We start from the raw sequence: 288,358 nt of genomic DNA, 5'->3' as shown, positions 1-288,358 counted from the left end.
CGGTGGCGCTTTCAGGAGGTGTTAGGTGATGAGGGTGTTCATCGGAATACCATAATATGATTAGGGTTATAAACATCGTTTGGTGCGACAGGGAGGCAAACTTACCTCGTTCTCTGCGCGGAATGCAAATCAGGTGCTTCTGATGAATGCCTTTGTTAGCGCGGCTGACGTGCGGATTGAATAAATCAGCCTCAGCGTAATTTAAAAGCATTGCTTTCACCTGGGGACACCGAGGGCTCTGTAATATTTGTACCACACTATCTACTGAAGGCGCAGCAAGGACAAATGGCTCTCTTTGGCAAGGCACCCTGAAACCCCCCTCACATCCTCCCATTCCTCTATTCATTAAAACAGAAGTAGGTCACCTACAAAATGGCCGCCACTTGGCCACCCTCTCTGTCCCCCATCCTGTCAGCATATGTTTCTCTCAGGCCTCCGCCAACAAGAGGCTCCTGAATAATACACTCAAACAAAGCGCCCTAAAGACAGACAGGCAGGAGATTTATTGCCCATATTTGTGGTTCTTTTCGATATGCATTCCTCAGCCAATTTTCCTTTGCGCCGCCTTTAATTACCTGTCTTAATAGGATCCTTGTAAGAGTGGCGGGATGTCTTCACTAATGTCTACTTTAGAGCGGAGGGATAATTACACAGCCCTGAAATTCGCAGAGATGCCTTTCAAAAGCGAGAGGAGAGGAGGGGTGCAAGACGGCCAAAGTGTCCTCGCAATTTGCATTGTCCAATTTGCTGAGCGTAGCTTTTAATTAGGTGAGTCGTATTGCCGTTGCTTTGTTCTGTGGCGCGAGTGCTTTTGGATTTGAGCGGCGTTGCTCTGTTTGTGTTCGTCTTTGTTTGTGTCCATACGTGCGCGCCCGTGTGCTATCGAGGATCTCTTGTGACTCTCCCTTAGTTCCCCTCCAGCGCTAACCTAAATTCAGGCTCCAGCTAGCAGAAACATGGCACGCATGCCCCCATGCTCATGTTTGTTTGTTTATTAATTTTCGTTTGATCGACCTTCACCTTTCTGACCCAGTTTCAGCTCAGCTCCCTTAAACTCAGCTATCGTATACACCGCCCACGCACGGGAAACTACAAAGATGTTGCTCCTACTTCATGTGACCATAAGGGCTTTTTTTTCCATAAATATGAGCTCATGCGCTACAGATTCAAACAAGTGAGAGTCAAAACTGTGGTCACTGATATCAGACACCCCCAAAGGGAGGTGTGCGGCACAGCGGCAGGGCTCTGGCACACAGGAGGACAGAGGCAGCCTGTTGCCCTCATCCTGACACATTTTGGTTCTGTCATGGCGGTGACAAGCCCCAAATCCCCTCGCCGGTCTGATCAGACCATGACAGGCCTGACCTGTGCGACTGCTCGTCCCACCGGCAGGCTGACTGACTGACCGACCACCAGCCCAAGCCTCTAAAACTCACTTTACCTTTGTTTATTCACACCAGTACACTCTCACATTCAGCAACAAAGCGTGCAGAAATGCTAAGCATATACCTGCATTAGTGTTTGTTTCTTTCTGTGTTCTACACTAGATTAAATTCAAATAAGGCATAGTGAGTATTTAAATATATGAAAAAAGCCTGCACGATCCTCATTGAAATATTTACACATACGGTACAGTCATTCAAAATCAAACATATGAATGTTGAGTACTTTCATTGCAAGCCATTTCTCCTCAAGTCTCACCTTTGGAAAAAGCATCTCATCTGCGCATGCATAATTACCCTGTCCTCTCTGCATATGCTCTACATTAACGCAGAGATTTAACGTAACCAGCCGGCCTGCAGACAGGTGCCATGTTCCTCCTGCAGCATGAATATGTATAAGACACTGTTGCGGCACTCAGACAATTTGCATAAAAGATGATGGCCGCATAACGTAAGCATGATTTGCAATGCATAGGGAGCGTGTGAAGGTTGCGTGCCTCATCTCTCCTCTGCACGCTCAGCCGCACTCCTTCACTCTCTTGTGTTCTTCTTCCCCCCACCCTTTTATTTTCCCCCATCACTCGCTCTTCCTCACTTCCTCTCTAACCTGTTAATAACGACACAACAGATGGACAGTTGCTGTAGTCTTGAAATGGTTTATTTTGTTGCATTTTTGGTTTGTTGCACCCTGCACGCAGTGTTATGCCTCTCTCCCGGCTTGCTGTGGCAGGAGAGAGTGTTTCTTCTCTCTGAGCCAATCTGGAAGGAAGTAGTTTATAAATGAAAAGAAGTAGAGAGGATCACTTGTGGTGATCGCTGGGGCCGCTGGTGGGGCAGCTGGTAAATTCACAATAAATTGGAGGCTCAAGAAAGTCAGCTGCCCTGAAAGGGACTGTGTAAGTGAATGGGAAAGCACGTGCACACCTGCACATTTATGTATACAAGTGTGCGTCTGTGGAGCTGATCAAAAGTCCCCGCTGGTCCTCTGGGGAGGCGCCTGATCCGAGCTCCGCCGCACCAGGAGTGGATGCACACTGAGGTGGAAGCATGCGAGTGTCTCAGTTTGCTGGTTTGATTTCTACTTTAGATGTATTGATTCTGTCAGCGCTCCAGAGGCACGCAGAGTCTTGCTCGGATCACACCTCAGCTTTACAAAATAATCACCCGTACCTGGAGCTTTTTGCTCAGTGGCACCAGAAGCTGTGAAGCTCCCTGTTGAATGTATGCACGCAGATAGCGAGGCACATGTCAGCGGCCCTACAGTTGTGTCCACAACTATTTAATGAATATAATTACAAGAATTGAGTCACCTTTTCTTTCTAATCTTCCTATCCTGCCAGTCTTTTATGATATTCTTACAATATTTGCGCACCAGTGGCTTCAGAATTGCCATTATACCTAATCTGGAGTCATAAAGAGGTCAGATGTCCCAGAGCTGTCTCCACAATTGCACAGTGTAGCTGCAATTATATAACAATTAGTTGTGAGCACTCGTTGTTGGTTGAGAGATATTTCATTAGTGCTTATGATCACAGTCCTGATACCTGATGACTTGAGCGGCATCACTCCCCTTTGTTTCCATTTAATTAATAAAATTCCTTGCTTGCCACCTATTTTCTCTCAGAGAGGAACAACCAAGATAACTTATTGAACATTACCAGCTGGGCATAACAGGGATTCACGTGATTTATATCTCGTATCCTCCACTTCTGATAATTGTCCTTTCCTTCCTATACTGATAACTGTCAGCTGTGAGGACCGACTGACAAACCGACTGTTGAATGGTGTCTAAATCCAACAGGAGCCCAAAGGCAGAGGAAGAATATGAGCCTTTTAAAAGCTCCTTCTAAAGTTAGCCTGTTAGTCGACATGCAGCAATATCAGAGCTGGACTTGGATGAACCTGAACATATTCAAATAAATGTCAACAGTAAGCCGCGGGGCTGCAGGAACACAAAGGGACGTTGCTAAGCATCAGGGAGCTTCTTTTTTTTCTCAGCAGAGGATCTAAATAAATGTGTCAGAGGAGATCCTCGCTTCCTGTCTTTGATTGAGTTAATGCACAATTTTCAGGATGGATGCTGGAGAGTAAATGAGTAGAAATTACTTTACTAAAAGTGTTTATCCTGAGACCCTCAGCAGGGGGCCCAATCTCCAGGTTTAAAACCACTGCACTAAACCACCAAACATTATATGAGGTAGTTCAAAGCAGCTCCACCTTCACCATCACTTGAATTGTATAACACATTATAATAAAAGGGTCATTTTGCTGCATAATGAGTTACTTATTGAAGTAGGATTTTGCATTCAGGTCTTTTGCATTTAAATGGATTATTTTGACATTAATGTATTGGTACTTTTATTTCAGTAAAGGATCTGAATACATTTGTCTTCCACAACTGAAAATTTTCATTTGAGACACTTAACGTCTACCATAAGATACTGGAACTGCTGTAATGTGGCTGTAAGTCATTACAGTAGTAGATCTCAAGCCTGTCCTCTTTTTCTTATTAACATTCAAAGATGCAGCATCGATGAATACTAATATTGTAAAGCAGGACTCAGACGCAGTGCGTTAGCAATAACCGCAAATATCTCCTCAAATAGCCATTTTTTTCCATTAGCAGCCAGGGGTTCCTTCCATCCTGACATAGCAAATCATTTGTTAATAAGAAAATATGTCAAATCATTGTCTGCAGTTGGATTGTGGCCAGAAGGTTTTCTGCAGCAGATGAGCTCCCCATGGGAAACTAATTTAGTGCTCACACCGTACGTAGACGGCCTCCAACCAAGCTGTCTATATTATTGGGTGTATTTTCTCCCCCTCACTCACTCTCTTTTCTCTCACATGCTTCAGCAGTCTCCAATCTGTCTCTTTCATTCATCCCTCGCTTTTCGTCTTCTTGTGCAACTGCTCTCGTCATGGCACGTTGCGTTCTCTTCATCTTGCTTAGAATAAGTATTTTCAAAGCTATACTTATCAACACTCTTTTCTTCCCTTTGTCAAGCTACAGCGTCTATGTCTTACTTCACTCGCCTCGTCCCCCCTTTATGTCTCTCTTCATCTCCCTGCTTCTTCTTTTTTTCTGTCCCGCCGTTGCTCCACCCATCATCTCTCTCCCTGTTCCTCTCACTTACTCAGTAAGCAGCTTGGGTTTTTAAACTCTAGGCTATGGCAATAGCACACTGCCCATCTGTCACGGCAGAGAGTTGCCATGAAATGGCCAACTCCTCAGCATCGCCATGTGATCTTCTTATATACTGCGAGCATGGCACTCACCCATCTCCCTCTGGGAGGAGGGGAAAAAAAAATATTTCCCCTCCTCGCCCTGTAAGGCAAAGAGAGACTGTCAGATTTAGACTGAGCAGTGAGGAGATGGGCTTTCTCATCCTCTCAGGCTCATACTAGAGGGCACATCTTAAGGGGAGCAGGCAGCCCACGGTTATGGAATTATAAGAAAGACACCCAGCACATCAGGTTAAGTCTTTGGCAGAGGATTATGGGTAAACAGGAAGTGTCCCTTTGCCACAGCAACCAGTGCGCAGTTTCATTTCCTGGCTGGCAGGCGAACCGAACTCTAACCCATAAAGAATTGCGCCCATTCATGAATAATCTCAAAGTAGTCCCAGATACACATTCACACGCACAAACAGCCATTTAAACCCAAGATGCGGCAAATATGAGTGCAGAAAAACAGCCGGGTTGTCCCCGTGTGAGTAAATCTGACTGTTAACACATGCACCGGCAACTGACGATTTATGGTTTATGACTTTAAAGTTTCCTCTCCGCTCGCATCGCTAACAAAACACGATTACCCACTCATGTGTGGCTCGACTAGAATAAATTGAAGTAGTTTTATGTGCACGCGGAGAAAATGATTCAGAGTCAAATTTGTTCCCTGATTTTTCTCCCTCCGATACAGCGCAAACTCGACTCCCAGCTGGAATTCTGCACATTCTAGGTGAGATGATTATTCGGCGCCTGCTTGTCCCGCTTCCTTTCGTTCAATTTTAGTGGGCACCTGGGAGAGACTGGAAACAGGCTGATAGGAGAAAGAAACGGAAGTCAGTCAGTAAATACGACAAAAGATCATTTGAGGCACAGAGAGTTCAGGGTTGGGCCCCCGGCTTTCCATTTTCCTTCTCTGCGAGCATATCCAGTGTTTTTTTCAGGAGTCTAATAGAGTATAGATTATTTGTTCAGAGAAAATAGATATACACATTAGCTCTGAATCATGCTCCAATGGCATCCTATGCAGTGTTTCAGGGAGCTGGGTAACATGGAACGCTGGCATGTGACTTCAGCAAAATTATGCCTTTGCTTCAGCACACAAATATCCACTTTGAATAATTTCGTTCAAGCTGATATTTACACAAGGTCAAAAGTATCCCAGCCCCTTGCTTTGGATGCCATTGACCTTTACATCAGTTTAAACTGTACATTGAATTCTACCATTAGGTACATGCCCAGGAGATGCAGTCTTCTTCTGTTGGCTGCTCCATAATTTATAACACTTGTCTTGCCGTGAACTGTGGCTGCATCTGATGTGTAATCTAGGGAGGATCGATGCCTGACAGCTGACGTTGGGACAGAATACCCGTCCTGTCTCACCTCAAGTGTCCGGTGGGAAATAGGGAGGAGACATTTTGAAACTGCACATAAAATTTGTTGGCACCTTAATCAAAATGTCAGCTCGTCCCACTCTTTTTTTTTAGTCTCTCCGGCCTTCTGTCCCTCCCTCTAATTCTTTGCAGTACAATTGGGCGCAGTGTAAATGATGCCTAGCACATGCACCTGAAAGTGGGACACAGGTATTAGTAGAAGTATCTGTATTGTATGTCACAAGCAGCTTTAAGGGACATAAAAGCTTACAGTATGAGTATCATGCCAGATGATAGTTCTACGTCATATATACAGTACAAACCTTGAACAAACGGTGTGCCCAGAGCACGCGCTTCTGTGTTTATTCACAGTTGAAAAGGAGAGGAACTAGAACTGGGACGTTGGAATTTTTCACCGCATCCCTTCGGTGGCATTTTCCCCTGTGATATCATTTGGCTCTGACGAAATACAAACGGCTTGTGCGCCTCCACCCTTTGTTAGCATTGTTCAAAGTTTATCATGTGGACCAGCAAGTTTGGGGAATTGTACCTTGAAGCTAGAACCCATACGCTCAGCCTCCTTGCTTTGTTCACACATTCATATGTTAATCCATATTTGCCTTTGTTTTTGTTTTTTTTCTACCTCTGCAAACGTGTGCTGATGCTCGGTTTGAGCGATTTCCAAGGGGAAAATTCTGGAAAATGTCCAGGGAAGTTTTTACTGTTTTCCCCACTGAAAGTCTGACCTGTGTGTTCAAATGTCTTGTGATGAGGAACGGGTAGTGTACTGTGATGCTTCCAAGCTTGGCAAGGTAATTTAAGCTGCACTGTAATAATACAGGATGCACAATTGCAGAGATGCTGTAATACTGAAAGACGTGCTAAAATCCAAAACATGCCTGGGATCATGTTTCCCATTTTTTTCTGAGAATTATGTGATCTAATTAAGTGATATTACTGACTACATTATGTACTGGCATAATAATTCGTAAAGGCTAACCAAAGTTCTGTTGCTCTTACTGTTTGCCTGGCAGTTTTTTCTGGCTTCATCAATTTGGGAAAAAAAAAAAAAAATAGAAAAAACGAACACTATCCAACATAATCCATACTTACACTGCTGCTTAGTCAAGAGTAAGCTGCGCCTTTGCCATAAATGCCATCTTTCGACACAATAACAGATGAGAACGTTTTTTTCCGTTTGTAGCAGGATTTTCTGAAGAAGATTTTCTATCTCAAAAGCCCCTTAATGCTTCCCGCCATCTCTCAGTCTCAGCCCTTGTTGGCAAAGGGCTCGCACTCTTAGCTGCCGGCCACACCACAGTGCAGCCATAATCTCCGCAGTTGCCTGATCAGGCCCAGTTTCAAACGCACCACGCTCTAAGATGCCACATACTCATTGCCAATTGTCTGTCCTGGGCACAGAGCGCATGTCCCCTGATGCATCCTGGGCCTGCCCACATTTATTGCATTAACATTATTTGTATTCATTTTATTGCCTTGAACTTTGGTTAAATTTATATACCCCAAACAAACAAAACATTGTGTCGTTGTGGTGTTTAGTCTGGCTATTTTTCTACCCACACAAGCTGAAGAATCATAGAACACAATACACTAAACTGCCAAATGATAGTGGACACCTCGCCATCACACCATATGAGCATATTAGACATCCCTCTCTAAAACCACTGGCATTAATACGATCCCGAATCCAAAAAAGTTGGGACCCTGTCTAAAATATTAATAGATTGATCCTATTTGACATAAACTCACTGAAAAGAGCACAAAGACAACATATTGAATGTTTGCCCTGATTGTAGTAAATATCTGCTTACTCTGAATTTAATGCAGCAGCTCGTTTCAAACAAGTTGGGACAGGAGCAACGAAAGACTGGGGAAGTTGTGGAACGCTCCAAAAACTCCTGTTTGGGTCATTCCACAGGTAAACAGGTTGATTGGTAACCTGTGATAGTATCATGATTGGGTATGAAAAGGGCCTCCTGGAAAGGCTCAGTCACTCACAAGCTGGGATGGAGCGACTTTGTGAACACATGATTGTATAAAGGATGTTACTACACGGGCAGGAACATCAGGGTTGAGTGGAAACACAACAGCTGCCACTCTTCTGGGAAGGATTTCCACAAGGTTTTGCAGTGTGCATGTGGGAATTTGCGGCCATTCAGCCAAAAGAGCATTTGCGAGGTCGGGCACCGATGTTGGACGAGAAGGCCTGGCTCGCAATAGGCGTTCTACTTCCTCCCAAAGCTGTCCAGCGGTGCTGAGGTCAGGGCTCTCTGCAGGCCGGTCGATTCCCTCTTCACCAAACTCGTCTAACCATGTCTTCATGAACCTCGCTTCAGGAGGCAGATAGTAAATGTGGGAAGAGAAATAAAGGGATGACATACAACCAAGGTCCCCAGCTACATCCAAAGCCCATACACTGCAGCCTATGGCATAGCCCCCGGGCCACGGTGACTCCCCCATTTCTTATATAATTTAGTTTCTTTGTGATTCACTAACAGCCGTACTCTTCAAGCCATACTGCCTCTTAACCTTCTTATCTTTTACCTTCCACCTTCCCGTGTTACTGTAGTGCAGAGGGGTAACTGACCATGCCCTGTCTAGCATGTGTGCCCCCTCACTCTCCAGTACCTCCTCTCCCTCTTGTCTCTTCTGGTTCCTCTGCTCTCCAGTCCTTCCTTTCTCTCCAAGCTAAACTTCCACACCTCCTTACTCTCCCCCTTCTCTATCTCTCTGCTGTCTGCCATGCTTGGGTAGTTGCTTACATCCCCACGGGGTGGTCCATCAGCCTGCATTGCTGAGCCCTGACTGGGCATCAGTGCCTTGATTCCTCACCAGTAGAGTTCAGGTATCATCTGTTAGCACATCAGAGCCAGAGCCCCCCCCCCTCACCACCACCACTACCACCACCACCCACGTCCCAGTCCCACAGCTGCTGGCCCAGTGAATCAATAAGGAGACTGTGTCCTGGATCTGCTTTATAGAGACTAGGAGCTCATGCCAATACCAAACCAAGATAGATGAAGTCTGATATAATAGTTGTTTGGAGGTGCATTCATGTAAGACTATTAATAGCAGTTACATTTCGCTGATATGAAAGCATGAATGCACAGAGGAAACAATGAAGAAGTGAAATTATGTGACTTTGCTTTCAGTCAACATGGGGACAGGCATTGATGATGGGATTTGCGTGGCTAAATAGCGTGCTAGTGTAGTTAAGTATTCAAAAGGGAAGCGGCATGGGCTTCGTGCTTTTGAATAGTTTATAGTTGCACTCTCACTCCTGTTGTGAAAGCTTATTAACATGATGCAAGAGGTCCCACTAGGACATCCAAACTTCAACATTGTTTATAATTTCTTGTACGTGATGTGATTGTTATTCTTTCCTTTGATGAATTTGACCCAATTTCCCGACAAGTCGCGCCACCCTTCCCACACAAACACATACACGCACTCAACTTGTCCTCCAGGTGAAATGCACTCCACAAACATGCTAACAAACCCGTCCGGCTAAGCCTTGCTCTTAATGGAAACCACAGATAGAGTGTGTTGCAATTCATCTGCCACAGCACCCTGCTCTTGACCCAGAGCTAAAACCTAACAGGGTTGCCAATACTTATAACCTTGCCGTATTAAAGCAGCAGTGCAGGTGGAAATTTCGAATAAGCAGTGTAGTAGAAAGGTCTTAATCAAAAGCTGCCCTTCCTCAGACCTTGTCTGGTACCTTGCACTTTTCCCACAGTGCTCACACCATCCTGCTGTGCCCAGCTCCCCTTGACCCACTAAATCCACAGAGGCAGCACTAACACACATCTGAAGGACTCTTGGATGTCTTTCACACTGTTTGGCAGGGCTACGTTGACCTGAATTGCATCAAATTTGTAATTTTAGCTTAGGAGAAAACGTGTCTCCTTGCCTTTATGTCCAAAATGTGCGTATTGTATTTTAGAATATAATAATTATTTTAGTTGGACATCTCAAAACGTACAGACACAAAATTCACTCATGTCTGTCGTATTTTTAAATTCTTTATCTGAGATGATGAAGAATATCCCAGACTTGTCTCTGTGTGCTCACTCACGTTGTCATGTGATTGATTCCTACACGACTGCGTTCAGGTAAAACATTCAACACGGTCCATAAACTTCGTTCACATTTGCATGTTTCCAGCCAACATATCCGTCATTTCGGTTAAGCCACCACATGCCATTACTCTCTGCCTATTAAAGGCATGTAGCAACAAAACAAATTACTCAAACAAGATCGGAAATGATCCACAGAAATGCATTCTTTGCTCTTTTCTCTCCTCCCGCCGTCCTGAAAAATTATATTTCATGCATGAGCAAAAATCCAGCAAATGATATTATGTTTGTATATCATCTGTTTCTGGCGTGTGCTCAGATCATAATGACGGATAGCTCCTTAGGAATGCCAAGGCACTCTCTGCTCGCCCATTCTCCGGGCTAAGGGATTTTTCTAACAGATTCATCTGCGGGTGTCAGTTAGTTGGCATTGATTGGGCCTAACGGGCTTTACGTTGGAGATAGAAGTTTGCTTGGTAAAATTGCAAACGCGGGCTGACAGTTTATGTTTACTGCTTGCTGAGGGAGAGTGTGAAGTAGTTTCCTTGGGGTAATGAAAACAAGAAGAAATCAAAGTCTCAAAAAAAATTTTTTTAGAGATTATGCCCAAAAATGATACTCAGCATCCTTCAGGAAGCTTGCAATAATGCATTTAGCTAAGCACATTCCAATCTCCAACCTCCTGAGATGAAAATGCTGCTTCCTTTAAAGTTATCAGTGCACAGCATCTCACCTGACTGTAATGTGCAGAGCTCAGCTCAATTAAGGGTGCATCCCATTTACCACATTAACCACATAGTATACCTCCCTGCTTATGAGAGGTCATTAAAACATTCACCTTCACAGGTCAATAAAGATTTTAAGGCCCTGTAAGAATGCTGGAGGCTGGTCTCCGCAGGCTCACCGCTCACTCAACCCAGCACACACACACTCATACCCAAACAACACACTCACATTAAGACAATTATACTGGTCTTGCTGGGACCAAACCCAACCATTCCAGCTCCCAATGGGAGGCTGCCCATTAAGCGAACAGGTTGATCTCATTAATACTGCTGGGATCAATGAAGTGTACGATTGGTGGCTCTAATGACTTGACTTCTCATCTGCAATGCAGTAAATGATGGCATGTCTGATTTAAAGGCACAGGCTGCAGAAAATTTAGATTGACTCCCTCGCGCTGACACAGTGTGAAAAATGTAACAGAGCTCCCTCGCCTTCAAACATCTCATCCATAATTCACTCAAACATCATGTTGCAATGTATTTTTTATTTTTATTGCATTTTTTAATAATCACTAACACTGATGAATGGCCTCCCATAAACATATTTAAGATTATGAGAAAATCATTGGATGTATTACAGATTCCTTTTTTTTAAAATCACTTACAGTGCCAGGGTATCTTCTCAACAGTAATGCAGCCGTGCATTTTTCATCTCCCGCTGCAATGCCAAATAATAACCATCACAGGATAATAAGCAGCTTTACAAGTCTTCTGTCTAGTGCGATATTAAAATTCTCAATATTGGCAGCATGCAAGACTGCAGGTGCATGTGGGCACAGGAATCGGTGTGTGTTTATTCACATTCATACCTCCTGTGATCAAGTGTGTGCACTGATATAAAATTAGAACAATTATTTTTTTATTTTCTTTCTGTCTGTCTGCATGCTGTATATGCCAAGCTGGCTTGCATAATCCTGTGCGAAAACATTCATGTTTTCAGTCCCGCCAGGTTGTGACACCGGGGAATCCATCATGCTTCTTTGTTTGTTTTGCGTGGCTGGGCACCGACTGATCAATCACCCGCGCCTTTGTTGCCTAACCTTGGCACGATTGCCACACTTCCCACGGGAGCATTTAATTGATCCGAGGATATCAAAGAGAGATTGTGACAGCACTCCCGAAAGGTCAAAGGCCTTGAGCTTTGAGCCGCAGACCGAAACGCAGAGGGTGTTGAGTCGGATCCACGACTCTCCAGCTGATACCTCACACTTGCTAATTACCATTAGTTTATTACAATGCAGTTAACATCAACTAATATGCTAACTGCATTGCTGAATAATAAACAAATCATACTTTTCTTTATGATATTTTCAAAATTCCCTCTTTCTGGAATATCTGCACATGGTTATTATAGTATGATTAAGATCTAAGTCCATCCACCACCCCGCACTCCTCCACAGCCTTACTTTTCATCTCGCTGCTTAAAGGGCAGACTACTTCCAGCCCTGAATGCTGACATTGGACATTGGATTTAATACCTATAGATACTTGGCAAGAAGAATCATATGTAGGATCTGTCACCATATGTTAGGGACAAAATTGAGTGTTTTTTGTTCATTTTAATTAGCCAGCATGTAACACATTTTGATGAAGACGAAGGATAAAACAATCTTTGCAATGAGACGTTTTTCATCGTGGCTCCTCCTACTCCTCTTAGAGCTCTCTTTCACGGTTTCGACTCCTGTCCAATGGGCCTGACAAGCCCTGAAAAGAGACCCCACTAATCTCTCCTCGAGTGTCAGCTCCCTCCTCTGTTCTCCTTCTGAAAAGATGCTGTTTATCTGACCAAAGCCCTTCGCAGTGCCATTTGCGCTGTGGGGTGCTTATCGACCATGAGATAATTCAAAAAGCCCCTCAGCCAGCTTCTTGTTCATTAAAAGTTTCCTCAGACTCCTCTTCAAAAGTGCATCCATCTGTCTGGTAGGAGAGACGATAGAGGGGAATGTGAAGAGGGATGTGTGGGGGGAGGGGGTGTGGACATTATCTCTCTATCTGAGTCCTTGTGTTGTTCCCTTTGATTTAATTTCCTTTTACGCTCCTCCTCTCGTCCTGTTCGAATCCCTGATGGATCGGGTCTAGGCCCTCGGTTTAAGATTTGTTTCCCTCCTGCTCGAGTTGGCTCGTTATTTGATCAGCTTTGTTAACTCTGATCAAATAACGATGGTGAATGTTAAAAGGGTGTCTGTGACCTACATAGGCAGTTCTGCCACTAATTTGCTGCGGTAGACCTGACCAGTTTCCGCAGTCAAAACTCTGACTTTAAGGACGTTCTTTTGCATTAATTTCACTTAGATCCACTGGGTTACATTTGATTCCAGTGAACCAAGACATCAAAGTGAACTAAACATTGGCCCTGAATTTAACAAGAAGTTCCAGTCCAGCGACTCAGTGAACTTTGAAAGGCTTGTTTTTTTACGACCTTGAATTCTAATCCCAGAGTGATATTTGTAGACACCAGTAAAACAAACACAGAGTTAGTAACTTCCAAGCTGACAGTGCTTCAAACCAGCACTTCAGATTAGCTCTGAGGAATGCTCAAGGATGAAAAAAGCCAGGAGAGGAGCTGATTTATGCTTTTCATGTGGCCATCTGTTTAATTTATCAATAAAGCTGTCAGGCCTCTACTAACCTGGGCGGGTGTGCCCTGGCATTAATCAACACACCGGCATCAATCTGTGGGTCCAGAGCTGCCGGCTGGCACTCCATTACATTGACCGTAGCAAGGTTGTCCCGAAGCCAAAGTTTGATGACTGATGCCTATCTTGCTGAACAAGACACAATGTGGGAAACATTCAAGGGCTGCCCACAACTGTATCCACAGCAAGACGAGGTCATAACAGAGAGTGAAAAGCATGTTCGAGTGAAGGGACTTCCTCCCTTGGTCCACGGTGTTCCGTCTCCTGTTAACAAGCGGGTAATTATGGATAGTGGTTTGGGCCATCCGTCAGGGCCAGGCAGCAGGCAGATTGATACCAGCAGAGCCCCATCCTGTTTTCATCCCCCTTGCTTTTAAGATCCTCAGGACGTGATTTGGGAAATGGCAAGCTCCAGCCCACTCATCCATCAATTTCCTGCTTGTTTCCCTGGTGGAGAGAACCAACAGAACCATCCCTGGGTGGAGGACTGTGTGCCAAGAGGCTCAGGGAGAAGTGGAGGAAATAGTTAAAATGTGAAAAGTGGGAAAGAGGGAGGTTGATGTATTGTGAAAGAATGTGCAGCACAGCCTCTCTGAAGGATTTAGGGCACGAAATGGGACAGCTACAGTGTAGAGACAGAAGAAAAGGATGCCGCCGATGGCGATGATGATGCTAATGATGATGCAAGAGGAGAGGGGGAGGTGAATACTGACTTAGACTTAATTAGAAGATAATAACCAACTGCAATTTGCTTCTTTACTTAATTACTAGCAGTACAGTAGCATGATAATGACTTCCTCTATCTTTCATAAGTGGATTTGGCCCAAGCTGACAGCCTTCCAGTCAGTTGTAATTGAAATAATGTCCAAGGCGCTGCTTTTAAACAATACATGGGCTGTCACACGGCTGTAGACAGTGAGATGTAAAGCAGTGGCCGGTGTCAAGTTAATGTTTGCATGACAGGATAAGCTTCTTACCTGCCAAAGTGTTCATGTGAAAAACAATTAGGTCTCAGCGAGTCAGGAAACAAACACGGCTTTGGCACAGTTTTCAATTAACAGAAAGCACATGAAACAACGTCCGTCTGCTTATTACTGCCTTAACACTACAGTTTTGGAGCTAGGCAGTCTCCAAGGCAACAGGTTGCAGTGGAGGCTCACCATGGAGGCTGTAGGGACACAAGGGAATGAGGGTTGATGAATAAACTGCACTCGAAAGCCATCATGGTTGTGGATTATCGGCCACAATAAATTGCAGGTTTTTATTTATTTCCAAATCCAAATGTTTTTCATTCCTGATATGCTACTTGTTTACCTAATTTATTCATTCCGGAGTATTCATTTCCTCATCAAATAATGCAGATACTGGGACGCCATTGTTTACTGGCACGGCTTGTTAGCTCAGTGTGAGTCCTGGCATTCTCTCACATTTCACGCCTTTGTTGTATGTCCTTTTTGTCCTTGTCAGTGTTGCTCGATTGATGACCAAGACAATTATAAGCCAGTCAATCACCAGCTCGCACATGAAACCCATCTGAGAAGCTCCTGAGATCTATCTCATGAATATTGTATGTGCATTTCTGTCACCATGTTAAAGCTGCTTTGCACAAATATTACCGCGGGTGAATTGTTTTGACACCGGCCTGTCATTTTTCCCACTGTTTTTTCCCTTTTCTTTTTGACATCTCTTTCATTCTGGAGTCTTTCCTCAAGCAAGAAAGCTGGGGGTGGAGGATGAGCCAATGAGAGACACTAAGGAAGATGGACTCTGCTTTTCCACCCCATGAATCACCAGTGGGGGAAAGGAGGCGAAAGACTGACGGCATGACGAAAATTTAATTAATCGCAATATCTGGAGCTCCATAAACGAGTATTGGATTTTCAATTTAGGGCAGAAGTCCATGGTTGATAGACAGGAATGCATTGCGGCTCAGGCCGAGGCCCAGTCTCTCTGCAAGTGCTGGCAGGTATCGATCAGTTATCATTTACATATGCCCTTAACTTTGCCAGCCGTCAAAACAAGTCAACAACACAGCGCTGACACTGGAGAGTGAAAAGAAGCCAAGAATCTGTGGATGTCACGACGGCCCCCGCATGTCTCGTTAACATCACACTCATTTTCACAGTTTTCTCTGTCTGTGTGGGGCCCTCCTCTGCCAAGTGGATTTGAAGCACGAGCTCCATAAACTTAACTAAGCCCAGACAGAAGTGTTGGCCCGCACTCAGGGGAGTCATGTCCAATTTTGCACTTCATAGCCAATAAGCTTCACAGATAAGGCTGTATTCAGAATATCTAATCGTCTGTCAAGAAACAACTTTGTACTTTATGAAAACAACAAGCTGTAATAAGAAAAGCATGAAAAATCAAGATGAATACAACATGGTGTAATCCAAAGAAATATGGCAATAGTTTGAGAAACAATTGACAGTTTTTCATGGAGCCGCAGTCTGTTTGGTTTAATGGAACTGTTGCACTGTAGTCCTTTTTTAATCATTTTATATCTGCCATTTACGAAATGGACCATAAAAACCTTGAGAAAGTCATGAGAAATTCCTTTAATCGAGCACAGTAAACACAGATTTTCTCTGTCTTCCCTCCCAAAAGTTGACCATGTATTTCCATGTAGTCTTCACATCAGTGGCCAGCTCACCTGTCAAAGAGCTAAGTGGAACTGAAGGCCTCTTGTGTTTTTATTTGATTATAGTTGAGGTTATTTCCCAATGGCCAGTCTCCTTGCACTTGTCAAACGCTTCGTGAAATCTGCATTTAGAGTGGATCTCAGAAGTATCTCCGCTGATGACAACAACCCTCATTCCAGGAACACAGCATTCCTCCTAATGGCCACCAAATAATTCACACACCTTGGGGTATAGGACGTGCTCGGTGTGCGAGTGCGATTGCAGCGATGATGAGGCATGACAGGAAAGTTCAAAGCAGGAATCGTGTCAGAGGGCTCCAGTGTACAGAGGCTGTGGTGTGTGGTGACGTTGCTCATGTGCACTGATTTTATTTTTGCTCCTCATGGTGGGTGACTGAAACAGAGATATTTCTGGAAATGTGACCACGGCATTGGTGCGTGGAGTCATTCTCCTGCGGGCATGTGATGATGAGTCGTGCATTGGTACAAATGACTGGACAGTAAATGCAACATCCCCCCCACCAAAATCAGAACAAATTGCTGTTGAATCGCTGTCAATTCTCTCCTGGGCTTCTTTTGTGGGGATGCCACTCAGAGCGGGTGACTCACTTTTCAGATGTCAGTAGCTGGATGAAATGCCATCATGAATTTGGGTCCTTTTACTCTTTAGGAGTGTCGCCCCTCAAGCTGTGGAGTCCTTCCCTGCAAACTTTTGCCCCAGTTCGTTCCTTTTATAGCATGCGACTGTGGTTATGCAAGAGTGCTGCAGAATTGGTCGAGGACACGGAGGAGCTGATTGGCATGTTCTGTGCCTTTCATAACCTCACAAAGCTGAGTGGAAAATGATGATGCACTGCGTTATATATATATAGGTATCAGCTCCACATGCCTGATTAATGAAAACCACATGCACACATGGAGGATGTATGTATAGCATTGACATTTTGTAGCACAGCACTTAGTGCATGATTATGCAAATACATCATGATCCCTGCAATGAAATTACAACTTCATGTTCTTTAAGGTCTCCTAATCAATAAAGGAAACATCATTTTCATTCACGATGCAGCCGAACTTACCCATGCGAAACTGACTCTCAGCCACGCATTTTCAGCGCTCCCATTAACTTCCCACTGTAAAATGGCTGTCATTCATTTTCATTAACTGCTATAAATGAGGCTGACATCTGCTGTATTAAAAATGTAATTATCAGAATACATAAATATGTAATTGCTGCCACCTGCATAATTGATGTGCACTAATGCACAATGTTGAAGGTATAAACCTCCACTTAGCAGTCGCATGCCACCTGAACAATAGGTGGGCTCCTGAGTGATAATTGAACCCACAGACGATTCCCGGGCCTGGGAAAATGTTAATCACAGAAGATGGATCCTTCATTAGCCGGCTCATCCATAAAAGCACCATTCATATCTGCGAAGTACAGAGGAATGGAGGTAGAGAGAGAGAGACTTTCCCAATATAAGAAGAGGTGAGGGATTGCCCCTAACACTTCCCTGAGCACACATTCCGGCTGTGGGGATCGGTGGAGAGAGATGACCTCAAATTCACACTGAGGAAGTGAAACACCAAATCAGGCATGCACTGCGGGGAAAATCTAATTATATTTGAGTCATCTTTATGGTGATTAATATGTTAGCTAATGCATGATACATGACATTGCAACCAAAGGACAGCCAGTTCATACTGAAGAGATGTGTCTCTGTAGCCAAATGCAGCTAAGACGGGGCCACAGCCTTTCTGGTTCTCAATTAATCATGCCTTGCATTAAGCTAATATCACTCCGTGTGCTTGATGGTTGTGCTGGTAAGCATTTTTTGAGGCTTCTGTGGAAATCTGCAAGGAGCCCGAGGCCATGAATGCATGCATGCTTGCAAGATATTATCATTGAGTGAGGGGAAGGTCATGTACGGGAAAGGAGACCAATGTAAATGTCCATTGCAGTATGTGTTGTTTTGGTAATAATAAGTACATTTTTCTGGCGATGGATGTTTTAGAGAGAGTGTCCTGGACCTTGGTCACAGTTTGTCCTCAGCTGGCCATTCCTGAAAACATGGACACACATAAATGCACTCTCACACACACACACAAACACAAAGAAAACGAACACACACTGCCACAGTCACTCAGAGGCTTTTTATAGAAGAGATGAGAGGATGTGTGAATGTGTGTTAAGACCGTAGTTTGTGCCTTCGCGTAATGATGCGACTCAATGAAAGTGTTTGGTTAAATTTCCATGGAGATTATTGTTTAGATTTATTCCCATAAGGACTTTGAATGCTTTTGTTCCACCTGAACCTGTTGCCTGAAAGCTCATGCAAAAACATCCTCACATAACGTGCGAAAGTCAAACAGCTGGATTTCGTCTGCTCATAAGTTTGCACGAAAACTAAAGAGACAAGCTCGTGTTCGATCTTAGCGCTGCGATGAAGCCATGCCGTCGCCCGCTGCTGAGAAATGCTGCGTAGCTTGGTTTCAGCTGCTTATCGACCTCAGTGTGAGGACAAACCTACATAGGCTGCGATCTCATGGGCTGCCTCCAGAAGCATCGCAGCCAATGAGGAGCCTCCATCGTGACCCATCCCCCCAGTGAGCTCGACGGCCCAATCAGAGCAGCCAGTCAGGGGGCCACTGAGCTGCAGCATGTCGGACCGCATTACCCAAAATTCCCTGTGTATCCCCAGGGCGCTGCTGCGTTGGGAATGTGTGGTGTCGTCTGAGGCCTGTCTGCTAGGAAGCCTCATTTTTCATCTGGTGTTCAACGCCCCCCCCCACCTCTCTCTCTCACTGCGACCTCTCAGCCTGCATCTCTCTTGCTAACTTTGGCATATATCCCTTTTGTGTGCATGCCTTTGTGTCCCTGTTTATGTGTTTTGTCTGATGCCTGTTGTCCTTTCGCTTTCCCCTACAGTACCTTTCTCCTATTCTGTCTGACCCCCCCACGGGAAACCTTTGTTGGGATTTGTGCGCATGTTCTGTTGCTTATTGAGCATCTCTTTGAAATAACATAACCGCTCACAAATACACTGACCCCCCCGTTTTCCCAATTATCTCTGTGTCTTAATTAGACCCTCATACTGTGTAGAGACGCTCCCTGGTGACTACGTGTAAGTCTGCAACTGTGTATGTTTGCGGGAGTAGCTTCACTGGTCTAATTCAGCTGTAGTTGTCCTCACTTGCCAGGAAATGTTTTGTCAGGCTGACTAATTACCAACTGCTACGTGTGTGTATGCATGTTCTTGTGTATGTCTCTGCATATGCCGCGCAATAACACAACTCAAGGCACCTGCTCTGTAATGGTGAGCCCTGCTCTCACTGTAGCTCGGGACATCAATATCGATCGCCGTCCTGTCAACGCAGTCACTCAACTTGACCGCAGTCAATGATTTCTTACTTTTGAGGAATCAATGCATGGAAGAAAGTGCGCGCGAGAGTGTGTGTATGCCTGTGTGCCATGCACTCGTGTGCAGATGTGTGTGCGTTTGTACGTCCCTTTATGGTTTTGCTTTTCGGATACAGCGCTCCTCCGGGCAGCTGATTGACAGCAAGTCGCCTCCGTGGCAGAAAATCCATGGCCTTCTACCCTCACCTTTACTCTGACTGCTGTCTCTCTACTGCTGATTTATTGTGATGCTAATTTGATTTCTGCTCCCTGGCCTCTCACTCCCTCGGCTATCACCTTCTGGAGGCTTGGATAAGGCTGCTCAGTCACGTGTTATTGTTGTGTTGCTTTTTGTACTCCGGTGCATTAGGCTTGAACTTAAGCAATGACTTTGAGGTTGAAGTGAAGCTGTATGAGTTTCTAAGCACATATGTAAACTGGCTGCTATGATACAATTTTTGATTTCTGCTTTTATAAATAAATGAAGAATTAATTACATAAAGTCTTCTTCTTGTGTAAATCACACAAAAGAGAACAAAGAAACTTTACATATTTACGCTGTATGATCATTATGAGTTTAATCTAAATGATAGTGTATGTATTTATGATGATTTACTGAAATATTGTCCCAGAAATTACCATTACGGCAAATAAAGTCTGATAACAGGTTTGGATGGTGCCCTGTATGCAGCATTATGTCCTTTGCCAGTCACACCAGTGATTAAGTGATGAACTGCACTTCTGATGTTGACTTTTTTACACGCTGTAGCCCCAGTGCTGTGTACAAACCCGAATAGGTATCTTGCTTGGCGACCCTCTGCCAAGTGTTGCCATTCTCTTTCATTGTGTTAAGGCTAGACTTTAGCAAGTAAAGCACCTGCACAGGAGAATTGTTTGGCCAGTCTACATCCTACTTGCCATTCTACTAATTGACCCTAAATACTTGCTTTGGCACTTATTTACCATCATTGTTCTTCTGTGTTGTCCATACAGTCTCCACAGTTGTCTCTATGATCTATAAGAAAGCCTGATCTCAGGTTTTGAGGAATTCGGGTAACATATAAGTGAGATACAAAGCTCTGGAAACTTGTTGCTTCTTTGCCCTCTATCTGTACCAGTTTATTACATCATGTAACTCAAATAGGAAATCCCGCTGGGCGATAGACCTGCATGATATTTTTCATGTCTGTCCGCATTTGTATTCTGTGCCATCTGAGCTATGCTAGCATTGCCGTTTTCAGATAAGGGCGTCTATGCTGGAGCCCCAGTGTATGAGGCAACTGCAGGAATCCTCTTTTTCCCGACATGATCTCATGCCAGGTCGTCAAATACCGTCCTCACACGTGTTAGCATTGTGAAGCACTCACAGTTTAGTTAGGGTCAGACACTGAAACTACTTGGTTAGGTTCAAGAAAAGACTGTCGACTTTCGATGCCACTTTCAAAGTCGTCTGGTTTCATTTTTGGTTTCACACGGGGACTCTGATCTCCTGGGTTAGTCCTGTGTATGACCCACCACTCTACCCTGACCTCCACCCCTCTCAAGACTTAGCTGACTTAGTTGAAAGCCTGCTGCCAAAGGGCGTAAGAAAACGTGGGTATTTGACAGCCTGGGAATGACACCAGACCCTTTCTTCTTCTCCATCACCCACCATCGCTCTCAATCTTTCTCCAGCCCTCTTTGTCAGTCTTCCACTGGTTTGATGGGTGTAGCTGACAGATGACAATCTCATTTTCATTCAGGCGTGCCTCCCCGCTATCGGGGGGCTAAGCCATGCAATAGCTATAAGTGTCACATTAAATCCCAGCCAGGGAGATGGGAATGGCACAGTGACAGAGAAGCCATTCACAACCGCCATTATCTATGTCTCTGTGGGTGACACCCACAGATAGAAATGTGCAGCTGTAGTGTGCCTGTGCGAAAGCTAAGACATGTTTAGGTAGCCATGATCTTTACAATGTCCCAGAGCAATCTCCTGCCTGACACTGACTGTGATTCGCTTCACAAGTTTAAAGTGATGTGAGTCCTACGCTTGACAGCGGCGGTGGCGGTGACAGCAGTGATGATGACAATGATACTGATCAATGACGATGATGATCACAGTCAAAATTGTTTGCATGGTGAGCGCGATGATGACGGCGATGGCAGTTAATCGGCGATAATCAATGTTGGTGGCCATGCTAGAATTGATGATAATGATGACGTATGCGCATGTTAATCTTAATGGAATCATCAGGAAAATTGCCCCAACTATCAGGGGAGTGAAAATGAATTTGAACATGTGCAATCTTAGTCTATTACATGAACAGCGGGGTGTGATTACCTTTGCTCAAATGCACAGATATGGGAGGCACCAAGAATTTGAATGAGCACGTTCACACAATGGGCAGCTCCTTGCTTGACGGTGATTAAATCCGCCATCCAAGTGAGGAAACTGAATAATTCCTATAATTATTCCATCCAGTACACATGGAAATCCAAGTTCTAAAGCTCATGCACTTACAGGCTGCAAGTATCAGACCTCTAACAGGCTCTATTGTACAGCCGAGGGAAAAATAGCATGACTCCCATCGTTGTCTGGCGCCCATACGCTCAACCACGCAAAAGCTCCTTCTTCTCCCCAAATTAACCAGCCCAAAAGAACAGTAGCAGTACCTGGGAAAGGGCAGCAAAAACTTCACATGGCAGTCGAAGACAATTACCCCAAGAAGAATGCTCACCTCTGCATTTAGCTGATGAGATTTTGGTGAGGTGCAGAAAGAAGAAGCGGAGGGGAAAGAAAAAAAATCCCAGTCCAATTACCGTGAACCTGAAGAGATTTGGAGGCTCTCTCGATAGCGTGCGAGGGGTTGTTTGAATGGAACGGTGGCAGAAAAGGGGAAAATGAATTATCGATTCTAATTACACAGGCCTGCGATTCTCTGTTCTCCACGTGGCAGGCCTCCCTTCGGCTCTGTCATTGTAGACCCTGTTTATGGGAAAGGCTGAGACATTAACACTGTGCTCTGATTGAGGTTTTTAAGTGACTGCAGTTGTTAACATTGATTATTTAGTTAGTGTTTGAGTTGCATGATGGTTCACGATTTTTAGGGTTAACTTGCAAGAGCTGTCGTTAAATTTTTCAGTGCCACGTGTTCAAATACTGTCCCAGTAGATCTTCTAACCAGAGATAAACTCTGTTGGTGCAGTACAACAGAGCACTTCCTCCTTGTTAAGACTACAGCATTTCTGCAAATAACTGGTTAAAGTTGTAACGCCGGTTTGAGTATCAGTGTTCCAAGTTTTACAGCTGAGCTCAGCTGTGTCTGCCTTGCATATGTTATTAGCATATGTATGGAACATATTTGCATGCAGTGCCTTTCAAAAAGTTCACCAACAAGCTGCCGGGAACTCTACCTGGGATTGTGTTATATAATGCTCAAGCTGAATCTGAAAGCGAGAGATTTAGATGCATTCATCTACAGGTTTCACATCCACGGCATTTTTTTAAGGTTCACTTCAGATTTCTTTTGTTTTTTAATTGCAGACAACAAATGCAAAACATCGACTCTGCTAAACGTCTTGGTTTGAGGTGCACCTCTGGTACAAATCACAGCAATAGTTTGCGCTCATAGGATTCGTTATTGCCTTCATCACATTGCAGTTTTGCCACTTATCTCAAAGCTGACTTTTAAGCACACCATGCTCGTGCATTGCCTCTGCTCATGGACACACACACACGTGCCTTCCACCCTGGAGATGGGAGCTTGGGGTGGGCATGAGGCGTCTGATAGAAACAGGACACATTCATTCAGAATACTGATGAGATGCGGTGCAGATTCTTCAGATGCGCAAGTCAGCCACACATACACGGTCATCTGCACGCATACACAACCTCCACCTTCGTGATCCCCACGACCTGCTCTCGCTTGCATTTATCGCTAATATACTTTGACACGAAGTCTATTGTGTCATGTGAATGCCGACTGAACTCAGAATGCCTGGAGAAGTAGTCTCCCGTGGTGAGATAGCAGAGAAGAAGACAGTTTTAGTCCCTCTATTCACCATGGTGTGATAGAGCTTTCACCACTGAAGTCTTGGCAGGACGTGTTTTGAATACTGGTGGTAATATTTTACAAGCCAATAGAAGTTATCCTCGCCTGATATATTATTATATATTATATATTATAAATCCTGATAGTATTTCCTTCCGCAGAGAGCAGTGTTTTAGGGCAGATGAATAATATAAATCCGTTAATAATATCTTAGTGGTGATGTATCTGCATGTACAGTTCTGCAGTAAATCTCAAAAAATCTCTTTTTCTTACTTATGAATGCTAAAGATTTACTCCGTGTTTGCTGCATGACCACACATGTTTTAGTGAAACTGTTTAGAAAATGCAGCACCTGTAAAGGATAGCTTGACTGAGATATATGAAGACATTACTCAGTTTGTTGCTCAGTCTGTGTCAGTAACTATGAACCCTTTTCTTCACAGGGGCCTTTTCAGGAATCCAGGAACCTTGTTAGGAATTCAGGAACTTTCTCTCTGTTTGTTTTGGAGAATATGGGTGTAAAAACCGTCCCGGCTCTGGAGGTTGTACTACTTTATGGTCAAAGATCTACTGGGGTGTGATGTACAGTGCTGAATGACACTACACTGGTGCTAAAATTCGCACTCATTCGCAAACTACATAATAGACCTATATAATATAATAACATAATAGATCTCTAACAGGCTTCTCTCCTGTCTGACCTGTTGGACTTTTGTTCTGTAAATCATTCTTGTTTATTGTATAATTTGGCTAATATTTGTGATTTATTATGCTTTATTAGTGGATGATAGTAACCTGCTGTAGAGGGAAGTGGAGAGCCAGAGTTACCTTAAATAAGCAAGTCAAAAAATGTGGGTGGAACTGGGCATTGGTCCAGTCTTTGGCCTCAGGTTAGGCTCTGCAAAATGTGTTTTTTGTTAAAAAGTGAAAATAAATTTGGAAAATGGATCCAACAGTATCTGAGACTCAAGGAGCGAAACCCCAGTGTGGTGGCGAAGTTGGAAAGTTTCAAAGGCAGGTCATCGTGCTGGCATTTTCAATCTCCCTCTCTGCCTTTGCAGGACACCTTTTCAACATCATTTATAGCCAAGATGCAATAAATAACACAAAACAAATCAATGGGGTGTGTAAAGCCCCCTCTCAGTCCACGGTGCCATACAATAATACTTCACATAAAGTTTTAGCAATACGTTGTGAAACATTTCAAAGCCAATTCAGTATATTTGATTCAACCCAATTTGGATTTTTTTTCTTTTTTTTTTTTTTTTACTTTAAAACATTTTCAATTTTTTTATTAGTCTGACACTTTCGACATTTCAATTTAAAATACAAAAACCCCAGAAGCTGTCTTCCCCATCACAATCATTAACAATGTTAGCAGCATCTCTGACTCATGCATCTGTTTTCCGATACGCAGCAAATGCAGCACGGGCTACGTGTGCGCAGTCGTGTGCCACTAAGACAAGGGGCCATAATGGAAGGCACCGTGCAATGATGGGGGACAAAATTGCGTGTGTGTGTGTGTGAGTGAGTGTGTCTTCAGGGGTGTATGATAGGATGCGGTGGATAAGATCTCATTTCTATTTCTTGGTAGAGCATTGGTGGAGATGGAGCGGCCCCAGCAGTGTGGGGATGATGCTGGGGGTTTGCCAGGTCGCCAAGCACAATTCCAATCCCATATTTACTGTAGCCACTGATTCACTACTGTATAATCCCAGAATGAGGAAGGGGACAGGAGCAGGAAGAGGTAAAGGGAGATATGAGTGAGGTAGAGGCAACCCCTCTGTGTCTCTGTGACGGCTCTTTGAAATGGGAAAAGAAGATAATACTTTAAAAGCATTAAAGAAATATTGAATATCAGCAGTACAGGCTCTTGTCAGATTGAATGTTTCCTTATTATTTCTCTTTCTGTCTCTTTTTTCTCAGTCCGTCTGTCCTCACGTATTAATTCCGTGCAGAAATGTGCAGGGGGAGCGGGGGGGAATATGAAAAGAAATCAAACGTCCCCTGTGCCAGTACGCTTACATGAACAGATTTACTAGTTTCATGACCCCCCACCCCTCACCACCTACCGCCTGCTCTCCATCTCTCTGTCTCTCTCAATCTTTCTATCTATCTCTCTCCCCCTTCCCCTTCTCTCCCCCAAAATTCAATCTTGTATTTGCTAGTGATGGAGAGGAGCTCGGCAGTTTTATGCCAGGCACAGTAGAATATATTAGACTGCAGGAAAAAAAATATATAAATAAATAAAAAGGGGGGGAATCTATCTGTCCTAGTTTCTCTTCTGAATGAGCATGATTTGGTCGAGCATGCGGTTTCATTTACTTATTTTTTTTTTCTTTCCGCTGAATGCATTGCGGTGTTCAGTGCGGTTTGTAGCCGAATATTGATATTGACTGCCTGAGGCTTGTGTGGACGGTGATGATGGGCGGAAAAAAAGGAGGGTTCACCGCCCCGCTGAGTAAACCTTTAAGTTATGTAACGTGATCTGTGCTTTGGAATCAGAGGTAGGCGTGCCGATTTGGGAATCGCTTTGGATGTGACAGACTAAGTAAGGCATGACATGGTCAACTGCTGATACCAGGTCAGTTTTAGAGATATGTTCCCATGTCTTTTGAGGAAAAATGCTGGTGATACAACCCTGATTCCAAAAAAGTTGGGATGCTGTGTAAATTATAATTCAGACAGAATGTGATACATGTGCCCAATTGAAAACAGCACAAACACAATAATTTAATGTTTGACCTCATCAGCTTCATTGATTTTTGTAAATATCTGATTATTCTGAATTTGAGGCAGCAACACGTTTCAAGCAAGTTGGGACAGGAGCAACAAAAGACTGGGAAAGTTGAGGAACGCTCCAAAAACACCTGTTTGGAATACTCCACAGGTAAACATGCTGATGATTGGGTATGAAAGGAGCATCCTGGAAAGGCTCAAGCGAGGATGGAGCGGTTCACCACTTTGTGAACACATGATTGGATAAAGGAAATAACTGAATGGACTCAGGAACACTTTGAAAAACTGTTGTCAGTAAACACAGTTTGTATGTAAATGATTGCATTCTGTTTTTATCTTCACAGCGACCAAACTTGTTTGAAATCTTCGTTGTGCATCTCACTCAGGATTATGTTTCCTGCTTTTTCCACTTAACTTCACTTAGTGTAACTGTATGAAAAAGGTGTATAGGCTGCCTGACATAATGAACAGTTCCCACCGCATTTTCCAGCCTGCATAGCTTGTTTTTGCTTGTTGAAGCAGCAGTTCAAAACCCCATCATATTGATTTTACAATTAGTCCTCACATTTAAGATGCTGCAAACAGTCAGTGTTTGACATTTTTCCTGTCTGCTCATATTGCAGTTCAGTGTCGCCTGTGTAGCCAAAGCCCAATATAGTGTATTCCTCCGTGCCACAGCCCTCCATTGACGTTGAAAAACTATTAAAAACACATTACTGAGCCTCACCGTTTCCCTGGCTGACAAGTTTCTTTTTTATGATGAACATGGGCGCTGTAGTTTATCTTGAGTCAGTTCCACACACACCGTCCTGCTGCCCTAAATACTCACTAGGGCACCAAATCCTCATCTGAAACTAATCTCCAACAAAAGCACGTCTTACTCCTGTTTAGGTAATATTGCTTTAAAAAACACTGTCCTGCTATTTCAGGAAATTATTTAACCTTTGTTAAAGAGGTTGCCAATTTTTCTTATGATGATGATCAATTTTTCTAATATTTCTAAGCCTAACTCTCCTTTAAGCAATTGATTATCTGAATTAATCCGATGATCGTTTCAGCTCTCGATTGTTGTATGCTATTCTGAAGCAAACAGCATTTCCCAGAGGTTACCCTGTGACATCCAGCCTGTAAACCCAAACCAGTATGTTTGGCGTTACCCAGCCCACCAGCACCTCTCTAAACAAGACCCATGACATGGCCACACCTCTGATCAGTGGGCTTTTAACCCTGACTCCCGCAGTGACGTAGGAAAAACATCGCCATGACTGGAGAGTGCAGCAGGAAGCTTGTTGCCTGTGTGTGTTTGAGGCTTTCAGAGAATTGAATTTGCACAATACAGTGTTCGTCTCACTCTTCAAATAGCAGGAAATAAGGCATGAATGAACAGGTCACTTTTGCGTGGGCCGCTGTCTCTCTGGCAACAAATACTGAGCTTCACAGAATCTCTCGCTGCGGATTGGACCGGCGGCTGCAGAGATGAAAAGCGGAGAGGGGAGAGCAGGAGAGGGAGAGATCGAATGAGGGTGTGAAAGCCAGGCAGCGAGGGGAGACAAAAACAAAAAAAAGAAGCTTCTGAAACAAGAGAAGCCGCTGAAAATCAGGTGCGGGTGTCTGAAATGTGCTACAGAAGATGGAGAGAGCGCGTGAAAGAAAGGAAAAAACAAGGGCGAGGCGGAAAGGCCGAAAGAAACAAACATGGGAAACCGCACACTTGGCTGACAGATCTGATTGATGGAGACGAGCTAGAGGGAGATGGGTAGCGGTTATTGAAGGAGAGCGCAGCCAATAACCTCCCGTGGGTCTGTTGTGTCAAGTCCACATCCACAGCCAGCAAGGCAGCAACTGTAATAGGAATTCCCTATTGAACGGTAGATGGGGAGGCAGGTGGGAGGCCGGGGATGTATTCTCCTAGCCCTGGCAAGAGGAGAGCACCAGCTGACAGCGGCTGCATTTATCAGATTTTCCCATCTTCCCTTCCTTTTTCCCCCCACTTGCTCTTCCTCCCTGCCGCCCCTCCTCCTTGTTTCCCTTCCCTTCTTCCACCTGACATCCCCGCTCCTTCCGCTCTCGCGCCTCGCCTCTCTCTCTCTCCGTTCCACCGCAGAGATCCGGCCACGTTGAGGGGCTGCGATCGATACCTCATGTGTCTTTTGCCGCCGCCCTTGACGCTGCTGCAAAATGGAGGAAGCAGCAAGAAGTCAGACAGCGAGAAGACAGAGAATAGCTGGCGGCTGTTTTGATTCGGGTGAAGAGTTGAGAGTGTCATGGGTATCTATAAAAGGTGTCACAGCTCTGAATAATACTTCAGAGTTTGTCTTCCTCCATTCCTGGAATCCAGACCCCTTTTTTCGTGCACCGCATCCACCTGAATGTTTCATGATTGTCAGTCACATGCCCACTTACTTCCCCCCTCTTGGATTCACTCCTTGTTCTTCTCCTTGCGTGTGTAGACCGGCAACGTCTTCTCTTTCGTCTCCCGTATTTGACGGATTTGCTCAAAAGTCCACCAAACTTCCGGCGCTGTCGACAGGGAGACGCATTACTTCCAGTGTCATCTCTCCCTGTTGCCGTGGCACCCAGACGCCGCCCGGAGTTCGCTGATTGTCGCACCAGCGGTATCATGGCTGACATGACAAGACAAGTGACGGGTGACACTCTGACACCCAAGTCTCACGCCAGCGATGACAGCGCCTCATGGATGACAAGACACTCTCGCACTTCCTTTACACGCTATGACACATGCTCAAATGTACTTTTTCTTTTTTAAAGAGTATAGATCATATACTACCCACACATGCACGGAGCCCAGTTCTCTCTGTGAAATAGCCTCTGATGCTCATATGCACAAGTCATCTCTTTCTCTCTCACACACACACACACACACACACACAGACGCACACAAAACACCATCCCATCTTCCAAATCCGTCTTTTCCACGCCTCATTTCCTCCCTCCTCTCCTCTAAAAATGACAGTGGCAGATATTTCCACTCACTCGGAAGGAAAAAGAGCAGATATATCTAGTTGAGTCACAAAATTGGGTTCAAATTATATTGCTCTGTCAAGGCAGCCTTGACTTCTTCTTACCAGACCTGACATTTGGAGTGTATCCGCAGGATACCAATTTTGCTCTCTTCCTCCCATTCAACACTGGGCTGACTCACTTTGTTGTATGTATTTTGGATGCACTCATGGCCTATTAGATATTGTTTTACTGGCAGGATGCTTCCTTTGAGCAGATAGTAGCCTGGTTCACACCTTTTCTCAAGTCATAGGTAGTAGATTTGATAGACTGCGGATTGCTGCAGCGCTACACAATCTACTTCTTAGTTTTGTCAGTCTGTTAAAGTGCTGGTCATATAGTGACCTTAACATACACCATTTGATAAGACTGGATTTAATGAAACCTCATTGATCATTGTGGGTTATTGCAGCAGCAAAGAGAAGGATGTAACAATACCTATATCACCCAGCCCTAGCTGGACAAAAAATGATTTTTCTTTTCAAGCTTGGAGAAGATTTTGAGTTTTTTGTGTTGTTGTTTGAGTGTTTTTTGTTTCCCCTGCAAAATGCACCAAGAGCAAAACATAACTGAAGCATAAAATTATGCTGAACTTAATGTGCAAGACATCAAGAAAAGTAAAAGAGCTGTACCACATATGTTATTGTTATGCATATTTTAAGATAATCCCACAGAGCGATGGACCGTCAGTACCAAAAGCTCCCGCTGTTTCTTTCTTGACATCAGCCTGATCAGCTGCTAGCTAGCGTTAGCTGCTACCCAGCAGGTAGGGACGAACTTAACGAAGTAGAAACCGCACACTGCTTCACTAGATGAAGCCTCGTCAGCAAACACACACCAACACAGATCAGTGCACAGTATTTTCTTTTCAGTCTGTCCCGCTGTGTGACGTTTAGACCTTTTGACCTTTTCACTATTGAATAGCTGGAGCTAGCTAGCCTGCTTGGAGTCACGAGAGTCCTGTAAACTGTTGCATATAGTGAAACTACTCACCTCACAGTTTCATGGTATTCTCCTCGTTCAAGACAGCTGATAGCCAGCTATTATGACATTATTTTGACTAAAAATAACCTTTTTGTACGTGTTGTAATGAGAAGCTTATTGCCCAGCGTTAGCTATCTTCTTAGCTATATTTCCACCCTTTTGGTAATAGAAGAAGAAGAAGAAACAAATAACAAAATAATGAAAATGCATAAATTTATAATTTATATAATTTATATAAGTTTTTTGTACATTTGACTGTAGTGAGAATGAGTATGCTAACAGGGACATGGCTAAATAGAAGCTAGCAGTATGACTCTATATGAATTTAACAGATTATCTCTGTGGGTTAGCATTTATTGTTTATTGCTTCACAGACTTTCAACACTTCAGTCATTATGAAATCTCCTCCCTGCCAACCTACAGGACCGCACCGCGTCGCCAACTTTTCACCAACTCCCTTCAAGTTCGAACCACTGCTAAATGCTCTTTTCTTAAGCTAAGATTAGCGTCAGTGACACTCCTGAGCCTGGCTGACAACACCTAGAGGAAGGAGCCTAAGAGAGACAGGCTAATTGAGAAATAGCAGATCCCCTCCTCAGGATAGGCTAATGCTAATTCTTGTGGTTTGAGTCCAGGAAGGAATTGATGACATTACAGAACTGATTCCCCCTATCTCTTACCCCGACCACCACTCCTCCAGCTCCTATTGACTTTATGTGTTACCATTATATGATGACCCTGAACTCCACCTTATCTAAATTATAATAACAGTCATGCTGAAATGCCAACTGAGTGAGTTTGAAAGGGATGATGGAAGGGGAATGGAGAGGAGAGGAATATGAACTGCATCAAATTTGATTCCTGAACTTGTAATTAATAAGCCTTGAAAGACAGAATGGACACAGACACACACACACACACACACACTAATACACACACACACAGCTACACATGCACTCAGAGAGAAGCTTTTTTTTTTATCCAAGGACAAAAGCAAAACAAGCTGCTGAAGTAGTGAAAACCACCTTCTACAAAATCCCCAGGCTTTGACCTGGTATTGAGAGGATGCAGGGACTTGCTGTACAGCACCAAGGCTGTGGGCTAAACCATACAAGCTTCACTTTTGATTTTGGATCCGCTCCACACAAAAACAAACTCAGAGTTAAGTTAAAGGGTTTAAACCATTGTTCTCACTATTACCTTCAGATAAAACACCGACCGAGAAAGTCAGACAAGTCTGTGCACTTTATTTCCCAACCTCCAGTCCTCTTCCTCCTGTGGAAACAACCAGTCAGAATACTAGATCAATTCAAATGTTCCTCATAGAAGGCAATCTCAGAGGCACAGAACAAAATACTACTTCTGACTTGTGTAACACTTGCAAAAAAATCTCAGCCCTCTAAAGTGTTTTTTTTTTGGCTTTGCAAACGTCTCTGCAGCGCTGCCTTTCACGACCCTTTCAGATTCCTGAGGTCAAAGCATTGAACACATGATGGAAAATCTAAACAGCTCCGTTTGCCTTTGAACATTACTCTATTTTTGCATCCTGCCGTGATGACAGTGTTTCGCCTGTCCAGCACAGTTGTGCCTTTGAACTCTCTCTGGTACTGACTCCAGCGGAGGAGAAACTGCTGAGTCATCAAGACCTGTAAACACTGTGCGTGTGTGTGTGATCTGTAAGTGATGTGTGTGTGTGTGTGTGTGACAGCAGAGGAGGCTGTTGGACAGCAAGGACGTGGCATAATGACAGCTCCATTAGTGGCCCTCCTGGGGCTCTATAGGGGCCCTCTGATCAATCTGGCCCCTGCTTGGCCCTTGGCCTCGCTCAATCTGTGGCCCTCAGCTCGCCGCTGTGAGCACACACGCTGTATTGGCAAGCGTTATTGATACAAGGGCAAACACACACACACACAAGGATACAAATGCATTATGCATGCACAGACACACACTTAAAGGCACCAGTATGCATGCAGACATGGGACTATGCGCATATACATTTCCATTGTAATTAATGTACAAACACATATTTAGGCGCACACACACACACACACACACACACACACACACACACACACAAACATCTGCACACACAAAAACATAAACAAAGAAATAAATTACTAGTATGCTAGAAGGTTATTCACACTCTGATACATTCTTTTGAATACACACACACTTTTTATATCTGTCAGTATGAGGCATTCACAAATGAACTGTACATGAATCATTTGCATTGTATGATTGTATGATTCATTTGCAGGGCTGTTGTTGAAGTGAACTCGCGTGGGATTCACACAGAAAGACATCTTTGTTGTATGAATTGAAGTAACCCACCACCAGGTGCAGTTGCCCCTGTGAGTATTTTTATTTCTCTCTATCCATCTATCCACCCATTCATGCATCCATCCTACGTATATATCTCTTGTCTCTTTTTAAATTACCGGGTACATTATATTACAAGTTATGTATCACAAATTAGGCTACAGTAATTAATAGTGATGGAGATTTATCCAGAAGCAATCAGATTTTTCACTTGAGTAAAAGCAGCTGTCAAAAAAGCAAGGGTGGGAACGTGTTTTCAGGACAGGGTCCTGTCCTGAATTAGTGCATGCACATGGCATCTTATGTGCACATGCATTGATTTTTAGAATAAGCAACTGATACACGTAGTACATTTTATGTAGTTAAAGCTGACACTTGTGTGGAAATCACATTGCACCAGGATAAAACTGTACAATCCATACTAGCGAGGATATTCAAACCTGCAGCAGGCTCAGCTGCTGACCACATAAAACGTAGAGGAGATCTCTGTGAAGGTGCCTGACTCTGCCAAACTCCAGACTAATCCAAAAAAAAAAAAGGCCAAGAGGTGGAGTGTAGGTGGAGCTGAGCTGGGCCAAATGAAGCCTGTTTCCTGAAACCTAGCAGCTGCCTGTAGCTCAAGGCGGCCATCCCCATAGTTATGTATAACTTTAGGCCTGAACGCAATTTAAACAAGCGAGTTCTAAAAACATTCACCCACGTACAGTTGTCATCAAATTAGCTAGAGAGACCAAAACCATCTTTTGTACCATGTTCTAAACATGTTTATTTCTTCTGTAAAGTTGGGCATTTTCATATAGGGGTCTATGGGGATTGCTGTAGATGCTGTAGATACTGTCCGTCCTCAGAATCGACTCCTGTCAGTACTTCCTCTTTGCAGAGTGTTTGTGTTATAAGTTGATGGTGGTGTAGCTGCTGCTCTGTGCAAGATGACACCAAGGGATCTGTTTTCATGAACCGAGGGGCCCAGGTCATTGGTCATGTCGCAGCCAGCCTCCTTCGGCACACCTGCGGAGCACGACTGGGATCAGAATGAATCCATTATCATACATTATAGCTGGATGCGTCAGAGGCTGTGACAGTCATGGTCAATCACATTCACTACTTTCACCCTGTTTGAACTCAGGGCTGTCCACGTCATGACCCGCTAACAGTCCGGGAATCCTCTAGAGAGGTTCCCTCAGGGGAATCGTATTGTTGTCTGGGACCTGCAGAGTTTCACATATGATATACAACAGCTCAAACATAGTGCCAGGAGCAGATGATGTTTCTGTTTCGTTTAATTCACTTTTATGGTCATGCTGAAGATTGATAGTGACCATGTTTTCTGTTTATTTGTCATCACAATGATCCATACAATAGCCATCTGCAGGTAAATGCTGCCCCAGTGCCTGAAATACAATAAAGTAAAATTTAAATGTGGTCTAGTTTTTCATGTTGCTTTTTTATTGAGCCCCAAATATATCAAACCAGGTCAGGTGAGGAAATAACACATCAATAAATGAATGTCTATTTCAATTTATATTAACATAAATACATAGGTTCTCTATAACAAACTGTAACACCTGTCTTTATGCAGATGATACAGTTTTGTATTGCTTTGCTAACACAATTGTACCTTTAGGTCAGTTCAAAACCATTGGCTACTTCTACTCCATAAATGTTTTAACTGTGTTTAACCTCTTTGTTTTCTCTTTAAAGGTCCAGTGTGTAGGATTTAGTGGCATATAGAGGTGAGGTTGCAGAACCACCTGAACACAGTTGAGCTCACGCTGCCTGACTTTGTGGCTACAAAGAACGCGTTTGGTTTGTCCGTTCTGTGCAACTGTAGAAACATGGCGGCTCAACATGGCGGACTACACAGAAGAGGACCTGCTCCCTCTCTTGGTGTAAAGAGCTCATTCTAAGGTAAAGAAAACACAACTGTTCTTATTTTCAGGTGAAAACATAACAATGAATATTATGTTACGTTCATTATATAACATATTACTCACAGTTTTGTGTGTATCTTTTCTGCTTTAACTGTAGTCTCACATCATATCATTGGAAATGAAGGCATGCCCTCGGTGATTCTGTGAGATTTAAATAAAGGTTAAATGAATGAAGGAATAACATTAGTCCTCCCAATATCAAGTAGAGCCCCGACAATCAGTTTCAACAAAATAAGAAAAATGAAAAACACTGGATTTACAGGATAAAATCCACCAGGAATAAAAATCTATGTAAATTCAGCATAAATGAATATTTTAAGAGTAGAAATATGCTATTTTGTGTTGTTTTCTGCACCATTATTTTGTTTTGGACAGTTATGTTGAGCAGCTCCTCTAAACTTATAACTAAGCTGAAGGTTGGCAGTCATGGCAGGATATTTTAGTAGAAAACCATCTGTTTATCCTGCAAATTTACCGTATTTTTTATACTTGAGCCACAACAGAATTATGCATCCACAAACACTTGAACAGGAACTGTAAAAATATTTTTAGCAGAGATTGTTTGAAAAAGTAAAGTGATGTTTCCACTCAGTTTCACTCTGGTCTCACAAATTAAAATAAGTGTAATGGAGGAATCCATCCCTGCATTTTCTGCTGCTTATTTGCTGCTGGGAAGTCCAGACATCCCTCGCTCCAACAGCACTTTCCCCCTCCTCCCGAGGGATCCCGAGGTGTTCCCAACCCAGATGAGATTTATAATCTCTCCAGCATGTTCTGGGTTTACTCCCACCAGTGGGTCTGCCACCAGCTGGACATGCCCTGCTTCCCCTGTCTCTAACGGAGAAGCCCAGCCACCCTGCATAGGAAACTCATTTCAGCCACTTGTGTCCGCGATCTCATTCTTTCGGTCACTACCCAAGGCTCACGACTAGGTGAGAGTTGGACCGTAGGTCGACTATAAAATCGAAAGCTTTACCTTCCACTTCAGCTCCTTCTTCGCCACTACGGTCCAGTCCAAGGCCTGGAGTGAAATATAACATGACATGAAAAGAAAGTGGTCACTTAAAGGATATACAGTATACCCAATGTTTCCACATCTGTACAGCATTTTCAAAATTCTTCATGCATGTATTCTAAATTAAAGAGAAATTTGCAACACATGCAAATTCAGATAGACCAAAGGTGTAAGTGTAGAAAGCAAGGAGAGATGATGTACCAGCCTGTTTTGACCCCAGATTTGTCAAGCTGCACTGTGTGATGATAACAAGGTTAAAATGCGCAGTCCAGAGGTCAGCTGGATCGATAACCATGTTGTTTCCTGTCCCTGTCTGTTTGGCCCATGTATGGCTGCTCTGTGTGTGGCAGATTGATCTCCAGAAAATGTGAACTTGTCAGCCACCGTGTCCATCAAATTGCCTGTTAGAGCCATTCGTCTTGTTTATACGTGTCAACAGGGGACACTTGTAGACAAGGCTAACCCACAGTCCTTGAATCGCCTGAGTTCCGGGATCTCCTGCGGTGGACAGTTGTTTGCCGATGTCTCTGTATTGATCATTGCAGCACTTGGAATGCCCGGTGTATATGAGTGATATCACTGAGTCAGTGAATAAACAAGAGTCCTGCAGCTCACTCGCAGGAAAGGTATAATGCTCTCAGCAGGTATATGCATGATGTATTTGCAACTTAATCACATCCATCACACACCCCAAACATGGCTGCTTGTGCAATAAATCCCTCGTGGGCTCACTCTCTCATTACATTTGCCTCCCCCATTTCCACGTCTTTCCCAGGTTATGGGGCTAATTCCTCACGTCTCCTCCTATATCTCCAATCTGCTTCCCCGGGTGTTAAATTATGGATGAAACTTACCTGACAAGGCACCGAGTTACATAAGCCTCCCTCCGTCCTCTCACCTGGATCCCAGCGGCTTCATTATTCTGTGTGAGGATCATTTGGCTGTGAGTAAGCCCTGCCTCGCCACATGGGAGCTGACATTAATATTTATTAGAAAGGCTTTTTTGGAGAGAGGAGATACTGGGGGAAAGAGAGGATAGATGGGCAGGAAAGGAGAGAAAGACAGAAAAAGAACATGTGTGAATTAGAGAGAAAGAGATTTTCTGTGTGTGTGTGTGTGTGTGTGTGTGTGTGTTTGCGTGCTTGCTTGCGTGTTGCATGTGCAGGCAGTTGTGAAAGGTTCAGGCCACAGCCAAAGGTTGTGAGAGCTGGACAGACTTGACATATAGAGGACGATGCAGCCATCTGTTTCAGGCAATGATGAGTAACATTTTTTCTTTTTTTGTGGGGGGGGGGGGCAGAGAAAGCTAATAGTGTGTGTTTTATCCCCGGGCTAACAGCATGTTGGGTTATTTATTCATAATTTGATACGGTGGGCCAAGAGTTTACCCTATTTTTTTTCTGCAGAGGCTGGCACTCCCTTGGCTTTTCTCCTTGAACTGAACATATGGAATAATGAAATTTGGTGCCGCAAGATTAGAAAATAAAGTTACATTAAATGAAGATAAAATAAAATGAAATATGAAAGAAAATGGAAATGAGTTGTCCTCTTATACGACTGCCCTGCAGAATGTACTTTATAATACTATAAATCTTCTTTTGACTCTAAGTTATTTCACCTAACTCATAATGAATGCTCCCATCTCTTTAAGTATTATCATAAAGATGTGTTAATATGAATCCCATTACTTTGAAATGCATCTTATATTTAAGTGATTTTCTTAATTAATATGAGTTGTGCTCCGGGGTCAGGTCTTGTTTCTTCTTGTCTGAGCAGCTTTCATGGAGGTCTTGGATGACAAGCGATCATGGACAATCACTTTAGCATCTCTCGCCCCTGCTTCTCAGCGACTCATAATCACCTCATGTTGGGAGGCATAATCGTATGTTTAACTGCGACGGCATTGAGTCTCGCTCCCATGTGTTTGCAGCGGCTCCAGACCGTGTAATCCCATTTGCTGCTCAGGCCTATCGGCTCTCCGGCCAGCACATATTCAAAGCAGACCTCCTTTTAGGCCTGTTGCGCTCCCTTTGCACTAACAAGATTCAATTACTGTACACAGAGAGCATTATTACATTCGAGTATGTTGGTTGGGAGCTTCTTCTGTGGCTGCATCCCAACCAGGTGCATGTGTTTATGTAGTTCATGCACGGTAATGCATATGCAATCAAGGTGTCGAGCAAAGCTGCTGTAACCTCCAAAAAAATCATCATATATGAATGTAAACTGGAAGTAGTTGGGACATAAGATGGAAAACAGAAATCAGCAGGTTCCCCCGCAAACTAAACTGGAAAAGGAATCATGCAAATCAGCCTTCACAACAGTCTCAGACCAATTTAATTCTGACTTAATCCAAATTTTTAAAGTCTAATTTATTTAAAATAAAATATTTCAGGATATAATTAAATTTTTCATTAGTTGTTTGAATTCTTTACTCAAGTTTCCACAATTTATCAAATTTTGTCAGCTCTGAGGTTTTTCTATGAAAAATACAATAAAAAGTGAAGGTTAAGTTAGTTTAAAGTAATATTTTGCTCAATTCTAATAGTACTTCAGACAATTTTGTTTTCATTTTGAATTCTCAAGTGTCAGCAACTAATATTTACAAGAATGGAACAAAAGACGATATGCAATGTGAATTATTATCACTCGGCTCTGCAGTGTCCCTCAGTTCTGCTGATCATTTTAGCGTCTTTCCGGTCATTGTTTCGGTTTTCTGACCTGCAGCTTTTCTGTTTTGGTTGATTTTTCTTATCATCATTGCAACTTTTAGGGCCTGCAGCATAAAAACAAAGCTGTGCACCACCTGTCCATCCTCAAACAGCACACAAAGTCGATGGTGAACATAGTGGTTTAAGTTTGAATTTTTTAAGAAGTTCTACTTTAATCTTGCCAACTAAATTGATTCTTTTTTTAGTTTTACTTCAGCTCTCATCAATTATAACCGTGCTGGACAAATTTAAAAACACCCCAATTCCCCACTTGGATCACAAAGCCTCTGAACATACTATAAATGCAAGTGATGACTCACTGGAAAGCCAAAGGGGAGCACGGCGGGACAGCTTTTAAATTAAATCTCTGGACCAAACTCTGGCAGCAGTATTGAACAGAATGTAGGCTATACCTAAAATTTATACGACACATCCGACCCTGCTGGTGTAATATTTATATCAAAACAACATTAAATATTCAAGACGCAAACTAATGGATGTAAGTTTTACCAGCATCGTGGAATAATTCTGTTGAAAATCCATATGTAATGTACATAAAAACATAAAAACTAATTTATGAAAGAGCGAGCAATCTGTGCTGAAAAATACATTTTTTCGAGGTGTTTACAAAACAGAGAGAATTGGTCACTGGGATTTATTTTGTCATACACAGAAGCATTCATCCTCACTCACAGATGCTGAGGCATATGGCCGACCCAAGCGACAGCCATCTTTTCTCAAGAGTGATGTGTTTCCTCGCTCCCAGCTGCTTGGCGTTGCACTCTCCCTAAAACTGCGCCGGGAGATGACAACAAATCAACAGTGAATCAGCTCTTATGGAGCGACCCTTGTCACGCAGCCTTCAAACAGAGTGCTGAAAAGTCATTTTACCACTTTGCCTGCAATTCCAGGCCCATTCAAGCTCACCTTCTACATCCTGACACTCAAAAACAGACGCTTGCTCTTCAAAAGTTGTCGTTTTTTTTTTTTTTCCTGCCCGTGTGAGTCACAGAGGATGGCGAACAACAGGCGCTCAGGTTTGCCGATACTGATGCCTGACTCATAGTTTTGCAGGGTGATTTGCTCGGTAATTAGCTTGACGTCCACCAAGTCAGCCAGCACATAGACCTGGCAGAGAAAACAAGCTTGTTCTACAGAATTTTCATTAGCATCCACCTCGCAGCCTTTTTTTTTTTCTTTTTGAGTGACACTTGTTGATGTAATTAGGTCTGTTAACCAGTAATTGTCTACAACATGTCCTACACTAACGGCTGAAGGTAGAAATGACAAAGACTCATTTGTACAGTACTAAATGTACCATCTGTCTTTGAATTCCTCAGCATTAGCTCTTGCTCCTCTCACTGCAGTCTTTCTTGATCTGGTCTGACCTGTAGGCTATGGTGGCTAATGTTAGCCAGCTCCATCTGTGTAACTGACATTGATGTGCCGCTTTGCTGACTTTTTTATACTTGTGTTACCACCATGCTATGTTATCACACCGCAGATTAACAATTCAGTGTTTTCATCACAAAACAACAACACACCGTTTTTACCGAAGTGTTAATCTGTGACCTTCACAAAATGTGGTGCGACAATAGCTCAAGCAAAGAACAGGGAAAGTCAGCAGAAGATGCATCATCTGCACAGAAAGATCCACCTTATGTCTGCCAGCATTAGCTAGTATTAGCACCATAAGTCACTGGTCAAACCAGACCAAGAAGACTGTAGCAGCAACACCCTTGAGTGAACTGACTTCAGCAATTGTGCATTTTATTGGTTATGAATTCAACTTTTAATTTGTAAGAGGAAATAATCAGATTGTTTTGCTTTAAAATAATTTTCTATCCTAATCTCATACTGTACAATGTTCTCAACCTTTAGAATACCATAAGATAGTTGTTAAATAATTCATATGCTCGCTTCTCAATAGTTCTGTAATATACTGTACCACCTTGGGGTTTAGCCCGTATTTATGCAATGTGATGAAGAAAAATTAATATGGATTTGACGCCGACCTGACAGTTTGAGGTTAGACCTGAAGCTATGGCGGAGCTAAAGCCTTGTGCAAAACTTGCAGTTCAATTACTCGTAGAGGATGACAGTCGCAGATGAAAATCGGATTGCTAAGAAGTGTTTACATTATGGAATCGACTCTGCTGTGCTGCATGTTGATATAATGTGCGTTGCCTATTGCATGAAATCCCTGGAGCAGGTGGAGAATAGATGCAATATGCACTCAAACACCTTTGCCAGGTGGAAATGAATACAAATGCAGTGTGGTGTGTTGGTTCAATGGCCCGCTGTTGGTACTTAATAGTTTGTGTCAGTGCACCTCCCAAAGTCAAAGCTGGTCTCTGGTAGCGGTGTAACACATGCGATCCACGTATAGACTGCAGAATTTACCCATCCTAGTGTGAAATACAGATTTGCTGTTACTTTTTAAAGTAATAATACCGTAAATCTTGATGTAGAGTTGCAGAGAAAGGACAGACAGGTGTGTGCTGTGTTTTCCTCTGAAGTGCAATTATTGGGTTAGAGCGGAGCGACTGATTTAAAAGCCGTCATGCTTTTCTCCATTGAGTGAAATCCTGTAGGCCATCATTTTGGGCATTTTCAGTGGTGTAACTAGGAAACTGGGCATGCTTGTCATCGTTGAAATACAGTAGATCATAAGATTGTGATGTTTATTGCAGCTTCTGAAATATCTGCTGAATTCCCTTCAACACACTCTCTCTCGCTTGAGCACCTCCAGTCTCTTTGCCCATCTGCGGCACAGTCGTTGACAGGCTATTACTCGTGACATGTAACCAACCAAGTTATGCTGGGGGCGGGACAATAGGCAAGTCTACAGAGTGGTGACTACAGACAGAGAAAGGCAGTGATCAGAGCCAAAATAGCTCATTTTAAAATTAATTTAACCCTAATCCAAATTTTGTTTTTTTTTTTTTTGTTTTTTTGTTTTTTGGCTGACCTGAAAAATGATCCCATCCATGACTTGCAACCGTGAGCATTGTGATCCATTGCAGCCCTGGTCTCTGTAAAACTCCATCCCCTCCAGCCACCAGCCTGGAGGCCTGTAACACTCAGAGTCTCATTAAAAAGATATAGTAGGTTCATGCCACAGGGGTTAGGGGAGCTCTCTCACCACTTTAGGACTATAAACCTCCAGTTCTTCCCTGTGACCACTCTGCTGGCGCTTGAAGGTAGCCTGGGGACAGTTGTGCCAGGCTTTGACTATGGTTACCTTCTAAAACACTGGCGATGAGTTGTGTGGAAAAGGGCTACGGTACGTTGAAAGGAGGCAAAATGAAACGAAAAGGAATAAACGCGTTTGTGATCAGCTGGGCCTCTGGTGGGCGCGAGCAGAGCTTAAAAGGAAAATTTATTTCTCCAAAGGGACTCAAACAATCCTCTGAAATAAAATGAAACCACACACGGCGAAACGGAGTGAACGTATGCGCCGCGCTGACATGCAAACAGGCAGCCATACTTCACTCACGCTGATGAGCTTACAAAGTGGTAATTTGGGGTTTTCTGTTCAAGCTGCTCATCATGACACCTGTGGGTTTATTATGCAAGTACTCTCCTCTGCAACTTCAGGCTCCAGTCAGTTCTCTTCCTGTCAGACATCCTGTGCAAAAGCAAGTGTTTGTTTCAGCTGAGGATAAATTAACTGCTAATTATTCACATTTTCCTGCAGCAGCCTGTGGTGCAAATGTACAGAAACTGACTGCCACTTTGGAGGCTATGAAATATTCAACATTTTTACCTGGAGGAAAGATCGGTAATAAAAGATGTAAACACAAGTCTTTAAATGGACAAGATGTAATCTGTCTGACTTCTATCCTTTTGTCCTGTTCAGGTTGTTTTCATTTCAAACAACTGACCATGAAAGCTTCACGGAAGCGTTATATGCTCTGCTGTGCCGAAGCCAAAAAAAGCACCCTATTGTTGTTCATCAGCATGCAGATGAGAGGTAAATGTATTCATGTCCTACCGAGAAGAAGCCTGATCTGTATTCATATCCTCATTTGCATATTTCCCAATGATCTCTCTTCATCTACTCCCTCTACCTCTCTCTGTCGCTGTTTGTTTTATCACAGAGGACTGACAGCAAATTTACTTTTTCCTCATTTTATCCTATTTAAAAAGTAATAAAGTTTGATATCCGGGGGGCATGGAGCTACTTTGATAGAATACATGTTAATTAACGTGGTTTGTAGCTCAACAGTGAATACGGGGAGACGAGGGGTTCAAAACTGTACCTTATAATTTCAGTGTGCGCACGATATCTGCAAGTTTGATCAGGCGTCGGTCAAAGACAAAATGTAACATTAAAGCCAACTCAAATCATATTGATTTACACGCCAAGCTCTGATTTATGCATAATTGATTATATAATTATGTTCTCATTTTACATGTTGGATTGGAGTAAAGACATTTCTACTTAATGGACCTATTTACTCGCCACCTTTTTTCCAGTTCCACACCCACCCTCCTCTTTACTCCACTTTAGGTACACTAAAGCCTTGTTATACATTCATCTTAGCTCCTTATTGCTATTGTTTTACATTTAATAAACGTATGCTAGCATTTTAATTGTAAGAAACGAATGCATTCAGGCGACGCTACAAAACTCCCACAGCTCCCACATTGTGATTTTTTTTTTTCATCAACATATCCGAGGCTCTTGAATCACATCAAAGATTGCACCTTGCCCGGCAATGGGAGCTCCGCCGCCACGGTGAATGTATCTGATTCCGATCCTTTATTCAAGAGTCGCTCCTGTACATATTCACCAATCTGGAGTCAATTGAGCCGCAAGCCTGCACAATTGCAGAGATGCTCCCAGTCAACCAAATGAAAGAGATACAAGCAGGCAGAGACAAGCTGCGGAGAACACTGACACAGTGAAATGCTTGGCTGTTGCGTGAAATTTTATTCAGAAGAAGATAGAATGTGGGTGTGTGGGTGTGTGTTGTATCTGTGTGTGATGTGTGTGTGTGTGTGTGGCTTTTCTTAAACTACTGGCCATGAAATATTTTCACTTTTTAAAGCTGTTAAAGTTTCACTGATGAAGTCATGAGCGGCTTTCATAATTCGTCCTCAGAGGCGTTTATCTACTGTACTTTTCTTTTTCTTTGGAGGCACATTCACGTCTGTGTACAATGCACCGCACAGTGTGGTTCGGATGAATGGGCATGACATATTCCAGAGGTAAATAAACTGTCACTTATGATCCTCCTTTTCGGGGCTGATGAGACTGTCGGCGCGCTTTAAATGAAAAGTCCCAACCTTAAAAAGATCCACCGACTGCAGTTTGTTCCCATTTTGCACCCTCTACCTCACACTTGAAGTCGTTGTGTATATGCGCTCCACTTCCCAGCATAAATCAATATACTTTGAGCCAAATGTCAACATTGGTTAGAGAGAACGCAGCAGGCAGAGGAGACAAAAATACAGAGGAGGTGCATTGATTCTTTATATAAGGTGTTTTGTGACATTATACAGTGTATCTCTGGTCAGAAGTGCAAGTTTCTGAAAGGGCATTTCAATTCATTTACCAGCACAACTGGAAAAGTTTTGGGTATGTTGGTGTGTGCGGTTCATAGATCATATATCACATCCATCATTTCAATGCTTTTCTTGTTCGCTTACATGTAGCAGACTTAACAGATATTGCTCTCTGGCTTATTGATTGCTCCGTATTCAGCAGACTTCATTAGAGCAGTTACTCACTAGTGGCAGCGCGTTTTGTTTGATCAGTCATTAGCAACTAATCATTAATGCGTCTGAACATCTCTCTTTTATCTTTTGGACAGACTTATCTTGGGAGGCATTCGACAAGTTGGAGAATACGCTCGTGCTTTTTTGCGATCAAAACGTATTATCTCCCATCCTTGTGCATCCACCGAGAGCGTTCTAGCAGTATAGATCTTGAGCAGGTTGAGATAGAGCGAGTCAATGAAAAGGTGTTGAGAATCAAAGATTATTTAGTTAGGAGTGGAAAAGACTGAGGCGCTTTGTGTCTCTTATCAGCAGAGGATGAAATCTTTTTCATATGCCATCAGATTTTCCAAATGGTGCTTCTAAGCCAGGCAATTGATTTGTATCATAACCCTTTTCTTCCTGGTACACAGCGAATCGCAGATCGGCTGTGCATGATTTCTGCTCCATATATGCCAAATGTTCTTGTGAATTAATCAGTGTGCACACGTATGAGGTGCGTCAGACAGAGAGAAAGAAGTGTGGATAATTAATTGGATCTCAACTGTATTTGACATTGACACACAGTAATGCTGAGCATTAGTAATGTGATGTTTTACATCTGTAGTAGGATCATGCATGCATTATTGCATGTTGACTACATCTACCCAACCTTAATTGGCTTACGTCTCAAAGTGACGGCATCTGGAGCACTGTGTTACATTAAATGCATTCACAAATTGCTTCTTTTTATGATGTTTCTCTCCAGCTAATTCTGTCTTCTGTCTTCCTTCCTCCTGTCTTTCAGCTCTTCCCCCACACCTGCTTCCACAGCACAGCCGGCAGAATAAAATGCAAACCATATATACGTCAAATTTGTACGTGTCCTACGTATCATATCAGTGTTTCTGCAATAGGTATCAAAGTGACGCAGTTCGGAGGACTGGTAAATGTACTGCCAAGTAACAGGCCAAACTCTCACATTTGTAGCGACAAACCAGGTATTTCTTACGAGATGTTGTGATATTTTCCGATATTTTAAGTCAAAACATGATGTGTTGTGCCTAAACCTAACCAGACCTCACCTGCAGCATTGTCAAACCATAAAATTGGAAACTGAAACATAAAGAAACTTGGTTTGCAGAAACGTTGCGGAATTGCCAGCATTTGTTCTGCAGATTGGGCCGACGTTGATCAGCCTCCTTCCTCCTACCTCCAAATATTTTCTGTTTTGCAGATATTTACATCCCTCTTTGATCCCCATTTACTCTGCTGTTTTCTTCATTACGTCTTTTTCTCCATTTGTAGGAAAGCACAGGCAGTCTGAGTGAGCCAAAGGTGCAACCAGAGACTCTGTGATTGATAAATCCCTGCTTGCCAGTGACAGGGGGCTCCTCAGCTCCAATCACTGTACAAATTGGCCAAAATGCCGGCTGGTGTTTATGCACAGCCACAGTTAATAGGCTGCTCTCTGGTTTGATAAAAACCAGAAAGATTCAGAGGATATGGACGAATGGAACCACTTAAAACATGAGCCACTAATGTTTTTAAAAAGTAAACTAAGTAAACTAAAGTTTTGATTTGTCTAGTTAGAAATGTTGCATTCAGAGTTTCCATCCAGAAACTGCTAACTATGACTGCACGGTTGACTCAGGGTCGAATGTTGATAAGCGTGCAATCAGAGTGCAGTATAGCTGATGGGGCATCATTAATAAGGCCATGCTTTCCATAGTGAGTGAGCTTGTATCAGAACAATTGCTACGCATCCATAAACTGGCATGTTAACAGAAAGCCCTCTGCTCTGCCACACAATGATAGGCTTTATGGGAAATTTAATAAGCCTCTATCCATGTACTGCCCACATGCCTTATCACTGCCAATAGAAAAATATCCATTTGGCCTCTGACATCTTCAGAATTATGAGCCCTCGCTGTTTATGAGCCATCCCTATTCTTTACCCCACATCCTGCACTGACACCCATCCAACTCACATCCTGACTCACTGCATCTGTCTCTCTGAACCGTGTTTTTTCCCCTTCCCTCCTCTCCTCCGTCACGCTGTGAGGGCCCAACATCAGCATTAGCCATTCAGCCAGTTAAGCCGAGGGCCTCGGAGTGGGGTGCCTCTGATCTGGATCTGCTTTGGAGAAGAGTTTAATAATAATATCTTTGAGAATAGTCGCTAGCAATAGGACCTGGCACGGCCTTCTCTACTGATCAGTGTTGCGGGGGGTTGGGGGCGCGGTTGGGGCTGGGGTGAAGCGGCCATGAGCGCGGGCAGGGAAGCAACATTCGCATACTTGTGTGCCAAGAGCTGATATTTAATTACCAGCCTGCCAAGATGGTGGGATCGGTTTGCGTGTTGTTCCAGTTCTGATCATTGCCATCTCATGAGACTGCTGCCTTGCAGGACGGGCCAAGAACACTGGCAACCAAATACCACAGCAGGCACGAGTTACTGGTGTGCACATGTGTGTGCACCCAACACAGTTATTTAGTAGCAGTTACATAATTATGAATCATAGCAGACTTAAGCCTTCAGTACCATTGTTGGAGCATAGTCTTAATTTCCTTCCTGTGTGTCACGACACAGTTTGTCCCTCAGCCCTGAGAAAGTAAAGGAAATAGTTTCTAATTAACTTTATTTTTTACAATTTCACGAGCTCTTTGTCATTGGCACCTCATCAAATCTGTTCTCATTGTTTTCATGTGACAGCAGCAGGTTTGAGCTGTTGCCTTCAGGGCGGTGTCTCTTTGCATGTAAATATACACACATATACACACACACACACACACACACGCTGACTCTTCCCTCTGTCTCGCTCAGCTTCTTTACTTGTGCAGTGACGCACAGAGCAAAATGCCGAGAATAGAACGGATCACTTGCATTCTCCCACAGTCCTTCCAGGATTAATGGACTCAATTGGGCAAAAATAATCACGTTTTGAATCTAAAGTTAGTTAGCGCCTTTGTTTTTGTACGGGTGGTGCTGGTGTTGAGCGCCGGCTCACACAGAACCATGAACTCGCTGACTTCAGTCGTTATAAGAACAATTTGATAAAGGTGTGAAAAACATGATAATGACAGACAGCATGAGGTACAAAGTCATTTAGAGCTAATTACACCTTCTGCCTGAATCAATCTACACTGAACTACAAGCTGAACTGTTTCCTCAAAGAATGTTACTCCTCATCAAAACAGTCAAGTAGTCAGAAGAGACCGAACACAATATTTATCAGAAAATATCAGCTCTCTATCAATGGAAACTCAATTCTGAAACCACACCTGTGCAGAATCATGATGCATTCACAGTCTACTACAGACTCGTTAGTCCTGAAAAATCACTGTTAAACATACTTTGGATTCCATATCCATGATTATTTTTGCTCTTGCCTGTCCCCAATTTGTCATTTAGCTGTTAAGGACACCACAACAAGCCACAGCCACAGGCCTCAGTGATGTACAATTCATTTTTAGGCAGGAGCTAATGCATTTTAGCAACACAGAAGGTCTGAAATCGTGCCATAAATCCCTCAAATGTGACAAGATGAAAGAGCGCCGAGAAGAGTTGTTGGGTTACAAGGGTCAGGAGGGTGAGAGGAAAGCAAGCTGGCATCGACATTTTGAATCTCATTATACCGAGGGGAGGAGTTTTTTTTTTGTTTTTTTTATCCAATGACATTAGTGACTCCCCAAAGTCAAAGTGAGAAATTCAATTAAAGTCATTTTAATTTAGCAATTAAATGGAGATGTAAGCAGAACTGGATGTAATTTGACAGTCGAGTGAAAGTTCAGTCCAGGACCCAAAGCATGACATTCAGGACTCGCACGCTCATTCTCCATGGGATGCAGATGGGGTTTGGGATGAAAATGCGAGGTGCCGGGGGAGTTGTCCACATTAAGCAACATTTATCATGATCAAAGTGGAATATCTGTCATTAGTGTACTGGGTTGAATCTGTCGAGCATTCATTCGTTTTCCGCTGCATCTTTTATTTATTTATTGTAACTGATATATTGATTTGCTTTTAATTGTGTAGTGTAATTTAAAAAAGAGCTTTCCCTGCTTGACCAGCTAGGCGTACTTGCCACTTTTTTCTTTTGTATGTAGGCAGAGCTAAGTGTGTCGTGACGCACCTGCACTTTTCACTGAATGGTGAAATGTTTTTCTTGCCTGACAAAAGCATCTAAAAATCACAGGTTTTGGAATGGAGTCTGGCATTGTTCCCCCTCTGTGAAAGACCTCAGAGGGTAGTTTTCTCGAGTGCATGAAAGCACATGCCATAAAGAAATGAGTGAAATGTTTTTGTTTGGACCATCTCTGTTGTATCCTGGAAGCTCACAAAACTAGCCTTTGAACCTTTAAAAAGCACCAGATACGTCCTTTAAAAGGGTAATTTAACACAAAGTCACACACTGTTGTGCTGCTTTCAGTTGCATTGGTTAAGTGTGGACAGAAGCGTAACATGCTTAAAAGTTTCATGACCCTGAAAGCAGCGCATCAGCATTTTTCTTGATCTGCCTCACTTTCACTTCACACACGGTTAGCGTCATACTTCCACTGAGCATATTTCCCTTGGTGTGAAATAATAATGCATAAAATACGTGTTTCCTCCCTCCAATACAATGGCGGAAACAGTTGGAAAATGGTATTCGTATTGATTTCTGCCCCAAAACGCACACAGATTGAACATTGATTTTACAAGACCGCTGTCTTTTTTAAAACCATATTAGAATTGAAAGTGTGTGTTTTCTCTGTACGCGTGCATCCAGATGTTTGTCCATCTCCTGCATACGTGCCATCTGCTGTCTTGGGCTGTTTCAGTTATTTCTCCTGCACAAACGTGAGTAGGCAGATCTGACGGGGCCGGACGGAGCTGGCAGCTAGCCCGTGTATCCTAGTTAAAGGGCAGCGTGTGCATAATGCTGGCGCGGCGGAGTATCAGGGCCTATAATCTCTTCTGGAGCAGTGTCATCATGGCGGGGTCAGAGTCCCCTCTACCCGGCACGGAGGGAGAAGGAGAGCGGAGTGGAGCTGACAGTCTGGACACCGTGGGCCATGCTCAGTGGAGCTGCAGGCCAGCTAGGCACAAGGACAAATGACATATTGCAGCACACATTAGCATTTTTAGTCTGGCGTAGCATGTAGTGTTAGAGTTAGGAAATGATGCAAATGTGCCATATGCATGTGATTGGTGCAGTAGAATTAGCTTATTAGCTTTGTGTGCATCAGGGGAGATTTTCTCAAAGGCCACGCTGGCTATAGCACAGTGACAGGCACTTTTCAAAGTATCACAACGAATCGGTGACTTCCTGCTTTCTGCAAAGTGTTAGGTGGGCCTATTGTGAATGTGAGACCATTGCACTGCTTAGGGTTGCATTGAATAGGCCAGTGTTACACAGCTTACTCTGGCAGCTTACTCTACCACTTAGCTCAGCGCAAGAGAGTGTTCTGGAAATAGAACTGCAACACATGCAGATGTTCTAACAATGTCGAGAAACCGGCCCCCGGTTGCCATATTTGTGTTTTCTCCTCTTCAGATGATTGCCCCAATAAGCTGATGGTGCACTCCACCAGGCGGGGGGGAAATGTACACATAGGCAGGCTTCAACAGATGCCGCCTGCTCATGTACTCGGAAAAACTCCCCTTTTTGCAAGTCAACAATTTGAACCGTTGCTACTAGAGCTGCTTGTTTTTTTTATTCTTACTCTTACTCGTCTCTCTCCTCCTTGAGAGCGCTTGCTTCTTAAAATATTCATCCCCTTTTTTTTCTTACTTCTCAACTAACTTTTTGTCAGGAGAACAATTTTTAGAGCCTTTTTCTCCGTCTTTACAGCGCCGTCTCCCTCTCTTGCTCTCTCTCTTCTGTGTGGACTGTTTCGTTTGCCCCTCCAGACTTCAGCTTTCTGTTGTTCTTATCTGGGTCAGTTTGCAACTGGAGTTTCTTCTCAGCTTTTTTTTCTTTATTTATTTCTACCCCATCCCCACCCCACCCAAAAGAAGGGGGTTACATCTATTATTGGCACTACACCAGTAACAGGGGTTGTCCTCCTTTCATTGTGCTATGTGACATGAATATTGCAAACAAGAGGACTTACTGTGTGGGAAATGAATTAGTGCTATTTTTCCACATGAAAAGGGCCTGTCACTCTCTGTTACACATGTGCACCTGATTCTCTCGAGCTCCTTTTCTCTCGCGCGCTCGCTCTTTTCGCTTTTCTTCAACCTCAGCAGTACAGAATGAATGATGAATGTTTTATTATATTATTTCCCTGTTCCCATAGTTGCCAGGGGGTATACGCAGGAGGCATTTCGACAGTGCCTTTGTGACATTCCCCCCGGGTTCTACAGAGGATTGAAGCATAGCGGAGAAGATTAACGCTTGCATGTTTTGCATTATTCCACTAAACCCTGGAAGGTGAATGTGGAAGGTCACCATTGTATACTGTATAATATAAAGTACGCCTGCCATTGTCAAGGATTAAGGCCTGTCCAATACCATGTGATGTCTTAAACACAGAGACCATAGCTATAAGGTTATGTTGCATCGTAATATGCACCTCAGTGTTGCTAGCCGTGATATTCCTCATATATCGAAGGCCATAAATGCTTAATTGAAGTGCAGAAAATGGCATTTCAATCAAGGGAAATGGAAGTTGATCTCAAAACTGTAAAAATAACTTGCAGATTTCTTCGATTAACCTAAATCAAAGGTCAAACTTCAAGGTCATACCATTTTAGATTCGTTTCACTGTATTTGACCTGCGCTGTCATTGACCAAACTCCCACCCGACGCCTCAGCACAGCTCCTAAACCTGGGGTGACGTTGTCCGATTGATTGCGCTTATCTCCCTTTTTTTTCTTTTTTTTTACTCCAACACCTCCTCCGTTATTGCCTGATTGCTTCGCCTCACTTGATAGGTTCCCTGTACGTCAATATTTTAGTCAGAGATTAATTTCACCGCCAAATCTAGGCATTGGAAAGCTCTCAGCAATCAGATAACATTTATAAAGCCATGCTTGACCCTGAACGTGGAGGATGAAGGCAGAGAGACGGAGAGGGCAGGAGAGTTAGGCAGGGGATGAGGGGGGACATTATTGAGTCTCGCAGCTCATCACATTCACCTCAGACTTTTTCAAGCTAATGGGATCCTCATCCTCTGGTTTGACAGAATGACCCGCTCGTCCATGTTAACTCATTACAACCACATTTCCAACCCGTCTGGCCCTAAAGTTCTTGTCGAGCGGATCCCCGAGCGCCCAGCCCCCCCCTCCTATTTCACCTCTGTTTCTTACCTATAAGCATAATGTTGACTTCTCTCATTTTCAGGGAGCATACGGACAACATTGCATTAATCCTTTGCTAAGACTGCACGGTCAATCATATTAAGTCCTAATACTTTCAAGGTGACCCTGGGCATGGATTCGCTGGGCATATGGTCCCTTTTTAAGCCTTGAAACAGCAACCTGCCTCAGAAGAGAAAGAAAGGGGGGCTTTTATCTTTCCATTATATTTAAATCAATGCAATCTGTGAACTTAGAGCTGAAGATCATCGTGAAACCATTTTTCTTTCTCTTTCTCCCTCAGAGTGAATGTGAAAAACCGCAACACCACTGCCTGTGATTTAGCCCTTTATGCTTCCTGTGTTAATTATTTTTTTCCCAAATGAAGTAGCGGTTGGATTAACCCAAAGATCACACGGTGTGTTGGTTGACAAAAAAAATAAAGGAGCGCACCCTTCCAGTGGCCATCAGCTTCAATTAGTCTGCTTTGAAATTGAGATTTTCCTCAATTAGGCCTTTATTTGTCAACCTGGAGCCGAATAAATGGGATTTCAAAAGAGACCTATTATGACGAGAGAGTGCATATCCAAACAGGCCGGTAAAATAACCCCCCATTACTGCTCTTTGACTCATTTATTATGGCTACAAAGGGTTGTTAGTGCATTTTACCCAACAAAAATGCTTTATGGCACTGCTAAGAAATATTGATTGCGCAGGCACCTATACATCATCTAGTTTCATTATTGACAATTTTGTTCAAGCAGAATTGTCCATATTTGTGGGGCGTAAGGCCCAGTGTGGGGTCTTTATCCCATCGCGGTGCAGATGATTGAGGTGTTTTTCTGTACATGCTGCAGCTGAAGCCGAAGGTGCTTCTGTTGGCGGTGACTAAGATGATGTGGTATTGCAGAGCGCACTGTACCGTTGCTGTATTTATTGATTTCCGAACATGATTTATGCTCATTCTGCTTTATATGATCGTTATTATACAGTTGAACATTCACGGCCTTTCAGGTCAGTAAATTAGTTCTCCTAGCAGGAGACGGCGAGCCGCAACACAGGCTGGGTGTTATTCTGCTTTCACAATAGGCCAGTGTTACTGTTGCCGGGCAAATTGTGCTCCAAGGGCACACTGTAGACAGTATGTTGCAGTTCTTGCATTGCATTCATCGTCTGCTTCGACAAAGATGAACATATCTGTAGTTGCTATAGGAAACAGGGCTTGTAGCCAACCACTCAGCTGTTCACTAAAATTTGCATTTAATGGACATGCTCAACCAATCAGGAGGAGCTCATTTTATATTTTTGTTGCTGCACCTGTATAAAAGCAATCCACAGATCAGATAAGGATAAAAGAAAGTACTTTAAATAACTATCCATTTCTGCTGAGAGAAAAATTACATCCGTCTTTATTCTGCAGGCAGCTCTGCAGTCGCACTGCGACATCTCCAACAACATGAACAGATATGGACAGCGAATCAATACTCAGTTGAAAACATCAGAATGCTGTCCCACTTATAAATCAATCGATGGCCCACAAAAGGCCATCGCAGAGAGCTTCCACTGTATGGCAATTCCCGGTCAACTTTCAGAACACTGGCTAATCAATCAGATCCCTGCAGATGGAGGCAGTGGCCATTGAGATGATAGCATTTGTTGTCCCAACAAACCACATTAGAGGAATTGAGCTGAGAGGCTCAAAAATACATTATTCCAACCTGTCGATGCACAGCCAGGCCAGAGGTTATGATTTCAAACCATCTACCTTCGCTCAGGTCTGTCGCTGGTGTATTGATCTGCTTTCATGTGCTGTTAAATGTGAATACCTACTTACGTAATTTCCATCATGTCACCGCTGATGATAATAGAGTGAACTTGACATGGCTGGAGAAATAGTGGCGTTCACTCACACCCAGATCGCACTGCAGAAACACTCCTTCTTATTATATTTAGTCTGAAGCATAATCCTGTTTGACTGATTTTCCCAACACCCTTTTTTCCTGAATGTCATTCAAACTTTACCCAACTTATTTACCTGATGAAATCAGGACTCACTGAGCAGAAAGCTCTTGACATTCTATTTCTTCAAAATCAATGAATATTAGGCAGAGGAGATAAGTAAAATTACAATCTGGCTCCAGTGTGGTCGGGTGGGGGGGGGGGGGGGGGGGGGGGGGGGATTTCTCCACAGTTATATACTTCATATTTGTCAGTGAACTTTTGCCCCTTCTAGTTCAAAAACTCCTCCAGTTATTGATATTGTAGGCCTTTTTGATGCTTGTCCCAAGAAGGAGTTCTTTTGGGAATGAATGGCTGACTGACACCCATCAGAAGCTTAATGATTAGATTAACTAGGAAATTAAGAGGCACTTATTTAGTGTTGAATTTCATTAATTGCTTTCTGCTGTGAGCTGTGACAACTGTCTCCAGAGCTAATGCAGGGTAGATACAGCATACATGCTCAATAGGGGACAATTAAGCTGACTACATCTGCACGTAGCCCTGTAATTCTTTGAAAATGGATCAGGAGTGATTGCATAGGTGCACTGAAGTTGGATCCAAGGGATTCTCAGGAGACCTTTCAATCATGGGCACACTCGCACACACACAGAGACTAATAGAATAATCTACACCAGCAAGTAGATGACTGATTGTCTGTCCTATCTCCCCATCAGGCTTTAACAGCAGCGCATAACTCAAAAATCTCATAGACACGGCCTAAATAGTGGATATGCACGGCCATGATGCATTACACAACCATTAATGATCAGTGACCCACAGTGATTTAGATCGCTGAAAGAGTGATGAGTCATCGCACTGTGGCATGATTGATTAACTACTTGCATTTAGATCAGCACATTGTTTGGCACTTAGCATGCACACACCTTATGTTGATATATTTAAATGCTATGTAATCTACTTAAGAAATGTGATGGGAGCAGATTGCTGGCGGTGGCGTAAGGAATTATTTTTCAAACGCCTCAAGGATTTATCCACGTGTGTGATCAGATCAGATCAGAGTTGTCTGTGGGATGAAACTGATACCATTAGCTGTTTCTTTCAGATATTTCCTCTGTTTTGCACTCCACCGTGTTATTTATGCTGCCAGAGTTTAGACAGAGTTGCCATCACTCAAGTGACTTGAATGAATCACACTGTGAGGCCAATAATGCCCCGTGGTCGCGGCAAACTATAGCGATAGAAAACAGAAAGCTTTCGAATCGCACAGTTGGCAGGGAACCCACTACCACGATGACTGGGCCGCCGCCGCTCCCCTCTCACTCTAAGATTGATGTGTTCATTTAACGTTAGCCTCCAGCACCACAAAGAGGATAAGCACCTGGGCTCTAAAAATACCTCCTTTTCAGATTATGTGAGGAAGAGAAAATCAGATGAGTGAAATTACACTCCAAATGGAACCCCATTCATATTACACCGTGCTCCTTGCCAGCGATCCACTGTGTTCACAGTAACGCCTCGCTTGCTACTGAAATATTGATATTCATATGGAAATGCTACCCTTTATTAACATAATAACATAAACAAATTGGGGATTTGATTTGGGTCCAAGGAAAGAGGCGGTGGGGCACTTTTGGCAAGCTTACTAATCAACAGCTGTGCGTCTCTACCCGGCGTGATGTTCGCTTACACAGCTTCAGCCGGGAAGCTATCGAGCTGTAGTTTTGTCTATAAGAGAATGTGTGTGTGTGTGTGTGTTGGTGGTTTCTTGTGGGGGTGAGTGGATTGCGATTATATATCTATAAGCTTGTCGTCATAGTAACAGTGCCAGTCAGGGCTTACTCTGTTTTTTTTTTCTTTTAATGGTCTAAGAAAAACAGCCCCTGGGAATCAAAAGCGAACAATTAAAGGAGCTGCGTCAGCTATTTAAGGCTTTTTAAAAATTGCATGTTAATGAAAATAGTATCACAGGGGGTAAAAAAAAAATGGCTACTGTTCAAGACTTTCCTTTTTTCTGCAAAGGATTTGCGTGCATGCAGATAATCCTTCTCCAACGTTACCTCATTTACATTAAAAACGTACACGCGTGTACACAAATGCATGGGTGGGTGATCGTGGTCTGTGCAGCAGTTTCATCGCAATTCAACAAGCGTACAAGTAGCTACTATTTTGCTCAATAACCCTCGATTCCACTCACTGCACTGGAGATGAGGTAGCCGGTAAAGGTCACACACTTAAAATAGATCCTACCTAGTATGGGCAAATAGCAGTACAAGAAAAAAAAATGGTATAACGAGTCTAGTGTCACTCCTTCAAACAGCATGCTTTTATCTTTTTATGGAGATACTATTCGGCAGCTATGTCCCCTCTCACCACTCTGTGCTTCTCTCCATGTAAGTGAGATGGAAAGAATGGGGATGTGGTCAGTCAGTCATGTCTAAGAAGACCTTGGAGGACCAGAGAGCTTTGCCGGCGGGACTTGACAGCATGAAGCTGATAGATTGGTACGCCCAGCAGACAAGCTCAGGCGAAAAAAAAAAAAAAGCAAGACACCATGACCACACCTGGGACATTAAATCACACTGGAATATCGTTAGGTTGATTCCTCCTGGGGACGGGCACTAATAGGTCCATTTCACACTAAAACAACTTGGGGGAAGAGTATATCACATCAAGGTAAAATCAGAGGGAATTGCAAGAGGATGCCATGAGGATTCCTGAAAAAGGAAAAAATGTAATCCCTCTGAAAATCCACCATATGCAGAGAAAGCTGCTGCATGTCTGTATATGGCAACAGCATGATAAATGTGTCCTATGCCCCGTTGAAACTGGCAATAAATTAAGATGTAATAATGATAATTTATCCCACAGTGGGGAAATCTGCAGTGTTACAAAGGGGATAGTGCAAAAGTAAGAAAAGCAGGATATGACACATAAGTAAATAACATATTGTACAAATTGAAAGAGTGGTGAGGTTGCGGACTATTTCTCAGTACCAGGCCTACAGCTAATGGTATTGTTGGTCATTAACAATTAATCTACTCGTTATTAATAGGTTAATCATTTTTTCTGTGTGTGTGTGACATTTTTGAAATTCGGCTGTAATAATTTCTCAGAGCCCACAGATGAATTCATGTTGTTTTTCCTGTCCAGAAACCCACTAATATTCATTTTGTTGTCGTATATATGACAAAGAATCACAGCAAAATTTGGAGAAGCTGGAACCAAACAATGTTTGACTGAAAAATGACCTATTAATTGATTTTCTGTTATTTGTAGCGATCAGTGCGTCATGTTTCATGTCACGAAAAGCAAGTCCCACAAAAATAAGATGCTAGTTTTGAGTTTTCAAAGAGAGATAATTTCTTTGCTGAAAGAAATGACACCAGCAGCTCTGCAGCCAGGCCACCCGGCAGCTTTCTCTGTGCTCCCATCATTCTTGCATACGATCATTCGGCGGCCATCAAACAGGCAGCCACAGACGCAGTTCCATCTGCGCAACGTGAAGGACAAATCACAGGGGTGCTTTTGATTCATGTGCCCTCTGGTGAGAGAAGCCCCCTGCCGTTCCGCCGTTTATCCTGAAATCTCTTCTGTGTCGTGAGCTCTAGGCTACCGCTACTCCTTCTATACTCGTCAGCGCCCGTGGCGTCTAATGAAAGGAAGAAAAGCGAGAGATCAGATTTGCTAATTAGGCTGATTTTAGCATGTTCGTTCTAATCCAAGCAAACGGCGGTGCTGCACGCTCCAACCAACAGCTAAATGACCTGTGCAGAGGTATTAATTGCAATCTCTTAGTTATACATCTTAATTAACCCCCACCTCACCATGCAGCACCACCAAAATAAAGTCCTTTTCCTGATGAGATTGAATTTATAGCTGAGAGCGCCTCTGTTGTACTGTGAGTGATCAGGTTTTCCAATTAACTGGGTAATGTTTGAGAGAGACATCATCAAAAGTAATAAATATAACAGCAGGGAAGGGTCTACGCTGTCCTCCAGGATTATAATGAATATGACTACACATGGGTAGAGAAAAAAGCCTAATTTGGCTAATGCTATGCTTTTGCTCTTAATCTGTCTGATTGCTTTCTAATAAAGCACAAAATAGACTTCCTCTGTCACAAAATGCACAGCATAATTTACATTCATTAAAGGTGTGTTTGCTAAGGGAAGTTCTTCAGCGCTGGTGTACGCTGTCACCAGTAAATCACTTCATATGGTGCTGTTGACGGCACATGATCCCATAATAGTGTCTGAATGTTCAAAAGTGCCGGAGCTGAAGAAGTTTTAGAACCAAAACTGAACTAATTATTCGAGTTAGGGGCCGGCTACGCAAGAGTCAGATCCTATCAGATTTGGAGGGATAATCAAAGGGCCGAAGAGATTAAGCATTCACTAACCTAAACTAATTATTCCTGACACGGACAAGCACGATGAGGCCTTAAGATTTGGGACGAGAACAACAGAATTATGCTGCGCGACTGCAAAAGAGATGTTTCCTCATGCAGCTGCGTGGACAGTTCAGGGCCCCTGTCAGAACAGAAGGCGAGGACTCGTATTCAGGCTGACAATATGAGGTCCTCTTGACATTTCTGATGGATCTGTGTTGTTCCCTGAATGTTTAATCACTCACCCTCAGTGTGGCACAAAGTAGATGGATTATGGTCTTGCATTTCATTGAAGCCTCTAAATATCAAAAGACTGATTCAGGTGCTGTGCTCGAAAATAACTACGTTTTAAAGAAAAGGCCATTGCGGGGCTGAATGACAAGCACCAAATGGGTGTTGATGTGTTTTTCTAGCGGACCCTTGTTAGATCCCAGGTGAGAAAAAGCAAAGGATTCATGCCAAAAAGGTGAATTTGTTTGGCAGAATGGGTTGTAACAAAAAATAAAATCAATAAAAACCCAACAAAATTTCCCAATATTAAAACTACAAACAACATCAGTAAATAGTAGGTGGTGTAGGCAGTTCACTGTATTGTTGTTACTTCACTTTGCTTTACTTTACTCGTGTACTCAGTGGAGGAGACATTGAAAATGTTACTGAAGTGAAAGTTTGCAAGTTTTAAAGCATAATGTAGTTAAAGTATCAAAAGTAAATGCAGGTAAATGTGATACTATTATACTATATACTGTATTATTAGATTATTATTACTGATGCATTAACTTGAAGGTACGATTTTACTGTTTTAGTCAGATTGAATATAATTTTAACCATCATGTTTCGTTGGTAAAATCTTGTTTTTTAAAGTACAACATTTTTCTCTACGTTGCATCTGAGTAGAAGGATGAAGTGGTTTGAAATTTAAATACTCAGATGGAGTACACATACCTCAAATCAGTACACAAGGACAGTGCATTACATTCCACCACTAACTTTACTCTACTTAGCTTTGCTTTATCTACATTAATTGACATCTTAATGATGTAAATGTGCTAGATTTAGCACATATAACAAGATACAGCAACATTTTCAAACATTAGTTATATAGTGTATGTGACAAGTGTAACTAGCTGCCAGCTACAAATGTAGGTGATGGTATGAAAACTCCCATTGGAGCAGCAGGGTTTTGTGGTTCAACCCATGTTGGCATGCATCATTCCTGTCCTTGAGCATGACACTGAACCTCTAGCAGGGCTGCTTCTGTATAGCTGAAGGTAGCCTCTAAAATCCCTGTTCAGGGAGGAAGTGGAGAGAGACCTTCTCTGTGGGATCAATAAAGTATCACTTTATTTTTATAAAAGTTGCCCCAGGCTTTTACAGTGGCAACTTGTTTCCACCGTCAGTTGTAATGGACTGTTTGCTTGGTCGCTCACATTTCTCTGCTATGTAACGGCTGCATGCACGTTAAACTCCCCCAACCTGAATGCTTTAATCAATTTCCTCTCCTCTCTATTGCTCTAGACCTTTTTGCTTAAAGAGTGCATAAACACACTGTTGTCAGCCTGCATTCACCAAGTATGTAACTGTGAAGGACGCAGAAGTACCTGGTGCTTATTTGGTATCACTTCTAATGATCTGAGCAGGCACTGAACTGTGGAGTGAAAACACTGCAGGCTCCTGATGGGTCAGAGGACATAGGATCCTGGGGACAGAAGACTTTGGGAACATATGATCTTAGGAGCATAGGACCTTGAGAACATACAGCAGGCACGTCCAAATGATTCCATAAAGAGCCGTGTGGATGCAGATTTTCATTCCAACCAAGGAGGAGCACACCAGGCAGCTGATAATTAAGTGATCCCTTGATTGGTTGGAACAAAAACCTGCAGCCACAGGGCCCTTTATGGAATAGGTTTAACATGCCTGACTTACAGGGATAATTTGTCTTTTATGGAATTTGTTTTTCTCAAGCTGTAGTTGAAGTATGTGGGGTTGTATGAAAATATATGGCTTTCTTTTCAATGAGCTTGCAATAAGCAGTCAAGTCTATAATAAATCTGTGAAATAATTATAGTCCTTAATGGTTTTAGGTACAGTTTGTATTAATACCCTTTATGTGTGGTATGTATGTTGACATAAAAATATGCCATAATTCACACATGGACCAGCTAAATTGTCTAATTGACCTCATTAGTATAAGTGGTTTTGTTTAATGGTGATTATGGCAGCACATCAGCAGCTTAAGTATCCCTGTTTCATTTTTGTGAGTCATACTTTGAAAGACTCTGCCTTGTGGAAAGCTTTTATTATTCAGCTCAGATTCATCTCAATGCCGGCCTGAAACTGGAATGGATGGCAGTCGTGACGACTGTATTTTGGAGAAAAAGAAAAAGAATGATTATGTTCTCTGAAGATAAGGGCTGGAGAATAATGACCGTCCCTGTCTTATAAATAGGATGTGTCTTTGGGCTGCTTTTACATGTGTGTTTGGGCACCGCTGTCCATGTGGGTGGATGCACGACTGTATGGCTTTATTTGTGTCTTCATATCAGCCTGTAACTCAAGTTAAATTAATTGACCTTCTCTTTCGGACTTCTTTCCTTTGTAGGCTCCGGCTGCGTTCGTAGTAGTCATTCTGCTCTGTAAGGAGGGGTACACATATGCACATGGTTGAGCGTGTTGAAGCGAGGACTCCTCGTCCCCTCAGCGGAGTGTCGCTCCTGCTTAGACCCCATTTGAGCTCAATCCAAAGCGAGCAGTGCTGGCCCACTCTGCAGCCTCTTTTCCTCTAGTAAATGGCTGGCTGAGTGGCGGTAATTGCCCACCACCGTGCCAGTACACGCTTGGAGCAGCCGCACAGAATGGAGCGCTGAGATTCAAACCATAGCTCCCCTTAGATTACACTAAGCAAGGTGGGGTGTCCCTAATGCCACCCCATACCTCGCTCTCGCAATCTCAGGCTCAGAGTCTTGATACACGGAGACACAGGGCCGCAGACATCAGGCAAGGTCATTTTCCAGTGAGACGCAGAGTTACGAGAGATGTTTACTTATTTAAACAGAAAGGTCATTAGCAGGAGACACAAAGAAGCTCCGACAAATGAAGTCAAGCCCAGTTAATGTTCTGTTCTTGGAAAGAGGAGGAGGTAGCTGAAAGAAGATGAAAAAATAAATGGAAAATTGCCCTAACTGTGTGTCTCAGTTCCCTCATTAAGAGAGGAGCTTCTGAACCAGAGCAGACATCTTGAGAATGAAGGAAATAAACAGTACACAGTGTATACACACAGTACTTTTCTTTCATATGCCTCAAAATGCCAGCACATCCCAAACAGCCCTCAGGCAACATCTCATTTGATTCCCAACCAATATTGTATTCTCAATATATGATGGTGTGATGCATCTTTCTTGCAATTCTGGCTCAGACATCTGTTTGTACAGATGACCAGATGGGGGGGAGAATACTCAAGAGGGTCTTGGCTATTGAGAAAAATGCTTGCGTGACTTCCCATCCCCCTAACACTTTTGCTTTCTCAGTACATCTTGCCCTGGAGGACACAAGTGCATAACTGGCACATACGACTATCCCACCTACAGTGTTACACTGTAACACACACTCGCACACACTCATACTGTATATGCACGGACACGCATACACAGGCCGCAGGCTAAGCTCACATGTTAGCTGGTGGCACACGGTCACATGTGTGGCTCAAAGATGTGTGAGAGCACACGTGCATATGTCAGTTATGTCTTAATTCATGCAAAAAATCTGCGTGTGTGCGTGTGAGTCTGTGAGAGAGTGACAGAGGGAAAAGACGAGAGTGTGTGTACAGGAGGAGGAATAACCTCTGCACCAAAACAAGGCATGCGTGATCCTGTTAAAGTGCAGATCTGCAGTATCGAGGTGGCTGCTAACCACATGCCGTAGTATATAAGAGAGCTGAGTGGAGATGGTTGTGTCTTTGTGTGTGTGTGTGTGTGTGTGTGTGTGTGTGTGTCTGTAGTCTCAGGGGAGTACCCCCCACCACCAGCTCATCAAAGTAGCATATTAAAATGAGATGACTCAGACTGATGATGACGCTGTGAGACCCGCTGCGCCAGCAGTGTAGCGAAGGATAACATGTTTGTCTCATTCTTGTCTCCCTCCACCCTGCTCTCTTTCTTGGTCAAACGAGGAGAAGGCGTGGGCTCTAGCTGGTCTTACATCCTCGTACGCACACAGAAATACCAGGATATTCTGACCATATGCGTCACAGACACTGTCCTTTTGCTATTTTGAGAATCAAATCTGTATGGTTGTCAAAACTGGTGTAAGGGCAGGTTTGTGAGAGGAGGGTGAAATGTGCCTTTATTATAGCTTTCAGCGACAGTGATTGTCTTTTCTTGCTGGGAAGTTTACAGAAGAATTACTTTTATTCACAGATGTGATGCTCTCATGGAATAGGCCACAACCAGTTTGTAAAAACCTGCTTGTTTGTAGTCTTACTGGGAGATTCATCCCTGGAGCCTTAGCCTAGCTTAGCACAAAAAGTAGAAACAGAGGTAAATTGATAGCCATCGTTAGGTGTACAAATATGCTTACAACAATTGTAAGAATATTTTATTTAGCTAGCAAGCTGGCCAACAGCACATTTAAGAGTCATCACACTTTTGATTAGACTTTGAAAAGTGTAAAAATTTCACTCTGAGAGCTGAACTCAGTGGTACCGTTTGGTCACAAAGGCTCTGATGCATGAGCTAACTGCTAGCTGTAGCACGCCGTTTCATTTTCTAAAAATTCTAGACACACCACATACAATGCATAAAGACTTGGTGTCATCTGAAGGACTCTTGATGTTGCTCTTCTAGTTGTTTCTCGCTGCTCCCAGTTTTGTGCTAAGCTAGGTTAAGCATGTTTAGAACCAATCTGTACTGAAAACACAGAATAACACTGGCATCATCTCATCTGACCTCTGTGAAGAAAGCGGACAAGCCTGCTTCCCGAAATGTCAGGTTTTCCTTTAATTGTGTCTCCCATCACATGTGAGGATCTGCGCGAAACACAGAGAGTAATCCACGATTACGTAACAGCAGCTGCACGGCAGATGTTGTGACCCACTTGTCAATTCATTTGAGTGTCACGGTGATGATTGGTATGGATTTAGAGTGATTATTCAATATTTAATCAGATTTGCATATGCGATCACAGACAGGTGTGAAAGAGAAATGGTCTGCCAGCACTGAACTGAAGGTGGTTCATTTGTTGGCAAATGCTGAATTGTGGCAGAATGAGTTGTTGGGTCATGGCTTTCTCCCAGAATGAGTCACCTTTAGAACAGAATTGTTATTGAATAACACAGTGCAAAAAGACGGCAAATTGTCTGACAGATGCTTTTGATAACTCCGGGAAACCTCTAACCATCACCAACCTGTCACACTGGTGTTTTCTCCTGTTAAATCTGCATGCCTGGTAGCATCGCGGCTTGGCAGAATGCTCATCTTGCACAAAAGAAAGCTTTTCTGATACTTGCCCTTCCAAAGTGGAATTTTTTTTTCTTTGTGGTTTAAAAAGATGAGTGTGAAAGATTCTACACAAGTAATTCTTTACTGTATTTTGTTGAAGTAACCACTGGTTTGAGTTTATTTATATTTACTCCTTTTTTTTTAGCAATTCCAACTCATCCTGCCTCCTATAAGAGCTTCAAATATCAACTTTGACAACTTTATTTTTGCCTGTTTTTCTGCATGACTTCTGACGTTTGCCACCAGCATCGGGAGTCTCTCGCAAAGCCGTCACTGAAATAAATCGTTAATGACCTTTAGTGCCTAAAAGGGTTTCCTAACCACGGCCGGGGACCCAGGGTGATGGGCGCGGAGCACCGGAGTGAGTGCAGCCGTTCCACACTGATAGTGCTGAATATATATGCCCTTGACATGACAAAGAGAGGTGGAGGGCTGCGAGTGGTCACATTGCATTAGCGTCGCGCAGGCTTGACTGGCTGACAGGGCAGTCTGACTGGAGCCCAGTGGTGGTAAAGGCAGTGCTGAGGAGGTGAGGGGCAGAGGGTCTACCATCCTTGGGGCATTACACAGGACAGTCAGATGGGGTCAGTCAGCAAAAACAAGCAGCCACCCATCAATAATTAAATCAGTCACAGTCAATATATTTTGGCATGAGCGCCTGAGCACTTTGATCACAACAGAGGACCCCACAACTGGCATCAAAGAGGAGGAATCAAGCGGCTTGTCTGACAGAGATGGAGCCCGCTGCTACATGCATGCAGTGATCTGTGCACCTGCTTTACGAAACCTGTGTGTACACAAGCAAGAAGCCCCTCTCCAGCTATCTGCGTTTTCTCATCAAAGTGATAGTGTGCACAGCGAGCAGTCCATTGCTCTTTATGGAGAGGATGGCTTTTCAGCAGAGCTGTGGCCCCTCTGTCAAATTAGATTAAGGGCTGCTTGCTCATTATTGACAGGAGCCGCTTGCAGTAATGACCCATAGTGAGAGAGTCATTTACTTTGATGGTAAGAACACAGGCTACACTGGACATTTCCCACAGCACATCTCTTTAGGGGGAAAAGAGCCCTTTGATGGCCATTAGATTTTTGTGAATTATTCCACATTGCAATACTCGCTCTGCATCTGGCCAACTTTGATCTAAAAACCATCTGTCTGATGTGTTTTTTTCCCCACTCCCCTTCTTTAGCCCACCCTAAAGTCAGTTGACAAGGAGGTTAGACTTCATAAAGGCCCTTCGGAGTGTGTGCAGGCATTTCATTTGTTTGAGCTGGAAAGATGACAGAAGTCACATTTAATTACAGGGTTCTTGTGTCAACCGCGGAGATAAGGGGCTATGTTGTGAATGCATGATGCATACAGAATGAGCGCAGTCTGCTCTCTTTCCATTTTCAAAAAGAAATCTGACCATTAGGCTGCACTGTACATCACAGTGTGAGTTTCTGTTCCCCACGCTGGCTGTCTGCAGCTGTGTTCGTGCATGTATGTGCATCCGTGGATCGTGTGCCATCGTGTGTATGTTTACATTTTCTGTTTGCATACCCGCTGCAATCTGTGTCATGCCCACGCCCACCCTGTACGAACAGCTGGGTGCACGATCACATGCTCTGTTGAACGCTTGCCAGACTGCCATAGGAGGCAGCTATCTGCCGTTGATTAGCTAACACAAATTGAGAGTGCACCGTTAAAACATATCAATCCAGTTTTCCATTAGGAGCCAAATTAAACACGTGGTAAGTCATTTTAAGTCACTGTTTAACTCCCATTCATATCAGATGTGCAGAGAAAACAGTGCAATATCCTCTCCTGGCAGCTAGGCAGAAGAATAACTTGCTAATCAAGGTCCAGCATCCCGAGCTGACAGTATGCTTTACTACCAGCGACAGAGACTGATCTGCTCTGTAGCCTTGGTAGCCGACGTCTCTGCAGCTGTAGGTTTAAATGTGAGATTTTGAGATGTCCTCCCTGTGAGCTCTTGGCCTGCCCAACCTGTCACGATGACTTCAAATCTAAGACTTGAGTCATGTGCCATCTCTCCTCATCTCGGTGCATATGTTACCACTGACCTTTATAGGGCATGCATGATGGTAACATTTCTCATGACAGCATGGTAACATTTTGTATGATTTATGTGTGGTGTATTGATAAATCTACCATGTGCGCTACCAGAATCTTTCGTAGCATTTTAAAATTGGGGACGGCAGTATTTATGTCCTCTTGCAGCAAAGCAAAGGGACAAAACGGCAGCTAGATGACGCTTTCAGGATTATACAATCATCAGCTTTACTGACTGCTGGTGGGTGTGGCCTGTGTGGTTACTGTAATCGCTGACCCACTTACATGTGTTATCATGATAGTTTCAGGTGTTCATCCCATATTCAGCGACTTGTTCCTTCACATTTAGAAGCAAATGAGAAACTATAAACTGTTGTTATGTGGCTAAGTGCAAACATGACTGCTGGCAGTGTTACGCTGCACGGCGGAAACGGATCCTGCATGAGCAGAAAAAACTGCAGCCGTAGAACAAATGACCTCGCCCTGATTTTCGCCCCGAGCCTCTATGGCTGCTTCCGGCTCTACGTGCCCAGTTCAAAGCAATCTGGCAGGTGGAGTTAGAAAAGAGCACAATGTTGTCAAACAGAAATCAGATTTGCTCCACTCTCCATTAGCCTTAGCTCCTTCACTCTCCCCCCTGGAGATCACATTAAATGACATCTGCTATCATCAGGATAACCTGTGTCAGCTCCGTGACAAGACTGTAGATGCCCGGCCGCAGATCGTGAGGGGATGAAGGAAAAAAATAGAGATAAAGGAGATACAGCTAGCTTAGGACTCCTCACACTTACATTAGAGCTTGTTAAATCTGTCCCAGGATATAATTAACATATAAATCGATGCAGGTTCATAAAGCAGGCACGGTACAGTTGAGAGCAGCTCTATGCCAGTGGGAGGATAGAAAAGAAGGATGCATTCAGAGTGTACAGCTGCAGCTCATATCGCCACACTAATAACATACTGTAGGACATGGAAAATGTGATCAGAAATCATGCATGTTTCACAGGAGCGTCTCTGGGAAATGTGGTGGGCTTCCACAGTCAGGCTTATCCTGATAAGGGAGTCCAGTGAGTGACAGCAGACTGAGCGCTTGTCAAAAGTAGCGATGCATGACCCGGCTCCGGTGCATCAGCCACAACCAAATAGCTCTCCTTATCTTCTGACAGTACCATTTGGAGAGCTCACACTCTTCTATCTGTCTCTCTTTCTCCCTCTTTCATTGCCTTTGCCCCTCCCCTTTCCTCTTGGCAGTGCAAACGGGCCACTTCTGTTGACTGGGTAATGAGAAGATGGGTCTCTTTGTCACGCCGCTTCTTTACTTCCACTGCGTTTGAAACAGCTCCTTTTTGCTGCCTTTTTGAACATCTGTTTCTACCTCTTTCTGCCCCTGAAAGGACTCTTTGTTATCTCGTGTCACCTCTTTAACGTAAACAGCTATCTTAGCCAAGCAGGTTTTTTAGCGTTGAAACATGCATGCATTGTGTTTCTGTTGAATCATCCAAGCTGCCAACCTCTTGAAGCGCTCTTTGAGCAGTTCCTGCAGACGCTCCCTAATTGTATTTATTGTGCAGCAAAGTATGCACGCTTTGTGGCTCTCCACTGGATATAACACCACCTCCAGGCTTCTGTCCAAGATGCTCCCATTGAGTACTAATCATCTGGCAGAATGTGAATTCTGCTTTTCTGGAGGAAATCATTATAGAGCCTCACAAAAAAGCATCCTCCAAATAGCCAGGGCCCAGATATTGTTGGACTGAGGCGTCTGCACAGGCCCTGATTAAAAAAGAAACATAGGCATTAATTGGCCAGCTGATGTTAGGTTGTCAGCAGTAGCTGATGGCTCATTATGCTGCTTGAGCAGAATAAGAGGGTAGAAGATGAGCACGCCCCCTCACACTTTCCATTTTGGCCATCCTTAAACTGAACACACCCTGTAATTTCAGCATCAGCACATCACTCAAAGGGTCTGGGGTATTAGATAAATAAATCTGTCATTCCCATGGATACTAGCGCGGCGGGAGCTGCGATGGAGAGATGGGCTTGATTTTGCATGTGTGTCTGTTTGTTTGTGAAGCAGGGATTCATGGGGACAGTTTGCTTGGCTAATGGGGTTGGCGGGCAGCACAGTGCTCTCTCAGGCGAACAGCTAATTAGCAGGAGCAGATGAGAACATGGTGAGTGTGTGTCCAGGATCCAAAGGCACACTGCTCAACCAACCAGGAACATGCTGTTTCCCCTCTGCCCAATCAGAGGCTCTGTGCTGATAACTCCCTTCCTTGTTTAGTGTCCATCCAGCCAATCGCTGACATCTTAACCTTTGACAGAGTGTCCCACCTTTCCAGCGAGGCTTCCATTTACCATGGCAACGGCATGTGTCAAATGGCTACTTAGCCCTGAGGGAATCTCACAAAAACAGAATCCATCAAGTTCAGGGTCATTTAACGTTCATGTTCCCATTGCCGCTGCTGCAGATGAACAATTGGAGTGCGAGGAGGACTGTCCTTGAGATGGAATTGAGATTTTTGTGCAATAAGAGCGGATGTGGGAGCACAAAGGCTGAACCTCTACGGCAGCACATGGCCATGATGGACTTTTACATCTCAGATAAACAAGACCTTGTAGCTCCAGGCAGAAATATCCCTCCACTTTTACAATTGGCTCATGCCTTTTAAACTAAATGAATTGCACTAAAAAATGGCAATAGACACGTTTTATGCTTTAACCTTTCGTTATGAAGTAAATGTTGATTGCACAGTGTAATGGCTGCAGAATAATGACACCATCGGCGAAACTGGCTATCGAGCAGATTCTTTCATTGTTAGAAAAACATAAAATAAGTTGATAGTTTGCTTTTTCTGCTTTTCTCCGCACATACTGAAGAATTTCTATCTGCGTCCATGTCTCCTTTCTACATGAAATGAATGAATAACACACTCTTTCTCCTGTTTTCTTCTACTCCCCCCTCCACCCCGTAGTTACTTGTTTGTGCAAATCAACACTCAAACTATGCTGTTACTCCATATAGAAGTATATCAATTTCACTTTACCTCATTAGTGAATGTGCTTCTTTCTTCTCTCTTATTCCCAAAGTGGTGTTAATCATTTCTTCAAGGAAATTTGGAAACAAATGTGGCATGTCCTGTGTTTTTGGTAGTTGCTGGAGGGAAAACACAAAGCGATGATACCGCATGGAAGCTGTCTGTTTCCGCTTTAATAAAACAAAGAATGAAGAATCTAAAATCTTCCAATATCACTGAACCATAGGATTTTCACTCAGCTGTGACCGCCACTCACCAAACTCACAGCTTGAGGAAATACAGCTTTAAATCTTCATTTTTAAATGAGCCTTCTAATACTGGCCCAGCACTGAGGTGGTGTGTCATGTCTCAGCATCTTCCAGACAGTGATTATACTGATACAAGACTAAAAAGGTGGAATACATCTCATATTTCTTGAGTAACCATGGCAATGACTGCTGTTTCTATGACAGGCTGAACCGTTTGTACAGACCAGCGTCTGCTGCAGACACAAATCATCCTTTCTTGGTCGAGGGGACGCGGATGATGCCGGTGCTGAATGGTGCATTTACAATGATTGTCATTGCTGTGATTATACAGATCTTTTGTAAATGAGGAAATTAAGAGTTGTTAATGGCAAAATGAGTAGCATTTCTCCTCAAACACGATGTATAGATTCAGTCTGCCTTGCACTCATAAACAACAGCCTATGACGCCTGTGCAGCTAACTTGCTAACTGATGTATTTTGGCATGTATTGGTGAATGCTGTGTTTGTTTGTTTGTCCTTCACATTAGCATCTAAATGAATCTGGATGCATCCCTCGAATTGATACCATCACACCATTAGACTGAACACTGTCTGCAAATCTGCGTTCTTAACCATTCAACCTGTGTGTTTTTCATCAGATAATGATCAAATACAATCTTATGTGACTAAAATGACAAAGAAATGATAGTTTTGGCTGAAATGTTTGATATAATCTGATGACTAAAACCACACTAAAATATTTACTGAGACAGAAATGTGCAGATTTTTAGTCAACAAGGGCTTTTAACGCAGGACTGGTGGTGAAAATTACTGCAGGAAGCTTTATTGTCCTTTTCTCTTTTGAATCACAGCAATCCTGTGACAGTGGCCACACTGACAGTTATGATATGGGTGAGGATTGCACACAAGACCTCGGCTTTAACAGCTCATTTATCATTCATCCGAGGTTGGCCCAAGCCAGCCAGAAAATATAGGGGAATGAGATTTCCTTGGCCTCCTGGCATGCTATCTCCCCGCATGCACAAGTCACAGTCAGCCTTGCAGCGTTAGCAACACCATTTTTATCCCCTTGCAGATATGAACACAGCTCATCACTGCACCTTTTATTGTGGAGCTCACCCGGGCATTGAGCCGGCGTCCTCCAGTTTTCGTGTATTTTTAGTCCTGCGCACACGGACCTCGCAGTGTAATCTGAAACGGGAATCTGACCATTTTCTATCCATTATAAAGATAATGGATGATGGAAAGCACAGTGCATGCTATCGTTCACAGTGTTACAGGGGGGGTCTACTGTTAAAAATAAGTTTAATGTGCTATCTTGCCTTGAAATAATGAAATAAGTCCAGTAGCCAATTGAACTTCACCTCTGTACAACACGGCACACTGGCCTAGGATTAAAAATCCCATCATTACATTCGCTCCTGTGTCTGGCTGCTATATTCTGTATCCCTCTCATCTTTCCTCCCGTCTCAGTAAAGAGAGCATGGCTGAGAAGGTTAGGCTACCCACAGTCCTCCATCCTGAAAATAGCTTTGATTTTGAACCAAAAAAAACCCTTTGTCCATCGTGGCTCCCTTGCATTGCCAAAACTTGTACGCTGATTAAATAGTCTTGCATGCGAAGAAGTCCCGGTTTAGATGGCAAATAGATAAAAGATGGATTGGCTAGCGCCGGCCCACTCATGCATCTCGAAGGTGACAGATACTTGAAAAGTAAAGAGGATGAGACAGCCTCATTTCAAGCCCAGTAAACAAAGCAGAGTACATGTCAGACATTCCCCAACAGGCCACGGTGACACTTAGGGGACACACAGAGCAGCAGTCAGCCTCTCACACACACACACACACACACAAACAAACTGAATCATGCTGTCGTCACACAGCATATATTCTGTACACTACATCTATATTTAACCGGCCGGGATCCTGATGTATATTTCAGCAGTGAGAGGTTCTTGATTGTAACTTTCGCAGCACAGCGGTCAAAGCAGTTCAACGATGTATCACGCAGCATGTCATCCAATCACGGGGCCGGGTTTTCACTCCCCTCCTGCTCACACACTATGGGCTGAAAATCAGAGCTGCTTCATCCGCCCTGAAGACGGAGAGAGAGGAAGAGAGACACACATCTATTAAACATGGTATATATGTGGCTATGTGGAATGAACCGGCCGCAGCAAATTGGGCACATTTTGCTCCGACGCTAGCCAGTCTCCGAGGGGAGCCAATTACTACGTTTCTCCTTCAGAGCGGGGCCAAAATAACCGAAATTCCCCCATCTTCCCCTGAGCGCGGACGGGGAGCGGCGAGGAAAATGTCCACTCTCTCGCCCCCCATTCGCTTAGCCCTACAGACACCCGCTGAAATCACACATCCCCTGCATTCATTACCTGCTAATGACTCTCCATTCCTCAGAGACGGTGCAGAGGGAGAAAAGTGAGGGGAAGAAATGGTTTAGAGCTAAAAGAAGTGGAGATGGAAGGAAGATGGGGAGGCCCATCATCGCCGAAGATGGATGTGTCCCAGGAGCGGGAGATTTCCAGACTGGAACGCTGAACATTGGAGACATGGAAATATCTGATACGGCTGGTTACTCCATGTCGGCCGGTGGCTGAGGAGCGACCAGAGAGCTTGGCACTGGAAACCGAACTGCCCACACACCTGCGCTGACCTTCAGCTTGAGTGAGAAACACAGCGAGCAGGTGCTCAGCTTAATGTTTCGAATCAGAGGAGAGTTTTATGTATAATTACAGAGAACATGCACTGAATTTACCAACCAATTTTGGCCAATTTATTAACAACAGGCTGCTGCGATCTGGAGAAAAATCCAAGCTAACCATTTAAGCCTCTCTTCAAAATAACGACTGCATGAAGTGCTTCACACTTTGGCTGCAGCAAACAGGCCCCTCAACACACCGAAAGACCTAAAGATCAGCCACGGTGTGGTTAATCCTAACGGCGTGCATTGTGATCACACTATTACAAACACTGTGCTGAAACAGAATATTTTCACAGGAAGTTTGGCAGATGTATAATTAGGCCTCATGTTTACCCCTTTTATCAGTGCAATTCTACTTTTCTGCTTATTAGATACTAATTCTAAGTGTGTCCAGTCCTGTGACTTATTTCTCTAACCACAGTGGCCAACGCTGCTCATACTAATTACCCAATCTCTCATCTTTATATTCCAAACAAAAGAGCATTGCCGTGAGAATATGTGCACCTGCGGGCATGCCTTACAGCATGCATACATGGACTTTAATGAGTTATCGTAGCTGATGTGTGATTTTGAATTATGGTAATGAGAGATAATGAGGTAAGGATAATGTCAAATAAAGTGGGAATTTATGTGTTTTGTATGAAGTTCTTGAGTGCCGGCGGACCCCCAGAGAGCGCTATAGATGTTTAATGGCTGTCTTTATGCATCAACAAAGACAAATTGTCATCCAAATCATGCAGTAATGTGGAAGTGACAACAGCACACATTAAGTTATACATTTTAAGTACATATGTGCCATCAACAGGCCGTTACAGCTCCCAGCATGACGGCTTTGCGTTGAGTTGACGCTGTGTGTTCTTATTGATCCTGCATGCTGTCTTAGCTCGCACTGCACATTTTAAATCAGCCTCTAAACAACCAGAAGACTACTGTTTTAGCCACAACATGTAAAATATTACTCTGCTGCTATTAAAAGGAACTCACTGCGGTTTCGAACGAGTCTTTTGACAGCAGCCGTGGGGGGGATATCGAACCGTAGAACTGCTCAAACTGCAAGACAGCCAAAACATGCCAGAAATCCATCGGATTATTCGAGAGGCAGATCCTCGATCCTTCAGGCCGGCAATCAAACGTCCTGACCCTTTTCAAAATACACATCAAACGACCAACCTGGCAGAAATCCAGCCTGATTCTACAATTAGTCAGGGGTGATCAATTCAGGACTAAAATCAGGCCCAATGTGTACAGTGTCTGCTTGGTAGCAAATAGCAAATCAAAGATGAAACCTTCCTGCTATCTGTCCAGCTAAACAAACAAAAGCTTATAGATCATAAATGGGTTATAGCTTTCAGTAAGTTCAATCAAACTACGCAGGAGCCAGATATCATCCAGAATGAGGAGTGTGCCCTTTTTAAAGAAATAGCTCAAAGCATGTGCTTAATGGCTGAAATTTATAGCATAATATATAATGTGTCTGCAAGGGTTTGGAGATTTTGGGCAAGCGTCGTGGAGTCATGTGCAGACTTTCAGGTCCATTTACTTTTATGGCAGTTTAACTAGAGGCCAGGCTGAGGTAAATCTGAGAGAGAAAATACTCTAAATGAGTCATTTAGTATTTCTGTCGTATTTTGACTGGCAGGAAGCAGAGGGATGGAGTCTACCAATGAAGTTGAAAAGAAGAACAAAGCAGGTCGTCGACATACAAATCTCTCAGTTGTTACTGACAAAGATGGAGGCGAACTGGCCTGAACTGCAACAAGCACAAATCTGGCGCCTCTGGGTTACAGCTAAATCAGAAGCATCACTCCAGATCAGTGTTTGAAAAGACAGGAAACAAAATAAATCAACCACAATATTTGGCATTTTGTCTTGAAAAATGATGATAAGTAATAGTAAATTAATGGATTAATCGGCTGATTGGTTCCAAACTAGTGGCTCATGGGCTGATTTTGTTTATCTGTTGGAGCATCTGCTCACTCACATATGCTAAGACGCAATTAGTGCTGATTGTGCCTACACATATACGTGCACATTTCTCTGTCCTGATAAAGCAACGTAATTGTGATACAGTGTCTGTCAGCGTGAGGTGAAACTGTTGTTTTTCTACATTGCTTCTTTAGCAGTGGAATGAAAGGAATCCAGCGAGCGTTCACTCTCGAGAAAATTAAAACACAGACTGCGTCGTGAACTAAAATCTAGCCGGCTGCGTTTTTGTACCGGAGCAAAAATGAAACGTGCAGATTCTAATTACTCTGCACTCCACGAAAAGTATGAGCCACTTCCTCACAATTATTGCTAAAGTCCAGCCCCCACCGAGGGCTGAGTTATTGCCGTGTTTTTTCCTCTGTCATCAAATGAGCCCGTTTAGAGAGCAAAGTGGTCTTTTTTGGCGGCGTTGACTCACACCCTGTTCCCTACAGCAGGCGATAAGGTGGGTGTTGACTGCGACATGATGAAATGATTGTATCTTTTCTGTAAGAGGTCCGCAGGGTGACTCAGAGACGCATATGAGTATTTATTGTCTCTCTGTCTGGCCACCTTTTTCCTTCGTGCTTCCTGCGCACGCGAACGCACACCCTGAGAAAGCGTGCGAGCATGCGCACAAGCAGAGGCGGAGAAAGTGTATCTGTAAATCACCCTGTGGATGAACTGTGTGTGTGTGTGTGTGTCCACATGGGAAAGTTGGCCCCTGGGCGTCTCCCTGTCCACTGTCATTCACAGAGCTCTAACCTCTGAGGACAGGGAGACCCTTCTGCCACGCCGTGCCCTTCACTACCAAACCCCAAACTGATGAACTATGACTGCTTTCTTCGTGAGCAGCTTCTCTGAAATTACTGAGTCTGAGGACAACAGCGTTTTCTCACATTTTCACATTTCTCCACCGCATCCGTGAGACCGGAGCGCCTTCTGTTTCTGTTCATTGCATCACAGCACGTCAACTTTCTGAAGCCTTTCTCAGACTGGTTTCATATATCTGTTAAAGTGATGGCTTTTTGTCATTCAGACCAAGGTCCTCGTTGCCTAAATGTTGGTTACGGCTTTATCCAGACAGAGCAGGAGATGACAGAAAGTGCTGCAACGCTATATGACGTACGGTGCATGAGAGAGAGCGGTGACTTTGAATGACTTTCAAACAAATCTTTCCACAGTGTGAATTCTGCGTGAACGTCAGACAGTGCAAAAGCTTTGTCACTGGAGATGGAATTATTACTATTAGCTGCTGAATCAATTCGTTGATCAGCAGAAGTGTAATTTTAAGCACAGTTTTTGAAATGTCGGCCAAAAGAAGAAACAAAGAAAATGTGAATTAAGTGCGTTTCTGCAAACTGATTTGGAGCCAATAAACCAGCAAAGCTGCCTCAGGAGTTGGTGGTATAAGCTGCGTTATGCATGTCGATAATAAGTAGAAGAAGAGTGTCGAAACAAGACGAGTCGCCTGAGAGTAATGGCCGTGTTTCATGCTGTCCGGTAATTATGAAGACGAAGAGCGTTACGGGAACATCCGGGAAGACGACTTCATCTTTGTGTTTTGTAGCGGAAACACCTGATCAGTCATGTGAGTTACATGTGCAGCGTTTTATTGGACACTCCGAATTTCATCCCTGCAGTTTATATGGCTGAAATTGCATCACAAGGGGACAAATCATCTGAAAATGCTTAGAATAATCACAGTATTTTCAGGTTTATGAAACCCTTTTTTTATATGACGGATGACAATAAGGGGTTCAGTTTCTCTATATCCGTGTTTTACCTCCTTGCTTTTGCTTGCTTTTTAATCTGACGGCATTCAGATCAGACTCGTGTCGTGTTGGATGTGAGGTTTGACAGTCATTAATGGAAGGTGCTGCTTTTTCGTAGAAGTACTTGTGATATGTGGCGTTACGGCCCGTGTGCCAGGGCGCATCTCTCACATGGAATAAGGCGTCAACAACTTGGCCTCGCTACTGTAATTCCAGACATTTTCTGTTTTATTCCCCCTTACTGTCATGACACGAAGCTTTCATAAGGCTTGCAGTGTGCGTCACTATGTGGTGCAGTTACATAAAAGTAATCTAACTTCCATGACACCACTTTAACAGATAAAGCCAATATCTAATACTAAAGGCAGAACACATCTTCTATTCTCTTTTCAGTCTCTTCATCAAAGGAGCTGCGGAGCCGAGTGCAGCTGCCAAGGTGAAACAGAGAGTGGACACAAAAGAGGAATATCTGATATTCCTGCCCCTACCTTGATTTTCAGCGAATCAAGCCCATCTGTTTAAACAATGTACGTAATTACCAGCATTTAAACAGCTAAACTCGTTAAAGTGATTAGCCAGTGTTTACCATAAGCAACATTTTGTACACAAGATAACGGCTCTCATTAGCATATGCTAATGCTTGATAATTAGCTATGCTCCGCTGGGTAATTCCTATTCAGCCCAAACCTACAGGCACTTTTTTTTTTTTTTTTAGGAGAAGATTAAAAAGAGCAAAATAATGAATTAATTCAATCAATCATGTAAAGGCTAATATATGCGTAACAAATGGCAAGGGGACAGTTTTAATGTCAGAAATCAAGAGGCAGAGATCCAGGGATACTCCAAGGCACGAAAGACGGAGCAGTCGCGAAGGTGGATTTCATTGTTTTTCTTCGACAAGTTACAATAACACAAACACCTTGTTTTCCGGATTGTGGGATGGTGGTTGTAACGCTTAGTGTTCAGCAGGGAACAGCGAGACGAGCACTTCCCTCTCTGTAATCGCTTGCCCACACAAACCTGTTGACGGCGTTTTTACAATGGAAGGAAAACAAAAACGGCTTTTGTGTGCTCTGGGAATTAAGGTAAACCTCGTTCTGCCTCCGGGGAGACATGTCTCAGAAGTGGTGACGAGAGAGGGAGGGAGACGCTGATCTAATTTAAGTTTAATGTGTGTTTGCGCTCCCAATTTTCTCTCTTCTCAGACATCGGAAGGCATGATAAACTCCGAGACCATTAGATGTGAGGCAAGCAGACGGCACCTCTGCTCATCTCTCTTGTCCCATTACCTCAGACTGTGCAAATGTATTAGGAGACCCAGCAATATATCCATTCCCATCAAAGCCGAGGCCAGATAGAGGGCAGGAAATATTTTACCCTCACAAACAAATGCCGACACTGTGTGATGGTGTGTGTGTGTGTGGCTGAATTTCAGCTCTGGGTTTTAGGGTGTCCTACTGAGACAGAGGGCATGGTGGCAGTTCTGTGTCATGAAGCAGTCAATGTAATGATTTATAAAGGAGATTATCTGCAGCTAGATTGGAAATTCAAATCATTTTTCTTGTCAATTGTCCACCTGGAGACAGTGTCTCCTCTGAAAGTACCTGCATTGGGTGGAGTGATCTCATTTCTGCTGTTTTGTTGTTGGGATAATATTACTGTAAGAGGGTTGCATTTTTAAAAGGCAGCTGCCCCTCTATTAAACATTATTCCAGCCACGGTGCTGAATCTGAAACGCTTCCTGGAGGGTTTGGTTGCATGATTCATCTGTTTAGCAAAGCTTGTTAGTTTCCTCTTGTGTTAAAACTTAAAAGCAGATCATTTTTTTTACAGTTTTACGTCTCCTTTTCGTTTGACTGAGAACTGCCGGTCAGAGAACTTCCAATCAGAGGGGGTAGTGCAACCCCCTCTTTATACCTGGTGTTAAGATATAACCTAATCTGCAAGCGATAGATAAGAGTGACAGTACAATTTATAAACCCTGCCTGCTGCCATACAAGACATGGCCTGTAGCACTTATGAGTTTTTTAAGATCATTACTCATCAGATATTCATATATGTGTGTGTGTATGTGTTTTTTCACATATATAATTAATTAAGAGAATCAAAGCAAACCCAAGTTATCTTCTTCCAATCAAATAAGATTTACAGTGATGAAGAGCAAACATGCCACTTTTTTACAGTTCCTTTCTCGCATTGATTAAACCCCTAAAAACTCATCTCTTTTCATCAGGATCACATGTTTAGACGTTTTTCTCCATAAAAAAAGAACCTCCATGTCTTAAAATGGCTTATATGTGGCGCCACACCTTTGCTTTCATGTGTTATTGAGCTTTTGACAGAGAGGTTGCTGGTTGCCCTCATAACCACCACTGAGGTGCCCTTGAGCAAGGCCTTTAACCCCAGCCTGCTCAGCGGCCAGCAGACGGCGCTGTGGTGCGAATGTGTGTAACCGTGCGAAAGTGATCATGGCATTTCTTTAAAAAATACGCGCAGGACGATAAAAATGCAAACAGCCCCCCACCTCCATCTCCACCTTTGGCTTGGCTACATTATCACAATATGGAGAACTCCACCCGGCAAGTTGACGGGGTCGGTTCTTTAGTTTTGTGACGTATGAAACCCAGCAGGTCTGGAAATGTTTGTTCATGTTTCCGACAGACGGCCAAGAAAAAAGGACGAATATGGTTGTCATGGCAACGGATATGCCTGAAAAAGCCACACACACTTTAGATTTTTCAAAAACGAGACGCTACGGAATCTAGAGCCGTAGGGCAAAAATTAGACCGTGTACTGTTTTCTTGGACATGCGTTTTACTCATTAACTTAACATCAAACCCGTCATGTTTAATATTCACTTTCACTTATCTCAGGTCTCTTGTGTCCCTAGATGAAACCCTGTGTGTGTGTGTGTGTGTGTGTGTGTGTGTGTGTGATGGATATAATTGAGCAGAAGAGCAGGAATGCAGCAGACCTGCTCTGTGGGCGGAGGTTGCCTGGGAGAATCACCTGGTGTTCCCAGGGAAACAGACAAGCTGGTAGACTGGCTATTTATGTAAATTGGTAACAGCCATGGGTGGGGTGTGCATGTCAACGCACACACCTGACAACAGAGCCTGTTGCTATGGTGACCAAGATTTAAAAGTGGATCATGAGGCTGGGGCTGTGACCAGCTGTGCTCGGTTGAGAAATGAGAAAAGAGAGAAATTCTTCAACTGTTTTTTTTTTTTTTTTTATTCTGAACTGATGTGATTTGGTGGAAAAGTATCAAGGAAATGAGCAAATGAACAATTTAATGCACACCCACAGCCGGTGCCTGGTACCTGGGTCTCAATCTGTCGGTGATAAGAGCCTCCGGTGCTCCATCATGCAGTCTGACAGCGTAGCTGGTCGCATTAGCAGACGGAGAAATTACAAGGAAGCCACCATGACAGGATAAATACAATAAATCTAATATGCTCTTTGTCAAATTCATGGCTGGCTAATGAGTTCTGGAGGCTTCAGCAGTAAACAGCAACTTCTTATTTCAAACAAATGGAATGGTGCGTCCTCGCATTACTGCCAAGGCTCGGTGAGTGATGCCACAGATGGGAAACCGTAAAGAAAGTCGCAGGTTTGTTCCAAGTCGCGTTAAGTCTGGAGATTAGAACATGGCCATATGGGTGTTTGCTGGTGAGATAGTGATGGTGGATTTCTGCAAGTTTTAAAAGATCAGAAAACAAACTGCAAAAAAAAACCAAAAAAACTTGAAGCTAGAAGTCTGCTGTGTTCGGGTCACACTTCTTCGTGGAGTATCACAGAAGAACAGCGTGAATCAGAGCGTTTCTGCTGACAAGTGTTGTGTAGAACCTGTTATGTAATCGTACCATGTCGGCGCGCTACATTTCAACATGCAGACTTCCAACTAACAGGCGCTCTTGAAGGCCTGTGATGTCCCCAGCTGCCACCTGCCGCGCCAAGCGCCATCACCAGGGTTGCAGGGCAGTAGCGTGGCATGAAGCTGGCACAGCACAACAAGAGCTCGCACACAACCCTCAAGGGGGGCAGAGATGGGTGCTTTTTGTTCGGAGGGGGCTGGGTGTGTTCCTGGGCAGCGGGCGCCCCCAGAGCAGTAGGATGTACAACAGAAAACTTGCAAGCCACAGCAGGCGCCGAGGAGGACCGGCGTGCCACTTGATAATGCCGTGTCCCTCGGGTGGCCTACGGGATCCGGCAAGTACATGCAAGCTCAAAGCAATAGCGCTCTGTGAAGGGATGTGGAGAAACAAGTGTTGGCAGCGTGCTTTAATACAGATGTGTGGGGAGGTACCAGAGAGCGAGCATGTGGTGGACTGGAGAGAGGGGAGGTGTGCATGTATGTGCATATGGTACAGTGCATGTCAGCGGATGTCTGGAGGGCAAGCAGAGAGGGCGTCCGCGTGTGATGTCACCGGGCGATACGCTTTTCTAATGCCGATGCATGCGTGTCATGTCCGTGTGTGTGCACCCCCCCGCACTTGGCTTGTGCACGCTTGGCTTGCCAGTGTACCGGAAGTACAGCAAGGCTCGGGGACAGAGGCGGGCGGCGTGCTCCGGCGACGAGGCTCGCACCCTCTGGTGTGTGCTGTCACTTCAGTGGAGGGGTTCCTCCAACAAGGTGCAAAAGGAGAAGACAGCAGAGGAGAACGGGCGCTGTTTTCACTCTACGTGTGTGTGTGTGTGTGTGTGTGTGTGTGTGTGTGTGTGCGCGCGTCTCCTTCCTCCCCTCCCTGCTTCATCATGTGTGTTTTAGTATTCAACGCAGAGCGCTCACAGCTCTCTAATCAAAGGTTAATTTGTGTTCTCAAGCCTGAATGTCTGTACAGGTGCTGCAGGTATATTGTTTTAAATTATACATGAGGCAGATAATTACATCTGCCTCATGAGATGTCATGGAAACCTCTCTAATCAGATGTGCTGCATATAGACCACTAATCTGCTGTTCGACACCCTTCAATACGGCAGGACTGAGCAAAGAACGTACTTCATTTTTAATTGCTTTAAGTGAAAGTTTAGTGAACATATTGGCATACTTAAAGTCCCCTGTATCAAGTTTTTTGAAGTTGCAAATGAATGCACCAATATTCTACCACAGCTGCAACAGTTTGGGTTATTTGATATGAGAGAGTTTTATATGTGCTGGTTGCATGACAGCTAATGCAACGGCGCATTTAAAGTGGGCTGATTGAAAGGGAATGTCATTTGCTTCCATGCACCTACCAAGACTTCTGATCACAGATCTGATGCGGTTTGTTAGTTAGTTTTTGACTGTTAAACTAAAAATGAATAATAATTAAGTAAACTTTGTCTTTAAAAACAGTTTTTTGTTTTTTTTTTAGCCGTGAATATTTGAGGTTATACAGAAAAAACGTTTTCAGGGCCTTTAAAGAGCAGTCTGAATTTCTGACTGACTTTTTACTTTAGCTTTCATTAAAATGATGATTTGAAAAGTAAATGTATGATTTTCTATGTTTCAGAGGCCACAATAGCAGAAATTCAGAGAAAAAAAGTCCTTTTGAGCAAAAACTTAGAAAAACTTAGATAGGTTTCCTTGACCCTGCTGCAGAACACTGTGATGGCGGGTGATTGATTGATGCTCCGTCTGTCTGTCATCGTGTTTCACTGTTTGTCATCATGGCCAATGAATGTATTTGTGAAGGCTGCACAGTTTCTGTTATTTCAGATCTGAGTCAACACGTTTCATTGTGCCTGCGACAGCCAGGGCCGTTTCTCCGGAACACCTTGAGGGATTGTTTGGCACAAACGTTCCACCAACTTTACGAACGAGCACATCTTTTGAGTACGTTTCTTTGAGTTTAATGACATCTTTTTAAAAGTTCCCTCCAGTAGTCCTTTATTATTATATTATCAAGTGTGTATTAAAAGCATTTGCTGCAGCCGGACATGAGTTCAATCTACTGAACCAGACTGGACAGAAATAGAAAGACACGTCCTTGTTTGGGTAATGCACAGTATGAAAACTGCTGCAGCTGGAACAACACAGGGAAACTCACATGTCCAGACACACAGGTCCATACTGCACACACACACACACACATACACACACCTGGAAAGTTGAGTTCAGCAGAGGTGTCTGGGACATGTCTGGGGCGTCTGCAAAGCAGCGCAATCTGACAATTATTATCAGGATTATTATTGCTTATCAGGGCCTCAGAGGAATCTTTGCCCCACCGGATAGCTGATTAATCTGTGAGCAAATTATCTCCCAGCATCCTCGGCAGCTTCTTTTTAAATTGCGGTGCGGTGTCCCTGATAGAATACCAAGCCTGCAGTCGGACTATCATTGATATGAAAAAGGCTTCCTCCTCCGCTGCTTTTTTATTTTAATTTTTTCAGAATGGCATTTTTCACTCACCCACTGAAGACCTTCAGTGTATTCGCATTAAAAGGACCCACACCTGTTTCACTCATGCTGCACTGACAGCTGATGGCACATAAGTGGATTACATAATGTCCAACCAGCCAATGCGTTAGTGCCACATTCATGCAGTGACGGACTACTGTACATCCAAGTGGATCACTGTATCTGCGTGGCTCGACATTTAATTGCCTGGCGAAGACTCTGGAGTTCCCTTCTCTTTAAATTCACATCTGAATGATGCAGACTGGGTGGGAATGACAACAACAGCGCGGCTTTTTAAATCTGTTTTTTTCTTCCTCCTCTGTCAGTCTTGGTCATTTAGCACCATGTTGGCCAGTTAAATATGCACAAAGTGGAGGATCTTGTTTCCCTGTAATGCTGTATATTCTTTACCTTGCACACTATTAAGATAAAAAAATAATTTGCTGGTCTGATTTGAAAGCTTGTTTACTTATTTTTTTAAAAGATTGCTCCTAATTTCAAATGATGATTTTAGACAAGGAAGCGACATGTCTTGACTTGATAATGAGAGTGGAGAGACGACGGGTAACGAGGGAAAGGGGGCTGCGAAAAAGCGGTTCCCTGTAGGGCCTGAAATGGGGATGTCAGGGCCCAGAGCCAGTGCCTGAACCCCTGGACCATCCAACATTTGGCTTCTTTAAAAGAAAAGTTTTCAAAGTAAGGTAACGTCCAAGCATACAGTATTTTCCAGTACAAGCTGACACTTCTCAGTCAAATGCAGACAAAATTCCTATCATAGTTTGCTAAAGTTGACACGTTTGCTGTCACGCTTGTCTAATTTTGCGTGTTGCGTCCATACTCTTACGCTGACAGGCTAACTGTTTCCCTGCTGCAGCTCCCTCCGCCGCACCAGCCTCCTCCTCCTCCTCCTGCTCCTGCTCCTCCTCCTCCTCCTCCTCCCTGTGTGTGCTGAATTTTCGGTAGTTTATTTAACTTTGATTGTTCATGTATGCTTTTACTAACGGGGGGATTAGTTCTCCCAACAGAATCGTGTCTGCTGCTCGGAGCCTCCTCAAAGAGCTCAGCCTCCTCCGGCAGATAGCAGTTTAACCGTCAGTTCCTCGGCATGAGCGTCCCTGCCAGAGCCGTGCATTCGCATCTGAAAAGCCCTCGAACTGGACTTCAAGTTTCATCAGAAATACACCCACACCGACGCGCACACCAACGCACCAATTGTTTGATTTTGGGCTGCTGTTGGTCTGAATATGGCCTTTGGTGGTGAGGGGGCATCCAGACGGGCCAGTTAACTAACTCCATGGGTGCAAATGTCAGCATCACACTGGGCGGCTGTGACCCACCCCTCGTTTTAGTTACTGCTGCTAATAGAAAAACAGAAATATTGGTTTGATTTTTCCGGCTGCCTTCAGTTTTGTTAATTCTAAGGTAAAAATCATAATCTTTGCTCTGTGATCACATTCGAATGTAATGCACAAAAGCTCAGCGGCCTTAATTAAATTAGACTGCAGAATCAAATCCCCATTTCTGCATCCACTAACAATAACTCCATCACTATCTGGGACCTACAATGGAGTGGACCCGCGGTTGTAATAGGAGCTTACAGAAAAAACACTCTGGGGTGTGGAAGTGTTAAGAAGCAGGATTACACTGAAAACTGAAAAGGAATTATATGTAAATCTATATATTCTGGACAATGTCTACCTAATTAAACCTGAAGTCAGGCTCTCGGGGTGTCTTCCGCAAACTGGTAATTCATCAAGTGAGTTGTTACTACGCAGTATTTTTAAGGATTATTTTAAGGCTTAACCTGCTTCTTAACTCCCTCCTTTGTGTGTTCAAAACTGTAAATTCAATTTATAATAGAATAATGAGCGAGTGGAGAAGAGTAGCCCGCAAGAAAAAGGGTGTCGTATTAATAAATCCATTTCTATGAGCAGCAGTTAAGACTACTGTGGGTGTGAATTTATTTAAATATGATGAATGATAAGACGTAAGATAAACTGCAGGGTTCTGCGGCCACGTGGACGGCGCCGGCCCAGCGGGAACATTAATAGTGGACTCAGATCCCAGGGGCGAAGTCCAATACCTCGTGCTTTATTAACATCACGGGTGTGAGGGTGTTCAAATATCATAGCTGCGATAGGAAAGTTCACAGATGGCTCACTGGAATAATACTGATGAGATGGAAAAGGCAAACACCTCTCGCGAGTGTTATGGATTTGAATCCCATATGTGCATTATTTAAGCCAGTTTAATTAAAAGATTTAAGTGACAAAGATTAGCAGCAGCCATCAGAACCTGCATGTTCTGCAGCATTAAGAACCGGCTTTAGTGCTTTCAGGAAAATCATTTTTCCTTATTAATATGCAGATTCATGCGACAAATTGCTCAAACATAACACATCATCACATTAATAATTTCTTAATTTGGATATTTGCTTGTGCCGTCAGTCTGTGAAATCACAACGGCAGCTAGCGTTAGCTCAGCATCCGAAGGGGAGGCCGAGAGATGTGGGCAGGGTCAGGCTTCAGCTGTCAGACATGATGATGGCTCTTCTACAAGTTTGGAAAGGCGGGGTGAGGCGAAGAGTATCCACCTACCACCTCACAGCTAGCCATCGCTATTTAGCAGCTATCATAGCGGCGAGTGAGGTGTTTTAGTTGCATTTTTTAATCCAGTAGTTTGATTGTACTGTACCATGGTTGCTGAATGGATCCTTGCAGTGACAAATGAAATCATGCACTGTTACGTTCAGAATCCATGGTCATAGCAGGATCTTTAACGTGTCCAGAAATGTGAATTCAACTTGAAAAGGCTCATGTTACATTAAAAACTGTCATCAGGGTGACAATTATGGCCAATCATCCCCTTTAAACACAGCCCTGTGCTTAAAGGGGATGAAAGTAGCAAACGCGACTGGCCGTGATTGTCAGGGAGTCTAACACGCCCACCTGCAATCTATGATAATGTATTCTTTCTGATCTCAGCCCACAGTGCGGCGAGCCATGAGATTACCAAAAGTGCCGCACAAGGCAGAGCGAGCTGGACTGCAATCTGCGGCACGCCGCGGGGTTCAGGAACATAAAGCCCCAACTGTAAACTGCAGTGAATTGATCTGCATTTTTTTCTATAGTATTCCGGAGCACCGAATGGGTGGACATCTTTCACGGTGTAGTTTATTGTTCCCCTTGGATGGAGCAGGGAACCCCTGGAAAAGTACAACTCCGCCCATTTGACCTCCTCCCAGACAATCGCTCAAACATTTCTGCACGATTTTAGCCACACATTTCCGTGTGTGAGCATCAGGGGGTTCTGTGATTCACCTGTCTGGTGCCAAATAGCTTTGTCGACCTAGATGACAAATGCACGGCAAGCCTGACAAGATTCGGCGCGAATGTGGCACAGCGAGATGCTGGTTTGAATCCCACTGCTTTCTAAATTGTCAGAATAGTGGAATATATGAAAAGAGCTTGCACAGAAGTTTGCACTTAACAGTCGGGAGTCTGTGATTGTTCTCTGCTGGTAAACTAACTTTAACTCAAACAGCGATTTAATCCAAAGACACTGTGCTGTTTATGCATGCAGGAGCAGAGAAACACATGAGGAAAATACGACGACGCACTCGAAGGTAGCTCAGTGCCATGCTGAACTGCCTGCAATACACAAGGGAAGTGGTTAGAGTCTCCTCCAATTTGTACAGTTGTGCGTTATCGTTGTCTGTGGTGTAATATGATGATGTGCAGAGCAAGTCTAATGCTCTTGAAATCGCTCAGGGATGAAGCGGTTGGCATCCCCCATAAAAAAGCTTTTTCAGGGTAGATTTCATCCCTGATGGTGGAAAAGTTATGTTGATAAAAACACCGTGTAGTGCAAGTCAACAACATGGCACATTATGTTTTACTGCACTGCTTTAAAAACCGCACACACAAATACACACAGTACGCCTGAATATAGTAGCTGTACAAAAGCATACATTACACACACTCTGGCTCCTATATAGCACCTCTACAGAAGCTCATTTAAATAATAAAGTTTTTAGTCTAATGGTTTCTATTCTTAACTTTCTTGTGTGTGGAGTGTGGAAAATTATACAAGCATTTTCAAAGAAACATTAATTAATTGTCAGCCATCTGTACCTTTTCTATTGCATAGAAATTGAAAAGTGTTTACTTTCCAGTGCTTTCACATATCGCTCCTGTGAATGCTGACTGGCTTTCAGACTCTTTAACCTGGCCATTGTTGCAGATTCCATTCATTCAATCGCACATTCAGATTCAGACCATCTTTTCTGCAGCTGTCACTCTTAGTAAAACACAATCTTATGTAAAACTCCACAACCTTGTGTGTCAGCTTAGCATGACAAGTAAGCTGATGCTGAGTTTGAGCTTCTCTTTTCTTCTACAAAACCCATAGTTAGCATTTTACATGGTTTGCACCTCTCACCAGTCCTGTGCAGTTAGCCTAGAACGCCTATCCAAGGCGTAGCCAAAGCAAATTGAAAGCTGTTCTTGAATCATTTGGTGAACATGCATGGTTTTGGTCTCTTTTGAAATGAAACACTCTGAACTTTTATCCCCAGCAAAGTGCTGCTGGCATTGAGGAATGGAAGTTTGAGCACAAGTAGCAGTAGAAGGTTTTTTTTATTTCTGCCAGAATATGTTTTGAAAATAGATGCTTGCAGATGACTGTCTGTGCCTGATTAGCTGGGGAACACAATAGGGCCACACCATGAAACCTTATCCTCGTCCAAGTCCAATATAATTTCATAACAATAACACAAAAAATTAGTTTTTTAACAGTATGTCTAAACTTTCTCCAAAAAAGACCTTAACTATATTTATAATTAGGCCATCTCGATTTATACTTAGGGTATTGATACTTACGGTATATTTAGGCTGGATATGTTTATATTGAGGCCTTTTACTGTGTTTATCACTTATTTGCTTGTTTTGGAATTCTATTGGCTACATGAAGCGCCAGTCATCTGCACATTTGGTTGCCACTAGCTCAGTCCTTACACGAAAGAAGAGAGGGAGGCACTTCTGCTCAACGTGGACTGGCTATTGTCGGCTGTGGAGATGAAACAGTTTTAGTCTGAGTGTTATCAATGGGTGGATTACTATGAGACTTTATTTGTGAGTTGCCTCAATTTTTTAATTGCTTGTTGTTGGCTTTGACTGTACCTGCTGTTATGTCTTGAAATGTTTTTTATCAATCGAATCACAAGAATCTTAGCTTTGATGGATGCTCAGATGTAGCTTACTTATGATATATGAGTATAAACTTAAATCTAGCAGTTGTGTACATGGACGAGAGTACTGAATACTGTGACAGCCCGCGGGTGGGCCATTGGAGTGTTAACTTATTAAATTAATTAAATTATTTATCCATACGTTATTTTAAACCATATCAAATGCCTCATTTAAGTGTGTTAGCTTTATGTAGATTAACTATCAAAACAAAGTGGTTGCACCAAAAACAGGATATGTTTAAATTTCATAACAGCTTGTGATGCCAGTCAGTTATAAAACTGACTGAATGTCACAGACTGACTGCAGTTAGAAGTGGCCATTTTTTGTCTTCTGAGCTCCACCCAAAGTAATTTAAAGTGCTTTTAATGTCATGCACAAACGATGTTTTATTCTTTTCATCAACATTTTTAAACTGCACAGTAAAATGTCCACATGCTGACTCATTTTACAACACCATCTGTTCACGCACATTAACAGTGCGATTTCTATGTAGCTACAACTGACAGAGTGAAAGGCCAGTGTGACACAGAGAAGGCAGGTTCACAGCTCTCACATCTGATTCATGCCACATATAAAACCAAGTGAGATTTTTGATCAGCATGTCGGGCAGCTTACGTGTCCTGCGGCGCTAAGTTTGGTACCAGTTTAGATTTAGTTTTAGTAGTCATTTGACTTAACTTGAGTGTATCAGTTTTAATCACATTTTAGTCATTTGGTTGTTGTTGATTTAAGTTATTCATGCTAGGTTTGAAGAAAAGGTGTCGTTTACCTGTTTCTAGCAGACTCTGATAGTTCACACACACTCTGTCCATTTGACTTTGTGGTAATACAGAAACACTCTCCTCAGTAAATACATCTGACATTTGCAAACTCTGGCTGTTTAAACATAGTTGGTCACTCTCGCTCTCACTTGGCATTATTGGCTGAGCTTTACACAGCAGAAAGCTGGAGAAGCTGTTTTCTCTGTCTGTCTGAGCTGAGCTTGAGACGGACAGCTAAAATGGACATTAATACAATAACAAACCTTTAACGAATAGCAATGGCAGACAAGCTACATTAGCCCTGCACGCCAATGTTACGTTAGCTTTGTTAGCTTCATTTTTGTGTACATTAGCCTGCTGGCCTTCCTGTTTTCATGTTTCGACCCAGCTGCATTGTTGCCACCTCTCCTTTACTTTTCAGTGAGATTGGAGATACATTTTGCGACACGCTACATCTATTACTGTATCCCAAGACCTTGCATCGTTAGCAGCCACATGATGTTACAAAAGAAAATGAGAAAAGAAAAACTAGCTGTCCCAAATTCAGACTCAATGCTACTAATACTGAGCAGCTTTTGAGTCAGTCAGTCAGTGTGCATACAAAAAAAACTTTGATGAATGTGCTGTTGATGGCCACTATTCTCCCACAATGCAATGCACCGAGGAAACTAAGGAGCTGCTCGCAGCTGGAAAGATATTTACCTTGTTGTGGTTGGTGGTGAAATAACTCCAGGAGCAAATCAAAGCATGGCAGTGGCATGTTTGGGAAAAACATTCAGCTTTCTCTCTGTGAAGTTTAACTGGCAGTAGAAAAGTTGACATCCCATAATCATTTCCTGTTAATATAAACAAGTGACATATGTTGATTTCGTGTCTGCTTTGACTGCAGACTGCATAGAACGTATATAGTATACAGTGTATATAATCAGTATGTTGTATGGAACTGGGACACAGCTCATGTTTTACATATCAGGAACATGTGTGATTGTGCAGCTGCATGCAGATCGATGTTTTCAAAGGTTGTTTTTTATTTAGATTTAGTCTTGTTTTCTTCATGAGTGAGGCTGTCAGGGACATTTTCCGTCGTAGTTCTCATTGACTAAATCAACAGTGGTTGTCTTACAAATGCAGCTTTAGATCTCTTTCGTCATGCAGATTGATGATGGAGCGCATAAACAGAACAACACTGCTTCTGCCTTCTACAGCTGCAAGATGCCGTCCTGCAAGATGTCCGTGCTTGTGACGCTTCACGAAGTGCCAGACAGACCGGAGAAGCCTTTATGGACCGGATTCTATCCCTGAAACCGTTCTGATCGGACCGAGGGAGAGCTGAGTGCATGCGAGCTGGCCAGGGCGACCGCGGCTGGGATGCTGCCGGGGCTGAAGCAGGTACATTTTGGCCACTGACTGCACCACTGGAAGACAGAGGGCAGGACGTGAGCGGGTGTTGCTGAGAGATAAGCAAAGACAAGGGAGCGATGGAGTGTTTTTTGAGGGGGGGGGGCATGAAATGAAGTGGCATGAACAATAAATTAACAATTCAGAAGAGCTGGTTGACATTATAAAAGGAATAAAATTAACTCTGTCGGCCAAAGGCACATATTATACCGCCTGACCACCGCCGTTAAAATAAGAGTTAATCAAATATCAGCTTCTTTAAACGCTTGTAAAGGATGCCAACGTTTAAAAGATAATTCTGTGGGATAAGTTTGGTCACATCCTATCTAAAAGAAATACAACAAAACCCAAAAGTGACTAAAAGCAGAGAGGTTCAAGAGAGAAGTAAACAACGATTTCCCTCCCTGATAGCACACACGAACCACATTGCTGAAATCTATCCGTACCCTCCCTCTAATGTGTTTAAAAGCATTTTCTTTCTTCTCAGGTTTGTGAATTATTGAAATGGGTTTCATTTCCTCCTCAAACCCCCTCAGAGGGCACACATGCCTCAGGTTCATGAAAAAAATATATTTCCCCTCGTGGTTTTTTTTTTTTTTTTTTCCCTATTTGCAGCAAATCATTGATTTTTTTTTTCTCTCTTTCTGGCCGACTTGTAGCTGCACCGCTAACACATGTAAACACAAGGACAGATCACAGAAAAACGGCATTTGCCTAATTGATAAAAGGACCTCGGTGATGGGTGCTTTTCTCTTACAAATCCTTCACAACAAGGCAACATTTCATGGTTTAATTGTTGTTGACACAGTTTTGATTTGGCTGCCACCGACGCTGTGGAAGGCACCGAGTAATCGACATTTCTAAGCAAACAATTTGCTGACAGCAGCTCTCTGTAATCTGCGCGTTGCGTCTGCTGGGCGTTGTTTCAACTATGACAGCTTTACAAACAGAGAGGAGATGAAACCAGAAGGCTGAGCTCACAACTCGAACAGACAACCACTTTTCCTTATCTCCCGCCATCTCCTTCTTGTCCCTCCGTTCCTTTCTTCAGTAAGCAGGCCCGGTAGCGATCTCGTCAGCTCGGAGAGGAAAAGCTGGGAGGCAAATAGGATGGAGAGATATGGGAGGAGGGCGGAGGGACGACGGATAGTTTGTGACAAAAAAAAAGAGACAAAGAAAGGACGTGGCAACACAACGACAGAGTCGTCTCACCCGGTCCACGAGTGAACTGACAAGACAGACAGGATGCTTAATTGCCTTTAGAGCATATTTCTCATCCCAACCTGCGCTAATTGGACATGAACACCGGTGATAAATTGCTCGGGCCATCTTTGATTTGGTGGCTCCTGACTGCTGCGTGGCACCTGGAATTAAGACTGGCATCCGGCAGGGAGGGGATGCTGTCTGTTTTGTTTTTTTTTTTACCTGTCTGACTTTGAATTCCAAGCAATCACTCTGAATCGTTTAAAGCTGGCGTCGGTCACGTCGGAGAAACCGGGATGAGTGAGTTTTTTTTTGAAAGTATACACCAAAATTGGCTGCACTTTCTCTGCAAATCACCGTAGCTTTAGCAATACGTCCGCCTAGCCCCGGTCATGGGGCCCATAGAGAATACATACTGTATGTGCAGGGGTCAGAGGTTTGTGCTCAGATCATAGAAAAAATGCAAGTATTCCTGCCGTGTCTAATTGAAAAACGTGTCCTCGAGGTTGAAGCTGCCTATTAAAATCACAAGTTGAATTTTAGCAGGTACGTTTTTACCTTACTCCCCCACTTCCAGGGCAATTTGCAATAACAACCTCTGGTCACTCCTTCAGAGTATTTCATTTGAAGAGGAAGACAGCAAGGCTCTCCTTTGTGTCCGTTTTTTTTCTGCTTCTGCGTAAATATGTGCTCTGTAAATCACATTCCTCCTGTTCTCCTTTGACTAAAAACCGGCACCCAAGAGGGAGAAATTTCCTGAAAATGAATTATTATTATTGCATTAACCAGCCAGAAAGTTATTAGATACACATTTGTAGATGGAAAACTTGTTTTCAGAGTGTCTTTTCATTAAGTTTAATCTTTATATTCTATTATTGTCCCACAGGTCACAGAAATCTTATTGGTGCTTTTAGTCCTCGCATTAGCTGCGTTGTACGAAGTCGGCGACCAGCCTTAGCTTTGACGGTAATTTAATCATATATGCATGTCGAACTGCCATGTTTATATGTTAGCTTAGTTTACTGATACATCAATACGACATGCTTTAGGTTAAGCTGTTTTCAAGAGCGCCCTCTGTTGGCCTACAAGGCAAACTGCTTCAAATGGCCTGTTGAGCTTTTAACACACTGACTGCTGTTGGCTCTACAGTTTCCAGTTTCTGTCAATCACACACCACCAGCACACCTGTTCTCCAGGTTCTGATATTTCCCCAAAGACCCCTTTTCTTCCTTTTTAATAATAAAAACAGAAATATCTTCTAAAACTCCTAACCCTCTTCTGACTGAAGAAGGAGGTGGTTTTAGTTAGCCTTGAAGTGAGGGATCATCGTAGGCGCTCTCGTGCAGTTAAACCCCAAACCCTGTCTGGAATTGTTCGTGTGACAAATGTAATTAAAATGTTTAACTGTGAGGCGGTGAATCTGCTTTTGACTGATCTATTTTCAGACGCCTCACACGCTGAGCTGTCAGTCAACGTACCTTTGAACCGATAGATGTCCACCGTGGTTTAAAACATCTGCCGTACGTCTCCAATTTAAATGAAGCATCTGCCTCATTCATGTCAGAAATAACTGGAGTCACAGAATCTGTAGGGTTTTTTTAAACATAGTTTCTGTGCTGTTAAACACAGTGTTACTGAGGGAGTCCATGTCCTCAAAGCGACCTTGATGATGATAGTTATGAATGCAGAGTCCTCTTTGGTTTCAACCACGCACAGGTTCATGAAGTGAGCTTTAAACTACACAAGTGATGACATGAGGAGGCAGCGATGTGCTTTATCAGATTTGGCAAAGCACGGCCGTTCTATGTTTAACAGTCATTTAATGTGGAATGGAGCATTCATTTATATGGTAGGCAATATTAAATGTTTATGGGCACTTCATTACAGCCCTGTTTTCTCAGCCATACCACAGGATATGGCTGCAAAGACTGTTGAAGACTATGAGCCAGAAAACACATCAAAACTAGTGATACGGTAGATTTCAACGCGTGCAGAACAAGTATGAAAATGTAAAGCTGTACAAACCCTCGGAAATCATGTTATAGTACAGCCTCATCAATTTTAAGCCCATTTTGAGCAAAGAAGTACAGCCCCGAAAACATGTGTGGAGTATCCACCCCCATAATGCACATTTGAACTTGTATACCCTAAAAGCAATGATCTAAACCATGCAGAGCTCACAATCTGTCAATGATCGTTTCTTTGCATATTCAACTTGGGAATATAGAGTTTTGGCAAGTATTTGCATGTCGATATTGAGAAATCCCAAGACAAACTCGCAGATGAATGAGTTCATACCATGTAAACAAGTTTGCGTTTCTTTTAAACATCACCTCTGCTTGATCCCATCTCAGAGTCATGTTTTATTTTGTTTGCTGGCATGGAGATCACACAAACACATTTCAGACATTCTCCAAAACAACCCCCTGAAATCGCCACCTCATGTAAATTCAGCAGCTGCCCCTCTGCACAGCTTTAACCTCCTAAACTGGAAGTGAGAACAGCCTATTTCACACTGTTGTTTGGTAGCAGCAGATAAGTAGAACTGCTGCAAAGTCGTGATAACATTTTTAAATGTTTTGGGGGTTTAAAGGTTAAATTAGTACAAACTGACGCAGCCTTCCAAACATTATCTGATCATTTCAAAATCATCCAAGCTTTTAGTCCGAGGCCTTCGGCTTTTGTTTTACCTGTAAAACAAAAGCTTTTATCTGCGTAGAAGCGCTCTTCTACTTTAGCACAAATGTTTTGTTAAAACCAAACATCCAAACTCTGAGTTGGACTCATGTAGTGATCCCTCTGCCAAGGACTGTCTAGTAATGAGAAAAAAAAACCCTCCAGTACCCTTCAAGAAAAAGAGAAAACAGAATACTTTTAGTTTGCTTATTTTTATTCAGCATATTTTTAATAGAATGCAAAGGTCCATTACGTGGAAACAAATTCAGAACACTTTCTGCTATGGCATACAGAGACAGAGAGAAGAGACTGCCCGAGACAGGATCATAACCATTATTAGAATGTAAACTTTACAGAAGGAGATAGAGAGATGATAAAATGACGCCTGATGGCATCGATGCTTACTGGTCATAAAAGTGTGACATAAACGACAAAACACTCCCCACAAAACATCTGCAAATGTCATCATCACACAGATATACACTGAAGACAAAAATAAACTCATCCTTTTTTTTCTCGATTTTTTTTTTTTTGTCTGTGTGGCTCCACCTACAGTATTTCTCTAAAATAAATCCATTTACACTTTTCAACATATCCTCACATTTACATGAAATTTATCAGGGAAGCATTCGTTTGCGAGAGAAACCCAAAAAAAAAAAAACCTAAGCACCTCCCCCAAACGCCCAGCCCCTTCCTGTACAGAGGAAAGCAGGGATTGGAGCATATCAGAGAGCAAAGAACATGACTGGCTGGAACACATACGCAGGTAAGTATTATAATTATCATCAGTCACACAGGAAGTCTGCTGAAAAGGTAACATGGCAAATAACACAGATTGGCAATAGTGCAGGCTGCTTGAGCTGAAAGTGGCCCATGAGGAAATAAAGGATGAATGGAAAGTGATTCACGCATTTTTATTTTTTTATTTTAGCGTTGCTAGCATGCTCTATTTGGAGCTACAGGGGCTAGCTGGAGGAAAAAAAAAAAAAAAGGTATTTGAGAAGAGAAGTCAGGACCGGAGGGATGAAATGTCAAATAAAAAGGAAGAGTGAGTCAATGCTTGTCGTTTAGTTTTTCGTATTTTTCTTCTGTCCAAAGCGTCACGCGCCGTCCATGTTGGTCTTTGGAATGGTGTTGATTGGATGGTCGGTTTTCGTGTTTTCCCATTTTTCTTTCATTCTTTCTTAACGCCTGTAGCCAAACTCGTCGGCGTCGTCCGCACGGAAGTCTCCGTAGCGCCAGATGTTGAGCTGGTGGGAAGACAGAGACAGATTTCGCTGACTTTGATGGAACAAATAACCAGAAAATGTTCCTGATTGCTCTGAATGGGACTTCGATAACCTCTGCAGCACATTACATGTTCAATGGTCAAGAGAGAGTGGCGGGGAGACAGAGAGCCACCATGCAATGTGGAGAGAGAGAGAGAGAGATCATTGCTTTTATAGCCCAGTGCGAAGGTGCCTGCATCATCATCATCATCATCATCATCATCACCATTTAATCCTACTCTTTGTGCTTGCCCGTCCAAGCTGGAGGCCAACAAAGCCTCGAATAACCACCCAGTCTATTACTTCTCCTGTTCCATTACATTCACATTCCCACATCGCCTCATAAACCATCACACGCGTTTCCCTGCTCAGCGTCGCCTTTATTACAATGCTGTTGGCAGAGCGCGTGTGAGGTTTGGAGCAGGATCCAGTATAGCATTGGTTATTTAAATGTAATAGAAATGGTGCAGTCACAGGGGTGTGTGTGTGTGTGTGTGTGTGTGTGTGTGTGTGAGGGTCTGTGTGGGATGTCTCTTTTTTGGCTCTCAGAAGCATGCACGCTCAGCTGTTAATGCTGTGATTCATAGCTAATTAGCGACTGTGCTAATTAGCACTAGTTATTAGGATGAATGAATGAATGAATCTATTTGTACGTGTTGCCATTTACCGTCTCTCACACTGCTGCCTTTTTTTCTGCTCCTCCTCGACACCCTGACAACATGGTAGTGACTCCAATTTTGATTGTGATTCAATTCCACCTCTGACTGGCTCATTGTCTGAGCCTGCTGTTTAACTACCGGGTGAACTAAAAGCGAACAGGAGGGGCGGCTTCATGGGGGATTTCGGGCCACCGTGTTTGACGTTTACATGAGTGAAAACAAAATAATGTCAGCGTCCATGCAGGCTGGGCAGGCTAACCCTGTCCTGTGGTGGTCTAAAGGTAAGTTCCAAACAGGTGTTTTTGGAGCGTTCCACATCTTTCCCAGTCTTTTGTTGCTCCTGTCCCAACTTGTTTGAAATGTGTTGCTGCTTCAAATTCAGACGAAGCATGTATAAAACATTAAATATATGTCTATTTTATTTATATTTTACACGGTGTCCCAACATATCTGGAATCAGGGTTTGCTGTGGTCGTATTTATGGCAGTGGGTGGTGAGCGACACACCTGGTGACGCGTTAATTTAACTAATGAAGGAACGTGTCACCCAGTGCTGAGCTGTGGCTCACTCATGTGTTTGTAATAGCTTCTGGACAACAATGGAGCTCCATGGAACAATAAGCGACTGTACATCAGGCTTTGACATTGAGTCAATACTTGTCAGTGAGATCAATCCATTGCTTAGTTTAGTTTCTTCATGGAATTTGTTGACAGCTAGAAAAATATTGAGCAGCATCAGACTTATCTTTTAAACATAGACGACCAAATGAATAAATTCCAAATGACCTCCAGTGTTTTAAATTCTTGATGCTCCTCTTCATTATTTCTGCCAGTTTCACTCTGAGTGGCCAGACTGGGCTCAAACAAAGTCGTTTCCACTGGACGGTGTTGCGTCAAAGCTCTGCGACTTGACTCATCGTGAAAACGGGAGCCCTGTGTGTTATGTGCTGCCTTCTAGTCATTCCCCATGGTTTCCCTTTTCTCTTCCTGTCCCCGCTGTACACTTTTGAACACATCCCCACCCCCATTTTCACAGTATGGACCTGCACAGACTGTGGGCAGCAATCCATATGGGACAATGGTGACTGCCAATGTAATGTGTCGCATCTTGACAGAGTGAGAGAGAGAGGAGCAGCAAAGGGAAAAGACACTTTCTCCCTGGTAGTTGGTGTAGAAAAGTAATTAGTGTTGTAATGTATTCTTGTTTTGGCAATATTAGATTTCTCACTGAGAAGCAGACAAACCACAATCATGAGGAGGAGGAGGCGAGAGGGAAGCTGATGAAGGGAGAGGGAAGGACGACGAGGCGAGGCTGCTGGGTGTGGATGAGGTGACTTACCCTGGCACTCTTGGCAGATTCTTGACTGTTCAGGTACTCTGTCACCTGGGGCAGAAAGAGAAGAGCCATTAGCATATCGCATCGCTGCGTCACACGTAGGATTTTAAAGGATTAAGGTGAATCAATGCATCCTTTCAACCTCCTCTGCCCCTGGAGACATTTCTTTTACCTGCTTACATGGAAAATTCACAAGTCTTCTTGCGCTAAGTTCACATTTTTTCAGAAGGGCACTCTTACTCTTACATTTCACTGGATCGTAAGGAACACAGCGTTCTCTGAAGATCAACAGGATCAAGATAACACACATAGACACAGCAGTTATGGCACTGCAGGGGCTGTGGAACGCACAAACATGTGAAGGGAGCATACGGAGCGCAGAGCGGCGCATTACGGCTCAGTGTTTGGGGGTCATTGCTCCATCCGCCGTGTGCTGGGCATCACTTCGCGCTTCATGCTACAGCTCACACTAGCAAAGCCACTCGAGATGAGAGGCTCTTATACCCCCTCGTGCCGGCTCGCCTCGGGCCAACACCTCGCTGGTTTGTAGCGGCAATTTATAATCAAGTGCATTCACGGGACGCCTTAAGGGAGCTACTAGCTAAAAGGGGGTGAGCCCCAAGTTCTACCTGTGTTTCATGGAGAAAAATCAGAGCTCTATTGTACTGCAGTAAACAGGCATGTCAGACAGTTTGTCAGAGAGATTTCAGAGGAAAAGTGCAGTTATTTCTGTTTGCCGGTGCTTTCCTTTATTAAAGATGGACTATGTAGCATCTGGAGGAACAAATAGTTCACTCTCCCGCTTACAAATGAAGAGTTGAGGGGAGAACGAGACTCACGATTTGCCACAGCTTCCACTCGCTTGCTTCTTTCCGACCGACAGTGCAATTATATGAAACAAAGAAAAGCAGCAGCTCTTGACATTTTGGGAAGCTGGTGACGATTAGCTGATCAGCACAATAGCTGCTGATGATTTCGGTTCACTGATCACTGTACAATGAGCATCGTGGAATCAGTTCACTAACTTTTAATGACTCATTCTGCTTGAGCTACAGCTACACAATGTTTTAGCATTTACCTGTGATTTCGCATTATTCGGCAATCACCACATTAGCCTCTATTCAGCAAAAGATACAGACTTAAAAAAAAAATAGACACATGCATTAGAGTATTAATGATGAGGTTTGACATTTAAGACATTTTACTCCTCATTATGTCTCTTTATCAGTCTGTCTATGAGCAGAATATTAAAAATAGCAATGGAACTACAAAGCTATTAAGCATTTAGCGAGTGACAACATATGTGGAATGTTTTATAATTATGAACGTGTTCATTAGGTTGATGTCATGTTGGCCGTGACAGCCCACACACACACACAGTCTCGTCTAATGTGGTTACATTTCAGTCTGAACTTTCTCTTCATCAAGTTTCTGATAAAGAAACTTTGACTAAAGTGAACAAGGAGTAAGTTTTTATTCTTCTTTATGTTCTTATTAAACCTATGCTGCCCCCACAGACACCTGGCACATGTGTACAGATGTGATGCACATGTTCAAGTCTTTTCACACTGTAGGAGGAATGAAATCCTCATTATTACCTGTTAGGTGCAGTTGTTTGGGTTATGTACGTACACTATGTGGACACAGTGAGAGCATAGCGAGGATATGAAAGGGTTGGAGGATGAGAGAGAGGAGGAAGCCAATGTGCAGTGTTGAGCATATTGACTGCTTCTGCTAGAGCAGCCATTTAGCCTCATCGAATGAACCAGTGATGAGTCATAGGGCAGGATGTCCGGGTGGGGGGGGGGCAGGGAGTGAGAGAGGCAGTGCTCGGGTAGATGGGTGATGTGGAAGAGGATGTATGGACTTTGGAAAGCTCAAGCAGCAGACCCTCTAAGTGGAAACACAGTGACCAAGCTCTACATAATGCCTTCACACACAGTTCGCCTCACCTCCACCATGTTTAACCCTGGCCACCCACACCACTCACACTCCGTCTGCGAATGGTGGAATAAGGAAGAGCTGTGCAGCAAATACTTCCAACGTGAGTGTAGTTTGCAGGAATCGGACGAGAGGGGCAGACTCAAAGGGAAATATTAGCATGACGGCAAAAAGAAAACTATTTTGACGCACAAAGAAAGGAAATTCGCTTGAAAAGAGATAGTAAAGAAGAGTCATTGTACTCTTGTAACGGATTCAATTGTGCAGCATGTTTTGTGGCTTATTATAGCCGCGGATGAGCTGGCTTTCACACTCAGACGCACACACACACACACACACACCAGAACAAGGATGCCAGATGTTAAAACTGTCGAGTGTGGATGGGGCTCTGGAGTTTAATTGCTTAGCTAGCTCGTGCACATAGGTTGATTTGATAGCTGCGCTGCACATGGCACCGGCAAGATAACAGACCTGCAGCTGGATGGTACAGCCACTCTGTCTAAGGCCGTGCACGTGTGAGTGTGTGGCTGGGGAAAGTGCAGTGGCTGCACAAGTCATCCATCAAAGCCAACTAAAGGAGAGATTTTTTTGGAAGACGTTGGGATATGGCATCTTGGTCCCATCAGGCAGATGTCACCATATGGAGGACCCGGCCAACGATATTTCACGGACACAAAAGGCCAGTGATGCCATTTGGGCTTTGGAGGGGAGGTGTCAGTGCCCGTGGCAGTTCTAGCTGCCTTCGCTAGTGCAGCACTTGGTGGAGCTAGGTGGAAAATGACGTGGGAGAGGGGCTTTCAGAGCGGATCCGAAGAGAACGGAGAAAGGAAATGTGAGAAAAATAGCAAACAAGGAACATAAACCCAAGTTCAACTTTAAAAAAGAAATATAAAAACATATCCGGGCTTCACTTTTGCCAGACTCGACACAGCTGAGAGCCTGCATCCAAATGCAAAGCACTCTGTGAAAGACGCCAAGTCAAGAGCACTACAGCACAATACGCGCAGATGACACGCTGCCATATTGGAACTATCACGGTGAGCCTCTTTGTACTCTGGTCGGGAGGGTGCCTTTCCTGGCTCGCCCTCATCTTTCTCTGTTCTGCTCACTTCAGCTCGGTGTAACACAACAGCCAATCAGTGTGCAGCTGAACACCGATGATGACTGCCTTCGGATTCTGAACAGCTCCACGTATCCTGTCCCGGATCCGTCTTTCACAGTCTCTCTATTGGCTCCAGTGGAGAAGCATAATGGCTCATTTGCGACACAAACAGAAGCAAAACTCGCCTGGAGATGACTTTAAGTGGCAAAGGAAAGGAGTGTTTCTCGTCATGGCGCAAACAAGTGCGACGTTAGATATGGGGTGGGGGGGCAGAATGGGAAAGGAGGGATGATGGAGGGGAGGTGTGAAGCATAATTGCCAGAAAAAAAATAAATGATGTTCCAGCAAAGCAAAGGAGAGAGGCCAACAAGGAAGACGCTTAAAGCGGATTGTGTGGAGGAGAATATGAAACACAACAGAAACCGGATAATGAATGAGGGGACGTGGGGAAGAAAAACGCTGTGTTTGGAGGGGGTTCGGGTGGCAGAAGGCAGCGGGTGACGGCGTGCTTGTCTGGATGACCCTACAGAGCTCCCATATGCCAGACAGATGCCATGTTTGGTGAACAGTGGCCATGGACGCTGGCAGAAGCAGAGAATATGCTGCTCGGCTGAGGAGGATGCTGCGCGTGTGGGAGTGTCCCCGAAATGTGCGTGATTAATTCTTAGCATCCATTTCAACTCTGCTCAGAGTCTGCGAACGTGCAACAAAACTATCAGAAAGTTTAACTGATCACAGAAGTCAATTTATTCTAATTTCACGCCGACAGCTCACGTTCGAGTGAATTTATCACAGCATTCTGACAAAATAACTCCATGCACATTCAGGGGAAAATGATTATTTACGACGACTGTCTGAGTCGATTTTAATGCAGGCAGGTAACTTTGTAGCTGCGGACTCGGTGGGAGACTTTGTGTACGTGTGATGCTTTTCATAAGATGAACGACAGGTGGTGCGGGTCTGGTGTTTTGGCACTCGTCAGTGTGTCTGCCTGGCTGTGAATCTGTCCGCCTGAGAGCGCGAGAGTGAGACCGCGTATTTCCCCGCGCTGGCCGGGCACATGCCATGCCCAGGTGGCGTTCTGGTGAACGTGGTGTGAAAGCGATGGATCTGAGCGAGCGCTAACGTGGCAGCTTTCTGACAGGTTGCACGCGTCTGGTGCGTAGGTGAGCCGCCGCGGAAAAATGCTAAGTGAAACCAGATTTTGGATGCAGCGCATATGAAAAGCAAGTGACTAACTAAGTTTCAGCGCCGGGTGTGCTCTCTTGGTCCTCCGGCGCCTCGATGGGATGTCAGGCGACGTAGGAACCACTTGAGTGGAAAGGGAACAATGAGGCTTGTCCTCCACGCATGTTGAGCTTTTCTCATTAACAGCAATGACGATCAGACGCACAGCCTCCCAGACACGAGCAATCACACTCCAACCACAAAAAAAGCCACTCACTCCCTTTTGTTTCTTTCTTTCCGCATTGTTCTTGTTTTTTTTTGCACTGCTCTCTCAATCCTCATTACATCTCGTTTCATTCTCCCTCCGCCTGCCATCTCCGTCTCCTTTTGAAAACTCTGCACAAGACAGGTCGTCGTCAGAGCGTTTGCCGGAACATAATGGCTTTTATGTCTGTAACTCACACTGTTTCAAGTTGAGTGTACTTGGCTGAGCTGTGGATTGTAGTCCTAAGAGATGTCTCTCACTCAACATGCCAGTGCATGAATACTGCATGGCAGGCGGAGAGGAGGACAGGCTTTCGGGAAAGTCTCTTCAGATTTTTCATCGTAAAAGTGGTTTGATAGGGAGAGGCTCGCCACAGAAGCACCGGAGCTAACCAGGGAGAGAATCCTCGAAGGCTTGTTTTGTGTGTGTGTGAGAGACAAGTCAGTGTGCTTCAGTGAAAAATGTCATTTTTCATTATTGAATTTCACATGGTAAAAAAAGAAAAAAGAAAATCTAGGAATTAACCCCCCAAAAAAGAATGAAAATCGAATTAAGTCATAAAATATGTGTGAAAAGTAACCCCTTTTTTGTTTTTTATTACTTGTATAATCAGAAGCCCATTTTTCTCTTTCCTCGCTATCACTTGAAGCATTTTCTGAGCCATCAACGATCCAAAAGAACAGGATTTAATTTAAATGTCTTTCTTTTTGCAGACATCGATGTCAGTTAAAATCAGCTGACACCGGTCTGCTCCCTCATTTTTTGTGGAAATGTGTAAAAAAGCATACGAAAAAGACGAGCCTCCGCTGTGCACCGTGTGTACGAGTGTCATTGTCCCTATCTGAGGTAAACTGGGATTACGCCATGTTGCACGCTGGTCCCCCCAGCATGGCTGTCGGAGGAGATCAGGCGCTCTGGCAGGAACGTGGCGTGACAAGCCCACCAGCATGGGTTCATAGAGTTAAGGAGGACACACACATGTAAAACGTGTGCGTGCGCGCACACAACAAATGCGAGGGCTAACAACAGATATCGCCGAGAACATTCTCCAGTGCTCTCCCAGGGGCGCTGGAAAGAAAACAAGTCTTACATAAAACACTTATGTATCATAGAAATACACATGCGTGCCTACACAAAACACACAGACACTTTCATACAGGCTGCGTAAAGAATTGGCTCTTCTTTTTCTCCAATATCAATTTTCTCTCTCCGGCGAGGTCGCACAGCTCAAAATAATCTAAGTTTGAACAACGTGGTGCCTCCACTCCCTTCCTGACTGCCCCTCTTCTCACCCCCAGGGTGTGTGTGTGTGTGTAAGGCAGGATATAGTGTGTAACTGTGTGTGTGTGTGTGTGTGTGTGAGGGAGGATATAGTGTGTAACTGTGTGTGTGTGTGTGTGTGAACATCTGCAGAAGATGGAATGGCATTTGGGAAGTGGCGCGTGTCAGCTAGGCCATGTCAAAAGGGCCCTCAGAGCAGAGGCAGCAGGGGAGGCAAGTGCCTGTGTGTGTGTGTGTTTGTGTGAGTGTGTGGTGTGTGTGTGTGTGTGTGTGTGCAGTCGATAACAGGGGAGCAGAAAATGTCCATTAAAAGGCCCCGTCTCTAACTCTACTTGTAAATTAGGTATTGAGCCATTGGTGGGGAGCGGTCATGCTGTCACATACCCATGGAGCTGAGTGTGTGTGTTTACATGTGCCCTGTGGTGATTTTTTTTGGGATGAGGTGGGGGTTCTTGAAGGGGCGTGACAGGCGTCGGGGTGGAACAGGGAGGGCAGTGACCTTATAGTCACTCAAATGGTGGTCAGGATACGGCTCAAAGCAGTTTATAGATGACATGGTGAAAAAGTTTTAGGTTGGGGTGGAGACGATGGGAAACTGATCCCCGGGGCGCTTAGTGGCTCAACTCAGGCACATAAAACTCCAACAAACACACACACATATGTATGTATATATATATATATTTATCTCAGTGTGGCCACTATTATTGGCCCCATCCCCCAACACTCACACACACACATTTTAAATAAACAGGAAATGAGCGTGTGTTGGACATCATGAGGGACCCACACATGTCTGTCCTCTCTGCTTGGGGACAGCTCGTAAGCGGCAACAGCGGTGCGACAGCGTGAAACGCTGTTTGCCCACGAGGCCTCATTTCGTTACAGAGAACCAACTGTAGAGAAACACTGACATTCCCACGAGGCTTATTGTCAGAGTCCGAACCAGCGCCTCACCAGCGTGACAGCAGCGGACCGCGTTGAGCCACCTTACTGGAGAGCATGTGTACCAAAGCGCACAACTGCACTTTGATAAATGGAACAAGCCATCCCTGGAGGCGGCCTGTGTATGTGTGAGCCTCCATCCTGATTTCCTGTATGGATTCCCCGCATGCGGCTGTAGGTGTGACTACACTTCTAAGCGCACCGTTTCATCTTCATCTACGGCTTCAACCCTCATTAACACTACTGCAGCCGCTGCACTACCAACTAAGCTGGGGACTCTAACTGCTAGCTGGAAGAAAACTACACTACCCATGAGGCGGTTTATGTGAAAAGCGGATAAATTAAAAAAGAAAAAAAAAAAACCAACCCTGCATCTCGTGTGAGCCACCACTTAAAGGGCGCCCTTCTGGCCCCTGAAAGCTACTTAAAAGTCCTCTGCTCAACATTCATACATGAAAAGCAAGGCCTCTGTGTGAATACAGCAACAATACCGGCAAAGGAGATAAAAGGAAGAAATAAAACTACATTTCCCAGAAGGTTGCTGGGTAATTAAAGACTCCAGCGCTCTCATCTGCAGCATTCTCGGGGAGCCACCTCACAGCTGTTTTCCCTATAGTCCGTCTTCTGCTGACACACACACACACACACACACACACACACACACACACACACAGACAGTACCATTTTAATAAAGATATTAAGCAGTTCTTTACAAACATTTGTGTAAGGTGTGTGAATGCTACTCCTGTATCGGCATCTCTTCAGCAGGGAACAAAAAGAAAACTCGGCTTAGGTCGATACTGCAGCCTCTGCAGCAGTTGGTGATTGATAATAATTGCACTGGCGAGGGAGTGACAGACACTTCCGTGTTTGTAATTGACTTGTAATTAGCAAACAGGAGATTATTAGCTTGTAACGCTAATGCACTTTGGGAGGGCTAGCACCGGTGTCAGTTAGCTGAGGTGACTGGGCGAGACGCTCTGCAGCCGGTGGCCTGCCGGAGATGGAATCAGTCACGTTGTCGGCGGCTGCTGACAGAAAACACTGGTGAAAGGCAGCAGAGCACAAAAGATAGCGCTTCTAACTACACAGCCATCTTCCAATTGAGCTGTTACGACAGACTCATTTCGGTTACATCTGCCCCGAAAAAAACATTTTCGTCTGGGCGTGAGTTTCTGTGTGCTGGTCAAAGATAGCTGCTGCAGGCACTTATTACTTGTGTACTCTATCAGGTAGAAAGAGAAATGTCTAGTGCATCTAGTTATCTTGAACCCTCTACCCTTTTCACTTTCTCTTTTAAATATTAGCCTACAGAAACACACACACACACACGGTTCACGTCTCATCTGTATGCCTTCACAGAAAATTAGAAAGGACAGGCATTACTAGCAACGCAGTGTGGGTTCACAGGGCAGGATCGGCTGATGCAAGTTGCAAATAATTGCAGATAACAGCATTTTGAATCAGAGCTCATAATGAGGCCGACACCAGGTCTGATCTAAGTGCCTCTCCACTTTAATTCCTGGGGATTATTGTTCATCGTGACATAGCACTGAAAGACAAAATGCAAATCAAGCACGCACAGAAGCCAAATGAGCCGCCTCTCCATCACCGTCTTAATGAAGTGCTCAAACTACGTTTGGATAACATGAACAGCAAAGGTGAAGAAAAAAAAAAAACAGGGTGAGGAGAAAAGGGCGCACGAGCGAGTGAATCTGAGTGGAGAGAAAAGTAATAATGACAAGTGCGGAGAAAGTGAGGGAGTGATGAAATGGAGTACAGGGGCGAGTAAACAAGACGTGACGAAAAGGGGAGCACTGGAAAGATAAGAGGCGATAGGAAGGAGAGGAGAGGAGGAGGAGAAAAATGGAAGAAATGAGACTCTGACCAGTGAGTGGAGAGAGACGTTCAGAGTGATGAAGGAAGAGAGAGAAGGTGTTTTAGTGCGCGAGTGTGTGCCAGCGTGGCAACGTGCCATGCCAGCAGCGGATAGCTGATGGTGCCAGGACAATTTAAGGATGGCTTAGTATATCTGCTGCGCCTGGAGGTGGAGAAGGTATGAAGTCAGTGTGTGAGTCTCAGAGGTCAGAGCGAGAGAGAGCAACTCTAAGTGTCTGTTTGGGTCTGCCACACAAAGGCCAGGCGAACATTCATCACATTTTAACTGTTTATTATAACGACAGTGATAACACGTCAGTGTGACATTACGAGGTGTACTTCAGGCTCTGATGAAGTTTCTGCTTCTCCTCTGCGTTGGTGAGTTAATATCAGTACGTTCCTGCGCTTGCTGATGCCCTATTGATTAAACTCCACACTTATATTTTCATTCTCGCTTTTTGGGACGAAGACAATCAATGCGCTCTTTTTCACGCGTCTGCTGGGTTTTTAACTGAAGGAAAGAAATACAGATTTTCTTCCCCAGCTCAAGAACAGCAGTTGCAAACAGGGGCTATTAGACCAAATGGCATAGCCGCTTTAAATGTTGCTGCCTGGGGCCACCGTTAGCTCATTTATGGTACTAACATGATGGTAGCATGTTCCCGTCCATCTACAGACCACAGCGACACTGTGCCTTAGGCAATGATAAAACCCATCCTCATACACTCTTCTTCGCTAAACTTGATTTCCACAGAGATCTCAAGCGTCTTCTCGAGCTCTCGGACTTCAAAATGCCTGAGCGGTGACACATACAGAGGGAGAGCTGACAGGGGAAGAAGACACGGGTAACGTCATGCTGTGCTCTGAAACATGGCAGCTACTGTATATAATGTAAAGTGCATAATGTCCCTTCTGCTTCCAATGCTGGGCTGCTGAGAAATCAATGATATCGCTCACGGACCATAATCTGAATATCAAAGCCTCATAAACAACATGTGTGCAGAAGGACTGCACACGATATGCCAGATGCATGACAGATTATATCGACTATGACATTGAATCTGCCTGATTTTCAGTGCAGATACAGTATGTGTGTGCGTGAGGCATGTGGAATGGATATACAGACATAGTGTATATATGTGTGCTCTGATTCAGGCTCTGACAGGGTTTTTGTGTCATCTGTAGGACAAAAAGGTCAGCGGTTCTTTAATCTGGGTCACTGTGAGTTTCCCCTCACCAAGTACAGGACGTCAATCATAATTTGGCTTACTGTTTGTCCACCCACTTCCTCTGTTCCTGCCTTCCTCTTAATATCCCGCTCTCCTCCAATCAGAGAGCAGCTGGCATGCATATGATCATCTGTTCGCCTACATAATTCATAATGACTGTTTATCCTTTGCCATGATACTGCTGCATAGCCACAACAATAACCAACCATATGGTGCGTATAGTAGGCATCGCTGAGTGTAGGGCTTAAGGCAGAAATGCACTTGAAAAAAGAAATAAAACCCACAAATGGATGAATATCCCTCTTTGCTCTCCATCTCTTGGGACAATGCCACCCTCAAAGACTGGTGTTAACCTTCAGTGCACTTACGACAGACTATGGATAGTCGCTGAAGTGCCAGTGAACATTACAGCCCATCTGTTACACAATGCTTAGCACTAGAGTACAGATTACAATGACCATGTTCCAATCCCCTGGAATGGATAATGAATAAAGAATGGAGCTAAAATGGAGCAGATAGGAAGGACAAAAGTCACTTTTAACAAGGAGGCTGATAGGCTGGATGAGTGAGACGAGAGAAAGGAGGAGGGGAAGAGCTTGGGGTGCGCCGGCTTGGATACTACACTATCAAAAGCTCGAGGGGACCTTTCTATAAAAGGGGGGAAGAATAGGGGCACGGATCCAGAGGTCAACAAAAGGTTGTATCTTAGAACATTTTTTTTGGCTCTTCTGCCTCCACGAGATAACGTTTTCTGTTGTCAGACTAGCAGCAGCTGCAGCGCCGCTCATGAATCTTTGAGCCAGAAAAGCGCCTTGCAAACAAATGACTCCGGGTCAACTCTGCTAGATCACAAAGACAGAAGAAGAAGACAGTGTGCCGCACATTTTAGAGCTGCAATTCAATTCATCTCCCCATTATTTCCTCAATTAACTGATTGTTTTGTCTATGATGACTCAAAACAGTCAAAAATGATCTCTAATAAAGCCTTGAAGACCAGAAGAGGAGCCAACATGACTGTTAGATCCTGAGTCTGATGGCTTGGCTTCATCCCTCAGCTCTAATGATGAACTTCCAGCTATCCTGCAGAACTGCGGCCCCTCCAATAAGCAAACACATTGTGCGAATCTGAAGCACTTTTACTCCATTTAGAGGTTTTGAAAAGAAATCTAATCACACTTCAGCTTGTTGGGCTTTGAGCTGAAGCAGACTTGATGGGTGGAATTATCAACAAGAAATGCTGCGGAGCTTACTTCAAGACTCGCTTGTAAGCACATTGGCAAAACCGCCGCTTGTTAAGCTTTCTCCAGATCAAAATATTCGCCTGTAGACGGCGAGGAGGAGGAAAATGCTGGAGAAACAGCTGGTGAATACTAAAGAGAAACCATTTGAGCCAACAAAACCTAAATCTGTGCAGTCTATAAGCCTATTAGTGGTATGGCTGGAAGGTTTTAATCACTGTCCTCTGCCTATAGGGCCCCTCACCCGCAGACTGCATTAAGGTCCTCGGCTACTCTTTAGAGGTCAGAGGTCAGGATGCTCTTACAATGATGCACTGTGCTTTATTGACTGACTGTGAGGCGAGAAGTGCTTTTACCGCTGTGGTTCAGTGTGTACAAAAATGAGTTTCCATATGTGAGAGAATAAATTGTATTGGAGAGAATGTCTTTACAAATGCGTTCCTCCCTCCGGCCTCCATACGTTTCGATTATGTTTATGAATTACACTCTTGTGGACACATGTCTCCACTCCTTTGTGCGTTTCACATTTTAAATAAACAGCAGAGTGACTAATATTGGGGTTGCGTGGAAGCAGTGATTGCAGCAGGAATAAATATCGCCCATTTTTCTTTATCTTTCATGTACAGAGTGGCTTAGAGTCTGCTGGGCAAAATTAGCATAATGAGGGGAAAGTAAATGAGCAACGCTTCATGCTTTGACAAAATGGCCGCCATCCGAGGTAAATTGTAGAGGTGTGTGAGTGTATATTGTGGGGCTGTGGATTGACGAGCGAGGAGAGGTGTTATGTCTCCCGTGACGCAGTGTTCACATAACAAAACCTACAGGCATTTACTGTGATGCAAGCTTTCATTTATCAAAAAGAATCTATACATGACAGACTCTGAGGAAATGAGTGGGTAGCTGCATGCTAGCATGGAAATCTGGTAATTATTGGACTGTCAGAGAGCCATATGGACCTTTTAACATTAAATAATACACAAGGGGCCCATTTCAACTGACGCCATTGTCTATTTAAAACAGCGTTGGCACAAATATTGATCCAGAGCATTTCGACAGCACCGTGAGCCGCTTTATAAAAAGAAGTAGGTAGGGGGAAAGTAAATGTTCTCAAAGGATACTCTGATTCGCTGTTTGACACAGGCAGAACCTACGGCCAGAGTCCGGCTGGCAAATCGATCCAAAATGACACGATGACTCTCTAACTGACATGTTTCAATAAATGCATTCTTTCACGCAGGCAGTCCCCCCGCCTTTAATGCACCGCAAAGTACAACGATTCACATCCCACCCACAGCAGAGGCAAATGTCAGCGTGTTTTCTGAGCGATTGTGCCACAGTTTTTGGTGATGCAGTCAACCGTAACTTCCCAGTTTACAGCCCCGGTGAGACCAGAGAGACTCATTAACGTGGACGGAAGCAGTGACTGGCGGCCTAAATGTTAAAACAACCTGTTCAGAGAGAGAAACAGAGCAAGAGGCTTAAATTGAGTTTGAGGCCTCCCATCACCATATGCATATCCCATCTCTTCACTCACCATCTTCTGCAGGTACTTCTCCTTGCGGACGTCCACCATCACCAAGCCCTCCTTGACCAGGCCGAGGCCCACGTCGTCCTTGGTGTCCCCGAACTGTATTGTGACGTGTGGGCAGGTGGCGCCCGAGTACTCCACATTTAACAGGCACTGGCTGTTCTGGATGTCCCTCACAATGCAGTCCACCACGTCCGCACGGGCATCCTCCTGAAGAAGGAGGGTTGATAAGGGAAGGAGAAAGAGGCGGCGAGGGGGAGACAGGAAATGGGGGCGGTAATGGATGATGGGATTGAAGCAGAAAAAAAAAAGGAGGTGGAGGAGATAATGGAGGAGAACAGGAAGGAGGGAAGAAAGGGAGGAAAAAAGGTGAAATGGATAATCAGTAAGTTATCACTGATGGCTCCTAAACAGATATGCATGCACACACGACCACATGCTCTGCAGAGGCTGGGAAACACCCTCTATATGCATTTCTGTTGGGGGGGATAAACATCATTCACCAATCAATCACAGTTACATGATCACTCACACAATAACGCAACAATTATCTACTCAACCAGTTCAAGAGATTTTAGTTTGCCTGAACTATCTAATGGTCTGACTCGCACCCACCCACCCTCCTCCTCCTCCTCCTCCTCCTCCTCACCCTGTCCCTTTCTTCTCTTTTCTTCTCATTCTTCAGTTAGTTACCTCGTTCTCTCCCTTCCTAACCTTCGCGAATGTGAAAGGGCAGCGTTTGATTGAACACATGGTGGAGAAGGAGGTGGAACAGCTGCAATGCAATCCTGACCTCACGTCCTCCAGCAGGCAGGGCGAGAAAAGGCGAAAAACAAGGGAGCTGCATCTTCAGAAGGAGGAAGACACTTTAAAAAAAAAAAGAAAATCAGTCCCTGGCCATCATCCATCCCTCCCCTTCACCATCCATCTCTTTGCTTCCCTTCTTTCTCGCCCTGGTCTTGTCTCCATGGCAACCCCCTTCGAGCTAGCCGCCCTTGGGTATGTGCGTGTCTGGCGTGTGCGTGTGCGAGCGTGTGTGGGCAGGGAAGCTTGTTCAAGGCACAAAACTAAGGGCCTTTTTTGTCCCCGCTCTCCCCCTGGTCAACGTGTCACAGAAGCTGCAGGGGAGCTCAGGGCGAGAGAGAGAGAGAGAGAGAGGCAGGGGGAGTCAGTGTGTGACAGCGAGGGGGGGGGGGGGCACAGCCGACACAGGAGGAGAGATGAGACGGAAACGCAGGGAGAGAGTATTACAGAACAAGAATGCTTTGACACTCGTGAGGGGGCAATATAAAATTAATGAGAGCCTTCTAGTGACCCACTCATCTGCCATATGTGCAGAACAGGCCGGGTTCAGCGTGTTAACAACAGGCCAAAATATTAGCATTTCATGTACTGTAAATCAATAAAATCTGATGTGCAGCTCGGTATGTAATAGCTAAAGTTCAGTGTTGATATAATACTTTTACGGTTTTCTACAAAAAAAACTTATTTTCATTTAACCTCTCAAATGCATCTTGACACAAAGCAACCATCTGTGAACTATGCTGATATATAATGCTGTTTAATAGCAGAAAAAAATATGATTTAAATCAAGAATCAAATGATGGGTTTAATTAATCTGAGTGACTTCAGACTCTGAGGGTTTCCAATACCAATAATGTATCAATAAGTTTGAATTTCAAATAATTGTAATACAAAGAATATGACTTTGAAGATGGAAGGGTTTGACTGTCAACAAGTCAACTAGTAACTTCTTGGCTCCTTTAATTAGCTGACCAGGCATAATAAAGAGGGGGCAGTGTGTCCTGAGTGCAGGCAGCTGCGAGTTCACAACATCTGTAATAAAACTGGATTAAACATGTTGGTAGCAGTTGTTGCTCTGATGGAGCTGACAGCTGCAGATATCACAGAGATGACATGCGTTATTTCTCCTACTTTGCCAAGTCACAAGTGCATATTTCAGGTAAGAGTGTTTTTTCCAGAAAAACAGCTGGAGTACAGTGAGAGTGCACCTGGATCCTGCTGCTTCTTGAAGATATTGTCACTTGATGGAACATTTAAGGAAACGGCACAGGAAAGCAGCAGAATGATCTCGTCTCACTGGCAGGGTTTTGGTGTTGGGAAAAGAAAGATTTTAAGACTGGCTATGAAGCCATATAACTAGTGAAGACAGACATTTTGTTCGGGGCATCAGGTGGCAGGTTCACGAGACAAAGGTAACAACCTTTCCTATGTGAAGCAGCAAAGGCGCAGTCAAGTGGGGCACCGCGCTGTCAGCGTGAGTGACACAGGAAAAAGGCTTCAGATAAAGCAGGCTGAAAACACATGAGAGGAAAACCAAGAGAAAAGTCGAAGAGACGGGAAAAGGGGTAGACAGATGCAGAGTGACAGAGAGTGAGGAGGAGAGGTGTAAGGTGCGTGGCAGCTTCCAACATGTGGCAAAGCATTGTGTGTGTGTGTGTGTGTGTGTGTGTGTGTGTGTGTGTCTGGGGGCTGTAAGGTGTAGGTGACGCCTTTGTTCCCTGGGCTGGACCAACAGATGGGCCACTTCATCCTTCAGGAAACACTGACTCATGAGACAGGTGACAGCATGCATGCAGGCACTACCAGCAAACACACACGCGCGCGCACACACACAGACACAGGGACATGCACACGCACACACACGCAGCTTCCACTGTGTGACTACGTGAAGCTTTAATACACATGTCCAGTAAGAGGACAATGGGTCCATAATGTGTTGAAAAAAGTCTTTCAAAAATAAGAGCAGTGGTTTTGAACTTCAAAATGTTCTAATTGATAAATTAAATTTGGATTAAAATAATAGTGAGATGCAAGTCCTCAGAAGTCCAACTCACCACATTTAGACTGTCATTGGTGGCCTATTTCAGGAAGCCTCCTCCCCTTCCACTATCTGTATGTTACCATTTTCAAAATCCCTGTTGCTATGGGAAACAACAACAACAACAACCTCCTAGCCAGCAACCTACATGCTGAAATTGGTAATTTACCCTAACCTGGTAGCTAAAGGTACAAACATAAACAAGCTATCAGTAAGTTAGCTAGAGAGCCCTTTCTCCAGTCCTGACAGCGCTGTGGAGGTATTTCTCACTGTGTGAGACACTATCATCTTCATGAAGGCGGGATTCATTGCACGACTGTTGTATTTAACTGAATTAAGCTACGTATCTAATAAACTGGAAACTGAGTCCAAAAGAATAATCCAAAATAGCAACAACTGTGAAAACTAGTTATATTACAGTTATAATACAAACCTGCAAATGCTCTAGACCTTATTTATACTAACTAGAAGAAATACCTTTTAAACTAACCAACCACAACCAATTAAATACGGGGCTTAAGTGCAGCGGCAATCGGGCACACAGAAAACACATTTTTATCTGCACAAACAATTCAGGATGCTGCCGGATCAGGAGGCAACCAATGAGTTGACCCTCTGACACACACAAAACAGACAGTCTCACACACACACACACACGCACAGACAGACAGACAGGCAGGCAGGCAGGCAGGCAGGCAGGCAAACACACACGCAAGTGGTCACCGGAGGTTGGGTAAACACACTCGGATGTAAACAAGAAGATTAGGGCTGCAGGAAAACAGTAGCTGCTGCTCAGCTATCAGATGAACATTTATATGCACAGACACATGCACCTGGATGGTTTGTATCTGTCCATAGGATGCGTGGGAGACTGACTTACAGAAATGTCATTTGTGTTATCAAATTGTTCATAAAACATTAATTTCTCTCAGCCACTATGTCAATTTTTCTCTAATTTATTGCCCCCCAAGTAAATCAATGGCTTAATGTTTGTCATTGCTCTGTCTGCATGCATTATGTATGAGTATAATTTTCACTAGCACTTGCTTGGAATGAAAACTCGACCCCGTCTGTCAGTTACAGACTTATCACCGCGTGCGATAAGTGAAACTCAAACAGTTTTTATGTCTTGCCAGAAAAGTCAACTTTCGAAAGCTGGCAGAAAATGAGACTGAGGAAGTTGATATCGCAAAAGCAAATTTTGAGCTGCGGCACGTATCTCTCGCTCTGCACTCGTTCTGTGCACTTACGTCCTGTGGGATCTGGATGAAGGCGAAGGCGTACTCGGTGGCCTGTGCTGGCAGGGTCCTGATGCTGAAGGCAGGGGGGATGGCAGCCAGACGAGTGGACGACACAACTTCTCTCTGAGGGGGGATGAACGGAGGACAGAAATCAGACCCAATATAAAACATTTTCCAAGATACTCTTCATCTCTCTGTGCAATCACACGCAGACACACAGTGGCATTTGTTTTGCTGTATCGATAATCAGTCCAAAATACTGAAGCATGTTTGTGATGATGACTACGACAGAGACATCCATCTCCTGCTACAGCCACACTGAAGGAAGCCAGCAGCGATAAGGCGCAAATGTCTGGCTTGTTCAGTCATGATCCAGATACATAAAACAAACGTGTAACAGGGTTGTTGAAAGCTCGTGATGAACGAGTTTACCTCCTAAATATCTGACATCACAGAGTCCATCTCTCAAATCAAACTGCCTCTCCAAGCGAAGGACATCCTCAAACAAAACACAGCCCGTACTCGCACTGTAAATCCATCCTGTGCCCCGTAATGTGTTTCTATTTTCCCTCGATTCTGAGTCAATTCTGAAATCCTGATGTCACTTTAACGACGATACTTTACAACTGTGAAAGAAGGACAGATGCCATTTTGTAGCTCAAGGGCTGCATGCTTGTATGTGTCACCTTACCAATCATTTCACAGCTGTTTCTACAGAAGTACTGAGGCCCCTTTCACTAAGCTCCATCTGCTCTGCAGCTCAGCTACAAGCTAAGAGTGAAGACGACAATAGACGTCGAGATGATAGTCACCAGACACCAAAACTGGTAAAATGGGAAAAAAAAGGCAACACTGCTTGACAGTGTGCTTTTGAATACAGCGATGATTGGAGGGTGCCAGTGCTTCACAGCCACTTTGGGAAAACTAACAAAAACATTTTCTAAAAAGTGCTTAAGAGACAATAACTCAGGTTTAATTATGTAATGATTATAGGCCTCAGAGTTTATGAATTCATGATCTTTGTGATATGATCATGTGTTCACCTGCATTTACAACCTGATGAAAACACCTCTGATGTTTGGGGATCTACAGTACACTAACGTTTCTATATTCATGACCACACGAGCGTTCTCACCTTTGGTGCCGACTGCAAGTTCTGCACTCTGGTTTGGCTCAGGTCCCAAATTTAAACAAAATGCAAATTGCTTTAAATGAAAAGAATGTACCACATTTCCCTGATACAAAGTGATAAAGCTGATACATCCTGACAGGTAAAAAGCCAATGTGAGCAATGACCAATCACTGATCACCCACAGGCTGCCTAAAGGGAGAACACGCAGATGGAAAGTCAGACAAATACGGCCGTTAGAAGTGGGGCGTTAATTTAACGACCCCCATATCTTAGGTTAATGTGTTCATTGGACTGTAGAGTCTAGACAGAGAGTACCTTGAACATTTATTATGGATTAGAATGTTAAGATTTATCAACGCCACATTAGATTTTGACAGCACTGTAAACGTGGGCTCTAAAAATGAAAGACAAAAGTGCTCTGCTGTGTTCGCTAATGGTCACAAAGTGATTCAGGTGCTGCCCTGTACCTAAGACAGGTGGCAACATTACCAGCTTCTAGCCAAGTGATACAGAGGCATGAAATCAAGGCCAGAATGACCCGACCTGAAATGATGCAAAAACTACAGAGTGAGGTAGGTATCAGCTCCATTTTTTTCGCATGTGCCAGGTCGGCCTCGGAGAATCACACTTTCAGCAACATGCCAGGACGCATCGCGTCTGCCAGCAAAACCTCGACCCCCCCCCCCCCCGCTCTGAGGTCAGTCACACACTGTGCCGCTCCGCTGCATCATGGGAAATCTCCCGCGGGCCAGGGGTTGGTAGCATGAGCCACTTGGTGATGCAAGCATGTGTACGCACGTGGGAAGAAGCGAACACAATAAGGCACTCGCGACGCTGTAGTGCCTTCGTCATCGTTGCACAAAAAAAAAAAAAAAACTCCAGACCAGAGAGAGGGGGGGAGTTCTGCTTTTGTCATCATCATGAAAGGGAATAAAAGTGATACACTCAGTTGCACTCTTTGCTTCAGTCAAACAATAAAGGGAAAATAAACAAGCCTGCATCATATTTGTCCTAAAAACTCCAGCTGAAAACATACATCAAGGCTGTTGGGCTGCTCTGAATGTGGGAATAAGCAAACAGCTGGTGTCTGGATAGGTTCAAGAAATAGCTAAGAAATCCCTCTGCAGATACTAGATTCCCTCTGGCTGTGGGCTTGGCCATATCAAAACTTAGCTTTTGTGAAGCACTACAGTTTAATAATGATGATGATGCAACACTCCACATTTGTATTTCACAGTCAGATTTATAGTGACAAAGTTACTCACGTTGCCGTAGTCAATGTAGAAGACGTGAACCTTTGCCGGTGACTCAATTTTCTCCACTCTGGCTCTGTACCTGCAGCAACAAACGAATAATTGAGAGAGAGAGACAAAGACAGAGAGCGAGAGGAGAGAGAAGAGGGGAGCAGAGATGAAGACAGAGGGCACAAGAGGAAAAGGAGATGAGTAAATGATTCCGTGCTTATTTCCCTGGGGAGAAGGTGTTGGAGGATCTGTCTGTTGTGATCGGGGGAGAGGAGCAGGAGTGGATGAGCAGGCCGGGGGAGTGATGGGGACAGAGGGGATCTATCAGGACACGGCAGCGCTGTGAAAATTGCACAGAGGCCTCTTTGCAATAAAGGACAGAAATTTAAACCTATTTTTGCCTTGTAGCAAATAACTTTAGTGCATTAGCGCTAATCAGAAAAACGCCGCAGTTTTCCTGCGTGAGGTTTGATTTTCCAGCACATTTGGCAGGCTGGATTTGAACGAAAACAAACTTGATATTACAAGGACGCACAGATCAGTGACAAAGGAAAACACAACATTAAGTGTCTGGGTAAGAGCCAAATCCTACTCAGGGATTCGTATAGAAGCTACAGAAGAGCATGTTTCTCCTCAGACTCGATCCAGGAAGTGTCTCATCATCTGACCGCCGCTCGTTTGATTCTCAACTCCGCCGCGCGAACGAGAGCGGAGAGAACAAATTGGCCGAGAACCAAGGAGAGCAGGAGAAAGCCAAATAATTAGAGGCACACGCGCAAAGAAAGAGACGAGAGAACAAAGTTAAAACTAAAATAAGTGATTAACAGGCAGACATAAAGAGTGAGAGACAAAGTGTGAGTGACTGATGAACAGAGGTTTTTCTCGTCTATTCACTCTCACTCTGTGGTGTTCTAGAAGGCCTTGAAAGACGGCGGATTTCTAATTAGCCCCCTAATGAAACGAGCACACATTCCACATGCGTCGCAGAATACAAAGATATGGACACAGAACAATGCGGACATGAACATAATTAGCTCGCTGAATAATATGTGACATAAAAAAATAATGAAATAAATAAAGAAATCTCAGACAATGCCATTTGGAGCAGGATTACTGGAAAGTAACAAGAAGACAGACTTTGATACAAAAAACAAACAAAAAAAAGCTGAAGAAAGTGAAGGTTAACAACAGATGGCCTGTTTAAAATGCTCACTGACTTGCGTTGGTGGCTGGGCCAAGAGCATATCTTTAGTTTTGCCCCTTAAGAACCTGGAGGAGGATGGAGTGAAGGGTGGAGGAAAGAAAGAAGAGCACCTGTGTCTTGGGAACATTTGGTTTTTTAATCGCTTTCCTGATCTTTTTTCGCCGTCACCTTCTTGACATAGACGCTCTCTCTCCCTCCCTCGATCACTGTGACTTTTATCTGTCCCCATGACCATCTGTAAACTTCCAACATCCGGTGGAGACGAGATGAAGAGAGGTGTGTGTGTGTGTGCATGTGAGTGTGTGTGTGTTTTACTGTCAAGCGACTGCTGATTCTGAAAGGGCCAAAAGCAGTGGCAGTGAGCTAATTACACCCTGTGGGTGTCTGCAGTTAATGCTTCACAGGCTTAAATAGAGACAAGGTAAAAATGAAATGTCAGGTGCTCTTGAGAGGGGAAAAATCATGCAAACACGTATGTCTCACAGAAATGTCGCTCATCAAACTGGCGTGAAATGTCTCAGTCGTACTTTTGTTTCAGGTGATGAAGATTCAGTTTGGAGCCTTGCTAATGCGTTAAGGCTTTTAAATATCGTCACAAGCGTCAACAACATGTTTGCTTACCATTCGCCATCAGCAAACTTGGCTATGCAGTAGTCCCCTCGGCGTGGGGAGTAGGATCCTTCCACGGGCGGCTGGGCGGCGATATCTGCTCTCATGGACTCCATCAGACTCTCCAACTGACCTCCTGACAAACACAAACACATGAGTGAGATGGAAACTCAACTAACAATTCCACTGCGATTACAGGACTCATTCCTTCCTTTAAATTGCATCTCATTACATCACTACGGGCTGTTTTCATCTCACTCTGACACTGATGTGTTTGCTGTTTTGCCTCCATTATCGTTAAAAGTTAAAAAGCCGTGATTGTGTGAAATGGCTCTATGATTCCAGTTCATCCTCTCATCTACAGAGGTGGAAGATGTTGGCTTGACTGTGAGATGTGATTGACAGAGGGCAGGCCCTAAGGCAGCAACAGAAAACACTGAACACGTTTGACTCTTAGGCCTGCAGAGCTCCTAAATCAAAGCGTCAGTATAAACTAAATAAAGTCTGATGCAACTTTGCAAAGTGCAACTGTGTGGTTCTTACGCGCAGGCACTTTCAGAGGGTTGTTTATGCTTTTTGTAACTGCACTGGTGTGCTTCTCGTAATCATTTTCCTGCCGTTTGTTATGGGAAAATATGATTAATCACTTTACAGCAAGCTGCAACATGGTTCATTATAAAAAGGTTCCAGTTAAATTGCATCACTGCCTTAGAGAAGGTACTTCAAACCTTGATTCATGGCAGAGCACAGCGTCTTTATCTCAGGATAAGATGTTGTTTTCTTAAATACTTCAGCACTGATGTTATGCCACAACCAGCTCAAACCCCCAACTGCCCTTGAGAGACGAAGACCAAAAAAATCAAACTAATCTGTGGTTCTGTCAGCTGTTAGCCCGTTAGCATCACACTGCTGATGCTAGTTTGAACCTGTTAGAAGAGCCGGATAGCTGTATTTCTCCAGCAGGTCATCAAGCAGACCTATTATGGTGGGTTCAAGGTGAGAACGTGGCTGTCGATATGGTGGGAGTTGGAGAAATCAGATAGTGAGTCAGTGCTCCATGGAGTCAATGACTGCACTAAGTGGCAGCCTGATTTGTACCCATCAGTTGTAATTGTGGCTGATTGTGAGCACCACTAAATATGTGCATCTCCAAGAGAGCCACTTCCTGATGTTTGTGCAATATGTACAGTATATTTGTTTGTGTATGGCAGAATATGTTTATACACGCATGTCTATTAGAGTTGAAAAGTGGCTGTGTGTGTGAGTAGTGTATGAAGTGTGCGGAAGCAATTACGGCAGTTAGTTTGGTAAAGTGGCCCACATGAAATTCCATGGTGGTATTTTTAGAGGCCATTTTCACTGATCTACCACCTGGAGGAAGTTTTGCAGCTAGTGATGGACATATTGATACATTGGGAGGTTATACGGAGGCAAGAATAAAATGTCATCACACACGCTTCCCGCAGTCTCACAGCAACACTAGCAGTAAAACCAAAATACACCGACAATCACTGTGTCTACTGTCAGCTTTCTGCTGTGACCAGACTTTTCTCAAACCTGAGGTTCTCAAGAATCCAGGTTTTCTAAACCAGCTAGAGCTCTCACCAGTGTATACAGCCATGGTTACTTAGAGCGTTTTCAAATGATGCAAATCTATTTTGCATGTTTTGGAAGACAGAGACTTAAGACTGGGAAAACATCACTGTTGCTGCAGAGAAGAGAGATGAAAGGATGTAACAGTGCATCCTTGTATTCAAAACAACTGAATTCAAAGCCGCCTTGAAAAAGGAAAAAAGCTAAAGCACGGCATGAGACAGAACCCACCAGACCTAAAACGATGGCTAGATTTTGAAAAGGAAATATTTGCAATAGAAAAACAGATGTCCTTCTGAGAAATGTGAAGGGTGCCTACCTCAAAATGTAAGAAATGGATCACTTTCACGACAAACTATTTATATCTGGATCTGGATACATCTCAGAAAAATATGGCCCCTGCTTGGTTCTCATGCCCTTTTTATGTGTGAAATATCTTGAAATTGTTCCAACTAAACTAAACTGACACTAGTATGAAGTCTAAATAAGTTGGTTCCACAGTTGAGCAGCAGGCTATTTGTAAAATGTGAGTATGTGCAAATAGTAGGGAAACACTGTGTGCTCTCACATTGTAGAGTCTGTCCTCTCACTGTGTCATCAGTCCAAATGCTGGGACCAGGAAAAAAAAAAAAAAAAAAATCTTCAAGCCGCAGCTTCATGTATCACTATTGCCAGCACTGAGCAAGAACAAGACCATCTGCATGTAAACGTGGGTTTTACAGTAACCACGCTTTTGCAGCTCAGGTAAAGACATTCTCAGATTTCCTGGTTCCTTACGTGCACATGAATGCAGTCAGCGTGTAAAATTAATAAATTCTGCTTGCCGTGCATGTTACTGTACTATCAAACAAACAGCTTGGAGGCAGGCAGTGCAGCAATACAGCCTCACCTCTAAATACACACCTTTTTTAGCTCCTTTACTGCTGCGGTGAGTTGTCAGTAACACCTAATATAATTTATGCTGGTGGAGAACAAGAAAATATAAATAATGATGCTGTTTTTCAAGGGTTATCTGTGCTGAGACAGCCAAGCAGCTGCCAACCAACAGTAGACAGGAAACATTCATTAGCACGATGTCAAAAACACCAGCGAAGGGTACGAAGGGATTTAGAGTGTGAAGGAAAAGCTAGTTGGATTGTGGAGGGGGTCAGGGCAGGGGGGCGGGGGGTGGGGTGTCAAAACACCTCATTGGCCACCCACTACTACACCAACTGCTGATGAATGCAGGGAGGGGAATAGGAGTATAAATACACACACACATAAACACCAAACAGGCTCATCCTCAGCGTTTTGTAGAGAAAGCAGTTTTTGGAAAACCTGTCAGATGAATTGCTTTGCGAATCCCTCGCCTCATACCCACTAACACACACACACACACAGAGGTGGTGTGGTTACATCATTATGCTCCAGCTTTGCCACAGACTTACTGGAATGGCATTGGGCTACAGCCGTCACAGCCAGCTACCTCCTTGATTTATTAATCTAATTAAAAAAAGTTAGTGTGCTCCTTCCTTCCCTCTCAGGGTGTACAAGCCTGCATTTATGTGTGTATATTTACACACTGACTTATATATTTATTTCCGCTCCTGGGCCATGTTCCACTTTGGGTCCGGAGGGAACCGAATAAATGACGCGGGCTTTAAGAGGGTTCCACCTGAGATATATATATAAAATCACACATGCAGCCTTAATGGATGGAGCCTCAGCCCAACCTAATTAAAATGCTTTATTCATGTAAATGGTAAAGCAGGATTGAGCGACAGCACGAAGGTGCAGCTGTAGTATCATAAATGAAATAGGGGTAAAATTCTAACACGCCACATCATGAGCAGTGCCCTGATTAGCTGATGATGAGCTGATGTGACCGCTGAATCTCTGCTGCTCATGCTCAGATGTCTCGCTTTGAACCAGCTGAAGGATCTCTGAGGGCTTTCATTTCTACCTTTAGCCTATGAATATGACTTACTGATTCCTGAACAGATTATTTCTGAAGAAGAGCTGACAGGGATCGTACAGAATGTTCCCAAGCACCCACAGTTTTGTTGCCTTTCCTACGGCAAGAGGACACTGCAGTTTACAGGATACACGGTTTTAAGATGTGTCCTTAAATAGACCGGCTGAAAAGATTCTCATGCTGCATATTTGACATGCACAGACACACATTCACATGGGTACAGAAACATGTTTAGCCAGAGCATATAGCCACAGCAGTGATGAACGCAGTCTGATGCCTTCATTTCCACTGGTGCGCTGATATTTGGTGCAGCGTGTTACAAATGTTGAGCTTTGTTTCTGGTGTTATTTCCCATGTCTCACTGCAGGCTGAAAAAAAACACGTTGTAGCTCAGTGTGAGTTCTGGTGCAACTTTTTTATAGGTTTACACACTGGACTCTATATAGGCTCCGGTTGGGGTTATGCAGTCAGAGGGCACTGATAGTGCAGTGTTATGGTTCACCAATTTTAACAAGCTGATTTATGATTTGCAGTGACCTATAGATTCACTCCAATTACTTCCAAGTCAAGTAAAGTCACACACTAACAATAAAGCCATGTCCATCCAGTTACTGACGCGAGCTTGTTTATTGTTTTCTTTACAATGATCTCCTTCTGTGCCGCTTTTAACACTATGTTTTCATGACTCCAACAATTTAAGATAAAATGATCAACTCGGGATGGCTTTACTACAGATGAATCAATGTGTGTAACTCCAAAGGGTCACTAACATGAGGAGCAAAAGAGTTAGTCCTTTCCTGTCTCAGGCAGCATCCTCATAGAGTAGTAAGCTGGCACCTTGAAATTCATACACCTCTCTTAAATATGTGTTCCTGAGCATTTCATAATGTGCTCATCCACATCTGCCATGTGCATTTGATTTAGCATGCAGAGTGTGCCTCATGCATTATGATTATTCTCTGTTGGGATTTGCGGGTCCAGTTTGCTGTGCAGTCTTTTTGGGGAAAGGTGAACTGCCTTTGGGGGTTTAATCAGGAACTCATCGTCCATGTGTGCAGGTTTAAGTCCAGGCGAGTGCTAGTCTACAGAGGCGCGGTCGGGAAATTATTTATGCAAATACGCATATCAAAACTGAAATGTGCTTCACATGCAGGCATGCACAGAAAGGAAATTTAGACTCTCTGGGGTCAATTGAGCAAAGCCTAATGGAAGCGCAGCATCCTAGTGAAATTCTGAATGAGTGTGAACATTAGGGAGGAAGAGGAGCTAGGACACTGCATCACAGAGGCAGAATCCTATTTAATGTTGGCATAAAGACAGCTAAATATCTCCGTGCAGAAGGGGTAAACCATGTCGAGCGTGAGTGCTCATTTTGTGTTGAAGGGAGAGCCAAAGCGATGATCCAAAAAGCAGCCAAACCACTGACTGCATCTGATGCTGGCCAATTTCTCTCTGTCTTCATCTCTTTATTCCTCTGCTGGTTTTTTTCCTCCCTCGTTCTGTAATTTGTTTATACACCATTATGGCTGCAGCTGTTTGTAAATCATATATAATTACATTGTGAATGCCCAGTGCAGAGTGAGGCAGCGATTAGGCTTAAAAACAAGAATACAATGGAGAAGGAGAGAGAGACAGCGGATAGAGAGACTGACAACAGTTTTACAGGTTGGTTATGATCATATTTGATTTTATTGTGGCACACGGTGTGTAAGCAGAGACAAGGGGGGAACAAAAAGCCAATGAAAACAGTGAATCATGTGCCCTTTCGCTACGCATCCTAAGGCCGAACTGAATTCTATTAAGCCATTTACGAAAGCCATTAAACCACAGAAGGGTAAATAATCACAATATGACAGAGGCAGAGGCCAAGAGAATGAAAGCGTTATAATTTCCTGGTTTATAAGAGCGGAGGAATTAAGAGTCAGAGTGGAGTGCATCTATGAAAAGGACACCTGCTGAGCCAACAAGCGACTGGAGAGGATCCGGAAGCAAACCTGGCTATGATTGATCATAATTTATGAAAGATAAAAGGAAGGCAGCATTAGAGGAGCGAGACACAGTCAAACTGAAGCGGACACAAAAATATTATTTATGTCAACATTCCTGCTCATTTTAGAAAACGCTGCAGAGCCTTTGCTGCGTGTCCTGTCTGACTGGTCAAAGACTGTGCGGACACATGGATGGTGCATCATCCACCATCTGAGAGATGCACAGCCGCTGAACAGAGCTTTGTGCTTTTGCTCACCTGTTAGTTTGGAGTGTTAAATATGCATGACGTCTGGACGGGGGGCTATATCCTCTGGGGCAGAGGAATGGCTGTGTTTCAGGACAAGCAAGCAACACTTCAAAGGTAAAAGGCTGCACTAAAAACAACAAAAACACGGGCGCGGTACAGTATGTACTGGCTTGGGAGGCTGGAATGTGTGTGCGCGGGCAAACACACACAGCTGTTCTGAGTCTAATGCCCCCTGTGGTTGGTCAACAAAGAACTGGCCCTCACCTGGGGATATTTGTACACTTTCTGAAGACACAGTGTGACAAGAAGGGAGCTAAGACAAGAGAAAGGCCATTTACTCCCCTTCCTGAGTGATGTTTAAAGTGGTGTCAGCATCTGCCGAGTGTTGAGGGAGGCCACTATAAAAAAACAAATGACCCCCCTGCTTGACTAATGCTGCTCCACTCCCACTGGAGAGTGATATGGATTATATCTCATGCGATGCCCCCCCACCACCACCAATTACCCTGTTCCATTCTACCCTTCCCGGCAGTCTGGAGCCTTTTACAGCAAATTACTGTTTCTGTAATTGGAAAAGCCATCACTGAAAAATCTAAACAGAGACGGCATCTGTGGCTCTCTTTTTGCAGCAGTCTCTCCTGCTTCTCTCTCTGCCACCTGTCGAGCCTCATCGACTGCAGCTAATGCCCTGTTTTGATTGTGAGGAGTCCAAATATATTCATAAGATGGCCCCGTGCAACATTTGGGAAAGAGGACCAGGGAGGTGAGCCTAGCCAAATTTGACGAGAACCCGATTTGGGCCTGTGAGTGGCCCACCACTGCGAAAAGTGTCGTTCAGCCATTCAGCTTTAGGTAATAGACCGAGAAGTTTGACATTAGTGCAAATCATGCTGCTAGGATTGTGAAGAATGGGGATGAAGACGCCTATTTTCCACCTGAAAATCAAAAGCACCCCGTCTCAAACCGACAGGTGAGCTGACCTTTTAGAAGCTAAGTTGCGTATCTGATTAAATAATGAATGCCTTGGGAGGTGGGAAGATCATCCGGGAAGGCTCTGACCTCTAAATATTGCATCTGCTGCAGTGGCAGGGAAAGTGAGAAACAGCAGCATCACCTGCCGCGTCTCCTGCAGCTTTCATTCACCTGTTCGGTTACTTTGTTCACTGCAGGTATGTGGGCAATGCCACCGCAACAAGGTCTCGTACACACTGAGGCTGAATAAAACATGAGATATAAGAGACAGATGGACTAAGATACATCTGGGGAAAGAAGTACTTACTTTTTTCAGGCTGTTAAGGAATTGAGACACGGATTGCTCAAATTAGTGAGATGTTAACTAATTTAATTACGGCTGTATTCAACATTCAAACTAATATGGTGCTACAGTCAAGCAGCTTTAGCTTTAAGATGAGTGCATCCACACTGGGAGAACAGTAAAGCAATTAAAGTCAGTCTCCCCTAATTTGTTGGGGCCATTAAAATATTCAACATAACCACTGATACCACTGATTGTAACATTTAGCACTTTGTTGCATTTCTTTTGTCATTTCCTGAAATCTGAGTTCAATTTTTGTCATTTCCACAATCAGTTCCTTTACTTTTTTTGTTTTAATTGGAAGGTTCAATAAAGAACTGACACGATTAACAAAAAAGTTACTTTCTAAAACGCTTTTGAAAAAAAGTAGTTTCATTACGCATTGGCGAGTTAATTATCTCCACCCCTGACTGACTTTGGCTTGATGCCTACAGTGCAACAGCAAGATATTTCATCCAAAATGGAAAAAAAAGCGTTGCCACCATCATTTCTGAACGCACAACCAATTTTCTTTATGAAGCTCTATTGTATAAAGTAATCATCACTTGGCTGCTGTGACATGACATCCAATTAACGGGTAACTCACCCTGATCAATATGAAGTGCTACAGTAATTCTCATGTCCTCTCATAGAAATCAGTTTCAGTGTTGCTGTGGCAAGTTGCCCCCACTTAATATAGAGCCGGACTTGGAAATAAAGCTACTAACGCTGTGATACTGTCAGATCACTGCAGGGAGGCCATACTGGCTGAAGATGTCATTGTGTGGGAAAGCCTGTTAAAGGAGGACACCAACACAAAGGGCCTGTGAAGCCTGTGAAAATATATTAAAAATCCTTAACTGGCAGAAAAGAAAACAAGCCCATGAAAAAATAAGATTGAAACATAAAAATTTCAAAGTAATGGCATTCAATTTCAAAAGACAGAAAATGGGCTGGTTTGAAGTGTAGCCAGAGCGAGTGAACAGCTCCCTGCCTGCCTCGCTCCATCAGTAGCCGGGTCCAGCATCATTAGGTGATGAACAGCTGCTGTGTGTAAAAGGTAGAAGTGTGAATAATGTGGACGGAGTGGCACCTGGTTGGGGGGAACGACTCCGCTCATTATGAGTCTGTATGGGTGCCAGGAAACAAGCAGTGGACAGGATGTACCGCCAACTGCGCTGCAGCTGAGGCTTGGGGTGGGCAGAAAATGTGTGTTTGTTGGTCGGGGCCGGGCCTAACAATCCAGTCACACGGAGGTGACAACCGAGTGAGGTCCAACTCAGGGGGAGGCGGCTAGCTAGGCACAGAAAACCCTGTAACAATATTGCCCAGTGATACAGTCTGCTGGCCAGGACAGCACATGCAGGCTGGATCCAACATGTCTGAGTCTTAACTAAGGAATCAGGTGCGTATGCAACAGGCAAAACAGGTAGTTTGTAACTCAGAGTGCACTTCCTTTCATCACCACCTCATGGTCCTCCCAAGCAGATAAAGTACAGTATTCAGCTGTATATTTAAAATAAGAGCTGATTGATAATGTGGCTTTGGCCAATATCAATGTTTGAAAAACTAATAGTACTTTATGCCCTTTATGCCTTTGATTATTTATTTATTTATTTTTTAAAGTGGCAGATCATCCAATACTAAGGATGCATCCATTACGGTATCCCACCCAAGAGTTCAGGGCTATTTTTAGCAAGATTTTAATTATGTCGACTCTCCAGCATGGTGGCAAAGCAACAACAGCGTACAGCGCAGAGTTACTTCCTCCCCCTGTGCCTGGAGTGGCCTCTGTCTTTTAGTGTCCAAGGTCACACAGATCTATGCAGGTCCCCCTCTGACAGTAATTACATATAGCCTCCGGAGAGAGCGCAACACACACGAGGAATATAGGGAGAGGAAGGAGAGAAAGCAGTACGAGGAAGAGACAATGTGTGCGGGGAGAAAAGTGAGACAATGAGAGATAAACGCATACAGCAACAGATAAAGACCCTTAAAATAAACCGAGGATTAAAGAGTGCAATCCCTCAAGCTTCTCTTTGACTCTGAAAAAACATTCCTAACGTGAAATTAATGGCTTATCGAGCTTGCGTAAAGATATCCATATATGAAAAAACCCACACTTAAGAGTAATTAAATGCGAATAATTAAAATGGGAAATGGGGTAAAATACAGAGAAAGCTTAGAAACCCCGGAGAATAAAAGATATTACAAACTGCATTTTCTCCACAAAGTATGAGAATCCCTTAAAAGATAACGGCAGAAACACGATTTCGTGGGCGTACGTATGTTCACGTAAGTGCAACGAGAGCTGCACAGACTTCTCAATCACCACTGCCCTCAGCAGACCACAATAAATAAATACATCCCAGCCTGGTAGATAGCCAAAACCTCCACAGGCTTGGAAGTTTGGAAATGCATTTCAATATTAATGGCTGCAACCCTACGGTCTTCTTCCTCTTCTTTGTTCTACTGGAACAGATGTACTGGCCATTTAAAACATCTGGTATCTTGCTCTCCTGGACTGCTACTACTACACTGCACTCTGCTGCCATTTGGCTCAAACGGGATATGCTTCTATGGTTTTGTTGTCTTCTGTATGTGGTGCTATTTACAGACACCTGACCCAATCTACTATATTCCGTTCTCACTGGGGTGCAATTCTTATTCATTTTTCTTTTAATCTCAAAAAACACTAGCATCATCCTGCTACCTGGAATATTTCACTGCTTTTTGTCTCTTCTTGCTGCTGTGACACTTTAATTTTCCTACGTCGAATCAATTAAGTTCATCTTATCTTACAGAAGCAACCGTTGAAACAAATGTGTGCTTAACCGCAGACAGAAAAATGACTTTCTCTGCCAGTCCCAGCTGTATTTTAATCATTTTTTGTTTCTATAAATATCCGTCCACGAGTCTTTCACGCCCACAATAAAAAGCTGTGGATTATTGAAGTTAAGTAAATGGGCTCGCATCAACATTATGATGTGAAAAGCAAAGGCAGGCAGGACGGTTTTATTCCCTCGTTCAAGTTACTGACAATGAGACTTGTTCCTGGCTTCCGGACTGAACCTCAGGTGAGAGGCGGACCAGGGGAAAGCCAGTTAGGCTCGCACTCTGTGTTGTAATGTGCGATACCTCAAGAATGGTCAAGGAGTACACGATGAAAATCTGGCAAATGAAGTGCAGGCAATGGCTGCCAAATATACTCCCTGAACTCTCATATTCGCTGGTAAAACTGTTACAGAAGAGGAGAAAACAGCTAGCTGTTTAACTTGCAGCATAATGTGGGAAAAGCATCAGGAAGATTCAACACTGTGGTATCTTAAAATTAGCTGTCTGAGGTGTGGCTGTATTAGAATGCAAATATATACAAGGAGGGCAAGTGTTCGTGCAAACCCTCGAGCTGCATAAATACTGCAACAAAAACATCACAATTTTAAGTGGCAGAGGTCAAGCAGTACACTGTGCTGCATCAGTCTCTCGCTGAGCGTAGTTTTAGGTGTTGGAGCATTTGTTTTTGTTCTGAATCAATGACTTGACAGACAGGATGTGTTAGAGGTTAATTGGCCAAAGTGCTGCACGCACGGGATGGGCGTAATCAAAACATACATAAAAATCTATTTCACATGGTTTGGAACATAAACTGCGGCGCACACATTAGAACCACTCTGTCGTTTATGTGAAGTGTTATGTTGTCATCAGTTGCAATCACGAGTGTATTTATGAAATTCAGCTTCTGCTTCCAAGCTTATCTGGGTATATAAATTCCTTCACTTCAGAAATTGTGGGAAAGGGAAGAGAGAGGGTGGGGGAGTGGAACATGTAATGATATTGCAAAGCACTCAGCTTGTATGATTTTACAGGCCCTAACACTTTGATGTGCTCTTCAAGGGGCTGGTATGACTTTATGTAGCTTTGAGGAAGCGTCAGCGAAAATGAAAGAGACCAAGGGAGAAAAAAAGAGATGGAGGAAGGCGGGGAGGGGCAAACAACGTGATAGGGAGATGAGGAGAGGGAGGCAGGAGGTGAGGACCGGTCAGGTTTTAACCTGCCTGCTGAGAATACTTTTTTTTTTTAACTAGCACGTAAGCCTCTTGGTGGAAGAACATGGCCCAATTAAAGGAAGGAAATAAATAAATAAAAAGGCCCCAGCACTGCTGGATCATCTAAAATCAAGCTTTTATATGAGAAAAGATTAAATAACTCACAGCTCTCCTGTCAAAATACACTGAGAGCAGCAATATAAAAAATGCAGTTTGTGTACAATTTCTTTAAATGCAACACTTAAGTTGCTCCTGAGAAAAAGTTGTAAATGCTTTGCATATTGCGGTTTCCTTAGGCCCCTTATAGATATTAAAGTCTATATGAGAAATAAGCTAAAAATCAATAAAAACTCTTTTATTTGCTATTTCGTGTTTTCAGAAAACTCTGAAAAAAATGTCACTCCATATTTGGCTTGTACATTTTACCTGCTGACAGTAGGTGATCCTGAAGGCTTTAACCCAGGCCTCGGGTTAACATGCGCCATGTGTCGTACATTTAGCCTCTTTTCATCGACACGTGATTTCTATCAGTGATAAAACCTTGCACATATCCTCAGCTTCGCTCTCGACTTGCAGGGGAGTGAAGCTGAAGAACCCAGAGGAGATGTAGGGGCTTTAGATTTGAATCTAAAGCTCATGGCAAGGAGATGAATAGCAGATTGTTTGTGCACGCTTGCAGGTCTCGACGAGCGGCGGAGGAAAGAAAGGCAGGGGTCTTCGAAAGAACAATCGAGGGCAAAGCGCTCTCCACACTCATATGTGATTGGATTATTATGGTGTGAGTGATGCTCGGGCTCAGATTGGCAGTAAATGAAGGCAAATTAATTAATTACGGCAGGGTGGCAAATTAAGAGGTGGCCAAAGTCAATTTCATGGCCTCTGACGGTCGACTGCCAGTGAAGCTAGATGTGGGGGGCAGCCTTGAGAGGAAGACCTCCGCATCCTGTGCTGCTCCCGCACACAAGCTGGCAGACGATGAAGAGACGGTGATTGGCATGAAGGCTTCGGATGGGTTCCAGCCAGTTTGTGAATGCAGGTTTCGGAGTAGTTGTGCATTTCTGAATGTGTGGTTTCGTAAGACAACAAGTGAAGGGAGACTTCTGTATTTTTCAACCTGGGCCCTATTTTCCCATGTTTTTGTGGTTAAGTGACCAGTGGGGACAACAACTGGGCGAGGGCACTGCAGATGGCAGCCACGAAACTGCCTGCAATCTTATCGTACTTTTTTTTTTTTTTTTACACTGACAGGCTCAGATTAGCAATCTGTGTGTCTGGCAACATTATAGATTGGATCTCAACAGAGATGGACCTTTTTGTTAAAGAGCAAGATCCTTTTTGTTGAACCAGAAACAGCTGTTACGTCATTCTCGTCAAAGCCACCAGACTCCATTGACAGAAACAGCAAATTTATCATCGTAAAAACACACTTCAGTCAAACTCCACAAAAACAAAATACAACTCACCAAAACTACCTTGGCTCATTTTCCACTCTATCACCAAGTCTGGTTTGGTCGATGTAAACCCTTAATTCACGAGTTAGATGTGAAAATGTCAGGAGAGGAGCGAGAGGGAGGTCAGGAAGCAGAGACACGGTGGGGAAACCAGCTTGTAGAGCCAGAATATTTTGTTATGTATACATGTACACACACCTTGATTTTGATATTCCATAGGACGGCCCATTAAGTATACTGCCTAAGAGATGGACTGCTACCCAGCACAAAACAAAATAGGGGGAGGTATTATGTGTGCATTCATTCACATACACACACACAGACACACACGCAAACAGAGCTTGTCAGAGGGAGCAGCCATGCGGGAATACCAGGGATTGTTAGTTTTCCCATCTCCGAACTTTTCGCTCCTTTCCTCCCACTGTCAATGGTGACAAGAGGGGATGGTGTGATTTATTCCCGTCATTCAGTTGTAATAACAAGCAGAATGTCCTTTGTTTTGTCTCTGCTGGTGGGAGGGATGCTGCAGCAAGGGATGAGGTGAATGTCGGCGTGGTAGAGATAATTGACATTCATAAAGTCAGTGTGGTGTTAAAAGGAAATAAAAAGTGAGAGAGAGCCCCTCGCTCGCACCTGTGTGGAGAGACTGTTGATGGTGGTATTTGGTGTAGGATTGCATCGGATAATGAAATAATCACTGTAGCATGAAGTAATACAGCAATTTCAACTTTTGCTAATTCAAATTTGATCAACCCCATGTAGTCTGTGTCTCATTGCATAATTAAATGCTTCCTTCATCAAGCAATTGTCATTCACGCATTCCTGCACACACACACACACACACACACACACACACAAAAGCAAGCTTGAGGTACCTGTCTCTACGTCCTGGGTGTAGAAGTGCAGGGTGTCGCTGATCTCCGTGACGTACACTGCTCTGTAGTTGGCCACTCGCTCCTTCTCCTCGGACACATGCACAACCTCCTCGACTGGTTTCTCCTCGTAATTGGCCCAGATCTACAACACGCACACACACACACGGGTGACAGAGACAGGTCAATGACTGCAACAGACACCAGACCTCTGTAATAAAACATGGTGCTGAAATACTTTACATTATTCTTTGCATAATTTGAGAAAAAACATATAAATAACAATAGATTTTGAGTCACAGAACATGACTCAAGCTAATAATGGGAAGATGACCCTGGGAATGTTCTTCATACCGTATGTCTAGTCATTAAATGTTTTCAATATCTTTTTTCCATCCACTCGAGACAATATAGTGATTAATGTTCTGCGCTGAAGACTCATTAGGTCACATATTTATGAACAGCAGAACAGTGTGATATAGTCTGTTGGTTCTACAACAACAGTCTGAATCACCATGACGCTACAAACATTTAAATTCAGAGCAGATAGGATTTTAAATGACAGTCTGAAGATATGAGTGATAACAGAAAAAGTAATATACCAATCCACTGGTCTCACATTCGCCGTTTTGAAGCACAAAACCTGGATAAATTTCACGAAGCCAAACGAGATCAGTTTACAATGAAGACTTGAAACTGCCACAGAAGCGCAGCAGAAACCGAAAACAGAGCCAAAACAACTGATGAGTACAGCTGACGGGAATGTAATTGGCAACTATTTTGACAACAGGGTATCAAAATAAAAGTAAAAATACCAGTTCCAGCTTTGATGCTTGTCTTTGTCACATATGATAGCTAACTGAATATCTTTGGGTTTTTGACTGTTGGTTGGACAAGCAAAAAACAAGCGACATGAAGACGTCACCTTGAGCTCTGGTTAAGTTGTGACAGGCATTCCTCACTAGATGTAATCAATAATGAGACACTGGACAAGTCTTTGACATGCGTGCCCCCTATGCTTCTGCCTTCTGTTCGAGATTTAGACCTTCAGAGTGGTGGCAGGTTTCTTTTCAGCTGGTCCTCACGTCTTCAAGGGCCTTTTTTTAGAGCTCAGTCTCGGGTTAAGGGTCAAGAGGAGACTAAGGTTAGAATCAGGTCAAGGTGAGCGCTGTAGTGTTGGTGATAATGTCAAAGGTTTGTGAAATAATGTAGTCAATGAGGTTCCTCACGAGCATAGCAATTTGTCTGTGTGTGTGTTTTTGTGTTGTGTGTAAGCAGGTTACATCCTTTCTGTGCTGCATCAAGGTTAGTTCTCTTCCAGCTCCCCAGGAGAAACAGAGGGCAGGAGGCTCATTAGGGAGAAGTGCTTTGCCTTGGGCCACATATCAAACTGCATGGATGTCAGTGGGTGTGTGTGTGAGTGTGTGTGTGTTTACAGAGAGCAAGGGATGCAGAAGAAAGAGTGGGCGGTTGTCAAGACTGAATACAGCATGTTTGTATACAGCTTCAAGTACAGTAATAGTATTATGCACGTGCACCTACACAGGATGGTCAGGATGAAAGCGAGCTAATCAGGTCCCTGCAGATGAAACGCTGGAGAAGGGGAGTGAAGGAGAAATACAGGGCGAGACGGGGATTCACGATGGGCGGAACTCAAAAGTCAAGAAGTGCAACCAAGCTTCACAGTGCTCCAACTTCTTGTGCTGCAGCAGCAGCGGCACAGCTTGTTACCACTCATTTCTGCAGGCTATTTGGGAAGTGTTTACTTTTAAAGGTTACAGAAAGAGAGGGAAAAGAGGCAGACAGATTTTACAACAGCACAGTAATATTAGCCAATTAGGTTCTGGCTAATTATTTAACTGCATGGTATCATCGAGCTAATTAGATTAGCTAGTTTTAGTGTTGTCTTTTTTTTTACTCTGCCTTAGCTCATCTGCAGAGCTACGCTAGTGTTAAGGCTTAGTTAATCATACCCGTGGCTTTTCTTTTAATATGCTGGCTCTTCAGCATGCTAAGATTATCCTTTTACCTCATTGATGTGGTGATGTATAGTGGGAACAGTCTTATGAGTGAGCTGCATGTGTGTGTGTGAGTGTGCGTGTGTGTGTGTGTGTAGGAGTGAATGAGCTTTGTAGGGGAAAAAAAACAACAATAGTCATCACCACGGAAGAAATGTTTCCAACTGTTACCCATGAAATAAGTGACCGAAGAACTGAGTGCTGCCGCCCTCCCTACCCGCTAACAAAGGACGGGGTCATACCACCCAATTACATTCAATTATTCATCCCGCAAACGCTGCAAAAAAAAAGGAAAAAGCTGAAGAAAAGAAGGGGAAAGGGGAGAAGGAGGGAGGAAAGAAAGCAGGTAGAAACTGTGGGGATTGAGGGCGAGCAAGGTTAATGAAGACCGAAAATGCAGCCACGCTTCATAAACCCCGAGATCAACCGGGATTTTTTTTTTGTTCGGCCTTAGACGGGCACGTGCATTGTTAGCGCACTGATATGCAGCCATTTGCACACATTATATGCACAATCACAAATGCTGGAATGCGCAGCGTCTGCTAATAAACATGCTTCCCACATTGCAATTGCGCTGACATGGCGTGGCTTTTAATCAAACCTGCAGCACCAATTAGGGATTCCGAAGATTAGAATGTCACCATTCATTAGCCTGGTGGCTATCACTGCGGCACTTCTAGGGTGGTAGCAAGTGGGTAGGCTTATGGTGGGATCGGGCACCAAGCACAGCCAGAGAGAATCCTCTTGACCTCTGACTTTGTGCTGAGTGTGGATGTCAGAGTGACAAGAGAAGGGTATAAAGACAGACAGAGAAACACATTTGCCTCCACACTCAGAGTTCTTTATGAGGCGCTACATGTGTTGAAGAAACTAGAATACAGCCTCTGGCCTCTTGTTCAATCTGGATTTTTTGGCGGTTGGTGTGAACTGCTGTGTATTTGTTCTCTGTTGCAGCTGAAACCATTGTGCACCTTCACACCTCTGACACTGCCTCCTTGTACAGCAGCTTTCCACTGAAAATGACAGATGTCGTGCTGCTTCTTCTACTTTGAGTAACGCTGTGTCTATACAGGAAACATAGCGTGAGCAGAACATCAGCAGAGCAGCAGCAACAGCAGCTTCAGTCCTCTCTTTATAAAGGATGCATTCAGGCACAGTACTGAGTGTGGGTTACACCAGTTTTGGCTTGCCCAGAGCACGGAAAACAGAAGAAAATGGTCTTGAAGCATAAAAATTTGCTGTGGGTCGCAGCCTTGATTGATTAAAATAAGAGCATATCTGTTGAAACAGAGTGTGAGCCTCCTATACAGACACACCGTGAGACGCACACATTGAGCTCAAGTTGTGTTGACTTGAAAATGTTTCAATGAAATGATTAAGCAAATAAGCTGCGGCTACTCCAAGAACATTTGTTTCTGCATCATCTCTGAGTGCACTATTAAAATGCCTCTTTTTAAAGCACATATAAATGCAAAGATACACGCACATGTGTGCACACGCACACGCTGTGCCCAGGGCTGATGACCTTCCGTGAGCAGCCAACCATCCTGTTTGTTCCACTTGAATGCAGGTATGTGACTGCTGCTTCTGCTGCTGCTCTGCAACTGCAGCCAGACGCGAGAGCCACCAAGCTGCCAGAAACAATGAGCGAGAGAGCGAGAGAGAGAGAGAGGGGGGGGGGGGGGGGGGGGGGGGGATAGAAAGATGGGAAAAAGGAAAAAAGCGGCAGGCCATTAAGCTCAGGCTGAAAGGACAACAAGCCCTAATAATGGAGGCCAAGCTGAGAGAGATGGCCGGTTCGACTGACCTTCACAACTCCTGAATGACAAAACACACTCACACCCAAGTGAGTCCAGTCGGGTGAACACACCCAAGTGTGTCCAGTTGGGTGATATGATGATGGGGCAATGTTGCTTTATTGCTGCGGTGTCCATCAAAACTAGAAGTGTGCCATATCATATAGCTCATGATAATATATCAGTATCATTTTTAATATGACAAAAAAAATAAAATCAGATTGTATCATCGACGTAATGATGCCACACTGTTGTTACCGACAGCAAGCAGGCAGAGGAGTTGATTCCAAAAAGGTCAGCGACTACAGTTGTGTGAATGCAGTTTGGTGTCAAAAGCTCAGATGTACATCAAACAACAGTAATACTATACGTAAGAAGAGCAAGAAGACTGTCAAAACAAAAGGGAGCAATACAGCAAACTTATTTCACCGCCACAAATCTGCGGACCAAATTGGCTCAGCATCACCGAATCTTTGGCAAGTTGTCCTCCGTATTTTGTGATATTATCAAGAAGATCATTATCGCAGACACACACTAAAATACTGCAATATTATTTTAGGGCCATATCGCCCACCCCTTAATCAGAACCACATGAAGAAGCCTGAAAGATGTGTTCAAGCATGTGTGGCAAGGATTTGACAAATTTACAAATCTCTTTTCCACTGCTCTACATTTGATTCTCTCATTACATTCCCCTGCTCCCTTTCTCTTGCCAAACCTCAATGATCTCTTCTTTTTTCAACAGCACTACAATAAAAAAAAATTAGCAGCTAACAACTTTGTAAGACACCAGCCGCTGTAACTTTTAACAGCCAAATTGGTTTCTTAAACAAGTGGGACTTGGATGGAAAATGCCTCGTCCTGAGGAAGAAATATGTGGTCATAGCCAAATTTTTGCAGCAATTCGCTGGTGGCGAGTCTTAATTTCCCAGTCTGGCACACCAGACACCTCCCTGATGGAAGAGTAGCTCTCTCACAGTTGGGAAGTTAAGTGGGCTGCTGATTAGCTCGGTGTTGATTTGTCTGAATATTTCTAATCTGATGATGAGCATGGCAGCCTAGAAAGACCAAGCAATTGTGCTACATTCATAGATTCACACATACAAGCACAGGTGGATGAATACACAGACAGATGGATGACTAAACACAAACGTAGTGCCAGAACGAGGGGGTGAGGCCTGGTTTGAACACTGATTAAAGGTGGCACTGTGTCAATTCTAGTAGTGTGTGTGTGTAGTCTTTTGATGCAAAAACTGCCCAACATACACACTCTGCACTTTGTTATCAATAAAAATTTGGTTTGGTTTGAGAAACGTTTGAACAATACTGAAGGAAACTGACTCATATCTCCAATACTCAAATTTTAAGTCTTCTATGACTTGAGAAAATGTGTTTTATTTTGAAACTAAGAACATATCACACGCCTTTTATGATTAATGTGACACACTCGGAGGAGAGCGCTCCTTGAAAAGAACATTATGAGCAGTACTCTAAATACAGTCCGCCTTCGTAATCCCTCATTAACCTGTCTTCACATGAAGCACACACGCATTGACAACTGCAGTGCGTGCCACATTTCGCTGCCGTCTGATTCAAACACACATCAGTGGACGAAGTTGCTCGGCCCCTTAAGCCTTCACAAATTTGTGTCGTTCTGAAACACTGCACCGGTGTAAACTAGTTGAAGTATGGAGTAATATGAGCAGGATAATAGAATGACATCTCTTCTTACATGGGATCGTTCCATTGTTAATTCATTACCCAATCAAACTTGGAGAACAATTGAAATCAATAGGAGTCTGTTATTCATAAGAGTGCACTTTGTAAATCAATTTAGCCCCTATTATATCCCTGATGAATCCCCTTCAGAGACAATGGTTAATTAATTCAATCGAGGGCACGTTTTTCCTCTTCTAGTCCCTCCGTGTTCACTTGTAGCCTTTTATTAGAAGCTCACATCAAAAGGCTTAAAGCTACACATAAGAATAGAAAGGGACCGCATTTACATAGGATTCATTTTATCCTGTTTAGATGCTTGGTGGGTGAGCTTCACTCATCCAGCAATACAATGATGATACAGATGGTATCAAAGGGAAGAGTTGGAAAGTCAGTAAAGGATGCATATTTAAATGAAAAGTTAAACACTGCCTGAACTCTTTTTGCTGTAAATCCAGTCCCCTCTGGTCCTCGATGTAGTACAACACTCCCTCCGAGTGCTAAGATCTAACCGAAAAGTGCTGCCTTATAACTCTGCTTTTATAATCTTTTTAGTTTTTTCTCTAGATAATATGTACAAAAGTGATCCCTGTCAATAACAACAAGCTCTAGAAAAGAATTTGTTTGGAATACAAAATGAGAACGAGCTCTTTGGAAATCTGCATTGGAGTCACGTTAATGCCTACGACAGGTTGGCGTGGCAGAGAGGTGGACGACCCCGGATTTCCTGGTGCTCAATGATGTTGTCTGTATTGACTAAACCATTAGAGGCGGAGAATGATCAACAAGACGGACAATTGCTTCACTGAGGAGCAATCTGCCATATCACAGCTTCTATGATTGCACTGCCTCCTCAAAGTCATAGGGTCTTTATTTAAAATCATGCTTTTTCAAGTGTATTGACTGCCCATATTGACTTTTTAACATGACGTTTATAATAATATCTAATGCATGGGTAGCGCAAAGTTCCCATCCACACAGCATCTCAGGGTTCGATTTTTGGAGGCTGTACCTTTGATTTGGTTGTGCGTTCCAACAAAAAAATCGGCGCATTGGTGGATCAGAAGCATAGACTGAATAATACATGGACGTGGTGGCAGAGGTTTCTGAACAGGCTAGTGAAGATCAGTGACAGTGGCTCCAGACGTCACTCAAAGCGGCCATACCCATAATTTCGCATAACTTTAAGTCTAAATATTATTTTAAATGAGTTTTATAAAAAGTCACTCTTGATGCAGTTGTGGTGCAGCTTTTTTGTACCAGCATGTTTATTTATACTGTTACGTTTTAATATGGGGGTCTATGGGGATTGCTTGCTTTTGGAGCCAGCCTCAAGTGGCCACTCAAGGAACTGCTGTTTTTGGCACTTCTGCGTTGGCCTTTTCTTATATATTCTTATAGCTAAGCTAAAGTGAAAAAACAAAACAATAAGTATTCTCTTATTAAGGGTCAAATATTGTACGGTTAAGACTTCTCAACCTGGAACCACAAAAACGAAACCCAAGACATAGCCCTTACACACAGGAAATGACAACAAGACCACTTCAGCTGAGCAGCTTGCTATTTGCTGTCATCATCAATGATTAATATTTATATGCCGATCTTGACGGCTGATGAATGGTTGTATTTATAAGTGCTGGAACATCAAAGTGGTGAAAAAGAACCTGTCTTTGCTGCTAAGTGCATATGGTCTGGCTTTTCAAAACAAATTGACTCCCTGCCAATGACTGATGTGACGAGAGGTTGGTGTCAGGTAAATCGTCGGAACTGATAAAAGGTACCACACAGCTTGACTGACTGACAGGAAGACTACCGGGGTCCCCCCTGCTTTGGTTTATCGACTGTATGTGACACAGCAGACCAGAGGCCACTTTAGTTTTCTTGACAAACCCCAAATCAAATTGAGTAAGTTGTCGTCATTGATCTTGATTGGACAGAGAGTTGAGTGACAGGTGTCAGGGTGGCCCAGTCGCTCTTGTACAGTTAAAAGACATTAACCCAATGCAACCGCCTGGCCCTAAAAGGCCTGCCTCCAAGGTTAAGAGGGGTTGTTGATGGTACATTAACCCTGATCGCTCACCTTGTCGTCGCAGCGTAAGTAAGAGCAGTGGCTGTGGTAGTGGAAGCAGAACTGATTTACAGGGTCTGTGCACAAGCTTCCTTGTCATTTCCTCCCTGCTGTCCTCATATTCAGATTTAATGCATGGCAGCCTTGCATCATAAAACATACAGACGGGGCTAAGCGCACACAAACATGTATGTGCGCAGAGGCACCTTCGTGGCCTTGGGAAGAATTGGTCCAGGCTGAGCTACGACGCGGTCGCACCATCGTTCCCGCCACAGTGCGCTAATACAGTATGTCTGCTCAGGGGCCTGCAAGGCCACACACGGACACGGTAACAAAACATGTCAGCTGCACACAGGCCTATTTGACAAACTGTAAAAACTGAAATCACACAACATTATATACTGATGTCATGTTTGGGGAGGTACAGGCAGTTGTTTTTTTCAACAACAAGTTTTATCTGTGTAATAGAATAGCAACTAGTCATCAGCTGTGTGAAGGAGCTGATTGTAAATAGCGAAAAAACAAACAAAAAAACCACTGGACTTTTTCCAATGATAGATTAAAAAAAAGGATCTCGGTTCAAGCTGAGGCTACGCTGACTGTGGATTTCAACTCTTGGACACACTGCCCACCACTGGAACCCAATCAGTCCTAATCCTCTTAAATAAGAATATTTGAAAATAGGTGTCCACTTTCACGTCCAAAGCCAAACACTGAGGGGAGACAGGGAAAGCAGGAGAGGGATGGAGGCATGAGTCTCTCGGATGTGGTTACTTTGCAGATAAATTATGCATTAAAACTGCACAGGTGGCGCGGGACAGGGTTTTTAGGTGAAGGAAGGGAGCCGAGCAGCTGGGGAATTCATAACAGAAACGGGAGAGCAAGCGAAGGAGAGAGGGAGAAGAAGAGAGAAAAAGATACTCCCTAGCTTCATATCACAGCCAACAGATGTTCTCCCATCACAGAGGCGGCAGGCAGGCAGCGGGGCTACTCAACCCCGGCTTACACGGCTAATATGACCCCCCCTTATGCTGCCACACACACACACACCTCGACCTAAGGCTATCGCGGTGGCAACTTGTTACACTTTTTAAATTGGCACAAATTGATCCGCTTAGACGTGCGTGAGTGTGTGTGTGTGTGTGTGTGTGTGTGTGTGTGTGTTGGGATGGGAGGTGGCAGCAGGTCTGTCTGGCTATTAGCAACTAGTATAAGTAAGTAAATTTATCAATACTGCACCTTTCAAGGGCAGACGTCACTGAGTGCTTTGCAATCAAAGACAAGAAAAGGAAAATGCAAGGCAGATGCAAACCTAAAGAAACATGTTAAAAACAGCAAAAGTATTAAATTAAATAACAAGTCGTAACTTGCACCTGACAGGGATTGGTGGTATGTGTGCGTGAACTGAAGGGGGGCATGGTGTTACCATGGAAACAGCAAATGTGGGTGCATATGTAACCGGGGAGATATGTGCACACACAAGCCTACACCTGTGCCACCGTCCTAACGGGCACCACCCCCTTTTAGCTGGTATGGAAAACCAGAGGGCTGAGAGTACGAACCAGGCATCGCTCACAGATCGCACACAAAACCACACACACCGTCCCTGGAGGCAGTCACTCCAGCATATGGAGCCTTATGTCAAGTGGGCTGAGTTTTTATTTATTTATTTATTTATTTTTATTTTTTCCCAAACCAAAGCAGTGAGTGTTTCTATCTGCGGTCATTAAAAGATGATCAAGCCGAGCAAGATGTCGTCAGAGCAAAACAAAAGCAGCGCTGGGGAATAAGTGTGCAATTAAAGCCGACCAGCTGCAAGTGCGAGGGCACATGATGCAGACACTCAATCTTCAAATGGCGTAGAGAGAGAGAGGAGCGAGAGGCAGGAAAAAAGAGACAGAGAAGACAAAATAATTAAACTGTAGCCAGGAAAACCATGTTTGATTGTGCATCACGATAACCTTGATAAAAAAGGAGGTGCCGCTTGAAGGAGGCTTGAACAGAGGGAGAGGAGCACTTATTAGAGATTTGCTTGATTTGCTTTTGATTATTATGTTTGTTTGTCCGACACTGATTTTGCATTGGTATGCGCGATCTGCCCGACGACTTCCCACGCTGCCACTGTTGCCTTTGTCCTTCACATTTATTCTGTGCCGCTTCCCCCTTCAGCAGCCGTTGTTATGACCTTCATGCCAAATGGGTGAAGTTCCGACTTTTTGTAAATATGCCCAGCATGCCGGATAAAAGGTGCACAGCATTTTAGCCCAGCCACTGTCCCTTCTGCCCTCTGTTGTTCCTTTCATTCTCCATCCAAGATATGTTTATCAACTCAACCAGATTACTGTCAGTGAGAGCCCGTTTTCTGTCTGATCACTGGAAATTAAAGCAGAGCTTAAAGTGACAAGGAGAGGAAGAGAGAGGAAAGAAAAGAGTCAGTATAGAGTGATTAAGAAACAGGACTACCTCAATGTTACAATGTATAAGTACGCAATTAAAAGGCAATTAATCAACTTTTTAATTAACAGGCTAGTCTGTCCCGGGCTGCCAGTTGCCATGACGACTGGTTTTCCAGGGTGGCGTTATCTCTTCTCTCCCTTTCTCTGTGGTGGACTCCTGATCATTTTTCTCTCCGATCACACCTTCCACTCCATTGCTCTTCCACTCCCTGCTCTCTGCATTTAAGTAGAAGCAAAAATAATAGAGATATGAAAAGGAGGGAGCGATGGAGGGAGGGTGAGGATTAAGGGAATGCAAGAGATGCGGGATAGTGACAGAGAGGTTAATATGGATCTGGCAATGGCGAGGAGCAGCGAAAGCAGGAGGGATAACTTGAAGGAAGAGGAGGAAACAGAAAAGGGGGGGTGGGTGGGGGGTGGAAGCATTATCACATCAGAGGTAAAGCCCCTTGAAGTCTCTGAATCGCTTCCCACATCTCACAATTTGTAGAGTGATTCAAAGGTCTGGTGTTGCTCTTGTGAAAAGCTGCTTTCCCAGCCTCAGAAGCAACTGAGCTAATCAGCATTGTTGTCGGTGGGACTAAGGTTGACACCGTTATCTGCATGTGCCAGAGCACAAACCCGAGCTGATATGGTGACAAAGGCATGAAACTGAGCTGTAACAGCCCCAAAATTTAGCGCTGAGGGAATTTCTTCAGAACACGTTTTTTTTGTCAGCTTTGTATATTTCTTAATTGACCCAATCAAGTACTTGGAGAGTGGTCAGAAGGATTCGATGCTCAGTTCTTTGATTGCATTGATGGATGCCGAGAAAAAGAGGCCGAGAGGCCGAGAGGCCTGACCTGATGACCACATGGCTTGCAGTGCACCGCAGCAGTAGTAATCAATGGTAATACGTATGCATCGCTCAGCATGTTACATCTGGTTTGAAAACTTGCCTGCAAAGTAAAGCATCCCCCATTTCCTTTAGGGACTAAGGCATCATTCTATATTGTGAGACAACAGTGATTCAACTGTATGAAATGTCAATTAAGTCTACCGCTCGAATCGCTGAATGCTGCACCCTAGGTAACACACTGGGACCCTGCAAAATGTTTTGGTGAGGCTTATACTGACACATGGAGCAAGTAGCAGAAATAAGCAGGAAGGGGAAGTAATGTGGCAAATGAGGGAAAAAGACAGAAACTAACAGAAAAAGAAAGAAGGGTGCTGAGAGAGACTGGTACAACAGCGGGAATCGGAAGTGCAGTGATGACGAGAGCCTGTTTATGTAACTGTCTGTCTCTCCCCAAGGCATGAGAGAGAGAGGGGAAGAGAGCGACTCTGAAAAATGCACAAAAACACACTCGCAAAAACTAGCAGAGTGGTCCCATTCTCCAGATTTAGAGTGTTTTCTGCAGGCTAGCCAACCAGGAGACTGAACACAGTAAAAGCGGACTGACCTAAATTACTAGAGGAGACGCTCAAAAATTCTCTCAAACCTGGATATTTACAAAAAGCGTGTCATGTTGGTGAAAAAGAAGCAACAGAGGAGGACAGGCGCAGGCTTATTTCAACCACCTAGCCCGCCCAGTTAATAAACCCTTCTACTTCCTTTTAGTTTGACTGATGAGATGGAATAGACCAGCCACACCCCTAATGGTCAGTCAAAGACAAACGCAATGTGGAGAATACAGAAGTGAACATATAAACAGCAACATATCTTTAAAGCACGACAGCATAATCAAACACGACCCAGTCCTTTAATCCTCATATACAGCAGTCCTTCCAACCCTACATCTCTCCCTGCTTCCTTGTATTCATTCATCTTTTCCTCTTTCTGCAAGTCACCGTACTTGAAGGTTGACAGCCCATGAAAAAGCACCCATCCATTTTCCATTAAGGGTTAGCATTTTTTTTGAAGGTTTAACAAACGTGTTGAATGCCTTTCCGCAAACCAGCAATCTGCAGTGTACCGGCATTTTATAACTTAACTAGGGTCGCAGGGCAATATTTTATTTTGTTGGACAATGTGACGATGCCTGAAAGGCCAATAAAGACACTAAAATACAGTATGAGCCTCACAGATAAAGCTTGAGCTGACAGGTATGGCCCTCTCCAGTTGCCAGAAACGTGGCTGAAATGACGCACAAACGTGACAGGAAACCGCAAACACAGGAGTGTAAGGTCACATGCAGTAGCTAGCCATTGTTAATGAGTGAGCAGTTCCAGGGTCTGCTTTATCAAACATCCACTTTAAGACAAATAAGCAGGAATATTGTCCTCAAGAGTCTCATTTAAAGACACGGCAGGCATCCCAACTTCTTCTCCGGTGTCCTTGTTGGAAATCGCACTTCGAAGAGGTGCCTTTAGAGAGACCAGGGGACAGTAGAAGAAAAAAATTGCATCAATGAATCAATGCACTTTGCATTTTCCTCACAGAGAAAGCGTTAGAGAGCATGTGAGGTATAGGGAGAATAATAAATAAGATGGCTAATTCAGGGGCTTAGACTGGGGGAAAAGAAGGAGGGGAATAAGGGAGCAGAAAGAGAGAGAAGTTCACTGAAAGACAAGATGATTGGAAAAAAAAAGATGGAGACGATGGCGTGTAGGTGCTGAGGGCCAAATAAATGAGAGGAAGAAATAGTGGAGGAGTTTAAGAGGTGAAAAAGTAAGAAAAGCGGAAGAATGAGAGGCTGTGGGGGAGTTAGGAGAAAAGAATAAGCAAATGCATTTAGGAGTGGAACTGGCTGCTCAACCAAGACCAGTCTGCCAATGTGTGGAGGACTCTGTGTCTGTGAACAGGCATTAGGTAATAAAGAGAACTGATGAGGCGTTAGCATCCACTAAGCTTCTTCTCTCCATTCTGGTAAGGAGCAGACTGGCCTGATCTGCCTCAACCCAGATGAGGCTAGAAGACCCTGTGACAGCAACATAATAATCATAAATGATAATGCATATTTGAAAAGGTCAGAGGGGACGGAGGCAACTAGCACGTCATACCTTTTAGGTGACAACAGGCCAGCAGGGCAAAGTCAACAAGGTCTGATCTTAATGCCTTGGAACAAATAAAACCGGAACTCATTAAATGGGGCAAGGTTTGAACCAACAGCAGAGAGAGCATTTAAATGGTGCCCTCAAGAAACAAATATTTAGCATTTCATTAGACAGCGGAAAAAAGCACAGGAAAACAGGGAGGGGTTTTTCACTGCCGACCCATATTAAATGGGAGTTAAGTGTGGCTCCGAGCAAGGGCCCTAAAAAATGTCAAAGTGTGTGTAAATGACTATAACTTGCGTGTGTCTTATTTTTAGTGCGAACGCGGATAGCATAGACTGTTTTCTCTTTTCCCCTGATTAAACAAGGGCGATTAGAGAGGACACCTGAAGCAAGGCGAAAGTGTGCAGACTTGATGCTTTCACGGCATCTGGCTGATGACTTCAAAAATAAATAAATGTCAGTTATCTGCGGGGGGAAATGTCATCGCTGCTTCTATCCATAACGGATGCCCACATGAACGGCGCCGCCAATACATCATAGCAGGGTTGTCCGTACAAACTGCTGCAAGGTCACAGGAATGTCACCACTGTAGGCTCATTCATGTCTAACTGATCATATCCTTTAAAAAAATTTTAGACACAATGTTTACTAGATGGCTCTTCATAAATGAAGATCAGGGAAAAAAACAGCACATCTATAGACTAAATGTAATATTTTCAAGGATAAGTAGTTTCAGATAAATATGTAAACACCCACAAGACTGCATCAATTAACGGCCTATGCGCAAGGTAATAACCTTTGCAGCTACTGACTAATCAAAGCGCTGCAGTCTGAGGTCAAATGCACACGTGTTAAAATTCAAGGCTCGCTGCCTGTATTCCATGCACTCATTCTAGCGAAGGGTAGGAAGCAGTCAGCCACAACCCGTCTTCAGCAAACCAAGTGGAAAAGTGTCTCCTTACAGTGTCCCGGGAGGGACAAACCAGGAAAAAAAAAGGGGAACAAATAATCCGCGAGCCCAACTCCAGTCAGTGCATGTCCTTCACACTCACTTTCATCGGCAGAGATGGGGGAGAAATTGGGGCGAAGGAGAGGGGGAAAAAAAGAGAAAAGGAAGAGGGAAGCCCCAAGATAGAAGAGGCAGGGGGATGGAGAAATGCAGGCGGGGAGACCTGGGGGTTTGTGTTTTCTATTGCGGGTGGCAGAGCTGAGCATGTGTTAATCAGCTATAATGCAACGCACTATGTCATATCACATTATGCTCTCTGCCAGCGTTTCACCTCCTTTTCACTCTTTTCAGCCCTCTCTCTCCTCTCGTGGCCTCAGCCCATCCATCCCCAGAGCAGAGCGAAGGGGTGGAGGGTGCACGGTGGGGTGGGGGTGGTGTGGGTGCGTATGTGTGTGTTGGGGTGGGTGGGGGGGACCGCCTGAGTTTTTCTCCACTGATGAACCAGAGGCAGCCATAAACCTGCCCCTGAGGACCTCTGCTAAGAGCCTGCAAGAATCCTGTGCATGACTGGAGAAGGGAAAGCACACGGCCAAGGACATACCGACAGATTCATGTAAACACATGTGCAGAATCATATACAAAACAATGCGCATGCATGCAAATGCAAGTTTAACGATATACACAAACATAACTACGGAACGGGGACAGTAAGGTCTATATGCACACGGCTGAAACGGCAGGGCAGCACAAGCACATTAAGTACACTGACAAAATGTTGCCCTAAACAAAAAGGCCTACTTCCTGCTTTTATGCTTCATCAAGTAGAATATTTCATCTGAGAGTGTGTGTTCCTCAGGACTGTCCTGATGTCCTTGTGGCTGGATGCATTTTTCAGATGACATTTTCAAAGTCAGCGTGTAATCCTGCAACTCGTGTAAATGTATAATTCAGCACGCAGAAGGTGAGACTGCTGAGATGGACTCACATCATTGAGCATGTCCAGTTTCTAAGTTTCTTGCTCGCAGAAACGGGCCTGCATGCCTCACTCTGCAGGTGGCCGGCGTCTGCAGGAACGCGCGGCCCTCGTGTTGAACGAAGCAGATGAAGATGGAAAGAATGTTCTCATGTGTATTCGCGAGACTGCAAGAGGAGCTGACAGACTGCTGAATTTGCAGCTTGGAACTGGGGAAAAGGAGGATGGAGACAGAGAGAGAGAGAGAACTGAGGGTTGGGGTGTAAATAACACACACATCACTGGGTCCACTGATCTCCGTCTCTGTCTTTCTGTCTCTCTGCCTCAGGGCACTGAGGGTCCAGCTTGCCGTCTACAGCGGGTGTGAGGGGATGTCACCGGAGAGCGTGTGCATGTGTACGTCTGTATTTGCACTGTCGGTCTGCACATGCTCAAAGTGTGTTTGAGTAAGCAGGAGAGAGAGACAGTGAGAGTATGGTGTGTGCACGTGTGGCGCCTCCCTCCATCTGCAACCAAGTTTGTGTGTGCGCGGATGTGTACACAGCGCACTGAGAATCACATTATGTAATCTTTTAGCCATATGAAAAAGCCTCCGTCAGCTCTTTGCTTTTGTGTGGTAGGTGGTTCATTTTGCGCACGCAGCGCTGAGAAGAGAGATGAAGGCAGGAGGAAACTCACGCGCACACAAAGAGGCATACAAACATTATGGCGTAGTAAACAAAGAGAAAGTAAATGGTATGCAGTCACGCACATACACACATTTGCACACATCGTGCGGATAGACACAATGCAGACACACAAACCGACGCCTGAGAATTTGCGGTATATGACAGAGCGTACAGTCCTCTCCATCTTTTCCAGAGATGTGAGGCCTCACACGGGTCACCTCTCCCATTGTGGCCACCCTGCAGGCAATAATGTCCCCTTGCTGTGATCCTGCTGTCCTTTCACACTCGCCAACAAACCATGCAACCCTCATCTTGCCTGTGTATTGACACGCCGGCACTCGGGCCAAACGTTCTCGCACTGGATGTGTTGATGATTTCCAGCATGGGATAAGGTCCCCTGAGCCACTCGTCTTAAAGGTGGCAGGCTATTAGAAAAGCTTTGTTACTGTTCTGCTGCCTTACACGGCATTGCTACTTTTACTTATTTATATTAATTTTTATTTGAAATTTACTGGGTTGTGATTGAACTTGATGTGATTAAAACCTGCTAATATTATTTTGCAATGCATTTGTGAGAACTGAGCAAGTCATATGACATCAATACACTATAGACTAACAAAACCTTAGATGTTACACTGGACTTTATTCAACCGATGCAAAGCAATAAGCCTGCTGTGGGATCACAGTGTCGGAAAAAAAAAAAAAAAAGTGCTGGAGGCATATTCATTAAATTGCAACAGCAATAAACTGACACATTGTTAGCTAGCTTGTGCTGCAGAGGCATTGTGCCTCATTGTTCTCTGGTTTATAATGCAGTTTCTGAATATTAACATAATCATCATCACAATGCATGCATCAATAGTAGTGGTAGTAGTACTACTCCAAACACCGACCTAAAAAACAAAACAAAACAAAAAAAAAACATAGGTAACCTTGATTTGTAAAGAGCACATAGATAGGGCGTGCTTCAAAAGCTGAACACAAAAGATGATTTGACCACAGCAGGCTGAGCACTGCTGCACAATGACTCATCAAACCGTACTAACCTGTTCATTGCTACTTACAGCAATGACACTGTGTCCTAGTCAGCCAAAGCGATAATGCTGGCCAAAAGAGAAGCCAAGGCATTTGACTTCGGTGGTTATTTGACTAGCGATTGCTGTTGTGCCGCAGTATGTAATACTGTGGACGATATATTCGAAACGCAAGCAAGACTAGCAAAAATAGATTGCCCACGGGTGAGGTGATGTACTGTGACTTCTGGCACAGTTTTAGCCACTCATCTCCTAAAGGGCGAAAAAATGCAAATCACCAGTGACATAATGATCCTCCTGGCCCTCCATCTTTGAGGTGGCTGAGCAAAATGCCGCCACTGACACCATTTCATTCTCTGTTTAGTTTTCTGGTATTTGAAACAGCCTCTGCACATAGCTGACACTGTATATCCTCTAACAAACATCATGTAAAGTAACCATATCAGAAGAGAAGCAATACCCCATAAGGAATAATAATAGTAATTATAAAAGACAGAAATGTCCAATTTGACCTACAGGCGTTTTAATATCCTGTATGAAGATAATGTATTATTCATCCCTGTCATTTACAGGTACATGACATGTCTGAATAACTACTGGGTGGTGTGACACTAGTTACCTTGAATCAGCAGTTTTTAAATACAACATGTGCATTATGCATGGTCTGCAGGATGCACTCAATATGTGTTTGCTGAAAGTCTTCAGCAGAAGTCCAGGTTTATTAAATTAAGATGAGGGGGTTTGCTGGAGTTGGCACCATATGACCAGACAAAGTGCCTTTCTTTTTTATTCAAAGTTCACCCATTTAAAGCCTCACAATGGACTGTTCTGAAACTGTTCCAAAAAGCATCTGAGGAAATGCAAACAAGCTGTGCACGCTTGTGACCCTGAGAATATAACCTGCAAATCTGCAAGATATATTACAGTATATTAAGTAAAGCTTTTCTTTTATCTCACTATTCCATTCAAAAGCCTACAGGGGAGAGCGTGCTGCAAACAGAGAAACCAAGAATTAAGAACCAAATAATTTAATGGAAATCCATGTGTTTAAGTTTTTACGTATAATGTGTAATCAAAGGAACCTCTCTGGCATTACCTGACTCGTTTTAAAAGGCTTTATCTACCAATAGACCATGCAATATCAATGTTTAAACGTGACCGCAACTGCAGCAACAAAGGATTTTAACATAACAGAGTGACATGGGAGTTGCACTAGCATTTTCTGTGATGACTGGAATGGGGAAGAAGGGGGGCATAAGGAAAAACACAGAAGAAATCTCTGAAGTGGCTAGTAAATCTTGAAACTTGGGCACTTTGCTTAACAATAACTTCCTCTTTCATTTTCATCCAGGCATGAGAAGCAGTTTCCTCAGCAAGCATTCCTGCTACCTCTCAAAAGGACTGGACATGAATCTAGCTCGGTCATTAATTTAATATCACTTTCTCTGATTGTCACGGACGTTGTTCCTGTCTCGACACCATACTGCTTCCATTTGTTAAATCACAAGGCGACGCTGACAGCAGTAAGCAATAGATGGGAGGTGCAATCATCCTTCCTGCCCCAGAACGCAATTAAGGCTCAATTCTTCACAAGGCCTAATGCAATCTGAAAAGCAATAACAGTAACGATTTCATGTGCGCCAAACATCTCTCTGCAGAGTGAGGACAGCCAGGGACTAACACCAAAAGGGTTGACACTAAGAAGCTAAGAGGAGATAGTTCGCAGGAGCAGTGATGGGATTTGGCTAAAAGAGACCTAAATTAGTGAAACAGTGGGTAGAGACAGCAACAGAGTGAGTCAAATTTACTTTGTTACTTCACTCAAAGCCCCCATAAATGAGCTGCTTTATTATTAATCCCCAGCTTTTTTCCATGATATTGCCAGGTGACTGCCACAGGTTATTTCACAATGAGAGGCCAAGAAAAATGGGAAGGGGAAGAGAAAAAGATTGCAACCCTGAAAGTGTTTCAATGGCTTCGGGCCTTAGGAAAGCATTGAGAATGATATTAATAGAAAATGGACTGTCATCCATGAAAACCAAACAAGGCCGCATGTATGTAATTGTACAAAGGCCGAGAATCAGCAGGCCACATGCAAAACACCAAATGGTCCTTCATTGTGCAAATCATGTGTTTCCACCAAATTTACTCAATGGAAATCGCTCCAGGTAAAACGTGCAATACTGTGTGGATTTTCATAGAAATGCTATTATTGGAACAGGACAGAACACAAACCATAACTAATCCTTGAGAGTGAATCCTGTCCACCAGAGGTAAACTTCCTCCAGCCTGAACTCAGAGACACAAGCCTATTAGCTTTGCTAAAAGCCCAATTATCTTGATTCATCCACAGCGTGTTCCTGTGTAGCCAGGTGTGTGATGTGCTGACTGCTGAGAAGACACAGCTTAGATAGGAGGACAGGGAGATGTTGCTTTTTGCACAATCGTTGAAAACAGTGAGAAATCATATATAAAGGACGGGTGGGTTGGGGGTGGGGATTTCTGGTTAGCTGTCGAAATATTTGGCTTGCGAGGCAAGCTGCGTGACCCTCGAGAGAGCGAGCCAGAGGCAACGGAAGTGAAATGAAGGGAGGAAAAAATTGCAACGTACCGATATAATCAGACATGCTTACAATGCTAGTCAGCCAATCACAGCAAATCCAGCCGCGGCGATTTGCTTTCCAGTACAAAACTGGTCGGCCTGAGCCATGTGCTAAAGTGTACTTGCAAACAGGCCTTTGGGCAAAGGGACAGTCAAGACGACTGTACTTGCAACTCTGGATTCCACCCAAAAAGAAGAGAAAGCTGAAATAAGATTATGTACTTCAATCAGTCTCCGCCAAGGACACGTCACCAAGCTCAATGTCAAAACGATGCTGCTTCAAGCGCTTTGATGAGTGTCGTTGATGGACGGGTGAAGTATAGGGAACAGCAGCACCGGATCCTGGGTTTATGCTTCTAAGGGATGTTTTTCCCCTCAAAAAGGGTACAAATGATGTCGCTTCCTGACTCACTTTGACACTCTCAGAGTCCAGGCCGAGGAAGGAAACGTCCCGCATGATCCAAACATTGAAAAGCAGCAAAGAGGAACAAGGGCATGACACAGGGCAGCTGAGAAGGCATTAATCCGGTTAATAAGAAGGGATTCAATGATGATTAGCTAAGGGAGGAAAGGATAAAAAAAAAAAAAAGAGGGGGCAGCGAGTGAAGAGGGTGAGCATAAGGATGCGAGGAGACTGAAGAGGTTAAAAGGAAGACACTGGTCTGTGACGAGGGCTGAGCAGGATTGAAGGAAAGGGGCGGACAGTGATGAAAAGAGGAGAGTCGCGTGACATGAAATATCTTTAACAGGGGTTGTCATATCCTCTTTCTTTCTCCACTCTCTCTTTTTCTTCTTCCTCTCTCCCACTCCGAGACCCATCGGAGTGTGTTAATCTCCTTCAAGGTTGGGTAATTACAGGAAAAAAAAAAAACCCTTGCTCAACAGAAAGCACACTCTGGTTATTATTATTGAGGGCTGATTGTTGATTCACCTCTTCATAATTGGGCCACTCCAATTACTGCCATGTTTCCTTCCTCTGCCTGTTTACAGCTATTGGGTTGCATTTCTTTCAAGTTGAATGAGTTAATATTAACAGAAAATACACTAGAAAAAAAAAAATCATTCACATTGGTGAATGGTTAAAAGCTCTGGCTTGCAGAGAATGAGAAGAAACAAGTGCTTCTGGGAGTATAAATTGATTTCCCTCTCATTACCCAGAGTCTTCAAAAATAAATAAATAAATAAATACATTTAAGAGTCTCTTGAGGCACAACCAGCTATTGACGAACCACACCTGTTCGTCCTCCGGGGAAAGCTACAGCCAATGTCTCCGCAGTCGAAAAATCTCTGCTCCCAATCCACTTTGAGCCAAACTGCTGCTATCTTGTCAAATTTATTTCTCTCAGCTGCAGCATGGGAATACTGGAACATCACATGAATAGCTGCAATGAGCTGTCTCATATTACAATGACAAAATGCAGTGTTTTTGCAACAAGTCTTGTTTACAGAGATGCCTGGTAAGCAAGAATTTGTTTTCCTACCCCTCGGAGAATCCAAATATACACAAGAATGCTTTGCAAAAGCCAGGCAAGAGATTGAAGGAGAGGGCATCTGCACTGCTTGGCAACAACCGACTCATTGTTAAAACATGAAATAAGTTAATACGGTGTCTGCCTTATAGCTGAATCATGTAAATGTCAGCACTGAAAGCATGACAATAGGTTCTGACAGGGCGACACGCTTTAAAGAGATTTATGTAAACAATAGCTTAGCCATAAATAACCGTAATTGGGAACAGAATTAGGAATGTGCCCGGGCCACGTTTTGAGCCTCATGCATGTGTGGGGAGAATGGGTTTGCTGCGAGGATCCAAATATTGTTCCAAGAGATGCTGATACGCGAGATGAAAACATGCTGAGCTCTATATAAGGCTCCTCTTCGCACCCTTTGGAATGCTTCATTTAGAAGACAATCACTTTGTCCCACTGGTCTCATTGTAGCAAAAACTCATATTCACTTAAGTCACTCGAACTAAGCAGTTTTGGTTCAGGATGCTCCTGCAGAAAGCCTCAGTCCCCCCCTTGTTGTCCCTGCTGGACCACCAACGCAAAGTTTTCTTTAATGAGTGTGCGTGTGTCCGCGTACACACAACCTCCCGACAGCACTTCATTACGACAACCTTGTTTTTCTTGTAGGGGCGCCTGACACAGCAGTACCCACTGATGTCTTCCATATCCACAGCCGTAGGGACAATAAAGAGGGGGCACTGAGAAAAGAGGAAGAGAGGGACGGGGATCTACCCTACCTTGCCTCAGCCTACACGCAGACAAAGACCAGCCACGACTTCAAAAGAGAAAGACAGAAAAAAAAAAATTGCCAAGCTCTCAGCTTTTCTCAAGATGGTCTCTCCGGGTTAATTAGAACACCAAGCCCCACCTCATATCTGCCTTCAAGTTGCATACCATGCATTCACACACACGTGCAACTGACTGCCCTGCGCTCCACTAACACAACACCCTCCACTACACACACCCACACACAAACAAATCAGGCTGTGGTTGATCTGTGCACCGGTGCCTGTGGCAAACTAAGATCAAACATAATCACTGTCTGTCTGTTCCACTCGGGCCCCATTCTGTCGTCTTTCCTCTCGGCCCTGTCCGCACTCAGGTTGGCTCAAGTCAAAACCTTGCGGAGAAAGTCAATCTGTCTTGACGCAGCAAAGGGGGTCGGAAACCGGTAGTGAAATTGTCATCAGAGGTGTCAGGAATGTGCCTTCCTGCTGCGGCTAGATTCAATGTGGCAGGGTCGGTGTGCTCACATCACTGGCGAGATTGTTTTTTTGTTTTTGACCATAGGTTCACCTGCGCAGCACTCTCCGGCTCTTTAGCTCTCTCTTTCACCGTTTTGAGAAAAGGAAGACACAGATGGAGAGTAGCTGTGAGAAAAAGAGGGAAGCTCAGAGCAAGAAAGACGAGGAGGAGCACACTGACTGCGAGCATGATGGATTCGGAGAAGGGAAAAAGAACACAGTCCCTTCTTGGCTCCAGCAATACATCACGTTTATATGGGGAGAGGAGGCATTTGTGTCTCCTAAAAGACCCAAATAGGCAAAAGTGAGTGGAAGAGAGAGAATGGGAGAGGAGGAGGAGGGAGGGAGAAAGAGGGTAAAAGAAATACGTTACAGAGATAGAGAGGAAGAGGACAAGGGTGACAGCTGGCCGGGCACTTCATGCATCTGGCAGGGGTGACTCGTGGAGCCATAATGAAAATGCAGGGCGAGATCAGGATCAGTGTGAGAGAGGCCTCCATCCATCAAAGGACTCCCATTGAGGAAAGGAAGCCTCAATGATAATGGCAAATATGTGGCTATTCTCAAGCCCAGATGGAGCATTTCCACATTATTGTAGCCTTTACTGTCGGTGCTGCCTGCATGCTTTTAATACAGTACATTAATACACAACTTGCTGTTGCTTCTTGTGATTGAATGGGGTGTCACGCTAGATATATTGATGTGTCCTCCTCTGCCTTCCTCTCAGACTGGCGCTTTCCGGTGTGATAAAAAAAGCTTAGTTTTGTATTAATGGAAGCCGAAGGTCACGGCACCACCTGTCCTAATTGGCTGTCAGGCTGGTGAGGGGGATGGGCTTTGCCTTTGACAAGGGCATTGTGAGGAAGTTTACAAGAGAGAATAGTTGCTGTCGAGAGAAGAGGTGCCTGAAAGGATGCGACTGCCGGTCCTCTTATTGGAGCAAACTGCTTCTTATATTTTCTCCCCTGAGTTCTGAAGGGTCATCATTCCTGTTGATTGCATCTTTACCTCATCGCCACACCTAACCAAAACACGGCCCCTCTCAGTTTTATGCAGCTCAGACTAAAATATGTCCACAGGCAGCCAGACCTAGGACACTGTAGATCAGGGATGTGAAAGGCAGCAAACTAAATCCTGATCTGCCAGTTGAGGTGACGCAATCTAGCTTATCTATAAAGTGCCTGAGAAACATGACATCTTAGCATAACCATCCAGCATAGGCCAAGTATCTTGAGTCCTAACTTTCTCTGCAACCCTGATTCCAAAATAGTTGGGATGCTGTGTAAAACCAATGGAACAGAATGAGATAATTTCCTATTTCATTTTGACATACATATCATCAACTTCATTGAGTTTTGTAAATATGTGCTTATTCTGAATTTGATGCAGCAACACATTTCAAACAAGTTGGGACAGGAGCAACAAAAGACTGGGAAAGTTGTGGAATGCTCCAAAAACACCTGTTTGGATCATTCCTCAGGTAAACAGGTTGATTGTATCATGATTGGGTATGAAAGGAGCATCCTGGGAAGGCTCAGACGCTCACAAGCGAGGATGGCGCGAGGTTCACCACTTTGTGAACACGTGACTGTATGAAGGATATTAAAGCTGTTGTCGGTAAACACAGTTCCTTTGCAAATGACTGCACTCTGTTTTTATTCAAGTTTAACAGCATCCCAACCTTTATGGAATCAGGGTTGTAAATAACAAACCACTTAATGTCATGCTGGATATCAAGCCTTCCTTTAGTGAATGTGAGTAAATATATTCCGGTGCTTCTTTCACCATTTGGAAGCATTATGTAGACAGTTTTATGCCGGTTGGGAGTGTGGTCATTGCTCTGATAGTTTAATAGGACGTTCAGTACAGTAGCGTCGAAATAAGGCCTACCTTCTCTTTCCTCTGTCGGCATGCCTCCTCAGCCGAGACCAAGGTTTTGTAGTAGGCGCTGCGCTCCGCTGTGAAGTGGACCTTAGACAGAGCGTTTTCTACCAGTGCCACTGACAGATTCACACCCTCGATGTGCAGCCAGCCAATGAAGTTCCCTGCTTTGTCCATGCTCTCCACTTCAACTTCCACCTGGAACAGAAGGATAGAGGGGGAGGGCAGGAAGGAGAGGAAGAAAAGAGTTAATGTTCTGTATCCTGGATTAGGTTTGAGATTCCATTTCAACAAAGAAGTGAAGGTGCGTTGGGGGGCGGTCCTGTGAGGAGACACCACTATTCTTAAATAGACACATCAATGGAGGTCTGTGAGCTCTGTATTGATTGGTAGGACACACACACACAGATCCTGTTTCACTACTGTTGTGGATTTCAAAATGAGGAACATCTGGTCTTGTGCTCTGTTATTTCTGTGTACACTGAAACAAACTTTTCCGAGACATCCTCAATCAAGCACTACCGCCGGCATTCAGCAGAGGCAACTTCTGTGTCGGTTTGAAAACAATAAAACTCAAGTGCACAAATCCCAGGGCCTGTACAAAAGTATGAGCGGCTTTAAATTAGTGTTGTGTAGGCACTTCAACCTTAATTAAGACTCTAAACACTGTCATCCTACTTTTTTGCAATGTAAATCATTTGCAATTAGTGACACCCAAGTTGCAATTCCCTTAAGTTAACAAATGAGGGCACTGCAATAGCTAACCCTGCTGACAAAGTAGGAAAGATCTCACAACATTTCCCATGATGGACTATAACCAAATTCTGCCTATTCAGGCTAATTATCTATTCATTACATTTTGTTTCATAAGTGATGGACGACCGGGGAAAGGGGGGGGGGGATCAATCGATTTTTTTTTTTCTTTCGGACTCTACAGCCTCAGTCAGCGAGAAAGTGAGAGGGCAGGTGTGCTGAAGAGATAGGGAAAAGTCAAGCGATTAAGACTCGGGGCTGCTTAGCCCTGCAGCCACAAGGGAAATCTGAGGGGAATTAAGTTTGTAAACTGCTCTGCCTTGTTCTCAACTAAAGTAAAAAGCCTTTATTATTGGATGCATAATCTGCTCTATTATTAGGCATAAAATGAACAACCCAGGCATACACATGTATTTCAGGATTTCTGGATCCAGTTACCATTTGGATCAAGCCATCAGCAGTGTGGAAAATGACTAAAACACTCAGTTGTAATGCAGCGAATCAATGCCACAATGGCTCAAAGACAGTGTGTCCTATAATTTATGTCAGGTATTAAACTAGTTGTTTTCTATTATAAAAAAAAAATAAATGTAACAATAATTCCTGTGCTTATCTCTAACATGTAAAAAGGTACTGTAAAGGCTCCACAAAAGACTTTTGTCCACCCTCTCTGGTTCTGACTGTGATATAATCTAAGTTCACTCGTACCTCATCTGCTTTCTCTTACCCTCCTTCTCTCTTCCTCTGTGCTATCTCAGATACTCACCCCATGTTATCTCTCTTTGTCTCTAAGTGCAGAAGCAGTTACGTAACCAGGCTATTAGAGCACCACTGGTCCTCCAAGCACCCAAATGTCAAATGGGGAAGTGGGCGAGTGCTTGGGAAAAGGCTAGAATGGCTAGAACCAACTTAACTGTCACAACCACCACTAAAGGCAGCAAACGCAAAACAAAAATAAAACAACACTGACAACTAAAAACAACACTCTTAGCTGGGAACAATTCCAATTTGGAAGAAAAATTGAAAGCTCCACTTCCGGACTAAATCTGCTCCACAAGCTGTTATAAAATCTTCTGCAAAAATGAGCACAATAAAGTCTGCACCACTGAAAGCTCCTGAACCAAAAACTACTATCACCACAAAAAACAAAGGGGGCGATAGAAGGATAACTCTTTTGTAGGATGAGTGGAAGGCTTCTGATTACCCATTTTTGGTCTGATCAGCCTTTTGCTTTGCAGGGAAGGTCTGGGAATCATTCATTAGCTGAACAATACGTCAGAAACATGAAAAAAAAGTCATCTTCACAGAGATTATGTGCAGAAAGCTATCTAGAGGTCAAGGAGATATTCTTTGTCTGTCCCTATTCCTGTCTACAAATAAGTTTTACTGAGGTAAAGATATGCTAAGGGGAGGGTGTAATTACAGTTAAATTATTGGCATCACAGCCACGTGGGTCTTACACTGTTTCCATCATCACAGAACAAATTAGCCTGTGCTTTTCCCAGACTGCTTATAGAAGAAACTTCATTTACCACATACTGCCAACCTTATGGAAGGAAAATTAGCCTGCTACTGAACACGGCACAAAGTGACAAGAGGGGTGTCGTGACTGCACGCGGCATTGATAATAACAAATGGGCCAACTGAGGAATGTCAGTAGTAAACGAGCACACGGGCAAAATTACATGAGCTGACTGACAAACAGCAGCAAAGTCAACAGGTTACAATCACACTGAGAGGACTTTTTGTGTTCCCCCAGTGGAAGTGATGATTGTCAGTTGATAAGCACACACATCAAGGTCATCTGCCCACTCTTTGAATGCAAATAAATGACTTTTAAGACTGACTCAACAAGTTAAAAAAAATACTAGTGTACACTGCACCCATAAGCAGTGATTAATATTACACCGACAAGAACTGCCAAACTACAAGAGGACAATTCAACTTAACCAATTAGTCATTCAACAGAAAACCACCCACATCTGTTGTCATATTTATCTTTATGAGAGAGTGTGAAGACTGAAGCCAGTAATAAATCCCGATTCGAAACCTTAGGTGACCAAGTTTGGAAAGGAGCATTGAATAAAGAGACAACTGGCATTTCACCAGGCGGCGGGGAAGAGATGAAAGAGGCTAATAAAGAGGTCAAATGTGAAATTAAGAGGGACAAATTGATTCAGAAAAAAGAGAGCACAGGCCCGTTTTTCCACTGGCAGAATAAGATCATCTTGGAGAGGCTGTAAATCCAGGGCAGGATTGCAGAGTAATACTAACGTTGGCACAACATGTCGCCCTTAATATGGAAATGATAACACCTCGTTTATCCACTGAGCTATCATCGTCAGTAATGAAAACTTCTCTGTCTGCTTTTCCGTTGTTCTTAACTATTTGCTTGATATGTTTTTATTAATATATTTCTAAGACATTACTTCTCTTACTTCATCAAGTTATAGCCTCTGACTTCTGGATATAAGATAAATTTGATAAAAAAGGAGATCAGTCAAGCTAATTTCCCATATATTTATTCTTTGTAGAGAAGAAGTGATTACTCAAGGTGATAATATAGAAATCTATCATAATGAAAATAATCCTTAAGGATTACTGCAACCTCTGAGGAACTGCTCTGACATCTTCTCCGTCTCCCCACTTTGAGTGAAGAACCAGTGCCACCTCAGAGCCGAGGAGCTCAATCCAAAGACTGAATTTCAGAGTTTTACAAATGCACACACACACACAAATGAAATTTGACTTCCTCCTCCCTTTAAAGTAAATAGCTTTGGTCAGAATGTGGAGAGGACAGGGGAGGCGGAGTGGAAACTGCTTTGAGTAGAGCCCAGATGGTTCCCAGCGGAGGCCTCCTCCGAGCCAAGATGGCTCCCGCTGGAACACAAATGGGCTCTGGTAATCTCATAAACGCTGGGATTGTGTCGACACAGTGGACGGAAAAGAGAAAAAGGGCAAAATACACATACACTCAAAGCCATGCGTGTGTGCGCGCAAGCACGCACACATGCGCGGCCATTCACAAGTACAAAAGACAAAGCCATTTGGTAGCATTGAAGTGAAACCTGGCTCCGGGGCATGTTTTAAAACTGCAGCAGATTTAATTCACTTAGCTGTTTGAAAGTGAGCGAAAAAAATAAAAAATCAAAAAAGACTGCGGTAGGTGACACGTCATGTCAGAGCCAAACGCTGCACTAAAAGAAAATGAAAGGACACAGTGGGCCGGCAATTTAAAAATTGGCAAGCAATGGGATTTCCTTTTATCACCGCATCCAAACAAAACAAATCTTGAATACCTGGAGGGAAAAAAGCAAATGGATAACTGACCAAAGGCTACGGAAAACAAGGTGTGTCCACTTATGCCTTTGAGCCATTTCCGAACCCATGAGGTCCAGCCTGGCACACGGGTCAGAAGCTCAATTCAAGTATTGCTTTCCGCATACATTATGTGCTATGCATTCTCTCATCGCGGAGAGAGAGAGCAGGCCACATGCATAATGTAAGGCACAGAGGAGATGAATCTGTCAGTCAGCGCTTTCAATCTTCACCGACTGCGACTGTTAATGCCGCTTTTTAAATCTGAGTTTTACTGCATATTCCAATTACCAGCTCTGGTCATAAAAGTTTAAAGACTTCGATGGTGGCAAACATAGCGTTTGTTCAGAGTGCGCTCCCTGAGAAAGGCAAAGAGAGAGAGAGAGAGAGAGAGAGAGAGAGAGAGAGACAGGCAGGTGGAGATGTTTTGGCATGTCTTCATTCATTCTCATTAAGTAACGAGGAGGTGGCTGCTTTTATGGCAACTATACTCTGCCACTTAGCCGGGCTCTCTCAAGTCTTTGGAGTGTCTGTATATAAAATCAAATCAAAGAGAAAATATCAATAGTTTTTAAAGTAGCCAGTCAAATGAAGAGCAGGGATAATATTTATGCAGGTGTGTTTGTGCCCGCTTGAGTGCCCACCACTGTGCATTTCAGTGTTAAGGGATTAAGTGTTCATCACATTAATGAATCTGGGTGTATGTGTGTAAATGTATCGTGTGTCGGCACACGTGGCTGATATGACGAGGTAAGCCGAGGCCAGAAGCAGCAGTGCTGGAACCAGCATCAGCTTTTCCTCCCCATCTCGTACTGTCACTGATCTGCTCATCTTCCTCATCACCCCGAGTTAGAGAAAACAAAGAAGACGGGCGGGTAGAGAGGTACAGAAAGAAAGTCAGACGTAGAAAAAAAAGAGAAAGAAGGACTTGAGTCACTCCCACCTATAGCCCTTTGCTCATCCAGCAGAATAAGCCATTTATCAAACTGAGCCTTGGAGAAGATTGAAGGAGTGATGTGAGGGTGTGTAGTGTGTGCGTGTGTGCTCTGGCAAAGAGATCAAACCTCTTCTAAGCAATGAATGATCCTAAGCCCTAAGGTTGAGGTGCAAAGTGGGGAAAAAGATGAAAATGCGGAGAGCAATAAGATAATCTGTACACCTTAATTCATATTCCTAACCTTCCCGATGCACTTAACAAAACTCAATGGACACTTAATTCAGAGTCATGAATGGCACATGAAAAGTACCGTTTGACCCACATGAAAAGCACCATTTGTCCACATGTGGGTTTAAGTAGAAAAAGCTGAGCCTCGCTGCTCTGAGCCCGGTCTTGCGTGAAAACTCCATTTGGTGGCATGAACGGCCTCATCCAGCAGAAGTCCATCGTCTCTCAATATTGCCCCTCGTGCTGGTTTATGGGGATCATTTTTCTAAGTAGACACACAGAATTCCTTCAAATGATACATTTCTGTAGCAACAAGCAAGACGTACGTCCACAGCTTTGATCAGATTTCAACCAAAAATCAATATCTGGTGAAGGTGTTCCCAGTGGGCGGACATAATTAATCAAAGCTAAATGGGAAACGGATTCGAACTGTCCGGGATGACAGATGAGCAGGGAGCAAAGTAAATAAACGGACAACTACTGCTACGTAATAAATACACTATTAGTGTGACAGAGTCGCTTTAAGCCCTGACAGCTATGTGAAAGGGAACGTGCCTGTCTCCACGGTGATCCTGTAACACGTGTGCGTACAAGATAAGATCTCCAAATGAGTGTTTTAATGTCTTTAGGTGTAGCATTGTGTGTGAGATTCTCTATGTGCGCGTTGATAGGTATGTCATTGGACGGCGGAGAGCAGGAATAACATAACAGTAGTGCTGTCACCGTTTTGTGAGGGCACTGACAGTGTGGACAGCAATAACCAGGAAATATTTAAAAAAAAAAAAAAAAAAAAAAAAAAAACAAGGCTACATCCTAATGTGTATGTTGGGTAAACGACCTGAAGCGCTTTACGTGGCCATCAAGGCTGCTGTCATGTGGTTGAAAAACACACACAGGCCACACGCACTACGATTGCATTTCACCCTCTAAAAATCTTCCCACAGACCATCATCAATAGTGCACCCATTAACAAGGTCCATAAACTGCTGTTAGTAGAGCACAGCATGGGCAGCAAACAGGGGCATGGGCCTAATCCATCAAAATATAAATAAATAAAAAAAAGGTAGCTATTTGATTATAGTAACAAGCTCTCTTTCAGGTGATGTGCTATGATAAGGAGACCAAACTGTAACAAAAGACCCCTCTTTCCTAAGTGCTACACTTGTTTAATTACTATCTTACTCCCTCACAACAGGGATGCCTGGTATAAAATGGCTAAATGTGTTAGCATGTCACTGTGGTCGAATCGAGAGGGGAAAAGGCCAGTCGGTTCCGGGAGAAATCTATAAATATAGATCACCTTTAAAAAAAAATAAAAAAAGGGGGAGGGGGGGGGGGGGCACAGAGAGAGAAGAATAAATGAATGAATTAAACAAACTGCTATCGATCCCCTAATGGCATAGATCAGGCAGGGATGTAAATAGCGTGTTAATGGGGTCTGTAATTTAAAAAAAAAAAATTATCACATGGGGAAAAGAGAGACGAGCCAGCAAGCTGATGACCTCTGTCTTCCCCACGACAGAAAAGGGCCACGGAGGGTAAAGCAGGTCACCAACCATCCAACAGAGGGGGGAGAATGTGGGAAGTGAGACTGATCCTGTTTTTATTGACAGCAGCTAAAATGACTGACCTATTTTTTTGTCCAAACACATATGAGGAAATAAAATTTGAATCAGCAAGACATTTTCAGTATAACACATGGTGCTGGAAGACACTGGGGGATCTCGGAAGCCAAACAAAAAACGGACAATAGTAGGTTACAATCCTTGTCAGAGGCAAAAAGCATTCAATCAGATAAAAACTGCAGAGAATAGTCTGCTGGCATTTTAATTTTTGGTTAGCAATGGGATTTGAGTTTATCGCCATGTCCACACAAAACACATTTTTAAACCCTGGAGGAGATAAACTGCAATATCAGCGACAGCACAACAGTGGGACTTTTAGAGTGAAAAAGGTTGGATGAGGTGAAGCCTCCCTGTCTGTTATGCTAAGCTGGTCGCATACCTGAGTGTGTGGGTTATTGACTGTCCCTGTTTGGTGAGCTAGCAGCACAGCTAAGCTCCAGGCCAAGGGCCAAACCTCTGGCGCCAACCAATTCCAAACTAGGCTGGTTCATTAACTATCGGACCACGGGGTCAGGACAGACAGCTATTTGTCAGATGGTGATCGAGTGAGGCCTGGCAGGGGGAGGATGTCAAATATGGAAAGAAACAAAACCTGCTGCATTATACCCAAGTGTTGCTTAAAATCCTGGAAATGACAGATAAGCAGTGAACATTATGAAAAATAAAGGGAGTAAAACTGAAAGGGCTGATCTGAAGCACAGCTTTAAACAGCCTTCACTCATCTATACTCCTTTCACACTGGACAAAAAACCCGCTAACACCCACTAACGGAAAGGCAAACTCATCTATTGGCAATGGGAGAGGAGTCAGGGACCTACGTTTAGTGGGTTTTAAAAAACCTGCACTAATTTTTTAGTGTAAAAGTGTTGTTATAGGTGTTGACACATACATAAATGAAATCTTAAAACTATTATAGAGTTTTACAAGCCCTTTATGGCATATTTCGACACAGCGTACAGTCTGCCGGTGTTGCCAAACAACAAAGGTGAAGTGGAGTTCAAGTTGAAGAGCAAGACAGAAGCTCTGCATTTACAGCGTGGTGTAAGGTGAGGATTAGCCTCACCCCAGCACAATATTACTGTCCACAGTGCTCACTGCAGAGCTGAAGCGTGTCTCAATCTGGCTGTATAAACAGTTTGGTGGCAGAAGGACAGTTTTGGGAGGCACACCGCTACTTCCTCACATGCCCACAGTCTGCAGTTAGAGCAGCAGGTGCACTGAGGAAAACAAATCTTTTCCTGGCTCTACAGCAAACTAAGGACAGTACCAACTCTTGCAGATTTCACTGCTGTACCTCAGCCTGTCCACCTGTTTCTACAGCAAACAGGCCATCTCTTTTAAATTGGAGGAGAAGCAGTTAAACTTGGAGCGCCAGGCTCTGCAGTCTACAAAGACTCCTTTTGAACAGTTGCTACACTTATTCAATTAGGCTGTGACACAAGAGTCGAGCTTCCTTTAGGAGAAAAACATCTTGTAGGAATAAAACGCTCAACATTTGTTTTTCAAGAGTGTAACAGTTGAGCCAAATTCAGAGATTCAAAGATTAGTGCCGCAAACAATGGAACAAGACCAAGCACAGTGGACAGGAATGTGTTTGTATGGGTGCCTATGAGCGTACGGACTCTCCGAGGGTGATCAATGCGACTCGGGGGGTCCCATGCATCACTGTCAGCGGCAGGCTGCTGTCTGTCGGCGGCAGGGTGGGGAAAAGTCAAACGGCTTCTCTAATGGCCAGGGCCATCAACGGTCAGGCAAACAAGCATGATCCCCATCATTAAACCTGCCTGATGCCCATTAATGAGTTTTTCTTCTATCAATAGATAATTGATGTTCGCCCTGCATCGCTGTTCTGACGAAACAGGTGAACAAAGGGGAGCTGGTGGAGGGGGTTAAGGGGGAGCGATGGAGAAGCGGACGGGAGCAGGCTGGAAAAGTCAGATATGCTTCCAGCAAATGCAGGTGGGAGACAAAATCATTTGGCATTGTCACCTGCTCGTCTTTTTGAATCTGTTATTACATCATGGCATCACTTGCCTTTCAAGCACAGATCAAACAACGTTCACTCCACACGTTACGGGGGAGCTGTTGGGAAAATGGAGGAAAACGATGTTGATGTTGAAGATGATGTTGAGATTGATGTTTTATTAATATATTTGGTATCAGTTATATAAATATCAACTTTGTCAAACCTTGCATACATTACATAGACAACGTACATTGTCCTGTTGCCCTTGCCACATCTACTAGATTGTAATTGTAATGCATACTATGTCGATGAGTCTACATGGTCTGTATTCCAACTCAACAGGATTTGTTCCGAAATGAGCAATCTCAAGAGTCAGGATTAGTTGTCTAATTTACACCTAAATAACACTTTCAATTAATGCTCAGTGATCTCCGCAATTGTTGGGGTCCATCACCTGTCTGTCACAAAGAAAAGAAAGCAGGGAGAAGTTATTCTCACTTTTATTATTCAAGCCTATAGTCTAAGACACTGCCGGCACTGTGGAAAAGTATAAGCAAAGGGGTTAAACATGGGGAGAACAGACTTTCGAAGGAGGCCTTTCAGAGACTCACGAAGCCTTCGCAGAAAATGAATTAGAGCAGAGATGGAGAGAGAGAGAAAGCAGAGGTCAATAACGAGTCGATCAGAGCAGCAGCTGGTGTTGTCCTCTACAAATGACCTACAGTACACTACCAAACTAATAAATTATGGCGAGTTCTTCTGCTGGAGACTGAGCTTGGCATTTTAAGTGGAGTACTGTCAAAACAAATCCATTCCTTTGCTAGTGACATACAATCTGAAACAACTGACTGATGTTGCCTCCTTCTGTTATCTGGTTGCCATTTGCTGAACGGTACGGACGGTAGGAGAGCTGTCCATTAAAGCCAATGAGCTAGTGAATTTAGCAATTATACTCAAAGATTAAGCTTGCCATATTTTCGGCATTGATCGGGGGGTTGTAGCCCATTAAAAAGAACACGCGGGGAAGGTCATGCTGAATCGTGTAAAAAGAAATGGACTCTGGTTGGAACCTGCAGGCCTTTGTGATGCTCACTGACCTTTGTGATCTTACTTTTCTGTCATACCCCCCCCAAAGCCACAACACAGACAACAATTGGACACCATAGGGGTTTGACACTTCCCAACACAGTGAAAGGGTCAGCGGCATCAAGTAATGCAAGACCTGCAGCGATGTAATGACCGACTAGATTTAACAATAGTCAGTCTCTCTCCATCTGTCCTAATGGATCAATAGTGTTGTGAGGAAGCTTGATCCTTCGGCTATCACACTGTGCCTCCACTCTGAATGCATCACCCCAACTAAATCAACATTGTTTATATGTGTGGGAAGGTTTGAAGACGAAAAACAAAAACGGCAAGAGTCAGCAAGCCTAATCATGCTAAACCTGTGGTTAAATTAGTTTATAGATCCTTTGTTATCCAGATGAAAGAAAAGCTTAGACTTCACGCAGCATGAGAGCAAGACCAAGGCTCTGCATTGGGACTTAACAGCCTGGTTATTAAAATCAATAACAGCAATAACTACAATCCATCTCATTTTTAAGAGAGGGGCGACATGGCATGCCAGTCGATGAATATTGAGCTACATTTGTAATATTACTAATATCATATAATTTCCCTTAACTGGGTGGTGCGAGGGTGCAGGTGGGAAAACACAAATTGAACTGGGCAGTAAGTTATTGAATGGCTGTTAAAAGCAAATGTCACACAGCTCTGTGAAAGTTATTACTTTGAAACAGTTTTCATTTTTTTGTCAACACGATCTTGCTGCTACAGATCTCAATGGAGAGAGGGTGGAAAACTCAAAATTAATTGCAGCTTTCGACACGTTGGAATGGACACTGTAATTTGACTTTTAAGCATTTCTCACTTGGTTCCCGGAGGTGCGCTGTGTTCTGCGCTGAGACGCCCAGCTTCTCGAGGCCCTAGGGTATTGGAAAGCAATGAGAGGTGAGAGTCCAAATCTTCAAATCGCTGCCTGAAGCAGTGAGTGCTTGGTGGGAGCAGTCAAGCCACATTGAGCACATTTTAGGGGTGGTCAAAATGATTGGAGAGGGCATTAAGCCACATTACCTCTCAAAATGACAGCGTCGCTTTCCCGCAGATCCATTTACACATACACCTTGGAGTACATAACCAATAAAGCCTGGCTATTATTTTGCAATCACTGAGCAGTACAGCAGCAACACAAACATGGGCGAAGTGGAAATAACAGTGACATGTTTTTACTACCAATTTTGAGCACTGCTTCAGTTGTAGAGCAGATATTCTCCTGTAACAAGGAGAATGCGATTTTAATGGAAAAGCAGTTGCTATTGTGCTCAAATGGCATGTACACAGTAAAGATTGGTGGACTAATCTGCAGGTCACCATCTTAACATCATATGTAGGGATGTTAGTTTTGGTTAACATTGCTTTCGATAGCCCAACATCCATTAACCAGGTACTAGCTTTGATGCAGCTTTTCATTCGTGACAGTTGTCCAGCTGTCGGTGGTCAGAGGTAGCTTGACTGCCCTGGCTAGCTTGACTTTTAGCTCATCCTTTGTGTTTTTCCAATGCATTTATTCAAAGTTGTGTTCAATAATAAACTGGTGGGACTGTTCAAATTAATCTATGGACCACCATGCCTAACTGGTCAAAATATTCTCTTGGTTAATACCAGTTAACTGTTGACAGACAATATAATTCATGGCATTTCATTGTTTTAACCATTACGTATTTTATTTGTTATAAAGTGCAGAACAATGGTTGATGTGTATTCTTGGGTAAAGTATCTAAACAATTCTATTTTTCTCCCACTTCTCACTTTACTACTGTACAGGAAGTGTGTGTTTCCTTTAAAATGTTTCTTCCAGTGGGTGCTGGCAGTCATATTAGCGGGGAAAGAAAACTACCTTGAAATTGCCTAGAATTATTAGCAGGAATTATTAGCATGATGTAGTTTATGCGGAGGACAACTGATTAACAACACACCGCGAGTTCCCATCTAAATGGGGCTTCCGAGTGTTTATAGGTGGCAACACATTTAAAAATGGAAGGCAGGAGTCTTCCTGCTTTGTCAAACCTCCCTACAGTGATATCGAGCACATGAGCAGATGTTTCTCTACTCATGTTCCACCTGCCAACGCGTTATCAATCAATTTAAGATTTCATAATGTTTTGAAATATTTATGAGTCTGTGGCTGCAAAGAACAAACTATGTTGGTGCGCCATAGGTAGTCCTATGTAAGGAAAAGAGTGGTGCTACATGAATCCTTACTCCTCCCTTAAAACTCAGCTGAGTCTTGTGAAAGACAGGGAGAAAAATAAGTAGGGACTGACTGACAATATCAGAAACTGGATTACGCTAAAGCAATTTAGATTTGTCTTTTTCTTCCATTTGAAACGATTCCCAAGGGAGAAATTGGGCATGGACATTATTATATAATTCATTATTCACTACTGGCTTACACTATCTACTTGAATTTCCATTTAACTCCAAAGGGATATTTCACAAGTGATATCTAAACACAAGGATTCTGTCTGTGAAGAAATAATTCTGTGTGTGTGTGTAAAAAAAAAAAAAACCCAAAAAACAAAAAAAAGCCCCATCTATAACACTGTGAAAAACATTTCTACACCTACTGGCACTGTGGCAATGTTATTTGGACTTCAATGACCTCGGGGGGGAGAGATGGCGGGTGAAATCGAGAAGGGGCACAGGACAATCATGGCCCGGCCATCATCATTTGTCTCCACCTCCTTTTCTATGCTCTTTCACCAGTTGACACGGCAAATGGCATAGCCAGTCTGTGTCACTCAAAAAGCCATTTCTGTCCTCCCAGACCCTGCCTGTGCTGACAGAGTGAGAGAGTGAGAGAGTGAGAGGAGAGGAAAAAAAGGGGGGGAGGAAAAGAGCCGACAGAGGCATTTTTCAACACGGCTTTTCGTCAATTTCTGTGCGCTTGTCAAAACGAGAGGCAGCGCCTGGTTGCTGGGCTGGGTTGGAAAGTTGTTAGGCAGGGGTTGAACTTTGAGTGCGGGCAAAGTGGTGAAGACGAGCTACTAAACAGTTTCTCCATGTCGATGTAAACTAGCAAGTACAGTTAAGACTCAACATTGCAGGCTGGAGGCTGCCAGAAGTCCCGTAGATGGAAAGACATTCAGACTTACTGCATCTAACTGCATTTATCTGAGTTATACACGCACGTAATTTCCAAAGGGATGATACAAAAGAACAGATCCAGGAATCTAGAATAATATGCCTCCTGGTTTTAAGTGGAAAATCATGTACAGTACGAGACACTTGATACCACTCAGAGAGCATATTATAGCCATCTTAAACGATGGCATGAATCTTTCACGCCAACAGGTAGTCAGAGATCATATAATAGGGAGTGATGATCTGACTCCAGTCGGCAGCATGCAAGATAAAGGACCTTGAGACTGATCATCCTATAATCATTCTTCAATTTTGCCAATCCAATTCAACCTCTGCGCACGTTCAATCACATAAATGGCAACTGATGATCAACAAATGAGATGGGCGATTGAGATGGGTGGGGTGTGGTTGTGTGTGAGAGAGAGATAGGAGAGGGGAAACTGATTGAATCAAGTCAAGCCTACTTGGGAGCCACGCAGTCAGCCCGTTGCTGGACTGCAAATGACAAGTCATTGGCAAATATGATTTGCCCTCTATTTCATTTCTTCAACTGCAACGCATGCTGACCAGTCTGACTAGACTAGTAGCTGTCCATGGTAGTTCATCTAATAGGTGCACTGTCAAATAAATGGGATTACACCCAATTTGCACCTGTGCTTGGTTCGCAGGCCCACCTTTCAAAACCTGCTACCATTTAACAGAGGTCTATTACAGCTATGAGGAAAGGAAGATTAGGTGGGCGGGTGTGATCAGCTCTTGCTAGTAATTTTCCTCAGCCAAGTGCATTTTGCCACAGTGAATATTTGTGTCATAGTCAGAGAGGTAGTGATACTTGGACATCAGTGCACTGGTTAATGGAGTACTGACCTTTAAAGTTAAGAGGGTTTTTTTGTCTTTTTTTTTTTTTTTGCTTTAACCGTATTTTGCATTATGATATATTAATGCCATGACCAAACTCTGCATCAGAAGTATCAGAAGATTGGATTAATTTGACTTAAAACAACAATGTTCTTGGAACACTTGCTTCTAACCTTTATTGTTAATATATGAAGTATGCCTCCAAACCAGAAAAAAAAGTTTTAAAATGTGACACCCTCAGTTTGTTATTACTTTTCTCTGCAACTCTGCTCCAACCATCCCTTTCCTCTGTTTTTCTCCTGCCGTTTGGGAAAGGGGGGAGAATCAGTGTCAACAACAAGACTGGGCCTCCAAACACCTCCATAATGAGGAGACAAGGGAGAGAAATGGGGCTAACATTTGTGGAATGAGATTGAGAGCAAGTGAGAGAGAGAAGTGCAAGTAGAAAAGCGAGGGATGGGAGGAGGAAGAAAGAGAACACTTACAAGAGGCCAATGACGAAAGAGTGTTGGAGGCGCAAGTTGTTGGGTTTTTTTTTTCCCCCCTTCCCCGTTCCTCCTCCTCTTTCTGCCCCACAAGACTACGGAAACGCAGATGCTGCTAATCAGCGCTACCTCAGAGAGGACATGCTCTGACTAGAGAATCAGCGCGGAGAGAGATGGGAGATGCAGGACGAGCAATTAAAGAAGCAAAAAAGCGAAAGTGAAATCCTCATTCATCGCACAGTGAGGCTCGGCTGCATGACCTAAAATTTATATCAACATGCGATTCAAATGTCAGACAGTTATGGTACTCAAATTTTCCAGCAGGCGACATGAGTTGAATGTGGTGACGAACTCGAGAACACGGACCGCAATGAAAAGAATGTCTGAACATGATTCAAAATACTTAAGTGTAAAAGCTTTTAAATTACATACATTACAGCAAACAAGTCCCTTCCACAGCTGCGTTGTGTTCGCATGCAGAGAGCGATAAGTGAGTCATGAATCTGTAAAGAATGTCAGTGTTGGGTTTTCTTTACAGCATCTCCGGGGCTAGGGCTTGTGTCAGAGCGGCAGCACATTCAGAAATGTTCGTTTTAGTCACGGACAGCGCATGCAGGATTGTGAAGCATGTTTGCAATAGGCCGTGGCTCTTTCACAGTTCAATTCATCATAATACCGCGCAGTACAATGTGCAGGAAGGCTGAGTCATTCATGAGGTCACATGAACAAAAGGGCGTCAAACACGTCCTTAAATCAAGTGATGTCACTAGACAGCATCAGTGGAGGCTTATCACAGTTTGACAGATACATGTATCATCTTTTGTAGTTTAAAATTCAGGTAACAACTTTCTAAAGCTACTGTGGTCTCCATCTTTGGAAAGTACTGTCACTATGGTTACAAGTGTTCTCTTCTATTGCAACATCAGCTTGGAATTGGCCTTTTTTATCTGATCGTACAAAGCCACTGTGGTGTCAAGCACTTGTACACAAGTGTGCATGCATATGACTGAACACAAATATGTGTAAAAAACTTACACACACACACACAATACTGGAGCAGATAAAATCTCACAGCCACAGCAGAATACACACAGCTTGTGATCATGTGCTCGATGCACTTGGCGCAGAATGCACTATTTCCTGCAGGAGGGCTTTTAACGCCACCAGGTGTGCAATGTGACAACTGTGCTTCCAAATAGGATGGATAACACTTCAAAACAAGCAGCGGCACACACACTCTCTCCAAATTCAATTTCAACAATGTGGCCACAGGCAAAAGCAGACACCCCACTACTGTATCATAGCGTTACGAGCCACAGCAATCTTGTGGCCAGCTCAACACTCCTGCTGCCCAGACTTACATACTGCCTGACTACCCAATGGGGAACCTTTTAAGAAGTAAAACCCCATGCCCACAGGCTGTTGTCTCATCGTATTTCCACTGAATGAATAAGTGGAGAGCTCAATTGTTTCCTAAAAAGAAAATTCAAATCAATGTGTCTCAGTGGTTTCATCAATTTTAAGTCATTTATTGCTGTGCACAGCTGAGCCACTAACAAATGGATGGCAGAGCAGTGATAGGCGACAAGAACAAACAAATGGCAGCCCTTGAAGAAGAGGGTCTAGACGGTGAAGTCAGCAAAGCCGTCTCCAGACAAAACGTGCATATTAAAATGCATATGCATGCACTCCAAGTTTTGCTAGCACTGACTTTAGCTACAAAACAATCTGAATGAACTTACAGCACATTCGAGTCAACAGTCAAGAGTGGAGAAACATATTAAATACCTGTATCTGTCAGAGCAATAGTGTGAACTTACTGTGTGTGTATGGACAGCGAACAGATGGGCAGTATTGAGGCAAACCAAAAATCATAAAAGAATCCTGTTTCTATTACATGTGAAACATCCTAATTAAGATTAATTTATTTATTCTGACTTATTATTTATGTTTTGCTCTCTTTAAGATTACAGGAGGCTCCATTATGAAGAGGTATTACAGAGGCACAAACGTACAAACTCTTCCTGCATATCCAAATACTAAGAGAACCATTTTTAAGGAACCACTATTGCAGCTGTTACAATCAATGGCATTTGTTTGGCAAAATCACCTTCATTTTGCTCCCTAACTGTCAATCACTTGCAAAATGAGCCATTGAAATATAGCAATAGGTTTCGAGTCAAAGTTATAATTTTCATCGGGATGTCAAACAATGACTGGCAGGAAAATGAAATCAATGTCTGCCTTGGGAAATTACCACTGTTCATCCATGTGTCAAGCCAGTCCCTACGTGTGGGGTGAGGGGTTATTATGGAAAAAAATAACCGGGCCACACACCAATAAACACAACTAGAGTGCAAGTGACCTAGACTGAAGCCATCAGTGAGAGAACCGACAGAGAGGATAGAGGGAGAAGCACCAGCAGGAGGACGAGTAAGCAATGAGAGCACACACCTGTAAAATATCTACCAGCAAACAATGACACAACAACAAGGAACATAGACTGTACATGTATTTATGTATGTACATAAAGCATATGGGATGCACTTTGCTACTAAATGTCCTTTCATGTGTTTTGGAAATGCAATGGAATTTCTTTACAGCCGAGTGTGCAGTTCTTTTCTGCAGATACTGGGAGGAGAGCAGGAACAATCTGACATTGGGGATAGTGCATGACAGTTATGAATTCATCTCGTGGACAAACTGGCGCTAACAGACTTATTCTCTTGCTCTAGCATTTATATGCAGGCGCTTACATCTTACCATCTCGAGAACTGAAAGGCAAATGTGTTTTCATCATAAAATTGCATTTGTCTGTGAAAAGCACGGCACACGCAAGCACGTCAGCGCACTGGTGGGAACAGGGAGTATCAAAATTGCAGCCGACTGACTTTTTTTTTTTTTTTTTATGTTCGGCTCAGCAAAAGTGCTGGCTCCCCAAACAAATCATGGCTGTTCCATGCTGTGCAGACGTGCCAGTAACCATTACATTGTCGTCAACACTTGAAACACGGATTCAAATACAATCTATATATGGTTACTGCGGATGCATGAAAACACAGGCAAACCCACGTCAGCCGGATGTCTACCCTCTACCAGTCACTAATTTCCTTTGCTCCCACTGCTCAGGGCAGGCCAACCATACCAGTTTTAATCCCCAAAGCTATGTAGAAGTGCTAACATGCGAAAAGGGATTAAAGGCAAAATAAGGCTGTGTGTGCATGTGTGTCTCAGATATGCCTGCATTAGCAAGATTTCATACAACAGCTAGATGCAGAAGAAAAGCACTTCAGTGTTGCTGGCTTGGGGCATTTGGTCAGGTTTGTTTAATTCATTCCAATCCCAATGTTTCCAACCATGTATGCATTTTTAATTTCCTTCCACCACTTATATATAATAAGTATATAAAATATTCTATTTTTGTTGTCGAATTGTCAACCACACATACACGTGCCGAGGAGAATAAAAGTGACTGTCATGTCTCTTGAAACAAGTGCAAGTTTATGAGGTGTTCAGTGTTGGTGCCACGCCTCTCTTCCCCGACACCACTATTTCCCCTCGTGTGCGTTCACCCACGCAAACACATGTTGACATGCGTAGCGGTACTTTGAAGAACTCAATCGACATCCTACCCTCAGCTCTCCTTAGTGACTGTAAGCGGACTGTGTGGGAGGACTGGCTCTGATAGAATGGACTGCTGTGTTATTGACTTCAATTTAGAAAGTGCTGCCTGCTGCTTTTCCCCCCCCTTCCTTTCATAGCTGGGACCCTGCTGGCCCCCAGCCGCAGCCTACCTCCGGGGGATATCCCTGATTGCACTGCTACGGAAAACACATTTAAGCAAGGTCACGCTGGGTTTAGAGTTAAGGAGGAGGGGGGAGGCGGCGGATACCTTTTCCTTCGACCCATATTCCATTTCCATCTTTCTTTTCTCTTGCCCTTATCCAAAACGTATGCTTTTTCTCACATTACTTCCGTCTCGAGTCTTTTCCATAGTCGTTACGCAATGATGTCAACGTCCACTCGGGTGTCTGTTTCTCAACCTCCAGCCCTCCCTATCCTGCATTGTCTCCTACCTGCTTGGGTGGACAGCTGCTGAAGTGTCGTATTGTTGGAAGCTGCAGGTACATCGGCACCCAACGTTTGACGCTGTGCTGGCTGCGCTCATAGATTAGACACACTTAGCTTGGCTTCACAAATCCCCAGTATGGGGGAAAAAAAAAAAAAAAAATGGAGGCAGAGAGACAGCGGATATTACACAGGAAAAATAACTGGCAGGGAGGCGAGTAGTCGGAATAGAGAACAGGCACACAAAATGCATCTTCTGTACACGCACACATATAAACTCCTACCTTTCTATGCAGCATATACAAGTAAAATGTTACTTCATGACCCTTTATACCTCCTTAAAACATACTTGAATATTGTGTGTTTTATGCTCGCATTGGGGATTAGATATTTATTTTGAACACAGATAAGGAAGAAAGGGAGCTATCAGTAATAAATCCAAATTGGAAGCATATTAGAACACTCAAGTCATTGGAAAGCAGTTTGCAATATTGCGTGCCGTCTGTACTAAGATGTCTGGCACAAGGCAAAATACGCAGCAAGATAGATGAATAGGCTTACAAACACACACACACACGGAAGTGGAAAACAAAGATTATTGGCACGCACAGACAAAATTCTCTATCTGCTAGACAGAGCTGCCATAATCTGGGTGTGGCCAGGTGGATTTAAAAGGAGGAAAAGCTCTTTCATTCTTTTCTCTTATCCCTGGGTCTGTGTGGTAACAGGCCTCAGTTGGGCTAATCCTCCCCTACATGAAGCATGATGGAGATTCTAGAATTAACGGTCTCACAGAAATAACACTGCAAAGAAGGTAATTGTGACTGCGATTTTAGGGAGGGGGGGTATCTGAAGGTCAAGGCATCATAGTGGGCGAGGAAAGAAAAGGCAGCCACTTTGGGTATAATAAAAGATCTGGGAGAAAGTAGAGTCAATTCACCAATTTGGAGCTGGCATGGTGGTTTAAGATGGAATACAAGTAGGGATTCCATATCGATAGATTTTTTAGAAGCAAACTAAAAGCTTTTACAAGTGCGACATGTTTGATTCAGTTTCTTCTAGCAGCATTGTACAAAAGGATACACAAAAATCTAGCCGATAGTACCAGTATCAAGGCAAGACAAGACAAAGCATATGTTATTATGCACAATAAATCACTCTCTGGACTCCCATTCTGTTCTATAAAAACAATTTTGTGAACTGAGACTACAAAAGTAATGCAAAAGCCCAACATGGGACTAATGTTGCAGAGTAAACAACTCAGTCGTTAGGAATTTTGTTTTGACCAAGCCAAGGACATAAAAGCAAAAGGAGAGGGAGGGTGGATCTGAATGAAGACGGCATCTATGCTCCCAAGCAGCTAAAAGTCTCGGAGATTTAGCTGCTCTCTCTGTGGTGAATTACTATGTTTTTACCTTCACATTGCTCAGAGAATGAGACATCCATTTCCTACAGCCTGGCAGTTGGCAAGGCAACATTGTGATGAACGCACATACAGGGATGCTCCATGAATACTAATGAGGCGAGCTGACCAATGGCATGGCCAGGGCAAGACATCCTAGCACTAGTATACGGTGAGAAAAATATAAAGATAAAACACATAAAAGACTTTAAATCACATGCTTGGCACAATGAAATAAAGTGTTTTTAAGGAATATTAGAAATGCCATTCTTAGTAGCAAATGTTGCAGCAATCGGTGAAAACGAGTTTCAAAATGTTAAAGTTTAAGAGACAAAAGTAAAAACACCCCTATTTCTAAATATGCATGAAGCATCTCCTCCTATCTAGCGATCTTGGCTCATGCTGATTGGGTTAACAGTGCTAACCTACTTGTATCTTTCTTCTGCTTCCAGCTAACACGGCGCTAGGGCTAATCCCTGCTCTGGCAGCCAGTTTGAACACAGCTCAACATAATGAAGCCCATTAGTCTGGAGACAATGGCTGCTAGCGAAGCTCAAACACTGAATAACACAGGATGAGAGAAAAAAAAAAAAAGAGGAGTGAAAATGCTCATCTTTTACTCTGCGCCTTCAGTTGCCGTGGCCTGATATTGCCCTCATTTGAGAGCGCACACTCTGTCACACACACACGAAAACATACGCTGAATGAGCAAACACAATTAACTTGAGACTGGCCTGCAAATAGCAGACCAGAGGAGCACTGTAGGAAGTGGCAATATAGAGGAGAAGAGTAAGGACAAGAAGACAGAGGGAAGGACAGAGGAAGAGAAAGCAAAAGAAAGGAAAGAGGGGAAAAAGCACGACAAGAGTAAAAAAAAAAGGTGAGGGGAGAAAAAAGAAAAAGGGCGAGAACAACAACAAAAATGAGAAAAGGCCTAGAAGGAGAAGGAAGGAAGAAGGAAGAAGGAAGAACAGGGTCAAGAAGGAAATGGGCTGGACCCAAATATTTGCCTATTTCTGTGTTGGATAGGTATTCACTTTTCAATTTTGAGATTCTGATTTTTCTTTTTTTTCTTTTTTTAATAAATGTCAATAAAGGCGAACTCCTGAATACAATTTGTCAGCAGATTTTTGTACTCCACAAATTTTATAAATATAAATGTCAGATCTTAAATTTGTTGGAGCTAGTGCACTGTTTTGGCACTAGTGCTTTGTCAGGCATTGTCTTGGATTCAGAGCCTATTATTATGAACATCTATGTGGGTCGATAATTTATCCCTGATAAGGAGGATTGTCAGAAGCTGTTATTATGTCACAAAAACTGAGAAATAGGACCTCACTAACCAAACCTTCAGGATTACAAACATGCATAACAAAGCTTCTGTTATCCAGTGAATTACCGTTTCTCTAACGAGAAAATCTGTGTAAATCCGACATATTTAAATCTGTTTGGTCATAATGTCCAGTGAAAATAATTCTGGGGTAGGATGTGAAAATATTCTGGCTCTATCTGCTGTTTTCCCACGCTGCTTCCCTGATGCCGCACCCCCCCCCCCCCCCCCCCCCCTTGCTCCTCTCCTGACATTTTCACATCTAACTCAGTGAATTAAGGGTTTGTTTTGGCCAAACCAGAGTTGGTGACTCAGTGGAAAGATGAACCAAGAAGGTTTTGGTAGGTGTTATTTAGTTTCTGACGAGTTTAAAAGAAGTTCGCTACACAATGATAAAATGACTGGCTTTGGAGAGAGCAATAAAACGGCTGTTTCTGGTTAAATAAAAAGGATCTTACTCTTCAACAAAAGGCAACCCCTGTAGGGATCCTTTCCATTATTTTATCAGATATTCAGAAAAACAAAAACAATGAGTCCGTCAGTGGCAAAACCACTGCAGCACTTTCGGTCAATACTGGGCCATTTCCAAAAGTTGTTGTCCCAATTATAAACATTAACACACAAAAACATGTTAAAATAGGGTCCATAAACGGAGATAATATTCAACTGGAAATTCTCCCGTTTGTCCAAGACATTGAAATCTCCCAGGACATGTGGACTGGCACCAATTTTTTCTCACAGAAACCCTGATGCATAAAACACACCAAACCTTCTGGAAAATGTTTAGCAATAACAAATTATAGAAACCACAACACTGCAGAATTACAGAATGCTTCTAAATTAATGCCTGGCTGAAAATGAAATGTTTGTCTGCAGCTCAGATTTATACTACGATTTATACTATACTCAGGAGCCAAAAACATAGCAGGAAAAACAGCCACAGTAGGAAAAAGATTAAGAGGAGACGAAAAACAAAAACAGACAACTACATTTAAAGCAAAAATACTCAACATCAAACGATCTTTATTGCTTGACTGTTTGTCGGACCAAACTCCACAAGTTGCTCTGAATAAAAGTGGCACCGAAATGCATTAAATTAAGCTGCCATTGGATGTTCATATAGGATAAAAATCTTTTCCACATTAGTGTGCTGTGAGTCGAGGCCACACAAGGTCAGCGAAAGCAGACTAGCAAGACTGAGCAGGTGTCGGGATAAAAACAACAACTGGGCATAGCGAAGCCACTAATATATCCTATTGCCATTATAATCTCTTGATACACTGGCATATGATTGGTGTGTGTGTGTGTGTGTGTGTGTGTGTGTGTGTGTGTGTGTGTGAGATGAGAAAAATGATGAACAGAAAAAATCCCTACCAAGCAGTTTAAGCCTTTACTGGGACACTGATAGCAGCAAGCCTGTGCCTGTCAGTGTGTGTGTGTGTGTGTGTGTGTGTGTGTGTGTGTGTGTGTGTGTGTGTGTTACACATAATCTCTTGCAGAATTAATTCCTGGAAATTGAAATGAAAATGGGAAAGGAAGTGTCTAGTAGCAGGTCCTTTACCTCAAGGTCAGCATCAGAGAGTTTGGGGTGTCTGTGTGTGCTGCTGTGTGTACACACGTTTAAGTACGGTGGTCTGGAGAAAGTGGTTTATGATAGCAATGGGCACTGGTATGCAGTCGGCCACTGGGACACTGCTGGATACGTAGAGGACATGCTTGCTCCCTCACATGCACACACACACAAATGCATACAATTTATAATAGCTCTCAAAACAAGACAAGCCTAAAAATAGTGTGCCTGTTGTCTCCTTGAGAAAATCTCTCTTATATACACACACACGCAAGTTTACTTAGGTCACTTTTGGGACTACATAGACTCACTTTCATTTCCTGGTGACTTACCCAAACTCTAACCATGACCATAGCCACTACTTGCCTAACCCTAACCTTCACCACTGATCCAAACATGAATTTTTACCCAGTTATCTGGTCTAGAAACACACACACATACACACACACACACACACACACACACACACACACACACACACACACACACACACACACACACACACACACACACACACACACACAAACAGAAAACCGTATGTGGATTGCCAAAGGGCTCATACTGTAAATCCTTGATCCTGACAATGATGGAGGCACTGACACTACCATTAGATCTATCATTCAGCTGTAGATTCCTGAACTCTGATCGTCATTGCTGCTATACCATACTGCAGGCCATTTACCCAAATGGAACTACTGACACGCACACACATGCGAACACTCACAGGCTGCTGACCTACATGTGACTGGCCGCAGCCCAGATTTGCTAGCATTCACCTCAGGGGATGGGTTCTGTAGTGTTTGCATATACCCGCTGAACATGCTGGCTGACTGGCGGACAAGCTGCACCAAAGTAGGTCGTGCGGTACCCCCAAACTACACCCAGTGTCCTCCTGGCCTGGTGCAGAGGGGGTGGCTCCATAAAGCCTTGGGTGCAACAGGGAGGGCAGAGGTCGCACAGCAGGGGCATGGGGCTGGCATGACCGCATGAAGGTCCCACAAATCTGACAGCTCATCAAGCTGTCATCCGTCAGCGAGTCCTGGAGGTAAGGCCTGACAACCCTCTTCTTGTCAAGACAGTGGTTGGATATACTGGCATAACCCAAACATCGAAACACACTCCAAATGATGCAGTTTAGCCAGGTTTGCAAGTTCAGCATTGGCCTGAACCACCAAATCAAAATCAATGTGGAATTCAGGTACAACACCAAAAAAAGCCATTAAGCTTGGAAAAGGCTTTTCTGGTTTACCTCTGTGCCAATGTCAGGAATGCTAGTGTGAGCTACACACACACACGCGCGCACACACACACACACACAGACACCCACGCTGGACCTTGAGAAAACCTTGTCGTGATCACAGACTTTGGCTGACATTCAAGCCATGTTGGCCATTCCAGGCCAGGATCAAACTATAAACGCAAGGGGTTGACCACATTTGGTCAGTGGAGCATCACAGAGTTTGGCAGGCCATGACCCAGACTCCATCAGTGGTGAGAAAGCAGACCGTCCACTGACAGACAAAAATAGAATGGGAATAGAAAAGAAAGAAAAGGGAGAAATAAACAGGGTGAGGGCCGAAATGAGAGAGCTACCCTGGCAGCATTGGTATATTATGGGTCAATGGATGATTTTGGGTACATAATAGTCTGGGATGAACTGTGCTAGGTGAGTATAACACAACCTGAACTCATTCTGGGTCACTTGCTCATCAAATGGTGGCACACCACACCTGCAGAACAGTTCACAGGCACCATCTGACAGACAACCAAAGCTATCTGTGCCAGTATGTGCACTGTACTACATCTGATTTTTGTCATCAATAATCACACTGAGGAGCACAAGCCTTCATTTGCAGCTGGCTTAACTGACAACAGATCAATGAAATGTTGATGCTGTTTTGAGCAGAGCATCTGCCGCACATCCTGCATTTGTATTACAACCTGCTTTTTGATGCCTGTTTGAATATACGCCTGCAGTATCTCGTGTTTTCACTTGCTCACACAATGCAGTGACGAGGATGCCGTAGTGCAGTGCACCTTTGATATCACCCTCCACACGGTTGCGGTGCTAGGGAATCCCTGTGGAAAGGAAAGGAAATGGCCTTTTTCTTAACAAAGGAAAATCCCCCCTATACTCCTGTGGCTGCCACCTCACTGTTACATGTGCTTCATTGAAGCCCATTCGTATTCAACTGCAGTGAAGTCAAGGAGAAAGTCTGCGTGTGTGTGTGTGTATGTGTGTGTATAATATAGGAGTTGGCTCTATACTCCTGTGCCGGTGGGAATAACGTACTGCGCTACAGGCAGTGTGACCTTTTCTAGCTGGCGTGCTTTCTCTCCACCCTCTCTCTTTCACACGCTTACTCTCTAGCACAGACACAACACACACACACCTAGCAGCACTGTCACAGCTAGCTTTACCAACCATCAATTATCCACACTGCTTCCTAGTTTAATGGACATAAGGCTCGTACAAATCATTGGAGATAGAGGGGTGATGGGACAGTAGGGTGTGTTGGTTTTGCCTTTTCTCCTGCGGCAGGAAGGTAAAGCATGTCTTGTTTTCTCCTGTTCGCCTTCCTCAACATGACCTTTATGGTTGTGTGCTTCTTGAGGCGACAGTTTGTGCTCAAATTGAGGGTTAAGGCCTGCCTGTTTAGACTGCTCTAACTACCTGCAAAGGCATACATGATGGAGGGGGGCTGGAGAGTGGAAAAAAAGACAAAAGGTGCAGACACAGAGCAGAAAATATTGCTGTCTTTTTATATATTGTACTTTTCAGTATTAAAAGGAATAAACTATGTCACTTTAACAACCCACTTCTTAAATCTCAATCTAATGGATGCTACTAAAGTAACCTCGTCAAATTCTTGCAATCCTAAACTTTTAGTTCCATTGCACTGAGGAGACAGATCAAGATGGATATGGCTAAAATCGCACTTAATGTCCTGATAACCCACAAACAAAACTAAAGAGGGGATTTGGTGACAAACACAATAAACCAGTGACAAAAATGGATGAAAATGCGAACTTGTTGGAGAAAGTAAAGAAAGAGTAAGCCAGCCAAAGATGAAGAAAAGTGACACAGTGACGGACGAAGAATGAGGAAAGACAGTGAGGAGGGTGGGATTGGAGTCGGGGGGGTGAGTTAATGCACAAAAACACACTGCATCAAACCAAAGCACTGCTCCGAGCAGGATGCGTCAGCAGTCCATTCATGTTCCTCTATTTTCCACTGAAGGACAAAACGAAAAGAGTGAGAGCAAAGGGAGATAAAGTGAAAAAAAATCAAAGATAAAGCGAGAGAGCAGAGAAGAGAAAGAGAGAGGGGCATCACGAGAGCGAGAGGAAGCGAGAGAGTGAGAGAAACAGTGTCCCATCTGCCTGCCTTTCCCACCACAGCAATGCTGGGAAGCTTTGCCAGACTCGTTGGAATGGCTGGATTATTGCCAGGGAGGAGGGGGTTAAAATCTGGTTGCTGTGGGGATGCCACTGTCCATCTCTGCCTTTTGCTTGGACAGCCTGTCTATTCCCCTAAGCCATACAAAGCCCCAGAAAGCCACAGAACAAGAGACTGTGAGCATTAGAAAAAAAGAGAGTGGAGGACAGCAGGAGCAAACTGGTTTTTGAAGAGGTAGATCTCTAAAAAGGTCTGAGTGCTTTGAGCTCACCCAACTACCTTAGGACACTGCAGAGAGAGCAGGAGGGAGGCAGGGAGAGCGAGAGAGAGAGAGTGAAAGTGAGAGAGAGAGAGAGAGAGAGAGAGAGGGATCCAAGCCGGCGCACGCTCTCTCTTTTGCTGCTACAACGGATCCTTTCCACATCGACGCTACTGTTAACGTCACGCCTGTAAGCCGCGCGCTCAGCCAGCGCTTGCCTTCCCTGTCCTGCTCCTCTCCCCAGTCGGACGCTGCATTAGCGAGGGGGTGCTGATCACCACGAGGAGAGGAGGGAGAAAAAAAAGAACTGGAAAACAAGAAGAAAAAAGAAAAGAGAAACAAGCCGGAGAGAGCAAAGAGAAACTGCGCACCACCCCTCCTCCCTCTAACCCACCTCGATCAACCCAGCTACAACAACCCCACTCCTCCCAGCACCCCCTTCCATCCCCCACCCCACTCCCTTGCTGAAGAAATTGACGGATTATTGGGAAGTGCAAGGGAGGCAGGCTGCAGCTGCTGCTGTGTGTGCTCGCTACTGCTGCTGTGTGCTTCGCAGGGATGGTGTGTGTGCGTTTGCAATCGCTGCTGTCGCCGCCGCGGCTGCCGAGGATGGAGCGTGTGGCTAGTTAAGAGGAGGAAAAAGCTAATGAAGGCAGTGTGCGTCGCCTAGCCTTTTCAAGCCCCACCGAGCATTCCCGGAGCAAAAAAGAAAAAGAAAAAAAAAAAGAAGAAGATCCAAGTGTACACGACGCCACATTGAGTGGGGGAGCAAGGGGAAGAGAGTGAGAGAGGGTGAAGGGCTGTCAGACTGACCAACCGACCAACTGATTGACCACTAAAAAGTGAACAGAGGAATACGGAGAGGAGGGGGGTCTGTTTTTATCCTGGTTTGTCAATCTACCCTCCTCGCCGGCACAAACAAAAGGCAAAGAACATTGGAAAGGACTGTGGAATTTTCATTCAACCTTCTTCAATCCCACCCCCACCTACCTCCCTCTTTTCGTCCTTTCGGTCTTGGCTTTTGGTGCACAAAAAATTGTGCATGTGTGTTTGTGTGGTCGCCTGTGCTATGGAGACCTGGGTAAGGTGTCTAGCAGGGGGATCAACTGTCGGATTCCAAGGACAAGCAAGAGAAGAGGAGCCGACAGCAAGAAGCGAGCAAGGGAGCACTGCTGCTTTGGGAGCCTGACTGGATTCCTATCTGCAATCTTTTTTTTTCTTTTTCTTTTTTTCCAATCAACAAGGAAAGGGAGAGAAAAAACACTCAAAAGGGCCTTCGAACCTTTCTCTTTGGATGTGTGGATTTACAAAATAGCTCTGGTTAAGCTCTTTGGCATTGATACCTGTTTTGACAGAGCAAATATAAAAAGGCTTTCTTTGCTGCTCTTGGGATATACATACATCTGATGTGAATACCACAGCTCTTTCTGGTTGCAAACAGGAGGGAAGCTATATATCTCAGTTCAAGGACCTGTAATAATAACTTGAGGTAGGTGTCTAGCGTTTCAACCCCTCTTTGCATCAATTTGTAACACCCTACCCTCCCTTCTGTCTTGTAATACGGTTTTTGGTTGCTTAATTTACCATCATGTCCTTCTCATACACACGTTTCAGAAAAGCCAGCCCTCTATACCCTCCCCTCTCTTTCTGTCCCTGAGCACAGTTCATGGAAATAAAAGTATTGCTTAATTGAGGATAGGTCAAGCCCTCTTTCCCCTCAGCAAGCACCCAGAAACCAGATTCTTCTCTTGTCCTCTTCAGTTCCCTTAACCTTGTTACTCTGGTCCCCTTAACAGTACTACCAGCAAACCAGCTACTTCCCCTGTCCCCGAAGTCCCCAAACACCATCCCCCAACACCCCCCAACCTCCCCCCCAGATGATGCTGAATTATGAACGTGCCACATCATGAGTCTCCTGGGGCGGGTAGCTGTGCATCGTGCCAGGAAAGCCGCCCTGCTCTGTGTAGTCTTCCTGATGGCGCGAGTGTGGAGCAGCGCCTCCCTGGCCTTGGCGGGGGCGGCGGTGTCTCAGGGACCCCAGGGCTGTCCACCGCAGTGTTCCTGCAGTAATCAGCAGGGGAAGGTGGTGTGCACCCGACGTGGCCTCACCCGTGTGCCCCCTGGCATTCCTGCCAACACGCGACACCTCAATCTAATGGAAAACGCCATCGAGGCGGTGCAGGCTGACTCCTTCCGCCACCTGCACCACCTTGAGGTGCTCCAGCTTGGGCGAAATGCCATACGGCAGATTGAGGTGGGCGCGTTCAATGGACTTACCAGCCTCAACACACTGGAGCTGTTTGACAACCGGTTGACGGTGGTGCCCAGTGGGGCCTTTGAGTACTTGTCTAAACTAAGAGAACTGTGGCTGAGGAACAACCCCATTGAAAGTATCCCCTCCTACGCCTTCAACCGGGTGCCCTCCCTCATGCGACTGGACCTGGGAGAGTTACGTAAACTGGAGTACATCTCAGAAGGAGCTTTTGAGGGCCTACAAAACCTCAAATACCTCAACCTGGGCATGTGCAACATAAAGGGTGATATGCCAAACCTGAGTCCCCTCAAGGGCCTAGAGGAGCTGGAGATCTCTGAAAATCACTTCCCTGAGATAAAGCCAGGCTCCTTCAAAGGCATGCGTTCCCTGAAAAAGCTATGGGTGATGAACTCACAAATCACAGTGATAGAGCGCAATGCTTTTGACGACTTATCTTCATTGGTGGAGCTTAATCTCGCCCATAATAATCTGAGCGCTGTGCCACATGATCTGTTCTCCCCGCTCAGGTACCTAGTGGAGCTGCATCTCCACCATAACCCTTGGAACTGTGGCTGTGAGGCTGTATGGTTAGCACGCTGGCTAAGGGAGTACATCCCTACTAACTCAACTTGCTGTGGACGCTGTCACTCACCTGCCAGCATGAGAGGTCGACAGTTGGTTGAGGTGGACAGAGGTGAGGGCGCTGCGATCCAGTGCTCTGCACCATTCATTGCTGATGCACCGAGGGATTTGAACATCTCAGCAGGGCGAGTGGCTGAGCTTCGCTGTCGCACAGCCCCAATGTCTTCAGTACGCTGGCTCCTACCCAATGGGACTATCCTGACACATGCCTCTGGTCACCCGAGAATATCAGTGCTCAATGATGGTACCCTTAATTTCTCAAATGTCCTGGCAGCAGACACGGGCACTTACACCTGCATGGTGTCCAATGCAGCTGGGAACTCCAACGCCTCGGCCTACCTCAATGTGAGTGCAGCTGAGCTTAATACATCCAACTTGAGTTACTTTACCACAGTGACTGTGGAGGTCTTGGGGCCAACCACCGAGATGCCCAAAACTAAAACCACCACAAGCACAGCTGCTGCTGCAGGGGCTGGAGTAGCTGGAGGAGGAGGGGTAGGCCTAGGGACAACAACTACAACTGCCTCTCCTTCCGTCTTTCAGCCAGTTTTCATCTCCACACCAACTGTGCTGTTGCAAAGCACCGATAGCCCACCAGGCGCAGCTAAGACATCTGTGGTTCCAGGACCACAAGGTCCCACTGCTAAGCCAGGCAAGGGCCCTAGCCTTGATGAAGTGATGAAGACCACTAAAATCATAATAGGTTGCTTTGTGGCAGTGACGCTGCTGGCTGCTGTCATGCTCATCGCCTTCTACAAATTGAGAAAGCGCCACCAGCAGAGGAGCACAGTGGCAGCTGCCCGCACGGTGGAGATTATCCAGGTGGATGAAGAGGACCTTCCACCACCAGCGTCTGCAGCTCAAGAGACGGCACTCACATTGCCTGAAATCCGGGACCATAACAGCATACACAAACTGGACTTTATCAGCCACAAGACTGACTACAGCTTTCACAAACCCAAGGCCGAATACAAACCCCAGCCTGATTTCACCCTTCATAAGCCGAAGGCTGAGTATACCACATATAAGCCAAATATGGACTTCAGTAGCCACAAATTCATCCCAGATTACAGCACTCACAAATCTACACCAGATTTTAGCCTTCATAGACCAAAGCCTGACTATAGCCCATTTAGACAGGACTACAGCACTCACAAACCGAAAGCAGAATACAGCCCATTCAAACCAGATTTTGGCACTCACCCAAAAACTAAAACAGACTACAGCCCCTTCAAACCTGATTACAGCACTCACCCTAGGCAGAAAACTGACTTCAGTCCATTCAAACGAGATTACAGCACCCAACCAAAACCTAAACATGACTACAGCCCATTAAAATCGGACTACAACACACAGCATAAACCTAAGGCTGAATACAGTCCATTCAAGCCCGACTTTGGCACTCATCCAAGACCTAAACCTGACTACAGCCCATTTAAACCTGACTATAGCACTCAGCCTAAACCCAAAACAGACTACAGCGTCCAGAGATCTAAAACTGACAGTACCTACAAACCGAAGGACCATTACACCCCCCATAAGACTGCAACTGATTACAGCGCCTTCAAGACTGACTTCAGCCCCCACAAAACGGATTACAGCGCCTTCAAGTCTGACTTTAGTCCACATAGTCAGAGACCTAAACTTGATTACAGTCCGCACAAAATGGACTACAGCCCTCATAAGGTGGACTACAGCACTCTAAAGCCCAAATACAACACCTATAAACCAACTGGCCATGGGGCTAAATGGACAGAAAACAATGTGGGGAACTCTTTGCCTCGAACCTTGCCCAGCACCATCACAGCAATGGCTGAGCCCTTTGTCATAAAAACTCACACCAAGGAGAAGGTACAGGAGACTCAGATTTAAAAAGGCCCCCCAAAAGGATCCAACTCCTTTCCCTAGGTCCCTAGCTCCCACCCAACCCTGTCCCAGGCCCCCCTTCGTCATTTCCTCATAAAATCATGCAATAGAATGCACAACGAAAAAAGGACAGGAACTACTTTTTTGTACAGAGTGCAAACTTAAAAAGACTGATGATTTCTTGTTGTACATGCTTATAAATAAATATATATATGGACAAATTGAAACTACCATGGGCTGGTGATAGAGAAACATATATTAAAAAGAAATTGAAACTATTTTCTAACTTGTAACTTCTATTTAAAACAATGAGTTGTTTAAGATGCTGTCTTGACTTTGACAAATGAGGGTAGTCTTGTTTTAAAAAGGGGCATTCTGTGTGATTTTTACACCATGCTACAAAGAATGCAGTGATAAGAAAAAATATTTATACTGAGAAGACTTTCTTTAACAAAAAACCAGAAAAAAGGTCAATGTTGATCTTTACAGGTTTATCTTGTAAAAGCACCAAGAATTTGTACTGTGCCAAATGTTATAAAATGCAATAAAAAGGATTTTTGGAAGAAAAAAGGAAGTATTAGAGAGAGATGTTTTTTCCCCTTTGCTTCTTCTCCTGGCGTATACTGTAACGATCAGCCAAATGCTTTAGACACTGCAGTAAGACGCTGCAGCTATACTTTAACCCTACGTGTGCTGAATGACTCAGGCAGAATGAATCACAGTGCAGAAGTGGATGGTGCTTTTTTTAAATCTCTCAACACCTCCTGTTATTATATTCTTTATATGTAATTGAAGAGTTTGTTCAGTTTTTATTGTACGCCACCAGTGTGTGTCATGGCGCTTCATCGAGGTGTGGCTGATCAAAAGCATGTATTTAATCTAAGTTCTTGAGTTCTGCGAATGCATTAAGATGTTAAAAGATGAAGCAATGGTATTTCCAGCGACAAGTATAGCAGTGCGATCATTACATCTAATGTTAATTGAAATGTTCATTACATGATGCCTTTCAACAATGCAAGCTGATTGTGTTACCTAGCTCATTTCCCACATTACAAACTGCTATTATTAATCATGTATCTAATGAGTGAAAAAGGTGATAAATTAAGGTGAAATACTGTTTGGGTGTTAAGACTGTCTTGCACTTTGCCAAAAAATATATATCCTCATTTCACTTTTCATTGCATTGCCAGCTGTTGTGCCTTCATCAATCAGTATGGGGGCTTTTTATAGTGACAAATGCATTCGGGTCTCGCTGTTAACTGTGCATTTTTCATCTTTGACAGTATCACCCCTCTCAATCACAATATAGCCTCACAGTTCTCTGCCTAACGAAGAAAGACAACATACAACATACACAGTGGTTAGGAGGTATGTAACCACAGTATGTGGGACTGCAGACCAAGCAACACCGTCCTTTCTACTACAACTCTCTCTCCTCTCACTTGATGGGGGACAGTAACTCAAGCACACTGGTTAATTTAAATTGTAAAAGAGAAAGAAAGGTGATGTGAACTACCTTAGGAGCACATAGCAGAAAACATAATAACGTGGGCAACTTGTGGGTGAGATATGACAAAGAACATGACAAAAGATTTAAAGGTGTGTGGACCATAATCATCATGGCCACTGTGGATACTCCCTTCTCATTAACTTGTATTTATAAAAGAAAAAAAAACAGCCTCTGGACATGCATGACGTTATCAAGTCCACAGCCACAGACCTGTGCATGCAGCCAAACCTGCGGCCTAGTAGTATAGGTGACAACACAGTTTACACAATACCATTAACCACATCTGTATTAAGAGCAGCAAATGGAGACTACCTGTGAGGGCCACGAGGACGATATCAGGGTTCACCTTTCCAACACAGTAGTGTTTCAACATTTGAGACCGAGGTAGAACAGTGAGATTGTTAGAAGGGAAAGGCGAGAGCGAGGCTCACATAGCGCACCATGAAAAGAGTGTAGCGGTGAGCTGAGAGCCTGTGATCTGTGTGTTTGTGAGGGTGACAGTCCAGCTCTGAGAAATTAGGAAGTGACAAAAAGAGGGAGAGAGTGAGCTAGATAGAGTAAAAGATGGAAGGTTAAAGAGGACAGCAGAAGAGGGAGAGAGAGCCTTTTTTTTTTTTTTTTTTTTTTTTTACACATAGCTGTTTCAGATGATATTTGTGCTTGGAAACACATATGTTGTCGAGTAAGAGCACATGTGTTGTAAATGTATAATATAAACGTCCTCTAACACTGTGCTATATTACGAGGCTGTGGTGGATATGATGATCTCAATGGGGGGAGTACGTCTGAAGTAAAATCAAGCAGAGCAGCAGAAAAACTATAGCACAGAGAAAACTAATTTAATCAAATAAAAAAGAAAGCATAAAATTTTCTTCCTCTGTGTGTGATCTCAGGGACCAAGGACATCTGGCATAAAGACAGTAGCGGCCAGACAGACGTCCTGAGAGAGTGTTAAACTTTTTCATCCATCTCTATTCTGCAAAACAATAAGAGCATTTTAGGGACAGATATAGGTGTGGTTATACAACAAGTGGTCACGACTGCATCAGTGTCTATTAACCCAAAAAGAGAATTTTACCATCCTCTAATATCTGCCATCGAATAGGGGTAAAAATAACCTACTGCAGTGTACCAGGGCTGTCACAACTGGTCACTTGGGCAACAATCAGACTTGATCAAAACAACTACAGCTCTCGCTATCCTCCGCCTTGCCATGTCTGTTGATGACTCAGCCTGCACTTTAAATATTGAGCCTTTTCTGCAGGTGTAAGAATGAGCTACATAGATCAGACACGCGAGTCTGTCTGCGTTTGTCCATGTATGTGTGTGTTTCTTGTGCCAGCTGCGTTTGCGTGGGGTTGCATCAAAACAAGGAGGGTGTAGGAGCCGCACGGTGCAGGAGAGGTAAAACGTGACAAGGAGAACAGAGGGAGCGTGAGGAAAAAGTGTGTGAGAGAGCGAGAACAGGCGTCACATTTAGCATGGCCATTTTGGGATGCCAGGGTAGCCAAATGGTTGAGGTGTATACATAACTGTATGTCAGCGGTTCGATTGTGTCTGCCTCTCTATTAGCAACTTTCCAATAAAGACGCTCCTAAAAAAAAAAAAGAAAATGCCAATTTCATACTGTACTGACCACTTGTCACTACACTGACTAATATCCCAGGCAGCATGCCTTTGTCTCCCACTCCCGTTAAATGTAATTGTTTAGATAGCATAGCTCTGCAAAACCAAGCAGCGGTTTCCCAATTGTCTCTAATGTGAAGCAAGTGAGAGGAACACTCAAACAAGTGAACACAAACAGGTATGAGTTATGTCATATCTAAATTGATAGTGTAAATACGTTAGATGGATTGAGAGCAGTTGTATGAACAGATGAAAGCACTGTATTAAGCATTAAGCTGGGGTATGGAGTTCTACTGTAAGCTTGGCCATTCTTCCTTTGCCTCACTATGGTGGGCATCTATGTTGTGTTATGTGGTCACTTATTAATCTGTACTGTGGTATAACAGGCTCCTTCATAGTAATCAGTCAACATGGCTACAGGGTCATCAATCAGCCAATCAGCTAGCCAGCTACTGAAGGGCCTGTCTCCATGGGAAACACTCCTTTCCTCCTCCGCATGATGCTTTTTTTCCTTCTGTCTGTGCTTCATTAGCAATCATGAAGCTATTTGAAAGAGGAAGCAAGGCTAGACGTACCTATTTACCCACAGCTCACAGAGCCTGGGGAGGGAGGGAGGGAAGGGAAGGATAGAAGATAACGTGGTACAGAAAAAGAGATGTAGGAAAGACACTTGGGAAAGAATGGAGGGCAGGTTGCTAGAAAGAAGGTATTATGGAACAAGCAAAAGTGAAAAATTTAAAACAGAGAAACAGTTAGGGAGCAGATTTATGTATGAAGCAAAGAGTAGACAGCAATGAAAAAAACAAAAAAAAAAAGACATACGTAGAAATGTTGCAGGCCTGGAAAAGTGTGCATAGTACAAGTGTTTCTGGGACACTAGAAGAAAAAGATATAAGAAGTGAGAGGTGAAGGAGAAGCAAAAGGGAATTATGGTAGAATCAGGCTCACAGATGAAAAGATAAGTAGGGAGGGAGAAAGAAGAAACAAAAAACAGAAAACAAGACAAAGAAACAGATGGAGGTGAAAATAAATTGATTAAAATAAAATGAAAATGAGAGAAATAGATGTGCTGGAGCTGCTAACAGAGGGGAGCGCACAGCAGCGAGAGAGAGGAGAGCGGGGGAGACAGAGCAAAGGCGCTTAGGAAAGGAGTAAGCAGAGCAAATGTGATGCAAGAGTGCCAGCTACAGATGGAATGGGGGATATATAGTCTGGCCATCATGGCTCCAGCATGATTGGTGAATGGCCTGGACTGCAACACAAGGGGTGTGGTGGTGGTGGGGGAGATAGAGTGTGATGTTGCCATAGCACAGTGCAGCAGATAAGAAGTGCTGATACCAGTAATGGACTGGACCACTGGGGGTACTTGAGGAAGAGAGACGGGTGAATATGAAGGCAGAGAGGATGGGAGGATCAAGAGGTCAGCTCGAATGGAACTGCAGGGACGATAACTGCCACAGTGCAGCCACGTGCATGTGTATGTGTTTTCAGCGTGATCAGGAGGACGCTGGAACCAGCGGCACTTTGTTTCCCCATTCAGTTTAAGAAAGGAGCTCATTCTCAACTTAAAAGGGTTTGTAGGACTTTTTGAAACCCAATTATTTTGATGCAATCTCTTAATTAGATTTTTTTTCTCTCATTGTAAATTACTATGCACCGAGGCGCAGAAGATGGCTGTAATAAAATGTTGTTCCATTAAAAAGACCTAGACCAATAGGCACTGCAATCTCAATTGCATCAGCCATTTATTAACCAAAGCCCCTCACTCAGTCTTCTCAGTGCAGCAAAGACAATGTTCACTTGTGAAACATTTTCTGTTTCTGTCAAAGAGGCTACATTTTACACCGTTCTAATCAGTGTCTCCTGAAATGTATATAAAAGCATTAATGCTGGGATTTCAAACGATTAATTGGCCAACAATCAATCTCCGTTAAAAATTTGATCACAACTTCATCAAAAGATAAAAGAAATATGTTGTTTATTTGGCTGAACACTTCAGATAATTGCGCCATCTTTGATGAGAGCCTGTGATCAGCATTTGGCACAAATGGGTCCTCTATATACAGCAACAGCAAGGAAAAAAAAGGTGCTCATCAGCCCATTAGCTTTTTCTGCTGAACACATGCATTTCCTTTAGGAGGCCCATTCCACTGATATGAATTTCACATGTTGACTTCGATGTGATTAATACTTTTGAGAAAAGCCTGTAAGTTATGCATAATCATGTTTAATGTTGGGACTTTGTTTCATTATTTGCTGAATATCACTATGATTTTTAACGGTTGCATTATTATGATTCAAACACGTAATTTATCATGTCGCGATAATAGCCGATGTCAATTGCTTTAATTGTGTTTTGAATGCACTTGTATTTTCTAAGCTTTTAATTGATTATTGATTAATTGTAATTAGCATACTGTAGCCAGGGCTCGATTGCAAAATCCGCATCCCTAGTTTCAGCGAGGCATGTGTGCTACACAGTGCACGTGGTAGGATTTTTGTGTGAGCACTAGCCAGTGTGCTAGTGGAGCAGACAGGAGGCTATTCTAAGCAGGCCTGGGAGCGTGCTGCCTTGTGAGTCAACATTAGTCAGGGCCAGAGAGTTGTTTGGTCCTAATGTCAAATAGAGGGACTGGACGGGATGCGGAGTCAAAAGGTGGAGACAGCACATCGTCCGTGCAGGGAGTGATGCCGTGCTCATTATGACAAAAGACAGTTAATATTTGGCATCTTTGCTACTTAAATAAATATTTCCTGAGAATACATTTTATACACAGTGTATTTTACAGGTTTATTTCCGGAGCAGTAAGAAACGTAAATGGAGATGGTAAAGGTGCAGAAGGTGTTGGTGGACTGGAGGAAATGGTGAAGGCTGGTTGATGTTTGCTGGTGCATCTGACGTTGACCGTGTGAAAACCGATGCAAATAGCCATATTCAGTGACCAGCTGGTGGTATGATTTGTTGCTACTGGGGTCAACAGAGGCAGAAGAAGAATTTTCAGCACAGTATACTGCTGGCATTGAGCCCAGTGTGGTCGAGGCTGTTGAAAAGGTGCGTGCCAACAGATTTTATTGAATGTATACCGTGGTCAACTATCAACACAGATTCTGTTGCTAAAACTGAGACTGAATGGCGGGTGGGTTGTGTGAGCTATTCTTGCCATACAGGGGACCACTCGAGTGTGTTACTCCTGTGAGACAGTTTATTGCCTTTTTGGTGGGTGAAAAACATCTCTGTTTTCTTAGCGGCCAGCGACGTTGAAGCCTTACTTTTATGATCCTGTCCAGTAGTTGAGGCCGAGGTGTGCGTACTAAATCAAATCCAGTGACAGCAGCGAACGAGGGGGGTGAGGCACATGTGAGGAGCGGGGTGGGTGTGCTGAGGTTTTTGTGAAGGTGCAAACAAATAAAGGCACGGGCGCGCGCACACTCGCACAAAAGCATGCACGTACACACAGAGAAAAATGAAGCCATTGACCATTAATTTCACTGCTTTTGTTGAGATTTACAGCCTGAAGAGAAATCATGATCACAGGCGCAGCATCACCAAGGATACTGTGCTCAGGAAGAGCCCTTGTTCACTCACGAACACAGAAATACAAAAACACACTAATAGAATAAATACCCAAAGCCACACAGTTAAAATGCCTTAAATGCGGCCTTTTCAATCCAGACAGTGTGACAGACAATTCAATGCTGTATGTTTCTTTCTCACTGAAATAGGCACAAGCTTCCAGATTCTGCTTTTGTTAAATAAAATCTTCGCAACATATTAATGGCCTTAAACAGAGTGCAATCAGGCAACTGTGCTGACAAAGGAAAACCATGACATCAAAGACGTACGTATGTTCTTCTGAAAATATCAATTTCTGCTGCTTTCACTGAATGCTGGTTTGAGCTCTGTTTAAGTGCAGTGAGAGGCTGCTGCAGCTGAAGCCAGGTTTTGTTATGCACAATTATAAATAAAAAAAATAATATCTTAATAAGGTCAGGGATGGAAAAACAGTGAATTAATCCTCTGACAACATCACAGCTTCAAAATTCTTATCACCTAGCCACAGAAACAGCAGTATGTGTATGTTGTAGAACATGCAGTTTACTGCAGTGTGTGAAAGCTGCCTCCCTGCCTTTCATTTCCTCAGCCATTCAGCCGTTTCCATCTACGTTCTCATGTACAGCCTCCCCTACTAAAGAGGGTGCACAGATGTGATTTCCCGCACTGGTTTTGTAGATTCCATGGCACTTCTGCATGTTCCCATGCAAATGCGGAGTCCAAGAAAGACACAGAAAGTGGCAAACGCAGTGTGTGCAGATAAGAAAATCTCTGCTTCTATGCTGCATGTGCAGTCTAAGGAAAGCAGCGAGGAAAAAGAAAGCTTTTTTTAACCAACCCGGAGACTAAAATTACATGAGAAAAGCAGGGTGAGTCTGGGGGGTTACAGGGAGAGTTCTGGGATTTCATCTTTTCTAAGATGATAATGAGTGCATGTGGGTGTAGACATTTCGGTGATTGTGGAGGGGTGGAATTGGGGTGACAAAATGGCCTCCTGCACTGCTCAAGACATTAAAGAAAGGAGGCAGTGAGGAAAAAACAGACGAGGGTAGGAGAATTAACTGAGGTGGATAGTGAGGCCCGCACATTATCTGTGACACCTTGATTTAGTGTGTCAGAGGATAGCAGTGCAAGATGGAGAGGGACACGTGGAGAGAGAGGTGGGCAAGAAAAGGAGAGTGAAGAAAGGGAGACGAAGGGTAAGGATGAGGACCAAAGAGCAGTACAGGTAGGAAAGAAAGAGAAGCGAGAAACCTATCTGGCACATTAAGGGGAGCTCGGTATTTGTTCTGCAATAAGTGTAGGATCGTCAATTTACACCGATGCGGACCTCGAGATGACAAGCAGTGTGCTAATGTCAAAGACTTGCTGAGAGAACGCGCACCGCTGAGCACAGAATGGCACATGAAAGCGACGTCGAGATGAAAGCCCTGACAAGCTGCGAAGAGCATCCACGGGGTTGAAGCGCGGTTTTCATGTGGCGGCAGAATTATTCAGCTGCTGCAGCAAACTGCTGTGTGTGTGTTTGAATGCGTGCGTGCAGTTGGGTCAGCAAGGATTTTTAAAGATCAAACAAATCAATAGACAACCTCTGTCTGCAGTGGACAAGCAGAGCCGCACTGCACTGTAGGTAATGGAGTCTGTTTGCCCCCACTTGAATTTTGAGTATTTAAGGGGACGTTTGGAAATTTGTCAGGCTTTATTTACTTAATCTAAGTGGAATAAAATGTAGACGCAAGTCCAGGATAAAGAGGAAGGGAGGGGTAATAAGCTCAAAAGCTGTTTTTTTACGAGGTATCGGGTCCAGGCGCTGATCCCAGCCACAAGTTTTTAATGGATCCCAAATAAATGGTGTCTCCAGAAGTGCTCCTTTAAAATACAGTCCTTACTTAAACGAAAAGGATGTGGGTTTGTTGGCAGATCTAAGGCAGCACTGAAACAATAAGACTGTAAACATTGAGCTCATTCATTTTCCGTTCAATTCTGACTTCAAATGAATCCCGCTGGACTTCAGCATGAAGAGGAAAAGACGAGCACAAGTGCTGTGAAGTGGTCTGTTTGTGGATTTGTGTGTGGTGTAGGGGATATACTTGTTTACATTTGTACTGTACAAGTAGAAAAAAAAATCCTGTTCATTTCCAGTACATACAGCAGTTATTGTTGTCCGGCGCCCTGTGGTGTTTGGTCTCGTCTTTGGTCGGGATTCGGTCTTGTGAAAATGCTTGAAGAACAGATGTGTGACTGCACGCCATCTACGTGAAATGGCTTGTGTAGGACTCACTGCAGGTGAACCAGTACCAGTCTAACATAAAAACTGATCAAAGCCATCCCAGAAAACAGACAGCAAAGAGTCTTTAAATTGAGCAGCTGCTTATTTATATCAGACAACACTAACTAACTCTGTGAGACCCTCTAGAGCTGCACTGGGACAAGCTAAAAAGTAAGTCACTGGAGGCAGAAGAAGAAATGATGAATATGAGGCTGTAGTTAATTAAATGGAAGCTGGAACTTTTAAAGTAAACAAGGCCTTAATGCTCTGCTGCATGAAAGAAATTGGGTTGATTGAATTCCCTGACAACATAATTATAATCAACTGATTGTTCAGGGTCAGGACAGATCCATCATCACCACATGTTAATGTCGTGATGCGGGCATCAGGGAGGATTGTTCTTTGAACAATAATTGTTTTCATGGCCGAGTTAGGCATTGCTGACCCGGGAACTTTTCAATAAGAGGTGAATCAGAGGCGCCGCGTGGCCCCAAGCTGAGCGCGACCTCAGCGGCCTGATATAAGAGCACCTGCCCAACGGGGGAGCCGATAATTAGGCAGCCAGTTACACTGCTCTTCTTCCCTCACCGCTCTCTTGTCCCTCACTGCAGCTAATTAAACACAACCAGACACATCAAAGACGTATATGTGCGAGCCGCCGCGTGTTTGTCCATCAATTAGCTTTTTTTTGCGGCTGCTGAAGTAAAATAACTTCAACCCGTGTAGCGAGCCACAATTGGCGATGTGCCGTTTTTGTGTAAACATGAGGGATTACTGCCACAAAACAAAAAAGTGAATCCAGTAGGTGGTATCACACGGCAGTGATAAGAAACGTGGAAGGCCTACAGAGGTACTCGTCTAATGGGAGTTTATTGCGATGAGAGAGAGAACAGGAGGATGTAGCTCAGCTCATGGGATGAGTATTCAGAGGAAGTAGAGAAAGAAAATACAGAAAGGGGAGGCAAAGAAAGGTGGCCAGAGGAGAGGAGAGGAGAGGAGAGGAGGCTCATGGTAGAGGAGACTTGGCAAGCATTCACCCTCCCACTCTGTTGGCAGCAGAGGCACAAACTGTTTGCTCACAGCAGTACATGCATCTATTAGTATTGTTCCAGGAGATAATAACTCGGTGTGTGTGATTGTGTGTGTGTGGACGTATATGTGTGAGTGTCAGTTCTCAGCTGAAAAGTGGCAAACGAGTTGCTATGAGGTGGCAGACAAACAATATGGAGCGGCAATATAAAATGCATGAGAAAGCAAGCGCTCTGTCTGTCTGTGGGTGTGTGTGTCAGACTTCAGCGCTAAATGTCAGCGCCGCAGAAACACCAGCGGCCACGGTGCTAACGACGACGCGGCTCCTGACAACTACAGCAGCCGTGCCGTGGCTCCAGAGGCAAGGGCTAACAAAATTTTACCTGCACACACACCCTGCAGCGTCAAAGACACTGAAATTTACTGTAGGCCTCGGATGTATTGATCGCCTAGCTGAACACACTTATACAGCGGCAAACACTCTCACTTTAAGAGGGATTCAGCTGGCAACGAAAGCGTTTTAAGACACTGCAGTGCCCCGGCCAGCCTCTCTTGGAACTTCCCCTGCACACACCCCTGCACATTCAGAGAGAGAGTCAGCCAGCAAAGGGGTTTAAAGAAGCTACATTTCTATAGCTGGCCTCAATTGAAGCTATGCTCGCGCACATATACACACAGCTCTCTGCCTGTCGCCCACTTCTGCCATTAGCTTTATCTGTCTGGATTCAAAGCTGAGAGCCCAATCCCCGCTGGTTTTTTGAAAAGATTTTGCCAGGCTTGTTCTTCCCTTTATGCCCCAGACTCTCCTCTGGGAAAACATAGAGAAAGAGGGAGAGGGAGGTGGGACGAGATGGCGATCGCTGACACAGCCGCTGAGATAGCCTCTCTCTTGTTGGCGAGGGACGTAAAGAAATGGAATGAGAGAAGAGGTGGATGGAAGGAGATGCTGAGATGGGGATAAGGGTGCAGGCGCGAGGACGTTGTGCTGGGGTAAGCTGGGGAAGGATTACCGCTCCAAATCTCTCCTCTTTTTGGCCTTTACGCTGCTCTTATTTATTCAAATCTCTGAGGCTAGATTCCCCGCTCACACCAGGTGTACACGCACTCACACACACATGCACGCATGCGCACACGCACAGAGGTGAAGGAGTGTCTTGTGAAAGCAGAGGTAAAAAGGTGAGAGGAGAAAAGAAAAGGATAAGACGAGCGGAGATGGGAGGTCTGGGTAGGTGTGCCCTCTACGCAGCAGGGGCCAGACGTTGACAGCTCAATGAGCGGCTGAGTGATGGAGGACTGACATGACACACGGAGACACACGCGTAGAAGGCGGTGGGAAGGGGACAGGCGAAGATGCTGTGTGTGAACAGCAGGGTTTGTGCGTGTGTGTGTGTTGGTCTGAGTGAACCACATGTAAATTCTGCCTTCGCAGAAACAGAGCAGGGACGGGGGAGTGGGGCAGAAAAGGCGCAGAGACCAGCCGGCTCCTTTTATCATGACAGCCGATTTCAGTGTGTGCATGTGCGAGCCCGTTTGTGTGCCTTTCTGGTACGTGCTTTAACCCTACAGCCAAGACGATGTGTGGCCACTGCTGTGTTGTCAAGGGAACCATTAGCACGACTGAAAGGCTGGTATCTTCTCTGCGCTTGCCTGTAAACACACACAAAAACTCACACACCCGTTGACCCTCTTGCACATATAGGGATGATTGATAATACGTCTGCATAGGATCCCAAGCTGGAAGAAGCTACAAGCTGCAGCTGAGGCTGCAGCATCAATACACTGCTTTATCACATTTGATCTATATATTTGATGTATGCATGGCAGAAACAAAGAGAGATGAATGGGCATTCTGCCTGTCAAGACTGCCAATATGTTGCACTGTTGTGTCATGTGTCATCAACAGAATAGGATCAATCGAAGCATCAATAAAGCATAGAGGCCTACAAACATATGGTGAAGGACAGAGACCATATACTGTATCTAGCACTGCACAGTGAGCGCTATCTAGGTCAAACTACAACAGAGAGATTTCTGTGAGAAGACCTGGTCGCATTCTAGCACTACATGTCATTAAACCACATCTATTACAAACATGAGTTCACACAGAAATAGCTTTAAAATTTCATCAGTTAAGGACAGCGCTGATTCGAACAGACTGTTGGTTTTGCCTCTGATGCCAATCGCACGCCATTTTTGTTACAGTGTCAAACAGTGTTCGTGTTCAGATAACAAACACCTAGCGGCCAGCAGCTCAGAAGGCGACGCAGCGGGGGGATCTGGGTGTGTGTGTGTGTGTGTTTGTGTGTGTGAAGAATTTGTGGCTGTGTGTGAGAGTCTTATCCTGAAGACTGAAAAGAGGTTACACTGATGGTTACACAAAAAAAAAAAAAAGAATCACACAGGGAGGGCAGGCAGGGGGAAGGCAACCACGAAAAGGAGGATGGAAGTGTGTGTGTGTGTGTGTGTGTGTGTGTGCAAATACTAACATTAATTTAGCCAGGAACATAAAGTGGCAGTCAAGTGAGAAGAAGGCTTTGCTTTAAAAAGCAATAACAAAAAAAAAGCTGCTTTATGAAGCAGAACAAGAAATGACGGAGAATCATCTGACCGAAGGAGGTTTAACAGGGTGGCACTTGTCAAAGCTGTGGCATTTTGCCTATAGACCCCAAGATCTTATTATTAGCCCTTATTATTCTCATAGTTAAAACATGATTATTGTCATAATCAGTCTCACTTTGTCCTACATTTTCCCATTTCATTTAATTATCAAAGAACAATTAATTAGCACAGCTTTAAAGTATCCCTTTGTGTAACTAACAGGCACAATCAGCTTGTTTGTGATAAAAAAGCCACATTAAGACTAAAATTGGTCAGACTGTCAGGCAAAAATTGAGCTACAGAGTGTGCCCTACTAGACTGCCCTCGTTCAATAAAGTAGTCGATACTCCACAGTAACCGCCCTGCTCAATTTATTATTTGTCCCAACTTTATTCTTCATAATCCTCTTCCTCCATTTGTGATCTCTGGCAATCACAGGCTGTGGCTGTGCTGACTGATGGAATACAGCAAACAAAACTGTTCTTTATTAGAACAATGGACGGGTAGAGGAGGCGAAAAACAAGAGCCAGAAGAAGCAAAGAAGAGCGGCCAAATAATAATACAGGTAATGACGTGTCTATTGACACAGCCACTGGCTATCTGGCTGGCTGCCTCCAGTATTTTCAGACAGACCAAAATTCAACACACAGTTTTGGCTGTTTTCTTTTTAAGTGAGAGGGACCAGAGCATAATAGGGTAAAAGTCAAATAAAAGACACAGCAGAGACGATAGAAGTCTTTCTTATTTTCCTGCTGCTTCAATCATTTATTAAACATATTCAGTCTTCTGGCCTCAGGTTCAACAATAATTTAAGAAAAGTGTTGGTTTAAGAATGTGAGCATGTCCTGTACCTTCATTCTGTTCTCTAACAGCAAGCTTCAGCCTGAAAATCTAGCAGAAAAGCGGCTAAAATGAAAAAAGAGTGAAGTGCAAAAGACAGGGAAAGAAGCAGAAAGAAAGGGAATTAAAAATGAGATGAATACGGTGAGTGATATACTGCGAGACAGTGCAGTGTAAGTGCATGAGAGCATTATACTATTGCCCTCATTGATGTGGAGTACTGCAGTGCCCTTCATGTAGAGGAAAAGGCTAAGAGGATTCAGCTGGTCCCCAAGCACAGTGTGTGCCTGTGTCTTTGCACTGTTTCCAGGGTATGCTTATCACGGTGGACGGTGAAGTCGCAATTCCATCTCTCACACACACACACACACACACACACACACACACACACACACACACACACACACACACACACACACACACACACACACACACACACACACACACACACACACACACACACACACACACACACACACACACACGTTAAGCAAGGTCGCCCTCGTAAACGAGTTGGGGCGATAAAGCAGTGAGCAGGTTTCTCCCCTCCTCTCATCACTCCATCTCTGTTCAGGCCCATCTATCTCTCCGTCGCTGCGATGGAGCGAATGCGTTTATGTGGGTTGCTTTGTTCACCTTCGGGCTATAATTCACGATTTTCAAGGAACAGGGCGGCCCGACTATGACACTGACACACACAAACAAGACTGACCTGCGCTTTATTTTCAAACTGCTGTAAAAAACGAAACCTAAAACTCTACCTTTGACACCAATTAACTGAAAGTAATGTCCACAGGCTAATTGTATCAGAATTTACGATCAGTACTCAACAGAAACTATTAATGTCATTAAGCGCACAAGGTGGGTTTCAAGGTCAAACTTTGAAATCCAAATTGAATTTATTTGAATCACAAACTAGCATGGCTCACCAGTCATTTAGCCACGACCTTTCTATTTGAACGAGCAAGACACATCCACCGTCACAGAAACATGGCGATTAAGATTTTTTTTTTTTCTTTTTCATGAGCTCTGGTTTGCATCAACATCAGAATAAATGCACAGATTAGGGCACATCTGTGATTGTTTGGGTCAACTGGGCAACAAGATTTACAATCTCAAATATCTTTATCTGCCAGTGGGGATTCATTTTAGATTTGCTGTCCAACTGAAACCAGAAGTCCCATCTGGGTCATATAACTCAAATACACAAAATACACTTCTAACTGCTCGCTATCAGACGAATTAGCTACCATATGAGGGTAAAAAGTATTACATATTTCTGGTATGGGTGTAGTCCAAAGTGGTCATGGCGTTCAGCCGGTGCAGGCGTTATGAATGGATGGGGACAGATCCTGTCTGTGGCTATAAAGCAGCAGTAATGTGGATATGGGGCTGCCTTCTGCACTTGTGGTTTGTTTAACTACAGTGTGTGGTGGGAAAAAAAAGGACCCGAGGGGCAGTTCACCATCCCCACCGTCTGTCTGTCTCGCTGACCAGGAAACCACACCATGTATTATTCATTATGTGTACTCATTCCCTCTCTCTCTCACACGTACACTCGCGCGCACACATATACTGCATACCAAAGTATGAGAAAGAAAAGCAAGTCAAAAAATAGGCACAAAAAACAAATGCATGTCGACAAAACAGACCAACATGAACCACAGACTGCGAGGCTAGTGCGTGAGAGAGGGGAGGAGAGAGGAAGAGACATGGTCAAAGACCGCGAGATGCAGTACTTGTGTAATCGGCCTCATGCCAAAGTAATTCAAGCGTGATCGGAAATCAATGCGAGAGCATGGAAGCTGTGGAGAAATCCGATGCCGTCCCGCGGCCCTGAAAGGCAAAATAAGACGTATAAAGGAGGCTCAAATGCATGAAGGATGCATTCTGCGTGCCTCTACGTGTGTGTGAAGAATGCTAAATGAATTGATCCGCGGCGCAGTGACCACAGATGTGCACAGAGACAGATGGAAGAAAAGACAGACAACCAGATAACACTTCAATTATCAAATTGCCAGAGTGTGTCTATTTATAGGCTTGTGGTAATAGTACAATAAGAATTACCACACGGAACAGAAAGCCAAATCCTCTCGATATTTCAAAGGTGTCGGACGTATTAGCATTTAATTAAAATGCTCACCAAGAACAGTTATTAAAGCAGAGAGCGGGGCATCTGTGATGCCACGCCGGCACAGTGACTCATCCACGCTCCACAAAACAACCTCCTGTAGGTATGAAGGCAGCCTGTGCCAATCCTCCACCCCGCCCCACCAATCGCAGCCTGGCGCACTCAGTGTTCATGTCACAAGGTGGAGTAGGTGGGTGTGGTGGACCCGTTTTAGGTATGTCTAGGCAGGGGAGTAACATGCGAGCCACATGACACAGACACACTGTCACTCAGAGGCTGAGGTAAGTGCCTGAGTATGCGCGTGTGTGTTACGACTGCGGCAATTATGCTAAAACGTTAACCCAGTTCTGTTTTGTTTTTCGCCTGATTGCTGCAATTATCATCTCTCATTGTTGCCATCTTATCTCTCTTCAACTACAGCTGGAATTTAAGATGACGTGAAGTGTTTCTAAGTCGTTCCAAAGGACGAACACACTACAAACCGTCGATCAAACTCTAAAATAGTAACTCCAGCAAGGCTGCTCTTGCATTGTTCCCCTCTAAACACTGTGCTGACACGCTTCCAGAGAATGGAAGACTTGGAACGGTGACGTCTGGCTACTACACTCCGTTTGTCACTTTTTTAGTCAAATTGAAGATAATCCGTCACAAGTGCATAAGATGCAATTTAGTCTCTTAAAGCAAGCTGAATATCATCTTCAGCAGCTTACCGAATGTCAAATGTACAAACGAAGGAGATGAAAATGTGGATATAATCAACCAGACCTGACATACAGTGACAAAGGCCTTCTTCACGCATGTTTGTCTTTACATGCCAACAAGCGAGCGAGAGAATGCAAGCGAGGAGCATCTCTGTGTGTGATTTATTGAGAGAAATTGGTGGTGAGTAGTCAGTCGGGGCAGTACAGTAGATGAGAGACCACCCAGACTGAATGAGGTCAATAGGACTGACAGCATACGTAGGTGGATCAGTACACCGCATATTACTGTCCACTTAGCCTGCTCTCGTCCGTGCTGCTCAATCAAACACTCCATCTCGGCTTCACCCTTTCTTATTCTTGCTTCCGGTTACACAACCGGCTATATATACGGCAGTGGCTCCAACCAGTCGTCTGTTCTGTGCGGATTACTAGAAAAAAAAGTCAGAGTCAATTGGTCCAAACCATTTACTCGAAGACAAAATATCACAAGAGCTGCAAGTAGATGCAACCGGTAACTGTGTTTGCAAAATGTGAAAAACTGAACATGGAAGTCAGTATTAAAAAAACAGGTTACTCCACCCTCAGAACAGATATTTTTTAGGGGAATGTCTTAAATAGCTTGTAACTTTGTAGTATGATGGGCCTTGCTTTGACGCCAGCATCACACTGCTATCGTAGGCGTCACATTTTTCACAACGCAGCCATTTCTGTTTGGGATGATGCTCATTAAACATACGTGTACACTTTAATGAGGCTTGGGAATATGATAAAATATTGTTTCACCGACTTGTGTCTTTTATTAACTAACACCATACCACTAATTACGTCCCATCTCTAGCTGACTCATCCTAGACAAACACGTCAATGCAGTAGGATTCTTCCATCCTCCTCGCTCCTGGTTAGGCAGAGCTTTTGAAGTTGCCACCCAAAAAGCATGAAGAAGAAATCAACAGAGAGACTCAGTGACTGAGACTCTGAATGGAGGTTTTTTGTCAATGGAAGGTGGGAGGTGAGAGAAATTAAATGGAAGACATCAAAAAAGAAAAGGGAAATGTCTGGGGAGTGGTGTTTACCAATGTGTTTCCTTTTTTCCTCTGAATTTTTGCTGCTGTTTTGGTTCCACGCTGGGAATGGGAGCAGTGTCTGTCAGAGATTAACACTACACAGGGAGAACAGGGAGGGGAGGGGGGTATGAGACAGTAAGAGAGAGAGAGAAAGAAGGGAGGGATAAAGGAAGACAGAGCAGATAAACACAAAAGTGATTTTTGAAAAGAGGGAGTCTGAAGGAAATCTTTAAAAAGTGGCAGAGAATCACCAGAGAGACAGAGGGAATGAGGGGTGATGGGAGGGGGGGTTATAAATAGAGGAGACAGAAACCAGGGCCTCTCCCCTCACTGGATGCCACATTAATTATGCCTGTCTGCATCTGGAGAAATTAAGACGTGGCTGTGTGTCAGTTTAGAGGGAGAAATTGCGGAGGGAGGGGATAGGGAGAAATGGCAGGCGAGGAGGGAGAGAGCGAAAAGCAAATGTCAGTCAGAGGTTTAAAAGTGGACACCAAAGACTATGAGGGAGACGAGAGCGAGACACAAAGGGAGAGGAAAGACCAAAACAGAGGCGCAAGGAGAGAGGAAAGTAAGCTTGTGCCTGCACCCAAACTCAATTTCAAAAGGAGACAAGAAAGACAGAAGAGCTAATTACAGAGTAGTGAAATATGGAAGTGTGGGGGGAAAAAAAGCAGAGGGACCACTGAGTCAACATGTCATCAGATCAACAAAGCCTTACAAAACCCAAAACGACTGTCGAGCAGAGCGAGTGAGAAAAATATTTTATGAATGCAAATAAATACGCCACCGAAACCCAAATCAAATGTCATTCACGTGAGGCCATCTTCTGAACAGCCTCAAGAGCTCCCGCAATCAGATGCTATTCACAGACGAATCAACAGCAGAGTCTCATGCTAATGAAACCAAACGATCCATATTCATGTCGGAGTGCGACACACCTTAATAAACTGTTTTGGTCCCGCTCGCTATGCTGCGCAGGGATAAGGGAGCCACGGAGAGGAGGATGGATTCAAGGGCACCGAGCAGTTTCTTCCTCTCCGTCCGCCTCGTTAGAGCTTCCGCACTTCCTGTCGCTCTTCCGCTCGGGCTTTCTCTCATGCAACTCTATCCCGTTTCGGCGTCAGGCATTGTGTAACATTACACTATCGTTGGACTCCTTTCCGTCCAAATGTGAGCTTTCTCCTGCCGTGATCCAATTTGTGTAGTGAGCGTCTCAACAAAGCCAGTAACCAGAGGAATGATACCTAATTTGGTTTTCTACACAGGGATTTTCAACCACTAACTTTCTCTTTTTTTTTTTATTGGAAAAGTGACAGCTCTCATGTGTGAATGCCTAATTGTGTTGTCATCAACTTGAATGTGTCCGTTTCAGAGTGTGTGTTTGTGTTCATATTAGCCCATAACAGCAGGTCAGTGCAGCCAGCCAACCAGCCCCCGCACTGGGCTCAGGACTCATTATATGGCTCGGTCCTGCCTGCTAACTCCCACCTACCTGTGAAAAACTTGCTGACATCACTGATGACTGGCAAGGGAGAAAATGTGTGAGAAAGTGTGTGCGTCACAGTGCGTATGGATGGAGGAGGTTATGTGCATGATGGTGAATGCTTGATTTGATATGTACTTGTACAGGAAAGACTAAGGAGAGTGTGGCGAGGCATGTGCACAGGCCTTAGAAATCTGATAAATTATGCATGTGTGCATATATATGTATGTGTCAAAAAAATAAAATATCATACCAACATGTACCCGCTAGAGAGCCTCTGCACTGACTCATGGGAGGAGGTTTATATCCCTGTCAATCAACATCCCTGTTGCTTGCATCAATTATTTCACAGTCATGGCTTTCTTGATCCAACCTATAGTCCTGGCCCACCACACACACACACACACACACACACACTCACACAGAACACACTCAGCACTAGTCCACCTCCAACGCTGGCCAGAGCTACATTTCCATGACAATTAAACACTGGAGGACAGTGGAGTAAGCCACCCTACGCAAAAAAAAGCCCTTTAAAAACGTAGATAGGAATGGAGAGGGGGAGCAAAATAGAGCAAGAGAGAGAGAGTGTGTGGCCTGGATAAGTGGTGGCAGGATTATAGCTGGTTCCATCATGGCTTTGGTCCATTCACTGCTTCCTATAAAAACCTATTAGCATGTGAATGAACAGGCACACAGTGGACGGGAGTTTCTAAAGCCCAGGAGCTCTGATCCACTATCAGGTGAGCTTCCCATAAACTGGGGGTAAAGCGGGGGAGGATGGTTGGTGTGTGTGTGTGTTTTGGGGTTAGCCTACGTGACTACGGCCACTTTTGTCTGGATTTCTGTGGAGTTTTCACAGCACTCAAGGTGTGAATACAGTGCTTTAAATGCTGTAATAGAGCTCAGTCAGGAGAAAACAATTTAATCAGTTTATCTGAATCAGCGGCCGAATCTCTGACAGACATCCAGTTTGATGCATCGCATCAGAAACAGGATTTTGTGTTTGGAGTAGATCTCTCCGGTGAAAAAATGCATCTGTCAGGACATTTTGTCCAAAAACCATCTAGAACAAACAAGATCCATTCCGTATTTACTACATGACTAAAATACTGCCTTCTAAATATTGTGTTTACTCATATTTAATGAGAACTGCTTGGAAATGCATTCAATGCAAAGATCAAATATGGGTATAACTAGTGGTATGTGTCATTAAACAGTTTTTCAAATAAATAAATGATTAAAGGTTTTATATGTGTTGGATCTTTACAAAAACACAACAGCAAAGCCCAATTGCTTGTTGGAAATAAGTTCTCTAGGCAAAGTAGTTTTGAGGTTATCCGTAACTCTTATTGAAAGTAGAATAGATATTATTCTTCTCACATCTCTGAACCGAGATGATCTTGCGCTCAAAGCAGGCTAAACTTGGACTGCGAGTGTGAAAATGAAATGCAGCAATGTGGGACCCAAAACAGCAGAACACCAAGAGTTACCAACGCAGGGACAGGCGCTGAAACACTCGGAAATGATGAAACCGGGACCAGAATGTCCCGCTGGACTGCTTACCTCCCTTTGCAGCACCAGCTCTTTGGTGAACAGCATGGCCTCGTCACTGAAGGGTTCAGCCACCTGCATCCCTCCAGGCATATTCCTGGAACTGCGTGGACATTCAATACCTAGCCAAAGACAACACAATTGCAGGAGTTAAACGTCAGCGCAGCAGCTAATCAAAAGAAGAACAATATGTCCTAGTTTTAACATGATCTGGCTTTGATAAGTCCAAAAAGACCAGGAGACAGAATCGGTTCTGTCAAAAGAAATGCAGGAATACCATGAGAATTAATATTAATAACCGCAAGACTTGCAATAACAATGTCCTGGACCTCCAGTGCCCCAAACAACTGACGCAACAACGAGCATCCTTTTCATCCCTCTTAATAGGTCAAGGTCAAAATCACTTAGCCACACTATTTTATAAAGGTGTGCCAGTGGCTTGACAAAGATTAACACATAACACTAGCATCTCCACTCAATGGATAATTAGTCATCGAGGGATCAATCCTGAGTCCTTACAGTGCTTCTGTATAACCCGTTTCTGCTGAAAGTCTTGCTGGAATTTCCGCCTTTGAGACCCTTCGACGTCAACTTTGGCTGATTTTCAGAGGCTTTCTTGTAGAGTTCAGGTAGGAATGGATACGCTTCAGGGCAGAACAGTGGGGAAAGAGGAATGAGTGGGTATAAAGGCGCTGCGAGACTGTATAATTTCTACATGTTCACCCTCTTTAAAAAAAAATATACTGTGATAAAAGGAAGTGTATGCAAGAGAGGTATATGCATCACAGAGAATTTCTGTATTTGAAGGTGCGACTGGTCTGTAGTGTAGTGCGAGTGCGTGTGTTGATCTTACAGAAAGTTTTGTGCAAAGTCTTGGCGCTCCATGAATTTTGCATGTGCAGCCTCTATTGGAGGAGCATACCTAGCATCAATGGAGATTCACTCCTTTGGTCTTTTATAGCCCTAAGGAATCGATGTATGGTATGTTCATGCAACGTGTGCTTAGCTGTAAGCACACCTTACCAGGAGCTCTACCTGTTGAGTTCTTGTTCCCTTCAAATTCTTGAATTAATTAGCACACTGTCTGGCAGGGTGGTGCTGTATTGATTTATGCAGGGTAACTTCATGACAGTTGGGCGTTAAACCCCCCAGCATTGTACTAATAAAGCAACAGCTCTCTCTCCTCCCAGAGTCTTCCCTTCCTCTCTGACTGCATGTTGAATTTATTGAGCTTCACCGGTGTGACAGATACGTGCATATGCCGCCTCAGGATGGACTCGTGACACAGAAATGAAATCAGATGTGTTAGGACATCCGGTTGACTCAACGGTTAGGAACGGTCACCTCACAGTAAGGCATGTACTTCATCTCCATGCGAGTTTGGCATGTTCCCCTGGGTTTCCTTCGGTGATGTATTCGTGTTTCCCAGACTTTTCGCTCAAGGAAATGCTGCTGAGCTCTTTGCTCCGATGTGACAGTGATAGAAAAATAAAGTGCATGGAATAGATGTGTGTACCTAAGAAAGCATTAGCTGATGTGTTTCTCAGATTAGGGGGTGACATTTCATGCTGCACCCAGAGCCTTAATGTTTTAAGATTTTTTTTCCCCTCATAAGAACACACATTACTTAAATCTTAAGACTTGTCAATACAACTGTGCTTTACAGTGACATTAATCTGGGACACTGTGTACCAGGTGTGTCTAAACCTTGGCTGCTGTTCTCTCTGCAGCTCCAGCAGAGGAAATCTCAAGCGACATTTGCATTATTATTCTTCTTTCACTGAATTGCAAATGCAAAACCCTTGCAGAGGTTTTGTCTCAGGCCCCCTTTAAACTGGATTTGTAACAGGCTCGGATAAATGGCTAAAACGCTGAATTTCCTTGAAAACTTTTCACAGCAAGATTAGCTGTTCTTTTTTGCGCTCTACATGTTTTTTGCCTTTCTTAGTTTGTTGCCAGTAAGTAAAAGAATCCAGATCAAGCAACCATCAGTCCTACATAATCATCACAGCTTATATAGATGAGCAGAAAAACACCACTGGATCGCCACAGCCGGATAACTTTAGTATAACATTTCAGCTCAATTAACTGACAAACATTAGTTTCCTTTCTTAGCCGTTTTTGTTTAGTGCTTTCTGTTCCCGACAGAACCCTCAGTCCATGTCTGTCCCACTTACGAGAACAAGAAGTGGAGACATCAGCGCATTCACACCGGAAGACAAGGAGAAAATGACCCAGGAAACGCAAAATGAGTTCACAGGACAGTCAGCACCAAAGAGTTCTGAAGAACTGCTGAGTCAACCGTCTGTGAGAGTGAAAGGTCGTCAGTATACAACAGGGAGCAACAAAACCAATTAGACATGCAAATTCCCATTTCATGCTAAACTGTTTGCACCTTTTCACTCTGGCAGTAATATTTGGCAAAATGGTGAATGTGAAATGCCAAGGAGCTATAAAAAAGATTTGTAACAGAGTAAATAAGAGAAAAATTAAGTGAACGCACAAGCCTCACAGTAACAAATTGATTTAATAAAGAAGTCCTTTAGAAATGTCCTTAAATAACATGTACAGAAAATGTAATAATAAATGTCTGTACTCTATATAAACTATGCCTACAACCAAAGACTAGTCAGCCATTCTGTTTTGTTTCCAACTATATTCAAACATTCAATAAAATACAATAAAAGGCTTCCTTAAGAGCAGCAAGTGGGAGGAGGAGGAGGAGACACTGATGGCCAAGATCATCTGAAAGTATTTTTAGAAGTGGACCAGGACAGGGCTTCCACGTGGGACACTGTGACTACAACGGTAGCAGAATAAAGAGAAGAGGAGGATGCAGATAAAGGAAGGGGAAAAAGACACGAGAGGTAAGGCAACGAGAGAGGTGAATACCACACGCTGCTAAAAGTGGTGTATGAAGTAGGTGCAGAGAGGAAGACGGGTTGGCTGGAAGTGTGAAGTGTGTTTTTCAAACATAATCCACAGAAAAGGCTGCACAGGAATGCAAAACACAGATAAGTCATGTTTAATTGTATGGCACATACAGTAAGGTGTCTCAACCGACTTTTCAGGCCCACAACAGCAGCAATTCACAACCCAGGTCAAGGTCTCTCAAAACACAAAAACATCCTGAAAATTCAAAAATGGGTTTATAATGGGTCCAAATGCAAAGAGGCATGCTCTCCTCAAATGACTTACGGCTTTCCTAACTGCACTGAGTATCCTCAATTTCTCTCTCTCTCTCACACAAACAGTTGCTGTACTGTAGCCTCCTCCCTGCAGCATCTGAACCAAGCCAAGGAGTCAATTAGCACGGCCAATTTTAACCTGCATCGTGACACATAACTCACGCCTCACGCCGAGATAAACATCTGGGTCAAACTACAGGATATCCATCTTATCTGATCTCAGAGACGATCAAGACACGCCGTGATCACTACTGACATCGCACTACGCGCAAGACACTGCTGTACAGCATTTTTGCACGTGCTGGTCCTCGCACTGGCCTCAAGCCCGCATGTCAAACCACCATACATCACGCCGATCGTCGTTTTCGCTATGGACACGTGCACGCATTTTAATATGTGTCAGGCTTTGAAAACTGCTCTTGAAAACAGTAATAACCCCTTTTTGTTTTTGTCAAACAAAAGAATGCACCACTGAATGAGCAGATTAAAGAATCAATGTATGTCCAAGTTCTGCAACAGACGACGAGCTATCAGCACTCCTCCTCTTTGTCCCACCAGGCTTCTTTCCCCTGCCTCTGAGTAGAGCTCGGGCTCAGAGGGGGGTGGGGGAGGCCCTGTAGAGGAGATGTAACATTTAAATCTGTGATTCAGGGTGAGCCACGCGCCTTATGAAATACTGCCTACCCTCACACACTCTGTATTTCCTCCTCCTCCTCACCCCAAAAAAAACTGTCTCTTCGTCCATCTGCATGGGCTCCTAAAGAACTGTCCTCTTCATCGATCTCATCACCTTGTGAGACACACCAGCTACTTTTCTCTTCATACCGTCTCTTCTTACATTACAAGTCATTCCCAAGCAGCCACTCCCTGTTTTGTAGTAAGACTGTACCTCCATCAGCACCTTTTGTCCCCACCCTTCATTTCTCAGTCTATATTGGACATAAAGTAGATATTGTATTGGTAATATTTGAAGACTAAAGAGGGGGGAAGTTCAGTGAAAGGCAGAAAATTACTATTAAATTATGGCTATGGCGCTGCATTAAAAGCATTAAAACCCATCAGTGTTACACTTAGGTGCTTGTACGGATTAAACAACGTGAGCTTTACAGGTTCTGGTGGGTGAACTCGCAGGACAGTGCCAGGCTAGGCACCCCCTCCCCCTGCATCCAGTGATTGTGCTGAGCTAAGCTAACCTTCTGGCTCCAGCTTCTTACTCAACATGTAAGTATGAGAGTGGTATCGATCTTCCCATCAGACTTGTGGGCACGAAAGCGAATATACGCATTTCCAAAAACTGTCAAACTATTCCTTTGACTGCTGTTTCATAATCAAACTGCCATACTGCTCAACTGGAGTAAGAGGAATCTAATACTCCCAGTAATTAAGATACACTTACAGAAACAATGGCAGCAGTGGCATGCAGATATACAAGCAACACATCCAGAATGCAGCTTTTCAGTGAAGAACGATCTTCATTCTGGCTGCAATTCTTCTCGGAAACCAGAACTAATTGGATGAATTTCTACGCATTCATTTCCTGGCGGCGCAGTTTCTTTTGTAATATATGTATTTTTTTTATACTGTGCAACTGAATGTGTTTTCAGTTGGTCCAACATACAGCAGGAACAGGATTGAGTCGACCTCTCTTCCCCTACCAACCATGCCGAGATAATGAGCTTCATCGTGTAGAAATGGATCTGGAGGGAGAAATGTGGCGATACGTGGCTGCTGTGTATTAATGTCTTCGCTGCGGTTTATACAAACATACATCATGTCGCAAAGTCCTATACCACTAACGTCCACCTTGATTAGCCCGACTCTCTGCTCATAAGCTGCCAGACGTTTTCTGCTTTCACTCTGGCATGTCTGCTGGTACAAATGGATACTTTCAAGATACAGTGAGCTCAGTGTGAATGCCATTAGTGTCTATATTTGTAATGTTATTAAGTTACTAATTCTTGATTTTTGACAGGCTGCTGACAGGGCATAATTAGAGCTGCGACAGGCAAACAAACAAAGACCTAACAGCTGGGGGAGGGGGCGTAAGTGCACATATTTGTGTTTTATTTCAGCTCTCCTTCATTCCTCCATTACCCAGATCGTCCATTTAAATTGGTTTTCTACTAATTAACAATTTTCCTTGTGTGAAACTGTCAGGTGTCTAGCCACTCTTTGAATATCTCTGCCTCCCTGGGTACAAGTTTAGAGCAGGAAGTTCAGCAGTGGGTGAAAGGTGAAGGTGGACGCAGAGGTTAGAGAGAAGTGATGGACGCAGAGCAGCGAACTGGAGGAACACGAGGGGAGCAGGCTGTCGGGGAAAATCCTAGGATTGTTTGATGATCCCTCTCTTTTATCCTCTCGATCCCTCCGTCTCACCATCATCTCAGCTCTCTAACACGAGGCCTCATTACCTCAGACGAGGCTTCAGCAACGCTACGTCCATTCCTCCAATGCACGAGAGGAAATCTTTTAAATGAGTGGATTTGTAGGATTTGATTTGTAAAAATAAAGGATGAAAGAGGAATGCCGTCCATTTTCAAGGACATGAGCCTTTAAAATAAGAACTATCCAGCTGCACAATCTATTATGTATATACACCAATCAGCCAAAACATTAAAACCACCTGCCTAATTTTGTGTAGATCCTCACCAAAACAGTTCTGACCTATCAGGGCATGGACAGGGGACCTCTGAGGTGTCCTCTGGTGCCTGGCACCAGGATGTTGGCAGCGGATCCTTTAGGTACTGTGGGTTATGGGGTGGGGCCTCCGTAAATCAGGATTGTTCCGGCGTGTCCAGCAGGTTCTTGATCAAATTGGGATCCGGGGAGTGTTTCGTGGTGTGGCAGGGTGAACTGGTCTGCCAGGGGATGCTGCTGCCGTTGGGGAATAGCGTTATGTTTAGGTGGATGGTGAATGTTGAAAGGATGGCATTCACATTGATGCCAGCATCCAAGGTTTCCCAGCAGAACATTGCATAGTAGAGATGATCAATGTTATTCACTCGCCTGTTTCGATGTGTATATATGTATATATATATATATATATATATATATATATATATATATATGAACAATATATATGAACAATATATATGAACAACAAAGTGCAGGCTTATGGAAGGCCTGTGACAAGTTACCAACGCTTAGAAAAACTACAGTTTTCTTGCAGGCCCCAATTCACTAAAGCACATATACGATGTCACCTTCACTAGAAAGCAACATAAGAATCTATAATGAAATTCACATTCAATTATTTCTGATGGACAGAAAACTCAATGTTATTTATTAAAGTTAAGTATTGCTTGTAGGTTGAATGTGAGCATATTTCCAGGGAGAACTTCTTTTTTTGTTTTTACTCAGTCGCAGCAGCCGGTGGATGATTGCTTTGTCGTAGGCTGATGCAGCTCATAGCTCACGTTTAGGTTGAAGATAACGGCTTATTGAGTGGTAAATGTAACGTCAATAAAGTGTTATTGACATAAGTTATCATTTCTTCCTTACAGGCAACTTTGTTATGTGGCAGACTTTAAACGTTGTCTCGAGGCCTAAAAACATCCTGGCCCCAGGCTTCTAATAAATGTGTGAATCTGAATGCGATGCAGCGCCGCAGTCACACACAAGGACACTAATGTGTAGAGGTCAGAGCACAGCACAGCAGCATCTTATTTGCAGACTTCTCCTGGCTGACTTGCTACTACGCTAAACTTTCTTCTTTGCACGCACGCAGACATATTTTTTTTTTAGGGAACAAGTCTACAAATTTTCTGCTCCACTTCACCGTCTTTCCATCTCCTGCACTCACACACTGCAGGAAGTGTACCAGCGCGCAGGTGCATGCACACACTTGCACAAACACAAGCATATACACACACACACACACACACAGATATCAAAAATCAGACAAAATGGCACTAAGCCACACACTGTGATGGCTAATGCATCTTGCTGACACTGTAAATCTTTGTGTCCGAGTGATGGGTGTTTCATCTTTTTGACAGACTGCTGCTCAACATACCTTTCTGAGTAACTTTGAGAGTGCACTTCACCTGCTGTGGCCTCCGCCTGAAACTTTGTGAAAACTACTGAAGCTGGTAAACTTTTACAGCCTTTTCACTGCTCGGTCTCCCTTAGCTTCAACAGGCCTTTAAACCTACATACTTCACATCAATTGGACATTTTTGTCTTCTCTTTACCACGTCTTTACCCTCCCCTGTCCTTTCTGCCTCCACAGCTCTTACTTCACCTCCTCCTCCTTTCATCATCTTTCTACCCCCGACCCCCCCAACCGCCGCACTCTCAAATCCCTTTCCTGTCTAGGAGGCCCTCCTTCCCATCTTCAGAAAGCGGATGACTCCTTTACCCTTTATCAAACTTGCATACGGAAGTGACACCACGCACGCCAGAGAGTGAGAGGAGAAGAAAGGAAAGGCGATGTGGGAGGAGAGTGAAGGGAACTTCCCTTCAACTCCTGAAGCACACCTCCGGCCTCTCTTTGAAGCATGGACTTCTCTTGCTATCCTTTGTTTCCTCACCTCCAGTTCTACTTGAAGCACTGTCTTTATCCATCAAGGAAAACTCTGGAAAAGGAAGGAGACTATGCGCGGGGATAGATACTGAGGCTTTGAGGTGCCTCACTGGAGAAACAAGTCCTCGCAATGAGGGGGGGTTCATTCTTAAACCAGGACAAATAATATGTCTAAAGCAAGGGAAAAATGCTGCTGGCTAAGCAAGCTAGTAGTTCAGATTCAAAGATGCCTGTACTGTGTTTCAAGTATTATAATTTTGACTTACTCTGTTACATCACTTGCTGCCTTGGGAGGATTTCATTCGCAGCTCTACTGTAAACAATTTGTTCTTCAATGGCCTCCCACGACATTGTTAAAGAATAAAAATTTGGCCGTGAAGAATACAGTATGAAGAGAAGCTAATGAATCAGATGACTAATGCAACACTTGTTATAACTGCAGCATCCTTTCATCCATATATTCCCCACTTCTCTGCATGTTGTCAGTATCACTCAAAGCAACTGCCAAAATATTTTTCTACCTTTAACACACAATGAATGAGGCAATTATAATATTTGACCTTGTAGAAGTATTAAGACCAAAACTTAGCGATAATGGCTAGAGGTTTACAGCAACTCTTCTCGTGCGTTATGCATGTATCTGTATTCAACATAATTCAACACGTCTACAACTATATCTGGAACACTTTATATCAGGGTACACATATTCACCATAGTTGCTTATTAGCATGTATTTAAGTGACATATTGGCTCTTTACTAGTCATCATAAAGCAATTATTAATGCCTTATTCTGGGTGTCAGGGTTATTAAGGGTTAGGCTATTAAGATAGTAGATCACAACAACGTCCTCGCTGACTGTCAATATGTAGTAATTAGGAGATTATTGAGGGAAGACTCTGCAGAATAATCCATGAATAAATGCCTAATAAAAAGCCAACATGCTACTACTATGCATGCTAACAAGCAACACGGTAATGGTGAATATGTGTACCCTAATATAAAGTGTCCTAACATGGAGAAACTGTATAGGATACAATACTTCCAACATTGCTACTTCAATGACAACAGGCCTGGTTAACTTTAAAAATAAGAGCATATCTGAAAAATGTAAGATCTGCTGTCCACACACCTCATTATCCGTCACCATTATGTGAGTTTAAAGACGGAAAGGACCAAAAGGTTTCTGCTGTTTCATATACAGATAAAGACAAGAGGCTCGGGGCAGCCAATTTATCACGTATGTGTCTTTTCAAACATTAGCCCATGGTGCAGAAGGGTGAATAAAACATGGAAAGATAACTTTGACAGGAAAGAGAAAAGTGGAAGGAGATAGGGAGCGCTTGGAGATTAGCACCAGAGAGATAATAAGGGGCTGTTTGTGCCTAAGGGCTTCATTTCATGTGTGGTTAAAGGTTTAACATCAGTTGTCGCATAAAGAAAGCCACACATACAACAACATACACGCACAGAAACACTGAGGCCATGACCCACCCGACATAATATTTTATCTCATAAGCACCCTATCTCTGACAGAAAAGAAAAAAAAGATGACAAGAAAAAGCTCTCACACACCTATAGAGAGACACACACAAGGGAGCTCTAACTGATACAGAGGACTCTTACTGTAGCAGAAGAAAAAAATATAAAATTGGAAAGGAGATCATTTGTACCAATCAGGGCTAATCCAACCTAATGTGTATATTAAAGACAATACTTGTCGTCTCATTTCCAGCAGATGAATCTTTTCTTCTGGGGATGACTTCAATCAGATACTCTCAGGGGCCATCAGCCTAGCTAATGTGTTTCCTACGATTTGCTAATAAACTTTGATTGAATAAAATCCAAAAGTATACTGACTATGTAAACGCCATCTAATACACACCTGATATCTCATTAAGGGAGAATTGTCAAGTGCAGCCCAGTGTGTGCTAAAAAAAAAAAAAAAAAATCTTATATGCTGATTGCTTATTGGCAGGGGTCATGTCAATACATCTTGTAGCAGGCGCTGGACAAAAAAAATGTAATTACAAAAACCGTCAGTGGATGGCGAAGACAATCAGAAGCAAATTGCAAAATTAATTAATGCATCAACGATTTTAACCACGCATAATTAAACTGAATCTGAGTGTTTGTTAGAAATATATGGTGTCTGTCTAACTGGAAATGGAGAGGAACTGCATGGCTGGCAAATCACAGACTGAAATGGAGACGGATTGAAACGTATTTTTATTGCAACTATAACAAAGAGCATCATCTGCTGTGGAAGGGATAAGCATTCTCACCATTCCCATGATCTGCGAGGATGTGCAAATCATCGTTGGCTGCCAAAGATACAGTCTCAGTGTTTTTATTACTGGCGCAAACTGTCAAGGCAGTCGGTGAGCTGAAATAAATGACTAGACCTGCTATCAAACAGTCGGTATTTCACATCATCTGCATCTCGCCCTAAACTACTGTGGTTCTCTCATACTGAAAATGGGAAGGCTAAAACAATGGACCCATTATTGGATGGATTATTTTAATTATCTTTTAATCTGCCAATTATTTTCTTGATTAATCAGCTTGTCTACAAATGTCGGAAAATGCCTGTCTATATAATATCCCACAAGCCAGAATGATGCATTCAATTTGCAAACGACGTTTCTTTTAAGCAGTTCACACAGTGGTAAAAACCTGACAATAACTGCCCATCCACGAGAGTTTACACCTCCCCTGACCTCGACACGGTGGCCAGTTTCTAATGAAGATGACCACTGTGGTAAAACAGAAAAGGCGTAGAGAGCAGAGCATGAAACTATTTTCAAGCTTGGCAGAGAGCCAGAGAGGAGAAGGTGAGGTCAAAGGGGACACATGCTTCACGCCACCCCTGGTGTTCAGAAAGAGAGCGAGCTGTGGTCAGTGCAAGATGCCCGGCCACCCCGTTGCCCTGTTGCTTGCTCAGAGGTGCGGCGAGGGTCTGAACTCTGATCTCTGATAGGTAATTTGCTCCAATACACACACATGCACTCTTTACGTATGCTAACTTTTCACATGGCAACTGCAACTGATGCCTGTGCAGACACAGAAGTGAGCTGGCTAGAAAACACTGAAGGAAGCAACCTTGCACCTGGAAGAGAAAGAGCTCTACCCACCGGCAAGCAGGAATGTGATGAGGCAGGTTTCTTTGGGCATGTACAGCTTGAGGCGGGAGCCGCTGAAGACGTATTCGACCACAGCTTCTGACCGGCCAGCCCTCTGCAGGAAGGGCAAGAACTGCTTGGCTTTCTGTGTCTCCTAATGAACAAAAAGAGAGAAACTGAGTTAGACAGCACGCTAAAGAGTGCATGATTTGATGATATGTAACTTTCTCATACGAGAATTTATTAAGCAAGATCTAATGATATGGCACTTCAGTATTTATAACCATCTGATTCATTAATTATGTAACAAAGAAAAAAACTGTGAGGCTTTTCATATGGAGTTATTTCAAATGATTGGCCTCAGAGAAAGTACAACATTAAATATACCTGCTACAAAAAGTGTGACAAAATCAACCTGCACACAGCCAAATGAAAAGTAACCAAAATAGACAAGGCAGACTAAATAGGTTGACTGGCAACAGTATCTGTGGGCTTTTTCCAGACATCTTTAAATCTTGGTCTGGCCAGATGAAGTCCACTCTGCTTCTCCGTGACACGTCTGGAAACTCGTGCAATCAAAAATAATTCTCTCCCCTCCTGCATCCATCTCTGTCTGCAAGGGTGAGTCACTAGCTTATTGTTGTGCCTGGGCCAAAATTACAAGCAGAGCTAAATCATGTGTATTCAAGCAAAGCTGGTGATGCAGTGGCAGAGGGAGATTCATAAACGATAAAAAAAATTTCATATTTGCCGACTCCATGAAGGACCATGTAAGCACAACAGAGCACTCAGTCATGGACCAGTGTGTAGTCCATGTGTGTGCTGCAGCGTCGCCATGGGAGTAAGAGCTAAGGCTTGGAGGCAAGGATGGGGTTCAAACAAGGAAGCATTCTCTCATTTTTTGCTGCAAGTGGACGTGAGAACTCATGCTGATAAAAACCAAAAACAACAACAACAAAAAAAAAATCGACAGATGAGTTGATATTTTCTGTCGTGTCTTGGGAGATTGGTGCATCACGCAGCACATGTCACCAGTGGGACTCAAACACATTGCGTTGTGAGTAAAGGCTATGTGCTTTAGCCATAAGATGCACTACCTGAACTCCGCCCGCTGCAGTCCAAAATAGCCCCTTGAGTGGGAGACAACAGAACCAAACATTCTGTCGTTCACACAAACACATTTGCAGCACCTGCAGTGAGTGGGCTGTGCAGTCTAACTTGGTTCAGAAAAAAAAAACGAAGAGACATCAGAGAGGACCTCATTATGCAACCTTTAGAGGTATGAGGTGAGTCAAGTGCTTTATCCACTCTCCTCCCACCACCTCTGTTCATCTCCTACACTATACGTTTATAAACCTATCTCTGCTCTATTTGTGACTGCATCCCACTCAATGTACATAATCCCTTTCGGCAAACCCTTACCGCCAAGCTAAAGGATACTGACGTATGGGTGCAGGAGTGTATGTGTGTGTGTGTGTGTGTGTGTGTGTGTGTGTGTGCGCAGGGGGTGGGGGGCTGCGCTGGTGCACGTGTACAGCTGTGCGTAGGCCTGTATCACAGAGGAGAAAAGGAAAAGAAAAGAAGGGAAGGATGCAGGGGGTGGGGGGGGGGGGGTGCAATGTTGCTATTTTGGTCCTTTAGAATGCTCATTACATTAGCCTAGTCAAACAACTGGTGCATGCGCCTACTGGCACTGACTGGCAACGATCCTGGTCTGTGCTGAAAATCCTGTGTGTCCTTATTGGAAGCTGACAGAAATGTTCAGAGTGGAAGGAGTTGCAGCTGCATGTAATGGCGCTGACCGAAACCACTGACACGGTGGCGCTAATAGGGGGAGGCTATCGAGGGGCTTCACGGCACTGATGTCACACACAAATGCATGACACAGCGCAATAGTGTGAAAAATGCGTAGCCCGCAACGGCGTTTGCTGGGTTACTGGGACAGTTTTTAATGAGGGACACGTGTGAAATCTCCCGTGTGAAGTCGGGTGTAGTATTTACTGCTTTTTCTCATTTGTTATTAAAGTAAATTAATTATTGAGCACCTCCCCCTGAAACCACTCCTCAGTCACTGCTGCACACGGAGTGGTCAATTTAGCCAGTTAAGTTCGGTGGGTGTATAAGCAAAAAATGCACTAAAACCCCTGATGAAATAGCACAGGGCTGCTCAGTCAGCACAACAATTCCCTGTCATAATTATTTTTACAGGACCCAATAATTTATCTGTCCTGCTGACACAATGAGACATAGGGAGGTTACGATGATGACAATGTGGAACAGCCTAGCATCTGAGAGTAGTTATGCAGAGCAATGTCAGACTTATTAGGCAGATTCTAAAGTCCTGCTGGTGCTAAAGAGCTTTAATAACTTGGCTGGATGCCTCCGTTTAAATGCAAGGTCATGACACTTTAAAACAGCAACTCAGAGAGCTTGTCCACGACCACCAACAACTGTGGCGGACCACTCTGAGCTTTTTAAAAACAGAAAAAAGAAAAAAAGAAGGCTAATACAGAAAAGAGGGCCTGATTAACTTCCAAGTGTCTCACTAGAGCCTACGAGTACAAGTACTACAAGAGAGCTCAAGCGAGAGAGACAATGAGGCGCTAATGTTTTTCAAGATCACAGTCAACCATGTAGTGGCTTATCAAAAAGCATACGGGATGACTAGTTGACAAGTACAAAGATATGTAAAGGCACTCGAACGATTCTGAATAAAAGAACGTACTTTTTTTTTTTTTTGGGTGGTGTGACAGCATTTTGAGTTGTGAGATTTTAAAAAGACCACCAAAGTGTAATGCCACGGTGGTCGATGGACCCAGCTGAGGTCAATTCAAGCAGTGGCATGACTTGTAGCTTGCTTGTGGGTGGGACGTTGATGAAAAACTGGAAATTGGCCATTTCAAATCGGGGGGAACAAAAAAAATATGTTGAAAGACACAGTAAAAAAAAGAAAATCTGCAGAAAGTTATGCAAGGCATTGTCACATTTTCCCCCAGGTACAAAAAAAGTGACTTCAACACCACCTGACTGATTGACCTCAATTTCCCTCTCAGGTGGTGTGAGAATAATACAATGTTAAAAATAAGACCACAGCAAGAACAGTACCTCGCAAGTGACAATGGCCATTACAGTGCCAGCATTTAATCTTCGTAACAGTGTCATCAGCACGCATTTCAGTTGATCGCACATTCCACTGCTCTCCTTTCCATGTGAGCTCATCTAAGCCAGCCAATCAGTTTGACAGCTTCGGACAGCTACAGCACTGCAGCGTACAGTGAGTTAATAAAGCCTGCACTTGGGTGTAGAAGTGCACTATGACAGCCTGTGGTCATGTAGGACTACATCTCTTGTGATATGCAGGGAAAGCTCAAGAGACGGATTTGTAGTCAGGAACAAAGGAAAAACTATGACGGAAAAAGGAAATGTCCCTTTAGATATAAACAGCCTCTGCAATTAATAATGCAACTGAAACACGTCTGACAGTCGCAGAATGAAGAAGAGTGTGAGCACAGGGTGAACAGACAACGGAGGGTTCAAATTTTAAACACCAGCTCCCAGGGTCGTGCAAACAAAAACATGCTTGAAAAGAAATGTCTACACATCACCCATTACTTGTTACTGAGAGGTTTTATGGGTTCCCCACGCTAATGTTCATTTGGTGAGCACTCCCAATCAGGCTTCATTAGCCAAATGATGCCTCTATAAAGCCCCTGGGCACACGTAAACAAGCTAGGACCAAGCACCACTGATGGTTTTATTAATGGTGCTGATTATTTTTAGAGGCCTTTTAAGTTTCTTTAAGATGAGGAAACTGGCTGTGAGGATCAGGGAGGGGGCAGGGGGGGTGAGTTGAGGATTATACATGGCACTGTGACAATTACCATGTGTGATAGAATGAGTCAGTAGGCTTTTGGCCATTGATGGCATCTGTGAGCGACATGGGGGCTGCATGTACGATCCACAATTAAAAATATTCAATTATATCAATGCCACACTTGTCCTATTACACATTACCCTTGTGTAGGACATCCTGTGCCTACACACACACACACACACACACACACAAAGATACCTACCCCAGAGATATCAGCCACTCTGTGGATGGGAACCTCCTTCTTGCTGTGCAGCCCCTTCCCGTTCTTGATGGCCCTACGAGTCAGTCAAACAAAAAACACACGTCACCAGAGCATGAGCACTACTATACTACATAGAGAAAAGCATACGGCCGGAGGCTTAAAGAGACCTGCAGAAATGGGAGCTCTTTGAGTAATCACTGTAGACACAAAGAAGGAGCCATTGTGGCTTTGTGAAGTGGTATGTAAATTCATACCAGTTTCTCTTCCCTGAACTGCCATTACAGCTCAACTGGAAACACTAGAGGGATGATTTTTTTTTTCTTCCACCCAGATAATCTATAAGCTTGAGATGGAAAGTGGAAACGGTGGTAGAGAAGTTAGAATGGAAGAGATATTATTGTTAGAATGGAGGGGAGAAACGGAGAGACGAGGGTTGCTTCTTTACAGCCAGCTAGGGGTTTAGCGATGATGACTGGTTATGGTGATCGCTGCTTTAAAAAGCCTCAAGGGCTGAATGAGATGAAGATGACCGCCAAGTTGACGGCTGTGGAGTGGAATTATGCCACCTATGGGTCACCAGGAAGCAGATCATTGCCTCGAAGCTTGAGCATGTACATTCACGCAAGCATGTATATGCGTGCATGTGTAGCCAGGAGGCCGTTACTTGAAGGCTGCGGGGCCCTCGGCCTCGTGCACTGGGAACTAAAAATAAAACCAAGGCTAAGACAGAAACCTCTCATCAACTCTAATAAGACCCCACCAGGGAGGGAGGGAGAGGCAGAGAGAGAGAGAGAGAGAGAGAGAGAGATGGGAGGAGAGAAGACACAGAAGAGCAAGGCCAAAGAAGGACAAAATTGAAAACTAAGGTGGAGAAAGGACAGAATGTGCAATAGAAGGAGGGAAGCAGGGAGAGAGCAGAGAAAGAGGGAGGGTGGGCAGTGACACTGCATGCGAGAAAGGGGAGTGAAAGAGTTAGTCCTATAAAAAGAGGCTGTGGCTGCATCTGCTCTACCTATAGCCAGCAGATCTTAATCTATGGCAGAGTAATAAAGCTCGTACTAAATCTCTCCACTGCACCTCCATATAATTACATTCATAGGGCCAGTGTAAAGAGAGCCTCTGATTTAGTGTCCAGCCCTTGGGAAGGTGCATGTGTGTCCAGACATGTATGTAAAAGAAAAAAAGCTGCCGATACATGAACTGCATGGATGAATGTGTGAGAGCGGTGACTTGTTTCCTGTGGAAAATGTACCAACGGCTGCGATAGGCTGCGACATCCGATTGGTGCCACTGGTGAAACAGATTTCAGAAAAATAATAACGAGCGAGTTGCCTCACCTGCGCCATGCCGGATGTAACAGCAAATGCAAAAGCAATTTGGGGTGGGGGGAAAAAAAAAAACCTCAAGGTCATATTCAATTCTCCTCCACTTCTCAAGAGCGAAATTTGTCAAGCTCATGCACAACTCGTGGATGGCAGCGAGTCAATGCGTGTAAAAAGCGTTACGCAGCGGAGGAAGGATGCATGTGTTTTTATCTGACGCAAAGGTGGGGAAAGGCGCCTGTATAAAAATGAACATCCGTTTGAGAGACCCATTGTGCAAAGTCTGTAGCTGCGCAGGTTCATGGAGAAGGGGGATGGAAGGAGCGAGCGTGAAAGCCTTTTTTGTGTGAAAGAGTGTGTGCGTATTAGGCGCGTGTTCCTCACCTCGCCTCTGCGGCAAGCAGCTCGTCGTAGTGGGAGGAGCGCTGGTCGTCATCCTGTCTGTATCTGATGACTGTGGCCAGGCCTTTACTGACCAGAGCCTCCGCTATGTTGCTGGGGGAAGGGGTGGGGGGGGGGGGGGGGGGGGCAGGAGGAAAGAGAGAGAGATTACTTTAATAAAAACAACAAGCAAACAGCCCCCTTGGCTTCACACAGAATTCTAAGTGAGCTAGCTCGACAAAAAGAAAATAAGGACATGACAAATCCCAAAGGTTGCTTTGCTGAGGAACAAAGGTCACTTAAATGTTGACATTGCACACTTGACTAACCACTTCCTCGCTGGGTTACTGATGGACAGAAGAGAGCATGAAGGGCAGAAAGAGGGGAGCATTGTTGTACTTAATGCAGCACTTACTGGCTAGCCATTGGACACTGGCGTTCTGGTTGAAGTGTGGGAGAAAGAAATGAAGGGACAGGAAGTAAACTCTTTGGATTTGAGCTTGTGTCATCAGGTAAATTCACCTCTCCTCGTGTTGCAGGACCTGACACACCGCTACTGCTCTTGTTGTCACTGATAAAGATAGTTTGTTGAACTTTTTCTACGCCTACATCAAGAATTTGATTAAAACTGAGGGCAAAATAAGAAAGGAAAGAGCCAGCAGACATCAGCTTTTTTTGTTTATTCATCATTAGATTTTTTTTATTTGGTTGTAGACGGCTTCCTGCTTTCTCCAAGATTCTTCACCTCAACGCCCCTCGAGCACATTAAGTATATGACGGCTTCATAACCTAACAGGTTCTTACAAAGTCAAGCTGAGCTTGTTTTTCTCTTTCCGCAAGCAAGGAAATTGTAAACAATACAATTAGACAAGGTCGTAAAAGGTCGAAAACATCCACCCCACTGACCGCTCTGCCCCCTTGACCTCAGCATTCACAGGGGGCCTGTGCCAACTGTTATCTGTGAAGCAGAGCGGCTGTTGCAGTTGACTAAAGCTGGGTTGTAATTGGCATGTCATGGGGTTGGGTCCTGACCTCTGTGTACACACATACTGTCAGATACAAGACTGCTGGTTTGATGACGTAGAGGGGTCTGGGCTTCCACGTGTGAATGGAACTGGTTTGTGCCATAGAGAGAGTTCTAAAGAAGAACCAGAAGATAAGTGCAGCTTTCAACTGTTTATTTTATTATTTTTTTTGTTGATGTTTTTTTTGGGGGGTGAGAACGGACTTCATTTCATGTTATGTGGCATTAAAGCTCCTCTATCCAGTTTTGATTAAATTTGAACCTCTGAGTAGTTTAATAACGTTTATATCTGTGGTGCTGTACAAAATACTTGCTTCAAACAGATAAACCAGATTTCTTCAAAGCTCTGTTTGTAGATAGAAAATAATTGCTTGCACTGGGGCGACCCTTCTCATGAAAATTAAAACACAAAGAAGCACTTTCAGGTTGCTTTGTGATGCACGGTGCGAATTGCAAGTTCTGAGCATTTACAAATGATTATTCTGTGTCATCACACATCAGCTGAACCTAACTTTTAAAGTTTTTACACAAGGAGACCGCTCGTGTAATAAAATGAAATGTGATAGTGATGTCTTTCACACTGACAAATTACATACTGCATGATTTGCCATTAAGAGCTGCTTATTTGCAACAAATTCTTAATGGACACTTGGCGTGAAGTGCAAATAGAGAAATAAAAATGCATGAAATAAAAATGCATAACTGTTCAACACCAGGAGAATAAATCTGAACAGAACAGATTAAAATGAAAAGTAGACCATTCATTATGACATAATGTGGTCCATTACTTACATGCCGCCAATTGTGACTGTAGCACAGGTGCGTTCTGCAAAGGCAGGGGTGCTTTCTCCTGGACCGGTAGCTGCTCTGATGTAGTCAACTGTCACATTGACCTAAAAGGGACAAAATAAGCAGGAGAGGGGGTCAAAAAAAACAATGCAAGAGTACCGAGACGAGCTGGAAGCAACGCCAGTTACGGTAATAATTAGTGCAGGGAGTGTTCGGACTGTGTGAGTGTGTGTGTCCCAGTTCTCAAGGTCACCCCCAGTCGGTGTGAATCACGTCAGGCAGCACTGTAGATCTCCCCAGAGGAGCAGTATTAACACACTGTGGGTGTTTGGGACAACGCACGCACACGCGCACACACACAAAGAGAGCGAGAGCGGGAACAGCGATAGAACCCAAATGACCCGACACTGTGTGTTCTCAAAAAAAAGCTCCCTCGGGACAGACCACCCACCCTGAAGATACAATTTTGTCACTCAGCTGTGTGTGTGTGCGCATATCTACAGGCGTGTGATGGGGAAAGCCTGCGTTGTGGAGCAGGCACAGGCAGACAGCGCCCACGGCAGGGATGCAGCCGTACCGGTACACATGATCGGCAGTTTAAGAGCTACGTGTCAACCGTGTCAGACGAGTGTGATGGGAAGGGGAGAAAAAGTGGGAATCTGGCTCCGCATCACAGTGTCATAGCGGAGACACGAGTCAGGAAGAGACAATGCAGACAGGCCCATTACAGCGACATGAAAGAGACGCCAACCAGGACACGGAACGAACGTCGGCTTGTCATTAGATGGACAGGATGAGGACGTGGTGACATGAGGAAGAGAGGAGCTTTTGTCGCGGCAGAGTGGATGTGTTGCAGTGAACTGTTCAGCAGGAAGTGCTGCCTGCATTTCAAGAGCAGACGTAACATAAAAGGATACCAGGGGACGGATTATGATTTTCAGAGGCCACAGTTGGCTGTTCCATTAAATGCAAAAGAGAATGCAGCTGAAAGTGCCACCGCAGTGTGTGTCTGGGATTATCTGGGATTTACAATCTAGAATTCAAATCTAAAATAAACGAAAATATAGGAGTAGCTAGTGAGCAGTGTTTTTCAGCACACCAACACCAACTGCATCTGTCCTTTACGAGAGAGCATTTTCATTCTGGCAGGATCATCAGTTCAAAAATAAACATCCCCGTGCACCATAATGGACATTAACAGTACCCATATCCTGACTAACAGTCATATCATCAGCAGTAGAATTGGTTTGGGATCTTCTCAGCCGGAGAATAGTATGCAATATCCGCTTTTAAACACCCCCAAATTCATCAATTTTTGTAACCATGCAAATAACCCATTCTTATTGTCTTGAAGGAGATGATTTTATCCTCCCACATCAAAGCTCTTCATTTCCTCGTGGCCCAAACATGACAGAGTTTCATGTCTGTTCAGCCTTATTGAAAAGTGAAGCCTTTCAAAAGAATAATAATAATAAAAAAAAACTATTACATGGTTATTGGTTACATTTGCGTTTCATTTTCTGTTTTTGTGTGCACACATTTCCAGGCCTATTTGAAGAATAGGGGACAGACAAAGCAGTGAAAAACAGGAAGAAGTCAAGTTAGCTGGAGAGGACACAAAATGAGATGAAATGAAATCGGAAAACGAGAAAGCCGAAGCAAACAAAGAGAAGATTTGAGGAGGAGATTGAAACACACAAGCAACATATAATGCTGGATGCCATAAACTGTGAAACCAGAACACCAGTAGTAGAGATGATGACAGATTATAAACTTTGGCCAAGCAATGTTAGATTAGAGCAGTTCCAGGACCATTCTCCACGGGCCATCTAACCGATCTCCTGATAAGGCAAAGCCATCTATAAGAACCCCCCCCCAGAGGAGAGTGAGACCGAGGGGGAGAGGCAGTGGATGGATTAGGAAGCGGGGGAGTGATAAGGACAAGGACAGCAGGAGGAGTGTGAGACAAAATGTTTTTGTTCTGCTGGGTGACAGGCAGACATTTGGTTTACTCTGCCAGAGGAATAATATTTGTATACATTGTGGACATGTACAGAGAGTACGTGTGTTGGAGGCTGAACTACGATATGGTTATGATGCCGTGCAGCATCGTGAGCACCATCCATCATGCCCCAGCATGGGCGGAGCAGGAGTGGTTTTTGTTTGCTCAAACCGAAATTAGCACGTGTCGCTTGCACCTTTTCATGTAACCCATCTCCCACAAGTGGTTTCTTTTTTCTTTTAGCAATATTTAAAACCGATTTGCCGGCAAATAAACATGGAAAAATAGTGGTGCTGTATATTGGTGCAGACTTTGGAAGCAAGGAGCGCATTTAAACCATGTTAGGATTCTCAGTGGAAGTGCACATGACTGCATTTCAGGTGGCGTGGCTTAACAGTGGCATACTGAATGGGTGAAAGCTGGACTAAGTCCATCTAATGTACGGTTTTCACCCTTTCAGCCTCACACTGCGCAATGGACATTTGCCAATTGTTAGGTTAAGTTGCTGCTGCGTTTTTAGCAGGCTGTAATCGCAGCCGGCTATCAATTAATGAAGTGAGCTGTGCTGGAAGGAAAAAAACCTTGGGCTGGGACAGCACAGCGTAGAGAGGAAAGGAGGGACATGAAGGAGGAAGAAGAGGGAGCCCCATCTGAATTTTAAACCATGGGACCTGGTGACGCTTAGGTCTACGCCTTCCCCCAAATCGGGTCTCACTCTCGCAAATACACACCACATCAAATACCGCCACCGCACACACGGCATTCTCAGTGCATGCACGCACTGGCATGCACACAAATAAGAGGGGAAAACTCTGGCGCTAACAGTACTACACAAGCAGCTGCATAACAGGAGCCACTTTGAGCACGCAGGATTATCCGAATGTGCTCAACCCTGATAAGTGGCTTAATGCAACATTTCCACTGGACTTTTTTTTCTGCTGAGGCTGAGACCCAGGCGCACAAGAAGCACTACTTATAAAGTTAGCCAAATCGAGCTTTTTTGGGATTATGTCACCATGCGAGCGCTGCCGTTTCAATGGGGGTGGGGATATATATGCAAGAAAGAGAGGGAGACAGACGGACAGACATACAGTGACAGAGGGGGGAAAAAGGAAAATGCCTCAGCGCACATTTATCTAACCTTAAAGGGATAGTTCACGTGAGTTTTTTTTTTTTTTTGACCATCTTATGTCAAAGCAAAACACACACTTTAACGTTCACTTTAATCACTCAAGTACTCATTAATTAGTTCTTGTGTTTCATGTGGCAATGTAAAAAAAAAAAAAAAATCATTCAAAAGAGTCCTGTTAAGATAAAGTTGATTAAGGGATGTATGGTTGTTGGAGTCGATGCTGTGAACAAGCTAAGATTTCATCACCACCTGTGGCTGTGAAGTCCGCTTTCAAAGACCAAAACCAGCAATCAGCCTCTGAAAGCCATGAAATATAGACTCCGTTTTGGGGGGGGAGGAAAAAAAAAAGGAGAGAAAAGGGCAGTCTTTTGAATATGGATATTAGATATGCTTTATAAAAGATCAAAAGCACCATGCTCTCCTTATAGAGATGAGGAATAGAGGGTTTAATAGAAAAAAAAAAGCATTTAATGTAGCTTTATTCTCCTGAAGCGGAGCAGTGGCATTAGGACCTTGAGCTTTCGCTCAACACACTGAGACTCGTCGTTAATGCTTGGTCACGTCCTCGAAGGTTTAGTCAGGGAAAAATCTGCTTGTTTCCCAATTCAGGCGCTGTATTGCTCTCTAAGGCAGTCTGAGGTTTGAAATGGAATGTTGTCAAGGAGAAAACCTGCAGGTCCATCTGATTACCATACCCTGTGTCTGGACACGATTAGCTTTGGTCAAGTCCAGCTTGAGCTAGATGATGCGGAGAAACACCTTTTTGTGATCTGATAATAGATAGTCACACCTCTGTGGGTGATTCAAATTCTCTTCTCCCTTCTTCCTTTCAGGGAAGACCCGACCAGGCTGAGTATTCCCTTTTAAATCCACCGGGTCAAGGCCCAATTACCCCACTGTTGAGGTAAAACCTTTGTCTGGGTTCTTGTCGGAAAGGAAAAGGAAAAGAAAAGATAAAAGTGGAGCTCTCTGGAGCTGAATTTCAGGGAAAGCAGTGGTCTTAGAGTCTTCTACTAATGCTTACTGCTCCAAATCTGTCTCTATAGAGCTTAGTGTTCGGAGACAGGATGACAGTAAGTGGGTCGACTAAACTCCTCTCCTTGTTGAAGTGCAACATGCATCTGTACACTTGTGCACCTACCTGCATCCAACTTGACAACTCAAGTCGGCCAAGGTAGTGTAGATTAACATTAAAGCCTTGAGGGTTAAGTATTGTGCTCGCAAATAAAAATTCACCTGCAGAGAGCCTGTGATCATTCCATCCTAACTAATTCATCCTTGTTGCCAAGGCAGCAGAAGGGTGATGCTTGTACCTTTGAAAAACCTGCAGCTTTTTTTAGGGCTTCTAATTATTTAAAAAAAAAAAAAAAAAAAAACATGATACATGGTGACAGAAGGTTTAATTCAAAGCTTCACCCTTGTGTCTTAGCAACAATAAAGGAATGGGAGGGAAGCAACGTTCCAGAGCTCTTCCGTTATTGATTTTGCAGACGGAGGAAGGAGGAGGCTGTGCTGCTGGCAAATGGGCAAGAGCTCTCCACTTAAACCTAACTCACTTCCAAGAGCCTGTAAGCACACACTTGGGAGACCCAACTTCAATACCAATCAACTGTCGAGGAATAGAGGGGCATTAATATATACATAAAGAATGTACATACACTGTTTATTACAGACACACACACACACACACCAATACCTACCCATATACATAGATACATATCTAACGTATGTACATATTCATCATTGTATATGGCTTAATGAGAGAGCAAGCAATGCAATATTTATTTGTTCCACTAGAAACATCTCGCGGGCCGAATCAGACCTTATGGTGGGCCATCTTTGGCTCACAGGTTCAATTCTGCGCAGACCCGGTTCAGATGTTTGTGGGTGCATGTATGTGGTGAGGACAATTACAAACACATTACAGTGTTGAGTAGACATTCTGTACATCATGCATGCATGATTATTGTACTGAATTATTTTTATTCCATTCTTATTGTTCCCATTAAGGCTGGCAGGTGTAATTCTGCATGTGTGTATACATGTATGACTGTAAATGCCCATGTACTGTGTATGCATTACGGCTTAATTGGCCTGCATGTAACAGCGCACATGCGCACACACTACTATAAACAAGCTCAAAATGGTACTTCACTCTCTTTATATAGCTCGATGTGAGGCTTTTATAATCATACTAATGGCATATTTTGTACAGTATTTTTACACCTTGATAAGGCCATAGTCCCCCTATTTCCATCACACACACTCATTATCCCCAAACACAAACACCACAAATAAACATCAGAATCATTATTCTCGCTTCACTCGTCAAAAACCAGCTTACGGCTTAATTTTCTGTCATTAAAAAAACATTAATGAGGATGATTAAAATGACTGTGATGAGAGGCTGGGACAGGGATATGAATCTCACTCCTGTACTGAATGCCAAAAGGAACTCTCTTGGCTTTTGGCTTTGAGTGGGTGCGTGTTTTTGTGTTTATCACGCTGCACTGCAAACGTTGTTTGTTTTTTTTTGTTTTTTGACTCAGTGCACTTATTAAAGTGTGTGAGATGGGAATATTTGTTCCATCTATTGTCTGGTTACTGTGTGTGGACCCCTGAATCCTGCACATTTGTTTGGTACATTTTCAGCCTACAGCCAACAGAAACACTGACGAAGGTTTTAAAAATCACACTGAGAATTGATTTGTGGAGGTCTGAGCTCCCATATCTAATACTTGGAAGTCAGCTGCAAAACAGCATTGAATTTATGAGATAACTTCTGACGAGGGAAGTAATTTTGTCAATGTGATTGTGCATAAATGTACCACTTTGACAGAGTTTTCCATCAATCAGCACTTTCAACTGCATTCCCATGTAGATTTTTTACAAGAAAGAGTCCAATCTTTTCCAGCATGGCTCCCATCATATTGTGCATCTGACAAGTGTTCAGAGTTAGCTATTTGCAAAAATATAAACCACCATTCAGCTCCAGCAGTGGACAACAGCCCTGGGCGTGCCTGTGAGCAACAGCCGCCTTCTCTCCCTATGCCATTACTGCCACTGCAAAATTGCCACTGTTTGGACAAAAACAACAATGTAGGCGTCACTTTACTGATTTACTGAGGAGACCCTGGTGTAAAAACAACCTAATGTTTGCTGTGAAAACTTTATTTTGATATGCAAGGCAAAGTTTGCTCCATTTAAAACTGGACAGATCTGGTTAGAGACCAGTACTCACTTGTAATAGGTTAAGTCTTTCAAACACTAAACCTAATTTATGTCAGTTTAAGTGTTTTTTCTCTCTCTCTCCGACTCATACAAGACTCATACTACCAACTGTGCTTCATAGCTCATCTATTCAAATTTAACAAAAAATAGGCAGATGATCAAACGGCGGTGTGTTTCTCGAGTGCTCTCTAGCTCAGTGTTTGGGTTCTGCTGGGTCAGATGTGTGTAAATCATAGCAGCCCCCAAGGTGTACAAACCCGGTAGATCAATAGACACAAGAGGGGAAATCAACACTGCTTGTTTAAGGGGTGCGTCCGGGCCAATACCAGGCCCCAGGGCATCTACTGAGAGCACTTGGTATTCAAACAGAGAGGGAGGGAGAGAAATACAGATCTAGCTTAGGGCTTCAGAAATGTGTGTTTGGGTACTGGCGGGGGGGGGGGAATTCTGTTGCAGCACATGTGCAGCCACTGGGGGGAAATCCCTGTTTAGAGCTATTGTTTAATTCATTAAATCAGTGGAAATCAAGTTGATCCAAACAGTGGCGTAGAGACACAGAGTGATCAGGAGGTTTCTAGGGCTGTCACTGGGTCTTACCTTTTTGCCAATGAGCTTCTTCCTCAGGAACTCACGGGCCTCGAACATGTAGGGGATGTCGTAGAGCGGACGGAAACGTTTGTCTTTGTCCTTGTTCTTCTCCTGAATAGAGACGACGGAGGGAGGGCGGAGGAGAGATTGGGGACAAGGGTCAAGGGGAGGGAGAAGACAAACAAGGAAAGAGAAAGAGGGGGGAAGAGGAAAGTTATTCACATTGCACTTTCAAAGCCGTGCAGCTTAATGTATACGCTGCAGATGCAGACCTCTGAGAAGCAAGCACAGACACAAACACACCACCCCCACCTCACGCATACAGACACAGACGCACTGATTAGCACACAGTCGCCTTGTTCGTTCCTCATTTCTCCTCTACTTCAGTCCCGCAACAGGGAGGATCTGGACTCTGAACTCACAGTGAAATATTTCCGTGTGAACAGCGGCATTTCATGCACGCGCCTTCCTCAGACACAAGCATCTCTCTTGCTGTCAATACATGACACACCGAAATGAATAAATAAATAACAATCAAAGCACGGTTACCAATGACACAGACGCAAACAGCAAAGGCAAAGACACTGTGTTAAACAGATGCACAAAAGGCGAGCTGACACTACGTGCAGACACAGATGTAGCCACACGTACACTCACACAGCTGCACACAAAAACTTCCCTCAATGCGCTCACCCACTCTCTGACAGGAGCAGGCCACAAATAGAACCTATTTGCATTTTCAAAGGAGGCTGAGGTTTTGTGTTGCTCCCAGTGTGAAGACACACACACACACACACTCAGTGACAGGTGCCGTTTTTGTAGGGGCGGGATAAAAAAAAAAAATACAGCAAATGACAATGACGCAGTGGGAAAATAAACGACAGGCGCTAACAGGAGGAATGAGGCTATGAATGACAATACCAGTGTGCTCACCACCCCTGCCCCTCCCACGCTCTTCTATGAACGCCATCATTATCTGTCATACAAACAGAAGTAACACTCTTCCAAATGAACACACAGGGCTGGATTAATTCCTCGTTTCCTCTTCTCCTCAATGGTCTTCATTCATTTTTAATGCCTCTCCAGTTGTTTGGAGCCGCCAGGTGTGGCGCACAGCTGGGCGGATGGATGCGAGGGGAACGCATGCAGGGCAAAGGGTGTGCAGGCGTGTGCGTGCATGTGCTTACGGCTCCTTTCAAAGAGGTCTTTCAGATAAATCTTGCGGAGCCAAACTCCACTGGTGCCAAACAGAAAAATATGCTACCAAGCATTGTTTCAGTATCAATAATTTCTCCCTCCAAAATACTGGTCATATTTTTAGTGAGTCTCAATGTGACTGGTCCTGGCCCTGGTAAAGGAGCTCTGGAAACTGCCAAATCTGCCAGCCAACAGAGTTCCTTTGACCTTGGCATGAATTAAATAACCTTTGAGTATAATATGTTTCCATCTTTCTTTTCTTACTCCCCCGCTCCCGTCTCTCTCCACTTTCACTGGCGGAGTCAGCACGGCATGGAACCTCGGAGGTGAGTTAATCTCACACATGGCCAGTGGAAATCCCCCACCGCTCAAGCCAAGAGCCGATGTCCTCCATTTTGTGTCAGTCGGGGCTTATTGTACGGGTCTTTCATCCCTAGCAAGTCAGTTGCGGTGGGATGATGGGGCCTTTTAGGAGTACTACTAGCCAGGAATCCTCCATTTTGTACCCGAGCTGTGGATTTAGCGGTCCACTGCTGGGGAGGAGGATAACTTACAGCAAGCTCACATTATTTGGGTGAAATCCTTCTTCTGGAGTACATTTTCTTAATGTCATACATTAAGACAATTTCCAGACACTGAATGATTGTGTGTTTGCATCCTGAGGGGCTTTTACACACATCCGGTTAATGGTAGCACTCTATTTTGGAGGCCACTGGGATTCTGATAGACACGGGTCAAACCAACAGGATAACTTCAGCAGGGAACCAAAAAAAAAGGAAAAATCATTTCTAACTAATAAGCTGGAAAGGGAGTCATGTCACAGAGGGTGAAGAGTGTAAATGTCAGCACTCTAAGCCAATTAGGCACAAGCAATGGAGAAGGACAAAAGGTACTACTCCTTCATCTTTTAGAGGGTCTACGGGGAATGGAGCAAGACTGAGTGGAACATGGCAAGGTGGAAGAGTCAGAAAACAAGGAAATGAGAAAGTGAGAGAAAATGTTACAGGTAAAAACACGCACTGTTTTTCAGTCAGAATCAAGGAATCAATGATGCCAATTGATTGCCCGATATTTCACAATGGGCCTCGTCTGCTTTGTGTTCAATCTACAAAGGGGGTCCACATCACTTGCAGTGCTATTCAATGGGATATTAAGCATTCCCTGACAGTTAAGTGCAATTCAAGCAGTTAGAAAATAGTTGGGCCACACTACAAATCAAACAAAACATAGACGCGGCTGATCTCACCTTGACCAAGTCAATTCAAATTATTTGACTATGAAGTCGATTTTGACTTCAGTCCCGAGATGCAGATAAACCTACAACATTAGCGTCGTTAAATTGCTGAGACAAGACAAAGTGCGCGCAGCATCCTTAAACTGTTATTATGCAGTTGCAGGAAGGTTACAGAAAAGAGGAGCGAGTCACTGTTATGTCTCAACCGTGACCCAATAACAGTTTGCTCTCACTATCCTCAGGGGGAGTTCTGTTCTATTTGGGGTAAATTCCCTTCGTTCCAAATTACCGGCTAAAGCTCAGGAATCATCTTTGACTATTGCAGAGGCATGACGCTAGCTGGATTGTACAGTGTCGCAGGGCTGCAGGGGCTGGGCTGCAAATGTGAGGATGCTACTGCTGGAGGCATCGGCAGCTTACGGAACTTCAAGGGTGAAATCATGACTCAGGAGCACGTCATGCTCAGCTTTCTGATGTGTGGCTACGGTGTCGGCGGCAGTGTACAGTATCGGGCCTTAGTTTTGCAATTAACTGGTTGAGAAGGGTGTGTGAGTTTGTGTGTAACCTATATTTGGAGAGAAATACACTGCTGCATGCGTGTGTCCCTGACAAAGTGGATATTATTGTTTTGATTAAGCAGTGCATTGGTAGACTTAGACAGACAGTCATCAACATTTACTATTGCACACCTAAAAACATTACTCATTCGTGAATGCGTAAACATTAAATGGCTTCAGAGGGCTGGGGTGAAGAAAGTGAGATGATGTGAGAGAGAGAAAGAAAGAGAGAGAAGGCATATCCTTCCTGAAGCAAGAGCATGAAAGATATCTGATTATGTTAATACAATACAAAATCTAATGAATCTGATCTAATAATTCAGCTTGGGATTAACTGATACCAGGCTGGTGCAGGTAAATGTATCAGGACAGCTGTGACAGGTTGCAGGCCATGTTTAATGGCCTCTTTAATAAGGATGGCATACAAAAAAATGCGAGCTAAAGCATGTGAGCCGTTTTTAATTTTTAGGCCAGACAGACGGTCAGACTGGCCCTGCAGACAGACACAGAGATGCAGTGTTAGACTAACTGCAGTGCTGCCTGCTAAGAAATCTCTAATATTGCTGAATATATTCAACTACAGAGAGAACCACAGAGCACATTTGCTTACACTTGATAATATTGAACATACTGCATCCATCTCAAACACAAAAAGCCCATTCATCGACAGCCTGTATCAAAACAAATGCTGTTCAAAAATGATTTCAGGTGGTGAGTACCTTTGTTACTTTTGAGAGATGTAGGTGACAGTACTTTCAAGAGCACAGTCACATTATCTCGTAATGCAGCCCTTTGTCTGACTTCCTCCCTCTGCACCAACACAAGCACAAGTAAGCCAAGTCCTTGCTTTTTCAACAGTGTCAGCCAAACAGTGCAATGAGGCCAAAAATATTCATCCTGTAGTGAGGAGGGACACTGGCTACCAATCTGCCTCGCCCGGCCAATCGTGCACAAATGAATCATGAGGTGAGCGACCCTCCTCCCTTGTCTTCGCCCCCCCTCAAACTTGAGGTCAAGGCATGTCACGCAGGGCTAGGGGCATGCTGGGGGCACACACATGGCCAGACATAAGATTTGGAGGATGAGGCAGAAGTGAGGAGGGAAGGAGGGAGGGGAAGAGACGAAAACAAAAAGGAGCGAAAGAAAAGAGAAGTTGCGAACAGAGCGCAGGGAGCAGATGGGCCGGTCTGCTTAAAGACCGGCCATCGTTAAACTGCATCCCTTCAATTTTTTACAGAATAAACAAGGAGTATCACACTTTCAGAATTACATTCCAACTGTGACATCAAAGTGGCCGGATCACGTTGTGAAAAGCCACTGAAAATCAACACAGACACTGCGTTGCACTAACTTGAGTACCAAAATCCCATTCATACACTCCCTGAGCCTCCTTCTAATTTATGTCTTTCACATTGCTGTTTTGTGACTTGTTTGTTAGCTGTCATCTTCTTACCCGTCTGTTTGTGATTTAGTCCCACATGTTGTTGTTGTTGCTTTTTTACTTAGTATGGTATCAGTTTTCTGTTTGACAGCATTTGGATGATGTCAATTCCTTTATCTTTGTTCATTATATTCGCAGCATCCTGCAGCCCAACACTACAGCTGATAATTAGCTGACTAGCTGTAACAGCATTACAACACATTTTCTACCACCTTTTTCAGACCTTGATGTCTTGACTGCAATTGTGGATGTGAAATAGAATTCATTATCATGTGCAGACAGTAGCAAGAAAGCCATACTACTGTATAGCAACTGTTCAAAATAACAATATGTGAAACAATGGCAGCTGTGCGACAACAAAAAAAATACGGAGTCATTTATTTTGTGACAAGCCTTCCAGACTCATCCACACAATCTGATGTACTTCACATAGTTTATGAAGATGTGGAAGATCTGCCAACATACTTTGCCAGACTTTTCAGACCTGTGCTGAAACTGCCGTATTTACAGAAATGCTAATCAACGTGCAGTGTTCCAGTATAAAAATAAACCTAATAATAATGTGAAAGTAAAAATAAGACGTAGAGGCAGAAGAAAAGGGAGAGAGGCAGAGAGATAGGCAGATGGTTGATGGGAGGCAGCGGCAGACAGGACAGAGAAAGATGTACTGTGAGACTAAATCATCTACAAAGTCAACACACACGCACACGCACGCAGGGGTGGACTGTGGAGAGGTTAGACGAGTAGGCAGGGCTGTAAGGAGTAGCGTGGGGATGAGCCATAGTCATTGTGTTGCATTATATAAGGACAGTGAGTTGACCTCTCTATGTGCTCCATCAGCACCGTCCTTAACCCTACTTAAACCACATAAGCACACAGATACATTACAATGCATGAAGAGACGCACACACACAAACAGCCCAGACTTGATGCATGTGCATCGTCAAGGCAGATACACACAAACACATCCAAACACACTGAGTGAGTGGGTGCAACAGTGAGTCACTGAGTAGCATAGACATCTCTCCCCACTCGTGTTTTACGCTGGGCTTGTCCTGCTGCACACAAGAGAAAAAACAGAGCAAAGAAGAAAAAAAGAAAAAAAGGGGGGGGGGGCAGGAAGAGGCAGGAGGAGGAGGAGGAGGAGGAGAGAAGAAAGAGCTGACTCTAACTCCCAAGCTCAAAATAACTCACATCTGAAGATGTGCCACAGCAGTAACACTGGGGAGGAGTGGAACCAAAAAGGAGGGAAAGGAGCATGGAAAATCACGTCCAGTGTTTTACTGCAGCCAGACGCTATTGGTCCACCAATCTGTCAGTCTGAGCACTGTAAGCATAGTCTGTTTCTGTGTGTGTGTTTGTGGTGTTAGAAGACTATTGGGTGGGGGGGGGAGCGGGGTCAAACTGTGCACAGACACATTCAGACAGACAGAGATAATAATGACAACTGGCACAAGAAAATCCCTACAGACCTCTAGACAAAATGAAACAGACACACACACACATACACACAACACACACAATATAAATACCAAGAGTTTATTTTTTCTGGAGATTTCCTGGATGGTTCATAGATAGATGTGGCTACAGTGCTAGCATGCATACACCTGCACCGTCTCCACATGCACACATACAGCACATGTCTGTGTAATCCATGTTTGTGCAAACACTGACGCCAATTTCCAAGATGTTTCCAGACATAAGCTAATGCAGCTTAACCAAGCATGTCTCTGCGGGTCCGCGTGTGTGTGTGTGTGTGTGAGCTGTGCTGCAAACCGTGACAATGTCTTTGCGTCCGTCTGCTGCACTGTAAGCAAGACAGCAGCTCACTCGTGACAGTGTTAGCCAACATGATGTCAGTGTGTGTAGAGCATCTGGCTGAGAGATACCTGCTGTGACCTCTCGCTCGCTCGACCTGAAGGTAGGAATCATCCCCTGCTGCCTACAAGCTCCCAAAAAATCTGGCTGTTTCAGTTTGTACATTCCATCACTGCACATATGCTTTTTACATGTGCACGAACACATTTATTATTATTATTTAGGCGAAGTGGTGAAAAAAATTCTACCCACAGATGTTAGCAATGGTTGGCGAACAAACCAATATTTGCAGGTGTTAATGATAAATTTGATCGCCTTTTCAAAATAGCTAATGCAGCAGTAATGAAGGATTACAATGTCCAGAATGGTTTCCAATAACATGATGCAAACTGCTATATCTGCATCTGTAAAGGAGTGCAGACAGGGGATGAAATTAAGTTCCTCTGCACACCTGAGCTCACTTGCCTAATTTAGTGATCAGACACAAGCCCAGCCAGCAAATGAGACTGGACATACAACTCTCAATTCCATGCATGAATATAAAAGAATATATAGTTATCAAGAGAAATTCCAGTGCTTCTCTGTCAGTTGCCTTTATTCTACCTTACAGTCCAAGGGCTCATCACAACTCTGCATTGCTGCCATAGCGACAACACTCAAAGCTGAGCCAACAGCATTACAGACAGGCAGGCAGGCGGCTGTTTAGCTCAGACAGAAATAACTAGCTAGCAAAGAAAACCAGCAGCAGCACCATGAACAACCCTTATCAAAACACAAAATGCAGCAACAGTTTTTTATGTAACACCACCTCCTAAAAAAAGACTGTCCTCCAGCAGCCACAATCTGCTGGAAGAGGCACTGGCTATGACATGACTTTGATCATCTCACAGGTTTTAATTTAAATCATAAAGGCATCTGCATACTGTCAGTTCTCATTTCACTCCAGTCTTAGACATGATTTTTTCCTTGACTTGTTAATAATGTATATTATGCACTTGTGAAATAGTTACATTAAGTAACAAAAGTAATGAGCAGTAATAAAATCTACAATACAGAGCAGTGCATGTCACTGTTTCAAGAAAAGCTGTGCATGATCTCCCTGGTTCAAGATGGATGTCACATTTCTGTTTCAGGCCTCGTGATATTTTATCCAGACAACTACAAATTTCACTCTGCTAGCACAGAGAGCTGGTACCCAAACAAACTGATTTTGATAAATATGCTGGGTCTTTGCATGAAAAAAAAAAAAAAATCAGACACACAACCACCCCAGAGCAATCAAATATGCATGAAGTGTAAGAAATAGCAATAAACCACTGTGCCAATTTAACACCAATACAATACGCACAAACATTCGCATCTGGGCTCGCTGTCCCAGGCTCCCCGTAACATACGACCGCGTAATGAAGCACAGAACACATACTGTTGAAGCATCTGGTGCAGGCAAAGACAGAGCGACAGACAGAATACAGACGGCACTGAAAGACAGGGCGAGATGGACAAATGAGGAGAGAGGCAAAGATGAGAGTGGACAATTAAAAGCAATATAAAGGAAGGAGGGAAGGAAGCAGAAAAGTAACGTGGAGCAAAGAGAACATTTCCAAAAGAGGGAAAAGAGTTGGGAGCTGAAGCTATGAAGCAAGGAACAAGAGAAAGGGCAGAGAGACAAAATAGAGAGATGTTTTTGCCCACAAGCTTGTTACAAACACAGAGAGCTAAGGAGAATAAACACACACGAAGGGCAACAGCGCAGGTCAACAATTTGACCACAGCGTGCACACCCGGAGGGGAAGGACGGCAGGAGAAAGTGACTGCAGAGGAGAAGGGAGAGGAGAGGAGAGGAGAGCAGGAAGAGGGAGGGAGGCAGGGAGATACAAAGCAGTCTCTTAATGATGCGAGCCACTAACGACACAGAGGGAGAGACGAAGATGTGGACGGAGGGAGAGGCTGGAGAATAAAAACTAACCAACAATAAAGAGGAAAAGATAAGAAAGAGTAAACCATAAAATGAAAAAAAACAAGTGAAGAGAGGGAGTCAATAAAAACAAAAGCAATCAAAACAGAAAAAGTAAAGGGCTGCTGCAGACATTCTGCAATCTGACTTTTACAACGGTTTCCTCGACAGGCGCATGACAGCCCCTCTGTCTCACACCTCTTTGAACAGGGAAACGTGAGGCATGACTCGCCCATAAATGGATATTACAGCAAACAGTGTGTCGACTTGAGGAACGGTTGTCAAACAGGCTCAGACCTGTTCAACAAAAGGGAGAGAAGGGTTTCATTGGAAATATGGAACTCTCCGTCTGACAAAAAGAAAAAAAAATCACTACTGTTGTGACACTAAAACTTTCTAATTAAAGGGAGTGACATTTTCAGACATCTTGAGCCCGTTATTTACGAAATGATAGCATTTTAGAGGACTCAGACATACAGGGTAATTGAGGAATAAAAATTGATGTCTACTTTTCTAAAAAAAATAAATACATGGTGCTGAAATGAAACCATTTGAGAGAATAGGCTATTCAAGTTTCAAATGTTAAGTGATGAAAAGAGCTTCATTTCAGCCAATAAAGTCCTTCATAATCGGAGGGGGGGGGTGAGGAGGTGAGTGATGTGGAGAGACTGGGAGAGTAGACTTGTGTGTCTAGGTTTTTTTCCCCAGACACTGCCTATAGCGTAGATTAACATACAGTATGTCTCCCCTGTTGCAACTTGGTATAAGCTTGTATATGTGTAGGTTTATGTTTTCACAGTCTGTAAACGATTCCGAGGGAAAATGGGGGAGTGTGGAGGGGAAAGACAAAAAAAGAAAAAAAAAAATTGATCTGCCTCACTCTCTGCAGTGCTGCAACCACTGGGTGTGTGCGAGTGTCTCACTGTGTTTGCATGTGCCCCAACTGCAGGGGCGCCACCAAGTGGTCAAATTTATTCCCACGGTCATTTTGAGAGAGGCGAGACGAATGTGTAAGGGAAGAGAAGAGGGCACACGAGAGTGATGGATAAATATGCAGGAATGTGTGGAGGGAGATGGAAACAGCTTGTGTTTGACTTTAAATGAAAATAAACCAACTCAGTCAAGACATCTCTGTCTCCGTGGAGGTTCTGATTTAATTGGCTGGCCGTGCAAGACCACAAGCTCTCCCACATATCAACAAATTCAGTCACTTATTCACACACAAGTGGCTGCTCACTGTACGCAAAGCACACATACAAACAGAGACACAGACAGGTTTTTTTGTACCTCTCCCTCAATTCTGGGGGGCCGAATGCTGGACAGATGGATGGTCTTGTATTCTCCAGAGTTCAGCTTAACCACCATAGCATCAGCGTTGACCACCTGCATCACCTGGAGGGACAGAGGAAGGGAGGATAGAAAGTGAGTCAAATGAATGCAGAAGGAACACAATGCACCACAAAGAAGACAGGAAACTCAATTTGAAATTAGTTCACAAGTCCAAAAAACATGCAAATCCTTAGGGGCGGGGCGCACCCCTGCAGGATGGAGGAGTGTTGGGGCAAAAAAGACGGGCATTGCATTCTGGTGAGCGAGTGAGCAGATAGACCGAAAGAAAAATGGGAAGTGAAGGCGCAGGTAAGGGACAAATGGAGAGGAAGAGATCTATTCAAAGGCGGAAGGAGAGTGACAGTGCAGATCGTGTGCTGTCACAAGCGGAGAGCACTGAGCGCGAGGTAAGAAAGAGTGATCCTTGAGTGACTGAGTAAGTAAGCGAGCTAAGTCGTCCCAGCAGGCCGACGAGGTTTGGAGGACAGAGCGAGGACGTTGTGCTATCTGGGGGATTGGCACCAGGAGGGGAGAGAGAGAGAGGGGGGGGGGGGGGGGGGGGGGGGGGGGGGGGAGGGAGACAGAGTGCAAGAGAAAGAGCTTTAAAACACAAACATCCTGTTAAAGATAGACTAGTAGAGGCATTACACAGCCCTCTGCTCAACAACTGGCTGGCAGCACTTTGTTCTGGAGACCTTTACAAGTGTAGCTAAAGACACAGACTAATTTATGTTTGGCATTTAAATGTTATTCCTGTGTAGCAAAGGCAGCAAGAACAATTTATATCAGCTGCGATGTGAATGTTCAAGGATAGCTGTTAAATTGGCGTTCACATTAGTCTAGTATGTCACCACAGCATTGGTTCCCAGTGTAGAATGACACTGACAAAAGCAAACTCCAAACTGTATGTGGGGTTCAGGAAAGTATGGAAATCTCAAAGGAATTTAGACTCATCTCAAGTCATGAATAATAATGTCGTGGAATAAATATTTGTAACTCATCAACCAAGTCTATGCGTGTGCCTTATGTGCCTGCACCTTCCCAAGAAAGAAGACAGATTGGGGGTATAATGTGACTGAGATGGAGGAGGCATCCAAACACAGAGCCTTTAAGTAGGCCGCTTGCAAGAGACAGAGAAATCAATCGCCCTACACATGTTGCCGCCCACACGTGCATTAAATGGCCTCATCATCACTCAAACTGTGGTTTCACATGTAGGCTGTGCTCAAGCTAAAGTCCTAAAAAGTGAGCGGTGCGGGTCCGAGCCGTGTTTCAAGCGCAACTCGGGCCTTGTGGGTGTTTGTGTGGCCGACTGCGTGGTGGAAAAACAAAACAGCCGAAAAGCTTTTTGAGCTGAGTTTGACAGCGTGCATGGCAGACACACATCCAGGTGTAGTGGGCTCTTTGGACTTTCATTATTCCATGAAAACAAATCAGCCACTGCATTTGCCACCAGAGAACAGAAATTAGACCAGCCCACATGCTAAATAGGCTGCCCACAACAGCAGCCAAAATACATCATATACTAATCACTGAGCTGAGTGGGAGAGATACAGAGACATAGGGAGCAGGAGGGAGAGAGACAGAGAGGGGGAGAGGTGTAATGAGTAAGTGCGAGGGGGAGCATGGATGCACGCGTGCACGCACACCAGCCTACACGAATTCACACCGTAACAAGGTCATTTTGTGGCCTGCCCAAGTAAATAAAGTGCAAGAGAGGGAATGTGGCAGCGGCAGAAGAAAATGGCCCGGCATTTGCTGGCTAATTATCAGCCGGGGGAGGCGAGACGAGAGAGGCGAAGGAGGACAGATCAACACACACCGAGACAGAGGGACGGAAAGATGGAGCGAGCCAGAGAGATGGAGTGTAATCTCTCTGCAAATATCGCAAGAGGAGAGACAGAGGGAAAAGATGGGGAATAGATAGGAAAATAGAGCAAAAAGTCTTTGCAAAGTAGCTGCCATGAGGGTCGAGTGAGCAGGCAGAGAAGACAAATAGGCAGGCAGCATGACTCACTGGGCTAAATCTGACACTTGAGAGGTGGGGATCTACTGCCACCCTCTGTCCATGGCGAATATGACATCTGCAGTGGCCAGGATCAGTCACAGCGAAAGGAGGATCTTGGCTACTGTCAGGGACTGTTGTTGGTTGTCAGTCGCAGCCATTAAGTTTGTTTTAACCACAGGGCCAAGCGAGGGCTTAGCCAGGGCTTGCTCATTACTCATGTCAGATCATCTCTCTCAAAAGCAACACCTATGGCAGTGTTTCAGTGCTGCTGCCAGTGGAGATGATTTGTCACCGAAATTACATGGTTTCACATAAACTAGTGGTGTTTTCGATGCTATGAGAAACACCTTCAGCTGGCAAGTTGCCCCTGGGTGCTGAAAAAAAAGGCAGCTGATGAATATGTAATGCTTTGAGAGGATATTATCCTGAGACAGGTACCAGCAATCTTTTTTTTTTTTTTTTTTTTTACCTAATCGCTTGCCTTTAACTGATTTTAACTGGGCCACGAACCAATATAACCTCCTCTCATCAACTTCCCCAAAAGTGACTTTTTAATTTCTTAAAGGCGCTGTGTGACCTTGTAACCATTCTGTCTGACTTATTTTAACTGGGACGTACAGTATAGCAACTGTCAAAAGTGGCCCTCGTGTCTATTCTCTCGCTATTGAACAAGACCTTCAACAGCCCCCATGCACTAGCACATTTAAGAGTACTTTTACTCCCAACGTAGGGCAGAAAATACATTCATATAAATACTAGCTCAGGATTATTATCACAGGTGGACTATTGTGTAAATCACCTTTAAAGTGTTGTGACAGCTTCACTTCAATATTATTTTTAATGCCACTATCTGACTTTCATCTTGTTGCTGATTACAGTGTCAGGAAATAATTCAAGTTTTAAAAAAACACATCTACCTTTAAATTAGGATGTCTAGAAAATGCAATCTGTCTGCACTTGCATCAGTCCAAGTGTAAAGGTAGCATCTGTTTCTGCTGAACACTCAGTTGCCCTTCGTGTAACCGTCAGACGTTACATATACACGCTAGTTTTGTATTGTAACTTCCATATTCTCATGGATTTGGTCAACTAAAAAGCAACAGCAGCAGTGTTCCTGACAAGGCAGGGATGAGAGGCCGGTGAAGGGGTTTACACCACATCACCTTTTATCCATCACCTCGCAGGTCGATTGGTACCCAGGGGAAAGGGAGGGGAGGGGAACGGGAAGGAGGGGAGAGGAAGACTATTGGGACGTGGCCTACATCCACTTCTCCGGTCCCAGCAGAGGTGGGAGGAGAGAGGCGAGACAGTCAAAGAGGAAGATGCGTCAGCAGGATTGACTTGTGGGGATTGGACCTGCTCTGCTCTCTCCACTCTATCCATCACTCAGATAATAAGAAGTGAAAAGCAGAGTGGACGAGAGGAGGGGAGGAGTGTATGATGATGGGATTGATGGATAGATGTGTCCCTGGGCGAGTCGGTGCATTGCAGTATTAGGTGCCCACAAAAGTCACAAGTATGGAGGGGCAATGACGGGCCCGAGTAACCTTGGCCCGTCCAACATGTACTTATCTTAAAAACAGCTTAAGTGGCTGCAGGGTCAGCGTGATGTTTCCCATCACAACTCTCTGCCACTTGTAACGAAAAGTTTTTGGTCCGAACAGCAATACAGAGTGCATGACCCTTTTATGAACAGCTTTTCAAGCATATTTATGTTACAGACAACGCTAGTATTTTAATCACACATTATACAAAAAAAAATGATAATCTGAGGAAGTCTTCTGCCCAAGGCGTGGTGTCCCAGGAGCTGCTGATGGCTTTCTATTCCCTACACAAACAAACTAACACAGCAGCAGCTGACACGCAGCAAGTCTCTTGCTCTTTTGGAGCGATTGCAGGGGAAAAGAGGACAGGGAAGAGTCCCACAGAGATCAAAAAGTGCACAAGGTGTAACTGGGGGCATCAGCAGTGCGGTACCGTAGTGGTTTAAAAAAAAAAAAAAAAAAAAAAACTGTGCAAGGATACTGAAGAGGACATGCATAGTCCCAGGGATCTTGATTAGGTGTTTTTTTTCCCTGACTTTCACTTCTCCTGTCCTTTCATCCTTCCTCCTCTAAATCTCCCTATACCCCTCCACACAAACTCACTCGATTTCTTCTTCAACCCTCTACCTCTTTTTTTTTTTTTTTTAACACCTTTCTGCCTCTTTCATACACCCTCCTGAGCTCACCACCAAACGTTTCCTCACCCCACCCCCCCGCTGCCCACATCCAACCCTCTTTTATTTAGGGGGTTCAGAGAGATCTGAGCGCAGCTCACACTGATAATATAAATGTTTTATCCTTTCTCGAGCCTCTTCCCTCTGACTCAGGGAAAAAAATATACATACACATAGTTTCTTTTTGACGCCTTCTTTATGCGGGTGCAGTTTATCAATTTCATTCTGTAAGCAAATTGTCAAAGCAACGCCTTTTATGCAACCCTCGGGCTGGCCATGAATTTTTCAGGGTCTTAAAAGTTCAGTGTCTGGAGGGAGCAAACACAGACACAAGACAAACTTTTTTTTTTCCATTCCGAGAGAAAAACACATCAACTGGAGGGGAGGGTTGGGTGCAAGTCGTCATCAAAATGCACACAGAGGGGACCAGATTTAAAGCTGGAGTTTTGAGGCTGGAGTTGCTTTACTGCGTTAAAGCTACAGCGTGGACACGATAATATGTCATCTCACAGTAAGACTGTATTATCGAAATGTATCAAGGAGTCCATCTCACTTGATTTGAACTAATGTGTGCTGACAACTGGGAGGGAGTGCGCTCCCCTTGTACTTGATATTAAGGACACTTCTTTTCCCCTGAGGCCCTGGCCAATAACGTCCAAAGCTAATATCTCTAGTTCTTGGCTTTTGGGGGTCGTTCTGTGCTGCTGCCGCTGCAGCATACGCCAGCGATTTGGCCCTAATTTGACTGGGGAGCGCTTCAAGGTTGCTGTTAAGCATTCCTCCCAGTACCTGTAGTGAAGGGATTTTTATTTTTTTTATTTTTTTTATTTTTATTCAGTGGGGGGCGGGGGGGGGTGCAAATGTGAAAATAAGAGGAGTCAGGAGGATATAATTTGTTAGAAGCCTCAAAGTGGCTCTGCGGCAGGGCTGGGAGAAAATTGGAAATGCTGCAGTAGACATCAAGTGGTGGAGGCAAGGGAAGCGACCAGCCTCCACCTTCGCACTGAAGCCAAGTCGTGTTCATGCTGGATAATGTCTGCATGTCATGCTGAAAGTTTTATACCCTACTCCTGCTTTTTCTCTATAGTAGAAAGATAAGTGAGGGCTTTCATGATGATCCAAATTGAAAGACATTATGTTAGGGGCCAAAGAAGAAGTGCCTTCAATAATGGCACACGGCCTAGAAAAGTCACTTCAGGACCTCACCTTGGCTACAAATTGCCTGTCCTTCTGGTCCAAGTTGGCTGTGGGTGCCACATAGTCCTTCCAGATGCGGACCTTGCGCTCTTTCGCAGATCTGGCCAAGAACAAAATCACATCATCATCATTAGTGGCAGTCCTCAGCTTCAGCCAGATATTAGGACAATAAAGGGCTTAATCAAGTGACCAAAAATGATCCACTTGGCTGAATAAAACTACAAAAGCTCATTAAAGTGAGAGAATTTAAACGTAATGAGCCCACGGTCATTGCTGCAATGATCGTAGAGAATGAATATCATTGCAGCAGAATAGATTGTTCTCCTCAAGTAGTGGTGGCATAAATTGTATGTGTAGTATCCAATTTGCACAATTATTTTTATTACCTCAAGAATCTGCACACACTTTCTTTATTCATTATGTCTTGTATCAAACCAGTGAGCGACATCTAAACTGAAAAATATCCAGACTTTTTAGAAATGTCCTAAATTTCCCTGTGTTATTCTCAGTATCTTCAACACCTGTGCGCTATCCGACTATTCCCAAAAACATCTAGCAAACAAATTTGTTATGTTTCTGTGCGTCTACATCTGCGTACCGTTCTGCAGCTCTGAGCTTCTCGGCACCCTGAGTGTAGACAGCCATGGACCAGTCCACGCAGCGGGCGAAGCCCTCCTTCAGCAGGAGTTCTGTTATGTTGCCGTTCTGACACAGAGGGGAAAACAGAAAAGAGCAATTAATAAGACAGAAAGCCTGAATGTTAAAGGCACGTCCACCACCGGCGCCACCTCCTGCGTCTTTACCGGGTGAAGGATGGTTCCCAGTATGATCTGGTTGGGGCAGCTCTCCAGGATGATCTGAACGTCTCTCTGCAGAAGGCGGGATTCAGTGAAGAATTTGGCCTCTGCTGCGAATGGCTCCGGTGTCTCTGTACCATCCGCTTCCCGCTTGAACGTGGGACACTGGAGAGGAAGAAAACACACATTAGCACAATAATACTCCTGCTTCAATCAGTGGGTGTTTTTGCAGGCGCTGGGAAATGCGATAAAAGGTGTCCAACCGCCATTGCAAGAGAAGCATACATTCTGTCTGCAATTCCCAGCAGTCAACCAGTGCCTCCAGGAGGTGTTTTTTGTCCACGCTCTCTTTTGATATAATCTGTTTTTTCCGTGCACCACTGTTATACACTTTTAACCGATGTCACCTTGTTGTGTATGCTATCTGTATTCTCCTTAGAGTGTGGGAAAAGACCAAACAGATATAAACACAACAGGCGAGACAAGCAGACAGGCCTTTGAACAACGAGACAAAGAACACCTTGAAATGGATGCAATATCTTCAAGTGGGAGATGAAAAAGATTAGTTATCTTGAGTGGCCCATTGGCAAAACCCAGGTTCGGCGAAAGAGATTGATGGGGAAATTTAGTGGAGCGGATATGACACCGGTGGAACAAATACAGACATAGAGGAGTGACAAAAATGAGCCGTCACTGTTTTAATGTCTTCTTTTGTATATATATTCATAACGAGACTGGACTGTCTACTTAATTAAGAGTTTTTGTGACAGTAAAGTGAAGGAAGACAGGGGTGCTTGTCAGCTCACAGCCATTTTATCTACACGTGGTTGGCCATTTGTGTATTCATTTATTTGCTCTCTATTTATTGTCACTGTACTGTACTCCCAACTAAAAACAGCAGTTTGTCAAACTTAACAAATGAGCTCAGCACTTCACATTTCACCACATCTGTCAGTGCAGAAAGTGATGCTTACCTTAACACCAGACAGCATGACAGTGACCAGGTAGTGGTCGGGGAGCAGCAAGGCACGAACAACACTGCCGTCACGCACATGCTCGATGATGGCTGGGGGGAAAAAGGAGAGCAGAATGTAAAAGCGATTGAGGGAGAAAGTCGAATTACGATGAACAGATTATGTTATGTTATTAAGTTCTCGGTTGAGACTTGCTTATTTGTGGGCTGGACAAAGCTAATAATATTGGAAAATGCAGCCCAATATGTGATTCCTTCAGGAAAGCTAAAGGTTAGTTGGCCCAACCAACGACTGTCTGATTTCTTTTATTTTAATTGTGGACAAATTCTCACAGCATGTATTACTTTTTTCAGCAATACTCTGCACAACACTTATTGAACTCAAAACGATAAAACCCCCTGATTCACTGAAAACAACCAGTGTTTTACTGAGAGGTGGGAATGGAAGAGTCTGGCTAAAAAAAATAAACTTTAAACTTTAGCACTGTCTGTATTCTGTATCCCTTTTCTGTCCAAACTCAATATAATTGAAATTTTTAATGAAATGAAACAGTCAAACATAGATGGCCATTACTAAAGGCAAACTCAATGTAGAAAGGTAGTGACGTGCACCACAGCAGCAACGCTTTCTTTGTGGACACAACAGTGCAAACCACAGCAGCTCAAGGAGGTACTGGTCGCACACAGGTAGGCAGTGTGTTCCCGGCGTAAAGGGTCGCTCTTTGATACCTCTCATCGAGGAGAAAATTATGGCCTCCTTGGCAGCCTGAGTACACCACTTAAAGTGATGCATCAATCAAAATCAGAATCAAACACTCAGCGGCCTGTGGGCCTAAAAAGGTGGCTAGAACAAGGTTTGCCACTTCCTTCCAAATAGCATAAAAATGTTGTGAATTCATTTTGGCTACAATGAATTTCAAGTTTTCACAGCAACAAAGGTAAGGAAATGTTGATTGAAACTTATTTTGATACTCATCCCTTTTGAAATCCATCTTAACCAACATAAACCAATCACTGCCATTGGTCTCTGGGAGGACAGAAACAACATAATGCCAGTGTTTGCTTTTACAGCCCACAGACATGAGTACTCGATACTCAAAAGACCGACTTTAGAGTATCACTTTAAAGTTTTGACTATGCTATATGCAACATATCAAGGTTTGAGACAAGGTTGGGTTATTTGGAAAGCTTTTGACGTATTAAATTATATTTTTTTCTCAAATCATATCACTCAAATGTTGCTCCTGACCTCTAAAGTACTATAAGAAATTGGACAGGATGTGAGTCACCTGTGTGAAAGGCATTGCACGCCTAAATGGTATTTTGATGATGGGCTCTTTCAGTCTCTATATTCCTTTCTGTGTAGAACGTTTGTGTATGTACACATGTGTGCGTGTGTGTGTGTGTGTGTCGGCAAAAGCAGATGAGAGTGAAATTGCTATTCGGATTTTCAACCACAGCAACTCGGTGCACATTTAAAAAGGGGCTTCTGCTGGATTGCTGCCTCCAACTTTAAAACAAGCCCGTCTGTCTCTCATGAATGGTAAGAACAAGAGCTAAAAGGATGAAACAACCTTCCCTTGTTCATTTTCCAATTCAATTAAAGGGTAGTGAAATGAGCTGAGCCACTCTGGCCTGGAAATGAATTGAGTGGCACATTACGACTCGGGTAGGAATTGAGATGAGACTGGAGGAATGAGCCGGTGAAGGGTAATAAAGGGTGAAGGGTGACAAAATACCTTCAGCTACAATGGCTGATTTCTGACACAGCTGCAAATGAGGCCTTCATAGGAAAATAGAGGCTTATGTAATATTGCATGCTTTTATATGCCATGTGTCTTTGTTTCTCTGTACGAGCTCATCAGTGTGGATGTTTGCATGCCCCTCCCAAATTTGTTACCGTTGATAGGTTTCTGGTGCAGGGAGTCGACGAAGTTGCGGGGGTTCTCTATGGTGTACTTCATGTCACGGATAGTGTGCGTGCCGCCACCCTCACTCCACAAGCCCTTCTTGGAAGCCTTAGACTGGTCCTCCAATTCACAGAGTCTGGCCTGCTCTGGACTGGTCACAGAAAAGAAAAGGAAAGGAAAGTTTAAGACACAATAAAAGGATGATCTATAAAACGCAGCTGTTAAAGTAACAAAATCAATGTGTTGCTCGCTGTGTGCAGTGAACAGAAGCTAGCTGTGCAGCCTTCTTACAGCATGATGCTTTGACTTGAATCATTTTGAGTTTTTTGCTGCTGTTTTACAACCAATGAATGTTAAAAGGTTGTGAACATGGCACCAATTTTTTCCCTCTCTTTCCAGGCAATTTCCTTTGGCACAAACTGAAGGCTGAACACCTTAAAGATGGCCAGTTCAGTTCATCTGACTTAATCCATTTAATCAAGCCTGGGACATTGAAATACTAATTTTACTGCATAAAATAAGAAACAAAAAAAAAATCTCCTCAGTAACTTTATTAAACTAACATCATGATTTAGTTAAGTAGCATGAAACCTGGCCTGCTACTGCAACCTGCAGCTGAGTGAAACTGATACAGAAAGGTTCACAGATGGCTTGTTACCAGCTTTTGAAAAACGAAAATGGAGAACATTTTATATTAAGATACACATATTCACCACTTACTAGCTGCTCGTTAACATGCATATTAGTGGTATTTGGCTTTTTATTATTATTACCATTATACCAGATAATAACATATTTCAAGGTGTAAGCCCAAAATGCAGTTAAAGAACACTGCAGCACTGAAGCTGTGACAGCTCGAGTTAATATGCTGCTATTAACTAGGTTACAAACACATCTACAAAGAGGGTCTTTGACTGCCATAAAGCTCTTTTGACAACCTGCTTGACAAATATACATACACCATACAAAACACTGCAAGCTCAGCCTGTTAATAAGTTGATAATAAATAAGCAATTAATTCTACTCCAGTCAGACAAGGAAAGTTGCTGCGCCTAATGAGGAGAAAGTTTTTGATTGTAGACTCGCACCCATTGTTAACTTTAACATGCCCTAACTGCTCTTATCCAGGCTGTGTTCAAACGTGGGCTTCACAAAGCCAAGTCCCTATAGGCAAATATTAGCATTACAAGGACAATTACTTGTGTCCAATGTGAAAGGCCTTTAACTTCTGTCATGTTAGGTTCATTATAATTCATCAAATTACAGCAACAGTTGTAGCTGAAAAAAAACTGTCATTGGTTGTTAACTTCAACACGTACAAACAAGTGCTCATTGAAAGAACAGGACTGTATAATTAAGGGTTTGGTTAGGCTCCAGCCTTGTTAAAGTGCTGTTCCTGACAAACTGCACTGTTGTTTTAGTGGCAACCAGCTGATGACCAGATTATAAGTGCTTAAAAAAATGTATCCAAGCATTTTGTGAAGAGACAATAACAGTGTTTGACAGCTCCTTCAAAAGCAACCACGCAGCCTGCTACAAACGCCACAGTTAATTCCATTCTGGCTCTCTAAATTGTGCAGCCTAATGCTTTTTGAGGGCCCTTGTATAACTTTAATTATTCATTACTTCAAATGGCCAACAGGCTTTTGTTTTTCCAAGAAGTAAAGGCTGCCCGAATGATATGGGAGTAGCGATGGTGACTAGAGCTTGGAGAGGCAACAAAGTGGGTCTCAATTAAAATGCAACACACATAAACACACATGTAGCCTGTTCTCCAGCTGTGTATTCCTAATTGGGCTTTTGGACTTGTGCCCAAAAGCCACCAAGTTGGCTTTCCCCTCTACACTGATTAAGCTACCAACTTGAAATTGAACGGAAACAGTTTCTTGCTTACTGAGCAACAATAGTGAACCTTTCTTTAAGACGTCAATTGTGTTTAAGCTACTTAGAATTTAAGCGCTAAACAGGAATGGAAAGCTACAAAGATAGAGTGGGAGAAACTAACAATGCAATCAAGGAGAGCAGACATTGTGAAGGCACAGAAATAAATGAAAAGCAACTCACAAGCAGAGATTGGTATAGATATAGAAATAACTTCATGTGTGGAGGCAGATGATAGTGAACTTATCCATGTCTCCAAATAGAACGGCTTCTTTGTAGGTCAGCAACTCCTTCCAACCAACACACTGCTTCAAATCAAAACAGATATTGATGGGGAAGAAAGTGCAATACTGAGCAAGACTACCGGAGAAACAAAGGGCCAATGAAAAAAAGTCTTTCCAATTCTCTTATATTTTAACACGCTGTAGGCTACATCCTTCATCTCCATATGGCTCCCTTGTGCAACCAAAACTGCTTTAAATAGAAACAAAATGTTGAACCTCAGCAAGTCGCTTTACAGCTCCCTGTTGTCTTTGTACAGTTTGAAGAGGATGTCGGAAGTTGTGATCCCCAGCGTACTTGACTGGAAGGGTACACCCCTCAATCAGCACTCCTCTGGGACTCCAGTTAAAAACGAGCAATGGAGGGTGGGAGGCTTGCAAAGCACAGTCTGTCTCCATGCTCTGGTGGGTGGGAGTTTTACAGTATAAGTCAATCGGTCAAACACCTTGCCTGTGCTTTTAATTTTTCAAAGGCGAGGTGTAATGCTGTGGAGTCTGACCAATTTTCAGGCTCTCCACATCAGTGAATTGATGAAGCATTTTTAAAGAAAAGTGGACTAACTGAGCAACAGGGACCGGGACGTAAGTCTGACTTGAGGAGATGAATGAATGAATGCGTCCGTACCAATCACTGCATGGCTCAGCACCAAGGACAGCATTTATGCCTGATCAAGTTAAAGTGAAACTCAGTCAAATGCTTCCGATAGCAAATCAAAAAAACTCATCTGTGTGATTTAAATAAATATAAGTCTGCCTGACACAGACAGCTGCAACAAGTTGGGAGAAAAAGTCATTTTTGACAGAAATTGGGAAAAGTTGACCATTTACATACCCTAAACCATTTAGATATGGAGCAGGTGGAAATATGGCCATATAACAAACATCTTTTTTAGATAATGGATCTTGCACATTTCCAATATTCTAATATTGCATATTGTGAATATTCCTGCACAAAACTGCACAGGTCATAATTTAAATAAAGGTTATATTGTATACATTGTTCTCATAACATTTTAATATGTTTTTCAAGTTTTATTGGCAATTTTCAATTTATATATTTCTATTTCTTGACTTGCAGTACTTTTTATTTTTCTTTACATTTTTGCTGATTTTGACATAAATATGTATTTACGCATATGTAATTTGTGTGCTTGTCACATGTTACTGAATCCAGATCGGAAAATCCACTATAAAATAAAGCATTAAAAAAATTCCATACCAAGGTATCTGTGCAGCAAAGCTAACCTGGAGTCAATCCTCTGTCCCACTGTGACACTTTCGATTAATTTGGTCACAACTAGACAAGCCACTACAATAAAAGCCATTTATGTGTAAAGAGCTGTGTGTGACTGTTACGTGTTCAAGATACATGATTGTTACACATTTCTTTATTTAGCTGAAATTAAATAACAAAAAATAACACATGCGGATAAGACACAGCAATCTGGATATGTGCATTTCATTCCAGTGCAGTCAAGGCAGCATTCTGCACCAGAAAATATTAAAAAGTTGAATACATAAATTGACAGAAGTGAGCATCCAATCCAATTTATGAGCAGTTTTTTTGTGCATATGTGTGAGAGAGTGACTGTGTGTTCATTCTTGCTCTAATAAACCAATGAAAACCAGCCCCAGACAACTGCGGCCCAGCCTGCTCTGGTGAACTGGCCCCAGCCCTTAGATCTGTGAACCCATTTCCCAAACCACAGTCATCTTCTGAACACGTTTAACTGCATTGTTCAAAGTCATCATCATTACAATAACCCCCATAATTATGATCACATCATTGTTAGTGTGATCAACGTGGATGGTCACGAGGGGTAATGATATTGGAGGCTAGTGAATTGAGGGAGGCCTAAACTGAGTAATGAGGCCCCCAGTTTGGCCAAATGATGCCCGCTTACACTTAAAGCATCATTTACATTAGTGCTTGTTCTGGGCCATTGCACAAAATGCTTGACATGGGTCATTAGTGGCAAAATATTCCCATCATCTCTGCTCGTGTTGGAAGATACAAATGTAGCAGCGTGAGTCAAATTGCTTGTAATGTGTATAATGTGCAAATCCTGCCACTGGGAGGGATATACAGTACTTTGTCATATAGCACAGGGTGTGCAAGTGTATTTAGGGGATTACTGCATAAGGGCAATGTGGCAGAAAAGGGTTTCAGAGGGACATCGCTGTAGCAGCAGGGTAATGCTGCCACCATCTGGGACAGTATGGCTCTATCTCAATTCTCTGCAGTCTACCAGTTGAGGACATCTGTAAATCTCTCCAGTTCTGTCCTGCTATAAACTGCAGCAAGCAGATTACATCATGTTGCCAAAAGTGATTTTCTCCTAATTCGCTGAAACAAAGTGCAGAGATTGCAAACCAAAACCAGCTTTGACGTCCAAAATTACTTCAACCACGCTGACTGAGCAGGCTAATTTGGAGTGAAAGCATTTATGATATCAGTCTCACTCAAGGTGAGTCATGCTAACGTAGCTGATCAGGACAAATATGATACACACCACAGAATCTGATATGTAACAATCAGATATGCCAAAGAGAAACGATGACATATGGTACAGTCCCATATTGTTTGTGATATTGGTCCAAAGTATATCAGTACACACAATTTCATGTAAATTTGTTTACTTTTTTGAGTCCTCTTCAAAAAAGAAAAAAGAAACCTTACTTGTTCCCTCTGATTCCTTCCCTGCGGACTGTGGCAAGGCCCTCGTTCACCAAAGACTCAGCAATGTTCTCGCCTGTTGTGTCTAAAACGAGAGGGAAGAGAGAAAGAAAAGAAACGATCAAACACTCCAGAAAACAAATAGTACTCTTTTTTTTTTCTCCCAATTTCTGCTTTTTTTTAGACCCCTATGGTTCCAGCTACACAGCAGCAGTTAGTTCTGGTTGGGTAATTGGAATGGACAGGAGGCAATCATGAGTGCCGATATTTCCATTTAACTGTACAAAATCGCTTTTTGCAGGTGTGCTGATTTAACGGTTGATTACAAACAATTCTCTGTTAAATCGTACCTGCAGCTGCACAACTTTACTGGAAAATGCTCTCCAGTACTGTACCACCACCAAACTGTTGAGAAATAGGGTATTTAACAAATCCTAATGCTGTTTGAGCACAATATATACATGAGATTTTGATAGCATGATCATAACCCAAAATGGTATTTTATAGCTGTAACCACTGTTTTGTAACTGATTTTCACATGACAGGTAAAAATAAAGTGGTGAAAAATAAAGGGAACAGAAACATTTATGAGTGTTTTTCCCAATATATGCTGCGTGTGGACATTTTTCAGAGCAGTTTTTGATTTTAGAAGTGGCCGTCCACTCACCTCTCCCCAGGTACACCATGCCGTACTCCCTGCCCAGAGCAGTCTTGATTTCCACAGTGAAGCACACTTCTTTGCCGATTAGCTTCTTCCGCAGGAACTCTCTGGCTTGAAAGGCCCATGGCTGCGATACAGAAATATTAATGTATTCTTGTGTTATTTTCTTACTAAATTACAGTCTGATCACAGTTGTTGGCGCCACCGCAGGTTGTTTCCTTTAGCCTCTTCACAGACACCAGACACATATACCAGTGCACAGTAGTGAAGTGAAAATAGTACCCACTAAACAATCACTAACAGCGTGATTATAATGTTAGCAAAAACTGCAATAAACATGCTTTTCGACATGCTGTTATCTTGGTTAAAGCAAACTATCTCTGTACACTGATTTAAATGGGTTCTTCCTTCTTTTTAAATCTGATGAAAGAAAAAAGGCCTGACTGTCTGTCAAGGCCAAGTTGGAAAGGTATTCAAAAATAAAGGGCAGACATTCTTATAATGTAAAGTTCAGATATGAAGAGATTTTTTTAAAAATCGGCAGCAGAGCAGACAGCAGTAACATCTGGCTGTGATAAATGAATTGATGGAATTTTTTAAAGGTGTGATCAGAAAAATCAGGCATGGTCTGAATACTAATTCATAAACAATTATGTTACAGCTGCGAGATGGAAATGAGTATAGCAAAGCCATGTGACAAAAATTCCACAGCAATCTCCACAGAGTAAAAACAAAGATGCACAAATCAGCATTCAGCCCTCAAATAGGAATATCACTGTGTGTGCTGAAGGGATACTGAGCAGGACCTTGTTCTGCCTTTGCCAAACACAAACAAATATAAACAAACACAAACACAATGGGATTGAGATGCTCACCTCATCGGGGGTGTCCTTGGTGTCGGGCTGGCCCTGAGCAGCTCGGCGGGCCATGGCCCCAGCTCGGATATTACTGAGATTGATCTGACGCTCCGGGGGTGGGCCACCTCGAGGCTGGCCCCGAACAATGATGGCACAGCCCGACAAGACCTGGAGAGATGACAAGAAAGGCCGTCAATTCGACAAGACTAAATCAACAGCCAACAACCACCGTTGCAGATAATATTGGCAAACATTTATGATCTATTTATCACAAAAAATATTGTGGAATTCACAGGCCACAAACACTAAGAACAAATACCAGAAAGCAACACGCCAGTCACCTGTATGGAATGAAGAAATTACCTGTAGCTTTCAGTTTCTATTTCCTCTCAGACAATGCATGTGATGTGGAGTATTCAGTAAACTTCTGTATTTGTTATTTGTATGGCAGCAAGTGTCAGTTGGTTTAGTACTATGGGCGGGTCATGCAGGATTCATTTGAAACTGGTATCACATAAACAAGTACAGAAGCAGGCAAATAAGGAAATCATCAGTTTAGTGAATCACATCCAAGCTCATGTGTTAAGTGTGGATCATCGTATCAGTTGTCAAAACATATTTAATACCTATCAATAAGCAAAATCTGAGGTGTTACAGGAGCCTGTAAAACTATCATAGAGCTGAAAAGCAACTTCATACTGCACGTTTCCATGGTAACAGGCTGTCATTCAAATGCAAGGTGAGATCACAGCATCTGATAACGTAGCTAAGTACAAAAAAAAAAGATAAATACTCTTGGGTTTGACAACCACGGCATTTACACGAATCTGAGCAAACACCTTTTATCTGCGGACTCAACAGTGTGTCTGTGGGGAGCATCACTGCAGGCTGTTGATCTAAGATGTGGGCAAGATAAAGTCTTTCATCAAATCACCACCGTTCCCCACTACCTGACTCAGTTCCTCCAAGTACAGGCTAGGCAGAAGGGCAGTTGCAATTTTTACACGCTGACCAGGCACGGAAAAAAGAGGCAAAGAGGCAGCACTCTCCCCTTCTGTTTACAAAAGGGCCAAGTTCCACTTGGAGCGTACTACATGGCCTTGCTTGATTCGCTGGCCTGCTTTCTCAAGGCACAGAGTTGATCTATTAGATGAGGGCCATAAGTGAAGATTCTACTATTTTACTGAATCGTGTATAGCATGTGCATAATAAATCAACGCTAATCATAATATAGACCTCGTCAAAGTTAGAAAAAGAGTTCAAACCAATGCAACAACTCAGACTTTGCTGCACTAAGACATGACATTATTATTCTTTCACAAAACCCTCAAATCCTTTGCTAATAAACCCACAGGAGTGCAACCTACTCACACACTTCATTCTCAAGGGAGGACCCCGGCGCTTACCTGTTTACAGTAGTAACCACAGGTCTAAAAACAGCCCTTGTTCAAACGCAGTGTAATTATGTGTTGCTCTCTGATTAAGTACATGATGATGAGGAGGAGCAAAAGTGGCATGCAACTTTCCAAACCAATCCTAACATCTAATTAACTTATACAACAAGATAACTCTGACGGTTCCAGTTTGTAAGTGTCATAGCAGCATGCAGAAGAATGAAGATATACTGTGCACCCCTCCAGACGTTAGACTTTGGCACACATTGAGAAAATGTGTTAACTTTTTCTAGATGAGTAACCGAGAGGTTAACTTGCCGTTTGAACAAAGTGCCAGGCCAAGTCTAACTTCAGAGAAGGTGAAGGTGGACGATCAGAGACTACACGCAACCAAGATGAATGGGAGATTACAGGGGCAAGAGAGCTGTAGCTACGTGTCAGTTTCCCGTGGTTAGTTTTAAACAGCACACCGAGGAGTGTCTGTGTGTGACTTGAGGGCTCGGAACACACTAACCAGCTTGACTGCTACAGAGTTTGGATTTCCTAACGTTAAAAGCGTGTGCTTCAACCGCAGAAATATGACACAATGCCATTTCTCGGAAAGGCTTAGAGGGACATAAAAAATTGAAACGATGTAGGGAAGGCGCATTTCAATTTAGCTTTGACGATAGTTTGCAAGTCCTAGCGTACAAGCAGGCAATAACTTAAATTGGTTCAATCTACGCAAACGATGTCAACTCTGTGCTCAGCAACATCGCAGACCACGAACTTTCTTCACACAAGTCAACACTTGCTGGACAATGAACGCTAACGTTTGTAGCTAATAGTTAGCTAGCCGTTAGCTGGGAAACTAAACATCTGTTAACGTTACAGCTAACACGTTAACTTACTAAACGGCACTAATTTCCAAGCAGCTTGGCAATTAGTACATTTAAGTCAAGTTCGTCTCATCACAGTAGACTTTTGACATCTTGCTATTTGTTTGTTGTAAGTTAACGTTACTCGCATCAACTAGCAAGGTAGCAAACATGTGCTAAAATCAGATGGCTTCAGTTTATTAGCAGGCTAGCAAATTTAGTAGCAAACCAGCTAATGTTAGCTGACATGCTGCTTCAGCCAGGTGAGCTAAATGTCAGTGACAGTTGTCACTGACGTTATGCCAACACTGACATTCAGGAGACATTTGTCATTTATTTCGTCAAATAAGTTCAGTCAAAGTTGTATGGCAACTGACACTTAGTTTACGTTTATTAACGTTAGCAATTGGCTCACTAAGCTAACTAGCTGAACCCCTTCACTCACGTAGTGAGCTCACATATTCATGTCCTACCATTTTCACAATTCCTCTTTGCAGGGGAGCAGCCGGAGCAGGGGCTGTCTGAGATGGTGCCGAAACAGATGCCATGTCCACCGGTTTGAGATATAACGCCGTTAAGGGGTGACCAGGTAAGGGAGCTGGGACTCTGAAGTGAGTGACTGCTCTACTGAAAGCCAAGAGAAAAAGGCTGAACCCCGATCAACACACACGTTATACCGGAAACACACTTTGCCATGCATGCACACACGTCAAAATATTTCCGGGTTTTATGAGCAGAATGAATGGGAGCGAATGGAGCCGCTTCGTGACCGCACAAGCGAACTCTTCCGGAGCAAGAGCTACGACACGTCAGCATAGCGTTAACCCAGCTAATGCTGCCTTCAATGGGTGTCGAAAATTTCGCAATGAGTCTCTCACAACGACCGTACAACGTGACAAATGAAATATAACAGTTGAAAAGAAAAAAAAATAATGTTTACAGTTTTGAGATCACAGAACATGTGCCAGCAATCTATGTTAAACATTGTGTACTTTGGATTACATGTTGTTTATTACATATTAAGTAATTCTAGGTGAGCAGCTGCATTGAATAATTCTAACTGTTTAACTGTTTTTTGTTTTTAAAAACATAAATTCACTTCATTCTCCTGCATATCTTTCAGCACTGTGACTTTGCTCCACATCATTTCTAGTTAGAACTGATATAAACCAAACAGGCTATAGTTTTACTGACATGATTATATTTCATATTATTTCTGACTAAATTTAACTGGATGTCACATAAGCAAACACACACGAGCTGTTGTGCATGCAGTTTGCTGGCAAAATATAATGAAATCATAATTAACTGCCTAGACCCATTCCCTGACAGACATCTGGACTTGGCAAAGCAGGGAAAGCACACTTGAAATTAATTCCATTAATAATGGCTGTATTTCATTTAGGTGAACCAGTTCCAGGGCTCTTGTATTGTGCATGATCGCTCACTATCATGGATTACTGGGACACTGAATGGAATGGAGCCATTGTTAATGTTAATAACACCTGCGTGTTTCCAGCTTGGACAAGTCAAAATGTTTGCTGTTGAAAAGGGTCTGTGGACCAATTGAGAGGTTATGTGACATAACATGTAAATGTAATGATACACTTAAAAGGTGAAAATGCATTAATTTAAAGTAACATGAAAGCGGGTACCACCTCACAGCCAATTCACAGATGAGCAGACAGATTTCATGACACAGAGAATATTTGTCAATTTAAAATCAGGTCATGGATAGCGTTGTGGTGATATCATCACACCAGGGATAATTTTGCATCCAGAGCACAAAATTAGCACCAACCAAATGCTGGTAAAATTGCAAGTGGCTGGTAGACTTGCTTCACTCACCAGCCACAGAAATAATGGTAATTTGTTTGGTGGCTGGTAAAATTTGAACATTTACTAGGCATTTGGCCAGCGGACAAAAAAAGTATATTTTGACTTTTGTTCTGTTCTGCTGCTGCTCAGTTGTACTTGGCAGCTTGCAGACGCGAGTAACCATGTGAGAGGGAAGCTGAAAAAGAACATTAATTCTCAGAGGACTGTAAATATTTGCAGGATAAATACCTTGAGATGTTTTTTTTTATATATATATACACCATGACTCATGTAATTCCCAAAAGGAGTATCTTGGAATGGCCACAGCATATGATTCGCCTCATTTTCACATCATCAAACCATTCAGTGGCCTCTTGTGCCCTGTTTAATTGTCACCTGTCTAAATCTGCCGGAGCTGCTGTTGAGGTGCTGCCACAAGGCACAGAGTTTGCATCAGCATCCCTGCATGTGCACTTAAGTCTAGCATGAGTAGTGAAAAAAGATGCCAGTTTAACATAAAACAAGCTCTTTTTACAATATAGTTTCTTATACTTTAGATCTATCCTTGTGTTTATATTAAATATAGCTTTATTGCTTCAAAATTACCCCCCTTCTTATACGTTATAGTGGCTTATATGCAAATATACATATTTGCAATAAATTGTAAGTGGTCACATCACAACTCAACTTGCAGGATGGATATTTTGGGTTTCTATAAGTATTTGTGATTACTTGTATGTTGTATGTTTGGATGAGATTGTCAACAACTTAACTTTATCCAGCTGATATATTTTGCTATCATTTTATTATAATCATCACATTAAGCTTGGGCAATTCAAGCACGCCACCTAATACCAGAACATCTTCAATTTTCATTTGTCAGTTTCTAGCTATTTTGTAATTTTTATTTCAATAATTATAAAACACTAATGTGGTGTTTTAGGAGATACTCACTTAGTTCAACAGTTTCAGGAGAGAAGCAGGCATCATAATACCTGTGGGGAAAAGACCGAAGAGAAAAAAGGTGCGTTACATGATAAATTATGATTAGACAGTCAAAATAATGACAAAATGTTTTTCAAATGGTTTGAAGTGCTGGTTATTCACATTGGGACGGGCGATGGCACACACAGATAATTTTTTATGAAAATAACATGTAAATGCAGGAAACGTTTTTTACACTCAGAATAAAAACTCAACCCGAAAGATAATCGTGCATGAACACGTCACCAAAGCGCATGCACGCTGATAATCACCTTCACTTCATTGTATTAACACTGCCCACTGTGGTCCGTTGCGGTAAGTCTGTATTTGCAAGACGCCATAAACGTCCCTTCGTTTTTGAACTGCAGGCGAAGATATACTTGGATTTGGTACAAACTCTTTGTGGTACATTTGGCTAATGCGCATCACAAGACCACTCCATCTCCGTAAGTTTAGGAAAGGCGGACTAACTGTTCTGTTTTCTAATGGGACCTTATTCTTAAGGGCAACTGTAAGAGCTTATGGCTGCAGGAGATCCCGTGGCTTGTTATAACAAATTAAATCTAAATCTTCTGCACCGGCTCAGCAGGAATATCGGCGGCCTGTTTGACATCTGATGTTATTTAGCCTGTTTAACGTCATTTTTTCTGCGTTTCTCAGTTGCAGCGAGCAGCAAACAGGCTGCTATTTTCACCTAAAATCTGACATTAGGAGCAGAATCAGGAGGAAGAGGGTCTCCTCCTTCAGCATACTTTTCGCCTGTGTCATGAGAAGATGTGATTAATAAAACGATTTTAAGACGATGTCAAAATAAAAGGATCGTATTATACTGATTTTCTCTTAAGAAATATATATGTTATTAGTTCAAGATGATGGTGGAATATTTGGTAACGCGAAATATAAACTATTGTAAACACGGGTTCTTCAACCTGGACGGCATAAAATGTGCAATTAACACGCCAGTTATCCAAATTTTAGTCTTTAGATATTTTCGAAATTAAGTGGAAAATTAACAATAACCTTAAGGACACATCATTTTGCTTGTTTCAAAGGTAAAGCATTTTACAAGTTGAAAGGCATGTTAAGGTTTTGTGTTGTTGGCTACTGCTTACATCGGCACATTTGGCTACGGACAAATTAAAATAAACTGGCAGATCTAAAGGGCTAAAACAAGCGCCTGCGACCACAGAGTGAAAAAAGCATGCACCAAAGTCAAAATCCAAATCAAAAACATGAACCATACATACATCTCGTGAAAAAGTGGAGAAAACTGCTGGACAAGCCGCCACGGAGGCAGCTCCGTTGCGCACACGGCACCTCGGTGCGCTTTGGAGAGGTTTTGGTAACCTTTTTACGCGAATGAATTATCCCCATTTCTCAACGCTTCAGGACGCACTAAAGCACGGATATACGCGTTTCATGCACAAGACAAGCACATAGGATGTGTTAGTACAATGCATGCTTATTTTGTGGCACGATTTAGCCACTTAAAGTCCCGCTTCCTCCTTTGGCGAGCCCAAATTAGAATTTACGCACCACGAATATGTGGTACTGTTTTAACAACACAACCTAAGACCTTTAATCAACCTCGTTTGGCACACACTGTACGTGCAATAAAGTACTATAAATCAATGACCACATCGACTCCCCGGTAATAAATAAAAAGGGCTGGCCTCATTTGTCCTTTGTCTCGGTTGGCAAGGAGATGATGGTGTCCAAAAATGGCTGTCCTCTATCTAACCTGGCTGATTGTACACAGAGAGTATTATTGTCCTGTAGCTCATGGTTAATGTATAATTTGGGCCATATGGCATTTTAAAATCTGAGTCTTTATTTCGGTGGCACTTCGATCTGTGTGGACCCAACTAATGATATTCAATTAGTCATTAAACAGGCCAAAAGACGAGCCTTGTGTGGGTTTTCACATAGACTAATATTTGCTCGTCAAATATTTCCCTTTGAAACGTTTACAACGCATTTTTATCTGCTGGCTGCCCAAGGAACATCTGTGAGGGTTATTTTAACCTCCCTCTTCTGGATAAACGAGGTCCCCCAATTGGCCCTTTCCTTGCGCCCATATACGAGTCTATTTGTTCACGTTTTGAAAGAAAATGTAATAAAGAGAGACTGGGTGATGGATTTATGATTTATCAAAAGCACTTTACCATATGGCAGTCGTCATTGGCGCAGATTTCCAAATGTTTGTTTTATGAAAGGAGACCAGAGATCCTTTTAATCTGAGCCACTTCACCTGGGAAAGGATGCTCGAGTCACGTGACCACAAGTCCCCCCTAAAGGATGGGAAACATGCCATTGTTGATCATTAAGTGTGTTTGAAATGTGGAATCTGCACCTTCACTTCAGCAGAACAACGTGCAACGTTGGGTACTGAAATGTGCTGCATTGAAGAAATTTAGTTCGTCTGAATGAGACTGTGGGCGGCCGCTGCGCAAAAAGGAAACCAGTCTCAGATCCCAAACGTGAATATTACTACGTCGAATCACTGATTAATGCAGTACACAGAAACTTTGAGCTAAAAACACGATTTATAAGAACACATGTGGAAATGCTTGATGAAATGCGCCAAAGCTGAGAAATCAAGTGTGCAAGTGCCGTTATTTCACTTTTCTGGTACAATAAAGCAACATCTAAATGAATGTAATATGCATCCAAAACAAGAGGGTGCAAAGATAGAAGATAATACAAGTTATATTTTTCAGTAAGTGATATCTTATTTGACATAGTTACCACAGAGAGCACGTTTTTGTGACTCGCTTTCTATTATTTCTGCTTTATTCTATTGCTTAATGTGCATCTCCTCTGCACAGTGTCTAAATCTAAATTCTGAACAGCTGCTTTTGAAACAAATGGAAGTACAAGAGGTGTGAAAACCAGGATATTGTTATATATCCAACATGAAGACATTCTGGCAGCATAGATCTACAAACCTGAGGCCAATTTAAAGTCTGTGGCGGCCGCATTCACTTCCAGGCAATATTGACATTTCAGGTAACAGGCCACCACGTCATGTTGAGGTCTGCAGGCCTATAAATTTCTGCTGAAGGGCGTCATTCCCCTCACTGTCATTCACGGCAGATACGCGGAGTCACCTGGACACTTCATTTTTCTCCACAGGCGAAGCGCGCTTCTCCAACTTAAGTTTTTTTTTTTCTCTCTGGGAACATTATTTTGTTTTTGTGCGCAGTTTCATCATCAAGCCAGGGAGAAAGAAGAGATGTGCGGAGCAAACGTTGATCTGCCAAGTAAAGGTTCATTTTCCCATTTTATTACACTGCACTTTTAGACTAATAGGAGACTTTAAGACACCTAATTAAAGCGCCTGCTGGGACTTTGCAGCGCAATAAGCACAGTCCAGATGTGAACTATAGTAACTGCAATATGTGATCAGAGTGAATAAGCTATTAACACCGTTTTTTTAAACACTAAGTGACTGTTAAGCGCTCTTTGAGGCAGATTTAAATAGCACAGGCTGTGTTATGAAAAGGTGGTGGAAGTGTCAACCAGCTAGGAGGGATGTTTCTCAACGGCAGACCTCTCCCAGAATCACAGCGCAGGAAGATGATTGAACTGGCCTCGGAGGGAGTCCGTCCAAGCCAGATCTCCAAGATACTTCGGGTACGCAAAACCTTTTCGGCGAAGTTTCACAAATAACCACGTTCAGACCACCTCTTAAAGCAAATGGCTCAGATTTTGGTGACAAAGGTTGGCCAAAGCGTCTTGCTGTGATCATATCCTCACTTGTAGGCCAGTTTTAAGACATAAAAACATCATTTTATATGTCCAGAGTTTAAAAAAGCTGGACCCACTGCGTATTTCAGGTGTCCAACGGCTGCGTCAGTAAGATCCTGAGCCGCTACCGCCGCACCGGACTCCTGGAGCCCAAGACTATTGGAGGGAGCCGACCTCGGCTTCTCACCCCCGGTGTCATCTCCACGATCATCCAGTGCAAAAGGGAAAATCCAACAATTTTTGCTTGGGAGATTCGAAAGCGGCTTGCTGCAGCACGAATATGCAAGGCCTCCACAGTCCCTAGCGTAAGTGAGACTGAAATTAATTTTTTTTCCACGAAGATGAGAATGTTCCAGAGTTTGATGATGCAATTTGTTTGGCGCACTGTGTTCTGCAAGGTGTCGTCTATCAACCGGATTTTAAGAAAGATCCACTCGGACCACGGACCGATGTGCATGGAGATCAGTGCGCACATCAGGACTGAGCAGGGTAAGTCACCTGTGGAGGTGGTTGGGCTGCCTCCAACTTAACTGCTGTTATTACAAGGAACACAGTCAGTAAGGTGCAAGGACACAATGAATCATTTCCCAAAGAGCCTAATTTGATCATTTTAATACCAGATTATGTAATAAAGCCTGTTAATTTCCCCACATACAGTAGATTTACTGTATACAGAGAGATGAGTTTAAGAAGCTCTAACCATCACAACAGAAAGCTGATGTAATATGTGTGTGTGTATGTGTGTGTCGTGCAGGTTTTGAGTCTCTGATTCAAGAAAAGGTGAATGAGAGAAAGACGTGTGAGACAGCATGCAGCAATGACCAGAAAGCTAAAGGCGTCCAGTACAGAAACCGCACCACCTTCACCCCGGAGCAGAGCACAGCACTCGAGCAAGGTGCACATCAAATCTTCATCTGTGCATGTCTCAGATTAACCCCACGCTGCATTTTCCAACCCAGAAAAGCACTTAAACACATGCTTCTATCTCCCGGATCAGAATTCTCTCACTGCCAGTACGTAGACATGTACACGAGAGAGAAGCTGTCGGCCGAGATCAAGCTTCCCGAGGACACCATCAAGGTGGGCTCATCGTTCTCTGCCATCAAAATGCTCTCACAGAGTCACACATTTAATCCTCCAGGTCCTGAGGTGATTGTCTTGTCTCTTGAAGGTTTGGTTTTCAAACAGACGGGCTAAATGGAGGAGAGAGGCCAAACAGAGGAGCAGCACACAGGGTAAGTGTGTGTATTGCTCACATTGTGGGATTATAAATCTGTTTACACACTCACACTGTGGGGACAAAAGCCTCCATAACATTAAATGATACAATGTTAGGGTGAAAGCTTGGGTTCGGGTTAGGCATGGTTAGGGTACATCTCCAGGAAAGGAATGCAAGTCTATGCAATGTCCTCAAAAGTGATGGAAATGCAGCTGTGTGTGTGTGTGTGTGTGTGTGTGTGTGTGTGTGAATGTACTCACTTGGATTTTGGGTGGTCTCAAGTCTGAGAAAGATTATGCACAATGCTACAAGTCAGCCGTAACAAAGGGAATAGGAGTGGATCACAATGGGAAGCTCCTCAGCACACCTCCACTCTCACCCCACAAACGCCTGACGTAGTGTGTTTCTGCCTGCAGACCTGCAAAGGCAAAGAGGTGCTGTTGCCGCGAGTTCATCGGCGCCGCACGGCTGCACAGCTCAGCAGGTACAGTGGGAATCAGCACTTTATTTAGCAACATTTGATTTAAAATCTGACAGCAGCTGGTGGGTTGTTTGGTCACTGTCGATCAAATCTGATCAAACCGCACCCACACAGTCCTGATGAAGCCGATTAGTTTTTGACAGGTAAAGTCTAAATAAACTTCACATTTTGCTTATGTAGTCATACATATTGACTGTTACAGGCAAAAAACCTTTCAAATGCAGCATGGCTTTTGGTTTTCTGACAAAGAATCACGCTTTATACTCACGTCTGGACTGCGTTTGTGTTGATTTGAAGGCGACGGGAGTGTCGAGACTCTTCTGTGAAAACTCAGACGCCTCCCATGCATTCAACACAGTTGCCAGGAAGTTGCAGAATGGCTACTTCTACCCGACAGAAACAGGTAGGATCCTGCAAAAAAAATCTGTTTTCATCAAACAGTAGCTGTAATTTAGCTGAATATAGATCAGTGTTGTGAGTAGTTACAGAAGGTGTGATTTCGAATCACAGACTTGGGCCTGTATTTATCAAACCTGCGTATGATGTTTTTGCTTTTTCATCCCCATAAGGTTGCAAACAACAACAAAAAACTGTTGGTTGGCATCCAAAGCCAACACCTGCTTTTGCAGAATAACACTGAGAAAACAGTTCTTAAAACCGAACCCTGGGGTAGATTAGAGACATTATAGACATTGGCTCTTAAAATTAGTGTAATCTGTCGAAATGTCTCATATTTCCTTCCTTCGCTCTGATGTCCAGGTATGGGAAATTCTGAACATCTGACATCCATCTCAGTGCCGCCCTCATTCCTCCATCAGCCTAACAGCACGATGGCGCAGGGCACGCCAGACAAGCCTCCGCTGGATCTCCACAGAGACAGATTCACTTTCCCGCTGATCCACCATCACACAGACGCGAGGACATCCCTCCCTTTGGCAACTGAGACAATAAGAACAGACCACCCCGTGGCTCAGTGCTGGAGCCAGCAGGGGATTTCTTTAGCTTGGAGCCAGTTTCAAACAGATGACAGGTTTCTATTTACCCAGCAGCCCTGGGATGTGCATCCGCATCGCTGCCTGGACTAAATGTGCGGCCACAGCTCTGATACTGGTGTGTGATGTACAGGGTTGAAATTGGTTTCCTCGTTGGGAGTTTCTCGACTGGAGGGACTCATTCTAACCAGCAGAGGGCGACAGATGACAGGCCTTATGATTCCAAGTGAACTACAGCTTCACTCATCACTTTTCCTTGAATCAGTGCTCTTGGATTGCCATTAAATGATAGCAACATAAAAACGAATATGTGAAGTATTTTTCTAGATTCAAGGTTCTTCTTATGATATTTGCTGGCTACATCAAACAATGCCAGTGGATCTTCCACTAAACTGTGAGTTTCTAAGAAATAAGCTGTTATATTGCCAAGGTGTGGTTGAGCCAATAAACACAGCTTCTGCTCGAAAACGTGCAGGTTTAACAGGGTGTGTTAAGCTTAACAGAGAATATAAAAAGAGAAACGATATTTGGATATGTGAGCATAACTTTAACTGCATTCTCCGGTCAGTAATATACTTTGTGACATAAATCATAGCTCCCCGGATCATTTAAGGCTGCCACCGGATAATATGGATGTTATCTCTTTTATATAGTCTCCGGCTTGCTGTCTGTTTAAGTGCAGAAGGAGGTTAAGGCGTCCCTCCAAGATTCCCTTCCAGGGGAGGCTAGTGGGAAAATCTATAAACGCGTAGCTTCAAAAAGTCTAAACATGACCTGATATCTGCTCCGCTCGGTATCAGCTTTTATGACTGCAACAGGACAGAGGCATTGAGTTCCTGCATATCCCTTTACTGCAGCGAAGAGACGGTAAGACTCGGAGTTTTCCTATAATTGGTCACCGGGGGAAAGGTTGGGATCAGAAGGCAAACAGCTCGGCCAGCATCGTGGAAGTGGCCCACTGGCAAAATGACCTGCCGGAATTTAACACTATGAAGCCAGACAGGTAAATTACATCTCCACATGACGGTGTAGGTTTGTGTTGTGGTTTCTGCTGCAAATGTGAATCATCTGTAAGCCGTTTAAGTAGCGTTAGTTCAGCTATTGAAATGGGAACATAACTTTCTCTTCAGAACCTGGTGCTGTTGTTCAGTACAATTCTTAAATATTTCCATTTTATTCTACTCGATATTCCTACTTCACTACATTTGAGAGGTAGATATTGCACCCTTTACTTCACAGATTAAGATTTAACATGAGAATAACATGACAAACTTCTAAAATAATCTGAATTATGATGCATTAAACCAGTGGTTCCCTACCTCTTTGGCGTGTGACGCTTCACGTGGTTTCATAGCAGCCTGAAGCTCCAAGACATGAAATCATCTAATATTTCACATGAAGAAAGCAAAGATTAGAGACAAGTACAAAAAAATGAATCCAGATTTGTGCGGCCGAACTTTCTTTTTTCTTTTTCCCTACACCATCAATCATCTCACGACCGCTCAGATTTATCATGTGACCTTTCCGAGGGGGCAGCCACTAGGAACCATTGGACTAAGCTGCCTAGTTTTATAGTTAAAACCAGCTCCACCTCAACCAGCTACAGCAGGAAAACACTGCTTAATGCATCAGTTTTAACAATAACAGTAATGTCATATATAACAATATCAACACACAGCCTGTTCTTCTGCAGAACAAGCACTCTGTTGATACTTACGATAGCTCAGTACTTTCACTCATGTTGTAGTTTGAATGCAGGACCTTTACTCGTAATTATGCATTTTCACATTGTTGTATTGCTTCTTTTACTGATGCAATAGATCTGAGCACTTACCGGCTGCTGCTTACCCAAAACTCCCAACAGGTTTTGCCTCCATATAACAATTTGACACAAAAATTAATCTTGCATTTGGAGCATCGAGCGCATCTAATCTCATATTGAGCAACCAAAAGTTTTGGAGCCGCTGAAAAGCTCGTCCAAGTTGGATTGTATTTCACTTAAGCACGGGATGTCCAAACGTGTTTCCCAAATGTTTCTTAAGACATGTAATTATTTATCTCCTTCAGTGGTTGTATTGATGACCCCTGCTGCTTTCAGCCACTTAACAAGAGTTATCACGCACTAGAATTTGCGGCTCTGAGTGATGCCGGGAGTAAACTGCCAAAAATGCAGCAAAACAGAGTTTAAGTGAGCGCTGCTGGCTTATTCCTTTAAACAAATTAGTCACTGGAAAACAAAAAGCCCAGAGGAAGAGACAGAGCATCAGATGATTGCTGAACATAATGTCAAGTTGTTTATTAAAATAGGAATAATACAAAGGCTACAGAATTCAGAAAAGGTCATAGATATAAAACAACGCACTAACACAAAATAGCAGCTGTTATATTTAAAGTTTACAATATACAAACAGGGTGATCATGAAGTAAAAATACTTAAGTATGATATTTACAAAAAATTACAAGTTGTAATTTACAGAATGCACTGGGCTATTTACATAAAGGTAAATTAAATAACAGTTACAACGCCACGAGAGCACAGAAAACTGATCAAAGGCCAAGAATATGTGATATTTGGCTTTACCTTTCTTATATGTCAGTTGCCTTTAATGAAGCTTTCTTCATTTAAATTGCTCCTTCATAGACTTTCACCTTGGTCTTAACCTGTGCAAGGCTACTAAGGGATTGCATTTGTCCTCAAAGTACAATTAAGGCCACAGTTAAATTGATTGTACAGTTACAGTCTTTGAAACAGTTGAACTAAAGGCAAAATGACTCAATGACTGATGTGGGTCCACAATTCATTTAATTAAGCCCCTAATATTAAAGGACCAGTGTGTAGGATCTGGTGACATCTAGTGGTGAGGCTGAAGATTTCAATCAACTGAATGCTCCTCACCTCACCCTCCCTTTCAAAGCGTATGGGATAGGAGGGCGCTCTCTAGAGACAGTGTTTGGTTTGTCCATTCTGGGCTACTGTAGAAACTCCATGGAAGAGGAGATACAAAAGACTCATTCAAAAGTGACAAAACTATTCCTATTTTCAGGTGATTCTACACTGATGAAAACATATTTGCCAATACTGTATTCCATTCCTGTTATATTCCGCCAATTAATCCCCATAAATCTTACACACTGGTTCTTTAATGCTTGCTCCGGTATTGTTATGTACAAAGTAAATCATGTGTGGGCACTTTGGTGAGCCATGTAGGCAGTGCTGATGTCCTCCTTTTCTATCACCTGCATTGTTTGCTCACTTAATAATCTGGTGACACTAATTTCAAAACACTTGATGCAAGATGGTTCTGTCTTGTTTTTTTTTTTTTGTTTTTTTTTGTTGGATTTTATAAATAAAGCTTTCTTGTATTTCAATTAAATGCTAATATTTGCACCAATGTTCGTTTTCATGCTTTTAACATTGAAGCATAAGATGATGCTATATGTTTGGCACATATTTGACAAGTATTTGTGTCGTGCATGTGTGTATATGCCCTGTAAATGCATGTTAAATTATGGGCATTTAACATGCATCTAGCCCACAACAAGCACTCTTGACGAGGCACACTGTCACCGAGCACGTTATTTTATGTTTGTGTGGCTGTTACCTGTGAGCCCAACATGCACCCCAGTTGTGTTGTATTCTGGGGTCATAATTACTCTCAGAAAGAGGAAACAAAAATCTTAATATCACACCAAAATCTGGATTCTCTTCAAACGATGTCCTCCGCTAACTTAAAAAAATAAATACACCTAACTCCTACTTACAAGCTACCAGTCTCTTTAAATATTCAACACCATCAGAGGCCTGAAGTAGCCAATCTGACATTACTCAGTGAACCAAAAATATTCCAGATCTATAAGACCTATAAAATCTTACAGCACAGCAGAAACATACTCAATAAATCTGCAGTTATGTACAGAAGGAGTCACTTTCCACGCAACAAAAAAAAGTATAAAATATCCTACTGACCACACACAGCCCACCAGGGGCCAAAGTTCCCTCCAAACTGGAGACCAAATAGCCATGTTATATTTGGCATGGCCCTTCTCTCTCTCATGCTACAAATATTAGCATAAGATTTGGAGCAGTTTGCTCAGTCCTACTTAGACCCTCTCACGGGGAAACTAACAGTTACAGCTAACTGGGGAAAAGGTAGTCCAGCTACTGCACACAATTAGCACTGCATGGTTTGCCAAAGCTGCTGCAGCTATTTTATATATTGTCAACTATAGTGTGACTGCAGCCAAATTTAAACCTGTGCTGGAGGTACAGGCTTGGCTTAATCACTACTTCTTCAAAGGGACTTTTAGCGTCTGTACTACCTAATAGTGATTTTAGAATTAGCTTTTTATGCCTATATTTTACTCCGTTTTGGTTTGAATATGATTTTCTGTTGCATTCTTTCACAACCCTGATTCTACAGAAGTTTGGATGCTGTGTGAAACATAAATAAAAACAGAATTCAACTGTTTTAATGAAACTAACGACTTTACAAAGTGTTCCTGAGCCCATGTAGTAACAATAATGTGCTTACAAAGTGGTGAACCTCGCTCCATCCTCGCTTGTGAACGACTGAGCCTTCCCAGGATGCTCCTTTCATACCCAATCATGATACTATCACCTGTTAGCAAGCAACCTGTTTACCTGTGGAATGATCCAAACAGGTGTTTTTGGAGCGTTCCACAACTTTCCCAGTCTTTTGTTACTCCTGTCCCAACTAGTTTGAAATGTGTTGCTGCATCAAATTCAGAATAAGCAGAAATCACTGAAGGTGATGAGGTCAAACATTAAATATACTGTGTTTATACAGTTTTTGATTGAGTATATGTCAAAAAAGACTATCACATCCTATTTTATTTATGCTTTACAGAGCATCCCAACTTTTTGCAATCAGGGTTGTAGTAGCTGAATAACATTTATCATTTTTGCTGTAGTATTTGTTAAGTATCTTAGTGTGTTTGTTGACATGAAGGAATACCATAGTCATCCATCCACATCCCTTGTGTTGGAGGTAAAAAGATATGTTTGCAGTCCAGCTCAACAAAAAAATTAAAAAAAAGAAATCCCAGTCACCAGAGGCTACCTCATGTGGTAACCACCAGAGAACTGGGTTCTGTCCATATTCAAGTATATTCCAGGAGATAATACTGAGTCACAAGTCTTATTCTCATTGTCTTTGTTTGCATGGCTTCAGAAATTCTGAACATGTCAAAATACAATTGGTGTGTCATCCATGTGCCCGAGACCTTTGGTTGTAAAAATGATATTAAGGCTAACAACCTGGATGTCTTCATTTGCAAAGTGGAAGAACGGATGAGATTCCATTTGGGTTATCCAGGCTTCAATCACTAATCTCTGTCCTCTCGGTAAAATTCACAAATTCAGCCACAATATCCCAAAATGGCCATTCGCCATAAGGTGATTTTCCTCATTCCTCCCCCGCCGCACACGCTGGAGAGCTGTTGGAATTTGTTGGCCCAAAGCCGCCCCGCCTTTTCGCAGGCCGCGGTAAAGTCATGCATGGAGTCGATTTTCACACCACGCCATCAGTTCCTCTCCAGACTGGGGTAAAGTTTGAACACTTTGTATATCCACTCGGAGTAGAAAGCAACGTTAACAAAGAGCGCAGGCTGCGATGAGGCGCACTTCGTCCTTTGGATGCTCACGCCGATGATGACTTTGCGCTCGTGTTCCTGGCAAACCAACGGACCGCCATTGTCTTTCTGCAGGAGAAAAAGGGTAGCAGAGGACACATCAGAGAGACAGCAAGCTAACGGACATTATACTGCACTGAGCCAAACCCCAAATTTTTTTTTAACATTTAACCCTCAATGGTTTCTCAATTTCATTTGCCACTTTTTAGATATTCCTTGTTGAAACGTCTGCTGCCACCCAAATGCAATGAAATTCACAGTTAGCCAAGATAATCATGAACTTTGATGTCAACCTGTTCCAACTAGATGTCCAGACATTTTCACATTATTTGTTATTTGGCTGAAATGAGGTTTAAAGTTCATTCATGTTGTTTCTGTGTCGATGTAGACATCAGATCGGTGATCCTTACATCACATACGCCTTCGCCTCTGTTGCCGCCGGCACATATTCTGCTTTCCCCAGCATCCCCTTTGATTTGTGAGCACATGCCATTGTTGACCATCGGCATGGTCACAGCGTTCAGCGTCTCATCGTATCCTGTATCTGTAACAGGGAGGGATTAGCAGCGCAGTTGTTAAATGTTGCAGATGTGCTTTTGTTCTGAATAATGGTAACAATGCAAAGAGGCAGCATGTGGGTGAAAGAAGGCAGTACTTTTGGTTTCCCCCCATCCATACATGGTGCAGTTGGTGCCCTCTGCGATGTGACACTCTTTCACTGGGAGATGGATGGTGGAGGCACCTTCAGACACAGGGGCGGGACTACAACACACATAGTAATAGTCAGGAATAAGTGACAATAAAGCATACATACAAAATTAGACAAAATTTTTTCCATATTACTACTTATACTCGAACATTAGGAACTTAAATTAGTGGTAACCGAGTGAGTAGTTGAGAACTCACTCTGCCAGTTTCAGCAAAACCAGGTTGGATCCTTCTGGGCCACAGATCAGGCGCGAGATGCGTAGTCTCGGGTGTCTTGAGGACTCATTGAGTTGGCGCAGACCAACCTGCACACTGTAATCCTTCAGATCTGGAACACTGACCACAACAAGGACCAAGATGTAAGTTGTCGACCTGCAGTAGTGTTGTGTCTAGAGTGGGCATCGGCTCTTTAAAGGATAACTTTCGTTTTTTACAACCTGAACCTTATTTGTAGCATTAAATACACCCATTTACTCACCCAGACAACTTTGGTGGCATTTGGAGTCGTTTTGAAGAAATTAGCCCCAGAGGAGCGGCGCGTATATCCGTATAATGCGAGTAATCGGGGCATCCGTGCGCAGCCTCTATTTAACGCATAATCTGCGGCGAAACTCGTTCATATTCCAATATTTTGTTTTGATATGCTGGTGCTATTCCCCTCTGAGCCCGTGGTGGCATGTTATCAACATCCAGTGTCTCTAGACACCTACCTCTGACGTGGATGATGTCATTACCGAACGCCGGGTGCTGCGAGCAGCCAGCCACAACACGGCTAACTCTGCGACAGTCGGCTACGAATACGCAATAACGAACCATAGCTGTGCCAAACTACAGCTAAACTAGCCGACTGCCGGCTCAGAGGGGAATAGCACCAGCATATCAGAACAAAATATTGGAATATGAACGAGTTTCGCCGCAGATTATGCGTTATATAGAGGCTGCGCACGGATGCCCCGAGTACTCGCATTATATACGGATATACGCGCTGCTCCTCTGGGGCTAATTCCTTCAAAACGACTCCAAATGCCACCAAAGTTGTCTGGGTGAGTAAATGGGCATATTTAATGCTACAAATAAGGTTCAGGTTGTAAAAAACGAAAGTTATCCTTTAAGTAGGTGGCAGGGGTGAACCATGAAGGCTGCTGTCAAGTTGCATTATGGGAAAACCCATACTGGACACTAAAAGGCAGGATATGTTTAAAATTTAAATCCAAAAGTAATATATCATCTATATTGATACTTATCAAGCAAATATGAGCAACACAAAAAGCAAAGTCTCAAAGTTTTCCACAACACACACTGTGACTGAAAGAAGCAGAAAAAAAGCTGCTGATGTACACCATATGCAATATGCAACATGCAATGTTCTTTAAAGCCACTACTTCAGATGTAGAGATACTGTATGTACATGATTGACTCTGACATAGACAGCTGCTGAAGTGAAACAGAGCTGCAAGCAAAACCATCCCGGCCTGTCCGGGAGTGTCAGTAAACAGGATAAACCCTGCATCGTCGCTTCAAACAATATTCAAAAAGAGAAGAAAAGGATAATATTTGAGAGATGGAGTAGTTTTTCAGATGGAGAATGAAAGCGGTATGAGGGGATCAGCGGCTGGAGGATTACCAGGAGGTGAAGCACTGTTGGTCTGTTAAAACCCAGTCTTCTCTGATCAGCGAGCCCCCACACAGGTGAATCTTCCTAAGGAGATTTAAAAGACAGTGGTCCCCATTACGGTAGGTATGAAAGCATAAAAAGGATAAGTGACATCTTGTTGAAACACAGATGCAAAACGACTTACTCTCTTTGGATGCTCACAACCCAGCTGCCGTCTGTGCCTCGCACTTGGTGCCCCCCAACAATTCTGGTGTTTATATGCACAAAGCAGGATATCTTGGGCCTTAGACCTAAACAAGACGACATTTTTTTTATTTTTGCTGCACGTCAGATGGATGCACTATTTACATTTCAAATGGAAAATGTTTGTCAGAACTTGAAAAGGCAAGCATAAAATCGGATTTGTTTAGTCAGGTACAGGAGAACAGAAGGATTTGATAGAAAGAGTAAAAAGGGAAAGGGACGAGATTAGAGATAAAAGGACGAGGAAGAGGAAGAGGACTAGACTGGTGAAAGCCAGATAAGCAAAACCGATACTCACTGTTTGGTGGAGGAGCCACTGTGGCTGATTCACCTGATAGAAGGAAAGAAAAGAGAGACAGTAAGAGGAGACCTCACTGCAGTAGTAAATGAGTCAGACCGCTGACTGTACATTGACACGAAAAGCCGGAAACCTCATTTTTCTTTACTGTAGAAAGACTTATCTCTGCATCGGAATCATTGTTGGAGGCTATAACAGTCGGCAAACCGCAGCAAATAAATTTGCTCAAGACCTCAAAAACTTCATGGAAGATATGTTTTACATTATGGAAATTATTGTGCAGCCAGTTGATGGAGGCGCGTCAGTGCTGCCAGACCGAAACCAGCCAATGAAAATGCGGGGTCCTGCTGCTTGAGTGTGTGTTTTCTCAAATAAGAGGACGACAGCAGAGACCTGCATCTGTTTGCTGTTTGAGCATCGTGTAGTCTCTGCCAATTGGACAAAACCACGGCTAACAGATTACATAAGCCGCCAGCCAAGCAGCACAGGAAAAAAAAAAACAGTTGTGACATTTTAGTTGAAGTCAACAAAGGCTGCAAAGCTAAATCACTTGTGTTATTTTACTGCACTCCACCCGTACAGCAACACTGTCTTCTTCTGTGTACTAAAGGCCAATCTATTCTCTTTCACAAGTGCTGTTTGCAGAGTCGGAAAGGCTCGTGAAATACTTGCTTTGTTTTCTTTTCCAAGCAGCTGGGATCTGACTGCCATTGTTCACATGCTTACCTTTGTTGTTAGTGTCTACCTGAAGGATTAAAGGGGTAAAGATGGCCGATCAGGGCCAAATAATTCCTGGCTGACAATGAAATATCTTCCATGAGAACTTTTGCAAACGACATTGTAAATACAACCCTCATTTACTTTAATCACCATTCATGAGCTTAATTCCATGATGCAGACAAGTGGTCTTCATTTGTGTGGACGCACACACTCTGATGGCATGCAGGACACACGAATGCATATTTAAAAGCAAGTCTATCATCATCATCATAGTGATGAAAAGCTGCTTTGAAGTGTTTGGACAGTGCCAGCTTTTTGAAACCAACAATCCGCACCTGCTTTCTGCAGCAATTAGCCAGGTGCACACAAGTGTGAAAATGTTCAGAGCTCTAAGCAGTCTGCAGATTCTTTTCTCTCCACAATCCTCACATTCCCACTTTTGCAACCAAAACATGGAAAAGTTTTAAACAACAACACTGACGGATGTTTTTTCGATGTTTTTGAATCAAACTCTCACCACTGGAATTAAGCACACACCAGGAAATGTGGCAACCTGTTTGCTACTTGTGAAGGCAACACCTTGCAGGTGTTTTGAGTCTTTGTGCTAAGCTAAGCTAATTAGAAGCTGGCTGTATCAACATATTTACCACACAGACATGAGAGGTATTGATTTTCTTATCCAGCTCTGAGCGAATCATGTCGAGCTGTTCCTTTAAGGGTCTGCTAAATAGATCACTAAAAAGGTGCACAAGATAACATGCATCATTCGCATCCTGTCTACTGTGATCAGCTAAGGGCCTGCTAATATTTATGGCTGATGTAACACAGATGTATCTGCTGCTTCAGAGAAAAACAGAAGAGACAAGGTTTTTTAAGCCACTCACAGTGCTTCAGTTTGCAGTAGTCCCAGACCAAACGGTTATTTGGATTGGTGTAACACCAGGGGCCATGCTTGTCCCGGTCCGGGTTCCGGCAGTAGTTCATCTCCAGCCCTACATGGGATTCTGTAGAGTGAGAATCCCCACTGTAAAACACACAAATACAGATTCTCATCTTCCATTTGTTATTTTGCACACAGTGTATCAGAACTAACACTGGGCCACGTCTCATAAAGATTCATACACACTCTCGCACTCTAAAAACACACAAGCATGTCGCACACACCGTCACACACACATGCACACTGTGAGTAACCACGGTATGCTTGGAAAGTCTGACTCTGGCTTTCCTATAGTGCAATGAACCCTCTGCATTCGGTACACATAGCCCATAGAAGGAAACGCAGAAATTTGTGAAGAGTGCTCATGGGAGTATGAAAGTATGCACTCCAAGCATTCAGCGGGGCTCAGACCAGCAGGAGCCTATGGAATGATTTGGTTGTGCTCCCGATGTGTAGCAATTCACGGCTAATTGTGTGTCTTTTTGCAACGATCCTCTTGGCTCTAAGAGAACCAAATGTAATCTTCTCAGATGTCCGAAATATCACTGAGAAGCAATTACTAAGCAGGAGTCTGGACACACACGCACACTAAAATAATACAAAGCAATGGGCAACAATTTGTCAGGGGGTGAAGATAATTTCACTTCCCAGGAGAATGTTAAACAAGCTGTAGCTCTCAGCAGTTTTTCCTGGGATGACCCTTGACCTTGAGCAGGGTAGACTCGCTGGCTGCAGTCTACGCGAGGGAGCTGATTGGCTTTGATCTACTTTCCTCAGAAAGCACTTCCTGGGGTCATAGGTCGGCTCTGGAACATGTCCATCTGTCTGTGCCATTTTGGCTTTTAAAATTCCTGTAAATTAAGTAATTCCAACAGCCTGACTTAAGCATGAAGCAACAGCCCTGGAGTGGGCAACCTTTCCGTCAGGATGGGTCACTTGGAGAGCACCCCGGGGTTTTCCTCTCGTCAGTTAGATGAATAATAATTGGGCCTGGTATTGACCCCTGAGGAACCCCCGATTTCCTCTCGCTGTTTGTTTTCACTGCTCGGCTTCATTCATATGGAAGGGACTTTCACAAGGCAATGGGAGCTAAGTTGTCAACAAATACTCATCAAATGAGCTCAGAAGAATGTCAGTCTCTCTAAGAAATATCTCCAGTGTTGCTCAGTGCAACTCAAGCTTGATTGAGAGTAAACAGAAGGAGCAAAACAACGTAGAATAAGTGAAGAATAAATGACTCTGTTACCTGTTTATGTGATGTGACCAGTCTGCACAGGGAATCCCTGATCGAGTTATAGATAAAGTGCCCCGGTACGTCTCTCCGTTGTTTTCATAACACTCTGAGGAAGAACAGGATGAAGTTATTTTATACCATCTTGTTAAATCGTCCCAGGAGAAACACAATTACTGAGATCAGCAGTTTCTCAAACACCTAAATGCAATCAGTGAGTGGACATACTCAAAGAACCGCGTGCATGATTTGGGTGGTGGTCTTTCTCAATGATGCAAGCAAAACATAATCAAGTTCATAATTTTGGCTTCTCTTTGTGGTTTGGATCAATTTGAAGTCAGGGGGGCCCATGCAACCGGTGGTTCTCAAATATAATAGGAAAATGAAACCATACTACGTCTGTTCTTAACAGAATCAGATGAGGGCCGATAGTAACTAACAGACTGGCTGCAGTTTGACATGTGCGGTCTTCTCACTGTAAATGTAAAGCAGAGAAACATGGGAAATGACAGCGAGCACTATTCAGCCAAAGTCTGGTGTTTTTGTTCTTCCACGAAATGGAATTCATTGGGCAGCATGCTGCCAAGTGGCCCAGTCCTACGGGAGCAATATACAAAGTGTCTGTGTAACTCCACTTTGCAAAAACATGACATGGCTTTTGAAGCATTTATAGGTCCGTGTTTCAATCCCATTATTCAAGAAACAACATGGAAAGCCTGTCGTAATTTACAACATGTTTGCCATTCTTTTGAAGCTCAGCGTATAAAAAAAACTGATAGTTTAAAGGAATAGTTTGACATTTTGGAAGATACTGTACACGTTGCGTTCTTGCTGTGAGCCAGATGAGAAAATCACTCACACATCTGTAAATGTGCAGCCAGAGCCACCAGCCTGTTAGCTTAGCTTAGCATCAAGACTGGAAACAGGGGGAAATAGCTAGCCTAGCTCTGTCAAGATGTAACAAAATCTGCCCATCAACACCTCTAAAGCTCATTAATTATCACAGTTTGTTTAAACCATATGAAAATCTACATGTAAAAACAGAAAGGTGTGGTTTTACTACATGTTATGCATATTTCTTGGCCAGGCAATGTGACTTCCTGGAGTTTTTGCTAGTAGTTACAGCCCACAACTTCCTGTAAAACCACAACTTATTGTCGCTGTGAGGACTAAATAAACAAGAAATAATGAAGAAATTAGCAAACTTTAGGTGCTAGATTACCTTTCAATAGAGCCAAGATAGCCATTTCCCCCTTTCTCCAGTCTGTGTGCTAGGCTAAGCTAACCAGCTCTAATTACATATTTACTGTACAGACATAAACGTGGCACCAATTTTCTCATCGATCCCTTCCAAGAAAATCAATTAGCGTATTTCCAAAAATGCTGAACTGTTCCTTTACAGTGTGCAGGAATTTACCTGTTTTTTGAGTGGCCTCAGCATCACACCTGGGGATGTGGGTGCAGTTGGCTATCCTCTGATTAGGGTCTGTAGTGAAGCACCATGGGTAATCTGCACCATCAGGGTTACGGCAGTAGTTCTCTCTGAGGTCTCTATAACACATACACAAACTACAATTTAAATGATGGTGCTGATTCCCTTTCATCACTTTTCCCTTTTGCATTTTAACAGTCAAATGCACAAAATGAACAAATCAACTCCACAACATTTAAGCCAAGAGGATTGAATCCGAGCTGTCAGGGGCCGTGAGGCAAACATTACTCACTTGCATTTGAAGTTTTGAGGAAGAAAGGAGTGGTTATGGGGAAACTGGGAGTCCCAGCGCTGACACGTCACACCCTCTGGAGTGACATTCATTGTGCCTCGGTAATCTGCCCCCTCTCCCTGGACACAGGATGTCGTCGCATTGACAACTGTGTCCTCGCTCGAGTCAGTGTCTAGCAACGAAAGAGAGAAGACGTCGAAATTGTGACTGTGAGTGGAGGCGAGAGGAAGAGGGCACAGGGAGAGTTTGCTAAAGAGGGGAGACAGAGAAACCGAAGGCAGGAAGGGGGGAGGGAGGGAGAGGAGGAGGGAGATATTAATCCCCAGAAGAATGTGTCATGTTTAACCTAGAGACAGATGATCAAAAACAGTAGCACCCCCCCCTCGTTTCAACTGCGATAGGAAACTTCTTGTGTATCCACAACACTGGTGCCCCGCATTCTTGCACGTAGAGACATCCAAAACAACATGCAGTTATTTAACTTGCACTCAGCGTCACAGGTTGTTGACAGAAAAATCTGGAGCCTGCTCGTATTTATGGATACACATTTGCTTCAACATTCAACATTTTGAAATTCTGTGTCTGGTGTATTTGTTTATTGCAGCCCGACCAAAGATATCACATCCAAGCCGGTCCGGCAGGGGCAACTTTATCCACCGGACAGCTATTCCAAACATCTTCAGATGGAATTCTGCTTTTCAGCAGCGCAGGGATTGCAGCACATAGGGAGCGACTTCTCCCCGCTGGATTTCTGTCTCTGTTTCTTTAGCCTTTGACAAATGAGATTGGGAGAAGACGGAGGAGGAAAGGGGAATGTTTTGAAGCAGAAATGAGAAAGCGGATGGAAAAGAGGGATTCTTTGGCTTGATGTAATGCATGCCAGTGTCTGTGTGCACTGTGTAGTACAGGTCAGTGGTTTTTATCTTTCTGAGGGCAGGCATTGAGGGATGCACACATCTGGACAAATGCAGATCCTCCGCCCTCGCCGTAAATCATTACATGTACTGTAAAGTACGTGTGTGTGTGTGTCTGACAGAGACAAAGAGAGATGCTCCTTCAAAGAAAGAAATGAACAAATTCTCCACTGGTGTAACCTCGTTTTGGAGTCAATTCTTCTTTTCCCTTTGTCTTTTGTATTATGTATGAAGGCAAAAGTTATCTAAACTACAACTCAGTCAGTCTGCCAAATGTGATATGACTCTGGTAAAGTTATGTTTTTTATCCCCTCAACATACTGTGTGTCTATTATATCAAACACATTATGGCTGCAAGTGCTAATTACTTTCAATATTGATGAATCTGTTTTTATTAATTTATTTTTTGTCTATAGAATGGCTGAAAATAGTGAAATAACACAATTTCCATAAGCACAAGGTGACCTTTTTTGCTTGTTTTGTTAGTCCAAGATCCAAAATGTAGTGATATAAAATAGAGAAAAGTCAAATTCCTCAAATTTCAGAGGCTGGAACCAGAGAAAGTTTGCCATTTTCTTTCTAAATAACTTAAGGTTACTTGCATAACCCTGGTTCCCTCTGTCTTTATACCTACGGCCTCCTTATATACTGTATAATGCTAAGACATCTCCCTTAGTTTTTCATTTGAATGGAGATCTGATGACTGTGAGGGCCATAGCATAGCATTCACATCATTTTCATGCTCATCAAACCATTCAGCGACCCTTTGTGTCTGGTAATGCAACATCTGCATTCATTATGTTCCCCAATTCCACATTTCCTTTAACTCGTCACTTCTTTGTACATATACTGATTTTCATACCACTAAAGCAACTATTAGACCTTCCGATGGCTGTGAGAGGCATCTCGGCATAGTAGCCTCTATTGTAACACTCCATTTTACAGCCTTGTCATCTGTGAGTGGTCTCAGTAAAACACTTCTGGCTCTCTGAAGTCAGACCCTCCCCTTTACAAACAACCTATTTATTCTCCCTTGTTGAGGTAGAAGGAGTTGAAGCCAACCACCACATGAAACACTCAGCCGGGTAAACAAAAGTCTTATGAGGCTCCGCAGGGGAAAAGAGGGGCTTTTTACTCAGCTCACGGCAACTACCCCAAAACCACCAAAGTCTTGTATGTTACAAACCCCCTGGCATCCTCAAACCACTAGCTGGTAGTGCCCGACCACAGTCTGTCTGTTCTAAAAGCAGGAGAGGGATCCTCAACACTGTGTCCACTTTTGGATGTTAGAGTGGATTCCTAACTGCATGACACATACTGTTAGAGGGTTATAAGGGTGCTAGACATTAAGAAGGGTCATAAATCAGAGTTAAACAATAATTTGGTCTTCAGTTGATTTGTTGAAGACTTTGTCCACAAAACCGAAGCCCCAGATTTGGAGCATATACAGCATGTAGGGCCTTACCACACACGGTGATGTTGCAGTACTCCCACGGAGTTTTGGGATCCATGGTGTAGCACCAGGGCCGGAGACGATTATCTGGGTTACGACAGTAGTTGTCCTTTAAATCTTTGTCCCGATACCTGACAGAGGAGACACAGGGGACACAGGCAGGGAGGAAAATAGGGGGGAGAGAAGTAAGTCATAACAACTGGTGAGGTCTACCTCTCCTGAGCATTAGCGTCATTTCTTTAAGCATCTGTCATGGGTGTGTGCAGCACTGTCCGTGAGAAAGGTTAGCATGTGATTATCAGCTTTGCAGCTTACTTTTTAGGCTGGAAGTGGTGTTTGTGAGGCCTTGTTGAGTCCCATCTCTGGCACTCCTTGCCACTCTCTGTATGGTCCATTCTGCCCCGGTAATCTTCCCCGTTGCACGTCATGCAGACTTCTATCAATACAGAAAGCAGCGTTTATCAAAGCTTTCTTTTCTTGCGTAATGATGCAAACACAGTTTATTAGCTCAAGAGGGAAATAAACTATAGAAACACGGACTCAATGTTAGAGCACCTCTGGAAAAGGTACATGACGGCTACTTAGGTGAGTTATTTTAACTGAATCCTATTGTCCAGTGATGTCGTTTGGGAGGGTCTTACCCTCTGAACACTGTGGTATGCCACACTCCTCAGCTCGAACGTTGGGGTCTGTGGTGTAGCACCACGGACCACCGGGATCGTTGTTGGGATTCCTGCAGAAGTTCTCCCTCAGGTCTTGCATTGGGTACCTATCAGGATAAAACCTACAGGGGAGTAGGCACACATTATTTAAAGTGTTAACTGATACTATAAGCTGTACAAATAAATTCTCTGGAGTCCTTACACACTTGGCTGCTCCGCTGGTGTATACACTGCTGTACCTGCCTGCTAGTGCTCTCAGTAACAAGCCAAATAAATTCAAAAGGCATTTACATTAAGACGTAAGGCTCATTCTGAGAAATCCCAGTGCCTTCAGTGTGACCAGGTTACATTTTAAATCCCATAATGAGCCCTCACAGGAGTCTTATGCAAAGTAAGTCATCAATATGTTTCTTCTCTCCAGGTTTGCACCTTTTGCATGATCGCCTTACTGATTCCTACCATATCCCAGCTCCCTCATGTGTGAAGCAGCCAGACTTTGTCACAGCACAGTAACCACCAACAGCACAGAACAATGCTATGAACCACTTGGAGCAGCCCAAGCAGGTCTTTTGCTGGCAGCCTTTGAACCTGTTTAAACCTAATCCCTCTCTGTCAATGGCTACACCACGTCGCTGTATGGCTGAAAGTAAAAGAACCTGGCTAATCCAAACATATGGGATGTAACAATGGGGAGCGGCATGGGATACTAAATGGACAGTGCATGAAATTCTTCTTCTGTCATGGCAGGATGATGAAAAGCTGGCATGTCAGCACCCCCTGATCCATGCTGACCACATTCCCCCTCCCACCCAGGGAGACAGAGAGGGAGGACGGGGGGAAAAATTGTGTGCACAGGAGAAAGGTAAGAGAAGCAAGCAAAGTGACTTACAGAAGTGCTTAAAAAAATAGAAAGTGGGCATAATGGAGCGAGCAAAAAGGCGGGAGATCAGTGCTTAATTGATGATGTAAAAAGAAACAAGGAAAGAAGGAAAAGCAAAAAGAACCACCCTCCCTTCAGCAGCTTGTCTGACCACTCTACCCCAGACAATGACTCTTTTCTTGGGGGAGTCGGCGCTGCTCTCCCCTCCGTGCCCTGGGGCTTACACAAGACTTGCAGACTAATGCACAACATCATTCAACCCAGAACTAGGAGAAATCTCAAGCATCTAACTCAGCCAAAAAGAGAGAAAGACGAGGAAGGTCCTGAGCTACAGATCATAGTCCCACCTACAGAATAATACGACAGACTAACAGCAAAAATTCACTCATGCATGTAACTAAGACACAGCAGTCTGCCAAGCACCAAAACTCACATCTGTTGTGTGTAACTCACAGGCAAAAGATATTTCCATCATAATACAGTATCCTTAATTTATAAATGGAATTACAAGGTTCCTCACTTTACAAAAAAGCCTGCATCTGGTGAGAGTCCGTAAAAGGCCGCGGCATGGGAGCAAGTTAGCCATAATGATGTTGTGCTAACAGATGTTGGCCAGTTATTCATCTCCTTGCCAAGGTCTGCTCCCATCGGAGGCAGACACTATGCACACATGCTTCGCTCTCCGGGCCGGCTAAACATGTTGGCTGGATTTTGGATATCACTAAAGATGAAATCTAGACCTGAAGTAACTGCTGCGAAATGTCTCGCAAACATGCACCTGGTGATGATGGAACAATCGTGGCCATGCTTCAATGCAACGGCGTCCAGCGGAATAACGTTTTCAGGGATTAAAGCAAGAAAGCGGGGAATCTTCAGACATCCATAATGACTTTTGGAAGCAGGGTGCAGCAGCTCACATCTGCTTTAGTGTCCTGAAAAGAACAGCTTGAAATTTGGGGAAATGAGAGTTAGATGAGAACAACGCTCTCATTTTTGTCTGCTAAATGTCCAAAGGTAACAAAATGTGCATACCTGCACCTCTGAAGCTCACTAATTATCAAGTTACCATCAGGCGAGTCACGCTGTTTCCCCGTATCAAGTCTTTCTGCTAAGCGAAGCTAAGTGGAAGCTTCGTATTTAGTGCATAGACATGAGAGTGGTATCAATCTCCTCATCCAACTCTCTTCCCAGTGGAAATGTGTGGAAAAATAAAAGGACGTCTCTTTGGGAATAAATAAATGGCTGCAATGTTATCTATTATTATTAATATGAGCAGAAATTTTCCATTCCATTTCATTCTCCACGCTTGGCCGGGCATCAGTGCACACTTCTTTCAGAGCCTCAGTTCAAACGCTAAATATAGACAACAGGTGGAAGTCCCATTCCTGGAGGGGAACCTCCTGAGAAATCACCCCTGGCCCACGGTGGTCGGTCAAGCATGAAAATAATAGTTACCTGAAACTCAAATGGTGCGTGGTTCATTACGGCGGTAATTCTCACACAGCAGGACAGTCCCATGTTAGGTAACCCCACAGTGGCACTAAATCTCCCCTAAGTAAGGCTCCCCTTGACCCTTTGAAAGTTAAAAGTTGCTGACAAGCCAGGGCGACGACGTCGGACGTTACATTGGCCATGTGGGACGGGGACTGGAACAGTGTGTCAAATAAACAATGACAAAGTATTGCTAATGTGAAGAGCTGCTTCTGGAAGAGAGGGGAGGATGAGGAGCAACACTGTTATAATTGCGGGGGATCACTGGACATGTATTTTCTCTCAGCACGTCTGTGACTTTGCGAGCTCAGCTGGACAACAGACAGAACATGACTTCAGTCTATAAATTTTAGCTCTTTCTTTCTTTCTTTCTTTCTTTCTTTCTTTCTTTCTTTCTTTCTTTCTTTCTCCATCTCCATTCTGTCTGTTTTTCCACCCTGCACTTCAAATCCTTATTTCTCTGTTTCTCAACCCCCCCCCCCCCCCACCACCACCACAGTTAAAATATCTTGTAACTAATGAGCCCCGCTAATGAGATGCTGGGCTGGCACAGAACCACCGTCACAAACTCGCTGATCTTGCCTCGTTTGTAGCCGAGATAAAACATCTTCGGGGAAACACCTGATGGCCTACAGTGCCGCAGAAAAGCAGCGAGAGCACATCCTTGCACGTGTTGAAAGAAATCTGACTTATCTCTGGCTAAACGTTCGCCCGTCTCCCAGCCTCCGCCTTCCCTTAACCCCCGAGGTGCAAGGGGATGATCTGAACGTCAATAAATCAGCTGCTGAGGCCTGTTCAATATCAGACACAGAGAAACAGCGAAGGAGCATCCAGGAGAGCGGTGGAAGCCTAAACATTAGAGAAGCTGGCTTTTAAGGCTGCTGGTTCAAATCTACAGGAGTCTGGCGAGGGGAAGTGAATGATTATCACCTTCCACTCCTCCAGAAGTGTCACGCAAGCAAAGCATTGCGCCCTCCAGGCGACGTGTGAATGTTTTCCTCTCATGAATAACCCCCATTCCCACAAAAAAGGTGCTTTTTGTTGCCTTGCTTGTTAGAATAAGAGAGGACTTACGTGTGCTCGTTGATGTTGTTATCTGCCCAAGCTTGGCAAGTGATGTTTGACTTCGTCCAAGACCTCCTCCCTCTGTAGTTGTCCTTGGTGCCGATCATACACTCCCTTATATAATCTGAGTAAGAGCGAAGGCATAAAAAGCATTTGAAAACATCCATTCATGTTCTCACTTTGATACAAGATGTCTTTACAGGGCGTTTAGTCAATTAAAAGCTGATTCGCGTTCGCTGCCTTGACCACCTGGGCTATATTTTCCCATGTATGGTCAATAAGACGTTTTTACAGCGAGCGTTTTAGTATGACCCAACTTGCTATTTCCAAAACAGACAACTCCCTGAAGTTCATTAAATGTCACCGCGGGGAGTTTCCATAAATTTCGCAGTAAATTCTAAAGTGTTAGATTCCACAGCCTGCAGTGGAGAAAAGCCCCTGAGTTCGAACTGTAAACAATTAATTTTTTTGTTTACACTCCACTTTAGTCCGCTACATGTTTATGCATGCGCCACTGCCCGCCGCGGTGATTAAACGGCGGGAGGGTGAGAGGGGGGTTGGTTGCAATTATTGTGTCAACAGAAAAGCCAAAGACCTTAAAAACTGGAGAGCCAGTGCAACAAGCATAACCTGCAATCACCAGCAACCGATTTGCCCACATAAATCCCTCCCTGCACCTGAGCGTTCTCATGAGAAAAACCCCACAGCGCGTAAAGTCAACTTTAGGAGGCTCACTCACCTTTTTTTTCATACAAAGTAAAGCTGACGTTGGCCTGCTTCTGCACACCGTGGCTGAAACGGTCAAAGGGAAGCAAGTGGCATTTCCTGTTGTGCCGTTGAAAGTTGAAAGCCCTGCAGAAGCACACAGGAAGTAGTTGAGAGATGAAGAATTGATAAACACCGAAAATATGTAAATAGTGCGCGTACAAAGGAGGAGCGAGGGGAACGTGGCCATGAAGAAACCACGTGCTGGATTTTTGGGAAAATGTAACTCACCTGCAGTTGAAGTTTTTCTTCACCTTCTTGCACTTGCGGGCGCAGTGTTCCTGCGACCGGCTGTTTCGTACCAAAGGGGGCTGAGGGCAGTCTGTGCAAACCAGCATGTGACTCTCAGTCTTCTCATACGTCTGTAACGACTGATGAGACTTTCTACAAAAACCTGCAAGAACAAGAGAACACGACGTGAGGATTCCTGTCTGCATGTTTTGGATTCACTACCAGGCTGGATGGTGACGGGCCTGCTGATGCCGGGTTCATCTCGTATGGGA

General features: G+C 43.6%; 4 protein-coding genes across 5 annotated transcripts in view; 2 read left to right on the top strand and 2 right to left on the bottom strand.

The window, feature by feature from the left end:
- Positions 1–93,159: 93,159 nt before the first annotated feature.
- On the bottom strand, positions 93,160–258,915 carry snd1 (staphylococcal nuclease and tudor domain containing 1). Its single transcript, XM_041963789.1, has 24 exons — positions 258,724–258,915; positions 256,018–256,167; positions 255,149–255,269; positions 254,485–254,566; positions 249,633–249,793; positions 247,734–247,825; positions 246,766–246,924; positions 246,561–246,667; positions 245,972–246,062; positions 240,498–240,602; positions 231,019–231,120; positions 224,060–224,160; positions 222,247–222,357; positions 220,541–220,613; positions 216,477–216,618; positions 205,644–205,753; positions 154,116–154,304; positions 130,218–130,359; positions 116,781–116,904; positions 114,977–115,046; positions 112,589–112,702; positions 108,503–108,706; positions 95,929–95,973; positions 93,160–93,913 (listed from the first exon to the last, which is right to left on the bottom strand). Exons 1-24 carry the CDS (start codon positions 258,796–258,798, stop codon positions 93,848–93,850), a joined length of 2,736 nt encoding a protein of 911 aa, XP_041819723.1. The 5' UTR covers positions 258,799–258,915; the 3' UTR covers positions 93,160–93,847.
- lrrc4.1 (leucine rich repeat containing 4.1) lies at positions 182,412–185,342 on the top strand. Its single transcript, XM_041963790.1, has one exon. It carries the CDS (start codon positions 182,415–182,417, stop codon positions 185,274–185,276), a length of 2,862 nt encoding a protein of 953 aa, XP_041819724.1. The 5' UTR covers positions 182,412–182,414; the 3' UTR covers positions 185,277–185,342.
- A 5,372-nt stretch (positions 258,916–264,287) lies between the features above and the next one.
- Positions 264,288–267,749, top strand: pax4 (paired box 4). Its single transcript, XM_041964326.1, has 10 exons — positions 264,288–264,321; positions 264,558–264,688; positions 264,892–265,107; positions 265,201–265,291; positions 265,557–265,697; positions 265,800–265,882; positions 265,974–266,037; positions 266,438–266,505; positions 266,800–266,905; positions 267,262–267,749. The coding sequence occupies exons 1-10, from the start codon at positions 264,288–264,290 to the stop codon at positions 267,585–267,587; spliced, it is 1,260 nt and encodes a 419-aa protein (XP_041820260.1). The 3' UTR covers positions 267,588–267,749.
- Positions 267,750–272,277: 4,528 nt separating this feature from the next.
- Positions 272,278–288,358, bottom strand: part of hgfa (hepatocyte growth factor a) — a 21,065-nt gene continuing 4,984 nt past the window's right edge. Inside the window, exons 2-18 of one of the 2 annotated variants that reach the window (XM_041963980.1) lie at positions 288,087–288,249; positions 287,830–287,942; positions 287,100–287,214; positions 283,634–283,776; positions 283,308–283,428; positions 283,005–283,123; positions 280,626–280,797; positions 280,319–280,470; positions 278,917–279,010; positions 277,615–277,754; positions 276,011–276,043; positions 275,654–275,759; positions 275,479–275,553; positions 274,053–274,190; positions 273,802–273,908; positions 273,557–273,690; positions 272,278–273,215 (exon numbers count right to left, since the gene is read on the bottom strand). In XM_041963980.1, the coding sequence (XP_041819914.1) occupies positions 273,039–273,215; positions 273,557–273,690; positions 273,802–273,908; positions 274,053–274,190; positions 275,479–275,553; positions 275,654–275,759; positions 276,011–276,043; positions 277,615–277,754; positions 278,917–279,010; positions 280,319–280,470; positions 280,626–280,797; positions 283,005–283,123; positions 283,308–283,428; positions 283,634–283,776; positions 287,100–287,214; positions 287,830–287,942; positions 288,087–288,249 (2,102 nt within the window). In that variant the 3' untranslated portion in view covers positions 272,278–273,038. The remainder of the gene's footprint in view (positions 273,216–273,556; positions 273,691–273,801; positions 273,909–274,052; positions 274,191–275,478; positions 275,554–275,653; positions 275,760–276,010; positions 276,044–277,614; positions 277,755–278,916; positions 279,011–280,318; positions 280,471–280,625; positions 280,798–283,004; positions 283,124–283,307; positions 283,429–283,633; positions 283,777–287,099; positions 287,215–287,829; positions 287,943–288,086; positions 288,250–288,358) is intronic. The other variant, XM_041963982.1, reaches the window with a different exon arrangement.

This window comes from Chelmon rostratus, chromosome 22 (genome assembly GCF_017976325.1).
Source record: "Chelmon rostratus isolate fCheRos1 chromosome 22, fCheRos1.pri, whole genome shotgun sequence".
NCBI lineage: Eukaryota > Metazoa > Chordata > Actinopteri > Chaetodontiformes > Chaetodontidae > Chelmon > Chelmon rostratus.
This window is presented reverse-complemented; position numbering and strand designations above follow the sequence as displayed.

What these genes read in the sequence shown, in the direction of transcription:
- lrrc4.1 (XM_041963790.1), top strand. Translation starts at nt 182,415, where the DNA reads ATGAGTCTCCTGGGGCGGGTAGCTGTGCATCGTGCCAGGAAAGCCGCC.
- snd1 (XM_041963789.1), bottom strand. Translation starts at nt 258,798, where the DNA reads ATGGCATCTGTTTCGGCACCATCTCAGACAGCCCCTGCTCCGGCTGCT. An exon ending in TCATGCTGTCTGGTGTTAAG is followed by an intron (nt 246,925 to 247,733) that starts GTAAGCATCACT and finishes CTTCCTCTCCAG; the next exon opens with TGTCCCACGTTCAAGCGGGA. An exon ending in CACCCAGGACGTAGAGACAG is followed by an intron (nt 116,905 to 130,217) that starts GTACCTCAAGCT and finishes TGTGTTTGTCAG; the next exon opens with GAGGTCAGTTGGAGAGTCTG.
- pax4 (XM_041964326.1), top strand. Translation starts at nt 264,288, where the DNA reads ATGTGCGGAGCAAACGTTGATCTGCCAAGTAAAG. An exon ending in GCACATCAGGACTGAGCAGG is followed by an intron (nt 265,292 to 265,556) that starts GTAAGTCACCTG and finishes TGTGTCGTGCAG; the next exon opens with GTTTTGAGTCTCTGATTCAA. An exon ending in ACGGCTGCACAGCTCAGCAG is followed by an intron (nt 266,506 to 266,799) that starts GTACAGTGGGAA and finishes GTTGATTTGAAG; the next exon opens with GCGACGGGAGTGTCGAGACT.